At 43.3% G+C, this 288358-nt stretch overlaps 8 protein-coding genes and 4 pseudogenes across 16 annotated transcripts in view; 8 read left to right on the top strand and 4 right to left on the bottom strand.

Annotated features, from left to right (window-relative positions):
- Positions 1-1090, top strand: part of LOC106992770 (UDP-glucuronosyltransferase 1A8-like) — a 4973-nt gene extending 3883 nt beyond the window's left edge. Inside the window, exon 2 of the mRNA XM_077957947.1 lies at positions 869-1090. Within this exon, the coding sequence (XP_077814073.1) occupies positions 869-1075 (207 nt within the window). The 3' untranslated portion in view covers positions 1076-1090. The remainder of the gene's footprint in view (positions 1-868) is intronic.
- Positions 1091-17295: 16205 nt separating this feature from the next.
- UGT1A1 (UDP glucuronosyltransferase 1 family, polypeptide A1) lies at positions 17296-153964 on the top strand. 8 transcript variants are annotated; one of them, XM_077956048.1, is made up of 6 exons: positions 59723-59880; positions 61065-61926; positions 147441-147572; positions 148243-148330; positions 148585-148804; positions 152968-153964. In XM_077956048.1, exons 2-6 carry the CDS (start codon positions 61066-61068, stop codon positions 153263-153265), a joined length of 1599 nt encoding a protein of 532 aa, XP_077812174.1. In that variant the 5' UTR covers positions 59723-59880; position 61065; the 3' UTR covers positions 153266-153964.
- LOC718141 (UDP-glucuronosyltransferase 1A9) lies at positions 39652-40915 on the top strand. The gene has a single exon (XM_028831253.2). The coding sequence runs from the start codon at positions 39885-39887 to the stop codon at positions 40782-40784; it is 900 nt and encodes a 299-aa protein (XP_028687086.2). The 5' UTR covers positions 39652-39884; the 3' UTR covers positions 40785-40915.
- Positions 50041-51043, top strand: LOC144333526 (UDP-glucuronosyltransferase 1A7 pseudogene; annotated as a pseudogene).
- On the top strand, positions 88100-88920 carry LOC144333528 (UDP-glucuronosyltransferase 1A5 pseudogene; annotated as a pseudogene).
- LOC106992774 (UDP-glucuronosyltransferase 1A3-like) lies at positions 102891-111818 on the top strand. Its single transcript, XM_015111386.3, has 2 exons — positions 102891-103849; positions 111519-111818. Exons 1-2 carry the CDS (start codon positions 102983-102985, stop codon positions 111675-111677), a joined length of 1026 nt encoding a protein of 341 aa, XP_014966872.2. The 5' UTR covers positions 102891-102982; the 3' UTR covers positions 111678-111818.
- LOC100426730 (dnaJ homolog subfamily B member 3) lies at positions 116807-118846 on the bottom strand. The gene has a single exon (XM_015111382.3). It carries the CDS (start codon positions 117758-117760, stop codon positions 117086-117088), a length of 675 nt encoding a protein of 224 aa, XP_014966868.2. The 5' UTR covers positions 117761-118846; the 3' UTR covers positions 116807-117085.
- LOC144333527 (UDP-glucuronosyltransferase 1A3 pseudogene) lies at positions 120909-121687 on the top strand (annotated as a pseudogene).
- LOC100426809 (dnaJ homolog subfamily B member 3 pseudogene) lies at positions 134801-136756 on the bottom strand (annotated as a pseudogene). Its single transcript, XR_013402242.1, has one exon. The product of XR_013402242.1 is annotated as a dnaJ homolog subfamily B member 3 pseudogene (transcript).
- Positions 153965-178530: 24566 nt separating the features above from the next.
- Positions 178531-219042, top strand: MROH2A (maestro heat like repeat family member 2A). Its single transcript, XM_001110486.5, has 36 exons — positions 178531-178791; positions 179328-179471; positions 180351-180443; positions 180665-180743; positions 180898-181011; positions 183676-183752; positions 184682-184801; positions 185109-185219; positions 187079-187226; positions 188361-188401; positions 188956-189097; positions 189396-189448; positions 189903-190010; positions 192331-192450; positions 192645-192767; positions 194048-194200; positions 195703-195825; positions 196766-196845; positions 198539-198647; positions 199448-199543; positions 201948-202052; positions 203175-203298; positions 203824-203942; positions 204489-204641; positions 205074-205228; positions 207310-207469; positions 207548-207741; positions 208063-208200; positions 208733-208847; positions 214332-214481; positions 214592-214774; positions 215317-215472; positions 217061-217192; positions 217804-217906; positions 218207-218272; positions 218762-219042. The coding sequence occupies exons 1-36, from the start codon at positions 178531-178533 to the stop codon at positions 218881-218883; spliced, it is 4470 nt and encodes a 1489-aa protein (XP_001110486.4). The 3' UTR covers positions 218884-219042.
- A 691-nt stretch (positions 219043-219733) lies between these two features.
- Positions 219734-240344, bottom strand: HJURP (Holliday junction recognition protein). Its single transcript, XM_077957948.1, has 10 exons — positions 239758-240344; positions 239229-239295; positions 237962-238017; positions 235174-235270; positions 232968-233032; positions 231290-231382; positions 229779-229857; positions 226204-227789; positions 223217-223293; positions 219734-220303 (listed from the first exon to the last, which is right to left on the bottom strand). Exons 1-9 carry the CDS (start codon positions 239851-239853, stop codon positions 223246-223248), a joined length of 2187 nt encoding a protein of 728 aa, XP_077814074.1. The 5' UTR covers positions 239854-240344; the 3' UTR covers positions 219734-220303; positions 223217-223245.
- Positions 240345-250058: 9714 nt separating this feature from the next.
- MSL3B (MSL complex subunit 3B) lies at positions 250059-253780 on the bottom strand. The gene is made up of 2 exons (XM_015111388.3): positions 253721-253780; positions 250059-252772 (listed from the first exon to the last, which is right to left on the bottom strand). Exon 2 carries the CDS (start codon positions 252615-252617, stop codon positions 251484-251486), a length of 1134 nt encoding a protein of 377 aa, XP_014966874.3. The 5' UTR covers positions 252618-252772; positions 253721-253780; the 3' UTR covers positions 250059-251483.
- Between the last annotated feature and the right edge of the window lie 34578 nt (positions 253781-288358).

Raw genomic sequence — 288358 nt, forward strand, 5'->3', positions numbered from 1 at the left:
TTCTCTGATATTTATACTGCTTCTTTTGCTTTGCTGGAGCATATACTTCCAAAACATTACTGAGTAATATTGTTAGAGTAGCCAGTTTAAATAGGAATTCGGTCACTTTTGACTGAAAAATCCTTGAAAAATACCAGAATAAGATTCTGGCAAATGCACAGTTGCTAAATCCAGATGAATCACTTGGTGTCTCATCTCATTATATTATTTTATTAGGGATGGAGTATACATTTTTGTCTATTGCTGTGGCTGATTACAATGTTCAGTAGACTTTGTAACACAGTCATATCTGTCATTGGCAGATGTTTGGTAAAAGAGTGACCTTTCAGCCTACTCATGGGAAAGTGAAATAATGCTCTTTCTAAAAAGCAGGAAGACTACAGTTGTAGGCCTTTCAAAATTAGGCATGACTTTCAGTTCTTGGCCAGACCGGGTGAGGAGATGCAAGTTGAAGGACTCTTAAGAGGTTGGACTTATCAAAGCACTTTTCTCCTCTTTATCCTCCATTAATTACAGTACCAAGCACCATCCATGTGTTGCCTACACACCACATCTGTGGCTGAGGGTGAGGCTCTGCCACTTCCTGAACCCACACTGAGTTCATTATGGCTCACAGGGTCACCCAGAGGCCTTTAGAGATATAAAACCCTATATATGATTTTATATCACCTATGATAGGGAGATATACATAAAAAATGAAACATTAAACTCTATATGGTTTCATTTATTTTGATTATAAATCTTTTATGAGATAAGAAATAAATGTGTTTATATATCTATTAAAGAATATACATGTATGAAAGTTTTTATAGTTGCAGAGGGTTATGTATATTAATGTATATATTTATGATTATATCCGTAAATCCAGCAGAATTCTCACAGAGGAATTCAGATCTCAAAGAGGGCTTTCTGTCAAGAGCCTTGGATGTGGCCCAACCACAAAAGTAAAAGTCGACTGTCGTTGAAAGAAGGATGGACACTGCATATTGCTCTTTCCTTGTTTCAGAGGCCAGGATGTGTCTGGGAAAAGCATGCAGTTGGTTACATCTTGTTGGGAAACAGGATTCGAGTCTGAGTCTCATCTGTCTGATGAGAAGGGAGCATTACTTAATGATAGAGTACGTGTTTGCACATGTACGTGTTTGTGTATATGCAGGTGTGTTTGTGTGCGGTGTCCCAGACCCTGCACAGGGGATTTTCTTGAAGGTCTCCTGTAACAAAATCTCCTTGAGCCTATCCGGGAGAATTACATCCAGGGATGTAATTAAATACTTTAACAAGGATGGCAGATGACCCCATCTCGAACGTCAGGGATCAAATTTCAACATGAGATTTGGAGGGGACAAACTTTTAAACTATATAATTTGGTATGGTTGTTCTTTTGCATTTCAGCGTTCTAATGTGTGTGTTGATTAATGATGTGTAAACAATTCAGCAGAACATTGAAATAGTTTTAATGAGAAAAAGAGGAAGTCACTCCTAGTCTCTTTGAATTTTTGGTTAGTTCCAACAGAATTGATGACTGGTTTTAGGTGAAAAGAATTCAGGCTCCGTCTATACCATCCATGGTAGGTTCAGCTCTGCAGACCTGGGGATGGGATATGGTTACAGAGCAAGAAAAGATCTGTGCTTCCCCCATTGCTCTAAGTTTCTGGCTCCAGTTCAAGATCCAAATTCAAAGTTAGCTTTTGGTGGACAAGACTAAGGCCTCCCACTAAAATTGTTTACTTCAAGTTTTTATTTTCAAAGTGTTCAACACACACAAAAGAGAGACTTAGTGTCATGACCACCCGTATATCAATCTTAGGTTAAATAATTTTCACTATTTTGCTGAACTGATTCATCTATCCCTTTTTTCCTGTCTTTAAAGAAAACTTTTTTAAAAGAGAAATTTGTGTCAATCTTTTTTATTATACTTTAAGTTCTAGGGTACATGTGCACAATGTGCAGGTTTGTTACATAGGTATACATGTGCCATGTTGGTTTGCTGCACCCATCAACTCGTCATTTCCATTAGGTATTTCTCCTAATGCTATCCCTTCCCCAGCCCCCCACCCCCTGACAGGCCCTGGTGTGTGATGTTCCCTGTGTCCATGTGTTCTCATTGTTCAGTTCCTACTTATGAGTGAGAATATACGCTGTTTGGTTTTCTGTCCTTGTGATAGTTTGCTGAGAATGATAGTTTCCAGCTTCATCCATGTCCCTGCAAAGGACATGAACTCATCCTTTTTTATGGCTGCATAGTATTCCATGGTATGTATGTGCCACATCTTCTTTATCCAGTCTATCATTGATGGACATTTGGGTTGGTTCCAAGTCTTTGCTATTGTGAATAGTGCTGCAATAAACATATGTGTGCATGTGTCTTTATAGTACCATGATTTATAATCCTTTGGGTATATACCCAGTAATGAGATCGCTGGGTCAAATGGTATTTCTAGTTCTAGATCCTTGAGGAATTGCCACACTGTCTTCCACAATGGTTGAACTAATTTACACTCCCACCAACGGAGTAAAAGCGTTCCTATTTCTCCACATCCCCTCCAGCATCTGTTGTTTCCTGACTTTTTAATGATCGCCATTCTAACTGGCATGAGATGGTATCTCATTGTGGTTTTGATGTGCATTTCTGTGATGACCAGTGATGATGAACATTTTTTCATATGTCTGTTTGCTGCATAAATGTCTTCTTTTGAGAAGTGTCTGTTCATATCCTTTGCCCACTTTTGAATGGGTTGTTTTTTTTCTTGTAAATTTGTTTGACTTCTTTGTAGATTCTGGCTATTAGCCCTTTGCCAGGTGGATTGATTGCAAAAATGTTCTCCCATTGTGTAGGTTGCCTGTTCAGTCTGATGATAGTTTCTTTTGCTGTGCAGAAGCTCTTTGGTTTAATTAGATCACTTGTCAGTTTTGGCTTTTGTTGCCATTGCTTTTGGTGTTTTAGTCATGAAGTCTTTGCCCATGCCTATGTCCTGAATGGTATTGCCTAGGTTTTCTTCAAGGGTTTTTATGGTTTTAGGTCTTACATTTAAGTCTTTAATCCATCTTGAGTTAATTTTTCTATAAGGTGTAAGGAAGGGATCCAGTTTCAGCTTTCTACATATGGCTAGCCAGTTTTCCCAACACCATTTATTAAATAGGGAATCTTTCCCCCTTTTCTTGTTTTTGTCAGGTTTGTCAAAGATCAGAAGGTTGGGGATGTGTGGTGTTATTCCTGAGGCCTCCATTCTGTTCCATTGGTCTATATATCTGTTTGGGCACCAGTACCATGCTGTTTTGGTTACTGTAGCCTTGTAGTATAGTTTGAAGTCAGGTAGCGTGATGCCTCCAGCTTTGTTCTTGTTGCTTAGGATTGTCTTGGCTATGCAGGCTCTTTTTTAGTTCCATATGAAATTTAAAGTAGTTTTTTCTAATTCTATGAAGAAAGTCAATGGTAGCTTGATGGGATAGCATTGAATCTATAAATTACCTTGGGCAGCATGGCCATTTTTACGATATTGATTCTTCATATCCATGAGCATGGAATGTTCTTCCATTTGTTTGTGTCCTCTTATTTTGTTGAGCAGTGGTTTGTAGTTCTCCTTGAAGAGGTCTTCATACCCGTTGTAAGTTGTATTCCTAGGTATTTTATTCTCTTTGTAGTAATTGTGAATGCCATCTTGCTAGACATTACCTTTCAACCCCCAGTTTGTGTCATTTTAAAAAGAAATTCTTGGCATGTCATTCCATCACTGAATACTTAATTAAATACGAAAAATAAGAAACATTTGTTACATAGCCACAATATCATTATCATATCTAAGGCAATAAAAATTCTTTAATATTATCTCATTTCCAGTCCATAATTAAATTTCCCCCATTTTCTGGAACAACATCTTTCCATATAGATCAGTGGAATAGAATGGAGAATTCAGAAATAAACCCATATATTCTTGGCCAATTGACAAGGTGTCAAATTTTGACAAGTGTGTCAAGATCATTCAAATGGGACAGAATAGTCTCTTCAACGGAAGACCCACCTTGGGGTCCTTCAGGTCCAGCATCAGACTCCAGACCATTTGCAGAGATCATCCAGCCGTCTCCCACCATGCCTCTGATGAATCCTTCACCATGTGCATCCACATGGGTCCCGCAAATATTTTCTCACAGTCTCTTGAGTGCCTTTCCTTACAAATACTTCATTGTAGAATAAATAGAGGTTTATAGCAAGGTTGCAACAAATAGTTTAGAGAATTCTTATCTATCCTGTGTCCAGTTTCCCCATTGTTATATCTTATGTTTCTATGGCACATCCATCGCGACTCATTCACCAATATTGACACGTTATGATGAGCTAAAGTCTGTTTCCTTCAGATTTCATTGATTTTTACTTAATATCACTGTTCTTTTATGGGATCCCATTGATACCACCTGAAATGTAGTCATCATGTCTCCTTAGTCTCTTCCAGTCTGTGACGGTTTCTCAGACTTCCCCTGTTTTTGGTGACTTGGGCAGTTTTGAGCAGTCCTGGTCAGGTGTCCTGTAGAATGTTCCTCAGTGTGTGTTTGACATTTTTATCATGGTTAAACTGGGGTTATAGGTTTTTGGTAGGAAGACACAGAGGTCTTTTCTTGTTTTCTTGCGTGTAGAAAAGAGTGGCCTGTTCTCCAATGCATTGCTTGTACCTTTGTAAAAACTTGGCTGTTCATACATCTGTGCATGTATTTCTAGACTTTGTGTTCTGCTCCACTGAAATATTTGTGAAATATTTGATTACTGTAGCTTTGTGATAATCTTGAAATGAGGTAGTGTTACCAATTTTTTTCAAATTGTTTTTGCTATTGTAGGTCTGCTACATGACCGTATGGATTTTAGAATAAGTTTTTTAGTTTGGTTTGATTGGGATTGTATTGAATTTATAGATCAACTGGGGAGAAACAACATCTTATCAATTTTGAGTTTTCCAATTCATTAACATATCTATTTAAGTCCCTCATCAGTGTTCTGTAATTTTCAGTGTACAGTCTTTCACATTTTTTGTCAGATATATTCCTAAGTGTTTCATGTTTTTGATGCTATTTAAGTGATATTTTTATTCCAATTTTTAATTGTTCATTGCTAGTATAGTTGACCCCTGAACAATATGGGAATGAAGCGGACCAACTCGCTGAAGCAAAAAGTCCACACAGATCTTTTGATTCTCCAAAAACATAACTACTAACAGCCAACTATTTACCAAAAGCCTTACCAGTAGCATAAACAGTCAATTAACACATATTTTGAATGTTGTTAGTATTATATCTTATATTATTACAATAAAGAAAGCTAGAGAAAAGAAAATGTTATTTAAAAACATAACATATGAAAAAATGCCCAGTATCACTAATCATCAGAGAAATGAAAGTCAAAACCACAATGAGATATCATCTCACACCAGTTAGAATGGCTATTATTAAAAAGTCAAGAAACAATAGATGCTTGCGAAGCTGCTGAGAAAGGGGACCAGTTGTACACTGTTGGTGGTGGGAATGCAAATTAGTTCATCCCCTGTGGGAAGTAGTTTGGAGATTTCGCAAAGAAGTCAATAGACACCACCAATAAAATAGAAGTTTTATATATATATAAAATCATTTTACCAAGAAACACATGCACTGGTATGTTCATTGCATCTCTATTCAGAATAGAAAAGACATGAAATCAACCTAGGTGCTCGTCAACAGTGGCTTAGATGAAGAAAACGTGGAACATATACACCATGGAATATGCAGTCATAAAAAAAGAATGAAATCATGTTCTTTGTAACAACATGGATGCAGCTGGAGGTCATTATCCTAAGGAAATATACACAGACACAGAACACCCAATACCATGTGTTCTCACTTAGAAGTGGGAGCCAAACAGTGGGTACTCATGGGCATAAAGATGGCAACAATAGACACTATGGACTCTAAAGGGGAGAGGAAGGGGTGCAGGAGTTGAAAAACTATTGGGTACTATGTTCAGTACTTGGGTGATAGGAGCAATCATGCCCCAAACGTCAGCATCACGCAATATACTCAGGTAACCTGCGTATGTACTCTTGAATCTAAAATAAAAGTTGAATATGTATAAGCGGAAGTGAATCATCAAAAAGGTCTCCGTCTTCATCATCTTCCATTGAGTGGGCTGTGGAGGAGGAGGAGGAGGAGGAGGAGTAGATGTTGGTCTTGCTGTCTCAGGGTGGCAGAAGCAGAAGAGGTAGAGGAGGTGGAAGGGGAGGCAGGAGAGGCAGGTGCACTTGGTGTAACCTTATGGAAATACATCGTAATTGCTGTCTATTTTTTTCTCTTTGATTTATTTAAAAATGCTTTTATACAGTACTAATCCTTCTTCCCCACTTGCTTTGGTTTCAGTGCCCATATCATGGAAAGGTTCATGTTGTAATAGAAGTCAATAGCAGTCTTAAATAATTGGAAGCCTTTCTATGAGGCTTATATTGTGTAAAGCCATTTTTTTTTTTTTTTTTTTTTTCTGGCACTGCTGCTTCTACATCTTCTTTCTCATCAAGTACTTATTGGAAAGCACTCATCTCCATCAGGTCCTCTATTAATTCCTCGAGTGTAGTGTCTATTGACTCTTGAATTTCTCCAAGATTCATATTTTGAAACACCTTATCCCCCACCTTTTGTTGCTTAATACACAATCCCTTTCATGACTTCCTTGATTGGCTCTGTCATAAATCCTGTGAAGTCATGTGCAACATCTGGACACAGTTTTCTCCAGAAGAAATGTATTGTTTGGGGCTTGGTGGCTTTCATAGCTCTTTCTGTAACAACAATGGCATTTTCAATGGTGTAGTCCTTCTGGACTTTCATGACATTCTCTATCCAGATTCTCTTCCATAGTATTGACAATCTTTTCCATAAAAAAGTGTGCGTAATGAGTTCTAAAGTTCCTTATGACCCCTGATTGAGAGACTGAATTAGAGATGTTGGGTTTGGAAGCAGGTAGACCACTTTGACAGCTTCCGTGTTGAACTCATGGGTTCTGGGTGAGTAGGGGCATTGTCCAATATCAAAAGAACTTTAAAAGACAGTTCCTTACTGGCAATACATTTTCTGCCTTCAGGGACAAAGCATTGATGGAACCAATCCAGAAAAAATGTTCTTGTTGTGTAGGCCTTCTTGTTGTACAACCAAAAATCTGTCAGTGGGTGTCGATCTTGTCCCCTCAAGGCTTAAGGGTGGGCAGTTCTACACATGAGGTCAGTCCTGAGTGTAAACTTGACTGTGTTTACATAAAACAGTAGAGTTAGCCTATCCGTTTCTGCCTTGCATTCTGGTGCTTGGTTTACTTCCTCACTAATAAATGTCTTTTGTGTCATCTTGTTTTTGTTTTTGTTTTTTCCACAATAGGGCACTGTCATCTGCATTAAAAACCTGTTCAGGCAGATATCCTTCCTCCTCAATAATTTTCTTCGTGGCGTCTGGGAACTCATTTGTCTCCTTTTGCTTGGCAGAAGCTGCTTCTGTTATCTTGACAAAAAACTAGCAAACCATCCTTTGCCGCCATTAAATTCTCCAATTTTGGATTCTTCACCTCTTTTTTGCTTTAAGTTGTCATATAATGACTTTGCTTTTCTCAAATCACAATGGCATCTATAAATAAGCCTTTCTTATAGCAATGCTACACTCACATTAAAGCTGCATTTTCAATATGAGACAAAAGGTATTTCAGAAAAAAATGCAAGGTTTGACTCCTGCTGGCATTGCTGCAGCAATGTCTTCATGAATCTCCCTCCCTCCCTCTCTCCCTCCCTCCCTCCCTTCCTTCTTTCCTTCTTTCTTTCTTTTTTTTCCAGTGGTCCTTATCTAGCTTCATTTATTTTGAAATGGCAGGCAATCACCATGGTAGAGCTCAGTCTATGGTACCAATCAAGCAATTTGACTTTTTTGGTAATTATTTGCTTCTTGGGAGTAATTCCAGTATCATTAGTGGTGCTCTGTAGTCCCATGATGGTATTCAAGGTTTACAATATTGCACTAAACATGATGAAAAATACAGTAGAGCCATGAGAGATCACTTTTACTCTGACATGCAATTTATTGGAGAGATGAAATGCTCAGAGAGTATAAGTGTTATATCACATGCATTTAACCCACACTTCAGCTCACTGGAAGAGCAACAGGAGGTAGCTACAAAATTATTACAGTAGTGTAGTATATACTATAGGTAATTTTGTGCAGTTAAGATTTAATGCTGCATCTATACATTTGTTTGTATTTCTTTCCAGTGCTAATGATGCACTGTACAGTCTGGAAGTGTTTGCGTGTGTTTTAATAATTTTTTATAGATTTGTGCATATTTTAAAGTAATAAATAATAAAATAGAGTAGTATCTACACATGCTTTATGCATTAATGGCATACCTACCTTTAAAAAATTTTTAGATATTTCTAGTTTATGTGGTTTATATGTACGTTTTTTCAAACTGTTGGAAGTTTCTTTGCAATATATTTATCTATAAAAATCTGTTTTTTTGATTATAAAATAAAATAAATAAAAATCTATAAAAAAGTTTGCAATATATTTATCTATAAAAATCTGCATATAAGTGGATCCACACAGTTCAAAACCCTACTGTTCAATGTCAACTGTATATAGAAATAAGATTAATTTTTAAGTATTGTATCTTGCAACCATGCTAAACTTAATGTATTTGTTCTAGGAGATTTTTGTAGAGTTTGTTATTATTCCTACATACATAAACATGTTGTCTGTGAATGAGACCTTTTTATTTTTTTCTTTACAATCTAGATACTCTTTCCTTCTTTTTCTTCCTTGACTGCACTGGCTGGAACCTGAAGAACAATGTTGAGTAGAAGTGGGGAGGGCCCCCGTCCTCGGCGTGTGTTTGACTTGAGGAGTGGAGCATTCAGTCTTTCACCATTAAGGATGATGTTAGCTGTGGGTTCCTCCAAGATGCCCTTCATTAGTTTAAGATACTCCTCTTTTTTTTTCTGAGTTTTTTGAGAATTTTTTATCACATGTGGATTTTGGATTTTTGTCAAACACTTTTTCCATACCTATTGAGATAATTATATGCTTATACTTTTTTAGTTTATTTATGTGGTATGTTACTTTAATTGATTTATAAAATTATTTATTTTATCATTAATTATGGTGAAATACACATAACATAAAATGAATCATCTTCATCACTTTAGGTACACAGTTCAGTATTGAGTACATTCACATTGCTGTGCAACCAATACCACCATTCATCTCCAGAACTCTCTTCATCTTCCCAAACTGAAACTTTGGACCCATTAAAACATAATTCTCCATTCTCCCCTCCTCTCAGCCCTTGCCAACCATCATTTCACTCTTTTATTCTACGAATTTGACTATTTTAGATACTTCATATAAGTAGAATCATACAGCATTTGTCATTTTGTGATTAGCTTAGTTCACTCTGCACAATATCCTTAAGGTTCATTCATGTTAGCATATGTCAGAATTTTCTTCCTTTCTAAGGCTGAATAATATTTCATTCTGTATACCTACACCACATTTTTGCTTGGGTTGTTTCCACTTCTTGGCTGTTGTGAGTTATGCTGCTATGAACATGGTGGCACAACCTCGATTAATTTTCTAATGTCAAACCAGCCTTGCATTCCTCGGATAAACCCCACTTGGTTATGGTGTATAATCTTTTTGTGTAGTACCTATTTTAAAATATTACAGAAGTTGACTTGCCAATATTTTGTTTAAAATTTTTGCATCTAAGCTCATGAGGGTCTGTAATTTTCCTATCTTATAATGTCTTTATCTGGTTTTGGTACTGTGATAATGCTGGTCTTGTCAAATGAATTAGGAAATCCTGTAGGCTTCAGTTTTTAGAACCAGTTTGTGAATAATTGGTATTATTTATTCTTCAATGTTTGCCGGATTCATCAGTGATGTCATCTGAGCTTTGTTTTGTGAGGGAAGGTGTGAATTACAAATCTAAATTAAATTTAAAATATACAGGATACGGCAGGGTGTGGTGGCTCAAGCCTGTAATCCAAGCACTTTGGGAGGCCGAGATGGGCAGATCACGAGGTCAGCAGATCAACCTGGCTAACACGGTGAAACCCCATCTCTACTAAAAAATACAAAAAACTAGCTGGGCGAGGTGGCGGGCGTCTTGAGTCCCAGCTACTCGGGAGGCTGAGGCAGGAGAATGGTGTAAACCCGGGAGGCAGAGCTTGCAGTGAGCTGAGATCTGGCCACTGCACTCCAGCCTGGGCGACAGAGTGAAACTCCATCTCAAAGAAAAAAAAAAAAAAAAGATGCAGGTTACTTCTGTTGGGGTTATGCATTTATTTTTGTGAAAAGTCTAGCAGTTTGTATCTTTAACAAAATGTGTCCATTCCATCTAAGTTGCAGACTTTTTTTGGCATAAACTTGTTCATGATATTCTCTTAACATTTTAATATCTGTAGAATCTATGGTGATACCACCTCTCTCATTCCTGATATCGATAATTTATTTCTTCTCTCATTTTTTTTAGATCAAGGTGGCTAGAGCTTTACTAAATTAATTGATCTCAGCAAACCAGCTTTGGCTTCATTAATTTTCTCAACAAACCAGCTTTGGTTTCATTAATTTTGTCTATGTTTTGAATATATTTTCCATTTCATTGATTTCTGCTCGGAAGTAAGCCTCCAGGGAAAGTAGATCACTCACCGTCATGTTTGTTTTTCAAGGACAGTCATCTACAAGTGCCCCAGACACCAAAAGAAAAGGACACTAAGCAAATGTCTAGTAACAGGGTGTCCTGAAAGGAGCCATCTTGTGCTCGCACAAGGATTATACCCCGAGGTTGTCTGCAGAATCTCTCACTAAATGTTCTTTAAGGTGTTACCTGACACACACTGCTTAGCTCGTCCATGAAGGTATCAAGAAAACCTGCAGAATATAATTCTGTCCAATGCAACAAATATTTCGGTTGATTTTCTTTGTGCAAGGCTGTATTTGTTTGCTTGGATTGCTATAAAGGATAGCTGAGGCTGGGTAATTTATAAAGAAAAGAGGTTTAATTGGTTCACAGTTTTGCAGTCGTTACACGAAACATGGTGCTAGCATCTGCTTCAGGTGAGGCCTCAGGAAGCTTACAATCATGACAGAAGGTGATGGGGAGCTGGCATGTCACATAGCAAGAGCAAAAGCAAGAGAGAAATGGGGGAGATGGCACGTACTTTTCTTTTTAATTTTTATTTTTATTTCTGGGGTACACGTGGAAGATTTTCAGGTTTGTTACATAGGTAAACATGTGCCATGGTGGTGCATACTTTTTTTTTTTTTTTTCCTGCTCTGAAACTCTTTTTTTTTTTTTTTTTTAAATACTGTAAGGTCTGGGATACATGTGCAGAATGTGTAGGTTTGTTACATAGGTATACACATGCCATGGTGGTTTGCCGCACCCATCAACCCGTCATCTACATTAGGTATTTCTCCTAATGCTGTCCATCCCCAGGCCCTCACCTTGCAACAGGCCCCAGTGTGTGATTGTGTGATGTTCCCCTCTCTGCATCCATGTGTTCTCATTGTCCAACTCCCACTGTGCATGAGAACATGCAGTGTTTGGTTCTCTGTTCTTGTGTTAGTTTGCTGAGAATGATAGTTTCCAACTTCATCCATGTCCCGGCAAAGGACATGAACTCATCCTTTTTTATGGCTGCATAGTATTCCATGGTGTATATGTGCCACATTTTCTTTATCCACTCTATCATTGATGGTCATTTGCATTGGTTCCAAGTCTTTGCTATTGTGAATAGTGCTGCAATAAAATACATGTGCATGTGCTTTGTAGTAGAATGATTTATAATCCTTTGGGTATATACCCAGTAATGGGATTGCTGGATCAAATGGTATCTCTGGTTCTAGATCCTTGAGGAATCGCCACACTGTCTTCCAGAATGGTTGAACTCCCACCGACAATGTAAAAACGTTCCTATTTCTCCACATCCTCTCCAGCATCTGTTCTTTCCTGAGTTTTAATGATTGCCATTCTAACTGGCATGAGATGGTATCTCATTGTCGTTTTGATTTGCATTTCTCTAATGACCAGTGATGATGAGCTGTTTTGATATGTTTGTTGGTTGTATAAATGTCTTCTTTTGTGAAGTGTCTGTTCATATCCTTCACCCACTTTTTGATGGGGTTGTTTTTTTCTTGTAAATTTAAGTTCCTTGCAAATTCTGGATATTAGCCTTTTATCAGATGGATAGATTGCAAAATTTTTCTCCCATTGTGTAGGTTGCCTGTTCAGTCTGATGATAGTTTCTTTTGCTGTGCAGAAGCTCTTTAGTTTAATTAGATCCCATTTCTTAATTTTGGCTATTGTTGCCATTGCTTTTGATGTTTTAGTTATGAAGTCTTTGCCCATGCCTTCGTCCTGAATGGTATTGCCTAGGTTTTTTTCTAGAGTTTTCATGGTTTTAGGTCTTACGTTTAAGTCTTTAATCCATCTTGAGTTAATTTTTGTGTAAGGTGTAAGGAAGGGGTCCAGATTCAGTTTTCTGCATATCGCTAACCAGTTTTCCCAACACCATTTATTAAATAGGGAATCCTTTCCCCATTGCTTGTTTTTGTCAGGTATGTCAAAGATCAGATGGTTGTAGATGTGTGGTATAATTTCTGAGGCCTCTGTTCTGTTCCATTGATCTATAAATCTGTTTGGGTACCAGTACCATGCGGTTTTGGTTACTGTAGCCTTGTAGTATAGCTTGAAGTCAGGCAGCGTGATGCCTCCAGCTTTGTTCTTTTTGCTTAGGATTGTCTTAGCTATGCAGGCTCTTTTTTAGTTCCATATGAAATTTAAAGTAGTTTTTTCTAATTCTGTGAGGAAAGTCAATGGTAGCTTGATGGGATAGCATTGAATGTATAAATTACCTTGGGCAGTATGACCATTTTCATGATATTGAGTCTTCCTATCCATGAACATGGAATGTTTTTCCCTTTGTTTGTGTCCTCTGTTGTTTCCTTGAGCAGTGGTTTGTAGTTCATCTTGAAGAGGTCCTTCCCATCGCTTGTAAGTTGTATTCCTAGGTATTTTATTCTGTTTGTAGCAATTGTGAATGGAAGTTTACTCATGATTTGGCTCTCTGTTTTTCTATTACTACTGTATAGGAATGCTTGTGATTTTTGCACATTGATTTTGTATCCTGAGACTTTTCTGAAGCTGCTTATCAGCTTAAGAAGATTTTGTACTGAGATGATGGGATTTTCTAAATATACAATCATGTCATTTGCAAACAGAGACAATTGGACTTCCTCTCTTCCTATTTGAATACCCTATATTTCTTTCTCTTGCCTGATTGTCCTGGCCAGAACTTCCAATACTATGTTGAATAGGAGTGGTGAGAGAGGGTATCCTTGTCTTGTGCTGGTTTTCAAAGGGAATGATTCCAGCTTTTGCCCATTCAGTATGATATTGACTGTGGGTTTGTTATAAATAGCTCTTATTATTTTGAGATATGTTCCATCAATACCTAGTTTGTTGAGAATTTTTGGCATGAAGTGCTGTTGAATTTTATCGAAGGCCTTTTCTGCATCTAAATTGAGATAATCATGTGGTTTTTGTCATTGGTTCTGTTTATGTGATGGATTACGTTTATTGATTTGTCTATGTTGGACCAGCCTTGCATCCCAGATATGTAGCTGACTTGATCATGGTGGATAAGCTTTTTGATGTACTAGCAGACTCAGTTTGCCAGTACTTTATTGAGGATATTTGCCATCGATGTTCATCAGGGATATTGGCCTGAAATTTTCCTTTTTTGTTGTGTCTCTGCCAGGTTTTGGTATCAGGATGATGCTGGCCTCATAAAATGAGTTATGGAGGAGTCCCTCTTTTTCTGTTATTTGGAATAGTTTCCGAAGGAATGGTATCAGGTCCTCTTTGTACCTCTGGTAGAATTCTGCTGTGAATCCACCTGGTTGGGCTTTTTTCAGTGGATAGGCAATTAATTACTGCCTCAATTTCAAAACTTGTTATTGGTCTATTCAGGGGTTTGAATTCTTCCTGGTTTCGTCTTGGGAGGCTGTATGTGTCCAAGAATTTATCCATTTCTCCTAGAATTTCTAGTTTATTTGTGTAGAGGTGTTTATAGTATTCTCTGATGGTAGTTTGTATTTCTGTGGGGTCAGTGGTGATATCCCCTTTATCATTTTTTATTGTGTCTATTGATTCTTCTCTCTTTTCTTCTTCATTAGTCTGGCTAGTGGTCTATCAATTTTGTTAATCTTTTCAAAAAACCAACTCCTGGATTCATTGGTTTTTTGAAGGGTTTTTCTGTCTCTATCTCCTCCAGTTCTGCTCTGATCTTAGTTATTTCTTGTCTTCTGCTAGCTTTTGAATTTGTTTGCTCTTGCTTCTCTAGTTCTTTTAATTGTGATGTTAGGGTTTTGATGTTAGATCTTTCCTGCTTTCTCCTGTGGGCATTTAGTGCTATAAATTTCCCTCTAAACACAGCTTTAGCTGTGTCCCAGAGATTCTGGTATGTTGTGTCTTTGTTCTCATTGGTTTCAAAGAACTTATTTATTTCTGCTTTAATTTCAATATTTACCCAGTAGTTATTCAGGAGCAGGTTGTTCAGTTTCCATGTAGTTGTGCAGTTTTGAGTAAATTTCTCAATCCTGAGTTCTAATTTGTTTGCACTGTGATCTAAGAGACTGTTTGTTATGATATCCGTTCTTCTGCATTTGCTGAGGAGTGTTTTACTTCCAGTTATGTGGTCAATTTTAGAATAAGTGCAATGTGGTGCTGAGAAGAATGTATATTCTGTTGATTTGGGCTGGAAAGTTCTATAGATGTCTACTAGGTTTGCTTGGTCCAGAGTTGAGTTCAAGTCCTGCTTTTCCTTGTTAATTTTCTGTGTCGTTGATCTGTCTAATATTGACAGTGGGGCGTTAAAGTCTCCCACTATTATTGTATGGGAGCCTAAGTCTCTTTGTGGGTCTCTAAGAACTTGCTTTATGGGTGTTCCTGTATTGGGTGCATATATATTTAGGATGGTTAGCTCTTCTTGTTACATTGATCCCTTTCCTTTACCATTATATAATGCCCTTCTTTGTCTTTTTTTGATCTGTGTTGGTTTAAAGTCTGTTTTATGAGAGACTAGGATTGCAACCCCTGCTTTTTTTGCTTTCCATTTGCTTGGTAAATATTCCTCTATCCCTTTATTTTGAGCCTATGTATGTCTTTGCACGTGAAATGGGTTTTCTGAACACAGCACACTGTTGGGTCTTGACTGTTTATCCAATTTGCCAGTCTGTGTCTTTTAATTGGGGCATTTAGCTCATTTACATTTAAGATTAATATTATTATGTGTGAACTTGATCCTATCATTATGATACTAGCTGTTTATTTTGCCTATTAGCTGATGCAGTTTCTTTATAGTGCTGATTGTCCTTATAATTGGGTATGTTTTTGCAGTAGCTGGTACTGGTTTTTCCTTTCTATATTTAGTGCTTCCTTCAGGAGCTCTTGTAAGGCAGGCCTGGTGGTGACAAAATCTCTCAGCATTTGCTTGTCTGTAAAAGATTTTATTTCTCCTTCACTTATGAAGCTTAGTTTGACTGGATATGAAATTCTGGATTGAAAATTCTTTCCTTTAGGAATGTTGAGTATTTGCCCCTACTGTCTTCTGGCTTGTTGGGTTTCTGCAGAGAGATCCACTGTTAGTCTGATGGACTTCCTTTTGTGGGTAACCAGACCTTTCTCTCTGACTGCCCTTAACATTTTTCTTTCATTTCAACCTTGGTGAATCTGATGATTATGTGTTGGGATTGCTTCTCTCGAGGAGTATCTTTATGGTGTTCTCTGTGTTTCCTGAATTTGGATGTTGGCCTCTCTAGCTTGGCTGGGAAAGTTCTCCTGGATAATATCCTAAAGAGGGTTTTTGTCACATTTTTTAAAAATTATACTTTAAGAGTTCTGGGATAGGGTGCGGTGGCTCAAGCCTGTAATCCCAGCACTTTGGGAGGCTGAGATGGGCGGATCACGAGGTCAGGAGATCGAGACCATCCTGGCTAACACGTGAAACCCCATCTCTACTAAAAAATACAAAAAACTAGCTGGGCGAGGTGGCAGGCGCCTGTAGTTCCAGCTACTCGAGAGGCTGAGGCAGGAGAATGGCGTGAACCCGGGAGGCGGAGCTTGCAGTGAGCTGAGATCCCGCCACTGCACTCCAGCCTGGGTGACAGAGCGAGACTCTGTCTCAAAAAAAAAAAAAAAAAAAAAAAAAGTTCTGGGATACATGTGCTGTCATATACTGTTAAGCAATCAAATCTCATGAGAAATCACTCACTATTGGAAGGACAGTGCCAAACTATTCATGAGGGATCCATGCCCACTACCCAAACATCTCCCACCATGCTTCACCTCTAACACTGATAGTATATTTGACCATGATATATGGAGGGGACAAACATACTAACTGCATGAAAGGCATAGCATGGCTACTGTGAAAGGAGGGTGAAAACACAAAGATGACATCACCTCTGACCTCCAGGAGTGCTCAGCAGACTGAGGGAGACAAGTACATATTTTCCTGAAGGAGGGCACTGGAATGATGGCGTGTTTAGAATATGGAAGTAGAGCAGTCACAGAGAGGCAGCGCAGCAGAGTACTCACACAAGGACTGGGCCAGCGACTCCCCACTGCATGTGATGTATCTGAGGGAAGCCATTAAAATAGGCGAAGGTCACTTTCCATCAAGTCCTTGGTATGGTCCATGGAGGCAGGGTTGTCAATCTCATTTCAGCATTTCAGAGGCCTCTCAGGGTTTGGATATGGAAGAAGACAACTAGCAATGATTATGTATTGCAGAGACGCAGGTGAGCCCCAGTTTCTTGCCAGTTGGGAGGTCAGTGCTAAGGGCCTTGCTGTCTTTCCTTGGCATATAGGATGCCAATTTCTTTCTGGACAGAGAGTATTTCCTTGGCTAAAGTCAAAATCTAAATTTTGCTTTGGGATAAATTCCAAAAATATTAGCTTTATTCAAATTGACTTTCACTTTATGTTTCTGAATCTTCAAGGTCCAAAAGCATTGCTTAATAATTCTGTTTCTAAAGTCACATTGCAGCTCAGGGCATGCTCTCCCTCCAAGGAAGAGACCATAATGTACTCTTGTCTCTAAATCATACAAGTAGGTATCTCAGCAAATGATACTCATGTATTATTGTTCTTATGAGTAAATCATTGGCAGTGAGTGTGATTATGAAATGATAAACACACGCCCTCTATTGGGGTCAGGTTTTGTGCCTGTACTTCTTCCGCCTACTGTATCATAGCAGCTTAGAATTCCAGCTGCTGGCTCTGGCTGCAGTTCTCTGATGGCTCACACACGGTGCATCAGCCCCGTTCCTTTATGTCTGTGTCTACTGCTGACCTGTGGTTTTGCTGAGGCAGGGAAGCTGCTGGTAGTGCCCATGGATGGGAGCCACTGGTTCACCATGCAGTCGGTGGTGGAGAAACTTATCCTCAGGGGGCATGAGGTGGTCGTAGTCATGCCAGAGGTGAGTTGGCAGCTGGGAAGATCACTGAATTGCACAGTGAAGACTTATTCAACCTCATACACTCTGGAGGATCTGGACCGGGAGTTCATGGCTTTTGCCCAGGCTCAGTGGAAAGCACAAATACAAAGTATATTTTCTCTGGTAATGAGTTCATCCACTGGTTTTTTTGATTTACTTTTTTCACATTGCAGGAGTTTGTTTAATGACCAAAAGTTAGTAGAATATTTAAAGGAGAGTTCTTTTGATGCGGTGTTTCTGGATCCTTTTGATGTCTGTGGCTTAATTGTTGCCAAATATTTCTCCCTCCCCTCTGTGGTCTTTGCCAGGGGAATATTTTGCCACTATCTTGAAGAAGGTGCACAGTGCCCTGCTCCTCTTTCCTATGTACCCAGAGAACTCTTAGGGTTCTCAGATGCCATGACTTTCAAGGAGAGAGTACGGAACCATGTCATGCACTTGGAGGAACATTTATTTTGCAAGTATTTTTTCAAAAGTGCCCTAGAAATCGCCTCTGAAATTCTCCAAACACCTGTCACGGAATATGATCTCTACAACCATACATCAATTTGGTTGTTGCGAACGGACTTTGTTTTGGACCCTCCCAAACCCGTGATGCCCAACATGGTCTTCATTGGTGGTATCAACTGCCATCAGGGAAAGCCAGTGCCTAAGGTAAGTCATTGCTCCTTTAGCACATTAAAAGTATTCTGGCTTCGAATATTTAAAAAGATTCTTTACTGAACTGGGATTCGACATTTGTTTGTTGCGTCTAAAATTTCTTTTCTGTGTAAAAAATTATTTTGTGCCACGCATATGCTTGTTGGTTAGCAACTTTGATATAACGGCCTCGTTAATATGTATGTATATACAATTAGTTAATTGTTTATAATTTCCACTGCATTTTTTTTTTTTGAAACAGGGTATTGCTATGGTGCCCTGGCTAGACTCAAACTTTTGGGCTCGAGTGATCCTCCTATCTAAGCCTTCCAAGCAATTATGACTTTTTTAGTATTTTTGGAAAAATATTTAAAAGCACAATAAGAAATGAAAATTTCATTTTTAGCTAATCCTGCACTACCTGCTGCAGTAAAATGTTCTTTGCGGTTTTGTATGCATCTGTTTCCATTTGTTGAAATTATATATAAGCATATTTGTAAATATTTACACTTATTTTATGAAAATTAAATCAACTATCAGGCTGTACATGTTGTTCTTTACTAAGCATTTTTACTTGCCAATAAACCAGAAACATCTTTACAGATTTGATATGTTATTTTATTTTATATTTTAATATTTATTTATTTATTTATTTTTATTATACTTTAAGTTCTAGGGTACATGTGCACAATGTACAGGTTTGTTACATATGTATACATGTGCCATGTTGGTGTGCTGCACCCATCAACTCGTCAGCACCCATCAACTCGTCATTTACATCAGGTATAACTCCCAATGCCATCCCTTCCCTTCCCTTCCCACAATAGGCCCCAGTTATTTTAATAATTGCATAAAAGTCTTTACTTTGGATCCAACATAGGCACAAGCTTTCCCAGGTATTTTTCTGCTAAAGATTTGGCTAACTTCTTCAAAACAATAATAATAAGCAGATGTTATCTTTCTTTGACTGTGAAGAAAGTATAAAGCAGAATGCCTTTAGCCAGCCAAAAAATTGTTACTATGAGGTTTGGTCTTGTCCAGTCTGCTTTTGATTTGAGTGGACTACTTTCATCTCTTGGTAGCCATTCCTTTGATTGAGCTTTGTCTTCAGATAGTATTGGTAAATCTATGTTTCATCTTCTGTTACAATCTTTGAAGAGAGACTTCAAGGTTTTTTTTTTTTTTTTTTTTTTTTTTGAGACAGAGTTTCACTCTTGTTGCCGAGGCTGGAGTGCAATGGTGTGATCTCAGCTCACTGCAACCTCCACCTCCTGGGTTCAAGCGATTCTCCTGCCTCAGCCTCTTGAGTAGCTGGGATTACAGGCACACACCACCACACCTGGCTAATTTTGTATTTTTAGTAGAGCTGGGGTTTCTCCATGTTGGTCAGGCTAGTCTTGAACTCCTGACTTCAGGTGATCTGCCTGCCTTGGCCTCCCAAAGTTCTGGGATTACAGGTGTGAGCCACTACGCCCGGCTAAGGTCTTGATCCCACTTGTTTATAATTTCCTGTGAAGGGTCTGTTCTTGTCTGCGGCTGATCTGGCTGCAACGGTTTTGGCACCCATGAAGTAGAAAATTTGTTCAGCTGAAATTTTTGTCAGAATTGTGTAAACTGTCCTGATTGAGATATCTATTGTGTTGGCTATTGTTTCTGCTGTTAATTGTCAGTCTTCTTCAGTTAGAACATGAGCAAGATTGTTTCCTTGCAAATTGAGAGGGATGGTCTGCTGGTGTAGACTTTATTTTTAACCTTGTCTTGTCCCTTCTTAAAAGGAATTACTCATTTATAAACTGCAAATTTCTTTGGGCCATTTTCTCCATTAACTTTTTTTTAAAGCATCAATGATTTCAGCATTCTTCCACTCGTATTTCGGCATAAATTTATGCTATTGCTTCAATTGTTGCAGAATTCATGTTGTTCTGATGGGGGCTTTTTTTCCAACTGATGTCTTATCCTTCTTAGTGCCTCAAACTAGATCCTATTCAGACATGTTTTAACAAGTTAGCAAAAGTTTGTTTGGTGCAAAGAAATTTGAAATCCATGCATACGTTTTTCATAATATGAATTTTCATGAATTGTTTTATGATCCCTTATCTATTACTTTTTTAGCGATGAACCATGCAAGTTTGACTATTGTTCTGGCTTCTTACAAGGTTCAGTAGACTTTGTAACACAGTTGTATCTCTCACAGATTGGCAGCCGTTTGGTAAAAAATTGACTTTTCAGCCAACTCATGGGAAAGTGAAATAATGTGAAAAACAGGAAGACTATAGTTTTAGGCCTTTCAAGTGAGGCATGGCTTTCAGCTCTTGGCAAGAACAGGCAAGGAGATGCAAGCCTCTAAGAGGCTAGGCTTTTCAAAGTGCTTCTCTCCCCTTTACCCTCCTTCAGTTACAGCACCAAGCACCACCCAGGTGTTGCCTGCAGCCTCACCCTCTTCCCAGTTGTGGGATCCTGCCGCTTCCTGAACCCACACTGGGTTCCTTGTGGCTCACAGGGTCACCCAGAGGGCTTTCGAGACCCAGAAAGCTATGTGTGATTTTGTATCACCTATTATATAAAGATACATATAAAATAGGAAACATATTGACCATATATCATTTTGTATAGTTTTGGTTTTATGTGTCTAAAAAATACATGATTTTTTGGTATGTATTAAAGGATAGGTATGTATAAGATGTTTTATAGATGTGGAAAGTTATTTTTATATATCTTTATAAATTATAATAAAGGAAGGAAAATTCTCAAAGAGGAATTCAGATATCAAAGAGTGCCCTTTGACAAAGAGCCTTGGATACAACATACCTTCAAAAGTGAATTGTCATTGAAAGACCTGTGGACACTGGATTCCTCTTTCCTTATTTTAGAAGGGCAGGCTGTGCCTTGGAAAAGCATACAGTTTGTTGTATCTTGCTGGGCAACACGAGTCATAGTCTGAAGTCTCCGATGAGAAGGAAGCATCGCTTGATGGTGGAGTGTGCATCTGTGCCCATGTATGTGCACGTGTGTTTGTGTGTGTGCATGCACATGTGTCTGCATGCAGTATCTCAGATCCTACATAGGGGATTTTCCTGAAGGTCTCCAGTAGCAAAAACTCTATCTCCAGTAGCAAAAAGTCTATCCAGGGGAATTACATCCAATGCTGTAAATAAATAACAACGATGGCAGATCATCATTCAAGAGAACATCAAGATAGTTTTAATTAAAAAAAAAGAAAAGGACTCACTCCCAGGGTTTTTTAGTTTTTGGTGAGTTCCAGCAGAATTGATGGTAGGTCTAGTAGCAAGGAATTCAGGATTACTCTGTACCATCCAGGGTGGCCGTAGCTCTGAAGAACTGGGGATGGGAGGTGACTGCACAGCAAGCAAAGATCTGGGCTTCCCCCATTGCTCTAAGATCTGGTTCCATTGTGAGATTCAAATTCAGAGTAAGCTGTTAGTGGGCAAGACCAAGGCCTCCCACCAAGATGATTGATTTCAACTTTTTTTTAATCAAAGTTTTCAAACAAATGGCAAGGAGAGACTACAGTGTAATGAGCACCCATGTATCCATCTTTGTGTTACATAATTTTCAATATTTTATTATACTGAATCATATATCTGCTCTTTCATTTCTTTTTTTAAAATAACTTTTGGCTATAATTTTTTAATGGAAATGCTGTACACAGCATTCTATCCCCAAATACTTCACTAAATATGAAAAATAAGGAAAGTTTGTTACATAGCCACAATATCATTATCATTCCTCACAGAATCAATAACTCTTTAATATTGTCTCCTAATCCATAATGAAATTTCCCCTAATTGTTTCAAAAATGTCTTTTACATGCAGATCAGTAGAATGGAGTTGAGAATCCAGAAATAAACCCATACATCCTTGGCCAATTAGTTTTTACTGTGGTGCCAAGACTGTTGAAATGGGAAAGAATAATCTCTTCAACAGAGGTCGCTGCGACAGCTGCATATCCACATGCAAGATAATGAAGTTGCATCCTTATATGCAAAAACTAACTTGAAATGGATCAAATAGCTGAATAGAAAAGCTAGACGTGTAAAAGTTTAGAAGGAAACATTTGGGGAAGTATTTATGACCTGGATTTGGAATTGGTTTCTGTGATGTGATACACACATTGTTGTGTGTAAGAAACAACAACAAAAAACACAGACAAATTTGACATCAAAATAAAACACTTTTGTGCGTCGAGGATGCTATCTAGAGAATGAAAAGGCAACCCACATGGCCTCCCTCACTAAGATGTGCAAGTAAACATGTACATGCTTGACGTGGAGGCTCCTGGGAGGCAATCACAGTCCCAAAAGACCAGAAATTTCAAAGTCCTGAATGTTAAGAGCCTGAAAGATCAACATCCTACAAATACAATTCCAGAAAAAATAACTTTAAAAATTAATTAAAAGATAATCTGTTTACTTTTTAAAAGGGATTTTATTTGAAAAACATATAAAAACATGACAGACCACTTCATAGGCCACTTTACACCATAAAATCGGTAATAATAACACAGGTATCTTTGCAAGCATAAACCCTCAGGTGTACTAATGACCTTCATATAGGTGTATCAGTTGTGAGAAGATGAATCGTATTTGTAAAGTAGTAGGTTAAAAAAGGAAAAGTATAAACATTTATTGTTGTGGTTGGTAATATTGTGCACTCAGGTTTACGGCTTTGATTATCTGAAATACCATGAAAAATGACCTGAGACGTTTCATGAGGTCAGTCAGAAGCCTCTATGGGTCACCACCACATACACAGTTGCTCAAAGTGCCCAAGTCTTGAGAAATTTTTTTGTTTGTTTTTTTGAGACAGAGTCACTCTGTCGCCCAGGCTGGAGTGCAGTAGTGCGATCTCGGCTCATTGCAACCTCCACCACCCGGGTTCAAGCGATTCTCCTGCCTCAGCCTCCTGGGTAGCTGGGTTTACAGGCGCCCACCACCACAGCCAGCAAATTTTTGTGTTTTTAGTAGACGTGGGGTTTTGCCATGTTGGTCAGGTTGGTCTTGAACTCCTGACTTTGGATGATCTGCCCTCCTCAGCCTTCCAAAGTCCTGGGATTACAGGCGTGGGCCACTGAGTCTGGCCGAGAAAATTTATCTTTCACAAATGCAGATGTTCAAAAGGGACATCTTTTCATTTATTGAGGATGTTTCAACATTTGTACATACATGCCTAATGCTTACACACTTACCCTTGTGATAATACACTTCCATCGAGTCAAATTTGCGAGCATAAAATGAATTAGAATTCTCCATAAGTCTATACGGAGTCTCTGCCTTCAGTATTGGAAATGATATGAAGATGAAATACATAGCATAGCAAATTGTAAAAATAATGCTGACAATTTAACCTTGTGAAAAAACCTAAAAAGAAGAAAAAGGAAAAGGAAAAAAAATCTCCAAAAGAACCTATCCTGTGATTGTGATTTTTGGGATTTTAGCTGTTAGAGAGTTTAGATTTCAGGGAGGTTAGACCTTAGGGATTTGGATTTTTGGGGAATTGATATGTTGGAATTCAACATTCAGGATTATAAGTTTTGGGGTTATGTCTTTCAGGGTTGTGATCTAAACCCTGTAGCATCTTGTTTGTTAGTACAACCTGTATACATTTTAGATATATCTCTGTACCCCAGCAGGCATCATGAAATTAAGTAGTTCACAGCAGAGTCTCAACCTATCTGTGATTAAGGAATAGAAAAAAGGTTTTCTGCAGTTGATTACATATTCATAATTTTTTGTAACATAGAACAAAAGTGAAAAGCTAGAAAGTGAAATGAAATAAACCACAGACCTATAAAATGCAAAACTACCGATGATTGCTTGGCTGTCAGCAACACCAATTGCTACAGGAATTTCTAAGTATTTCCTGCAGGGTCTGCACCCATGCTGTGGTGGTTAGGTAACACAACGAGCTGGAAACTACATCTTGAACAACACTGTTTTAGACCCAGTCCAGTGGCTCTATGTGAGTAGTGTTTAATCAGAAATAAGGCCAGGCATGGTGGCTCATGCCTGTTATCCCAGCACTTAGGGAGACCGAGGTGGGCGGATCACCTCAGGTCAGGAGTTCGAGACCAGCCTGGCCAACATGGTGAAACTTCGTTTCTACTAAAAATACAAAAATTAGCACAGCATGGTGGTGGGCACCTGTAATCATAGCTACTTAGGAGTCTGAGGCAGGAGAATCACTTGAACCTGGAAGATGGAGGTTGCAGTAAGCCGAGATCACACCACCACTCTCCAGCCTAGGCAACAGAGCGAGACTGTATCTCAAAAACAAAAACAAAGGAAAGAAAGAAAAAGTGAACAGAATACTTTCTGTTTTGTTAATGTGCTAAAATACATGGTCACAAACAGTGACTAATTAGTGATCACCAGGGCAAAGTCTATCATCAGCTACCTGTTTTCCTTGTAACCTTGTGTTTTGGGAACCTAGCAACTCTACTTCCCACTAAGGTGACAACCCATGCAAGTTTGCCCAGAATATTCCCAGTTTACCACTGGAAGTCTCACGTCCTGGGAGACTCCTTGTTCCCCAAGGAGCAGGGACAGCGGGTCACTGTCACTGGAGCACCGGAAGCTGGCCACATCATTAGGAGATTCAGAAGGGGCATGACTTAAAGAGGCTCATGCTTCGCTTCTCTTCTGCTTTCTGCTGTCATTTCCAAGGGGTGACAAGTTCCTTCCATGCAGAAGCCAGGCCAGGAGATAAAAGTCATCTTGTCCTAGAAAAACTGTTAGAAAGAAGGGAAACTGTCTGGTGTGTTTCCCCACAAGAGTTTCACAGACTCTTCTCTTGTAGGGGATATGGGAGTGGGTGATCACTGTCCTGGTCTCTCTGAAACAAGGACGCCTCTCTTGCCTCAGGGGGCCTGTCAGGCAAGTCTCACCTGTCCCCCAAGGTTCACAGAGCCGCATCCCTGCAAGAGCAATGCTGAGTGGGGTTGGCTTTGAGCCCCAGCCATTCTCTTAACAATTGTTTTAGTTAAGTATCAGTTCCCCCATCCCCCCACTTTAGCATTTTTTGCCTCTTGCTATGATCAGTTTTCTCACTTTCACCTTTACACCTCTGTTCACTGAAAAATTACTGAATTACAAATTTGGAAAAGGAGTCTTTATTTCTTGGGAAAGGTTACAGCCTTCAAGATGGCCATCTAGCTGGCTGGGAAGCATAGCCTCTGGCAAAGACCAGAGACAGGCCCTTGAGGAGAAGGAATAGGGGTAGGAGCTTTATGCTGAACAAGTTGGCTAAATATACATATTCACCAGGTTACAGGAGGAGCTATGAATATTTATGAAGGCAGTCCTGACTCATGCGTATTGAACACACATGCACGTTACATATGACCCATGTTAACCCTGGGGTGGAGACATCACATTTAAATGATTACAATTAGGCCCTATACATCAAAAGGTCTCTTCAGGGCACAAGGCACTGAAATTCACAATCTCCGTAAATTGGCCAGAACCAGTCTGTGGTCGCCAGTCACTGGTCTTCTTACCAGGAGAAAGTTCCGAAAATCAGCTTCTTGTCCAATGAAAGCGGTATTTGTGGCTTACGGAACAAGGGATGGGCATCAGTTAGTCAGCGTCCGGTGGAGTTGCACTTGTTTGACATTGTTTTTCTCTAGACCTGTGCTTATTTAGCTGCTAGAGATAAAGAAAAACTGTGGCAGTTGGAACGTAGTTTATTCTTTAAGTGTAGGCGCCCATGACTCAACTCTTGCCTGGCGCGGCTTGAGGTCTTATGTGTAGTTTGGTATCTGATTGCCACGAAGAGTCCATTGAGTGCATCTCATCTCTATTTTAACATTGGAGTGGGTCAGTTGTGTTTAAACCACAAAAGGGAGGGAATGAGACGAAGCGGGTCCAGCCTTCTGTTCCGTCGTGGCTGTGACTCAGTGTTGAAGGTTTCTTTGGGGTCCCGCTGGTCAGGAGGGGTCCATTCACTTGTCGTGGGAGACGGGCAGCGCTTATATTTTCTTTTCAGTTTACACCTTCCTGGGCATCCCTATGAAGACGTACAGATAAACACGCACATGCTTCATGTGGCAGCTCCCTTGGTTAAACATCTTTTTTTTTTTTTTTCCTTTCCTGTGAGTCTTCCTGAAACAGATGAGCCCAGGTGGAGCCTCCACCTGCGTTAGGACCTAACCTTTCTACATCTTTGTGAAATCCCTGGTGTCAGTTACTGCTGCTTCCCCTCACCAGCTTCTCCTTTCCTACAGTCTACCCTGAGAACATGGTACCCAACGCGATACACTGTCTCTTTGGCTCACTCAAGATATTCTGGTGATGACCTGTGGCCTGCCAGCCCCCACCAGCTATCAAGGTCCCCCATCATCTCACCTTTCCTGGCTCATGGGCTTTATTTTATGCCACTGTTCATGCTCACAGTTACCTGGTGGTTTATATTTTTGTGTTGCTGTAAAGGAATACCTGGGGTTGGGTAATATATAAAGAGATAATATCTGGCCCTCAGTTCTGCAGGCTGTACAAGAAGCACAGTACCAACATCTGCTTCTGGGAAGAGACTCAGGCTGCTGCCACTCATGGCAGAAGGTGAAGGTGGAAGGTGCTGATCACATGGTGAGAAAGAAGCAAGAGAAAAAGGAAGTGTTGCTAGGATCTTTTTAACAATCAGTTATTGCAGCAGCAATAGGACAGGAACTCACCCATTACCGGGAATGACATACTAGGTCATTCGTGAGAGATCCACCCCATAACCCAAATACCTCCCACTAAGCCCCACGTCCAACATTAGGGAATCAAATTTCAACACTTGACTTGAAGGAGTCAGATATCTAAACTATATCATTTGATATGGTCAGTCTTTTTGATTGCAGCTATTCTAATGGGTATGTAAATTAATTTGATTTTCCTATTTAAATATGATGTTGAGCATCTTTACATGTGACTGTTTGCCATCTGTATACATTCTTTGGTAAATGTTCAAATCTATGCCCCTTTTTAAGAAATCAGATTTTCTCATCATTATTGAGGTGTAAAAGTTATTTATATATTCTGGATATTTATACTTTATCAGTTTGTGGGCTTTTTCCATGAAACCTTTTATTTTAGAAGAAATTTAGATTTATGCAAGATTGCAAGAACCAGCACAGAGAATTTTCGTATATCCCGTGTCTAGTTTCCTCCTTTTTTTTTTTTTTTTTTGAGACAAAGTGTCAGTCTGTCACCCAGGCTGGAGTGCAGTGGGGCAATCTCGGTTCACTGCCACCTCTGCCTCCTGGGTTCAAACGATTCTTGTGCCTCAGCCTGCTGAGTAGCTGGGATTACAGGTGTGCACCACCACACCCAGCTAAGTTTTGTATTTTTAGTAGAGATGGGGTTTCGCCGTGTTGACCAGGCTGGCCTCAGCCTCCCAAAGTACTGGGATTACAGGTGTGAGCAATGACACCCATCCTCCCCTATTTTTAAATGTTATGTTACTATAGCATATTATCACAACTCATTAACCAACATTTGATACATGATGATGAACTAAAGTCTATGTTCTCTGCAGATGTCATTAATTTTTACCTAATGTCCTTTTTCATTTCTAGGATCCCATCCATGATACCAAATGGCATTTAGCCATCATGTCCCCTTCATCTCCTCTACCCTGTGACAGTTTTTCAGACTTTCCTTGTTTTTGATGACTTTGACAGTTTTGAGTAGTTTCTGGTCACGCGTTCTGTAGAATGTTCCAAGGTCTTGGTTTGTCTGATGTTTTGATCATGGCTAGACTGGGGTTATAGGTTTTGGGAAGTAAGACCACAGAGGTAATGTCTTTTCTTGCTTTCTTGCCTGTTGATGGCCAACTCTTGAAAAGAGTAGTCTTTTCTCCACTCAGTTGTCTTTGCACTTTTGTAAAAACTTGGTTGTTCATACTTCTAAACATCTATTTCTAGACTTTCTACTCTGTTCCATTGATCCAATTGTGAAATATGTGATAATTATAGCTTTATAATATCTTGAAATGAGTAGTATTAGCTCTCTAATTTTTTTCAAAGTTGTTTTTGCTATTGTAGGTTTTCTACATTTCTGTATGAATTTTAGAATCAGTTAGCCAATTTGCACAAAAAAAAGCCTGTTGGGATTTTGGTTGGGATTATATTTAAGTTATAGTTCAACTGGGGAGAAATAACATCCTAACAATTTTGAGTTTTCCAATTCATGAATATATCTATATATTCAGATCTCTCCTCAGTGTTTTAGTTTTCGGTGTACAGTCTTTCACATCTTTGATCAGATTTATCCCTAAGTATTTCATGTTTTTGATGTTAAGTGGTATTTTCATTCAATTTTCAATTGCTCATTGCTAGTACAGTTGACCCTTGAACAATGTGGAGATTAGGGACACCAACCGCGCAGGTTGTCTAAAATTCATGTATCATTTTGACTCCCCTAACTTAACTATTAATAGCCTACTGTATAGCGGAAGCCTTACCAATAACATAAACAGCCAATGAACACATATTTGGTATGCTTTATGTGTTGTATACTGTATTATTGTAATAAAGTCAACTAGAGAAAAGAAAATGTTATTAAGAAAATTTTAAGTTTTGAGAAAAAATTTTAAGGTTGAGAAAAAATGTATTAAGTATTCATTAAGTGGGAATGGATCATCATAAAGATCTTCCTTTTGACTGTCCTCCATTGAGTAGGCTGAGAAGGAGGAAGAGGAGGGGTTGGTTTTGCTTTTTCAGGGATGGCAGGAGGGGAAGAGGTGGAGGAGGTGGAAAGGGAGGCAGGAGAGGCGGGCACACTCGATTTAACTTTATGGAAATACGTCATAATTACTGTCTGACATTTTTGTTCTTTCAGTTCTTTAAAAATGCTTGCATATAGTATGAATTCTTCTTCACCATTTGCTTTAGTTTCAGTGCCCATATCATAGAAGGGTACAATCTATAAAAGAAGTCAAAAGCAGTCTTCAATAATCAGAATCCTTCTGCAAGATTGTCTAATGTCAATTTATTTTCTGACACTGCTTCTTCTGTCTCTTCTTCCTCATTGTCTGGTACTGATTCCAAAGCACTCATCTCATCAAGTCATCTTCGGATCATTCCTCAGGTGTGGTGTCTATTCGTTCTTGAATATCTCCAAGATCTCTGTCTTCAAACTCTTTATGCCCACCTCGTTCTTCTTTCATGCCGTATCCACAGTCTCTTTCATGAGCCCCTTGATTGGCTCTGTTTTAAATCCTGCGAAGTCACTCACAGCATCTGAACACAGTTCTCTGCAGCGATAATGTATTGTTTAGGGATTGATGGCTTTCACAGCTTTTTCTGTACAATAAGGACATCTTCCATGGTGTAATCCTTCTATATTTTCGTGATGTTCACTCCGCTGATGTTCTCTTCCATAGTGATGATGGTCCTTTCCATAGAAAACCATGTGTAATGATCCTTAAAGTGACTTGTAACCCCTTGTTCTAAAGGCTGAGTTAGAGATGTTGTTTGAGGACTTGGAGACCACTTTGGCTCTTTTTGTATTGAATTCCTGGGGTTCTGGATGGCTAGAGGCATTGTCCAATATCAAAAGCAATTTAAAAGACTGGCAAGGTATTTCTGACTTCAGAGAGAAAGCATTGGTTTTCATGGAACCAGTTCAGAAAAAGTGTTTTTGTTGTACCAGCCTTCTTGTTGTACAGCAAAAAGACTGGCAGCTGGTGTTTATTTTTTCCTTTAAAGCCTCAAGGATTAGCAGCTTTACAGATAAGGTTGTTCTTAATCATAAATTGGACTGTATTTGCATAAGACAACAGAGTTAGCCTATCCTTTCCTGGCTTAAATCCTGGTTCCCGCTTCTCTTCCCTACTATAAATGTCCTTTGTGGCAGTTTTTTTTTTCTCTAGAATAGGGCACTTTTGCGTGAATTAAAAACTGGCTCAGGCAGATATTTGTTCTCCTCAATGCTTCTCTTCACAGGGTCTGGGAAGTCACCTGCTGCCTCTTGTTTGGCAGAAGTTACTTCTGTTATCTTGAGATTTTTAAAGCCAAACCTCTTTCTAAAGCTAGCAAACCATCCTTGTGAATGGAAGTTCATTCATGATTTAGCTCTCTGTTTGTCTGTTACTGGTGTATAAGAATGCTTGTGATTTTTGCACATTAATTTTGTATCCTGAGACTTTGCTGAAGTTTCTTATCAGCTTAAGGAGATTTTGGGCTGAGGCAATGGGGTTTTCTAAATATACAATCATGTCATCTGCAAACAGGGACAATTTGACTTCTTCTTTTCCTAACTGAATACCCTTTATTTCTTTCTCTTGCCTGATTGCCCTAGCCAGAACTTCCAACACTATGTTGAATAGGAGTGGTGAGAGAGGGCATCCCTGTCTTGTGCCAGTTTTCAAAGGGAATTTTTCCAGTTTTTGCCCATTCAGTATGGTATTGGCTGTGGGTTTGTCATAAATAGCTCTTATTATTTTGAGATACGTTCCATCAATACTGAATTTATTGAGAGTTTTTAGCATGAAGGGCTGTTGAATTTTGTCAAAGGCCTTTTCTGCATCTATTGAGAGAATCATGTGGTTTTTGTCTTTGGTTCTGTTTATAAGCTGGATTACGTTTATTGATTTGCGTATGTTGAACCAGCCTTGCATCCCAGGGATGATCACTATTAATCTTTAACCCATGGATGGAATCCTAGTTCCTTTTACCCATTAACTCTTTGAATATCCTTTTTTCTACCTTGGCAGTGGAGTCCATTGAGATTGAAAAGCTGCATTTTTAATATGAGATAAAAAGGTATTTTGGAAAAAGTACAAGGTTTGAAACCTGCTGGCGTCACTGCAGTGAAGACTTACTGAGTTTTCTTTCTTTTATTTTAAACAATGGTCCTTATCTGGATTCTTCTTCTTCTTCTTTTTTTTAATGATAGCCAACCACAGCTGCAGACCTCAATCTATGGTACATATAATCTTGTAATATCATGAATTTCTCTGCTTCATGGGAGCACTTGAGGCATCACTAGTGACACTTTGTATGGCTCCCATGGTATTATTTAGAATTTCTGATATGCAGCAAACATGACAAACAGTGCATGAGAACTGTGAGATCAGTGTTTACTGTGATACACTATTTACTGGAGGGATGAACTGCACACACGGAGATGATCAGCCTCATCTGGCGTACTGAGTGGATACTTGCAACACTTGAGCTCCCTGCAATAGCAACAGGAGGTGGCTATGAAATTATCACAGTGGTACAGTAGGGACAGTTAACTCTATGCAGTTATGACTTAATGCTGCAACCTTACCTTTGTTACTTTTCTCTTGACTACAAATGGTTTCATGTATAGTCTATAAGTGTTTGTGTGCATAAGTTTTGATAAATTTTAACTATTTAAAATAGATTTGTCTCTATTATATGGTAATAAATGATAAAATAGGCTCATTGCTATATATATTTTATGCATTCCTGACATACTCAACTTTTTCTTCATGTTTCACTATTGTAGGCTATGTGGTTTATCTGCAAGTTTTTTCAATTTGTTGCAAATCTCCATAACGTTTTCTAATATATTTATGGCAACAAATCTGCCTATAAATGGACCAACACTGTTGAAACTCTTAATGTTCATGAATAACCATTTATATAAATGAAATTAACTTTTACTTATTGTATCCTGCAACCACGCTAAACTTATTTGTTCTTGGAGGTTGTTACAGAGTTTGTTGGAATTTCCCCATAGATGATCATGTTGACTGTGAATGAGATCTTTTTACTTTTCAGATCTGGATATTTTAAATTTCTTTTTCTTGTTTGACTGCATTGAATAGAACGATGTTGAATGGAAGTAGTAATTAACCCCCATTCTTTGCATGTGTCTGATTTGAGGAGTGGAGCATTTCACCATTAAGGGTGATGTTAGCTGTGGGTTTTCCAAGATGCCCTTCATTAGTTTTGTGAAACTTCTCTTCTTTTCCAAGTTTGCTGAGAGTTTTTCTTTTTTTGTCAGATGTGAATTTTGGACTCTGTCAAACACTTCTTCTGTAACTGTTATTACATGGTTATACAGTTTTAGTTTATTTATATGGTATGTTACTTAGATTTATTTTTAAAGATTATTTATTTTATCATTAATTATGGTGAAATACACATAGTATAAACCTTGTCATCTTCACCACTTTAGGTGCACAGTTCAGTATCCAGTGTATTCACATTGCTGTGCAACCAACACCACCATTCATCTGCAGAACTCTCTTCATCTTCCCAAACTGAAGATTGGGACCCATTAAACAATAATTGCCCATTCCCCTCTCCTCCAAGCCCTGGTGTAACTGCCCAGGGGATTCACCTTACCTACTGCCTAGACAGAGTCAATATATCAAGACAGGGGAATTGCAGTAGAGAAAGAGTAACGCAGAGCCAGCTGTGTGGTAGACCGGAGTTTTATTATTACTCAAATCAGTCTCCCCAAGCAATTTGGAGAACAGAGTTTTTAAGGAATACTTGGTGGTTTGGGGGAAGCCAGTAATCCAGGAGTGCTGATTGGTCAGGGATGAAAATCTTAGGGAGTTGGAGCTGTCTTCTTACGCTGAGTCAGTTCCTGGGTGGGGGCCACAAGAGCAGATGAGCCAGTTTATCTATCTGGGTGGTGCCAACTGATCCATCAAGGACAAGGTCTGCAAAATATCTCAAGCACTGATCTTAGGAGTGGTTTAGGGAGGGTCAGAATCTTGTAACCTCCATCTGCATGAATCCTAAACCATAATTTCTAATCTTGTGGCTAATGCTAGTCCTACAAAGGGAATCTAGTCCCCCGGCAAGAAGGAGGTCTGCTTTGAGAAAGAACCGTTATTGTCTATGTTTTAAACAACTATAAAATAAGTTTCTCCCAAAGTTGGTTCAGTCTATACCCAGGAATGAACAAGGACAGCTTGGAGGTTAGAAGCAAGATGGAATCAGTTAAGTTAGATCTTTTTTGCAGCCTCAGGCATAATGTTGCAAAGGCAGTTTCATTCGCAACCACCATTCCTCTTTTTGCTTCTGTGAATTTCTCTATTTTAGATACCTCATATAAGTAGAATGATATAACTTATAACTTTAAGTCATTTATTTGTTCCTGCATCTAAGTGTAGGTTGTTACAAGCAGCCAGGCCACGTCTGGAATACTTTGCTGCTTAGAAATTTCTTCTGCCAGATACCCTAGGTCATCACTCTCAAGTTTAAAGTTCCACAGATTCCTAGAGTATGGACTCAATACAGCCAAGTTCTTTGTTAAGGCATAGCAAGGGTGATCTTTGCTCCAGTTTCCAATAACTTCCTCATTTTCACATGAGATCTCATCTCATTTGATGAGATGAGATGAGAGGCCTGGCCCTCACTGCTGATTTTTCTATCAGTATTTTGGTCGCAAGCATTTAACCAGTCTCTAAGAAGGTCCAAGGTTTCCTTCATCTTCCTGTCTTCTTCTGAGCCCTTCAAACTCTTCAAACATCTGCCTGCTACCAAGTTCCAATGTTGCTTCCACATTTTCAGTATCTCTATAGCAACATCCCACTCTCAGTACCAATTTTCTATTAGTACTATTTTCTGTTGGTACCAATTTTCTACTCTTCATTATATTGCCATAAAGGAATGCCTGAGGCTGGGTAATTTATAAATAAAAGAGGTTTAGTTGGCTCAAGATTTTGCAGGCTGTACAAGTATGGCACTGGCATCTGTTCATATTCTGGGGAAGCCTCAGGGAGCATTTACTCATGGCAGAAGATGAAGCAGGAGCATGTCACATGACAAAGCAGGAGCAAGAGAGAGTCGGTGGGGGAGGTCCACACACTTAACCATATCTTGTGAATACTCACTGACTATTGCAAGGACAGCAAAAAGCCATGAGGGATCTATCCCTATGATCCAAACACCTCCTACCAGGCCCTACCTCCAACACTGGGTAGTATATTTCAACATGAGATTTGGGTGGGGACAAATATTCAAACTATAACACTTACTGAACTGTGATTTAACATTTTCATTTGTCGCATTTGGAATTTTTTTTCCAGTTTCGTGAATCATTTTTTGCCACTTCATAGACCTCTCAGTTAACAAATTTTATAATTGTAGAACATATCTGGGTTTCATTTAAAGATACTTTTTTTGGGAAAATACCAAAAACCACAGTGAGAAATGAAACTTCCTTTTTTTGCTAATTCTATAGGAAAATTCTTTAGTAGTTTTGTGTGCATCGTTTTCATTTTTTGAAATTATTTTGTGCATGTGCATATATGTAATGTATATTCTTACACTCGTTTTGTTAAAATGTAGTAGCAAGCTGGACATATTGTTCTTTACTTTGCATTTTTAATTTGCCAATAAATTATAGACATCGTTAGAGGCCAATACCAACTGATTTGACAAGTTCTTTTAGTAATTGCATGAAAGTCTTTACTTTGGATTTAATGTAGTTTTTTCAACCAATTAATATTGATATATATTTAGGCATTTTCCAAATTTGTCTTTGTGCACATTAGGGTGCAAACACTCTTTAATATTTTCTTTACATTACTATGTTTCCATATTCATAGCCTCTGATGAATTCTTCATCATGTGGGTCCCCAGCAGCTTTACTTCTCTCATTGAACCCTGATTGCTGTAGACTGGAAGTAGTGTCTGTGGCAAAGTAATACCCTGTAATGTTTTACTTGAAATATAGTGAGGCAGAAAGAATAGGAGTGAGGGTAGAGGCTAGACCATAGCTCTACTGAAGTTTCTGCAAGAAAGACAAGGCAGGGTGGGGGAAACAGTTTAGCACTGATCAGTTTGAATAATTTCAGTGGGCTCTGAGCTCTAAGGGCAGGCTCTTTGCTGTCTCTAATAATTGGCTGGCCCAGGGAGGTGCACTGCATCCTTACCAGATAGGGATTTTTAAGATGAGAAAATATAATATACCGAAAATTTAAAAATACACACAATACATGAAGTATTTTATTCTTATGGATAAATACCCAACAGTGGAATAGCTGTGATCTATGGTAGGTATATGTTTACCTTTTTGAGAATTTGCTAAACAATATTTACAAGCGGCCAGACCAAAGTGCCCTCCCACCACCAGCATATGAGAGGTCCAGCTCTTCATACTCACCAACACTTGATGTCTTAGTCTGTTTGCATTGCGATAAAGGAATACCTGAGGTTGGTTAATTTATAAAGAAAGCATGTTTATTTGGCTTGTGGTTCATTCAGGCGGCACAAGAAGCATGGCACCAGCTTCCACATCAGGTAAGAGACTCAGGCTATTTCCACTCATGGCAGAAGGTGAGGGTGGAGGGTGCTGATCACATGGCGAGAGAGAAGCAAGAGAAGAAGCAGGCAGGTGCCAGGCTCTTTTTAACAATCAGTTCTTGCTGAAACTAGTAGATGGAAAGTTCACTCGTTACTGGGAGGGGGCACTAGGTCATTCATCAGGGATCCATCCAAACACCTCCCACTAATCCCCACTTCCAACATTAGGGATCACATTTCAACACTGATTTTGTAGGGACAGATAACTCAACTGTATCATTTGATATGGTCAGTCTTTTTCATTGCAGCTATTTTAATGGGATGTGGATTAAACCTCAGTTTGATCACCCTAATCATTAGTTATCTTGAACGCCTTTACATGTGCCTGTTTGCCATATGTGTACCTTCTTGGATTACTCTCTGTTCAAATCTTTGCTCATTAAAAAACATTTTTTAAAATTGAATTTTAAAGGTTATTTATATTCTGGATATTTATCATTTACCAGTCTGTAGATGTCTTTTTTAAAATAAACTTTTTATTTTACAATAAAATTAGATTTAAAGCAAGGGTGCAAAAAATTGCCCTAAGAATTCCCATATATCTTTTGCCAGTTTCACCTATCGCTAAATGTTAGGTCACTATGCACATTTTCTAAAATTATACTTTAAGTTCTAGGGTACATGTGCATAATGTGCAGGTTTGTTACATATGTATACATGTGCTGTGTTGGTTTGCTGCACCCATTAACTCATCATTTACATTAGGTATTTCTCCTAATGCTATCCCTCCGCCATCCTGCCAACTCACGACAGGCCCTGGTGTGTGACGTTCCCCTTCCTGTGTCCAAGTGTTCTTACTGTTCATTTCCCCCCGACGAGTGAGAACATGCGATGTTTAGTTTTCTGTCCTTGCGATAGCTTGCTGAGAATGATGGTTTCCAGCTTCATCCATGTTACTACAAAGGACATGAACTCATCCTTTTTTATGGCTGCATAGTATTCCATGGTGTGTATGTGCCACATTTTCTTAATCCAGTCTATCATTGATGGACATTTGGGTTGGTTCCAAGTCTTTGCTATTGTGAATAGTGCCACAATAAACATATGTGTGCATGTGTCTTTATAGCACCATGATTTATAATCCTTTGGGTATACACCCAGTAATGGGATCACTGGGTCAAATTAAGGTATTTGTAGTTCTAGATCCTTGAGGAATCGCCACACTGTCTTCCACAATTGTTGAACTAGTTTACAATCCCACCAACATCCTCTCCAGCACCTATGCACATTTATCACAACTCATTAACCAACACTGACACATTACGATGAACCAAAGTCTATGTTTTCTTCAGATGTCATTAATTTTTACCTAATGTCCTTGTTCTTTTCTGGGATCCCATCCAGGATACCACATGACATTTACTCATGACATTTGTTTCATCTCCTCTAGCCTGTGACAGTTTTTCAGAGTTTCCTTGGTTTTGATTACTTTGTCAGTTTTGAGCAATTCCGGTGGAGGTATTCAATAGAACGTTCCTCAGTTTGAATTTGTCTAATGTTTTGATCATGGTAACACGGGTTATAGGTTTTTAGGAGGAAGACCACAGGGTAATGTCTTTTCCCACTGTCTTGCGAATGGATGCCCAACTGTTGAAGAGTCGTCTTTTCCTCACAGACTTGCCTTTGCACCTTTGAAAAAACTTGGTTGCTCATGCTTCTATTTCTGGGTATTCTATTCTGTTCCAACGATCTGTTAGTGAAATATTTGAGTACTATATACTTGTAATAAGTCTTGACATTAGTAATAATTGCTCTCCATTTTTGTTATTGTAGGTCTTTTACATTTCTATATGAATTTCAGAATCAGTTTGCCAGTTTGGACAAAAAGATAGCCTGCTGGAATTTAGATTGGGGTTGTATTAAATTTATAGATCAACTAAAGAAAAATGACATTTTAACGATTTTGAGTTTTCTGATTCATGAACATATCTATTTATTCAGGTCTCTCACCAATGTTTTGTCATTTTCAGTGTACAGTCTTTCACATCTTTTGTCAGATTTCTCTCTTAGTATTTTTTATTTTTGATGCTATTTAGGTGCTGTTTTCATTCCAATTTTCAACTGTTCATTGCTAGTACATTTGACCCTTGAAGAATGCGAGGATTGAGGTACCAACCCCCAAGCAGTAGAAAATTAGCATAGAAGGGTTTTTTGGGTTTCTTTTTGTTTTTTATTTTTGAGACAGAGTCGCGCTCTTTTGCCAAGGTTAGAGTACAGTGGGGTGATCTCAGCTCAATGCAACCTCCACCTCCTGGGTTCAAGTGATTCTCCTGCCTCAGCCTCCAGAGTAGCTGGGATTAAAGACATGCGCCACCACACGCAGCTAAGTTTTTGCATTTTTAGTAGAGATAGGGTTTCACCATGTTGGCCAGCCTGGTCTCCAACTCCTGGCCTCCAGTGATACACCCACCTTGGCCTCCCAAAGTGCTTGGACTACAGGTGTGAGCCACCGCACCTGGCACACAGAATTTTTGACTCCCTAAAAATGTAACTATTGATCACCTGCTGTACATTAGAAGTGTTACCAATAACAGAAACAGTCTCTTGACACATATTTGGTATGTTATATGTGTTATATACTGTATTATTATAATAAAGTCAGCTAGGGAAAAGAAAATGTTACTTAGAAAATCTTAAGGAAGAAAAAATTAAGTATTCATTAAGTCGGAGTGGATCTTCATAAAGGTCTTCCTGTTGATTGTCCTCCATTGAGTAGGCTGAGAAGGAGGAAGAGGAGTGTTGGTTTTGCTGTTTCAGGGGTGGCAGAGGGGGAAGAAGTGGAGGAGATGGAAGGAGGAGAGTCGGGTACACTTGGTGTAACTTTACCGAATTACATCATAATTATTATTTGAGTTTTTTGCCTTTACAATTCTTTGAACATGCTTTTATGCAGTGCTAATCCTTCTTCCCCATTTGCTTTAGTTTCAGTGCCCATTCATGGAAGGGTTTGTGTTATAAAATAAGTCAAAAGTAATCTTAATAATTGGAAGCCTTTACTAGACTGTTTAAAGGAATTTGTTTCCTGGCATGGCTTCTTCTTTAGTATCTGGTACTCATTCAAAAGCACTCATCTCCATCAAGTCATCTTCTGTTGAGTCCTCTTGTGTGGTGTCTATTCGTTCTTGAATTTCTCCCAGTTTCATATCTTGAAAGACCATGTCCCCCACCTTTTGTTGCTGAATTAGAGATGTTGTGTTTGGAAGCAGGTGAACCACTTTGATACCTTCAGTGTTGAACTCGTGGGTTCTGGGTGGCTTGGGGCATTGTCCAAAACAAAAGAACTTTCAAAGACAGTGTCTCACTGGCAAGATATTTCCTGACTTCAGGGACAAAGCAATGATAGAACCAATCCAGAAAAGTGTTCTTGCCGAGGCCTTCTTGTACAACAAAAAAACTGGCAGCGGGTATTAATCTTTTCCTTTCGAGGCTTGGGGGCTAGCAAGTTCATGGATGGGGGCAGTCCTGTTTGTAAAGCCAAACATACAAACATATAAACTATGTCAAAGGCATAGCGTGGATACTGTGAAAGGAGGGTGAAAACACAAAGATGACATCATCTCTGACCTCAAGGAGTGCTTAGCAGACTGAGGGAGACAAGTATATATTTTCCTGAAAGAGGGCACTGGAGTAATGGCATGTTTAGAATGTGGAAGTTGGGCAGTCACTGAGAGGCAGCTCAGCAGAGTGCTCGTGCAAGGACTGGGCGGGCAACTCCGCACTGCATGCAATGTATCTTTGGAAAGCCATTAAAATAGGTGATGATTACTTTCCATCAAGTCCCTGGTATGGTCCATGGTGGCAGGGTTGTCAGTCTCATTTCAGCATTTTAGAGACTTCTCAGGGTTTGGAAATGGAAGAAGACAAGCAGCAATGTGTATACATTGCAGAGACACAGGTGAACCCCAAGTTAGGAGGTTAGGAGATCAATGCTAAGGTCCTTGTTTTCTTTACTTGGAGCATGAGTTGCCATCTTTTCTGGACAGAGTTTTTGGTTGCCTAAAGGTAAAATCGAAATTTTGCTTTGGGACATATTCCTAAAACTTTAGCTTTAATCAAATTTACTTTTACTTTATCTTTCTGAACCTTCAAGGTCCAAAAGCATTGGTTAATATTTCTGCTTCTAAACTCACATTGCAGCACAGGGCATGTTCTGCCCCCAAGGCAAAGAACATAAACTACTCTCGTCTGGAAAACATACAAATAGGTATCTCAGCAAAGGCTACTCATGTATTCTTGTTCTTTTGAGTAAATCATTGTCAGTGACTGATTTTTTTTTTTTTTTTTAATGAAAGAATAAATACATGCCCTTTATTGGGGTCAGGTTTTGTGCTTGTACTTCTCCTGTCTACTGTATCGTAGGAGCTTAGAATCCCAGCTGCTTGCGTTCGGCTGCGGTTCCCTGATGACTCGCACAGGGTGGAGCAGTCCCCTTCCCCTATGTGTGTGTCTGCTGCTGGCCTGTGGCTTTGCCGAGGCAGGGAAGCTGCTGGTAGTGCCCATGGATGGGAGCCACTGGTTCACCATGAGGTCGGTGGTGGAGAAACTCATCCTCAGGGGGCATGAGGTGGTCGTAGTCATACCAGAGGTGAGTTGGCAGCTGGGAAGACCACTGAATTGCACAGTGAAGACTTATTCAACTTCATACACTCTGGAGGATCTGGACCGGGAGTTCAAGGCTTTTGCCCAGGCTCAATGGAAAGCACAAGTACAAAGTATATTTTCTCTAATAATGAGTTCATACAATGACATTTTTGACTTATTTTTTTCAAATTGCAGGAGTTTGTTTAAGGACAAAAAGTTAGTAGAATACTTAAAGGAGAGTTCTTTTGATGCGGTATTTCTGGATCCTTTTGATACCTGTGGCTTAATCGTTGCCAAATATCTCTCCCTCCCCTCTGTGGTCTTCGCCAGGGGAGTATTTTGCCACTATCTTGAAGAAGGTGCGCAGTGCCCTGCTCCTCTTTCCTATGTCCCCAGAATTCTCTTAGGGTTCTCAGATGCCATGACTTTCAAGGAGAGAGTACGGAACCACATCATGCACTTGGAGGAACGTTTATTATGCCACCGTTTTTTCAAAAGTGCCCTAGAAATAGCCTCTGAAATTCTTCAAACACCTGTCACGGTATATGATCTTCACAGACAAATATCAATTTGGTTGCTGCGAATGGACTTTGTTTTGGACTATCCCAAACCCATGATGCCCAACATGGTCTTCATTGGTGGTATCAACTGCCATCAGGGAAAGCCATTGCCTATGGTAAGTCATCTCTCCTTTAGCACATTAAGAATATTTCAGCTTTAGAAATTAAAAAAGGATTCTTTACTGAAGTGTGATTTGACATTTTCATTTGTTTCATTTCAGATTTCTTTCCAATTTAACAAATTATTTTGTGCCAGTGCATGTACTTATCAGTTAGCAAATTTTATAAAACTGCCCTTCTTGAAGATATGTATTTATAATTTATAAAATTGTATATCATTTGCAGCCTACATTTTTAAGTACCATGTTTAGAAAAGTACCAAAAACCGCAGTAAGAAATGAAACTCCCCTTTTTTGTTAATTCTATATGACCCCCTAGAGGAAATGCTCTTAGTTTTGTGCACATTCTTTTCATTTTTTAAAAAAAGTACGTACGCACTATATTTAATGTAAATTCTCACACCTATTTTGTTAAAATAAAATCTAGTATTGGGCTGGACATATTCTTCTTTTCTTTGCATTTTTCACTTGCCAATAAATTATAGATACCTTTATAGACCAATACAGACAGCTTTGACAAGTTCTATTAATAATTGCATAAAATACTTTTCTTTGGATAGAATGTAGTTTTTAACCAATTAATATTGATATAGATTTAGGCATTTTGCATTTTTTGCCTTTAGCAATAAGGCCATGTAAACACTCTTTAATGCTTTCCTTACATAAATATATTTCCATATCATTGCTTTTATCTTAGTTGACTGGAGCCCTACATGTAGGGTTACAGGATTTTTCTGAATTGAGGATTGGCCTCTTTTTGCTATTATGTCTTCCTGTTCATGAATATGTATGTCTCACTATTTATTCAGATCTTGTTTTATATACATAAATAAAATTTTTCACTATATAAACATTTTATGTTTCTTATTAACATTTATTCCTCGGCATTTCAGTATTTTTGAAACTATTGGGTACAGGGCAATTTTTCCATTTCTACATTTAGCTGACTATGGGAAATTAAAGTTTTGTTTTTTGCATATGTATCTTGTATCCAGCCACATTACTAACTTTTCTTATTTTTTTTTAGTATAGATTAGATGTACAATATATGATGTCATCTGCAAAGAATTCCCTTCTCTGATATTTATACCACTTATTTTGCTTTCCTGGAGCATATACATCCAAAACACTATTGAGTAATATTGTGAGAGTAGCCAGTTTAAATAGGGATTCAGTCACTTGTGATTGAAAAGTCCTTGACAAATACCAGAATAACATTCTTAGCAAATATATAGTTGCTAAATCTAGATTAAACACCTAATGTCTAATCTCAGTATATTATTTTATTAGGGATAGAGTATACAATTTATCTATTGTTCTGGCCTCTTAAAAGGTTCAATAGACTTGGTAACACAGTCATATTCTCTCACATATTGGCAGATGTTTGGCAAAAGAGTGGCTGTTCAGCCAACTCACGGGAAAGTGAAATAATGCTCTTTCTAAAAAGCAGGAGGACTACAGTTGCAGGCCTTTCAAAATTAAGCATGACTTTCAGATCTTCACAAGACTAGGCTAGGAGATGCAAGTGGCAGAAATCTAAGAGGTTAGACTTGTCTAAGCACTTTTCTCCCCTTTACTCTCCATTAATTATAGTATGCTCCATTAATTATAGTACCAACCTCCACTCATGTGTTGCCTGCACCCCACACCCTTTGGCTGAGGGTGAGGCCCTGCCACTTCCTGAACCCACACTGAGTTCATTGTGGCTCACAGGGTCACCCAGAGGCCTTTAGAGATATAAAAACCTGTATGATTTTATATCACCTATGATAGAGCGATGTCTATAAAATATTAAACATTAAACTATATATAGTTTCATTTATTTTGATTATAAATATCTTTTATGAGATATGAAATAAATGTGTTTGTGTGTCTATTAAAGAATATGGATGTATGAGAGTTTTTATACTTGTGGAAGGTTATATATATATTAATGTATATATTTATGACTATACATGTAAAGCCAGCAGAATTCTCACAGAGGAATTCAGAACTCAAAGAAGGCTTTCTGGCAAAGAGCCTTGGATATGGCCCAACCACAAAAGTAAATTGTCATCGAAAGGATGGACACTGCATATTGCTCCTTCCTTGTTTCAGAGGCCAGGATGTGTCTGGGAAAAGCATGCAGTTGGTTACATCTTTCTGGGAAACAGGATTCAGAATCTACGTCTCATCTGTCTGATGAGAAGGAAGCATTACTTGATGATGGAAAATGTGTTTGTGCATGTACGTGTTTGTGTATGTGCAGGTGTGTTAGTGTGCAGTGTCCCAGACCCTGCACAGGGGATTTTCTTGAAGGTCTCCTGTAACAAAATCTCCTTGAGCCTATCCAAGAGAATTACATCCAGAGATGTAACTAAATACTTTAACAAGGATGGCAGATGACCCCATCTCCAACGTCAGGGATCAAATTTCAACGTGAGATTTGGAGGGGACAGACTTCTAAACTATATCATTCTGTGTGGTCATTCTTTTACATTTCAGCATTCTAATGTGTGTGTGTGTTGATTAATGATGTGTAAATAATTCAGCAGAACATTTAAATAGTTTTAATGGGAAAAAGAGGAATTCACTCCTAGTCTTTTTGAATTTTGTTGAGTTCCAACAGAATTAATCAGTGGTTTTAGGTGAAAAGAATTCGGGTTCCGCCTCTACCATCCATGGCAGGTGCAGCTCTGGGGGTGGGATATGGTTACAAATAAATAAAAGATCTGTGCTTCCACCATTGCTCTAAGATTCTGGCTCTAGTCCAAGATCCAAATTCAAAGTTAGCTCTTGGTGGACAAGACTAAGGCCTCCCACTAACATCATTTACATCAAGTTTTTGTTTTCAAAGTTTTCAAACATACACAAAGGAGAGACTCAGTGTAATGAGCACCCACTTATCCATTCTTAGGTTAAATCATTTTCACTATTTTTCTGTGCTAATTCATGTGTCCTTTTATTCTGTCTTTTTAAAGAAAACTTTTAAAAAGCAATTTGTGCCATTTTATTAATAAATTCTTGGCATGTCATTCCATCACTGAATACTTCATTTAATATAAAAAAATAGGAAAAATTTGTTACATAGCCACAGTATCATTATCATATCTAAGACAATAAAAATTCTTTAATATTATCTCATTTACAGTCCATAATTAAATTTCCCCTTATTGTCTCACACAACATCTTTCGATACAGACCAATAGAATAGAATGGAGAATTCAGAAATAAACCCATACATATACATCCTTGGCCAATTGACTAGGTACCAAATTTTGACAAGGGTGTCAGGATCATTCAAATGGAAAAGAATAGTCTCTTTAACAGAAGACCCACCTGGGGTCCTTAAGCTCCAGCATCAGACTCCAAAACCATTTGCAGAGATCATCCAGCAGCTCTCACCATGCCTCTGATGAATCCTTCACCATGTGCATCCCCAGGGATCCTGCAAATATTTTCTCACAGTCTGTTGAGTGACCTTTCTTACAAATGCTTCGTTGTAGAATAAATATAGGGTTATAGCAAGGTTGCAACAAATAGTTTAGAGAATTCTCATCTACCCTGTGTCCAGTTTCCCCCATTGTTAAATCTCATGTTTCTACAGTACATCCATCACAACTCATTCACCGACATTGACACATAATGATGAACTAAAGGCTAAAGTCTGTTTCCTTCAGATGTCATTAATTTTTACTTAATTTCCCTGTTCTTTTATGGGATCACATTGATACTACCTGACATGTAGTTGTCATGTCTCCTTAGTCTCCTCCAGCCTGTGATGGTTTCTCAGACTCTCCTTGTTGTTAGTGACTTGGGTAGTTTTGAGCAGCCTGGTCAGGTGTCCTGTAGAATGTTCCTCTAGAATGTCAGTGTGTGTTTTGCCTGATGTTTTCATCGTGGTAAAACTGGGTTTATAGACTTGTGGTGAGAAGACACAGAGGTCTTTTCTTGTTTTTTTGCGTGTGAATATTCAACGTTAGAAAAGCTTAACCTTTACTCCACTGCATTGCCTTTGTACCTTTGTAAAAACTTGGTGGTTCATACATCTGTGCACGTATTTCTAGACTTTGTGTTCTGTTCTGTTGATCTATTTGTGAAATATATGATTACTATAGCTGTGTAATAATCTGTAAATGAGGTAGTGTTACCTCTCTAATGTTTTTTTTTTTTTTATATTGCTTTTGCTATTGGAGGTCTTCTACATTACCATATGCATTTTAGAATAAGTTCATTAATTTGTACAAAAAGTCTGCTGGATTTTGATTGGGATTGTATTGTATTTATAGATCAACTGGGGAGAACAACATCTTAGCAATTTTGAGTTTTCCAATTCATTAACATATCTATTTATTTAGGTCCTTCATCAGTGTTCTGTAGTTTTTAGTGTACAGTCATTCACATCCTTTGTCAGATATATCCCTAAGTATATCATGTTTTTGATGCTATTTAAGTGGTATTTTTAATCCAATTTTCAATTGTTCATTCCTAGTACAGTTGACCCCTGAACAATGTGGGAATGAAGGGGACCAACACATGTGCAGCAGAAAATCCGCATAGAACTTTTGATTCTCCAAAAACTTAACTAGTAATGGCCAACTGTTTACCAAAAGCCTTACCAATAACATAAACAGTCCAATTAACACATATTTTGAATGTTATTAGTATTATATCCTGTATTATGACAATACAGCCAGCTAGAGAAAAGAAAATGTTATTAAAAAACGTAACATATGAAAAAATGTTCAGCATCGCCAGTTATCAGAAAAATGAAAATCAAAACCACAATGAGATATCCTCTCACACCAGTTAGAATGGCTGTTATTAAAAAGTCAAGAAACAACAGATGGTGGTGAGGCTGCTGAGAAAAGGGAACACTCGTACCTTCTTGGTGGGAATGCAAGTTAGTTCATCCCCTGTGGGAAGTAGTTTGGAGATTTTGCAAAGAACTTAAAACAGAACTGTCATTCGACGCAGCAATCCCAATACTAGATATAAGCAAAAAAAATCGTTTTACCAAGAAACACATGCACTGGTATGTTCATTGCAGCTCTATTCCGAATAGGAAGGACATGAAATCAACCTAGGTGCCTGTCAGCAGTGGCTTAGATGAAGAAAATATGGAACATATACACCATGGAATATGCAGCCATAAAAAAATAATGAAATCATGTCCTTTGTAACAGCATGGATGCAGCTGGAGGTCATTATCCTAAGGGAATATATACAGGCACAGAACACCAAATATCATGTGTTTTCACTTAGAAATGGGAGCTAAATAGTGGTACTCATGGGCATAAAGATGGCAACAATAGACACTATAGACTCCTAAAGGGGAGAGAAAGTGGTGCAAGAGTTGAAAAACTATTGGGTACTGTGCTCAGTACTTGGATGATGGGAGCAATCATACCCCAAACATCAGCCTCACACAATATACTCAGATAACCTGCACATGTACTCCTGAATCTAAAATAAAAGTTGAATATGTATAAGCAGAAGTGAATCATCATAAAGGTCTCCATTCTCATTGTCTTCCATTGAGTGGGTTGTGGAGGAGGAGGAGGAGTAGATGTTGGTCTTGCTGTCTCAGGGTGGCAGAAGCAGAAGAGGCACAGGAGGTGGAAGGGGAGTCAGGTGAGGCAGGTGCACTTGGTGTAACCTTATGGAAATGCATCATAATTTCTGTCTGTTTTTTTTTCTCTTTGATTTATTTAAAAATGCTTTTATACAGTACTAATCCTTCTTCCCCATTGGCTTTCGTTTCAGTGCTCATATAATAGAAGGGTTCATGTTGTAATAGAAGTTAATAGCAGTCTTAAATAATTGGAAGTCTTTCTATGAGGCTTGCACTGTCTAAGGCCAATTTTTTTTTCTGGCACTGCTTCTTCTACATCTTCTTCCTTGTCAAGTACTGATTGGAAAGCACTCATCTCCATCAGGTCCTCGATTAATTCCTTGAGTTTGGCATCTATTGACTGTTGAATTTCTCCAAGATTCATATTTTGAAACACCTTATCCCCCACATTTTGTTGCTGTATCCATAATCCCTTTCATGATTTCCTTGATTGGCTCTGCCATAAATCCTGTGAAGTCATGTGCAACATCTGGACACAGTTTTCTCCAGAAGAAATGTATTGTTTAGGGCTTGGTGGCTTTCACAGATCTTTCTATAACAACAATGGCATCTTCAGTGTTGTAATTCTTCTGGACTTTCATGACATTCTCTATCCAGATTCTCTTCCATAGTATTGACAATCCTTTCCATAGAACACTGTGTGTAATGAGTTCTAAAGTTCCTTATGACCCCTGATTGAGAGACTGAATTAGAGATGTTGGGTTTGGAAGCAGGTAGACCACTTTGACACCTTCCGTGTTGTACTCATGGGTTCTGGGTGGTTAGGGGCATTGTCCAATATCAAAAGAACTTTAAAAGAGAGTCCTTTATTGGCAATGCATTTTCTGCCTTCAGGGACAAAGCATTGATGAAACCAATCCAGAAAATGTGTTCTTATTGTTGAGTCCTTCTTTTTGTACAACCATAAAACTGTCAGTGGGTGTTGATCTTTTCCTTTCAAGGCTCGAGGTTTGGTAGTTCTACCGATGAGGGCAGTCCTGATTGTAAACTTGACTGCATTTACACAAAACAGTAGAGTTAGCCTATCCCTTCCTGCCTTACATTCTGACGCTTGGTTTTCTTCCTTGCTAGTAAATGTCTTTTGTATCATCTTTTTGTTTGTTTGTTTTTGTTTTTTCCAGAATAGGGCACTGCCATCTGTATTTAAAACCTGTTCAGGCAGATATCCTTTCTCCTCAACGTTTTTCTTCATGGTGTCTGGGGACTCATCTGCCTCCTTTTGCTTGGCAGAGGCTGGTTTTCCTATTATCTTCACAATTTTAAAGGCAAACCTCTTTGTAAAACTAGCAAACCATCCTTTGTTGCCGTTAAATTCTCCAGTTTTAGATTCTTCACCTCTCTTTTGCTTTAACTTGTCATATAATGACTTTGATTTTTCTCAAATCACAATGGCATCTATAAATACACCTTTCTTATAGCAATCCTACACCCACATTAAAGCTGCATTTTCAATATGAGACAAAAATGTATTTCACAAAAAAATGCAAGGTTTGGCTCCTGCTGGCATAGCTGCAGCAATGTCTTTATGAATCCCTTTCCCTTCCCTTCCCTTCCCTTCCCTTCCCTTCCCTTCCCTTCCCTTCCCTTCCCTTCCCTTCCCTTCCCTTCCCTCCCCTCCCCTCCCCTTCCCTTCCCTTCCCTCCTCTCCCTTCCCCTCCCCTCCCCTTCCCTCCCCTCCCCTTCCCTCCCCTCCCCTTCCCTCCTTCTTTCTCCCTTCCTTTCTTTCTTTCTTTCTTTCTTTCTTTCTTTCTTTCTTTCTTTCTTTCTTTCTTTCTTTCTTTCTTTCTTTCTTTCTTTCTTTCTCACTTTCTCATTTTCTTTCTCACTTTCTATCTATCTCTTTCTGTCTCTCTTTCTTTCTTTCTTTTGCAATGGTCCTTATCTAGCTTCATTGATTTTGAAATGGTAGGCAATCATAGCGGCAGAGCTCAATCTATGGTACCTATCAAGTAATTCAACTTTTTTTTTTGGTAATGTCATGATTTTTCTTTGCTTCTTGGGAGTACTTCCAGCATCTCTAGTGGCACTTTGTAGTCCCATGATGGTATTCAAGATTTACAGTATTACACTAATCATGATGAAAAATACAGTAGAACCATGAGAGATCACTTTTTACTCTGACATGCAATTTACTGGAGAGATGAAATGCTCAGAGAGTATAAGTGTTATATCACATGCATTTAAGCCACACTTCAGCTCACTGCAATAGCAACAGGAGGTAGTGACAAAATTATTATAGTAGTGTAGTATGTACTAGAGGAAAGTGACTAAGCAAATGTCTAGTACCAGTTAGAGTGTACTGGAGGGAGCCATCTTGTGCTCCTACAAGAATTATGCCCTGAGGTTGGCTGTTGAATCCCTCACTAAATGCTCCTCAGGGTGTTGCCTGACACACACCGCTGAGCTCAACCATAAAAATCTGCACGATGGAATTCAGCCCAATGCAGCGAGAATTCCCATGGACTTCCTCTGTACAAGGCAAAGCATAGGTGCTGTGGAAGGAGGATGAAAACAGGAAGAAGATGTAATCTCATCCTTAAGGGGTGCTCGGTAGAATGGAGGAGAACAATACATAGATTCCTGAAGATGGGCACCAAAGTGATTGGGGTGGGCCCACAGCAGAGGCCTACAGCTCTGTTCAGAATGCAGAAGCAGGGTGGGCAGAGAGAGGCAGCTCATCAGAGTGCTTGGGCAAGCGTAGGGCCAGCGACTCACCACTGCAGACAATGTATCTGAGGAAAGCCATTTAAAATAGGTGATAGTCACATTCCATCAAATGTTTGGAAGAGTCCATGGAGGTAGGGTTGTCAATCTCATTACAGCATTTCAGAGACCTCAGAAGATTTGGAAATGAAAAAAGACAAGCAGCACTTGTGGTTCACCTGTGTCACAATTATGGCTCACCTGCATCTCTGCAATGCACAGGCGAGCTGTGTATCGCAGAGTCACCGGTGAGCCACAGTTTCCTCCCAGTTAGGAGGTCAGTGCTAAGACTCTTGCTCTCTTTCCGTCAAACATGAGATGCCAATTTCTTTCTGGGCAGAGGACAAAATAAAAATTGTCTGTAAACTTTGGCCAGGCACGGTGGCTTACGCTTGTAATCCCAGTACTTTGGGAGGCCGAGGCAGGCAGATTGCCTGAGCTCAGGAGTTCAAGACCAGCCTGGGCAGCATGATGAAACCCCGTCTGCACTAAAATACAACATATTAGTTGGACATGGCAGCGTGTGCCTGTAATCCCAGCTACTGAGGCTGAGGCAGGAGAATCGTTTGAACCCAGAAGGCGGAGGTTGCAGTGAGCCTAGATCGCACCACTGCACTCCAGCCTGGATGACAGAGTGAGACTCCATCTCAAACAAAGAAAAAAAAAATAGCAAATTTTTCTTTGTGACAAATTCCAAAATTATTAGCTTCATTTAAATTTACTTTCCTTTTCATGTTTCAATGTCATCAAGACCAAAAGCATTGCTTAATAATTTTGTTTATAAACTCATATTGCAGCACAGGGCATGATCTGTCCTCAAGGCAAAGATGATGAGTTACACCTTTCTTGAAAACATGCAAGTAGGTATCTCAGCAAAGGCTACTCATGTGTTGTTATGAGTAAATCACTGGCAGTGAATGTGCATTTTTTTTTTTTAATGGATGGATGAGTACACGCCTTCTTTTGAGGGCAGGTTCTATCTGTACTTCTTTCACCTACTATATTATAGGAGCTTAGAATCCCAGCTGCTGGCTCTGAGCTGAAGTTCTCTGATGGCTTGTGCAGGGTGGACTGGCCTTCTTCCCCTATCTGTGTGTCTACTGCTGACCTGTGGCTTTGCCGAGGCAGGGAAGCTGCTGGTAGTGCCCATGGATGGGAGCCACTGGTTCACCATGCGGTCAGTGGTGGAGAAGCTTATCCTCAGGGGGCATGAGGTGGTGGTAGTCATGCCAGAGGTGAGTTGGCAACTGGGAAGATCACTGAATTGCACAGTGAAGACTTATTCTACCTCATACACTCTGGAGGATCAGGACCGGGAGTTCATGGTTTTGGCCGATGCTCACTGGACAGCACGACTGCAAAGTGCATTTTCTCTATTAACAAGTTCGTCCAATGGTATTTTTGACTTATTTTTTTCAAATTGCAGGAGTTTGTTTAAGGACAAAAAATTAGTAGAATACTTAAAGGAGAGTTCTTTTGATGCAGTGTTTCTGGATCCTTTTGATGGCTGTGGCTTAATTCTTGCCAAATATTTCTCCCTCCCCTCTGTGGTCTTTGCTAGGGGAACATTTTGCCACTATCTTGAAGAAGGTGCACAGTGCCCTGCTCCTCTTTCCTACATCCCCAGAGGTCTCTTAGGGTTCTCAGATGCCATGACTTTCAAGGAGAGAGTATGGAACCACATCACACACTTGGAGGAACATTTGTTTTGCCCCTATTTTTTAAAAAATGTCTTAGAAATAGCCTCTGAAATCCTCCAAACATCTGTCACGGCATATGATCTCTACAGCCACACATCAATTTGGTTGTTGCGAACGGACTTTGTTTTGGACTATCCCAAACCCGTGATGCCCAACATGGTCTTCATTGGTGGTATCAACTGCCACCAGGGAAAGCCAGTGCCTATGGTAAGTCCTCTCTCCTTTAGCACATTAAGAATAATCTGCCTTTGGACATTAAAAGAAGATTTCTTACTGAACTATAATCTATCATTTACATTTGTCCCATTTGGAATTTCTTTCTGGTTTAAGGAATTCTTTTGTACCAATTCACTTAATTGTTGGGTAGCCAATTGTATAAAGCAGCTCTTGTTGATATGTAAGTGTATACAATTGATATAATTGTAGATCATATCTAGGCTGCAATCTAAATGCTATTTTTGGAAACATACCAAAAACCACAGTAAGAAATGAAACTTCTTTTTTTTTTTTTTTTTTTTGCTAATTCTATACTACCCCCAGAGGAAAATACTCTTAGCAGTTTTGTGTGAATTCTTTTCAATTTTTTTTGAAATTATACTATGTATATGCACATATTTAGGGTAAATTCTCACTTCTATTTTATTAATATAAAATCTAATATCATGCTGGCTATGATTTTTTTTATGTTAGATTTTTCTCTTGTCAATAAGTTAAAGATATCTTTACAGGTCAATGCATACAGATTTGATATGTTCTTTTAATAATTGCATAATAGTCTTTACTTTGGATGCAATGTAGTTTTCCAGCCGATTAATATTGATAGAGATTTAAGTGTTTTCCCCTTTTGGGGTTTATGAACAATAATAAACATTCTTATATACTTTCTTTGTATATATTTCCATATTTTTGCTTTTATCTCAGTAGGGTATCGTCCTATAAGTATGGTTGCTTGGTTTTCATTAAATAAGATTGGCGTCCTTTTGCTATTACATCTTCCTATTCAAGAATATGAATCCCTCATTATTTATTCTGATTTTGTTTTATGTCCATAAATAAAATTTTGCACTTTATAGAAGTATTTTATCTTTCTTATTAACCTTTATTCCCCTGCATTTCATTGTTTTTGAAACCATTATTTCAAAATGGTTTCAAAATTTTCCCATTCTCTTTTGAATTAATTATGCATAATTAATGTACTGCTTTGAGTTGTACACATTTATCTTGTATGTAGTCATATTACTAACCTCTTGTATTAGTATGTAAGGTGTATTAAGTGTGCAATATCATCTGCAAATTATTCCCTCCCCTGTTATTTATACTTCTTATTTTGGTGGAGCATATAGTTCCAAAACATTATTGAATAATGTTGTTGGTCTAGCCAGTTTAAATTAGGATTCGGTCACTTGCAATTGAAAAAGTCTTGACAAACATAAGAGTAAGATTCTTGGCAAATGCATAGTTGCCAAATCCAGGTGAAACATCTGGTGTCTCATCTAAGTATATTATTTTATTAGGGATGGAGTATACATTTTTATCTATTGTTCTGGCTTCTTACAAGGTTCAGTAGACTTGGTAACACAGTCATATTCTCTCACACATTGGCAGATGTTCGGTGAAAGAGTGACTGTTCAACCAACTCATGGGAAAATGCAACCACGCTCTTTCTAAAAAGCAGGGAGACTACAGCTATAGGCCTTTCAAATGAAACATGACTTTCAGCTCTTGGCAAGACCAGGCAAGGAGATGCAAGTTGTAGGACGCTAAGAGATAGACTTATCGAAGTGTCTCTCCCCAGTTTACCCTCCATCAATTACAGTACCAGCCACCACTCAGGTATTGACTGCAGCCTCATGGCCTCTAGCCAAGCGTGTGGCCTGCCACTTTCTGAACCTATGCTGAATTTGTTGTGGCTCAAAGGGTCACCCAAAGGGCTTTAGAGATATAGAAATCTGTATATGATTCTATACCATCTATAATGGTATATGATAGAGAGATTTATAAAATATGAAACAGTGAACCATATATAGTTTTACATATTTTGCTTATTCGTATATCTTCAATGGTGTATAAAATATATGCATTTATATACCTTTACAGAATATATATATATATGAGATAGGATTTATAGATGTGGAAGGTTATATATTAATGTATATATTTATAAATATAAAATAAATATAATTATCAAAGAAGAATTCGATCATCAAGAGTGCCCTTTGGCGAAGAACCTTGGATATGGCTCAACCACAGAAGTAAAATGTCATAGAAAGATTTATGAGCACTGCATAGTGTTCCTTTCTTGTTTCGTATGGGCAGTGTGTGTCTTGGAAAAGTATACAGTTTTTTGTACCTTGTTGGCCAACAGGATTCATAGTCTGCATTTCATCTGTCTGATGAAAAGAAAGCATTGCTTGATGATAAAGTGTGTGTGTGTATGTGGTGTTTGTGCACGAATGTGTCTGTATGTGCAGGTGTGTTTGTGTGCAATGTCTTAAGCTCTACACAGGAGATTTTTTGTCTGAAAGGTTTCCTATAACAAAATCTTATTGAGTCTATCCAGGGGAATTACACCCAGGGATGTAATTAAATACTTTAACAAAGATGGTAGATCATCATTCAGGAGAACATTAAAACAGTTTTGTTTTGTATTTTTAGTACAGACAGTGTTTCACCATATTGGCCAGGCTGGTCTCTGACTCCTGACCTCAAGTGATCCACCTGCCTCGGCCTTTCAAAGTGTTGAGATTACAGGCATGAGCCACCACACCCGGACTTAAAATGGTTTTAATGAGAAAAAAAGAAAATCACTTCCACTTTTCTTGACTTTTTGGTGAATTACAGCAGAATTGATGGTTGAATCCAGTTATAAAGAATTTGGGCTCAGTCAACACCATCTAGGGCCAGTGCAGCTCTGGAGAACTGGGGCTGGGATGTGGTTACAGCAAGAAAAGATCTGTGCTTTCCCCATTGCTCTCGCATTCTGTTTTTGATCTAAATTCAAATTTACCTGTTAGTGGGCAAGCCCAAGGCCTCCCTCCAAGATTATTTATTTCAACTTTTTATTATCAAAGTTTTCAAACATATACCGAGGAGAGGCTGTAGCATAATGTATACCCATGTAGCCATTCTTAGGTTAAATAATTTTCAATATCTTTCTGTACTGCTTCATCTTTCTTCGTTTTTTCTTTCATTTTAAAGAAAAATTTTGACTTTTCTTTTAAAAGAAAATCTTGGCATGTTGTCTCATCATGAAATACTTCACTAAATATAAAAAATAAGGAAAATTTGTTTCACAGCCACAGTTCCTAAGACAATCAATAATTCTTTAATATTATCTCATTTTCAATCCATAATTAAATTTATCCTGATTGTCTTAAAAAATCTTTTACATGTAGATCAATGGAATAGAATTTACAATCCAGAAATAATCCCATACATTCTTTGCCTTGATTTTTACCATGGTGCCAAGACCATTGAAATGGCAAAGAATAGTGTCTTCAACAGAGGGCTCTAAGACAACTGCATATCCAAGTGCAAGAGAATGAAGTTGCACCCTTACCTTGTATCATATACAAAAATTAACTTGAAATGGACCAAAGACCTAAATAGAAAATCTAAAACTGTAAAACTCTTAGAAGAAAACATTGGGGAAAATATTCATGACCTTGAATTTGGAAATGGTTTCTGAGATGTTTTTTTCTTGTACCAAAAGTACAAGAAATTAAAACAAGAAAAAGAAGAGATAAATCTTTATCATAATGTTTTTATACAAAAACTTTTGTATATCAGAGGACACTATCAAGAGAATGAAAAGACAACTCGTGTGGGCACCCTTATTAAAGTGTGCAGATTAACACGCACATGCTTGACATGGAGGCTCTCCCATGACACATCCTGTGTTTTCCTTCCCTATGAAACTTTCTGAACAGGTGAGCCCAGGTGGAGCCTCCACCTGTGTTAGAACCTAAGCTTTCTGTGGCTTTCTGAAATCCCTGGTGTCAGAAGTCAAGTGTGGATTACTGCTGCTTTCCTTGACTGTCTCTCTCTCTCCTTCAATCTGTGTTGATAATGTGATATCAAACATGATACACTACCTCTTTTGGCCCACTCAACATATTCTGGTGGTGCCCTCTGGCCTGCACCCTCCCACTGGCTATGAAGGTCACCCATGATCTCGCCTTCCTTAGCCTCACTGGCTTTATTTTATGCAACACTCCAACTCTCCTCTTTCCACCTGTTACTTTTCCCTCCCTATTTTATTCCTCTTTTCTATCTCCTTCCCCACCTATGTCTTTCGTTTCTGTCACCTTTTCTGTGTGATTCCTGCCCCAGAGGGGTCAACAAGAAGGGGCATCCCACGGGCTGACTCATGCGGGGAAGCTGTCAGTGATTAATTAGCAAGGCAGGGAAGTTGTACCCCAAGTCTTGGTTTCGACGCTAGAGGACTTTAGGAGGTGGTTCAATGTAGTGTTTGAGCACATGGACCCTGGAGTCATCCAAGCCTGATTTCATAAGTACTTCAGTTGTGACACTTGTGTAAACTTGGGTAAAAACTCAGTGTTATCTAGATTAAATATGATAATGCATGCAGATGCCTGGCATGTGGCAGTGAATCAACAATACCCGTAATTGTGTGGGTGATATGCGTTTTCCAGCACAATTATTTCCAGCCTCCACGAGATTAATGATCTTAACCAGGCATTCAGACTCTCTTCAAAACAACATGGTGAGATATCAATATTGTCTTCTTGATGCAAGTTTCCCTTGAATGATTTAAACTTCAGATAGTGGACTGTCTCCTTAGGAAGAATTTGCAAATTAAATATAATAAAAGCTAACATATATTGGAGGCTCACCAGGTACCAGGTGCTACCCTGAGTACTTACATAGAAGCTGGCATTATTGGCTGACCTATTTTGCAGATGATGAAACTGAGGCACAGAGGGGTTGAGTGACTTGCCCAAGGTTATTGCTCAAGTAAGTAGGGGAGCCAGGATTCAAATCCATACATTCTTTGTAAAAAAAAAAAAAAAGTTAAAAAACCTGAGTGTGGTGGCTCACACATGTAATCACAGCACTTTAGGAGGCCAAGGCAGGAAGATCACTTAAGCCCAGGAGTTTGAGACCAGCCTGGACAACACAGGGAGACACTGTCTCTACAAATTTTTTTTTTAAAGTTAGCTGGGCATGGTGGCACATGACTGTGGTCCCAGCTACTCAGGAGGCTGAGGTGGGAGGATCGCCTGTGCCCAGGAGGTCAAGGCTGCAGTGAGCCATGATTATTCCACTCCATTCCAGCCTGGATGATAGACTAAGACCTTGTCTCAAATTAAATAAATAAATAAATTAATTAATTAAATTTAAAAATTGATATGTAATTCATGTATCATAAAATTCAGTGGTTTTCCATGTGTTCCCAGATATAATCAGCCATCACCAATATCTAATTCCAGATCATTTTCCTCACTCCAAAAAGAAACCCCATGCCCACTGGCAGTCACTCTTTATTTCTCCCCCTTCTCCTACCCCTCAGCATTAATTTACTTTCTGTCTGTATAGATTTGCCTATTCTGGGCATTTCATGGAAATAGAAGCCTTTATGACTGGCTTCTTTCACTTAGTTTCATGGCTTATCCATATTGTAGCATGAATCAGTATTTCATTCCTCTTCATGGCTGAATATTCCATTATATGGATTTACCACTTTTTTTTTATCCATTCATCAGTTGGTGGACATTTGGGTTGTTTCCCCTTTTCAACCATGAAAAATAATGTTACTGTGAACATTTGTATACAATAGACCCTGATGTTCTAATTTTTGAGCCCATGTGCCTAACCTCTATTCCTGACTGCCTCCCTGTGTTGACAGAAAACATTTTGGGAAATGTCCTATCTCTGGCCTTTTGGGAATGTCATATGGAGTGAACTGTGCCTAGAGTGGGTTTGACTTAGGACATCACATGGTCTCGAATCCCTCAGCAAACATGAGTTAGTCTTGTTTTTGTTGGTGTTACAAAATAACATTATTATTTTAGAAAAAAATAAATTTTTTTCTAAAAAATTTAATATTAGATGTCCTTCATTGAACAAACATCTGTGGAGAGGAAGGCATTGATTAGTTACAAACCGTGAAACATACTTTGAAAGAAAAGTAAAGGATGCAAAGAGAGCTGATCATAGGGGACCTTGCAGGATGAGGAGTGGCAATCTTGGGAGAAGTTGGGGCGACAGTGTGCCAAGCAGGGAAGATGGCAGGTGCAGCGTGAAGCCAAATGTTTGGAATCACAGTGTGTTCTTTCCCTTCATCCCTGTGTTCCAGGGTCTCTTTACTTCACAAACATGGACAAGTAGAAATCCTACTTTATGTCTCTTCTGAATAATTCCTTTGTCATGGCTTACTTAGTGACCTGTGCCCCTCCCCACTGCTCCTGGGACCACAACCCACATTGTTACAAGCCCCTGAAGGAAGTTATAAACACCTTATCTTCTACTAGGACAGGTGCCCCTGGAGCTGTCTGGCTGGGCAAGCCATACTTACCTGCACTTTCCTATCCTGTCCGTGGGTGATTCAGACTTGACTGTTGTTATCACACTAAACTGAACTGGGGTTCACTCACCCAGTGCAGTAAGGCCAAACATCCACACTGAGATTTGCAGTGGGAGAAAGGAAGGCGTTTATGGGCAGGGCACCAAGCAAGGAGTATTGGGAGGCTTATACTTAAGACCCGACTTCTCTGATGGCTTGCAAGTAAGGGTTTTTAAGGGCAAGGACACATTTTAGGAAAACAGAAGTTACAAGAAGAAATCTCAAAATCATCGCAAATCAATACACAGAGGTTACACATCGGTTTGGTCATGAGAAATGAAGGCTTGCAGGTCATAGGTGAATTCAAAGATTTTCTGATTTGCAATTAGCTAAGGAAGAGAAGCTTCATTTAAAATTTGGGGTTCGCAGAAAAGAATGTTAGCTCTTGCTCATGAGTGTGACTTCCTCCAGGAACAAACAATGGCTGTCAGAGTTCAGTTCTCGGTTCCCTTTATCTGAGGTCTGCCTGCCAATGGATCCATTTGGTGGAAGTCCAGGTTTCCGAAAAACAACTCAGGGACATATGTTAAGATGTAATCTTTAGTTTCTATAGGGAATCAAGCATCTCTGGACTCTAACATCCTTGGCTATTGTTTTAGGCTACTATTACCTTCTTGCTTATCAAGTGCCTTATTTATTTCTCAGGGTCAGGTAGGTGCCTGGAATTTCCTTTGAAAGAACCCAAGAATATCCTTTATTTCCATGTTTGGAGGAGCCCACAGGCCCCTAAAAGGGATTCCTGCTTCATCTCACCCTTTTGGACTTCCCTCAAGATCTGGGCACAGAGCATTCTGACTTCTGCAACCCCACCCCACAGCCTATCAAATAGATTAAATTGCTCCCGCATCCCATGTCACATATGTCTGTGTAACTTGGTGAGCTAATCTGTAGTGGATTCACTGACATGTAGTTACGTTTTTATAGCCATTTCATAAAATATTCATAAATTCAATTTTGCCATTTTAGAATTCTAGATTCAGCAAATTTCTTTTTTTAAGTCTCAAACAGTTTGCAGGTCCTTTGAAATCTTGCAGGTAGGTCCTGGCTCCATTACTTATGGGTCATAGGTCATACAAGGGTCTGAAAGAGTGAGCACCTTAGAAGTAAACCTCTCCATAGGGTCCACCTTTCCAGACCTTCCTATTCCCAACATGAAATTACCTTCATGCACATCTTTGGGTCTCTCCTCTTTTCAAAATGCCAGGTATCCTCCATTTACTTTTGGGAAATCTGCTCTTGCCCACAGAGATTTGTTTTTATCTTAGGATTTACTTCTTTCATGCCACTGGAATATGTCCCAAGCCTGAGTCATTCAGTCGGCAGCAATCCCTGAGAAAAAAAAAATCGGCCTTTGTGTGATACTCAGGAGATGCCTGAGGACACCTTGACTCCCACAGCACCAACCAGGGCAGGCCTGGGTCTCCAGTGGAGCTACTCTTTAGGGATCATCATTATGACTAACAGACATGCCAGATTCCTCTGGCTAGTCTCCAGTGCAGACACACACACACACACATGCCATTCTTAGTATAGTCAAAGCTCACAGGAGTAAGAAAAATGTTTTCTAATACCTTCTTTATTTGCAAGAAGGTGTTAGGAATTCAAGGGATGATATGCATAGTGATGTTAGTTTCTTTTCTTCAGCTCCTTCCTCCAACTCATGTTCTGTAGGGACTTCTGGAACTAAGAACAGGACCCACAGATGAGCCATAGGATTTTCAGAGCAAGGCTTTGCTTGGAAGGGCCCAGACCAATGTCCACAGCACAGTGGAGGTCTAGTATAAAGAATGTGAAGTTTGTAGCATCTCTTGATCCTGCTATTCCTACATGCTTGCTTAAGCCATTCGTCCTCTAGATGAACTGTTCTTTGAAGGAAACCTGCCTAATGTCTGACTGCTCAAGAAGGTGGACCTGAGCTCTGTTCCCTTTGCAACCTTCCTGGAGTCTTTTTGCTATCTAGATGAACTCAAAGCAAGATGCTGCCACCCCCGTGACTTTGATCATTGTAAGCTGGCAATCCTCTTGGGAGACTGCTCCTAGCTTGGACTGACCTGAGTCTTCGCATGCCTTGAACGATGAATTTGCATCCTGGTTATGTTCCCTGTGGGAGCCAGCCCTGTCCTTGGAGTGGCCCCTCTAATCATGTTGCTCAGGCTTGTCCCTTCCTGGGCCCCAGAACACCTCCAATGCCAAACTTGTAGGTGAGAACAGGATGTTGCATGCCAACCAGGTGTGCGTGACTAGCTCTGGGCGAGTCTGTTCTAGTAATGCTAGGCACCACCTCTCACTGCGACAGCCTAGTTTCTACACAGGTCTTGCTCTGGGACCACCCTCAGCAGTGTGATTAGCAGGCAAGGCCAGTGTGACCCTCCCTTTCTGGGCCTCAGTTGAGAAACCTGAAGCTCAGGAGAGGAGTCACTCCCCTGGCTGATGGGTGGCTGGGCCGGAAGCAAATACCAGGCTTTCTGACTGCAGCTCTAGTACCTCACCACGTACTGGCTAGAGTTACACTTCTCAAATCTTAATTTCCTAAAGGCAAGTAACAGTTTGAATGTTGTTATATTGTGATGTATAATAAGAAATATATATGTTTGTCTTTGTTTCCTGGCCAGAGGTCCTGAAACCGTAAGTGGTGGGAGCGATAAAGGTGAACAGAGAATCTTTGTTTTTCAAAACAGATCTGTTTCCATCACATTTAAGTTTATGTAAAGGACATGTAAAGTCTCTAAGGATGAGGGCTGGTTGCCAGGGAACCAAACCCTTGCAATTAGAGGGAAGAAAGGAGAGAGTGATTGAAGATTGATTTGATCACCAGTGGGCAACGATCTAATCAATCATGCCTACTATGTAAGGAAGCCTACATAAAAACTCAAAAAGGCGGGGTTCAGAGAGCTTTCAGGTTGCTGAAGGTGTGGAGGGTGGGGCACCCAGAGATGGCAGATGGGGCTCCATGGCCTTACCCCCATATCTTGTTCTTTGCACTTTTTCCTCTGGCTATTCATCTGTGTTGTTTGCAATATCCTTTGTGATAAACCAAACCTAGTAACTAAACTGTTTTCTTCAGTTCTGTGAGTCATTCTAGCAAATGATTGACTCCAAGAAAGAGGGTGTGTGAACCTCTGATTTTTGCCAAGTCAGACAGAAGTTGTGGGTAACCTGGGAACCTACTATTTGCAATTGGTGTCTGAAGTGGAGGCAGTCTTGTAGGACTGAGCCCTTAACCTGTGGGGTCCATGCTAACTCTGAATTCAATTCAGAATGGAATTGAATTGTAGGATACCCAGCTGGTGTTAGAGAATAGGTCCATGTGAAATAAAATCCCCACACATCATGGACATAACAGACAACGTCAATGATGAGGAATCCAGCAAGTTCGGGATAGAGAATTGGCAGGGGGTCTCCAGGGGTCTCTCCAAGTTGTCTTCAACGTGTTGCTATAACTTTTCTGAGAGGGAGAGGCAGACTGGTGGAGATGAAGAGAAAATCCTGGAAGTTCAGGTGAAAGTTGACATAGGGTGTAGTTGATCCATATTCACTGTGTGCTTAAAATGGTTAAATATTAATTTGGGTTCTTACATATTAAAGGGCAAAATTCAGAGCAAGGGAGAGGTAGACAGGGCCTATGAAAAGCAGTGGTTAGTTTAGGGAAAATAGCTAGGAGCCCTGTGATTTGGAGTGTGAAAACTCTTTATTACTGTTGTTACTTTAACTGGTTCCAGGATGGCCTGCCTGCTTCGTGCATTTCAGAGAATTTCCGCAGAGGTTTTCTTCTTAGCACTTTGGGGCATGGTTGTAGGTGACAAGCTGCTGGTGATCCCTCAGGATGGAAGCCACTGGCTTAGTATGAAGGATATAGTTGAAGTTCTCAGTGACCGGGGGCATGACATTGTAGTGGTGGTGCCTGAAGTCAATTTGCTTTTGAAAGAATCCAAATACTACACAAGAAAAATCTATCCAGTGCCGTATGACCAAGAAGAGATGAAGAACCGTTACCAATTGTTTGGAAACAATCACTTTGCTGAGCGATCATTCCTGACTGCTCCTCAGACAGAGTACAGGAATAACATGGTCGTTATTGGCATGTACTTCATCAACTGCCAGAGCCTCCTGCAGGACGTGGGCACCCTGAACTTCCTCAAGGAGAGCAAGTTCGATGCTCTTTTCACAGACCCAGCCTTACCCTGTGGGGTGATCCTGGCTGAGTATTTGGGCCTACCCTCCGTGTACCTCTTCAGGGGTTTTCCGTGTTCCCTGGAGCATACATTCAGCAGAAGCCCAAACCCTGTGTCCTATATTCCCAGGTGCTACACAAAGTTTTCAGACCACATGACTTTTCCCCAACGAGTGGCCAACTTCCTCGTTAATTTGTTGGAGCCCTATCTATTTTATTGTCTGTTTTCAAAGTACGACGAACTCGCATCAGCTGTCCTCAAGAGAGATGTGGATGTAATCACCTTATATCAGAAGGTCTCTGTTTGGCTGTTAAGATATGACTTTGTACTTGAGTATCCTAGGCCAGTCATGCCCAACATGGTCTTCATTGGAGGTACCAACTGTAAGAAGAGGAAAGACCTGTCTGAGGTTGGTGGGTTTATTTCTTTTGGGCTGCTTTGTTTCTTCCAGGCTCTGTTCTCCCTCACTCATTTGGATCCTTGAGCCAACTGTCCCTTGGAGGATTTCCTGGAGAAACTGTGGTGGGAAAGTGATACCCAGCTTGGAGCAGCAGGGACACATAGGAGACCTGAGGCTGAAGTGGTACATAGGCATTTGGATGAAGACAGGGCTCATGCTTGGCAATAGTAGATTTGCTTAGTTAGGTAATCTGGGGACAGTCACATAATCATTGAATGAGCCTTAGAAATGTCCCAGTTCAAACAGAGGTGAAGGCTTGACTAACGGAACAGGTCCAGGTTAAAATCAATTTTCCCAACTCTGTCGCATGCTTTGTCTCTGGACCTTAAGCCAAGGACCAGCAAACTACAGCCTGTGAGCCTAGTCTCCCCAAAGGCCTGTTTTTTGTTTGTTTGTTTGTTTGTTTTTTGTTTCCTTTTATGTTGAGACCTGTTTGTTTGTTTGTTTCTGAGACGGAGGCTTGCTCCGCCCAGGCTGGAGTGCAGTGGCGCAATCTCGGCTCACTGTAGGCTCCGCCCCTGGGTTCACGCCATTCTCCTGCCTCAGCCTCCTGAGTAGCTGGGACTACAGGTGCCCGCCACCTTGTCTGGCAAATTTTTTGTGTTTTTAGTAGAGACAGGGTTTCACCATGTTAGCCAGGATGGTCTCGAGATCCTGACCTCGTGATCCGCCTACCTCGGCCTCCCAAAGTGTTGGGACTACAGGCGTGAGCCACAGCGCCTGGCCGAGACCTGTTTTTATATGGCCCAGAGCTAAGAATGGTTTTTATAGTTTTAAAACAATTTAACAATGAAGAATATGTGCCATGGACATATTTGGTCTGCAAAGTCTACCCATTTACTATCTGGCCTTTTCAGCAAAAGGGGGACGGCCTCTGACCTAAGGCAAGTGTTTACGGATGGCCTCCTGACATGTAGGAAAAGGGCCCAGAGTTACTTTGGAAAATAAAAATCTGTGAGTTTTAAATTTTAATGTAAATATTTACACATTTGAAAGGCTTCAGGCAACTCCCTCTATCTTTTATGCCCGATTTTCTTTTCCAGTTCCTCTTTTTATCAGAGAGAAAGCCTCAAACAGGTCCCAAAGACCCCTGCCTCTCTTCTTTACACCTGCTGATTTCTCTGTTAACAAATTGAACAGTTGGCAGTAGCCACTGTGAAAAGGCAAGGGTGAGGAGATGGGGATAACTGAACTGGTTCCAGGGAGTCTGGGGCATGAAATAAAAACTTAGAATGTCAGGAATCTTTTTATTGGGACATAATATAGTTGTACACATTTTGGGGGTTCATGTGATATTTTGATACATGTATACAATGTGCAATGATCAAATCAGGGTAATTAAGATATCCATCACCTTGAACATTTATTCCTTCCTTATGTTGGGAACATTCCCATTCTTCATTTCTAGCTATTTTGAACTGCAGAATACATTCTTGTTAATTGTAGTCACCCTACTGTGCTGTCACACTTTGGACTTATTCTATCTAAGGGTATTTTTGTGCCCATTAACCAACCCTTTTTCTTTTCTTTTCTTTTCTTTTGAGACAGAGTCTCACTCTGTCACCCAGGCTGGAGTGCAGTGGTGCGATCTCGGCTCACTGCAAGCTCCACCTCCCCGGTTCAAGCGATTCTCCTGCCTCAGCCTCCTGAGTAGTTGGGACTATAGGCATGTGCCACCGCGCCCAGCTAATTTTTGTATTTTAGTACAGATGGGGTTTCACCATGTTGGCCAGGATGGTCTCGATCTCTTGACCTCGTGATCCACCTGCCTCAGCCTCCCAAAGTGCTGGGATTACAGGCGTGAGCTACTGTGCCCGGCATTCTTCTTTTTCTTCTTCTTTTTTTTTTTTTTTTTGGATCAGTGTTCTTTATTGGCCCTTTAGATGTTTTTCTCTTTTCTGTCAAAGTTTTTGGAGTATTACAAATTTTATTTTATCTTATTTCTTTTTTCTTTTTCTTTTTTAAATTTTAACCAACCATTTTCCCCCCTACTTTCCTACTTACCCTTTCCACTTTCTGGTAATTACCAGTGAACTCTCTACCTCCATGAGATCCACTTTTTTAGCTCCCATATATAAATGAGAACATGTGGTATTTGTCTTTCTGTGCCTGGATTATTTCACTTAACACAATGACTTCCAGTTACATTCATGTTGCTGCACATGATAGGTCTTCATTCTTTGTTATGGCTGAATAATTTTCCATTGTGCATATGTACTGTCTGTGAGTGGAAAACAAAATCAACAAAAAACTCAAAGGGTTTTTCCTGTTTTCTCACTCAACAACAAACAACACAGAAGACTTCTGTGAACCAATGTGTGGGTTTTTTTTTTTTTTTTTCCTCCATACACCAAGCAAGCAGGCAATTCTGCCAGATACCAGCTGGGTGTCCTCTAATTCAGTTCTGACAGTGTTCACCTGAAGATAGCATCAGGTCCCACAGAGATAGGGCTCAGTCCCTAATTTACATTTGAAGAATATAAATTAGTACAGCCACTATGAAGAACAGTATGGAGATTCTAAAAAACAAAAACAAAACAAAACAAAAAACAGAACTAGAACTGCCCCAATATATCCCATTGCTGGGTGTATATCCAAAATAAAAAAATATGTTGAAGAGATATCTGCACTCCCATGTTTATTATAGCACTATTCACAATAGCCAAAATATGGAGTCAACCTAAGCACACATCAACTAATGAATGGATAAAGAAAACATAGGACTGTAATATTGTGAAATATATATTTGGTCTTCGTCCTCATTTCCTTGTACAGATTTTTCCCTTCCTTAGTTAAATTTGTTCCTAGGTATTATATATTCTTTGTAGCTTTTGTAAATGGCGTTGATTTCCTTTTCAGTTTTTTCTCTGTTGGCATTTATAAATGCTACTGATTTTCGTAAGTAGATCTTGTATCCTGCAACTTTACTGAATTTCCTTGTCAGTTCTAACAGCTTTTTGGTGGAGTGTTTAAATTTTTCTAAATATATTATGTCATCTGAGAAGAAGAATAATTTGACTTCTTCCTTTCCAACTTGGATGCCCTTTATTTCTTTGTCTTGCTTAATTGCTTTGGATAGGACTTCCAGTACTATGAAGAATAACAGTGGTGACAGCCAGCATCTTTGTCTTATTCCAGATTTTAGAGGAACAGCTTTCAGTTTTACCCTTTTCAGTATGATGTTAGCTATGGGTTTATCATATATGGCCTTTATTGTTTTGAGGTATGTTCCTTCTGTAGCCAGTTTATTGAGAGTGTTTATCATAAAGGGATGTTGAATTTTGTTGAATGTTTTTTCAGCATCTACAATGATCGTATGAGTTTTGTCCTAATTCTGTCAGTGTATTAATATCAATATGTCAATACATGTATCACATTTATTGAGTTGTATATGTTGAATCATCCTTGCATCCTGGGATGAGTCCCACTTGATCATAATTAATTATCTTAACGTGTTATTGGATTTGGTTTGCTGGTATTTTGTTGAGATTTTTGCATCTATGTTCATCAGAGATATTAGCCTGCAGTTTTCTTTTTTTATCGTGCCCTTGTCTGGTTTTGGTATCAGGGTAACACTGGGCTCATAGGATGAGTTTGGAAGTATTCTCTCCTCTTCATTTTTCTGTAATAGTTTGAATAGAATTGGTATTAGTTCTTTGAAAAATGGTTGGTAGAATTCAGCAGTGAATCCATCCGGTCTTGGGCTTTTTTGAATGAGAGACTTTTTATTACTGCTTCAATCTTATTACTTATATTGGTTTGTTGAGGTTTTCTATTTCTTCTTTGTTCAATCTTGGTAGGTTGTATGTGTTCAGAAATGTATCCATTTCCTCTAGGTTTTCTAATTTGTTGGCACATAGTAGTTCACAATAGTCTCTAATGATCCTTTGTATTTCTGTGGGGTCAGTTGCTATGTTTCCTTTTTCATTTCTGATTTTATCTTCGTGTTTTCTTTTTTTCTTAGTCTAGTTCAAGGTTTGCCAATTTTGTTTATGTTTATTTATTTATTTATTTTATTATACTTTAAGTTCTAGGGTACATGTGCACAACGTGCAGGTTTGTTACATATGTATACATGTGTCATGTTGGTGTGCTGCACCCATTAACTCATCATTTACATTAGGTATATCTCCTAATGCTATCCCTCCCCCCTCCCCGCTCCCCACAATAGGACCCGATGTGTGATGTTCCCCTTCCTGTGTCCAAGTGATCTCATTGTTCAATTCCCACCTATGAGTGAGAACATGCAGTATTTGGTTTTCTGTTCTTGTGATAGTTTGCTCAGAATGATGGTTTCCAGCTGCATCCATGTCCCTACAAAGGACATGAACTCATCCTTTTTTACGGCTGCATAGTATTTCATGGTGTATATGTGCCACATTTTCTTAATCCAGTCTGTCACTTTTGCCAAATTTGTTTATCTTTTTTTTTTATAAACAACTTTTTGTTTCATTGGTCTTTTGCATTGTTTATTTAGTCTCAATTTAATTAGATTCTTCCCTGATCTTTATTATTTCTTTCCTTCGATAAATTTTGAGTTGGTATACTTTTGCTTTTTTAGTTCCTTGAGGTACATTGTTAGGTTGTTTATTCGAAATCTTTCTACTTTTTGGATGTAGGCATTTATTGTTAAAAACTTCTCTCTTAGTTCTGGTTTTGCTGTAGCCCATAGATTTTTATACATTGTGTTTCCATTTTCATTTGTTTCAAGTAATTTTTAAATTTCCTTTTTAATTTCAGGAAAATCTAATTAAGAAGTTAATAAGCAAAAGTTATGCATTTATTTAATGATTTCATACTATTGGTTGAATCAAAGCTATTTATTCCTTCTCCTTGAAGTCTGGGGTATTGGAAAAAAGTAAATGAAAGTCATTTATTCTTGTTACAAAGAAATAGTTGGCATAAGAGAGAAAAAATATCATTTCTGCACCTTGGTACCAATCATCTTATTTTTTCAAAAAGTTGTACTCAGTTATATTGAGAAACTGAGCTATAGTAAATATACTTTTTGAGCCCTGTGACCCTATATCTGGTGCTTGACCTCGTTTGTATCTCAACTGTATTCCCAGCATGTCCTCCTAGAGAACATTCTGTATTATGATATGTAATTATCAACATGCACTTTTAATTATTAGGAATTAAATTAAAGTGATCAGAATAGAATTTCTTTTGTCCAATAGTCAAACCATTTCAACACTATGAAAAAAAGTGTGTCTTTGGACAGATGGAAATGTCTGGAACCAGATAGAGGTGTCGGTTGCAAAACATGAATGTGCTAAATGCCATGAAATTGTTCACTTTAACATGGTTAATTTTATGTGACTTTGTCGCAGTAAATTATTTAAGACAAGAAGATACATCACAGATTATAGAAAATGAAGCCCTGATTATGGCTTAAAAATGCACTCTTCGTTAGGCAAATCATATAATCAGGCAATACATAAAGTAAACAGAACACAAGTGGCCAAGAAAACTTTAAGAACATGCTTAATTTCAGAAATAATCCAAGAAATTCAGATTAATAAACTGTGGAATTCAGTTTCACTTATCAGGTTAGTAAGCATGCTTTATAGATAACTATTGACCCAACTATAAAACAAATACATTTCTGAAAAAATTGTGCAAAGCCCTTTTTTTTTTTTTTTTTTTTTTTGAGGCGAAGTCTTGCTCTGTTGCCCAGGCTGGAGTGCAGTGGCGCGATCTCGGCTAACTGCAAGCTCTGCCTCCCGGGTTCATGCCATTCTCCTGCCTCAGCCTCCCAAGTAGCTGGGACTACAGGCGCCCATCACCACACCCAGCTAATTTTTTTTGTATTTTTTTAGTAGGGATGGGGTTTCACCGTGTTAGCCAGGATGGTCTCCATCTCCTTGAAAACCATAGGTTGGTGACCAGTTTTTACATAATGCTATGATTCACAAAGAAAGAATGTCCTTTCTCATGGTAACCTCTGGGCTCCCAGCCTCGCCTTGTGGAAGAGTAAAGCAGGATCACTTCCCTCTCATTTCCATGTTGGTGTGACTTTGCAACTTTGACCAAAGCTTTACCTGGCTCCTCTGCCCAAGGAGGGACATGGCCATCTCAGAGGGCTGCTTGGTTTCTGTCCAAGCTGGCCCTCAGAGAAGCGGAAATTCCTGCTGTGAGAACATCAGAGGCTGAGCCACCAGGCAGTCCCAGATGTCTTGAAACAACTTACCCCAGCCCTGCCCAGGGCCTCCTCTCCAGCCCTGTGCACCTTATGACCTGCCCCAGGACAGTTCAGCTTATGCCAGATTCTCGCAGGTGCCTTGCAACCTTTCTGTCTGTCTCTCTGGTCCTCACTTCTTCCCCAGAATCTCATGCTGTTGCATGAAAAAAAATAAATAAATAAAATAAAATAAATAAATAAGTAAATAAAGAACCTCTGTTTTTAGGCCTTTCTCCTCTTCCTGTAGGGACTTGAATCCAGGCCAGATGCTGGGACACTCTTATGCTGTCCTTTTTGCTATTTTGTTGAGTTTCATCCATCCCAGGGATAACCTCTTTTCCTGTTGTTATGGCCAGGTTTCAAAGATCTCAATTTTAGAAGAGAATTTAACTTTGCATTTCATTATGAGAAGGGTCATTGGAGTGTTTTCGCTAGAACAAAGAAGGTCAGAGGTAAATCCTAGTCTGTTCTCCTTGTAATACAAAGAACTGTTCAAGCCTTCAGAAGGACAGGGCCATTCAGACCATAGAGCCAGGTCATGGCCAGAGCTCTGGCTCTGGGACATCCTCTCTTCCCAGCCCGGTCTATGGAAAGGAATAGAATGCAAGCTCAGGCCTAGAGCCTAGCTAGGCCTGAATACAGGCTGAGACTTTCTCGCCGACAGGTTATAAAAACAATGAATGTGGTTTTCTTGCAGCATTTTTTACGGAGCATTTTCCCAGAAAACTAGACCCCAATTCCTGAGGGCTAGTTCTGTTCCCAAGTTTCCTCCTCTCATGCTCTGGGTTCATCTAAATGGTAGTTCTCAAACAGGACTAATTTTTCCCCTAGGACGGATATGTCTGAAGACATTTTTGGTGTTGCAACTGGAGAGGCAAAACAGTCAGTAGGATGTAGGTAGAGGCCAGGGATGCTGTTGAAAGTTGTACAATGTGTGGAAAAATACCCACCCCCCGACTCCTAACAAAGATTACTCTGGCTCAAAATGTCACGAGTGCTGAAATTGAGAAACTCTGATCTAAATCAATTCCAAGTGAATCCAATGGTGTCTACGCAGCAGGGCCCCCGCCTGGAGGTGTGGAGGACAGCAAGGATCCTGTGCCCACCCTCTGAGCTGTTTGTCTCCCTATAGGGGTCTTTGCAAAGAATGCTCATTCAGGTTGAAATCTCAGCCTTTCTTGGTTGAGCTGTGGGTTCATTCTAGGCAAGTCAGTGGAATAAAAGCCCCCAAATGCCAAGTCATTCCTTTTATTTTTTCTTTTTGAGATGGAGTCTCACTCTGTCACCCAGGCTGGAGTACAGTGGCATGATCCCAGGTCACTGCAAGCTCTGCCTCCCAGTTTCATGCCATTCTCCTGCCTCAGCCTCCTGAGTAGCTGGGACTACAGGCGCGCACCGCAACACCTGGCTAATTTTTTGTAGTTTTCAAGTAAAGACAGGATTTCACTGTGTTAGCCAGGATGGTCTCGATCTCCTGACCTCGTGATCCCCCCGCCTCGGCCTCCCAAAGTGCTGGGATTACAGGCGTGAGCCACTGCGCCCGGCCCCAAAATGCCAAGTCATTCTTAATAAGCACTTTTTAAAATACATGACTTAGGCCAATGTCTACAATGGCTTTAAAATTCTGCCTCTCTTTCAAAACACTGTGTTTATCTTTATGACTGATTAGCTGGGGCATTTCCAGGCATGTGGAACATTTTGGCAGCAGTGTTTCTGTTAACAGATAATTATCTAAAGAGTAGCTGAATGCTAGAATGATTCAGTTAAAAAAAGCATTCAACATGAGTACATAAAAGCCTAGAAACTTGACTGATTAGTAATTTAGATAACTCTAGGAGAATGAGAATAAGGGGTTATGAAAATATAACTTTATTATGATGCAATTCACATACATACAATTCACTCATTTTAATGGTTTTTAGTATAGTCACAGATTTGTACAACCATTGTCATAGTCAACTTTAGAACATTTTCAGTCACTCCCAAAAGATACGTTATATCTATTATCATTCACTCTTCTTTCTCTCCTTCTTCCAGCCCCTGGCAGCCATTAATCAACTTTCTGTCCTTATGGATTTCTATGGATTTCTATGGATTCCATTCACAAAATACATGAGTAGCTTTTTCCCTTTAGCATAAAGGTTTCAAGGTTCATTCATGTTGTGGAATAACTTTATATTGCCAAATAATATTCTGTTCTATGCATATACCACACTTCGTATGTCTACTTGTAAATTGATGGACATTTGGGTGGTTTCCACTTTTTTGCTATTATGAATAAAGCTACTGTGGACATATTTGTGTATGAGTTTTGTGTATGTGTTTTCAGTTCTCTTGGGCATATACTTAGTGGAATTGCTGGGTTGTATGGTAACTGTATACTTAATCTTTTGAGGAACTTCCAGTGTGTGTCTTGATTACTGTAGCTTTTTTTTTTTTTTTTTTTTTTTTTTTTTAGTAGAGACAGGATTTTGCCATATTGGCCAGGCTGGTCTCAAACTCCTGACCTCAAGTGATCCACCCATCTTGAGCTCCCAAAGTGCTGGGATTTCAGGTGTGCGTCACTGCCCCCAGCCTTGATTACTGTAGCTTTATAGTAAGTTTGAAATTGGGAATTACAAATCCTCTAAATTTGTTATTCCTTTTTAAGATTGTTTTGGCCATACTGAGTACCTTGAATTTCCATATGAGTGTTAGGGGCCAGTTTGTCAATTTCTGCAAAAAATTCCAGCTGGATTTTGATAGAAATTGTGTTGAATCTATAGATCAATTTGTGGGTATTGCCAACTTAACAAGATTAAATCTTCTGATTCATGAACGTGGGATGTCTTTCATTTTACTTAGGTCTTCTTTAATATCCTTCAACATCAGTTTTTACTTTTCAGTGTAAAGTGCCACACTTAAAAAAATTAAATCTATTCCTAAATATTTTATTCTTTTTAGATGCTATTTTAAATAGAATTATTTTCTTAATTCTAATTTTGTGTGGTTCATTTCTAGTGTCTAGAAATACAATTGAGTTGTGTATATTGATCTTGTATTTTAACATTTCTGAACTTGTTTATTTGTTCTAATAGTTTTTTTTCATGAATTTCTTAGGATTTTCTATGTACAAGATCATATCATCTACAAATAAAGATAGCTTTACTTCTTCCTTTCTAATAAGGATGACATTTATTTCTTTTGCTTATCTAATTACCCTGGCTAGAACCTCTAGTACAGTGTTGAATAGAAGAGGAAAGAGAAGATTCTTATGTTGTTCCTGATCTTAGGTGGGGAACATTCAGTCTTTTAGCACATTAGGTGTTAACTGGAGATTTTTTGAGTAGATGCCCCCCACATTATCAGATCAAGGAAATTTGCATCTATTCCTAGCTCACTGAGTATTCTTGTCATATCTGAGGTGTTTGGTTTTGTCAAATGCTTTTTCTGTGTCTATTGAAATGAACATGGTTTTCTTCTTGGTCCTCTATTCTAGTGATATGTGTTAATTGATTTTCAGGTGCTAAACGAACCTTGTATTCCTAGAATAATCCCACTTGATCGTGTTGTATAATCCTTTTACATGTTACTGAATTTGGTTTGACAGCATTTTATTGAGGACTTTTGCATCATATCCGTAAGAGATATTAGAAGTTTTATTTTCTTGCAAAGCCTTGGTCTGTGTTTGCTATCTGAATATTACTGGCCTTGTAGAATAAGCTGGGGAATGTTCCCTCCTTTTCTGTTTTTTGGGAACTGTCTGTCAAGAATTGGTATTCATTTTTTACGTATTTGATATAATTCACTAGTGAAACTGTCTGGGCCTCGACTTTTCTTGCAGGAGGTTTTAAAATTACTAATTTAATCTTTTTACCTGTTATGGCTTTATTTAGATTTTGTATTTCTTTTTGATTCAATTTCAGTAGTTTATTTCTTTCTAAGAATTTGTCCATTTTATCTAAGTTATCTAATTGCTTAGCATAAAATGGTCCAGAGTGTTCCCTTATAATACTTTTTTATTTCTGTAAAGTTGGTAGTAATGTTCCCTCTTTCATTTCATATTTTTAGCAATTTGAGTCTTCTCTCTTTTTTCTTTGTTGATCTAACTGAAGGTTTATCCATTTTGTCTATATTTTCAAATAAACAACTTTGGTTTTGTTGATTTTTCTCAATTGCTTCTCTATTTCTTTGTCATTAATTTCACCTCTGTTCTTTATTATTTTCTGCCTTCTTGTGTTGTGTTTAGTTTAGTTTCCTGGTAGAGTGACACTTATCATTACACAATTTCCCTCTTTATTGCTAGTAATATTTTTTGTTTTAAGGTCTATATTATCTTACTTCATGATAGTGTGTCATTAAAAAATAGTCTATTTTATCTGATATTAGTATAACCAATCTGCATTTCTTTTGGTTGCTGTTTTATGATATATTATTTTTCCACCATTTTACTTTGTAAAATTTATGTTTTAAATATAATTTTTTTTGTTTTTAAATCTCAAATGTATCTTCTGCAGACAAGATATTATTAGGCCTTATTTTTATCCAGTCTGACAATCTGTCTTGTAATTGAGTTGTTTAATCCATTCACATTTAATTCTATTATTGATGTAGATGGATTTTATGTCTACTATCATTTTTTTCTTTCTTTTTTTTTATTTTTATTTTTTATTTTGAGACAAAATCTCACTCTGTCACCTAGGCTGGAGTGCAGTAGTGCGATCTTGACCCACTGCAACCTCCACCTCCTGGGTTCAAGTGATTCTCCCACCTCAGCTGCCTGAGCAGCTGGAACTACAGGTGTGTGCCACCATGCCTGGCTAATTTTTGTATTTTTTGTAGCGACAGAGTTTTGCCACGTTAGCCAGTCTGGTCTCAAACTCCTGACCTCAAGTGATCCACCTGCCTCAGCCTTTCAAAGTGCTGGGATTGCAGGTGTGAGCCACTGTGCCTGGCCCCATTTTCCTTTTTATGTTCTGTATCTCTCATGTATTTATTTGTTCCTCTGTTCCACCTTTATTGCTTTTTTTTTTTTTTTTTTTTGCATTGAGTGAATATTTTCTAGTGCAACATGTAAAATCCTTTAATGTTTTTCTTTCCACTATTTAAAAAAGTTGTGCTCTGAGTGGTTGTTCTAGGGCTTAGCACATAAATTTTAACTTACCAGTATCTACTTCAGATTTATACCAACTTAATTCCAGTTAAATACTGAAATGGCATTCCTATATAGCTCTATTTCATTTCTCCCCTTTTTATGATATTATTGTTGTACATAGTACATCTATATAAGTTACAAACTAAACAATACATGGTGATATTACTTTGTATAAATGCACATGCTTTCAAGAATCAGAGAGAAGAAAGAAGAGCGAGTATGTATTTATACAGTTTGTTATATTAACCTTTTTATTGATCATTTTTGGTTCTCTTCCTTTGTTCTTATGGATCTGAGTTACCTTATGGTGTCATTTCTAAGCCCAGTTTACCTTTGCCTCCCTTGTGCTGTTATTGTCAAATATATTACACTTCCATATGTTATAGTCTCAACAACATAATTATATATATGTATATTGCTTTTTAGGATTGCTTTTAAAATCAGTTAAGAGAATAGGGCCGGGCGTGGTGGCTCACGCCTGTAATCCCAGCACTTTGGAAAGCCGAGGCAGGTGGATCACCTGAGACCAGCCTGGATCAAGACCAGCCTGGCCAACACGGTGAAACCCCATCTCTACTTAAAATACAGAAATTAGCCAGGTGTGGTGGCAGGTGCCTGTAATCCTAGCTACTTGGGAAGCTGAGGCAGGAGAATTGCTTGAACCTGGGAAGCGGAGATTTCAGTGAGCCAAGATTGTGCCATTGCACTCCAGCCTGGGGAACAAGAGTGAGACTTCGTCTGGAAAAAAAAAAAAAAGAATAAAAGGAAAGTATGCATTGGTACTGCCTTTTATAACGACATGATTACTATTATCGGTGCTTTTTTCCTATATGAATTCAGATTATTCTATGGGGTCACTTGCTTTCAACATAAAGAACTTCCTTTAGTATTTCTTGTAAGTTGAGTTTTCCAGCAACACATTCTCTCATTTTTTTGTCTTATCACATGGGGTTTTGCTTTTATTTTGTTTGTGCTTTTAAAATGATACTCATCAGAGACTTGTCTTCAGAGGTGGCTCATAATTTTTCCTTCAAAATTGCACATATTTTTTAGCAGACACCCATGAGGCAAATTTAATGGTAATAAATACCTTTTTAAGAATCAGGGTGGGGAGATTACCTTCAGCTGTGAAGAGCAGCTGGTGATGTTGCTTGTGGGAAGAGACAGAAATGGTTTATGGGTCTGGGAAAGGCTCTGAAGAAAGAGGAAACTGAGTTCACAGTTCTAGGAAGTTGAAGGTCTTCTCACAAATTATAGTTGTGAGATAATATTCATAACCACTGTTTCAAACTGGTATGTTGGTATCTTTAATACCCTGAGCAGGTAGGTCGCTAACAGATCAGCTGCATACTTTGAGTGTCTTAGTGCAAAATGCCCTTTGTTCAAAAATTAGTAAGAATTTCAGGCCGAGCACAGTGGCTGAAGCTGAAGTGGGAAGCTGAGGCAGGCAGATCACTTGAGGCCAGGAACTCAAGACTGCCCTGGCCAAAACAGTGATACTCCTTCTCTACTAAAAAGACAAAAAAATTAGCTGGGTGTGGAGGTGCATGGCTGTGGTTCCAGCTACTCAGGAGGCTGAGGTGTGAGAATCACTTGCACTTGGAACTGGGAGGCAGAGGTTGCAGTGAGCCAAGATCACGCCACTGCACGCCAGCCTGGGTGACAGAGTTAGACTGTCTCAAAAAAAAAAAAAAAAAAAAAAAAGAATTTCAGGACACTGACAGCAAAGTATTAAACAAAGCATGAGACCCTTCTAAATGTGGAATGTGATGTGTCTGCCCGGGTTGCTCCTCCACAAAACTGGCCCTGGCAGGGGCAAATGGGGAGTTGGGAGAGTGAGAGAACCAGGGCAGCTGGATTGCACAACCTCAGGGGTGGGGCCAGTGCCAGGTACTATGTAGATAGTGCCTTCTGGAACTGTTCAAGCTGGTGACCCTGAAAAAACATTCTTCTAATTTAGGCCATTGTATAAAAGCAGAGGCCAAGTATATTTACCCTCAAACTTCACGTGGTCTTTCAGCCACAGACTTGGTCTGAGCAAATGACCACTGAGGTTTCACCATAGGCTGGGTACATGAGGGTGTCTAGGCTGGCATGTTGCTGAGGTTTTTACAGTGGCTTAGAAACATAGCTTTTTTTCTAGGTGTTTCTCAAACCTTAGGGTAGGAGTGGAGATGGGAGGCGGACCTAAGTATGTGATAAGAAGACTAGAGGAATCAGTGTTTCTACTGTGTCTGTGCCCCATCCCTGTGGGTCTGTTTTCTACTCCCCACACCACTCCTCCTTGTCACTGGAAAGTCATGGAATTCTGGAATCTCAGGGTTGATGGTGACTGTGAAGCAGAGTGCCGTGCACTGGTATCCATCTCTGGGAGAGAAATACCATGCACCATGCACCTGGGTTGGGTTGCCAATTCCAGGGCAGGACTCTAAACACCTCGGCAGTCTCTACTAAGATTCCTAGACCTGGCACTTCCCAGCTCTGGTCGGAGGCATTTTACAATCCTAGCTGCCAGACAGAGTATGAGTCTGGTGAGATGGAACGCTTGTGCAAGTCAGGCAAAGAAACTTTAATCTTCACAGATAGGCAGTAAGAATCAACAGGAACCTAGGATCCATGTCAGCCAGCTCCCAAGGTAGAGGAAGCTGCTCAGGTGGACAAAGTCCCATCTGCGTGTGCTCCACTTTGCATGGCAGCTGAGGGACCCCAAAAATACTCTGCATTAGGTTTTGTACACCAGAGGTCACTGCAGTTTATCAGCACCCAGACATCCATCCTGGGTGCCTGTCCTCTGTTCTATTCCCTTTCCATCCTTTCTCTGACTTTTGTGATGATTATTTCTTTTGCGTTTTTTTCCATCAACATTTATTTTAAATTCCATGGCACACATGCAGGATGTGCAGGTTTGTTACATAGCTAAACATGTGCCATGGTGGTTTGCTGCACAGATCAGCCTATCACCTAGGTATTAAGCCCAGCATCCATGAGCTATTCTTTTTGATGTTCTCCCTCCCCCGGCTATTTCTTTGCTTTTCTTTACAATTTTGCCACCTAAATTTGCATCTCTAAATAATATAGATGATTTTACCTGTTTCGGTACTTAATATAAATAGAATTTTCTTTTTTTTTTTTTTTGGTCTTGCTTTTTTTTTTTGGTTCAACCTTATGTCTGAGAGATTCATGATGTGTGTTCTTACAAGTTGTAGTTTGTGGATTGTCAGTACTGAATATATCCCATTGTATGAATACACTACAATTTTATTTATCCATTCTACTGTTGATGGGCTTTGGGTTGTGTCTAGCTTTTCACTGTTGTGACCAATGTGACAACGAACATTCTTTGACATTCTGAAATACATGTGAGTAGGTTTCTAGAGTATATACCTGGGGTGGAGCTGCCGCGTTGGAGAATGTGCATATCATTAATTTAATAAGATACAACTATTTTTCAGAGTAGTTGTACATTTCCCTGATTGCTAAGGCATTAGTTATGTACATGACTGATTATATTGAGGGTTTTAAAATATACTTACTGGTCATTTGGATTTCCTCCTTCGCCCATTCAAGTCTATTGCCCACTGGGTTATTTGTCTACTCGAATTATGTATGCATTCTGGATACTAGTTCTTTGACAGTTACAGGTATTGCAAATATCTTCCCCAACTCTGCATCTTGCTTTTTACTTTTATTCAAACGAATTAGAATAAACATCTTAATATATGACTCATTGTGCTCCTGTGTGGGAGTTTCCATAGGGGAGATGCCAGAAAAGGGACATACTGTGTCGTGCACATTTTAAATGTCATTAGGCATTAACAATTTATTCTTCCCCTAGCAATGTATAAGTGTACACTTTCCTTCATATCCTTGCCACATTTATTATCTTCAGACGTTTTGGGTTTTTGGCAATTCAATAGGTGAAAAATATCTGAAGGTTATTTGAATTTGCATTTCCCTTATTAATTTTTCATTTAAACGTCTTTTGTGTGTGTGTGTGTGTGTTTTCTTTTATCAAGTCATTTCACCAGTGAAGATAAGAGTATTTACCTTCTGCATTTAATAGAATTGATGCAACTGGCTGAGCATGGTGGCTCATGCTTATAATCCCAGCACTTTGCGGGGCTGAAGCAGGGGGATAGCTTGAGCCCAAGAGTTTGAGACCAGCCTAGGCAGAATAGTGAGATTCCTTCACTACAAAAAATACAAGCTTCGCTGGGCATGGTAGCGCATGCCTGTAGGCCTAACTACTCGGAAGGCTGAGGTGGGAGGAGGATTTGAGCCCAGGAGTTCAAGGTTCCAGTGAGCTATGTTTGCATCATTGCACTCCAGCATGGGCAACAGAGCAAGACCCTGACCAACTCCCCACCCACCCCCGCCCCCCCCAAAAAATCAATGCAACCTGTGATCACTTTATTTGGGCAACTTCCCCAAATTCTTGACTCAGCGAATTTGTTGCAGGGCTTTCTTTTTAAAGCTCTTATTGGTTCACATACTAGAACAATCTCAGGGGATATCTGGTTAGGTATTGATTGCTACAGAGCCAAACTATGTCACCAGAACCCATTTATATGTTTCCATTTCTTGACTCTGTTTCCTTGGCCATGATATCCTTCTCAGTCTCATAATACCCAAGCAGCAGGGGCTTCAGCCTCAGTTCTTTTCCCAGGATTCCTAGTTAAACTTCTTCTGCCTCATTGGCTCTAATGAAGTCACTTGCCCATCTCTGAACTAATCATGGTGGCCAAGGGGATGAGACGTGCTGATTGGTTGAGGCCTAGGTCACATGTTCTATCCTGAGCTGGGAGTGGATCTTCACCAGAAGTACGTTTTTTTTTTTTTTTTTTGAGACGGAGTCTCGCTCTGTCGCCCAGGCTGGAGTGCAGTGGCCGGATCTCAGCTCACTGCAAGCTCCGCCTCCCGGGTTTACGCCATTCTCCTGCCTCAACCTCCTGAGTCGCTGGGACTACAGGCGCCCCCACCTCACCCGGCTAGTTTTTTGTATTTTTCAGTAGAGACGGGGTTTCACCGTGTTAGCCAGGATGGTCTCGATCTCCTGACCTCGTGATCCGCCCGTCTCGGCCTCCCAAAGTGCTGGGATTACAGGCTTGAGCCACCGCGTCCGGCCCAGAAGTACATTTGAAAGTCGGGGAGGGGTAGCCGCTGGGATGAGACAGGAAATAACTTGTCCATACTGCGAATTACTGTTCAGTTAATGATATTTTCTATTGGGATGTCAGATTTTTCGTTACTAGTTTGTCGTATAAGCCTATTACTATATAGATTTTTCTGTGTCTAATCTAAATTTCTTTTAATAATCTATGGGTTTACACCTAATAAGAATGTCCTCCAGAAAAGATGACCTGCCAACTTTTAAAGCAATCATTTTGGGGCTTGTAAGTATTTAGTATTGGAAGTCTCTGGCTCTTGCTCTCTTTTGGGAATTGTTTTTCCTACTGTGATATATGTAAATATTTATAAATTTAAATTTAAAATTTTAAAAATATACCAGGATGTGAAAGAAACATTATTAAACATAGGTGTTTTGCTGTGAATGTTTCTTGGAATAGGTAGGACTTTGTATGATAGGTTTTTGTCTTTCGGTCAGCTTGGGAACGTTGTGTTCTTTTTTAATTGAATGATATGTTTTCAATTGATACTACCAAAAGAAACATTATTGGAGTATTGTTTACATGCAATAAAGTGAACCATTTTAATTATACATTTCTGAGTTGTAATGATTTTATTTACCTGTGCAACCATCACCACATTCAAGATATGGACCACTCCATTACCCGGTAACTTCCTTCTGTCCTATCTCAGTCACCCAATACCTCCCTTCACCTTAGGCAACCATGAATGGTTTCTGTAGCTGGACAATAGAATTGTCTTTTCTAGAGTTTCATCTGAATGGAATCATACAATTATGAATGAAAAGCACACAGGTATACTGTTTCGTGTCTGGCCTCTTCAGCTCAGCATTATGTCTCTTCAGATCCTTTCATGTTGTTGCATGTACCAATATTTCATTCCTTTTTATTTCTGAGTAGCATTTCACTGTATATATATATCATCATTTCCTTATGCATTTATTTATTGATGGACACGTGGAAAGTTTCCAGTTGTCGGCTATTATGAATAAAGTTGCTATGATTATTTGAGTGCAAGTGTTTCTGAGGCTTCATTTTTCTTGGGTAAATAGTTAAAAGTGGGATTGCTGAGTTGTGTGGTAGGTGTATGTATGACTTCATAAGAAACAGTCGAACTGTTTTCAAAGCGGTTACACAATTTTACGATCCTAACAGCAAAACATTAGAGCTCTGGCTGCTCTGTATTTCTGCTAAGACTTGCTATTTTTGGTCTTTTACATTTCAGCCATCCTAACAGGTGTGTAGGAGAATATCATTGGGTTTTAATTTGTATTCCTCTTATGACTGATGAGGATCTTTTCATGTGCTTATTGATCATATGCCTGTCTTCTTTTATAAGGTGTCCTTTCAAATCTTCTGCACACTTTTATTGGGTTGTTTGTCTTCTTATATTTGAGTAGTGAGTTCTTTACATATTCTGGATACAAGTGCTATGTCAGATAGTTATGTTTGTCTTTACTTCTGGTATGGAGCATCCTTTGTTTCATTTTTTAAAAACAGTATCTTTCATGGAGCAAAAGATGTAAATTTTGATTAAGTCAATTTTAGCAAACGTTTTGTGGTTTGTACCCCTTGTGTCCTGTCTAAGAATTCTTTGTCTACCAAAAGGTGTGAGGATTTGTTTCTATGTTTTTTTAAAAAAATGAAACAGTTTCAGTTTGTAGGTTTGGGTGGAAAGGGGTCTTTAGACCTCTTAGTCTTTGTTTAGGTCTTTGTTTATGTCTCTGAGATTGTCAGAGGTTAATACAATCATTCAGGTCAGGCTTTTGGATGCCTTTTTCTATCTCTGAATTTTTCTAGGGTGACCTCACTGACACCCATGGCTTAAACCACCACGTATGCTGATGGCTCCAAGTTTATCTGTACGGCCCAGACCCCTCTTCATCTCCAGACCCTGGAAGCTGATGCCTTGGGCAGCTCCTCCTGTTTCCCAGGCACCAGGAATGTGAGCTTCTCCCTCCCCACAGTCCTGCTCTCCCCAGCGCTCCCATGTCACTGAAGGCACCATCATCTTCCAAGATACATGGGCCTCCCCAGGGTCTAGGAGTCATAGACGTGGGACTAGAAATTAGATGACATTGCTGCCTAAATAAAACACCACTACATGGAGATAGAACAGGGGAGCCCCTTGAATGTGGCAAGAGCACCCTCCCAGGCATGTTCCACCCTCATCTCGTGCTCATCAGGAGGGACACAGTTTTAAGTGGGTTGGAGGAATAGTTCAGAGGCTGAGATATTACACCCACAACTGAGAATCCCTTTCTAGTGCTCTGTGTCCTCACAAATCCCCAGAAATCATCCTCCCCTGGAGAGTTCCCAAAGCCCTTACAGACCCGCCCTCTCTGTGCTGTCCTGCCTGTGCCCCCTGGTGGACACCTCCATTCACTGCCTGCCCCGTGGGTTCTGTCCAAAGGTGGAATCTCTTATCAATGTGGATTTCTTTTTTTTTTTTTTTTTTTTTTTTTTTTTGAGACGGAGTCTCGCTCTGCCGCCCAGGCTGGAGTGCAGTGGCCGGATCTCAGCTCACTGCAAGCTCCGCCTCCCGGGTTCACGCCATTCTCCTGCCTCAGCCTCCCGAGTAGCTGGGATTACAGGCGCCCGCCACCGCGCCCGGCTAGTTTTTTGTATTTTTTAGTAGAGACGGGGTTTCACCGTGTTAGCCAGGATGGTCTCGATCTCCTGACCTCGTGATCCACCCGTCTCGGCCTCCCAAAGTGGATTCTAATGGGGGTAACTTCCTGCCTAAGGGAAGCCTCAGCCTCATCAGCAATGGCAGACACAGCCAGATATGTAGACATAGAGGAAGTGAGACAGAAAGTGTGGCCAGCCCAGAGAGCCTGCCCATATCATCCTAGGGCGACCAGGACAAGGAGGCCTCAGCAATCTTGCCAAGCAGATGTAGGAGTGACTTTCTCGAGCCTCATGGGCATGAGACCGTTGTGAGTGCTCAGGGTCTCTCCCTTAGAAAGGCACACATTTAATTCTCCGTTTTGAAATGTGAACTAGGACCCCCACAAATTATGCAGCCCCCACAAATTATTCTGTTCTGAAGGAATCATTCTTATCAGAAATTGGTGCTGGATTGACTTGGAGAAAAGCCTGACCATAACCTTCAGGATGAAATAAAGGCCTGAATGAATGGACACTTGAGTCTCTAAGCAGACTTGCGGAAGATAGGAGCCTTCGGCATTCAGAAGAGGAATGCAGACTGTGCAAGATCTGAGGCCAGGATCCAGCCTCCCAGGTTCAGGGAGCTCCCTGAACCCACTGTGGGTCCTTGCTAAAGTTGTCTTGCCCATGTGTGCTTTAGACAGCAGCACCTTTATTTCATGGGATAGATGAGAATTCTCAACAGAGCCTTTGCAAGAATCTGATCATCACATCTTGAGCTCAGCCTCCCTGTAGCTTTTTTTTTATGTTGACAGCCACTTCATAGAGAGTCCTCTGTGATCCTTACGAGAAATATCCTTGTGCAAAAAAAAAGGCCAAAACCACATAGTGAGCCTCCCCACTCCCTGTTTCAAGAAAGCTGGCTTAGCAATGTTGTCTGTTTTTTTTATGTATTGTGTTACCCATACGTGGGAAGAAAGAATTTTAAGAGTTAGCAAATAGGGTCACATCCAGCAGAGAACATGTGGTTGGGGACTAGGGCAATGGTGACTCTTCAGACCCCAGCTGCAGCCTGATAAACGTGGTTAACAGAGAAGGAGGAGGCAGTGACATGAAATGGGTGTTCACAGCCTTGTGTTGGGAATTGAATGAGAAACAAGAGCTTGAACTTGGATGTTCCCCAGAGTGAGCGCAGGGTCAGATGAGTTTTTCAAGATAGGAGTGATCGGTCTTTCCCAGGGTGGGGCCCATAATGAAAGGCAATGATAGATTAACGAACAGGTAATAAGTAACTGGAGGAGGGCACTCTGTCTTCAGTTACATGACGATTTGCTAGGTGGCTCATGACAAGGTAATTAAGACGAAGGAAACAAATGTAGCAGGCACAGCATGGGGTGGACAGTCAGCTGTTGATAGCCTCTGCTGAGATGGCCACAGGACTCCAGGTTTCCCTGCCGCAGCTGGCCACAGGACTGCTGCTCCTCCTCAGTGTCCAGCCCTGGGCTGAGAGTGGGAAGGTGCTGGTGGTGCCCACTGATGGCAGCCACTGGCTCAGCATGCGGGAGGCCGTGCGGGAGCTCCATGCCAGAGGCCATCAGGTGGTGGTCCTCACCCCAGAGGTGAATATGCACATCAAAGAAGATAACTTTTTCACCCTGACAACTTATGCTGTTCCGTGGACCCAGGATGAATTTGATCACTTTTTGCTGGGACACAGTCAATCGTTCTTCGAAACAGAACATCTTCTGATGAGATTTTCTAGAAGTATGGCAATTATGAACAATATATCTTTGATTATACATAGGTCTTGTGTGGAGCTACTGCATAATGAGGCCCTGATCAGGCACCTGAATGCTACTTCCTTTGATGTGGTTTTAACAGATCCCTTTCACCTCTGCGGGGCGGTGCTGGCTAAGTACCTATCGATTCCTACTGTGTTTTTTTTGAGGAACATTCTATGTGACTTAGACTTTAAGGGCACACAGTGTCCAAATCCTTACTCCTATATTCCTAAGTTTCTAACGACCAATTCAGACCACATGACATTCCTGCAAAGGGTCAAGAATATGCTCTACCCTCTGGCCCTGTCCTACATTTGCGATACTGTTTCTGTTCCTTATGCAAGCCTTGCCTCTGAGCTTTTTCAGAGAGAGGTGTCAGTGGTGGATCTTCTCAGCCATGCATCCGTGTGGCTGTTCCGATCAGACTTTGTGATGGACTACCCCAGGCCAATCATGCCCAACATGGTCTTCATTGGAGGCATCAACTGTGCCAACAGGAAGCCACTATCTCAGGTCTGTATTGGTGCCTTCATCCAATCAATGTTCCAAGCAAAACACTTTTAAAAAAATGTATTTACTTACGAGCATCTTCGTATCTACTTATCTTTCCAAAGATTTCATTTCTGCTTCTCATTATTGTAATAGTCTTCAGTAAGATAAACTTTTAAAGGATCAGTGGTAGTGCAGTTCAGGCTTTCAATGACCACTGAGAGGAAGAAGAGGCAGGGACGAGGATGTCAAAGGATGGTCAAGGAGTGATGTGACTCACAGAGACTGTTCATTTGTAAAGGCGTCGTCTTCGTGGTTGTGGATGTGCCTCATCTGGGCAGGAGCAGGGACACTACATTGAGAACTAATCCATCCAAATCTTGCTGCAAGGTTTTCAGTAGAAACGATGAAGGAATAGCAGTTTACAACTGCTGACGTGATAATTTTTAGTGTCCCGTCTTGCAAAAGACAGAGAGCTGACCACAGGAGACGTAAGCACTCAGAGGAAGTAGAAGTTTCAAAGAGGTTGACTCAGTTCAGTGGAATTGGGTCAATGTAGGTACAATGAATGTCTGTGATCAGAAAATGAAACACAGAGTTCAGTTTCCAGAGAGGGAATTTTGGATTATAATAGGAGAATGTTTCTTGTGAAGACGCTACTTAAAAAAAATTCTTAATAGGTTAACTTCATGATCTAATGGAGAATTGTCCAATAGAAAGATCATGTAAACCACATACGTAATTTAAACTTTTCTAGTGGGCATGTTAGAAACCAGAAAAAAAGACGCCACCGAAATTAATTTGAATAATGCATTTTATTTAACCAGATGTATCCCAAATATTATCCTTTCAACATGTGTTCAATATTAAATTAATATTATATATAGGTTTTTTGTTGTTAAGTCTTCAAAATCTAGCATATATTTGCCACTTACAGCATATCTCCATTTGGAATAGCCACATTTCAAGTGCTCAATAGTCATATGTAGTTAGTGACCACAATATGGTCAATGTTTATAAATGTTCCATGGACAAAACTAAAATTCTGTCTTTTCAATTTTTCTATCTTTTTTTTTTTCTTTTGAGATAGGGTCTCACTCTGTCACCCAGTCTGGAGTGCAGTGGTGGGATCTCAGCTCATTGCAATCTCTACCTCCCAGGTTCAACCGATTCTTCTGCCTCAGCCTCCCAAGTACCTGGAACTACAGGTGCATGGGACCACATCCAGCTAATTTTTTTTTTTTTTGTATTTTTTATGGAGATGGAGTTTTATCATGTTGGCCAGGCTGATCTCGAATGCCTGATCTCAAGTGATTCACTCTCCTCGGCCTCCCAAAGTGCTGGGATTACAGGCATCAGCCACCACACCTAGGCAATTTTTCTATCTTTTAAAAGACCCGCTACTGAATCTGCCCAATTCTGTGAAGGAGGTCTTAAAAAAAATCCCCATATATAACAAATTCTACTCAAGTTACAGTTTGGTTCTTAGTTTTTGCTTTATACATAGTGATTAGATTGGTGAATATAGGTTTGAGACTTGTATTTTCTTCACGTAGTTTGCTGTTATCATTAAATAATAATCCTCAAAATACATTTTATCTGATATCAGTATTGCTACTCCTATGTTATTTTTTGAATCCCCATCTCTTTTAATTTGAAAATAATTTGTGTGCAAGTGGGTGGCTCACTCCTGTGATTTCCACCCTTTGGGAGACCGAGGAGGATTGTTTGAGCCCAGGAGTCTGAGAGCAGCCTGGGCAACATGCTGAGACTCCATCTCTACAAAAAAATAAAAAAATTATCCAGTTGTGTTGGCGCACACTTGTGGTCCCAGCTACTCAGGAGGCCGAGGCAGGAGGATCACTTGATCCCAGGAGGTGGAGGCTGCAGGAGGTGAAGGTATGCCATGTTCACTCCACCTCACTCCAGCCTGGGTGACAGAGCGAGGCCCCATCTCAAAAAAAAAAAAATAAAAATTTATTTGGAATGTGAAAATCTTGTTTTAAAGTTTAGAAAACATTTTTATAAATTCCAATATGAAAAGCTGGGTACAGTGGCATGTGCCTGTGGTCCCAGCAACTTGGGAGGCTCAGGTGAGAGGATCATTGAGCTCAGGAGTTTCAGCTCCTGTGGTTTGTTGATTGACTGATTGATTGAAAACATAAGAAAACCCAAAATGACTTTAATCTGATAATTTCTTTTGATGTCAGCATTCTGATTCTTCCATAATTGTATTCTTTCCATTCAGTGTAAGCTCATTCCTTTAACAGAAATTTCCTTTTTCCTTCTTAATTTTGGAATTCCATGGCACTTTTCCATTTCCATGGAGACGCAGTGCAGCATCCTCAAATCTCCAATTCTTACATCTGTCTCTTTCACTTGTAAGAGCCCTTGTGATTATATTGTCCCACCCAGACATGCAGGATAATCTCCCCATGTCAAAACCCTTAATTAAATCACATCTGTAAAGTTTCTTCCACCTGTAATGGAACATATTCCCAGGTTTGAGCAACTACAGTGTAGATACTTTTGCGGGGCTGTGATTCTGCCTACCGCAGACACTAAGCTTAAAGTGAAACCCACATCTTATTCAAAGCTTGGAGGTTTTCCTCTATTTGGCCATTTAAATTTAATTTTTGTTCCTGTCCTCCATAGTCTTCTATTCTCCAGGCTTCAGAGCTATCAGCTTACCATTCAATTATCTCCTTTTCTCCTTATCTTCCTTTTTTTTATTTTTAAAAAACAATACTTTCAAAGAGCAAAAATTTTAGAATTTGATGAGGTTTATTCTAGTGAAGTTTTTATCGTTTGTACTTTTTGTACCCTAAGGATGCTTTGTCTACCTCAAGATATAGTTTTTTTGTTCTCTTAAAAACATTAAAGGATTCCAGTTTGTATGTTTAGCTCTGTGAGATTGGCAGAGGGGAACTGGATCACTCAGGTCAGGTTTTCGGGATGCCTTTTTCTGTCTCTGGACTTTGCTGGGGTGACCTCACTGACACCCATGGCTTCAACTACCACATATGCTGATGGCTCCAAGTCTATCTGTGCAGCCCGGACCCCTCTTCATCTCCAGACCCTGGAAGCTGATGCCCTGGGCAGCTCCTCCTATTTCCCAGGCACCAGGAATGTGAGATTCTCCCTCCCCACAGTGCCCCTCTCCTCAGGGTCCCCATGTCTCTGAAGGCACCACCATCTTCCAAGATACAAGGGCCTCCCCAGGGTCTAGGAGTGCCAGACATGTAACTAGAAATGAGATGGCATCACTGTCTAAATAAAACACCACTAGATGGAGATAGAACAGGGGAGCCCCTTGAATGTGGCAAGAGCACCCTCCCAGGCATGTTCCACCCTCATCCCGGGCTCATCAGGAGGGTGCTTAGGAGGCACACAGTTTTAAGGGGGTTGGAGGAATAGTTCAGAGGCTGAGATGTTGCACCCACAGCTGAGAATCCCTTTCTAGTGCTCTGTGTCCTCACAAATCCCCAGAAATCATCCTCCCCTGGAGAGTTCCCAAAGCCCTTGCAGACCTGCCTTGTCTGTGCTGTCCTGCCTGTGCCCCCTGGTGGACACCTCCATTCACTGCCTGTCCCGTGGGTTCTGTCCAAAGGTGGAATCTGTTATCAATGTGGATTTATAATGGGGGTAACTTCCTCCCTAAGGGAAGCCTCAGTCTCACCAGCAATGGCAGACACAGCCAGGCATGTAGACACAGAGGAAGTGAGACAGAAAGTGTGCACAGCCCAGAGAGCCTGCCTACATCATCCTGTGGTGACCAGGACAAGAAGGCCTCAGCAATCTTGCCAAGCAGATGTAGGAGTGACTTTCTCGAGCCTCATGGGCTTGAGACTGTTGTGAGCGCTCAGGGTCTCTCCCTTAGAAAGGCGCACATTTAATTCTCCGTTTTGAAATGTGAACTAGGACCCCCACAAATTATGCAGCCCCCACAAATTATTCTGTTCTGAAGGAACCATTCTTATCAGAAATTGGTGCTGGATTGACTTGGAGAAAAGCCTGACCATAACCTTCAGGATGAAATAAAAGCCTGGGTGAATGGACACTTTAGCAGACTTGCGGAAGATTGGGGCCTTCGGCATTCAGAAGAGGAATGCAGACTGTGCAAGATCTGAGGCCAGGATCCAGCCTCCCAGGTTCAGGGAGCTCCCTGGGTCCTTGCTAAAGTTGTCTTGCCCATGGGTGCTTTAGACAGCAGCACCTTTATTTCATGGGATAGATGGAGAATTCTCAACAGAGCCTTCACAAGAATCTGATCATCACATCTTGAGCTCAGCCTCCCTGTAGCTTTTTTTTATGGTGCCAGCCACTTCGTAGAGAGTCCTCTGTGATCCTTACAAGAAATATCCTTTTGCAAAAAAAGACCAAAACCACATAGTGAGCCTCCCCACTCCCTGTTTCAAGAAAGCTGGCTTAGCAATGTTGTCTGTTTCTTGGATGTGCTGTGTTACCCATACGTGGGAAGAAAGAGTTTTAAGAGTTAGCAAATAGGGTCACATCCAGCAGAGAACATGTGGTTGGGGACTAGGGCAATGGTGACTCCTCAGACCTCAGCTCTAGCCTGATAAACGTGGTTAACAGAGAAGTAGGAGGCAGTGACATGAAATGGGTGTTCACAGCCTTGTGTTGGGAATTGAATGAGAAACAAGAGCTTGAACTTGGATGTTCCCCAGAGTGAGCGCAGGGTCAGATGAGTTTTTCAAGATAGGGGTGATTGGTCTTTCCCAGGGTGGGGCCATAATGAAAGGCAATGATAGATTAAACGGTAATAAGTTACTAGAGGAGGGCACCCTGTCTTCAGTTACATGATGATTTGCTAGGTGGCTCATGACAAGGTAATTAAGACGAAGGAAACAAAGGTAGGAGGCACAGCCTGGGCTGGACAGCCAGCTGCTGATAGCTTCTGCTGAGATGGCCACAGGACTCCAGGTGTCCTTGCCGCAGCTGGCCACAGGACTGCTGCCCCTCCTCAGTGTCCAGCCCTGGGCTGAGAGTGGGAAGATGCTGGTGGTGCCCGCTGATGGCAGCCACTGGCTCAGCATGCGGGAGGCCGTGCGGGAGATCCATGCCAGAGGCCACCAGGCGGTGGTCCTCACCCCGGAGGTGAATATGCACATCAAAGAAGAGAACTTTTTCACCCTGACAACCTATGCCATTTCATGGACCCAGGGCGAATATGATCACCTTTTGCTGGGACACACTCAATTGTTCTTCGAAACAGAACATCTTCTGATGAGATTTTCTAGAAGTATAGCAGTTATGAACAATATGTCTTTGATTATACATAGGTCTTGTGTGGAGCTACTGCATAATGAGGCCCTGATCAGGCACCTGAATGCTACTTCCTTTGATGTGGTCTTAACAGACCCCTTTTACCTCTGCGGGGCGGTGCTGGCTAAGTATCTGTCGATTCCTGCTGTGTTTTTTTTTGAGGAACATTCCATGTGACTTAGACTTTAAGGGCACACAGTGTCCAAATCCTTACTCCTATATTCCTAAGTTCCTAACGACCAATTCAGACCACATGACATTCCTGCAAAGGGTCAAGAACATGCTCTATCCTCTGGCCCTGTCCTACATTTGCGATACTGTTTCTGTTCCTTATGCAAGCCTTGCCTCTGAGCTTTTTCAGAGAGAGGTGTCAGTGGTGGATCTTCTCAGCCATGCATCCGTGTGGCTGTTCCGATCGGACTTTGTGATGGACTACCCCAGGCCGATCATGCCCAACATGGTCTTCATTGGAGGCATCAACTGTGCCAACAGGAAGCCACTATCTCAGGTCTGTATGGTGCGTTCATCCAATCAATGTTCCAGGCAAAACACTTTTTAAAAAATGTATTTACTTACGAGCATCTTCGTATCTACTTATCTTTCCAAAGATTTCATTTCTGCTTCTCATTGTTGTAATAGTCTTCAGTGAGATAAACTTTTAAAGGATCAGTGGTAGTGCAGTTCAGGCTTTCAATGACCACTGAGAGGAAGAAGAGGCAGGGACGAGGATCTGTCAAAGGATGGTCAAGGAGTGATGTGACTCACAGAGACTGTTCATTTGTAAAGGCGTCGTCTTCGTGGTTGTGGATGTGCCTCATCTGGGCAGGAGCAGGGATACTACATTGAGAACTAATCCATCCAAATCTTGCTGCAAGGTTTTCAGTAGAAACGATGAGGGAATAGCAATGTACAATTGTTGACGTGATAATTTTTAGTGGTCCCGTCTTGCAAAAGACAGAGAGGTGACCACAGGAGACGTAAGTACTCAGAGGAAGTAGAAGTTTCAAAGAGGTTGACTCAGTTCAGTTGAATTGGGTCAATGCAGGTGCAATGGATGTCTGTGATCAGAGAATGAAACACAGAGTTCAGTTTCCAGAGAGGGAATTTTGGATTATAATAGGAGAATGTTTCTTGTGAAGACGCTACTTAAAAAAAATTCTTAATAGGTTAACTTCATGGTCTAATAGAGAATTGTCCAATAGAAAGATCATGTAAACCACATACGTAATTTAAACTTTTCTAGTGGGCATGTTAGAAACCAGAAAAAAAGAAGCCACCGAAATTAATTTGAATAATGCATTTTATTTAACCAGATGTATCCCAAATATTATCCTTTCAACATGTGTTCAATATTAAATTAATATTATATATAGTTTTTTTGTTGTTAAGTCTTCAAAATCTAGCATATATTTGCCACTTACAGCATATCTCCATTTGGAATAGCCACATTTCAAGTGCTCAATAGTCATATGTAGTTAGTGACCACAATATGGTCAATGTTTATAAATGTTCCGTGGACAAAACTAAAATTCAGTCTTTTCAATTTTTCTATCTTTTTTTGTTTTTCTTTTGAGTTGGGGTCTCACTCTGTCACCCAGTCTGGAGTGCAGTGGTGGGATCTCAGCTCATTGCAATCTCTACCTCCCAAGTTCAACCGATTCTTCTGCCTCAGCCTCCCAAGTAGCTGGAACTACAGGTGCATGGCACCACGTCCAGCTAATTTTTTTTTTTTGTATTTTTTATGGAGATGGAGTTTCATCAGGTTGGCCAGGCTGATCTCCAATGCCTGATCTCAAGTGATTCATTCGCCTCAGCCTCCCAAAATGCTGGGATTTCAGGCATCAGCCACCACATCTAGGCAATTTTTCTATCTTTTAAAAGACCCGCTACTGAATCTGCCCAATTCTGTGAAGGAGGTCTTAAAAAAAATCCCCATATATAACAAATTCTACTCAAGTTACAGTTTGGTTCTTAAATAGTTTTTGCTTTATACATAGTGATTAGATTGGTGAATATAGGTTTGAGACTTGTATTTTCTTCACATAGTTTGCTGTTATCATTAAATAATAATCCTTAAAATACATTTTCTCTGATACCAGTATTGCTATTCCTATGTTATTTTTTGAATCCCCATCTCTTTTAATTTGAAAATAATTTGTGTGCAAGTGGGTGGCTCACTCCTGTGATTTCCACCCTTTGGGAGACCGAGGGAGGGGGATTTCTTGAGCCCAGGAGTCTGAGAGCAGCCTGGGCAACATGCTGAGACTCCATCTCTACAAAAAAATAAAAAAATTATCCAGTTGTGTTGGCGCACATTTGTGGTCCCAGCTACTCGGGAGGCCGAGGCAGGAGGATCACTTGATCCCAGGAGGTGGAGGCTGCAGGAGGTGAAGGTATGCCATGTTCACTCCACCTCACTCCAGCCTGGGTGACAGAGCGAGGCCCCATCTCAAAAAAAAAATAAAAATTTATTTGGAATGTGAAAATCTTGTTTTAAAGTTTAGAAAACATTTTTTAAAATTCCAATATGAAAAGCTGGGTGCAGCGGCATGTGCCTGTGGTCCCAGCAACTTGGGAGGCTCAGGTGAGAGGATCATTGAGCTCAGGAGTTTCAGCTCCTGTGGTTTGTTGATTGACTGATTGATTGAAAACACACGAAAACCCAAAATGACTTTAATCTGATAATTTCTTTTAATGTCAGCATTCTGATTCTGTACATAATTGTGTTCTTTCCATTGAGTGTAAGCTCAATCCTTTAACAGAAATTTCCTTTTTCCTTCTTAATTTTGGAATTCCACAGCACTTTTCCATTTCCATGGAGACGCAGTGCAGCATCTTCAAGTCTCCAACTCTTACATCTGTCTCTTTCACTTGTAAGAGCCCTTGTGATTATATTGTCCCACCAGACATCCAGGATAATCTCCCCATGTCAAAACCCTTACTTAAATCACATCTGTAAAGTTTCTTCCACCTGTAATGGAACATATTCCCAGGTTTGAGCAACTACAGTGTAGATACTTTTGCGGGGCTGTGATTCTGCCTACCGCAGACACTAAGCTTAAAGTGAAATCCACATCTTATTCAAAGCTTGGAGGTTTTCCTCTATTTGGCCATTTAAATTTAATTTTTGTTCCTGTCCTCCATAGTCTTCTATTCTCCAGGCTTCAGAGCTATCAGCTTACCATTCAATTATCTCCCTTTCTCCTTATCTTCCTTTTTTTTTTTTTATTTTTAAAAAACAATACTTTCAAAGAGCAAAAATTTTAGAATTTGATGAGGTTTATTCTAGTGAAGTTTTTATCGTTTGTACTTTTTGTACCCTAAGGATGCTTTGTCTACCTCAAGATATAGTTTTTATGTTCTCTTAAAAACATTAAAGGATTCCAGTTTGTATGTTTAGCTCTGTGAGATTGGCAGAGGGGAACTGGATCACTCAGGTCCGGCTTTTGGGATGCCTTTTTCTGTCTCTGGACTTTGCTGGGGTGACCTCACTGACACCCATGGCTTCAACCACCACATATGCTGATGGCTCCAAGTCTATCTGTGCAGCCCAGACCCCTCTTCATCTCCAGACCCTGGAAGCTGATGCCCTGGGCAGCTCCTCCTATTTCCCAGGCACCAGGAATGTGAGCTTCTCCCTCCCCACAGTCCTGCTCTCCCCAGCGCTCCCATGTCTCTGAAGGCACCACCATCTTCCAAGATACAAGGGCCTCCCCAGGGTCTAGGAGTGCCAGACATGTAACTAGAAATGAGATGGCATCACTGTCTAAATAAAACACCACTAGATGGAGATAGAACAGGGGAGCCCCTTGAATGTGGCAAGAGCACCCTCCCAGGCATGTTCTACCCTCATCCTGGGCTCATCAGGAGGGTGCTTAGGAGGCACACAGTTTTAAGGGGGTTGGAGGAATAGTTCAGAGGCTGAGATGTTGCACCCACAGCTGAGAATCCCTTTGTAGCGCTGTGTGTCCTCACAAATCCCCAGAAGTCGTCCTCCCCTGGGGAGTCATCAAGCCCTTACAGACCTGCCCTCTGTGTGCCATCCTGCATATGCCACCCTTGAGCTAGGTGTCCCTCTGATGGACACATCTATTCACTGCCTGTCCCATGGGTTCTGTCCAAAGGTGGAATCTGTTATTAATGTGGACTTCTAATGGGGGTAACTTCCTGCCTAAGGGAAGCCTCAGCCTCACCAGCAATGGCAGACACAGCCAGGCATGTAGACACAGAGGAAGTGCGATGGAAAGTGTGCCCAGCCCAGAGAGCCTGCCCACATCATCCTGGGGTGACCAGGACGAGGAAGCATCAGCAATCTTGCGAGCACACGAAGGAGTGACTTTCTGGAGCGGGACGAGCCTCATGGGCATGAGACCATTGTGAGTGCTCAGGGTCTCTCCCTTAGAAAGGCACACATTTAATTCTCCACCTTGAAATTTGACCTAGGGACCCCACAAATTCTGCAGCCCGTTCTGTTCTGGAGGAACCATTCTTATCAGAACTTGGTGCTGGATTGACTTGGAGAAAAGCCTGATCATAACCTTCAGGATGAAATAAAGGCCTGGGTGAATGGACACTTTAGTCTCTAAGCAGACTTGCAGAAGACTGGAGCCTTCAGCATTCAGAAGAGGAATTCAGACTGTGCAAGATCTGAGGACAGGCTCCAACTCCCCCTGGTCCCTTGGTGAGCAGGGAGCTCCCTGAACCCCTGTGGGTCCTTGCTAGGGTTGTCTTTCCCATGTGTGCTTTAGACAGCAGCACGTCTTATCCCATGGGATAGATGGAGAATTCTCAACAAAACCTTCCCAAGAATCCGATCATCACATCTTGAGCTCAGCCTTCCTGTAGCTTTTTAAAATATTGCCAGCCACTTCAGAGAGAGTCCTCTTTCATCCTTGCAAGAAACATCCTTGTGTGAAAAAAGACCAAGACCAGATAGCCAGCCTCCCCAGTCCCTGCTAGAGAAAGCTGGCTTAGCAATGTTGTACCTTTTTTGGATGTGCTGTGTTACTCATATATGAGAAGAAAGAGTTTTAAGAGTTAGCAAATAGGGTCACATCCAGCAGAGAACATTTGGTTGGGGACTAGGGCAGTGGTGGCTCCTCAGACCTCAGCTGCAGCCTGATAAACGTGGTTAACAGAGAAGTAGGAGGCAGTGACATGAAATGGGTGTTCACAGCCTTGTGTTGGGAATTGAATGAGAAACAAGAGCTTGAACTTGGATGTTCCCCAGAGTGAGCACAGGGTCAGATGAGTTTTTCAAGATAGGAGTGATCGGTCTTTCCCAGGGTGGGGCCCATAATGAAAGGCAATGATAGATTAACGAACAGGTAATAAGTAACTGGAGGAGGGCACTCTGTCTTCCAATTACATGATGATTTGCTAGGTGGCTCAGTGACAAGGTAATTAAGGTGAAGGAAACAAATGTAGCAGGCACAGCGTGGGGTGGACAGCCAGCTGCTGATGGCTTCTGCTGAGATGGCCACAGGACTCCAGGTTCCCCTGCCGCAGCTGGCCACAGGACTGCTGCTCCTCCTCAGTGTCCAGCCCTGGGCTGAGAGTGGGAAGGTGCTGGTGGTGCCCACTGATGGCAGCCACTGGCTCAGCATGCGGGAGGCCGTGCGGGAGCTCCATGCCAGAGGCCACCAGGCGGTGGTCCTCACCCCGGAGGTGAAAATGCACATCAAAGAAGAGAACTTTTTCACTCTGACAACCTATGCCATTCCATGGACCCAGGATGAATTTGATCGTCTTGTGCTGGGCCACACTCAATGGTTCTTTGAAACAGAACATCTTCTGAAGAGATATTCTAGAAGTATGGCAATTATGAACAATATGTCTTTGGTCTTTCATAGGTCTTGTGTGGAGCTACTGCATAATGAGGCCCTGATCAGGCACCTGAATGCTACTTCCTTTGATGTGCTGTTAACAGACCCGGTTAACCTCTGTGGGGCGGTGCTAGCTAAGTACCTGTCAATTCCTACTGTGTTTTTTTTGAGGAACATTCCATGTGACTTAGACTTTAAGGGCACACAGTGTCCAAATCCTTACTCCTATATTCCTAAGTTATTAACAACCAATTCAGATCACATGACATTCCTGCAAAGGGTCAAGAACATGCTCTACCCTCTGGCCCTGTCCTACATTTGCCATGCTGTTTCTGCCCCTTATGCAAGCCTTGCCTCTGAGCTTTTTGAGAGAGAGGTGTCGGTGGTGGATCTTCTCAGCCATGCATCCGTGTGGCTGTTCCGATCGGACTTTGTGATGGACTACCCCAGGCCGATCATGCCCAACATGATCTTCATTGGGGGCATCAACTGTGCCAACAGGAAGCCACTATCTCGGGTCTGTATTGGTGCCTTCATCTAATCAATGTTCCAGGCAAAACACTTTTTAAAAAATGTATTTACTTACAAGTGCTTCCATATCTACTTATCTTTCTAAAGATTTTATTTTTGCTTCTTTGTCGTAACAGTCTTCAGTGAGACAAACTGTTAAGTGGTCTCTAGTAGTGTATTTCAGGTTTTCAGTGGTCACTGAGAGGAAGAAGAGGTACGGATAAGGGTCTATCAAAGGATGGGCAAGGACTGCTGTGACTCACGGACACTGTTTGTAAAGGCACCGTCTTCATGGTTGTGCATGTCCTTCAGTTGGGGAGGAGCAGGGACACTACATTCGGAACTGATCCATCCTGGGGTTTTTGGCTTGCCTGATTTTCAGTAGAAAGATGATGCAACAGTAAATTATAATTGTTGGCATGATAATTTTTCGTGGTCCCATCTTGCCAAAGATAGAGAGGTGACCACCGGAGACCTAAGCACTCACAGGAAGTAGAAGTGTCAAAGAGGTTGACTCAGTTCAGTGGAAGTGGGACAGTGAAGGTGGGATGAATGTCTGTGATCAGAGAATGAAACATGGAGTTCAGTTTCCAGAGAAGGATCTGTGTTGACAGAAGTTTTTCTGACCAGGAGTTGGGGGTCTGGTGTATGATGTGGGGACATCGTAGAGTTGGGAAGGTACAGTGAAGGTTGCATGTCAAAAGGGCCTTCTTCTACTTGTAATGCTGAAATTATCAAGAGAGGGTGGAAGGGACTAGGGAGGAGATAAGACTATGAACCTATAAGCCCAGTGAAGCTGGGACCAGTGATGAATGGACATCTGTCCAAGAAGGAAAGGGTTTCTCTGGAGGGGCTGAGCACATCACCAAACCCACCCTATCCCACTCCAAGTTTCTATAGTGAGATCTATTCTTTTTCCAAAAATGTCAGAGGCAGCTTTCATTAACCCAGAGTATTTGGGTTTCATTGAGATAGTATTTTGGGAGCTGAGAAACCAAATTCAAACACCAATGAGTTTGGTTCTGAATCCATTGAGAGAGCCATGCTTTTTTTTTTTCTTGAGACTGAGTCTCACCCTGTAGCCCAGGCTGGAGGGCAGTGGCCCCATCTCAGCTCACTGCAGCCCCACCTCCCAGGTTTAAGAGATTCTCCTGCCTCAGCCTCCTGAGTGGCTGGGACTACAGGCACATGCCACCACTCCTGGCTTTTTTTTTTTTTTTTTTTTTTTTTACTAGAGACAAGGTTTTGCCATATTAGCCAGGCTGGTCTTGAACTCCTGACCTCAGGTGATCTGCCTGCCTCAGCCTCCCAAAGTGCTTGGATTACAGGTATGAGCCACCGTACCCAGAGAGGGAACCATCTTTCTTGTGAGAGAACTGAGCCCTTTTTTTGTCATATTCACTGAATTTATATGAACTTCCATGAGTTTAGGTCCTTTGTATTCTTATTTCTGTACTTCTTTTTATTAGTGTAGGTATTATTGCAAAGGACACTAAACTTTATTTTTGTTTTTGATCAAACCACAAGGTATTTGTTCTACTGGTTTTCTTTTCCCCTTGTGCAATGTAGTTACTGAGCTGTAAAAAATATATATGTTCTTTAGATTTGTAAAAATGTAGAAAATTAGGAAGACATTTGAATAGTGACTGTGACCCTTTTCTTCTGGTTTTTCACTATGAATATGTTCTTTAGACTGAACTGCACTGGCTCAAATCTTCCCTCTCATTTTTCTAGCTATGTGACCTAGGACAGGTACCCTAACCATTGTAGTTTTAATGTTGTTACAGAGAGCACCCAATAAATATTATCTGTTATCATTATTATTATTTTAGTTTTATTGCATTTATTTTAAGCTGAATTTATTCCAGAGCCAGAGGCATTTTTTTTCTTCAGTTTCTTCTGGGATATCTTTTTCTCCTGTGCAACCTCATCCTCAGGTTTAGGAACAATTTGTTCCTTATCAGTAAAAATCATCTTGATATGGCGGTGGGGGTCATGTAAGGGTTAATCTGATAATGAGCTCTGCAAGACCCATGGCTCATTTGGATGCTTTGTTTACTTGGATATGCTTAATGATGAGAGAATCTGCACCTAAACCCTGACATTCAGCATTATTCTTTGCATTTTGAAGCATGTGCATCTAAAATCCAGCACCCTATTTGGGTCACCGACCCTGTGTCCAGCCCCACTGTTCGGCCCTGGGCACGTTGCCAGCCCCTCCATTGCAACATCGAAATGGTACACACTGCTTCCGTAAAGTGACAACTTTCAGACACTTGGTGGCTCTTTGTATATGCATATACTTGATGGCCTGGGTAGTTTCACGAATGTCCTTTAAGTGAATGGGAAAACTGAAACCTCTTGATTTGCATAATTTTGTGGTGTTTCTGGGTCAAGTGAATAAAGAAGAATTTTCACAGATCACCTTAGGCCTCTTAGAGGAAGAACTGTCATCATCATTACTAGAGTTTAAAAGACTCCTGAAGAACAAGGTGTTTCACCTGGAGACCTTTGCCACGTTCATGCCAATTTACTGAGTGCATGAAAGATCATTTATACCAAAATCTTTATCATGTGTTATCTGTGATAGGCATGCCATTATCATTTTTATTACATTAATTTCCTTGTTATTTTGTCACCCTTACTTACTTGGTTTGGTTGACCCTCAGATTTGAAATTTTTCTGCAAATATCCAAGACCACAGTTGAAATCTTATGTTTTTTCTCCCTCTCTTTCTCCTTGATTTAGAGTTTATGATAGGTTGAATTATTTGATTGGTCTTCTCAAAGAAATAACTGTGGAATTTGTATATTCATTTTACTGTTTCATTTTCTGTTTCATTAATTGCAGCTTATTTTTGCCTTAATGATTTCATCCTAGTTTCTTTTGGTTAATTTGTAGCTGCTTTTGTAACTGCGTTAGAGGAATGTTACGTTTCTTTACATTTGATTTTCCTTAATGAAATATTGAGGGCTCTGAGTAGAACTTTTTCTAAGTCCCTTAGGTTTTGGTAAAAATTGCTGTTCTTTTCACTGCTTTTAGATAATTTAAATATCAGTTTTAAAATTTCACCTTTGATGCAGTGACTGTCCGTAATGAGTCTGTTTCCTAATTCTGATATCGTTAATAATTTTGTAGTCATCTCCCTCTTATTTTTTCTAGTTATTTTGGATTATAATAAGAATGTTTCTTGTGAAGAGACTACTTAAAAAAATTCTTAATAGGTTACCTTGACGGTCTAATACAGAATTGTCCAATAGAAATATAATGTAAGCCACATACATAATTTAAACTTTTCTGGTGGGCATGTTAGAAACCAGCAAAAAAGAAACCGCTGAAATTAATTTGAATAATGCATTTTATTTAGCCAGATGTATCCCAAATATTATCCTTTCAACATGTGTTCAATATGAGATTATGACTTAACTATTTGACATAGTTTTTTTCTTGTTAAGTCTTCAGAATCTAGCGTATGTCTGACACAGCATATCTCCATTTGGAATAGCCACATTTCAAGTGCTCCGTAGTCCTATGCAGTTAGTGACAACAATATGGTCAATGTTTATAAATGTTCCGTGGACACAACTACAATTCTATCTTTTCGATTTTTTTTTTTTTTTTTTTTTCGGACTGAGTCTCGCTCTGTCGCCCAGGTTGAAGTGCAGTGGCGCGATCTCAGCTCACTGCAAGCTCCGCCTCCCGGGTTCATGCCATTCTCCTGCCTCAGCCTCCCGAGTAGCTGGGCCTACAGGCGCCAGGATGGTCTCGATCTCCTGACCTCGTGATCCGCCCGTCTTGGCCTCCCAAAGTGCTGGGATTACAGGCTTGAGCCACCCCTCCCGGCCTTTTCTTCTTTTTTGAGAATGAGTCTCGCTCTGTTTCCCAGGCTGGAGTGCAGTGGTGGAATCTCGGCTCATTGCAACTTCTACCTCCCACGTTCAACTGATTCTCCTGCCTCAGCCTCCCAAGTAGCTGGGACTACAGGTGCACAGCACCATGCTCAGCTATTTTTTTAATTTTTAAAAATTTTTTGTGGAGATGGGCTTTCATCATGTTGGCCAGACTGGTCTCAAACTCCTGACCTCTAGTGATTCACTAGCCTCGACCTCCCAAAGTGCTGGGATTATAGGCGTGTGCCACCACACTGGGCCAATTTTTCTATCTTTTAAATGACGCTCTACTGATCCTGCCCAATTCTGGGAAGGATGTCTTTTAAAAAATCCCCTTACATAACAAATTCTGCTCCAGTTATATTTTGGTACTTGAATAGTTTTTGCTTTATACATAGTGATTAGATCGGTGCATGTAGGTTTGAGACTTGTATTTTCTTCACATAGTTTGCTGTTATCATTAAATAATAACCCTTAAAATCCGTTTTATCTGATACCAGTATTGCTACTCCTATGTTATTTTTTTAAATTCTCCATCTCTTTTCATTTAAAAATGATTTGTGTGCAGGTGGGTTGCTCATACCTGTAATTTCAACTCTTTGCAAGACTGAGGCAGGAGGATTGTTTGAACCCAGAAGTCTGAGAGCAGCCTGGGCAACATGCTGAGACTCCATCTCTACAGAAAACCAAAAAATTATCCAGTTGCGATGGCACATGCCGGTGGTCCCAGCCACTCAGTAGACTGAGGCAGGAGGATCACCTGATCTCAGGAGGTGGAAGCTGCAGTGTGCCATGTTCATGCCACCTCACTCCAGCCTGAGTGACAGAGCGAGGCCCCATTTCAAAAAAATAAAAATTTCTTTGGCATGTGGAATCTTTTTTTTTTTTTTTTTTTTTTTTTTGAGACGGAGTCTCGCTCTGTCGCCCAGCCCAGGCTGGAGTGCAGTGGCGCGATCTCGGCTCACTGCAAGCTCCGCCTCCCGGGTTCACGCCATTCTCCTGCCTCAGCCTCCCGAGTAGCTGGGACTACAGGCGCCCACAACCGCGCCCGGCTAATTTTTTTATATTTTTAGTAGAGACAGGGTTTCACCGTGGTCTCGATCTCCTGACCTTGTGATCCGCCCACTTCGGCCTCCCAAAGTGCTGGGATTACAGGCGTGAGCCACCGCGCCCGGCCTGCATGTGGAATCTTGTTTAAAAAGTTTAGAAAACATATTTTAAAACTCCAATATGAAAAGCTGGGTGCGGTGGCATGCGCCTGTGGTCCCAGCTACTTGGGAGGCTCAGGTGGGAGGATCACTGAGTTCAGGAGTTTCAGTACCTCTGTTTTTTATTTATTTATTTATTTATTTAAAACACAACAAAAACCAAAATTGCTTCAATCTCATAGTTTCTTTTGATGTCGGCATTCTGATTGTCTGTTCCTAATTTTGCTCTTTCTACTGAATGTAAGCTCCATGCCTTTAACAGAAATTTCCTTTCTCCTTATTCATTTTGGAATTTCATGGTACTTTTCCATTTTTAGGGAGATGCAGTGCAGCGTCTTCAAGTCTCCCACTCTTACACCTGTCTCTTTCACTTGTAAGAGCCCTTGTGATTACATCATCCCACCCAGACATCCAGGATGACCTCCCCAACTCAAACCCTTAATTTAATCAGATCTGTGAGGTCTCTTCCGTCTGTAACAGAACATATTCCAAGGTTTGAGGAATTACAATGTAGATACTTTTGCGGGGCTGTGATTCTGCCTACCGCAGACACTAAGCTTAAAGTGAAACCCACATCGTATTCAAAGCTAGGAGATTTTCCTCTATTTGGCCATTTAAATTTTTCTTCCTATCTTCCATAGAGTTCTATTCTCCAGCCTTCAGAGCTATCAGCTTACCATTCAATTATCTCCTTTTCTCCTGATCTTCCTTTTTTAATTTTTAAAAAGCAATACCTTTCAAAGAGCAAAAGTTTTAGATTTTGATGAGGTTCATTCTAGCAAGTTTCACCGTTTGTAGTTTTTGTACCCTAAGGAATCTTTGTCTACTCCAAGATGTGAAGATTTGTTTCTGTCTTCTCTTACAAACGTTAAAGGATTCCAGTTTGTATGTTTAGCTCTGTGAGATTGGCAGAGGGGAACAAGACCACACAGGTCAGTCTTTTGGGATGGCTTTTTCTGTCTCTGGACTTTGCTGGGGTGACCTCACTGACACCCATGGCTTCAACCACCACATATGCTGATGGCTCCAAGTCTATCTGTGCAGCCCAGACCCCTCTTCATCTCCAGACCCTGGAAGCTGATGCCTTGGGCAGCTCCTCCTGTTTCCCAGGCACCAGGAGCTCCTCCCTCCCCATAGTTCTGCTCTCCTCTGGGCCCCCTAGGTCTCTGGAGTACCACCATCTTCCAAGGTACATGGGCCTCCCCAGAGTCTGGGAGTCCCACACATGTGACAAGAATCAGATGACTTCGCTGTCTAAATAAAACACCACTACTTGGAGGTAGAACACAGGAGCCCATGAATGTGGGAAGAGCACCCTCCCAAGCGTGTTCCACCCCTCACCTGGGCTCACCAGGAGGGTGCTTAGGAGGCATATAGTTTTAAGGGGGTTGGAGGAATAGTTCAGAGGCTGAGATGTTGCACCCATAGCTGAGAATCCCTTTCTAGTGCTCTATGTCCTTACAACTCCCCAGGAATCATCCTCTACTGGAGAGTTCCTAAAGCCCTTGCAGACCTGCCTTCTCTGTGCCATCCTGAGTGTGCTGCCCTTGAGCTGGGTATCCCCCTGGTAGATGCTTCCATTCACTGCCTGTCCCATGGGTTCTGTCCAAACGTGGAATATGTTATGAATGTGGACTTCTCATGGGAGTAACTTTCTCCCTAAGGGAAGCCTCAGCCTCACCAGCAATGGCAGACACGGCCAGGCAAGAAGACACAGAGGCAGTGAGATAGAAAGTGCCCACCCCAGAGAGCCTGCCCACATCATCCTGAGGCGACCAGGACAGGAGGCATCAGCAATCTTCGAGCACATGCAGGAGTGACTTTCTGGAGCAGGACGAGCCTCATGGGCATGAGACCCCTGGTCTCTCCCTTAGAAAGGCACACATTTAATTCTCCATCTTGAAATTTGACCTAGGGCCCCCACAAATTGTGCAGCCCGTTCTGTTCTGGAGGAACCATTCTTATCAGAACTTGGTACTAGATTGACTTGGAGAAAAGCCTGATCATAACCTTCAGGATGAAATAAAGGCCTGGGTGAATGGACACTTTAGTCTCTAAGCAGACTTGCGGAAGACAGGAGCCTTCAACATTCAGAAGAGGAATTCAGACTGTGCAAGATCTGAGGCCAGGCTCCAGTTAACCCGGGTCCCTTGGTGAGCAGGGAGCTCCCTGAACCCACCGTGGGTCCTTGCTAGGGTTGTCTTTCCCATGTGTGCTTTAGACAGCAGCACATCTTATCCCATGGTGTAGATGGAGAATTCTCAACAAAGCCTTCCCAAGAATCTGATCATCACATCTTGAGCTCAGCCTCCCTGCAGCTTTTTATATATTGACAGCCACTTCAGAGAGAGTCCTCTTTGATCCTTACAATAAATATCCTGCTGCAAAAAATGACCAAAACCAGATAGCCAGCCTCCCCAGTCCCTGCTAGAGAAAGTTTGCTTAGCAATGTTGTCTGTTTCTTGGATGTGCTGTGTTACTTATACATGAGAAGAAAGAGTTTTAAGGGTTAACAAATAGGGTCATCCAGCTGAGAGCATATGATTAGGGACCAGGGCAATGCTGACTCCTCAGACCTCAGCTGCAGCCTGATAAACGTGGTTAACAGAGAAGTAGGAGGCAGTGACATGAAATGGTTGTTCACAGCCTTGTATTGAGAATTGGATAAGAAACAAGAGCATAAACTTGGATGTTCCCCAGAGCGAGCGCAGGGTCAGATGAGTTTTTCAAGATAGGCATGATTGGTCTTTTCCAGTTTGGGGCCCACAGTGAAAAACAATGATAGATTAATGGTTAATAATTAACTGGAGGAGGGCACTCTGTCTTCCAATTATGTGTTGATTTGCTAGGTGGCTCAGTGACAAGGTAATTAAGATGAAGAAAGCAAAGGTAGGATGCACAGCATGGGGTGGACAGTCAGCTGTCAGTGGCTTCTGCCGAGATGGCCACAGGACTCCAGGTTCCCCTGACGCGGTTGGCCACAGGACTGCTGCTCCTCCTCAGTGTCCAGCCCTGGGCTGAGAGTGGGAAGGTGCTGGTGGTGCCCACTGATGGCAGCCACTGGCTCAGCATGCGGGAAGCCGTGCGGGAGCTCCATGCCAGAGGCCACCAGGCAGTGGTCCTCACCCCGGAGGTGAAAATGCACGTCAAAGAAGAGAACTTTTTCACCCTGACAACCTATGCCATTCCATGGACCCAGGATGAATTTGATCGTTTTGTGCTGGGCCACACTCAATGGTTCTTTGAAACAGAACATCTTCTGAAGAGATATTCTAGAAGTATGGCAATTATGAACAATATGTCTTTGGTCTTTCATAGGTCTTGTGTGGAGCTACTGCATAATGAGGCCCTGATCAGGCACCTGAATGCTACTTCCTTTGATGTGGTGTTAACAGACCCGGTTAACCTCTGCGGGGCGGTGCTAGCTAAGTACCTGTCGATTCCTACTGTGTTTTTTTTGAGGAACATTCCATGTGACTTAGACTTGAAGGGCACACAGTGTCCAAATCCTTACTCCTATATTCCTAAGTTACTAACGACCAATTCAGATCACATGACATTCCTGCAAAGGGTCAAGAACATGCTCTACCCTCTGGCCCTGTCCTACATTTGCGATGCTGTTTCTGCTCCTTATGCAAGCCTTGCCTCTGAGCTTTTTGAGAGAGAGGTGTCGGTGGTGGATCTTCTCAGCCATGCATCTGTGTGGCTGTTCCGAGGGGACTTTGTGATGGACTACCCCAGGCCAATCATGCCCAACATGGTCTTCATTGGGGGCATCAACTGTGCCAACAGGAAGCCACTATCTCAGGTCTGTGTTGGTGCCTTCATCCAATCAAAGTGCCAGGCAAAACACTTTTTTTAAAAATGTATTTACTTACAATTGCTCCCATATCTATCTTTCCAAAGATTTCATTTCTGCTTCTCATTGCCATGATAGCCTTCAGTGAGATAAACTGTTAAGTGGTCTCTAGTAGTGTATTTCAGGTTTTAAATGGTCGCTGCAAGGAAGAAGTAGACAAGAATGTTTGTCAAAGGATGGACAAGGACTGGTGTGACTCGTGGAGACTGTTGGTTTGTAAAGGCACCATCTTCATGGTTGTGCATGTCCTTCAGCTGGGCAGGAACAGGGACATTACGTTTGGAACTGATCCATCCTGGATTTTTTGCTTGTGTGATTTTCAGGGGAAAGATGATGCAACAGCAAATTACAATTGTTGACATAATAATTTTTAGTGGTCCCATCTTGCGAAAGATAGAGAGGTGACTACAGGAGATCTAAGCACTCACAGGAACTAGAAGTGTCAAAGAGGTTGACTCAGTTCAGTGGAAATGGTGCAATTAAGTTGGGATGGATGTCTGTGATTAGAGAGTGACACATGAAGTTCAGTTTCCAGACAGGGATCTGTGCTGACAAAAGATTTTCTGGTCGGGATTTGGGATCTGGTGCATGATGTGGGGACATCTCAGAGTTTGGTAGGCACAGTGATGGTTGCATCTCAAATGAGTCTTCTACTTGGAATGCTGAAATTATCAAGAAGTGGTGGAAGGGGCTAGGGAGGAGATAAGACTGTGTATCTATAAGCCCAGTAAAGCTGTGGACAGTGATGAATGGACATGTGTCCAAGAAGGGAAGCGTTTCTCAGGAGAGGCTCATCACATCACCAAATCCACCCTATCCCACTCCATGTTTCTATAATGGGATCTACTCCTTTACTAAAAATTTCACAGGCAGCCTTCATTAATCCAGAATATTTGGGTTTCATTGAAATGGTACTCTGGGAGCTGAATATTGTTTCTTTTTACTTGGTGTGCCATGTACGTCATGAGAGAATTCAGCCTTTTTATTTCATATTCACCGAATGTATATGAACTTCCATGACTTTAGATCCTTTTGTATTCTTATTTCTGTACTTCTTTTTATTAACATAGGTATTATTGCAAAAGACTCTAAGCTTAATTTTTCTTTTTGATCAAACCACATGATGATTTTTTCATTGGTGGTTTTCCCCCTTATGCAATGTAGGTATTCAATTATAAAATATGTATTTATTAGGTTTGTAAAAATGTTGAAAAGTGGGATGGCATTTAAATAGTGACTGTTGCCCTTTTCTTCCAGTTTTTCTTTCTTTCTTTCTTTTTTTATCATTATACTTTAAGTTCCAGGATACAACGTGCACAACGTGCAGGTTTGATACATAGGTATACATGTGCCATGTTGGTTTGCTGCACCTATCAACATCAACTCGTCATTCACATTATGTATTTTTCCTGATGCTATCCCTCCCCCGGTTCCCCACCCCCAAACAGGCCCCAGTGTGTGATGTTCCCTGGCCTGTGTCCAGTGTTCTCATTGTTCAATTCCCACCTATGAGTGAGAACATGCAGTGTTTGGTTTTCTGTCCATGTGATAGTTTGCTGAGAATGATGGTTTACAGCTTCATCCATGTCCCTGCAAAGGACATGAACTCATCCTTTTTTATGGCTACATAGTAATCCATAGTGTATATATGCCACATTTTCTTAATCCAGTCTATCATTGATGGACATTTGGGTTGGTTCCAGGTCTTTGCTATTGTGAATAGTGCCACAATAAACATACGTGTGTGTGTGTGTCTTTAGAGTAGCATCATTTATAGTCCTTCGGGTATATACCCAGTAATGGTATTGCTGGGTCAAGTGGTATTTCTAGTTCTAGATCCTTGAGGAATCGCCACACTGTCTTCCACAATGGTTGAACTAATTTATACTCCCACCAACAGGGTAAAAGGGTTCCTATTTCTCCACATCCTCTCCAGCATCTGTTGTTTCCTGACTTTTTAATGATCACCATTCTAACTAGCGTGAGATATCACATTGTGATTTTGATTTGCATTTCTCTGATGACCAGGGATGATGAGCATTTATTCATGTGTCTTTTGACTGCATAAGTGTCTTCTTTTGCAAAGTGTCTGTTCATATCCTTTGCCCACTTTTTGATGTTTTTTTTTTCTCTCTTATAAATGTGTTTGAGTTATTTGTAGGTTCTGGATATTAGCCCTTTGTCAGATGGGTAGATTGCAAAAATTTTCTACCATTCTGTAGGTTGCCTGTTCACTCTGATAGTAGTTTCTTTTGCTGTGGAGAAGCTCTTTAGTTTAATTAGATCCCATTTGTCTATTTTGGCTATTGTTGCCATTGCTTTTGGTGTTTTAGTCATGAAGTCCTTGCCCATGCCTACGTCCTGAATGATATTGCCTAGGTTTTCTTCTAGGGTTTTTATGGTTTTAGGTCTAACATTTGAGTCTTTAATCCATCTGGAATTAGTTTTTGTATAAGGTGTAAGGAAGGGATCCACTTCCAGCTTTTTACATGTGGCTAGCCAGTTTTCCCAGCACCATTTATTAAATAGGGAATCCTTTCCCCATTTCTTGTTTTTGTCAGGTTTGTCAGAGATCAGATGGTTGTAGATCATCTGTGTGGTGTTATTTCTGAGCCCACTGTTCTGTTCCATTGGTTTATATATCTTTTTTGGTACCAGTACCATGCTGTTTTGGTTACTGGAGCCTTATAGTATAGTTTGAAGTCAGGTAGCATGATGCCTCCAGTTTTGTTCTTTTGGCTTAGGATTGTCTTGGCAATGCAGGCTCTTTTTTGATTCCATATGAACTTTAAACTAGTTTCTTCCAATTTTGTGAAGGATGTCATTGGTAGCTTGATGGGGATGGCATTGAATCTATAAATTACCTTGGGCAGTATGGCCATTTTCATGATATTGATTCCTTCCATGAGCATGGAATGTTCTTCCATGTGTTTGTGTCCTCTTTTATTTCATTGAGCAGTGGTTTGTAGTTCTCCTTGAAGAGGTCCTTCACATCTCTTTTAAGTTGCATTCCTAGGTGTTTCATTCTCTTTGTAGCAATTGTGAATGGGAGTTCACTCATGATTTGGCTCTCTGTTTGTCTGTTATTGGTGTATAGGAATGCTTGTGATTTTTGCACATTGATTTTGTATCCTGAAACTTTGCTGAAGTTGCTTATCAACTTGAGATTTTGGGCTGAGATGATGGGGTTTTCTAAATATACAATCATGTCATCTGCGAACAGTGAAAATTTGACTTCCTCTTTTCCTAATTGAATACTCTCTATTTATTTCTCTTGCCTGATTGCCCTGGCCAGAACTTCCAACAGTATGTTGAATAGGAGTGGTGGTAGAGGGCATCCTTGTCTTGTGCCGGTTTTCAAAGGGAATGCTTCCAGTTTTTGCCCATTCAGTATGATATTGGCTGTGGGTTTGTCATAAATAGCTCTTATTATTTTGAGATACATTCCATCAATACCTAGTTTATTGCAAGTTTTTAGCATGAAGGGATATTGAATTTTGTCAAAGGCCTTTTCTGCATCTATTGAAATAATCATGTGGTTTTGTCATTGGTTCTGTTTATGTGATGGATTACGTTTATTGATTTGCATATGTTGAACCAGCCTTGCATCTGAGGGATAAGGCCAACTTGATCGTGGTGGATAAGCTTTTCAATGTGCTGCTGGATTTGGTTTGCCAGTATTTTATTGATGATTTTTGCATTGATGTTCATCAGGGATATTGGTCTAAAATTCTCTTTTTTTGTTGTTGTGTCTCTACCAACCTTTGGTATCAGGATGATGCTGGCCTCAGAAAATGAGTTAGGGAGGATTCCCTCTTTTTCTATTGATTGGAATAGTTTCAGAAGGAATGGTACCAGCTCCTGTTTGTACTTCTGGTAGAATTCGGCTGTGAATCCATCTGGTCCTGGACTTTTTTTCATTGGTAGGCTATTAATTATTGCCTCAATTTCAGAGCCTGTTATTGGTCTATTCAGAGGTTCAACTTCTTCCTGTTTTCGTCTTGCAAGGGTGTATGTGTCCAGGAATTTATCCATTTCTTCTAGATTTTCTAGTTTATTTGCATTGAGGTGTTTATAGTATTCTCTGATGGTAGTTTGTGTTTCCATGGGATCAGTGGTGATATCCCCTTTATCATTTTTATTGCATCTATTTTATTCTTCCCTCTTTTCTTCTTTATTAGTCTTACTAGTGGTCTATCAATTTTGTTGATCTTTTCAAAAAACCAGCTCCTGGATTCGTTGATTTTTTTTTGAAGGGTTTTTTTGTGTCTCTATCTCTTTCAGTTCTGCTCTGATCTTAGTTATTTCTTCCCTTCTGCTAGATTTTGAATTTGTTTGCTCTTGCTTCTCTAATTCTTTTAATTGTGATGTTAGCGTGTCAATTTTAGATCTTTCCTGCTTTCTCCTGTGGGCATTTAATGCTATAAATTTCCCTCTACACACTGCTTTAAATGTGTCCCAGAGATTCTGGTTGTGTCTTTATTCTCACTGGTTTCAGGGAACATCTTTATTTCTGCCTTCACTTCGTTATTTACCCAGTAGTCGTTCAGGAGCAGGTTGTTCAGTTTCCATGTAGTTGTGCCATTTTGAGTGAGTTTCTTAATCTAGAGTTCTAATTTGATTCCACTGTGGTCTGAGAGACAGTTTGTTGTGATTTCTGTTCTTTTACATTTGCTGAGGAGTGCTTTACTTCCAATTATATGGTCAATTTTAGGATAAGTGCAGTGTGGTGCTGCGAAGAATGTATATTCTGTTGACTTGGGGTGGAGAGTTCTATAGATGTCTGTTAGTCTGCTTGGTGCAGAGCTGAGTTCAAGTCCTGGATATCCTTGTTAACCTTCTGTCTCATTGATCTGTCTAATATTGACAGTGGGGTGTTAAAGTGTCCCATTATTATTGTGTGGGAGTCTAAGTCTCTTTGTAGGTCTCTAAGAACTTGCTTTATGAATCCAGGTGCTCCTGTATTGGGTGCATATATATTTAGAATGGTAAGCTCTTCTTGTTCAATTGCTGCCTTTACCTTTACCATATGTATGGCCTTCTTTGTCTCTTTTGATTTTTGTTGGTTTAAAGTCTGTTTCATCGAGACTAGGATTGCAACCCCTGCCTTTTTTTTTTTTCTATTTGCTTGGTAGATCTTCCTCCATCCCTTTTTTTTTTTTTTTTTTTTTTTTTTTTTTGAGACGGAGTCTCGCTGTGTCTCCCAGGCTGGAGTGCAGTGGCGTGATCTCGGCTCACTGCAAGCTCCGCCTCCCGGGTTCCACCTCCATCCCTTTATTTTGAGCCTGTGTGTGTCTCTGCACATGAGATGGGCCTCCTGAATACAGCACACTGATGGGCTTTGACTCTTTATCCAATTTGTCAGTCTGTGTCTTTTAATTGGGGTATTTAGCCCATTTACATTTAAGGTAAATATTGTTATGTGTTAATTTGATTCTGTCATTATGATGGTAGCTGATTATGTTACCCGTTAATTGATGCAGTTTCTTCACAGCATCAATCGTCTTTACAATTTGGCATGTTTTTGCAGTGGCTGGTACCAGTTGTTTCTTTCCATGTTTAGTGCTTCCTTCAGGAGCTCTTGTAAGGTAGGCCTGGTGGTGACAAAATCTCTCAGCATTTGCTTGTCTGTAAAGGATTTTATTTCTCCTTCACTTATGAAGCTTAGTTTGACCGGATGTGAAATTCCAGGTTGAAAATTCTTTTCTTTAAGAATGTTGAATATTGGCCCCCACTGTCTTCTAGCTTGTAGGGTTTCTGCAGAGAGATCTGCTGTTAGTCTGATGGGCTTCCCTTTGTGGGTGACCCGACCTTTCTCTCTGGCTGTCCTTAACATTTTTTCCTTCATTTCAACCTTGGTGAATTTGACAATTATGTGTCTTGGGGTTGTTCTTCTTGAGAAGTATCTTTGTGGTGTTCTCTGTATTTCCTGAATTTGAATGCTGCCCTGCCTTGCTAGGTTGGGGAAGTTCTCCTGGATACTATCCTGAAGAGTGTTTTCCAACTTGTTTCCATTCTCCCCATCACTTTCAGGTACACCAATCAAATGTAGATTTGGTGTTTTCACATAGTCCCATATTTCTTGTAGGCTTTGCTTGTTTCTTTTTACTCTTTTTTCTCTAATGTAGTCTTCCTGCTTTATTTCATTAATTTAATCTTCAGTCACTGATACCCTTTATTACACTTGATCTAATTGACTATTGAAGCTTGTGCATGTGTCACGAAGTTCTCATGCCATGGTTTTCAGCTCCTTCAGGTCATTTAAGGTCTTCTCTACACTGTTTATTCTAGTTAGCCATTCGTCTAACCTTTTTGCAAGGTTTTTAGCTTCCTTGTGATAGGTTCAAACATTCTCCTTTAGCTTGGAGAAGTTTGTTATTACAAAACTTCTGAAGCCTACTTCTGTCAACTTGTCAAAGTAATCCTCCATCCAGCTTTGTTCCATTGCTGGCAATGAGCTGCAATTCTTTGGAGGAGAAGAGGCACTATGGTTTTTAGAATTTTCAACTTTACTGCTCTAGTTTCTCCCCATCTTTGTGGTTTTATCTACCTTTGGTCTTTGATGTTGGTTAACTATAGATGGGGTTTTGGTGTAGATGTCCTTTTTGTTGATGTTTATACTATTCCTTTCTGTTGTTAGTTTTCCTTCTAACAGTCAGGTCCCTCAGCTGCAGGTCTGTTGGAGTTTGCTGGAGGTCTACTGCAGGCACTGTTTGTATGGGTATCACTAGCTAAGGCTGCAGAACAGCAAATATTGCAGAACAGCAAATATTGCTGCCTGATCCCTTCTCTGGAAGCTTCATACCAAAGGGGCACCCACCTATATGAGGTGCCTGTCAGCTCCTACTGGGAGATATTTCCCAGCCAGGCTACACAGGGGTCAGGTAACCACTTGAGGAGGCAGTCTGTCCTTTCTCAGAGCTCAAATGCCATACTGGGAGAACCACTGCTCTCTTCAGAGCTGTCAGACAGGAATGTTTAAGCCTGCAGACATTGTCTGCTGCCTTTTGTTCAGATATGCCCTGCCCACAGAGGTGGAGTCTATAGAGGCAGTAGGCCTTGCTGAGCTGTGGTGGGCTCAGCTCAGTTTAAGTTTCTCGGATGCTTTGTTTACCTACTCGAGCCTCAACAATGGCAGACAACCCTCCCCCAGCCAGGCTGCTGCCCTGCAGTTCAATCTCAGACTGCTGCACTAGCAGTGAGCAAGACTCCATGGGCGTGGGAGCCACTGAGCCAGGCAAGGGAGAGAATCTCCTTTTCTGCTGGTTAATAAAACCTTGGGAAAAGCACAGTATTTGGGCAGCAGTGTCCCATTTTTCCGGGTACAGTCTGTCACAGCTTCCCTTGTCTAGGAAGGGGAAATCCCTCACCCTCTTGCACTTCCTAGGTGAGGTGATGCCCCGCCCTGCTTCAGCTCACCCTCAGTGGGCTGCACCCACTATACAAACAGTCCCAATGAGATGAACCAGGTACCTCAGTTAGAAATGCAGAAATCACCCGTCTTCTGCGTCGATCATGCTGGGAGCTGCAGACTGGAACTGTTCCTATTCGGCCACTGGTGTTGAAGTTTCCATTCTCCTCCGCGATACCTCCTTTTTTTCCCCCTTTTCTCTTACAGTTTTTCAATTTGAACATATTCTCTAGAGTTAACTACATTGCTCAAATATTCACTGTCATCTCAGTGGAGCAGAACAAATTGGGAACTGTGGTACAGATCACTCTTGCTATGCCCCTTAGAGAATTCCACATTAACAAGGCTAATTTTCGAGTGTGGTAAAGAACAGGCTAATGTATTTAATAGTGAATCCATTGATTGTTTCCCAGCATGAGGTCACACCAGATTTAACATGGTTTGGCTCTGTGTCCCTCACCAAATCTCAACTTGAATTGTAATCCCCATAATCCCCACGTGTTGAGGATGGGACCTGGTGGGAGATGATTGGATCATGGGGGCAGTTTTCCACCTGCTGCCCTCATCATAGTGAATTCTTATGAGATCTGATGGTTTTATAAGGAGCCCTTATCCCTTCACTTGCAAGCTCTTCGTCTCTCTTTCTTGCTTGCCACTGTATAAGACATGGCTTTGCGTCTCTCTCACCTTCTGCCAGGATTATAAGTTTCCTGAGGCCCCCACAGCAACATGGAACTGTGAGTCAATTAAAACTCTTTCCTTTATAAATGACCCAGTCTTGGGTTTGTCTTTATAGCAGTGTGAGAATGGACTAATACAGTAAATTGGTGCCATGGAGAGTGGGGTACTGCTATAAAGATACTTGAAAATGTGCAAGTGACTTTGGAACTGGGTAACAGGCAGAGGTTGGAACAGTTTGGAGAGCTCAGAAGAAGACAGGAAGATGTGGGAAAGTTTGGAACTTCCTAGAGGCTTGTTGAATGGTTTTGACCAAAATGCTGATAATGTTGTGGACAATGAAGTCCAGGCTGAGTGTCAGATGGAGATGAGGAACTTGTTGGGAACTGGAGCAAAGGTCACTCTTGCTATGCTTTAGCAAAGAGACTGGTGGCATTTTTGCCCCTACTCTAGAGATCTGTGGAACTATGAACTTGAGAGAAATGATCTGAAATTGGAATTTAGGTTTAAAAGGGAGGAGAGCATAAAAGTTTGGAAAATTTGCTCCAGGGCATGTCAGAGACCTTTGTAGCAGACCCTCCCATCACAGGACTGGAGGCCTAGGAAGGAAAAATGGTCTTGTGGGCTGAGTCCAGGCCCCCCATGCTGTGTGCAGCCTCAGGACTTGGTGCCCTGTGTCCCAGTGACTCCAGCCATGGCTAAAAGGGGCCACGGTACAGCTCAGGCTATTGATTCAGAGGGTGCAAGCCTCAAGTCTTGGCAGCATCGATGTGGTGTTGGGCCTGCAGGCACACAGAAGATAAAAGTTTAGGTTTAGGAACCACCGCATAAATTGTAGAGGGTATATGGAAATGCTTGGATGTCCAGGCAGAAGTTTGCTGCATGGGTGGAGCCCTTATGGGTAACCTCTGCTAGCGCAGGGTGGTAAAGAAATGTGAGGTTGGAGCCCCCACACAGAGTCTCCACTGGGGCACTGCCTAGTGGAGTCGTGAGAAGGCGGCCACCATCCTTCAGAACCCCAAATAGTAGACCCAATAGCTTGCACTATGTGCCTGGAAAAGCCACAGACATTCAATGCCAGTCTCTGAAGACAGCATAGAGGGGGACTCTACCCTGCAAAGTCACAGGGTTTGAGCTGCCTGAGACTGTAGGAGCCCATTTCTGTCATCACCTTGACCTAGATGTGAGACATGAAGTCAAAGGAGATCATTTTGGAGCTTTAAGATTTAATGACTGCCCTGCCTGGTTTTGGACTTGCATGGGGCCTGTAGCCCCCTTTTATTGGCCAATTTCTCCCATTTGGAATGGGAACATTTACCCAATTTCTGTACCCCCATTTTGTCTTGGAAGTTACGAACTTGTTTTTGATTTTACAGGCTCATAGGGGGAAGGGACTTGACTTGTCTCAGATGAGACCTTGGACTATGGACTTTCGAGTTAGTGCTGAAATGAGTTAAGACTTTGGAGGATTGTTGGGAAGGCACAGTTGGTTTTGAAATGTGAAAAGACATGAGATTTGGGAGGGACCGGGGCAGAATGATATGGTTTGACTCTGTTTCCACCCAAATCTCATCTCAAATTGTAATCTCCATAATCCCCATGTGTTAAGGGTGGGACCTGGTGGGAGCTGATTGGATCATGTGGACAGTTTTCCCCATGCTGTTCTTGTCATGCTGAGTGAGTTCTCATGAGAGCTGATGGTTTTATAAGGGGCTCTTCCTCCTTCACTCACAAGCTCTTCCTCTCTCTCTCTCGCCTGCTGCCATGTGAGACATGCCTTTGCTTATCTCTCACCTTCTGTCATGATTGTAAGTTTCCTGAGGCCTCCCCAGCCATGTGGGACTGTGAGTCAATTAAACCTCTTTCTTTTATAAATTACCCAGTCTTGAGTATGTCTTTATAGCAGTGTGAGAACAGACTAATACAAGATTGGTGGTGATTGATGTTATACTGAAAGGGTTTAAAGGAGAGTCTGAGAAAAGGAAATGAATCTGCATATTGAGAAAGTTGATGAGAAAGTGGAATTAGAAATTCCTAGAAAGGTAAGCTGTTGTGTGAATGATTTCCCAAGATGGGAAACTCTCTCTACCTGTTTGGAGACAGAAAGTGGAATCAGAGGAGAAGATGATGATGGACAGAAAGGATCATTCCCTCTTCCAGATGCTTTCCAGTGTATGATGTAAGCTGAATTAAAACCAGCTGTGTTGAGCTTCAGCCAGAAAAAGTGTCTGACATTTTGGCTTTTTGGATCCTACTGAAATGGTTATAGGTCTCCAGATCTCTTGGGGCTCACAGGTTCATGCCTTTCCTTGCCTGGTGTGCTTGGTGAGAAGGTACCAGTGTTTCCATGGAGGATATTCATTTTAGGGATATCCAGATGGTCATCTTTGCACCAGAGGAAATGCCCCCTTTTTCCACTCTGAAAACCTTATCAAACTCTTTTATAAAAGATGAATACCCACATACAGGCCTCTAGCACTCTTCTGTTTTTGAGCTGAGACATTTTAAAAAGAGATTTTTCAATTCTGAAAAATCTTTAAACAATATGCTCTTGCTGGGAAAAAATAGTGGGTCAATATCATTCCCATCTCTACAAAAAGATATATATATATATTTTATTAGCTAGGTATGATAGCATGTCTGTAGTCCTAGCTACTGGGAATGCTGAGGAGGAAGGATCACTCGAGGTCAGGAATTCGTGGTTACAGTGAGCTATCATCTTGCCTAAGCAACAGCTACAGAGCGAGATCATGTCTTTAAAACAAACAAACAAACAAACAAACAAACAAGCTTTCACTTCTGTAAAAGCAACACTTTCCATTTACGACAGCACTAATCCAGGATATATCAAAACTGAACTTGTTTTCTTTCAGCTGTTAAAACTAGCCAGAATTGTTATAGATCCACTACCTCTGAGTGACATTGGTGTGCCACTCTTTGCTGAACAATGAGATTTATGTAACTAATTCTGTAGGTACACACCAATTCATTCTACTCTACCCAGAGTGGTGATTTCCAACACACAAAACCACCATGAAACTGCCCATGCCTTCCTACCACTTCAAAACTCTTTTCATCCCTGAACTGCTCCAAAAGCAAACTTACCCCCAGCAAACTACTCAGTGAGTATCTTCACACATGTAACTTCCCTCGTCTGGCTTGCTAAAAAATGAACTCATTTTTCAAAAGCCCTGACAGTCTATCTTATTCTGATACTTCTTGTATGGTTATTGCATAAAGCAACTACCCAGGCACCTCGTAGCATGTTGATTTCAGAGTTCAGTGTGGGACCCTGTGTGCCCCTGTGGCATGGTGCCAGCTCACTGCCCCGTTCCTGCTGTTTATTTCTTGGGTGCCATTCCATGCAGACTGGACTCTGAGGGTTCTAGAGCATATCCAAACCCATTATCACAGTCTTTGTTGGTTAATGATGTGTTCAGGCCATGATTTTTCTGTAAAAAATTAACAGCATGCTGCTTTTAATTTTTCTCAGCCTGTCTAGTTCAGTTGTCCTTTTGCTCTCATGCCTTATGCAAACCTTCCCTCAGAGTTGACCCTATAAGATGGGTCCCTTTGTGATGGACTACCCCAAGGCAACATGCCCCTAAAGGTCTTCATTTGGGGCATAACCTGTGCCAACAGAAAGGTACTTTCTCAGTTGTGTGTATGGTGACTCACCCAAACAATATTACAGATACACTTGACTTTCCTCAATCTAATTTGGCATGCCCCAAGCATAGCAATAAGATAGTTCTGTGTGGCCTTCTGGAAATGCTTTTTTTACATTTCCAGGACCTACTGCCGAGACCAGCTCAGTTGTGGAGACCCTAACCCAGCAGCGCTAGAGGAATTAAAGACACACACACACAGAAATATAGAGTGTGGAGTGGGAAATCAGGGGACTCACAGCCTTCAGAGCTCAGCGCCCTGAACAGAGATTTACCCACATATTTATTGACAGCAAGCCAGTGATAAGCATCATTTCTATAGATTATTGATTAACTAAAAGTATTCCTTATGGGAAACAAAGGGATGGGCCAAAACAAAGGGATGGGCTCTAGCTAGTTATCTGCAGCAGGAACATGTTCTTAAGGCACAGATGGCTCATGCTATTGTTTGTGGTTTAGGAATGCCTGAAGCAGTTTTCCTCCCTGGGTGGGCCAGGTGTTCCTTGCCCTCATTCCAGTAAACCCACAACCTTCAGCGTGGGCATCATGACCATCATGAACATGTCACAGTGCTGCAGAGATTTTGTTTGTGGCCAGTTTGGGGGCCAGCTTCTGGCCAGATTTGGGGGCCTATCCCCAGCAATCTACCACAGTTGGAGAACCACGTTAGGGCTGAAGACAGTCCTAGTATACCATTAACCAACCATGTAACCACAAAGTCTGTCCTCAGCCTTCAGAGGGAACATGCTTCTTACACTGATTTCAGCTCAGTGATACAGGATTCAAATGTCTGACCTCCAAAATATTAATAAACACATGTTGTTTAAGCCACCAAGTTTGTGGTAATTTGTTACAGCAGTGATAGGAAACTAATGGATCCACTTTACCAGGTTTACCTGCTTTTAAAAAGTCTGGGTTTAACTTTTTATCTAGATAATGGTCAACTTTTCCTACATCACCAGCATTTATGTCCAACTAAAAGCCATCATTAAATTAATTCAGCAGTATTAATATATTCATAGATTTCACCACTACACACTAAAAAATTGAAGTCAAATGGTTTAGAGCAAACCACCTGGTTCATACTTTCCCAAAAGGTAAGGCTCAAAGTGCTGAGCTGAACATTCTGTCCTAGCACTAGGAAATAAACATTGTCAGCCTCAGGCTTAAGTTTAATAAACAGCAAAGTGCATACAGATATTTACAACGATTGAAAGACAGAGGTACTATTCGTGTAGTCCCAACAATAATAGGCGTTGGCATAAAGCGTTTATAAATTCTTGGGTACAGTTTTTCTGAAAGTAAAGTTCACTTTCAATTCTAAAAAAAGTCCGCTATTCCTCCAGATATGCTTTAAGTCAAATGTGGACTGGGATTACTTGGTGTCAATGCGGAGCAACTGCTCTTTGCTATTTATTATGAAGGACTTTAACTGAACTCTCCATCTTCCTCCACTTCCACCCTTTCTTGGCCATTCTCAATGATTCTCTTGGTGGTGATTTTTTTGCCATCAACTATTTCAGTGGAAGTCGACATGGACTTGAAGCTGCCTGTCCCATCACTACCATAGGACATGCAGAATGAAGAAAGGCCCCCACTTCCCAGGGAGCCAAAGGAACTAAATCCTGTATCAAAAGAAGAAAATCCACCCCCAAAAGCTGGAAATTCACTGAAGGTAGAGAAAAGGGGTGCAGACCCTCTGCTTCTGCTTCCCCGGGAGTTCCTCCGACTCCCCAAAATATTTTCCAGCGGGTTTCCGAAGAAATCAAAGGAGAATGGGTCCTGGCCACCGAAGAACTCCCTGAAGACCTCGGCCGGGTCGCGGAAGCTGAAGATGTACTCGAAGGGGTCCTCGAAAGGCCTGCCGACTGCGCAGCTACCCTCCGCCCCCGCCTCGCCATAGCGGTCGTAGACGTCACGTTTCTTGGCGTCCGACAACACCTCGTAGGCCTCGGCCACCTGCTTGAATCTCCTTTCTGCTTCCTCCTTGTTGTCGGGGTTTTTGTCGGGGTGCCACTTGAGCGCCAGCTTGTGGTAAGCCTTCTTGATGGCCTCGGTCGAGGCCTGCCGGGGCACGCCCAGCACCTCGTAGTAGTCCACCATGCTGGACGCCCAGAACGGCCCGCGGGGCACTGGCGCAGCGAGCGGGACAGCTGCCAGCCCCGGGCGCGGGCCCGAGTGGTTGGCGACCTGGGTCGCCTGGAGGGACGCCCCTTGTGACGCAGCCACATCTCATTGGTCGAGGCCTATGAGCGCCTCGCTTCCCAGGATGCAGTGCTGCTGGGACTGGCCCTGCTCTCTGTGAGGCTCTGTGATGCCCCAAGACCAGGCCCCGCCCACTCCGGCCCCCGCCCAGCCGCGGTCTCCAAAAAGGGTGGGAATAAGGTTGCGGGAAAGAGAAGGGGTTGACCTTAGCTGCCTGAAGAACTGTTTTTCTTAAAGTCGGCTTTATATCAGTCTTTTTCCTCGGCCACAGGAGGGAAGAGGGTGGTGGGAGTGAGTTTAGTCTGACCGGGGCTGAAGACATCCTGTTGTTTAGGACTGCAGTTTTCTAACGTTCCAGCCCTGGTACCTGTTTGGTTTAGTTGATGTGGATTATACCTATCATATATATACTGCGTTAGAGATTAAAACAGAATTTAAAAGACATATTCATTGGGCAATTTAATAAGAAACCCATGACACACTATCAAATCTTATTTTTATTTAACTTTTTTCAGACAAAATGTAGTGAGAAGAGTGGCATTGTTTTACATTTTTTGCATCTCGCTTTAGTACTTGGCTTAATAGCTGGATTCTCATGTCAGCTTCTGCATTCAATCTATTGTGATATTACACATCACCCATGTAGCTTCTGGAAAACTCCACTGTATACTTGTGAGAGAATAACAGTGAAAAAATCAAGTAGGATTATTATGGAAATAGTTTTGACTTTGCAAAATTCTCCTGAAAAATTCTTGGGGATCCCTAGGATTTCTGGCTCATTCTTTGAGACATGCTAGTCTAGTACAGTAGTCCCTGGTATTCTGAAGGGATTAGTTTAGGACAACACTCCTCCTCATACCAAAATCTAGATGCTCAAGCTCCTTTTATAAAATGGCACAGTATTTGTATATAACCTACTCATATCCTCCTTTAAACCTGTAATCATCTCTTGATTACTTTTACATAATAAATGTAAATGCTGTGTAAAAAGTTGTTTTACAGTATTGGTTTTTTCTTTTTATTATTTGTATTTTTTTTTCATTTCTATTCCCCCCAAATATTTTCAATCTGCTGTTGACTGAATCTGCAGATGTGAAGCCCAAGTATATGGAGGGTCAACTGTGTGTGTTATTCACTTTTCTTGACTGCTAAAACAAACACCAGGGAGATCCTCTCAGACAAAAGGAAATACAGCACTAGTTACTGTATCGAAGCCATACACTGGCGTGCTATAAACTTGAGATGCAGTGATTATTTCCACTAGAACTGCTATGTCATGACCATGAATTTTGAGGGGATAATTTTTTGAGATCTGAGTTCTCTTCACCTCCTCCTTATTCTCTTTTTGACATTGGATTCTTTGCTTTGGTAAATTGTGAGGCATTACACTAGTAAAGGTCACTCAGTTCTAAAGGGAAAATGATTAACCGAAGAACATTCTAAGAGTTCATAAAGGGTATTAGGGCTAATGGGGATGTGTTATCTCACCAGAACAAACTTCTGAGTTTATATAACCTCTAGTGACATAACTGAAACCTGGACTTGGCACTTGGTAAGCACGCAATGAACAGTCATAGTAAGCTGGCTGAGGGTAGAGTTCAGTGTAAACAAAGCGATTTGGGAACATCAAAGCAAGTTTGGGGAACAACAAGTGATCCAGAATGGCTGGAGGGTAAGAGGCAGAGGGAGGGGGCAAGCAGAAGAGCTAGAGAGGAGGAATGAGCTTGGACGGGGGACTGGGATCTATCCCAGAGTTTTGAGAGCAAGGCAGAGGAGTCTGAATTTTCTACTGTGCCCAGGAAGCTGTTGATCAAGGTTCTAGAAGTGGTGGTGACGTGGGGTTTTTCAGTTGGCAGCCGATGCAGTGATTCAGAAGGGACAGCTGTGGGTTGGGGAACTGGGGGGCTGGGGCCCTGAAATAGGATAATGGCATCTGGGTCTGAGAGACAGTGGTAGAAACATCCAGATTCAGCACTTACTTGCTATCTTGGATACAGGGTCTAGAACGAAAAAAGAAGGAAAGTCACCTGTGTACAGAAGCATGTCCAGAGTGCTTACTGTCTCCAAAACCATGTACTGGCACCTGAGTGACGGCATGATTCCAAAGCCAAAATCTTGCCTGTAAGGAATAGATGTATAGGATATAGCTATAGTCTAATACCAGGGACAGATATGCAAACTGCTAAAAGATGTAAGGCAGAGCAGAACAAAATGCTGTGGAGATTCAAGGACGGTGGCTTTGTTTCCCTGGAGGGTCCTGTAGATAATCTACATGGCAATGGACATGTTTATGTTGCTCCTTTAGTAACAAACCCCTTCATTCTGATTTGATGATAGGAGCTGGGAGTGTGTCAAGTGGTGGCCTATTAACTTAGGTCTTCAGCTTAAAAAGAAAGTACCTTCAAAAGGGTTCCAGAAACACTTTCCACGGATATGTCACTCTTTAGGTGCCCTCAAAGTAAGACCATCACATTGCTGCCCTGCCATGTGATTTCTCAGCCCCCAGAGCACCATGCCCTGTAATTGCCTGGTCATGAATTTGTCTCCGTCCACCTGAACCCTCCTTTCAGGCAAGGACCATTTCTAACTTGGCCTTCTGGCCCTAGTTCCTATCATAGTGACTGGCATACAGTAGGGCTCACACATTCCATAAATATTAGGTGGATGAGGGAATTAGCAATGGATTCTGCTTTGGTTCCAAAACAGAGATTTATTGGATTGCTTAGTAGTGGTTCTCTGTTGTTATTCATGTGCGTGAATGTGGATTGCCTACTATTGCCTACCACTGTTGGTGACTTCTCAGACCTCAGCTGCAGCCTGATAAACGTGGTTAACAGAGAAGTAGGAGGCTGTGACGTTAAATGGGTTACCACAGGCTTTTGTTGAGAATTGGATGAGAAACAAGAGCTTGAACTTGGATGTTCCCCAGAGTGAGCGCAGGGTCAGATGAGTTTTTCAAGACAGGAGTGATCGGTCTTTCCCAAGGTGGGGCCCATAATGAAAGGCAATGATAGATTAATGGATAATAAGTAACTGGAGGAGGGCACTCTGTTTTCCAATTACACGTTGGTTTGCTATGTGGCTCAGTGACAAGGTAATTAAGATGAAGAAAGCAAAGGTAGGAGGCACAGCATGGGGTGGACAGTCAGCTGCTGATGGCTTCTGCTCAGATGGCCACAGGATCCCAAGTTCCCCTGCCACGGCTGGCCACAGGACTGCTGCTCCTCCTCAGTGTCCAGCCCTGGGCTGAGAGTGGGAAGGTGCTGGTGGTGCCCGCTGATGGCAGCCACTGGCTCAGCATGTGGGAGGACGTGCGAGAGCTCCATGCCAGAGGCCACCAGGCGGTGGTCCTCACCGGAGGTGAATATGCACATCAACGAAGATAACTTTTTCACCCTGACAACCTATGCCATTCCTTATGGACCCAGGATGAATTTGATCGCTTTTTGCTGGGCCACACTCAATGGTTCTTTGAAACAGAACATCTTCTGAAGACATTTTCTAGAAATACGGCAATTATGAACAATATGTCTTTGGTCTTTCATAGGTCTTGTGTGGAGCTACTGCATAATACTGCCTAATGAGGCACCCGAATGCTACTTCCTTTGATGTGGTTTTAACAGACCCCATTTCTGTCTGTGGGATGGTGCTGGCTAAGTACCTGTCGATTCCCGTTGTGTTTTTTGTTCAGGAACATTCCATGTGACTTAGACTTTAAGGGCACACAATGTCCAAATCCTTCCTCCTGTATTCTTAAGTTATTAACAACCAATTCACACCACATGACATTCCTGCAAAGAGTCAAGAACATGCTCTGCCCTCTGGTCCTGTCCTACATTTGCCATGCTGTTTCTGCTCTTTATGCAAGCCTTGCCTCTGAGCTTTTTCAGAGACAGGTGTCAGTGGCGAATCTTCTCAGTCATGCATCCGTGTGGCTGCTCCAAGGGGACTTTGTGATGGACTACCCCAGGCTGATCACGCTTAACATGGTCTTCATTGGGGCATCAACTGTGCCAACAGGATGCCACTATCTCAAGTCTGTATTGGTGCCTTCATCCAATCAATGTTCCAGACAAAACACTTTTTAAAAACATGTTTACCTACAATTGCATTTACTTTATGCTGAATTTATTCTGGTGCCATAGGTATTTTTTTCCTTTATTTTCTTCTAGGATATCTTTTTCTCCTATGCAACCTCATCCTCAGGTTTAGGAACAATTTGTTCCTTATCAGTAAAAATCATCTTGATATGGCGGTGGGGGTCATGTAAGGGTTAATCTGATAATGAGCTCTGCAAGACCCATGGCTCATTTGGATGCTTTGTTTACTTGGATATGCTTAATGATGGGAGAATCTACACCTAAACCCTTACATTCAGCATTATTCTTTGCATTTTGAAGCATGTGCATCTAAAATCCAGCACCCTATTTGGGCCACTGACCCTGTGTCCAGCCCCACTGTTCGGCCCTGGGCACGTTGCCAGCCCCTCCATTGCAACATCGAAATGGTACACACTGCTTCCGTAAAGTGACAGCTTTCAGACACTTGGTGCCTCTTTGTATATGCATATACTTGATGGCCTGGGTAGTTTCACGAATGTCCTTTAAGTGAACAGGAAAACTGAAACCTCTTGATTTGCATGATTTTGTGGTGTTTCTGGGTCAAGTGAATAAAGAAGAATTTTCACAGATCACCTTAGGCCTCTTAGAGGAAGAACTATCATCATCATTACTAGAGTTTAAAAGACTCCTGCAGAACAAGGTGTTTCACCTGGAGACCTTTGCCGTGTTCATGCCAATTTACTGAGTGCATGATAGATCATTTACACCAAAATCTTTATCATGTATTATCTGTGATAGGCATGCCATCATCATTTTTATTACGTTAATTTCCTTTGTTATTTTGTCACCCTTACTTACTTGGTTTGGTTGACCCTTAGATTTGAAATTTTTCTGCAAATATACAAGACCATATTTGAAATCTTATGTTTTTTCTGCCTCTCTTTCTCCTTGATTTAAAGTTTATGATAGATTGAATTATTTAACTGGTCTTCTCAAAGAAATAATTGTGGAATTTGTATATTCTTTTTAGTGTTTCATTTTCTGTCTCATTAATTGCAGCTTATTTTTGCCTTAATGATTTTATCCTCGTTTCTGTTGGCTGATTTTGTAGCTGCTTTTCTAACTTCGTTAGAGGAATATTACATTTCTTTACATTTGATTTTTCTTAATGAAGCATTGAGGGCTCTGAGTAAAACTTTTTCTGTGTCCCTCAGTTTTTGTTAAAAATTGCTGTTCTTGTCACTGCTTTTAGATAATTTAAATATCAGTTTTAAAATTTCTCCTTTGATGCAATGACTGTCTATAAGTCTGTTTCCTAATTCTGATATTGTGAATATTTTTTGTAGTCATCTCCCTCTTATTTTTTCTAGTTATTTTGCATTATAATAAGAAAACGTTTCTTGTGAAGACACTACTTAAGAAATTCTTAATAGGTTACTTGATAGTCTAATACAGAATAGAAATATAATGTAAGCCACATACATAATTTAAACTCTTCTAGTGGGCATGTTAGAAACCAGCAAAAAAGAAACCACTGAAATTAATTTTAAAATGCATTTTATTAAACCAGATTTATCCCAAATATTATTCTTTCAACATGATTCAATATGAGATTATGACTTAGCTATCTTTCATAGATTTTTTTTTCTTGTTAAGTCTTCAAACTCTAGCATATATCTGACACTTACAGCATATCTCCATTTGGAATAGCCACATTTCAAGTGCTCAGTTGTCCTATGCAGTTAGTGACAACAATATGGTCAATGTTTATAAATGTTCCATGGACACAACTAAAATTCTGTCTTTTCAATTTTTCTCTTCTTGTCTTTTTCTTTTCTTTCCTTTTCTTTTCTTTTCTTTTCTTTTTTTTTTTTTTTTTTTTTTTTGAGAATGAGTCTCGCTCTGTTTCCCAGGCTGGAGGGCAGTGGTGGGATCTCGGCTCATTGCAACCTCCACCTCCTGGGTTGAACTGATTCTCCTGCCTCAGTCTCCCAAGTGGCTGGGACTAGAGGTGCATGACACCATGCCCAGCTGATTTTTTTTTGCATTTTTCTGGAGATGGAGTTTCATCATGTTGGCCAGTTTGGTCTCAAATGCCTGACCTCAAGTGATTCACTAGCCTTGGCTTTCGAAAATGCTGGGATTACAGGTGTGAGCCATCACCACACTGGGCAATTTTTCTATCTTTTAAAAACCCTCTACTAAACCTTCCCAATTCTGGGAAGGATGTCTTTTTAAAAATCCCCTTACATAACAAATTCTGCTCCAGTTATATTTTGGTTCTTGAATAGTTCTTGCTTTATACATAGTGATTAGATTGATGCATGTAGGTTTGAGACTTGTATTTTCTTCACATAGTTTGCTATTGTCATTAGATAATAATTCTTAAAATACATTTTATCTGATATCAGTATTGCTACCCCTACATTATTTTTAAAATTCCCCATCTCTTTTAATTTGAAAATAATTTGTGTGCAGGTGGGTGGCTCACACCTGTAATTTCAGCCCTTTGGAAGACTGAGGCAAGAGGATTGTTTGAGCCCAGGAGTCTGAGAGCTGCCTGGGCAACATGCTGAGACTCCATCTCTACAAAAAATCAAAACAGCATCCAGCTGTGATGGTGCAGGCCTGTAGTGCCAGCTACTGGGGAGGCTGGGGCAGGAGGATCACTTGATCCCAGGAGATGGAGACTGCAGTGTGCCATGTGTTCACACCACCTAGCTCCAGCCTGGGTGACAGAGTGAGGCCCTGTCTTAAAAAAATGAAAATTCCTTTGGCATGTGAAAATCGTGTTTTAAAAGTTTAGAAAACAGTTTTTTAAACTCCAATATGAAAAGTTAGGTGCAGTGGAATGCACCTGTGGTCCCAGCTACTTGGGGGGCTCAGGTGGGAGAATCATTGAGCTCAGGAGTTTCAGCTCCTATGGTTTTTAAATTTATTTATTTAAAATACAACAAAAACCAGAATGGTTTCAATCTGATAGTTTCTTTGATGTCAGCATTCTGATTCTCTCTGTTCTTAATTGTATTCTTTCCATTGAGTGTAAGCTCATTCCTCTAACAGAAATTTCCTTTTCCCTTCTTAATTTTGGAATTCCATGGTACTTTTCCATTTCCATGGAGACGCAGTGCAGCATCCTCAAGTCTCCAACTCTTACACCTGTCTCTTTCACTTGTAAGAGCCCTTGTGATTACATCGTCCCACCCAGACATCCAGGATGACCTCCCCAACTCAAAACCCTTAATTTAATCAGATCTGTGAGGTCTCTTCCGTCTGTAACAGAACATATTCCCAGATTTGAGGAACTACAATGTAGATACTTTCGTGGGGCTGTGATTCTGCCTACCGCAGACACTAAGCTTAAAGTGAAACCCACATCGTATTCAAAGCTAGGAGATTTTCCTCTATATGAGGAATTTAATTTTTGTTCCTTTAAATTTAATTTAAATTTAATTTTTGTTCCTGCACTCCATAGAGTTCTATTCTCCAGCCTTCAGAGCTATCAGCTTACCATTCAATTATCTCCTTTTCTCCTTGTCTTCCTTTTTTTTTTTTTTTTTTTTTCATCTTTAAAAAACGATACCTTTCAAAGAGCAAAAGTTCTAGATTTTGATGAGGTACATTCTAGCAAAGTTTTTATTGTTTGTACTTTTTGTACCCTAAGGAAACTTTGTCCACCCCAAGATGTGAAGATTAGTTTCTACGTTCTCTTAAAAACATGAAAGAGTTCCAGTTTGTATGTTTAGGTCTGTGAGATTGGCAGAGGCGAATAAGACTACACAGGTCAGGCTTTCAGGATGCCTTTTTCTGTCTCTGGACTTTGCTGGGGTGACCTCACTGACACCCATGGCTTCAACCACCACATATTCAGATAGCTCCAAGTCTATCTGTGCAGCCCAGACCCCTCCTCATCTCCAGACCCTGGAAGCTGGTGCCTTGGGCAGCTGCTCCTGTTTCCCAGGCACCAGGAGCTCCTCCCTCCCTGTAGTTCTGCTCTCCTCAGCACCCCCAGGTCTCTGGAGTACCACCATCTTCCAAGGTACATGGGCCTCCCCAGTGTCTAGGTGTTCCAGATGTGTCACTTGAAATCAGATGACTTCGCTGTCTAAATAAAACACCACTACTTGGAGGTGGAACACGGGAGCCCATGAATGTGGCAAGAGCAACCTCCCAGGTGTGTTCCACCCCTCACCTTGGACTCATCAGGAGGGTGCTTAGAGGGAAAGAATTTTAAATGGGTTGGAAGTATAATTCAGAGGCTGAGACGTTGCACTCACCGCTAAGAATCCCTTTCTAGCCCTTTATATCTTCACAATTCCCCAGGAATTGTCCTCCCCTGGAGAGTTCCCAAAGCCCTTGAAGACCTTCCTTCTCTGTGCCATCCTGCTTGTGTTGCCCTTGAGCTGGGCGTGTCCCTGGTGGATGCTTCCATTTGCTGCCTGTCCCATAGTTTCTGTCCAAAGGTGCAATCTATTATCAATGTGGATCTCTAATGGTGGTAACTTCCTCTCTAAGGGAAGCCTCAGCCTCAACAGAAATGGCAGACATGGCCAGGCAAGAAGACACAGAGACAGTGAGATAGAAAGTGTGCACAGACCAGAGAACCTGCCCACATCATCCTGGGGTGACCAGTACAAGGAGGCATGAGCAATCTTGTGAGCACACGTAGAGGTGACTTTCCGGAACAGGACGAACCTTGTGGACTTGAGACCCTTGTGAGTGCTCAGGGTGTCTCTCTCTTAGAAGGGCACACATTTAATTCTCCATCTGAAATCTGAACTTGGGTCCCCACAAATTATGCAGCCCATGCTGTTCTGGAGGAACCGTTCTTATCAGAACTTGGTGCTGGATTGACTTGGAGAAAAGCCTGATCATAATCTTCAGGATGAAATAAAGGCCTGGATGAATGGACACTTTAGTCTTTAAGCAGGCTTGCAGAAGACTGGAGCCTTCAGCATTCAGAAGAGGAATTCAGACTGTACAAGATCTGAGGCCAGGTTCTAGCTCCCCCAGTCCCTTGGTGAGCAGGGAGCTCCCTGAACCCACCGTGGGTCCTTGCTAGGGTTATCTTGCCCATGTGTGCTTTAGACAGCAGGACCTCTTTATTCCATGGGATAGATGGAGAATCCTCAACAAGGTCTTCCCAAGAATCCGATAACCACATCTTGAGCTCAGCCTCCCTGCAGCTTTTTTTCATATTGACAGCCACTTCAGAGATAGTCCTCTTTGATCCATACAAGAAACATTCTGGTGTGAAAAATGACCAAAACCAGATAGCCAGCCTACACACTCTCTGTTTAGAGAAAGCTGGCTTAGCAATGTTGTATGTTTTTTGGATGTGCTATGTTACTCATACATGAGAAGAAAGAGTTTGAAGCATTAGCAAATAGGGTCACATCCAGCAGAGAGCATATGGCTGGGGACTAGGGCAGTGGTGACTCCTCAGACCTCAGCTGCAGCCTGATAAATGTGGTTCATAGAGAAGTAGGAGGCAGTGACATGAAATGGGTGTTCACAGCCTTGTATTGGGAATTGGATGAGAAACAAGAGCGTAAACTTGGATGTTCCCCAGAGCAAGCGCAGGGTCAGATGAGCTTTTCAAGATAGGAGTGATCGGTCTTTCCCAAGGTGGGGCCCATAATGAAAGACAATGATTGGTTTATCGGTAATAATTAACTAGAGGAGGGCACTCTGTCTTCCAATTACATGATGATTTGCTAGGTGGCTCAGTGACAAGGTAATTAAGATGAAGAAAACAAATGTAGAAGGCACAGCGTGGGGTGGACAGTCAGCTGTTGGCAGCTTCTGCTGAGATGGCCACAGGACCCCAGGTTCCCCTGCTGTGGCTGGCTACAGGACTGCTGCTCCTCCTCAGTGTCCAGCCCTGGGCTGAGAGTGGGAAAGTGCTGGTGGTACCCATTGATGGCAGCCACTGGCTTAGCATGCGGGAAGCCGTGCGGGAGCTCCATGCCAGAGGCCACCAGGCGGTGGTCCTCACCCCAGAGGTGAATATGCACATCAAAGAAGAGAACTTTTTCACCCTGACAACCTATGCCATTCCGTGGACCCAGGATGAATTTGATCGCCTTATGCTGGGCCACACTCAGCTGTACTTTGAAACAGAACATTTTCTGAAGACATTTTCTAAAAGTATGGCAATTTTGAAAAATATATCTTTGGTCTTTCATAGGTCTTGTGTGGAGATACTGCATAATGAGACCCTAATGAGGCACCTGAATGCTACTTCCTTTGATGTGGTTTTAATAGACCCCATTTACCTCTGTGGGGTGGTGCTGGCTAAGTACCTATCAATTCCTGCTGTGTTTTTTTTAAGGTACATTCCATGTGATTTAGACTTTAAGGGCACACAGTGTCCAAATCCTTACTCCTATATTCCTAAGTTATTAACAACCAATTCAGATCACATGACATTCCTGCAAAGGGTCAAGAACATACTCTATCCTCTGGCCCTGTCCTACATTTGCGATGCTCTTTCTGCCCCTTATGCAAGCCTTGCCTCTGAGCTTTTTCAGAGAGAGGTGTCAGTGGTGGATCTTCTCAGCCATGCATCCGTGTGGCTGTTCCGAGGGGACTTTGTGATGGACTACCCCAGGCCAATCATGCCCAACATGGTCTTCATTGGGGGCATCAACTGTGCCAACAGGAAGCCACTATCTCAGGTTGGTGTTCGTGCCTTCATCCAATCAATGTTCCAAGCAAAACACTTTTTAAAAAAATGTGTTTACTTACAATTGCTTCTATATCTACTTCTCTTTCCAGTGCTTTTATTTCTGCTTGTTGTCATGATAGTCTTCCATGAGATAAACTGTTAAGGGGTCTCTAGTAGGGTATTTCAGGTTTTAAATGGTCACTGAGAGGAAGAAGAGGCAGACACGAATGTTTGTCAAAGGATGGGCAAGGACTGGTGTGACTCATGGAGACTGTTCGTTTGTAAAGGCACCATAGTCATGGTTGTGCATGCCCTTCATTGGGCAGGAGCAGGGACACTCTACATTGAGAATTGACCCATCCTGGATTTTTTGTTTGCATAATTTTCAGGGGAAAGATGATACAACAGCAAATTACAATAGTTAACGTGATAATTTTTAGTGGTCCCATCTTGCAAAAGATAGAGAGGTGACCACAGGAGACCTAAGCACTCACAGGAAGTAGAAGTGTCAAAGAGGTTGACTCAGTTCAGTGGAAGTAGGGCAATGAAAGTGGGATGTCTGTCTGTGACTATGGAATTACACACGGAATTCAGTTTCCAGAGAGGGATCTGTGCTAACAAAAGATTTTCTGTTCAGGATTTGGGGTCTGGTGCATGATGTGGGGACATCTCAGATTTTGGAAGGAATAGTGATGGTTGCAGGTCAAATGGGTCTGCTACTTGGAATGCTGAAATTATCAAGAAATTGTGGAGGGGACTAGGGAGGAGATAAACTGTGAGTGTATAAGCCCAGTAACCTGGGGACAGTGATGAATGGACATGTGTCCAACAAGGGAAGCATCTCTCAGGAGAGGCTGATCACATCACCAAACCCACCCTATCCCACTCCAAGTTTCTATACTGGGATCTACTCCTTTACCAAACATTTCAAAGGCAGCTTTCATTATTCCAGAATATTTGGGCTTCATTAATATGAATTCAGCCTTTTTATGTCATATTCACCGAATGCATATGAACTTCCATAACTTTAGATCCTTTTGTATTTTTATTTCTGTAATTCTTTTTATTAACATAGGTATTATTGCAAAATACTCTAAGTTTCATTTTTTAAATCAAACCACATGATTTTTTTTATTGGTGATTTTCCCTCTTATGCAGTGTAGTTATTCAATTATAAAATATGGGTTTATTAGATTTGTAAAAATGTTGAAAAATGGGATGGCATTTAAATAGTGACTCTTGCCCTTTTCTTCCAGTTTTTCAATGTGAACATATTCTCCAGTGTTAACTACATTGCTCAAATCTTCACTGTTATTTCAGTGGAGCAGAACAAATTGGGAACTGTGGCACAGATCACTCTTGCTATGCCCCTTAGAGAATTCCACATTAACAAGGCTAATTTTCGAGTGTGGTAAAGAACAGGCTAATGTATTTAATAGTGAATCCATTGATTGTTTCCCAGCATGAGGTCACACCAGATTTAACATGGTTTGGCTCTGTGTCCCTCACCAATTCTCAACTTGAATTGTAATCCCCATAATCCCCACGTGTTGAGGATGGGACCTGGTGGGAGATGATTGGATCATGGGGGGCAGTTTTCCACCTGCTGCCCTCATCGTAGTGAATTCTTATGAGATCTGATGGTTTTATAAGGAGCCCTTATCCCTTCACTTGCAAGCTCTTCGTCTCTCTTTCTTGCTTGCCACTGTATAAGACATGACTTTGCGTCTCTCTCACCTTCTGCCAGGATTATAAGTTTCCTGAGGCCCCCACAGCAACATGGAACTGTGAGTCAATTAAAGCTCTTTCCTTTATAAATGACCCAGTCTTGGGTTTGTCTTTATAGCAGTGTGAGAATGGACTAATACAGTAAATTGGTGCCATGGAGAGTGGGGTACTGCTATAAAGATACTTGAAAATGTGCAAGTGACTTTGGAACTGGGTAATAGGCAGAGGTTGGAACAGTTTGGAGAGCTCAGAAGAAGACAGGAAGATGTGGGAAAGTTTGGAACTTCCTAGAGGCTTGTTGAATGGTTTTGACCAAAATGCTGATAATGTTGTGGACAATGAAGTCCAGGCTGAGTGTCAGATGGAGATGAGGAACTTGTTGGGAACTGGAGCAAAGGTCACTCTTGCTATGCTTTAGCAAAGAGACTGGTGGCATTTTTTCCCCTGCCCTAGAGATCTGTGGAACTATGAACTTGAGAGAAATGATCTGAAATTGGAATTTAGGTTTAAAAGGGAAGCAGAGCATAAAAGTTTGGAAAATTTGCAGACTGACCATGTGGTATAAAAGAAAAACCCATTTTCTGGGGAGAAATTCAAGCCAGCTGCAGAAATACTGGCTAAAGAAATTTCCATAAATAAGGAGGAGCCAAATATTAATCGCCAAGACAATGTGGAAAATGGCTTCAGGGCATATCAGAGACCTTTGCAGCAGACCCTCCCATCACAGGACTGGAGGCCTAGGAAGGAAAAATGGTTTTGTGGGCTGGGCTAGGGCCCCCGTGCTGTGTGCAGCCTCAGGACTGCACTGGACACTCTGTGTCCCAGTGACTCTAGCCATGGCTAAAAGGGGCCAAGGTACAGCTCAGGCTGTTGCTTCAGAGGGTGCAAGCCTCAAGTCTTGGCAGCTTCCATGTGGTGTTGGGCCTGTGGGTACACAGAAGATAAGAATTTAGGTTTGGGAACCTCCACATAAATTTCAGAGGAGTATGGAAATGCCTGGAAGTCCAGGCAGAAGTTTGCTGCATGGGTGAAGCCCTTATGGAGAACCTCTGCTAGGGCAGGGTGGTAAAGAAATGTGAGGTTGGAGCCCCCACACAGAGTCTCCACTGGGGAACTGCTTAGTGGAGTTGTAAGAAGGCCACCATCCTCCAGAACCCCAAATAGTAGACCCAATAGCTTGCACTATGTGCCTGAAAAAGCCGCAGACATTCAATGCCAGTCTCTGAAGACAGCATAGAGGGGGACTTTACCCTGCAAAGCCACAGTGTCCAAGTTGCCTGAGACTGTGAGAGCACACTTCTGGCATCAGCATGACCTAGATGTGAGACATGAAGTCAAAAGAGATCATTTTGGAGCTTTAAGATTTAATGACTGCCCTGCCTGATTTTGGACTGGCATGGGGCCTGTAGCCCCCCCCTCCTCTTTTTGGCCAGTTTCTCCCATTTGGAATGGGAATATTTACCTAATTTCTGTACCCCAATTGTGTCTTGGAAGTTACTAACTTTTGATTTTACAGGCTCATAGGGGGAAGGGACTTGCCTTGTCTCAGATGAGATTTAGGACTATGGACTTTTGAGTTAGTGCTGAAATAAGTTAAGACTTTGGAGGATTGTTGGGATAGCACGATTGGTTTTGAAATGTGAAAAGACATGAGATTTGGGAGGGGCCAGGGGGCAGAATGATATGGTTTGACTCTGTGTTTCCACCCAAATCTCATCTCAAATTGTAATCTCCATAATCCACATGTGTTAAGGGTGGGACCTGGTGGGAGCTGATTGGATCATGTGTGCAATTTCCCCCATGCTGTTCTCATCCTACTGAGTGAGTTCTCATGAGAGCTGATGGTTTTATAAGGGGCTCTTCCCCATTCATTCACAAGCTCTTCCTGTTTCTCTCTTGCTTGCTGCCATGTGACACATGCCTTTGCTTATCTCTCACCTTCTGTCATGATTGTAAGTTTCCTGAGGCCTCCCTAGCAATGTGGAACTGTGAGTCATTTAAACCTCTTTCTTTTATAAATTACCCAGTCTTGAGTATGTCTTTATAGCAGTGTGAGAACAGACTAATACAAGATTGGTGGTGATTGATGTTATACTGAACGGGTTTAAAGGAGAGTGTGAGAAAAGGAAATGAATCTAGATTTATTGAGAACATTGATGAGAAAGTAGAATTAGAAATTCCTAGAAAGGTAAGCTGTTATGTGAATGATTTCCCACGATGGGGAAGTCTCTCTACCTGTTTGGAGACAGAAAGTAGAATCAGAGGGGAAGAAGATGATGGACAGAAAGAATCATTCCCTCTTCCAGATACTCTCCAGTGTGTGATGTAAGCTGAATTAAAACCAGCTGTGTTGAGCTCTAGACAGAAAAGATACCTGGCAGTTCGGTTTTTTGGACCCTACTGAGTTGGTCACAGGACTCCAGGTCTGCTGGGGCTCATAGGGTCATGCCTTTCCTTGCCCGCTGTGCTTGGTGAGAAGCAACAAGTGATTCCACGGAGGGAATTCATTTTAGGGGTCTCAAGATGGTCATCTTTGCACCAGAGGAAATACCCCTTTTTCCATTCTGAAAACCTGATTTATCAAATCCTTTTATAAGAGATGAGTATACACATACAGGCCTCTAGCAGTTATGTTTTTGAGATGAGACATTTTAAAAGGAGATTTTTGAATTCTAAAAATTCTTCAAATAAAATGCTCTTGCTGGGACAACAGAGTGGGTAAACATCATTCCCATCTCTACAAGAAGATTTTTTTTTAATTAGCTAGGCGTGGTAGCTGTAGTCTCAATTACTGGGAATGCTGAGGAGGAAGGATCACTTGAGCCCAGGAATTTGTGGTTACAGTGAGGTATAATCTTGCTTAGGCAACAGCCACAGAGCAATACCCCATCTCTAAAACAAACAAAAAAACAAACAAACAATAATCAATCAAGGTTTACACTTTTGTAAAAGGAACACTTCCTATTTATGACATCAGTAATCCAGGATATATCAAAATTTGAACGTTGTGTTTGCTTTCAACTGTTAAAACTAGCCAGAGTTGTTACAGGGACCCACTACCTCTGAGTGACACTGGTATGCCACTCTTTGCTGACCCAAACAATAGGATTTATGTAACCAATTGTGTAGATACAATCCCACTCATTCTACCCTACCCAGAGTGGTGATTTCCAACACACAAAACTACCATGAAACTGTTTCTATGCCTTCCTACTATCTCTCAAAACTCTTTTCATCCCTGAACTGCTTCAAAAGCAAACTCACTCCCAGCAGACTACTCAGTGAGTATCTTCACACATGTAAGTTCCCTTGTCTGGTTCTCTAAAATATGAACTCATTTTTCAAAAGCCCTGACAGTCTGTCTTATTCTGATACTTCTTGTGTAATTATTGTATAAGAAGCAACTACCCAGGCACCTTGTAGCATGCTGATTTCAGAGTTCAGTGTGAGACCCTGTGTGCCCCTGTGGGTTGGTGCCAGCTAACTGCCATGTTCCTGCTGTTTATTGCTTGGGTGCCATTCCATGCAGACTGAATTTTGAGGGTTCTAGAGCATACCCAAACCCATTATCACAGTCTTTGTTGGTTAATGATGTGTTCAGGCCATGATTTTTCTGTAAAAAATTACCAGCATGCGGCTCTTAATTTTTTTTTAGCCTGTCTAGTTCAGTTGCCCTTTTGCTCTCATGTCTTATGCAAACCTTTCCTCAGAGTTGACCCTGTAAGATGGGACCCTTTGTGATGGACTACCCCAAGACAACATGCCCCAAAAGGTCTTCATTTGGGGCATAACCCATGCCAACAGAAAGGTACTTTCTCAGTTGTGTATATGGTGACTCACCCAAACAATATTACAGATACATTTGGCTTTCATCAAACTAATTTGATATGTCCCAAGCACAGCAATAGGATAGTCCTGTGTGGCCTTCTGGAAATGCTTTTTTTACATTTCTGGGACCTACCATAGTTGGAGAACCACGTTAGGGCTGAAGACAGTCCTAGTACACCATTGACCAACCATGTAACCCCAAGGTCTGTCCTTAGCCTTCAGAGGGAACATGCTTCTTACACTGATTTCAGCTCAGTGATACGGGATTCAAATGTCTGACCTCCAAAATATTAAGAGAAAAAACGTGTGTTGTTTTAAGCCACCAAGTTTGGGTAATTTGTTACAGCCATGATAGGAAACTAATGCATCCACCTTACTAGGTTTACCTGCTTTTATAAAGCCTGGGTTTAACCTTTTATCTAAATAATGGTCAACTCTTCCTACATCACCAGCATTTATGTGCAATTAAAAGCCATCATTAAATTAAGCCAGAGTATTAATATATTCATAATTTCACCACCACACAGTAAAACACTGAAGTCAAATGATTGAGAGCAAACCACCTGGCTCACACTTTCCCAACAGAAAAAGTTAAGGCTTAAAGTGCTGAGCTGAACATTCTGTCCTAGCACTAGGAAATAATCATTGTCAGCCACAGGCTTAAGTTTAATAAATAGCAAAGCACACACAGATATTTACAATGATCGAAAGACAAACAGAGGTCCTATCCGTAGTAGTCCCAACGGTAAAGACAGGCATTGGCATAAAATGTTTATAAATTCTTGGGTACAGTTTTTCTGAAAGCAAAGTTCACTTTCAATCCTAAAAAAAGTCCACTATTCCTCCAGATGTGCTTTAAGTCAAATGTGGACTGGGATTACTCGGTGTCAATGCGGAGCAACTGCTCTATGCCATTTATTATGAAGGACTTTAACTCAACTCTCCATCTTCCTCCACTTGCACCCTTTCCTGGCCATTCTCAATGATTCTCTTGGTGGTGGTTTTTTTTGCCATCAACTATTTCAGTGGAAGTCGACATGGACTTGAAGCTGCCTGTCCCATCACTACCACAGGACATGCAGAATGAAGAAAGGCCCCCACTTCCCAGGGAGCCAAAGGAACTAAATCCTGTATCAAAAGAAGAAAATCCACCCCCAAAAGCTGGAAATTCACTGAAGGTGGAGAAAAGGGGTACAGACCCTCTGCTTCTGCTTCCCCGGGAGTTCCTCCAACTCCCAAAAATATTTTCCAGCGGGTTTTCGAAGAAATCAAAGGAGAATGGGTCCTGGCCACCGAAGAACTCCCTGAAGACCTCGGCCGGGTCGCGGAAGCTGAAGATGTATTCGAAGGGGTCCTCAAAGGGTCTGCCACCTGCGCAGCTACCCTCCGCCCCCGCCTCGCCATAGCGGTCGTAGACGTCACGTTTCTTGGCGTCCGACAACACCTCGTAGGCCTCGGCCACCTGCTTGAATCTCCTTTCTGCTTCCTCCTTGTTGTCGGGGTTTTTGTCCGGGTGCCACTTGAGCGCCAGTTTGCGGTAAGCCCTCTTGATGGCCTCGGTCGAGGCCTGCCGGGGCACGCCCAGCACCTCGTAGTAGTCCACCATGCTGGACACCCAGAACGGCCCGCGGGGCACTGGCGCAGCGAGCGCGGGCCCGAGTGGTTGGCGACCTGGGTCGCCTGGAGGGACGCCCCTTGTGACGCAGCCACATCTCATTGGTCGAGGCCTATGAGCGCCTCGCTTCCGAGGATGCAGTGCTGCTGGGACTGGCCCTGCTCTCTGTGAGGCTCTGTGATGCTCCACGACCAGGCCCCACCCACTTCGGCCCCCAAAGCCATGGTCTCCAAAAAGGGTAGGAAAAAGAAGTCAGGGAGAAGAGAGGGCTTTGACTTTAGCTGCCTGAAGAACTGTTTTTCTTAAAGTCGGCTTTATATCAGTCTTTTTCCTCGGCCACAGGAGGGAAGAGGGTGGTGGGAGTGAGTTTAGTCTGACCAGGGCTGAAAACATCCTGTTGTTTAGGACTGCAGTTCTCTAACGTTCCAGCCCTGGTACCCGTTTGGTTTTGTTCATGTGGATTATACCTATCATATGTACTGCATTAGAGATTAAAACAGAATTAAAAACATATTCATTGGGCAATGTAATAAGAATAAACCCATGACACACTAACAAACCTCGTTTTTATTTAACTTTTTTTGAGACAAAATGTAGTGAGAAGAGTGGCATCGTTTTACATTTTTTGCATCTCTCTTTAGAACGTGGCTCAATAGAAAGCTGGATTCTTATGTCAGCTTCTGCATTCAATCTATTGTGATATTACACATCACCCATGTAGCTTCTGGAAAACCCCACTGTACATTTGTGAGAGAATGACAGTGAAAAAATCAAGTAGCATTATTATGGAAATAGTTTTGACTTTACAAAATTCTCCTGAAAAATTCTTGGGGATCCCTAGGATTTCCTGGCTCATACTTTAGAGACCTGCTAGTCTAGTACAGTAGTCCCTGGTATTCTGAAGGGATTAGTTTAGGACAACCCTCCTCCACATACCAAAATTTAGATGCTCAAGCTCCTTTTATAAAATGGCACAGTATATGTATATGACTTACCCATATCCTCCTTTAAACCTGTAATCATCTCTTGATTACTTTTACATAATAATTGTAAATGCTATATAAAAAGTTGCTTTACAGTATTGGTTTTTTCTTTGTATTATTTGTATTTTTTTTTTCATTTATCTTACCCCCAAATATTTTCAATCTGCTATTGACTGAATCTGCAGATGTGAAGCCCAAGTATATGGAGGGTCAACTGTGCGTGTAATCCACTTTTCTTGACTGCTAAAACAAACACCAGGGAGATCCTCTCAGACAAAAGGAAATACAGCACTAGTTACTGTATCGAAGCCATACACTGGCGTGCTATAAACTTGAGATGCAGTGATTATTTCCACTAGAACTGCTATGTCATGACCATGAATTTTGAGGGGATTTTTTTTGAGATCTGAGTTCTCTTCATCTCCTCCTTATTCTCTTTTTGACATTGGATTCTTTGCTTTGATAAATTGTGAGGCATTGCACTAGTAAAGGTCACTCAGTTCTAAAGGGAAAACGATTAACCAAAGAACATTCTAAGAGTTCATAAAGGGTATTAGGGCTAATGGGGATGTGTTATCTCACCAGAACAAACTTCTGAGTTTATATAACCTCTAGTGACATAACTGAAACCTGGACTTGGCACTTGGTAAGCACGCAATGAACAGTCATAGTAAGCTGGCTGAGGGTAGAGTTCAGTGTGAACAAAGCAATTTGGGAACATCAAAGCAAGTTTGGGGAACAACAAGTGATCCAGAATGGCTGGAGGGTAAGAGGCAGAGGGAGGGGGCAAGCAGAAGAGCTAGAGAGGAGGAATGAGCTTGGACAGGGGGACTGGGATCTATCCCAGAGTTTTGAGAGCAAGGCAGAGGAGTCTGAATTTTCTACTGTGCCCAGGAAGCTGTTGATCAAGGTTCTAGAAGTGGTGGTGACGTGGGGTTTTTCAGTTGGCAGCCGATGCAGTGATTCAGAAGGGACAGCTGTGGGTTGGGGAACTGGGGGGCTGGGGCCCTGAAATAGGATAATGGCAGCTGGGTCTGAGAGACAGTGGTAGAAACATCCAGATTCAGCACTTACTTGCTATCTTGGACACAGGGTCTAGAACGAAAAGAGAAGGAAAGTCACCTGTATAGAGAAGCATGTCCAGAGTGCTTACTGTCTCCAAAATCGTGTACTGGCACCTCAGTGACAGCATGATTCCAAAGCCAAAATCTTGCCTGTAAGGAATAGATGTAAAGGATATAGCTATAGTCTAATAGCAGGGACAGATATGCAAACTGCTAAAAGATGTAAGGCAGAGCAGAACAAAATGCTGTGGAGATTCAAGGACGGTGGCTTTGTTTCCCTGGAGGGTCCTGTAGATAATCTACATGGCAATGGACATGTTTATGTTGCTCCTTTAGTAACAAACCCCTTCATTCTGATTTGATGATAGGAGCTGGGAGTGTGTCAAGTGGTGGTCTATTAACTTAGGTCTTCAGCTTAAAAAGAAAGTACCTTCAAAAGGGTTCCAGAAACACTTTCCATGGACATGTCACTCTTTAGTAGCCCTCAAAGCAAGACCATCACATTGCTGCCCTGCCATGTGATTTCTCAGCCCCCAGAGCACCATGCCCTGTAATTGCCTGGTCATGAATTTGTCTCCGTCCACCTGACCCCTCCTTTCAGGCAAGGACCATTTCTAACTTGGCCTTCTGGCCCTAGTTCCTAGCATAGTGACTGGCATACAGTAGGGCTCACACGTTCCATAAATATTTGGTGGATGAGGGAATTAGCAATGGATTCTGCTTTGGTTCCAGAGCAGAGATTAATTGGATTGCTTAGCAATGGTTCTCTGTTGTAATTCATGAGGGTGAATGTGGATTGCCTACTATTCAGATTAGTAAGTATTTCTTGGTCAAGGGCAGATCTGTGGCCCCAAACCATCCAGGTACACAGCAGCAGCAGCCTCAAAAAGCTTGGAAGCTCTGCGTGATGCAGGAAAGTCATAAAATCATTACAGTGGTGACTTATGTGTTTATAGCCTCTTTTCTCCCTTTAATCCACAAATGCACTCACATGGCATTGGGACTTTGGAAGAATTATCACCCTTAAGGTTTAAATTGAACTGTGAATTTCAGAATTTGTGATAAGGACACAACAAAGAGTGAAAGCATTGCTATGTCTATTCTGCTTGCCCAGAATCTTGGTCCTAAAAAATGAAGAGTGCTTGGGCATGGGGAAGAGCTTCAGTGTGCGTGTGCATGCCGAAGTACCTACTCTAAGGAGCAGAATGAGAGGGTACCCTAAGTACCTGTTAATATGTCCCACAGGACACCAAAACTCTGGTTAGCTGTTTCTCTATGATCCTCTAAGAACATCCCCAAGTATGGCTGGCCTGTGCTATGTATGGTTAAAGTGTTGGGATCTGTGCAATTATGTTGGGATTATATGGTACGGCAGTATATCCCCAAAGAAAAGAGTGTAATACTTCCAGTTCTGGCTGCACAATACTTGCCCCAGAGTCCATGGTCAATAAAATGCAAATCTGAGTTATTGTTTTTGCTCATCTTTCCCTTTTGCCTTCCACTCAGTCATCAGAATTTCCCCAAATGCCTTATTTCCCCCTGGATCTTGGGCCAGTGGAATGAGTACAATTTAACTTAATTGAATTTGCTTATCTATTTGGTTTCCTGTTGTGAACAAAAGTTCTCTGAAAAGGAATTTGGAAGAAAGAGATTTTGTTCCAGTGAACAGTTTGCAAACCAGGGAGTTACAGCCTCTGGTATACAATGAAAGCGAGTTCCAGAGAACACAAGGAAGGCAGGTTTCATGGCAAAAAGTTCTTTCTGAGGTTCCTAATTAGGTCCATTTATGCAAATGAAGGATGGAAACTTGCTTAGTTCTTATTGGTCAATGCAGCTGCATTCTGATTAGTTGATGAAGCTGAGCCCTGAGTGGCTGAGGTGGGTGAGCTCTAATTGGTTGATTCAGGTGAGTGCTGAAAATCTCAACTATGAAAAGGTACAGGTTTTCAGGATGCTCAGAATAACTGTGTGACCTGTAGTAAGCAAAGGACCAGTTGGCTCTATTTTAAATCCAGGCCAACTTAGCCACTCAAGATCTATCTTATAGGACTGGCTCTTTCAGGTTCACACTAATATAGACCTGTCCTTGGGGAAGACTTTTGTGCATATGCACTCCAGCGGATTTCCCTTTCTGGTCGTTCTCTACCCCAGCATGCCCCTCCACCGCCGCCCACCCACCCACCTGTTCATTTCCTTCTTAGCATGGTTCACAATTTCTAAGTCCCTGCTCATCTGTTTAAATTGTGAGTCTGGCTCACCTGATAGCACATGAGTTCTGAGGAGGCAGGAGACTCATGTGGTGGGCTCCGCTGCAGCCTCAAGACCCCACACTGTGCTGGACTCAATAAATATTTGTTGTATGAAGGAATGAAACACATGATACAGGTGAGCAGGCAGTACCGGGGGAGCTGTGGAAAGAGCACGCCTAGGTTTCCATGGCGAAAGTGGGGGTACAGTTGTGTTGTTTTCTTTCTAAAAGGCTTTCTAAAAAGCTTTCTGTTTAATTTCTGGAAAAGAAGCCTAACTTGTCACTACATAGTCGTCCTTATTCCTTTCTGGTAACACTTCTTGGTCCGTGGAATACTAATTTAATGGATCCAGAGGTGCTGGAGGCACTTTGCTGTGTTCACTCAAGAATGTGATTTAAGTATGAAATTCCAGCCAGTTCAACTGTTGTTGCCTATGAAGAAACCTAATAAAGCTCCACCTTCTTTATCTCTGAAAGTGAACTCCCTGCTACCTTTGTGGACTGATGACTTTTCATAGTCATGTGACACAATCAAACATTAACTTGGTGTATCGATTGGTTTTTACCATATATATAAGTAGGAGAGGGCGAAGCTCTGGCAGGAGCAAAGGTGCCATGGCTGTGGAGTCCCAAGGCAGACATCCACTTGTCCTGGGCCTGCTGCTGTGTGTGCTGGGCCCAGTGCTGTGCCATGCTGGGAAGATGCTGTTGATCCCAGTGGATGGCAGCCACTGGCTGAGCATGCTTGGGACCATCCAGCAGCTGCAGCAGAGGGGACATGAAATAGTTGTCCTAGCACCTGATGCCTCATTGTACATCAGAGAGGGAGCATTTTACACCTTGAAGACGTACCCTGTGCCATTCCAAAGGGAGGATGTGAAAGAGTCTTTTGTTAGTCTTGGGCATAATGTTTTTGAGAATGATTCTTTCCTGCAGCGTGTGATCAAAACATACAAGAAAATAAAAAAGGACTCTGCTATGCTTTTGTCTGGCTGTTCCCACTTACTGCACAACAAGGAGCTCATGGCCTCCCTTGCGGAAAGCAGCTTTGACGTCATGCTGACAGACCCTTTCCTTCCTTGTGGCCCCATCGTGGCCCAGTACCTGTCTCTGCCCACTGTATTCTTCTTGAATGCATTGCCATGCAGCCTGGAATCTGAGGCTACCCAGTGCCCCAACCCATTCTCCTACGTGCCCAGGCCTCTGTCTGCTCATTCAGATCACATGACCTTCCTGCAGCGGGTGAAGAACATGCTCATTGCCTTTTCACAGAACTTTCTGTGCGACGTGGTTTATTCCCCATATGCAACCCTTGCCTCGGAATTCCTGCAGAGAGAGGTGACTGTCCAGAACCTATTGAGCTCTGCATCTGTCTGGCTGCTTAGAAGTGACTTTGTGAAGGATTACCCTAGGCCCATCATGCCCAATATGGCTTTCATTGGTGGAATCAACTGCCTTCACCAAAGTCCACTATCCCAGGTGTGTATTGGAGTGGGACTTTTACATGCATATATTCTTTCAGATGTATTACTTTGGATCAATTAACTAGCCCCAGATATATGCTGAGCAAGCATTCTGAGATAGTTTAAAATGCCCTCTTTTGTTAATTTTTGATTCCTAGGCCTGAGTCTGTCTTTGGCATCATCTTCTGGATGATTTCTTGGTATCCGAGATTTCAAGAAAACATTCCTTGGACATTTTACTCTGTGTGCTCCAGTGGATAGTAATCAATTAGAAACAACAAGCTGTTAAATGCCATAAGCACAGAATGCTGGGTTTGGGACACCTTGTAGAAAACCCAATTGAAGCCTGCACCTTGCCCTGGATTCAGTCAGGCAGCCAGCTTTCAGGACTGATAAAATCATTCTTTGATGATAGATCCTGGCAATGAAAGTTGCCTTTGTGATCCTCGTTAAAGCTCCAGTTTCTAAATATTCTGATAAGAAGCTAGATCCTGCAGTCCCTTCTCTTCTAATGAGTCAATCACCAGACAGGTTCTGACATGATACAGAAAGGTTGTGGGTTTCATTCTCAAGTTGTTAGGTTTATTTTTCCCCTACAGAGTTTGAAGCATGCAAAAAGTAGCATTCACATCCTCATCTAAATCTCAGCAGAATATAGAGAAGAACAGGAGAGGCTCCTTCAGATGGAGGGTTAGGGAAGGACTCTCTGAGGAGGTGACATTTCAGTGAGCATTCATTCATTTATCCTTCAAAGATTGACTGAGGATCTACTGGCAGCCCAGGCACTTCCCAGGTGCTGAGTCTGGCTCCCATTAAGGGGACTGATATCACCCTCAGAGAGCCCCAGACCTTATTTCCACTATACTTCCAACATATGTGTTTTATTTTATTTTTTAAAATTTCCTGTGCATTTTCCTTCATAGCACATCAAATATGGCAGTCATTTCTCTTAAATAATTGTTGATTGTCCGCTTCACGTCATGAGCCCCATGGGGACATGTGTGACTTTGCATTAATCACATCCACTGTATGCTGCACCCTCAACACCTGCCAATGGGTCTGCATGTATTTGGCGCTCCATAAATATCAGCGCCTAAGGCACAGAATAGGCACCCATCGAATATATGCTAAGTACTAAATGAGTGAGAAGAAAGGTGCCAACTGAGGTCTAGTCACTGGGTAGAGAATAATCTACAATAGCTCTTTTTAGTTCTTTGTACTCCAGCTACTACATATCTATCTATCTATCTATCTATCTATCTATCTATCTATCTATCTATCAATCAATCAATCAATCATCTATCTATCCATCCACAAACATATATCATTTTTTGGTTGCCTTTTCTACAAAATAGAGTAACAGTGTATCCCCACTGCCCACTTACCAATATGTCATGGGTATTACTCCAGTTTTAAATGCTATTACTGTTTAAACTATGAAATAGTATTTCATGGTACTTGTGTACCACAGTGTATTCTCCTATGGATCGAGTCTAGTTCCCCACAGAGGAGCGTTACACCTTGTATTCCCGGAGTTTTGTTGTTGTGACTTCAAACACTTCCTTTAAAAAGATAAGATATTTTGTAGTTTAAAAAACATTTGTTCTGTTTCTTTCTCATTCATCTTTTCTTAAGTATTTTACAGGGTTTTTTTTGTGTGTGTGTGAATGTGTGTGTGTGTGTGTGTTTTTTTTTTCCATTTCTATCTCTAGCTGATTATCTACTCACTACTCAGCCGTCTCATCAAAATATTAATTTTCATAATAAAAAACACAGGCAGTCATTTGCTGATAAAGAAATTTTGGTTTCTTCTGTTTTAAATTCCATGCCAAATATCAGGGTTATTGAATTTATTAGAATCTGTAAAAACAGTTGAATAATTCTGGCAATAGGAAAGATTCCTGTCTTGCTGCTATTTTAGTGGAAATTGATTATCATTTCATTATTTTGCATTGCGTTAGCCATTGTTTTCTGGCAAATCGTCTTTATTGATTTAGATAATTTCCTTCTTTACGTGAGGGTGTTTGTAGGAGAGGCACCAAACTTTATCAGCTGCCTTTCTGGCATTTACTGATATAACCATCAATGTCTAAGTGGTGAATTGTGTTGATTACATATTGTTTGTTGCCTTGTTTGGTGCAGTAAGGCTTAGGTGTGAAAATATCTTGTAAATTGTACCTGTTAGTAACCTTCTTTGTCTTGTTGAATGTTTTAATCTGAAATTCCACTTTTTGGATATTAATATTACCACTTCTGGATTATTTTTGTTTACAATTCCCTAGTACATCTTTAGTACTCCTTTGTCTTCAAGCTTTCTTCCTTTTTAAGCAACATGGAACTGGGATTTTTAATCCAGTCAGGCAGTTGCTTTAATAACTGCATTTTGCCCACTTGAGTCTAACAATTAATAGATTTGATTGTAACTCTCTCAGTTTACTTTATGTTTAGTTGACTTTGCCATTCTCCCTTTTCCAGATTTTTACTGGTTGGTCAAGTTACTATTTTTATTTTATCTTTCTTTGTTAACTAAAAATGCCACTCTGCACTACCATTCCTCTTGTGTTGATAGTCCTATTCTCAATAGTCTTGATAAAACTCCTGAACTTTAAGAATAAAGATACAACTTTTATTGCACAAAGAAGTCCATAGAGAAAGCACAACCTGGCATTGGCGTGTCTTTGATGTGTCTGAAGGAAAAGAGATAGTGGAACAACATTGGGAGAAAAGGAATGAAACTCAAGAATTCCAAGATGTTGCTCCCCTGCCAGGGTGAGATAGCAACGGTTCACAGACAATCACAATGTTGGATCTGAGAAAAATAACTGAACGGAAGATTAGTGAGGACAGAGGCTTTGAGATGGCCAGGAGAGGAAAGCTTGGGAGCAGGGAAGGTTGAGATACACGTGGGTTACTGGGAATGCGTGATGGTGAAGTCACAGGTGCCCCATATGGTGTCTAAGTGCTAAAGAAGAATTCTGGAAAAACGAAATGCATTTGGGAAGGGAAAATCCAATTAAAAGCCTAAACTAAAAATACAAAATTCTAGTAAAGTTTAGGAGTTATGTTAAATGTCTGATTTTGGCTGGGGAAGTGTCATCAGAGCAGGGAAGTTCTCTCATTCGGGGGATCTCACCTTTTTTTTGAAGGGAATCAATGGTGGGGGATTAGAGTGTTATTTTCAGTTAGTATGTTGCTTCACTCTTTGGTCATTCCAGTAACTGTGAAGTCAGGGTGAAGTTTAAGGGAAGCTTTGCCAAGTAGGGGATGGACTTCACCTTTATTGAGCCTCATAATAGCTGGCTGAGGTAGGAGTTGGCCATGATGACAACTTCTCTGCAGTTTGCCCTGCGTGAATCTCTAGATGAACTTTTGTGCCATTTAAACTTTCGTGATCTCCTGCTATTTAACTTCGGACGTTTATGGACTTTTATGTGGGTTCAATTATGTGTGAATCACATCCTGCTGATTGCTGAGTGGACGTGGGAGGGTGTGCCTGGAGAATTTAGACTCGGCCCTTTCCAGATGAGCTTCAGTGTAAGAGTGGGTTTCATAAAGAGCAAAGGTTTTAGGAAATTTGAGTAAGCCATTTACCATCGCTCAGAAGAAAGCTTGAAGAGCACTTGGAAATGAGCTCTCTCTCCCCAAGAAAGAGGGAGAGAGAAGGGAGAGATGTGGGGCAGACCCTAGGGAGGAAGGAGTTCAGAAAAACCATCCTCAGGGTGTTCTTGCTACAAACCAAAAATGCAGCACGGTGGTGGGGAGGATGACTCTGTCCTCCCTGACCTTTTAGATGACCCCCAGGGAAAAGGTCAAGACAAGGCCCTTAAGAGCCAGAGGACTCATGAGGGCCTGGGGCTGGTGAGAGTGGCGGGGAGAGGGGGCTCACCTTGGGGGAAGGATGGTCAGTGTCTGGGGCTTTCCTGGTCATGTTCCAAATCAGGCTTGGCAGGAGTCCTGCTGTGCAAATCGCGTTTGCTGAGCCCTGTCAGAGGTCTCCTGTGACTCACATCTAGGATGACCAGTGTCCTGGCTTTCTCAGGACTGTTCAGGTTTTAGCACTGAAAGTCACATGTCCCAGGGAACCCCTCAATTCTGGGCAGGCCCTGCCACATCACACAACCTTACTAGTGCCCTCAGTATTCTTTAGAAACGTAAAACCATAGACTCAGCAATCCCATTACTGGGTATATACCCAAAGAAATAGAAATCATTCTACTATAAAGACATTTGCGCATATTTGTTTATCGCAGCACTATTCACAATAACAAAGTCATGGAACCAACCTAGATGCCCATCAATGATAGACTGGATAAAGAAAATGTGGTACGTATACACCGTAGAATACTATGCAGCCATGAAAAGGAACGAGATCATGTTCTTTGCAAGGACAAAGCTGCAAGCCATCATCCTCAGCAAACTCACACAGGAACAGAAAATCAAACACCCCATGTTCTCACTCATAAGTTGGAGTTGAACAATGAGAATGCACGGACACAGGGAGGGGAACATCACATGCCAGAGCCTCTTGAGGGGTGGCGGGGGTGAGGGGAGGAACTTAGAGGACAGCATAGGTGCAGCAAACCACCATGGCATGTGTATCCCAGAACTTAAAGTAAATAATAATAACAATAAATAAACCCATAAAGCCATTTGAGAGACTTTTGCGGGATTCATTGGACCACTGAAATCTACAGTGGGAAAATAATTGCCATGCTGATGAAACAGGAAAACGTTCCTTGTCCCCCTGACAGGGCGTGTGACAGCAGGAGGGGCTCACTTTCTCAGTGCCCCGCTGCTCAGACCTCTAGGGGAGCATACAGACGGGCAGGCTGTGGGGCTCTGACCTCACAGGCAGTGTCTAGAGGTGGATGTTTACAGCTCCTGAAGCCCCAGTGGGCATGTGTTACAGTGTTCTTTTAGTTTTGCCCTCTATAGGCGGCTTGTGTTAACCAGCTCAATTGCACCCTCTACCTTGTCGCAAGGACAGAGGGCTTTCTGTGTCCTGGGGGCTTGCCTTGGTATACCAGAAGAATCGAATCACACCTGGGCTTGGAGAATGAGTGCAAGGATTTATTGAGTGGAGGTAGTTTTCAGCAGATGGAGGAAGCCAGAAGGGGATGGAATGGGAAGGTTTTCCCCTGGAGTCGGACCGCTCGGTGGCCCAGGCTCAGTGGCCTGGGCTCTCCTCCGACTGCCCCAGCCAAACTCCACATTGTTCTGCTGGTCGGTGGCCTGCCAGTCCCTGTTGGTGAGTTCTTCTCGACGTCCAGCCGTCCTCGTGTCCCTCCGCTGATGTGCTCCTCCCGATGTCCAGCCACGTGTGTGTCTGCCTGCTAGGGTCTTGGGGTTTTTATAGGCACATGATGAGGGCGTGGCAGGCCAGGGTGGTTTTGGGAAATGCAACATTTAGGCAGGAAAACAAAAATACCTGTCCTCACCTAGGTCTGTGGGCACAGGTCTGGGGGTGGAGCCCTCGCCAGGGACCACACCCTCTTTTACCCAGAACTTCCCTTCCCTACTTCCATATCATTTAAAGGGACCATGCCCTTCCCAGCTTTTCCCTTCTGTATCACTGATGCCTTGCTCTGTGTCCTTGAAGTGGAATTATCACGGTATGTATGTATAGGTGTGTGCATGTGTGTGCATGTACCTGTGCTTTGCTTTTGGAAAATTAGCACATTAACTGAATTTTGCATCTCAAGGATAATTCTGTAAGCAAGAACCCTTCCTCCTTTAGAAGGAAGTAAAGGAGAGGAAAATGCTATAAAACTTACGTATTAATAACTTTTTACTCTATCTCAAACACACATGCCTTTAATCATATTCTTAAGAGGAAGATATCTAATTCATAACTTACCGTATGTAGTTGTCAAAGAATATGAGAAAAAACTAACTGAAAATTTTTCTTCTGGCTCTAGGAATTTGAAGCCTACATTAATGCTTCTGGAGAACATGGAATTGTGGTTTTCTCTTTGGGATCAATGGTCGCAGAAATTCCAGAGAAGAAAGCTATGGCAATTGCTGATGCTTTGGGCAAAATCCCTCAGACAGTAAGAAGATTCTATACTATGGCCTCATATCTATTTTCACAGGAGCTCTAACCCCAGACTTCCAGCTTCCAGATTAATTCTCTAAGTTGGAACTTTAAATTTGGCTTTTCCCTGCCACTTGCCAACTATTAATCCAAAGGGTTTTTTTTTTCGTTGTTGTGGTTGTTGTCAAATACTCTGTTAAACTATCATCCACCACACTCGGAAGTCTCATTTTCTCTAAGAGACTCAAAAGTATATTAGGGAGAATTTATTTAAAAATAAAATAAAAGGGATATTGTTTCTTCATATTAAATAGGAGTATTTCTCCAAAAAGCTGTTGGTTAGGACATTGAATTTATGTCTTATATTTTTGCTCTTATAGTTCTGCATCCACTTGTTTTATTAAGCAAACTTGCCCTTGAAGTGCAGGAAAATGAAAAAAAATCCTGAGTGCACAGCTTGATAAATTGTCACAAATTCACGTAGTGCATACTCCCTTGTAACTAAACCTCCAAAACAAGATGCTGAAAGTTGCCAGTCCTCAGAAGCCTTCATAGTTGCTGAGCCTCCCACTCTGTTAAAGGTTATGTTCCTTCAGAGGACCCCTATTTTCTAGTTAGTATAGCAGATTTGTTTTCTAATCATATTATGTTCTTTCTTTGCATTCTGTTCTTTTTGCCCCTCGAAGGTCCTGTGGCGGTACACTGGAACCCCACCATCGAATCTTGCGAACAATACGATACTTGTTAAGTGGCTACCCCAAAACGATCTTCTTGGTATGTTGGGAGGATTGGATGTGTAGGTCAAACCAGGGTCAAATTAAGAAAATAGCTTAAGCACAGCTATTCTAAAGGATTGTTGAGCTTAAAAATATTATGGCCAACATATCCTACATTGCTTTTTATCTACTGGGGTATCTCAAGGGCATGTGAGTAACACTGAGTCTTTGGAGTGTTTTCAGAACCTAGATGTGTCTGGCTGTGAAACTCAGAGACGTAACTGCTGACATCCTCCCTACTTTGCACCTCAGGTCACCCAATGACCCGTGCCTTTATCACCCATGCTGGTTCCCATGGTATTTATGAAGGCATATGCAATGGCGTTCCCATGGTGATGATGCCCTTGTTTGGTGATCAGATGGACAATGCAAAGCACATGGAGACTAAGGGAGCTGGAGTGACCCTGAATGTTCTTGAAATGACTTCTGAAGATTTAGAAAATGCCCTAAAAGCAGTCATCAATGACAAAAGGTAAGAGAGAAGATACAGAAGAATACTATACTTTGGCCATGGCATTCATGATAAAATTATTTCAAATATGTAAATATTTATGTAGCATTTAATAGCATTGTTTCAAATATAAAAACAAATACATAAAAATCTGGATTTTTTTTTTTTTTTTTTTTTTTTGAGATGGAGTCTCGCTCTGTCACCTAGGCTGGAGTGCAGTGGTGCGATCTTGGCTCACTGCAACCTCCACCTCCCATGTTCAAGCAATTCTCCTGCCTCAGCCTCCTGAGTAGCTGGGATTACAGGTGCCCACCACCACGCCCGGCTAATTTTTGTGTTTTTTAGTAGAGATGGGGTTTCACCATGTTGGCCAGGCTGGTCTAGAACTCCTGACTTCAGGTGATCCACCTGCCTCGGCCTCCCAAAGTGCTGGAATTACAGGCATGAGCCACCGCATCTGACTTGAATTTATAAATAAGATAATTTAGAGGTTATTATTCATTTTATAAAAGGATTCTTTAGTTCATATATAATTTATCATAGAATTTATTTACAGTTTTATTTCCCCCGGTAGATTTAAAACGCCAATTTATATAAAAAAGTTGCCATAATAGACATCTGATCCATAAGTTTTCTGCACAGAAAGAAATGCTCCATTATAAGAAGCATAGTATCTATAAGAGAAAAACAACTCAAATGCTTACAAGTACAGCTTTTTGCAGCACTGGAACCTCTGAGAAATTTTGTCCATGGAGTTTATGAATGAAGGAGCCATAAGATATCACAGACAAAGGCTTAGAGTAAAAACAAAGGAAACTTTGTTCAAATATGGCCCTGAAAATGATTCAAAGGGCAAATGATTTCTGGATTAAAGTTAGGATATTACTGTCAATCTCACTGGTAATAATAGGCTTATCAGAACCTTATAGGAAGAAGTGGTGGCCAGTGGTAGATTTCATCCAGCAGTAGATACCGTGTGCATGTGTGCATGCGCATTTATGCATGTGGCTGTGCTCATGTGTGGGTGCACGCGTGTGCATTCATATGAGTGTGTGTGTGTGCATGTGTTTATGAGCGTGTCCATTGCTTTCTCCCATGGTTACCTCCTTCAGAAAGAAGCAGCAGTCAGGAAGACAGATATGAAGAGCTGGAGCATGTTCAGATGAGAGGAGATAGAACACAGGGGGACACACCAGCTTGAGCAAGGGACAACAGGGGAAGACTGATGACTGACTTCCCACCTTTGAGGTGCTCATGTGTGTTTGGTGCCACTGGATAAAAGATAAAAGTTGGCTGGGCACCGTGGCACACGCCTGTAGTCCCAGCCACTCAGGAGGCTAAGGTGGGAGGATTGCTTGAGCCCAGAAGTTGGAGGCTGCTGTGAGCCATGATCATGCCACCACACTCCAGCAACCTGGGCAACAGAGCAAGACCCTGTCTCAAAAAAAGAAAAAAAAAGAAAAAAAGAAAAGTCCACATGACCTGAGCATCATGTGCCCAGAATGTTGGATGGTGTGGTCCCATTCCTTCTTTCCAGCGGCTTCTTCTGACCACCTCAATGTCAGGATGTCCTGCTCACACATCAATACCATTAAAACCTGACTTCTTTCCCTGCGCTGATGAAGCTCCTTCTTGAGGCTCACATTATGGATATAATTTTGATTATTTGTTCAGCGGTACAGATAACTACTGTAACCTAAGAACGACTTGGTGCAAATTCTCTAATACATTATTTTTAAAAAAAACACAAATCAATGAGCTCAAGTTATTAACTAACTTTCATCTATTCACTTTCAAGCCATCCCTGTCTGATTGTGAATCTCCATGATTCCAACACTCTGAGCTGGGGACAGTACCTACACAAAATAAAGAGAAGTGGAAAATCTTCAAACATCAGTTTATGCAGACAACCAGGTCGTAATAGGTTCTCAATTACTATTGAATGAAAGTTCTGGCCAGGCGCGGTGGCTTATGCCTGTAATCCCAACACTTTGGGAGGCTGAGGCAGGTGGACCACTTGAGGTCAGGAGTTCGAAACCAGACTGGCCAACATAAAGAAACCTTATCTCTGCCAAAAATAAAAAATAAAAAAATTAGCCAGGCATGGTGGTGCATGCCTGTAATCCCAGCTATTTGGGAGGCTGAGGCAGGAAAATCACTTGAATCTGAGAGTTGGAGGTTGCAGTGAGCAGAGATTGCACCACTCCTCTCCAGCCTGGGCGACAGAGTTAGACTCCGTCTTATTAAAAAAAAAAAAAAGAAGGTTCCAAGAAAATCCATCTTAAGGTTTATGTAAAAGGAAGATGGTATTGAACATGGTTTATGGTCAAATACTAATATTACATTATAACAATGTTTCCAAGTAACATTACAGATATGTTTAAAGACGGTGTTCTTGCGTTGCTGTAAAGAAATACCCAAGACTGGGTAATTTATAAAGAAAAGGGGTTTCTTTGGCTTGTGGTTCTGTAGGCTATACAGGAAGCATAGTGCTGACATCACTTGGCTGCTGGGGGAGCTTCAGGGAGATTTTGCTCATGGCAGAAGGCAATGCAGGAGCTTGCATGTCACATGGCAAAAGCAGGAGAGTGAGAGGGAGTTGGGGGGAAGGTGCCACATGCTTTTTAATGACCAACTCCCTAAGAACTCGTGAGAACTCACTATCAGGAAGACAGCACTAAGCCACAAGGGATCCAACCGCATGATCCAAACACCTCCCACCAGGCCCCATCTCCAGCATTGGGGATTACAATTCAACATGAGATCTGAGTGTGGACAAATACCCAAACTATATTAGTCAACAGTGATCATAATTAGTCCAAATAGGAGTGTCTTTTTTTTTTCTTTCTTTTCCCTTTTCTTTTCTACTTCCTCCTCCTTTTCCCTCTCCTCTTCAGCCTCCTCTTCATTCCTCTAGCACCAAAGGTTGAAGCAGCTAACCTGTTTTGGATTGAGATGTTCTGTTTGGGCTATTAACACTCCAGAATAAACAGAAATCCATTTCGCACTAAGTGGCTGAACAGACACAGCCTCATGCTAAATCTAGCACCCGGAGAGTTTAATGTTTCAATGACTGAATTACAAATAGATCATCACCTTGGATTTGGCACTTACAAATGACTTTTACCTTGGCCAGAGGTGGTTGTTTACAACTTCAAATAGGAGACTATTCATAATTTCTGACATGACCTTTTCCTTTCTTTATTTTACTGTATGAAAGTATAACGAAATTTCTCACAAAAATGTCACTAAAAAGAAAAGAAGAAAAGTAAGAAGCAAGGTTAAAATATTTCTAAAATATAATTTTGGTCCTTCTTTTTTTCCCTTCCTCCCTCTCTCCCTCCCTTCTTCCCTCTCTCCCTCCCTCCTTCCCTCTCTCCCTCTCTTCCTCCCTTCCTCTCTTCCTTGCTTCCTTCCCTCCTTCTCTTCCTTTTTTTTCTTTTTTTTCTTTCTTTTTTTTTTTTTTTTTTGAGACAGAGTCTTGCTCTGTCACCCAGGCTGGAGTGCAGTGGCTGGATCTCAGCTCACTGCAAGCTCCTCCTCTCGGGTTCACGCCATTCTCCTGCCTCAGCCTCCCGAGTAGCTGGGACTACAGGCACCCGCCACTTCGCCCGGCTAGTTTTTTGTATTTTTTAGTAGAGACGGGGTTTCACCGTGTTAGCCAGGATGGTCTCGATCTCCTGACCTCATGATCCGCCCGTCTCGGCCTCCCAAAGTGCTGGGATTACAGGCTTGAGCCACCGCGCCCGGCCACTTCCTTTTTTTTTCAAGAGCTCAAGAACATTTATTAAGAATAAGGTTCTTAATTATAACCTTTGAGGTTATAATAGTAACACAGCTTGGGCAACACAGTAAGACCCTGTTTCTACAAAAAATTTCAAACTTCGCCAGACATAGTGGTGCATGACTGTAATTCCAGCTACTCTGGAGGCTGAGGCAGGAGGATGGCTTGAGCCCAGGAGTTGGAGCCTGCAGTGAGCCATGATTGTGCCACTGCACTCCAGCCTGGGCAACAGGGCAAGACTCTGTATCTAAAAACAACAACAACAACAACAATAATAGAAACAGGTTTCCTTTCCCAAGTTTGGGAAATCTGGTAGTCTTCCTAGGCAGCAACAAGCATAAAGAGAGGATTGTTCATACCACAGGTGTTCCAGGCATAACGGAACTGTCTTTGTGTTTAGCTACAAGGAGAACATCATGCACCTCTCCAGCCTTCACAAGGACCGCCCGGTGGAGCCGCTGGACCTGGCCGTGTTCTGGGTGGAGTTTGTGATGAGGCACAAGGGCGCACCACACCTGCGCCCCGCAGCCCACGACCTCACCTGGTACCAGTACCATTCCTTGGACGTGATCGGTTTCCTCCTGGCCATCGTGCTGACAGTGGCCTTCATCGCCTTTAAATGTTGTGCCTATGGCTACCGGAAATGCTTCGGGAAAAAAGGGCGAGTTAAGAAAGCCCACAAATCCAAGACCCATTGAGAAGTTGGTGGGAAATAAGGTAAAATTTTGAACCATTCCCTAGTCAGTTCCAAACTTGAAAACAGAATCAGTGTTAAATTCATTTTATTCTTAAGGAAATACTTTGCATAAATTAATCAGCCCCAGAGTGCTTTAAAAAATTATCTTAAATAAAAATAATAGAATCACTAGTCAGTAAAGATATTTGAATATGTATCATGCCCCTCCGGTGTCTTCGATCAGGATGACACATGCCATCTTTCAGAGGATGTGCAGACAGGCTGGCGTTCTACATGCCTTTTCTTACTCGGAAACATGACCTGTTTGGGAGTGCAGGATTCAAAGGTGGTCCCACCGCTGTCCCTATTGCAAATGGCAGTTTTAATCTTATCTTTTGGCTTCTGTAGATGGTTGCGATTGATCCTTAACCAATAATGGTTGGTTCTCATCTCTATCCGTGCTTCATAGGCGCCCCCTTGTGTGTTTAAAGAGGGGAAACTTTGTACCTTTAGAGCATAGGTGAAATGAGTGAATGATCTATTGCTTTGAGGAAAAAGAATGATGCTGTAAAATTGATGGGTGGTGTGTTTGAGAAGATAATCATTGCTTATGTCAAATGGAGCTGAATTTCATAAAAACCCAAAATACAGTGATGAAGTGCTGGGCAAGCGTATTTTTTTCTTATGTTTCCTGCAACTAAATAAATTTATATAAATTCTATTTAAGTGTTTTCTCTTCATTGGTGTTGCATTTATTTATTGTTAAGTTGTGTTTTCTAATTACAAAGGTAATGCATGATTATGACAGAAAGTTTGGAAAATATAGAGGTTCACACACATATGCCCTCATTGCGTGCGCACATATAAATGCATGAGAAAAGAAAAATAGCCAGTAATCACATTGCCCAGAAACAACCCCAGTTACAATTGTGGCAGATACACATACTTATAAATACTGCAGAAATATCAAGTATACCTAGTATTTGCTAACACTCTTCTACTCTGTCATGAAGATTCATCCAAGGTGTTTTTGTATAATTAATTCATTTTCAGTGGCCAAGCAGTATTCTATTTCATGGATATACCAGGATTTATTTAACCACAACTTCTGGTTGGATTCACTTTTATTATTTTGTTAAAAAAAAAAAAAAAAAAGGCTGGGTACAGTGGCTCACGCCTGTAATCCCAACACTTTGGGAGGCTGAGGTGGGTGGATCACCTAAGATCGGGAGTTTGAGACCAGCCTGGCCAATATGGTGAAACCCCATCTCTACTAAAAATACAAAAAAATTAGCTGGGTGTCGTCGCCAACATCTGTAATCCCAGCTACTCCGGAGGCTGAATTCAAGGAGAATTGCTTGAACTGGGGTGTGGGGGGGGGGGGTTGTGGGAGGGGCAGAGGTTGCAGTGAGTCCAGATCACACCACTGCACTCCAGCCTGGATGACAGAGTGAGACTGTCTCCAAACAAACAAACAAACAAAACAAACCTCACTGGACATCCTAGTAGCTAAGTCTTTCCACACATTCGTGATTATTTCTGTTGGAAAGTGCATTACAACAAATTGCTAGTTGTCTCAGTCTGGGTTTTCCTGAGATAAGGATTCAAGGGCCAGGAGTTTACTTAGGAAGTAAAGGAAACACTGATAGAGGAGTGGTAGAGTGAGAAGGGGTGATGGCCATCAACAACCCGCTCTCTTCTGGGCAATTGGAGCTTAATCCTGCTGGGTGACTCTGGGAGCCAGTGGAGAAAAGACACCCTAGACTTATCCCCATGAGGAGCACGGCTGTTGGGTGCTTGAATACTTGCCTCCTCAGTGATCGAGACACACTCCCAGGTAGTAGTAATTTCTCTGCACTTCCATTTGGCCACAAAGGGGGCTCTGAAAGTCAGAGCTGATGAGAAAAACACACGCCCTTGTGACTGAAGAGGTGCCACAGGGGATCTGTGTGGGGCACCACCTGCATTGCTACCCTGGGCAGATAGCTTGAGAAATTCCCACACTGCATCCCCAAACTGTTACTATCAGTGTGTGAGGGAGACAGGTTCCCATACCCTCATTAGCACAAAGTACTATCCTGAAAAAGAAAGCCTGTCAGTTTGATAGGAGAAAAGCAGGATCTTGTTTACACTATGCTTTTATTATTGTTATTATTAGAGGTTGCATTTCTTTTCAAGCCGATGAACCGTCTATGTTTATTTTTTGGAGGATACCCTTTTGCCCACTTTGCTATTGAAGTGTATGACCCTGAGGATTTGGTAAGAGTGTTTATTGCATTCACCAGAATGTCCTTTTTGTCATGTACTGTATTTTCTCTACTTTTTTTTTTGTTTGTTTGCCTTGTTTTACTATTTTGTTTTGTATTACAAGCAAAGTTTTAAATCTGTAAGCTTCAAATTGGAGCTGCAGTGGTGCAGAGAGTGAAGATTTCAGCTGGTTCCCTGACCCCAGCTCCATCTCCTTCCCGAGGCAGTGGCTGGAACACATTCTGCCCACTATTTCCCTCTCTACATCCTTTAGGTTGTGCAGTGACCCCTCAACTACGTTCACCCTCCTAAAAAGCCCTTCCTAGTCCACCCGGGGCCCATCTCCCAGCCTCACTGCCCCTGGCTCCTTGACGCCTGACCTCTCTCAGGGACCCCAAGGTGCTGTGAGCTCCAGCCAGCTCATGCTCATTTGCACCTTTGTGTCTGTAGCGCTGAGGCACTCTTGTTTACAAGTGAGAGGACCCAATTCCAGATACTTTAAGCATAAGGAGTATTTTTGTAAGGAGGCAGGCTTCTGACGACGCGAGGCTCACAGCCAGGCCTGCGCTGGGTGGAGCCTCCCCTTCTCACTCCTGTCCCTGTTGGGTCAGAGAGCCAGTGTCCTCTTCCCTCTCCTCAGGGTCTTTTCGGCCCCTCAGTCCCCATATCCCTCTGCCCTAGCTCCCAAGATCCCACAGGAGACAGACTGGATTCTCTCTGGCCTAGAGTGCCTCCTTCCTGAAAGTCAGAATCTGATCGGTCCAGCTGGATCAGGTGTGCACTCCCTGTCCAACCATCAGTGCTGAGAGGGATTACGGAGAGAAAAGCATGGCTCCCACCGTCCCATTACTGTGGCTGCTTGGGCCAGGGGAGAGGGAACCTTGTGAGCTGGGCAGAATCCACCTTGTAGAGGCTGCCTCTGGGTCAGTGATATGGTTTGGCCGTGTCCCACCCAAATCTCATCTTGAGTTGTAATTCCCATTACCAACATGTGTCATTAGAGGGACCCTGTGGGAAGTAATTTGAATTATGGGGGCAGTTATCTCCATGCTGTTTGTGTGATAGTGAGTTCTCACAGGATCTGATGGTTTTATAGGGGGCTTTTCCCCCTCTTGCTCATACTTTCTCTTGTCTGCCACCTTGTAAGATGTGCCCTTGCTCCTCCTTCACCTTCTGCCATGACTGTGAGGCCTCCCCAGCTATGTGGAACTGTGAGTCCATGAAACCTCTTTTTCTTTTCTTTTCTTTTTTTTTTTTTTTTTTTGAGACAGAGTCTCACTCTGTCGCCCAGGCTGGAGTGCAGTGGCCGGATCTCAGCTCACTGCAAGCTCGGCCTCCTGGATTTACACCATTCTCCTGCCTCAGCCTCCTGAGTAGCTGGGACTACAGGCGCCCGCCACCTCGCCTGGCTAGTTTTTTGTATTTTTTAGTAGACACGGGTTTTCACCGTGTTAGCCAGGATGGTCTCGATCTCCTGACCGCGTGATCCGCCCGTCTCGGCCTCCCAAAGTGCTGGGATTACAGGCTTGAGCCACCGTGCCCGGCCAAAACCTCTTTTTCTTTGTAAATTACCCAGTCTTGGGTATTTTTTCATAGCAGTATGAAAATGGACTAATACAGTCAGCTTCTGCACAGTATTTCCATTTTCCCACATTATGTCTTGGCCCTTTTGTGTATTTAAGCTCACAGGATGCTACAAATAAAGTGTTTTCTTATTTCCTGGGTAGTTCCCACGGAAGTAGAGGTGCAAAGTGCCATAGAGTGACAGCATCTAAGAGAAGCTGATTTTGTAAGTGGATTGTTGAGTTCAATATTGTTGTCATAATCAGAAAAAAATGTATTTACTTTTTTTTTTTTTGAGTTGGAGTCTCACTCTGTTGCCCAGGCTGGAGTGCAGTGGTGTGATCTTGGCTCACTGCAACCTCTGCCTCCCGGGTTCAAGCGATTCTTCCTGCCTCACCCTCCTGAGTAACTGTGATTAGAGGCACACGCCACCCCACCACGCCCAGCTAATTTTTGTATTTTTTAGTAGAGAGGGGGTTTCCCCATGAAAAAAAGTATTTTCAATTTGGAAAACCAAGAAGAGCCCACTTCTTCCTCCCTGGTCTTGCTGTCTTCATGTCCTCTCTAGATAACATGCTCAGGAGCCTCTTACTTTTGGCCGTGGCTTACACACTCACCCTGTGTGTAATTTAAAAATGACCCCTTTCTCCACTCCTCCTGATTGCCATATCCTTCACAATGTGACTTTGCAATTCTTCTCATGAAAAGGAGGAATCTATTTCTCCAGCCTGTGGGTCCTGGCTGGCCTGTGACCTGCCCTGGCTGACAGAATGTGGCAGGTGACCAGCACTGGTTTCAAGTCTAGGCCTCATATTCCCTTCACATTCCCTCTCACTGTCTCAGAACCCTGCCCAGCTGCTATGAGAACAGCCTGGGCGAGTCCTGCTGCATGATGTCCCCATCATCCTAGTCACTTCAGCCAATAGTGAGCCAATGGCCAACCCTCCAGCTGTCTGAGATGCATGAATGAGACTCTAGTTGTGCTTGGCTGGACAAAGCACAGATCCACAGACTCGTGCAGGTGACTCATACACTTGTCAATGATAATAATCGGTTGTTTTCAGTCATTAAATTTTGAGGTGGTTTGTTACACAGCAATTGCTGACACATTCACTTCCGGCTCTAAATGTATCACTTTTCATGTGTTGAGTCCGAAGACCTTCAGAGGACAGAGATATGTTCCACCTACCCTATATCCACTGCAGTATGGAAAGTCATGCTTAGCTGCACACAGTAGGCATGCAGTCTGGGCCCGTGGAATGGACTTGGCAACCACCTCACCTGAGTGATCTTTCAAAGCGAAAAGAAGGCTCAGTGGGGAGTGGAAGGAGGTAGTGCATAGGGGCACTCCTGTGAAAGAAGGGGCATGGGATAGCTGCTCATGTCTATTTCATGTTGATCAATGTATCTTCAAGTGCAGAACTAGGAACAATGCAGGAATTTTATAGGGAAGAAACGTTGGGTGTGATAAGAAAGCTCATTTTCTAACCATCTGAATTCCATGAAGTAGAAAGAGACTGGTCCTGAGAGTAATGAGCTCCCTTGTATTAGAGGTGTCCGAGCACAGGCTGAGGAAATCCCATTTGGCTGGATGGGCAAACTTGGAGTGGGAATTCCACATAAGCAGCCTTGGCCCTAGGTGTCTCTGAGTTTTGTTCCTGTTGTCTTGCAGTGCCTAGAAAGGTTTCCCAAAGGACAGTATTTCATTGTTCTACCTATGATCTGGATCATCTCTCCCAGCTACAAATGACAGGGAAATCCTTTGGGCTCCACTTTTGGTTTAGGAAATCAGGGTGCCTCCTATCCTACTTGTCTTTGATATTCTTTATCTTGTAAGTATTGTGATAGTGGGAATCCACTTCTTCTCTTGCAGTCATCCAGTCCCTGGGAAGGAGGAGTACTTTCCCCAGGGCCTCTCAGTCTGCCCCTCCTCTCTTCTGCAACTGTCCTGACCACACCTCCCCAACCAGGGCTCTCATGACTGTGTTCCCCTGGGACTTGGTTGTAAGCCATCCCCACTTCTACCATCTCCCTTTCCCAAACAGGCCCCTGTACTTCACCACACACATGTGAGTAACAGATATGCTGATTGGCGGCGTGATGTAGAGTGTTCACCCCAGAGTCCTGTGCACTCTTCAAAGCCCTGGGTTGATAGAGACTCAGGGAGGCAGTTGGATCTCAAAGTTCCGAGGGTCTGGGATCTAACGGTGATAGTTCTAGTGAAACCCTCCCACCCTGCCAGGAGGCCCATTCCTATAAGAAACATGACTGAAGAGCCCAACTGTCTCACTTTGACAACCAATTCTTCCATTTGCATTTCCATTGATGTGTATTGGGCAAAGAGCGGAGCTTTTTCTTGTGGTTAGTTTCTGTTTAATCCAGAAGAGGACCCTAAGGAAAGGTCAGTGTTTAGGTCCCAGAGTAGCTCTTTAAAATCCTTTAAAGGAAAAGGGAGTATGGGATAGTAAAGGGCCGTGGAATGGATCTTTGAGGATCAAGGAACTTGGGACAGGAGGAGAAATGATCTGAGAGTCTTTATTCCACCATCTTGACATCTATATTGGTGTTTCTCAATTTTTAAGAAGCTGTGGATATTGAGAAAACCCCTTAAAGGAGTTACGAGAGATGCTGATATGGATTTCTCATTAGCCATTAATTATCAGTGTCTAGAAGAGAGGGAGAGAAGGCTCTATTAAACCAAGGATATTATCTATTGCTGTGTAACAAATTATCATAAACTCAGTGGCTTAAAAGAACATCCATTGATTATCTTATGGTTTCATGGGCCAGGAGTCTGGGCATGGCTTTCCTTGGTCTTTTGTTTAGGGTCTCAGAGCCTGCAATCCTTTCCGGAGTTCAGCTTTCTCTTCCAAACTCATGTGCTTATTGGAGAATTCAGTTTCTTATGCTTGTAGGACTGAGTCCCTCAGTTCCTTGCTACATGGCCCTCACCACAGGCAGTTTGCATCATGGCTGTTTACTTTTGAAGGCCAGTAGAATGTTTCTTTTCAATCTGCTAAGAGGGACTCTCATGTGGCATAATGTGATCATGGGAATGACATCCCACCATCTTTGCCATATGATATAATCCACTCGAGAGAGGGTCACCCATCACCTTTGCCATATTCTATTGGTTAGAAGGCAGTCAGTCACAGGTTACACCCACATACCCTCAAGGGGATGGCTTTATTGAAGGGTATGGGTCATTAGGGTCATCCTAGGGTGTGTTGTCACACCCTGTACTTTACAAATTCTGTTGATCTCATAAGAGCTTGAGGAAGAGATGACGGAAGCCATTACAGAAGCAGCAGTAGACTCGAGTGAGGAGGTGTCAGAGGAAAGAGACGACCTGGGGACTTTTGAATCAGATGACAGTGGTAAGAATGTCACCCACATCTCTGCTTTCCTGCCCCATTTCAGACACAAACTCTTTAGGTCTCCCTAGGCCTAGGTCTCCCTTTCTCCATCTGCACAGTGGACATCACTCCACACATGAAGCTGGAGCTGCGCAGGTGGAGGCGAGGCCAGGGACACAAGGGCATCTCCTGTCATGGTCATTTCCATACTGCACCTGGGTGGCCTTTGTTTTCATAGGTACCTTTCAACAAGTTGTGAACCTCCTGGACATCATTGACAGTGAATCGGCAAAGACGGACACGACAGGGGCAGGCCTTGACATGCGGAAGACCCTGGCCTCGGTGATAATCACGGAAAAGGCTACCACTGAGCCTTCTGTGGTGATAAACACTCTCATCCGCTGCCTGCAGGTGTCAGAGGTAGGGCACCTTACCCACTGGGCTCAGCCACCTTTAGCTGTGTGTGCATCCATCCACCACCCAACACATAGTTAGTGACTCTCAGAGATATGGTGCATGGTACTAGGATACAGAGATGGGCAAGACTGTGAGGTGCTTACTCCCTGAGGACCAACTGGGACCTGGGATGTTCATAAGTTTTAAAAGTTCCCTTGTATTCTGACACAGTGGGTTTGGGAGCCATTGTTCTAGAGCACATGAGCTGAGTTGCAAAGATGTTGAGCCAGTGGGCATGGGAGAGTAAAGATACACCAGACACAGGGTGCAGGGATGTTCGCCTAGTGGGGAGATGCTTAGCTGGGTTAGGGGGCTGGGGTAGAGGACGTTGGAGGGAGTGATGCAAAGTGCAACCAGAGGCCAAGGTGGATTTGTACAGACAATGTTTGCATCACCTTGTACCAGACAAGGTTTTGAACTAGACAGGGTTTTGACCAGAGCTGATCCAAACCTTGCTGGGCCCCACCCCCAGAGTTTCCGATTCAGTATGTCTGGGGTGGAGCCTGAACTTCTAACAAGTTCCCAGGTGATGCTGAGGCTGATCTGGAGAGCATACTTTGAGAACTGTTGGATTTTAGACTACCCTTTTATCTTGGAGTGGGTAGCAAAGGGGTGGTATAAGCAGAGGAGCTTATTTATAAAAAGCTTTATTATTTTTGTTGGATTTGGATTTGCATTTGCATTTTCTCCCTTTTATTTTTAGTTGACACATAATAATTGTACATATTTATAGAATACAAAGTGATATTTCGGAACACGTATACAATGTGTAGTGACCGAATCAGGGTAATTAGTATATCCATCACTGCAAACATTTATCATTTCTTTGTGCTGCAAGCATTCAAAATGGTTTCTTCTAGTTTTTTGAAAACATACAATCAATCATTGTTAATTATATTCATAACCTACAGTGCTATAGAACAGGAGAACTTATTCCTTCTCTCCAGCTGTAATTTTGTATCTTTTAATCAACTTCTCCCTATCCTCCCCTGATCCTACCTTTCCCATACCCTAATACTGAAATTCTACTCTTGACTTCTATGAGCTCACCATTTTTATAGCTCCCATATATGAGTGAGAACATGGGGTATTTATCTATCTGTGCCTGACTTATTTCACTTGACATAATGTCCTCCAGTTTCATTCATGTTACTGTGAATGACAGGGTTTCATTCTTTTTTATGGTTGAATAATATTTCATTGTCTGTATATGCCACATTTTATTTATCCCTTCATCCATTGATGGGCACTTAGGTTGATTCCATATCTTGGCTATTGTGAATAGTATTGCAATAAACATGAAAATGCAACTATCTTTCTGATATATTATTGTGAGGTATGCTCTTTCTATACCCAGCTTGTTGAGTTTTTTTAAAAAAATCATAAAGGGTTGTTGAATTTATCAAATACTTTTTCAGCATATATTGAAATGATCATATGGTGGTTGTTCTTGGCTCTGTTAATGTGATGTATCACATTTATTGAATTGCGTGTATTGGACCATCCTTACATCCTTGGGATGAATCCCACTTGATCATGGTGAATGATCTTTTAATTGTGTTGTTGAATTCAGTTTGCTAATGTTTTGTTGAGGATTTCTACATCTATGCTCATCACAGATATTGGCCTGTAGTTTTCTTTTCTTGTTGTATTCTTGTCTGGTTTTCGTATCAGGGTAATGCTGGCCTGGTAGTATGAGTTTGGAAGTATTCCCTCCTTATCAATATTTTTTTTGAATGGTTTGAGTAGAATTAGTATTTGTTTTTATTTAATGTTTGGTAGAATTCAGCAGTGAATCCATCCAGTCTTGAGCTTTTCTTTGATGAGAAACTATTCCTGTCTCAATCTCATTATTCAATATTGGTTCATTGGAGTTTTCTATTTCCTCATTGTTCAATCTTGGTAGGCTGTATGTGTCCAGGAATTTGTTTCCTATAGGTTTTCAAATTTGTTGGCAGGTAGTTGTTCATAACTCTAATAACTCTTATAATTCTTTGTATTTCTTTTGTTTATTTATTTTGGTGACAGAGTCTCATGCTGTTGCCCAGGCTGGAGTGAAGTGGCGCAGTCTCAGCTCACTGCAACCTCTGCCTTCCAGGTTCAAGCAATTTTCCTGCCTCAGCCTCCCAAGTAGCTGGGATTACAGGCACGCACTACCATGCCCAGCTAATTTTTGTATTTTTGGTAGAGACAGGATTTTGCTATGTTAACCAGGCTGGTCTCAAACTCCTGACCTCAAGTAATCTGCCCACTTCAGCTTCCCAAATTTCCGGGATTACAGGTGTGAGTGCTGAGATTACAGACATGAGCCAGTGTGCCCAGCCAGTTATTTGTATTTCTGCCAGTCTCAGTTATGTCTCCTTTCATTTCTGATTTTACTTATTTGTGTCTTCACTCTTTTTTTTCACTCCAGCTAAATGTTTATCAATTTTGTTTATTTTTTCAAAAACTCAACTTTTCTTTTGTTCCTCTGTATTGTTTTATTAGTTTTGATTTTGTTTATTTCTGCACTGATCTCTTGTCCTTCTTCAAATTTTGGGTTTGGTATATTCTTGCTTTTTTAGTTCCTTAATGTGTATCATTAGGTTGCTTATTTGAATTCTTTCTACTTTTTTGATATTGGCTTTTATTGCCATAAACTTCCCTGTTAGTACTGCTTTTGCTGTATCCAATAGATTTTTGTATGTTAGATTTCTGTTTCCATTCGTTTCAAGAAAATTTTAAATTTCCTTCTTAATTTCTTTATTGACCCAATGGTCATCCAGCAATATATTGCATAATTTCTATGTGTTTGTGTATTTTCCAAAGTTTGTTTGTGGTTGATTTCTAGTTTTATTCCATTGTGGTCAGAAAAAGTAATATGATTTATACTTTGATGAATTTGTTGAGACTTGTTTTGTGGCCCAAGATATGGTATATTCTGGAGAATATTCCATGTGCTGATGAGAAGAATGTGCATTCGGCAGCCATTGGATGAAGTGTTCTGTCAATGTCATTTAAGCCTGTTTGATCTAGTGTGTATTTTAACTGTGATGTTTCTTCATTGATTTCCTGTCTGAATAATCAGTCCATTACTGAGAATGTGGTGTTTAAGTCCCCCACCATTATTGTATTGCCGTATATCTCTCCCTTTATATATATTAATGTTTGATTTATATACTTTGAAGCTCCTGTGTTGGGTGCATAGATATTTATAGTTATTATATCCTCTTGCTGAATTGACCCCTTTATCATTATATAGTGACCTTCTTTGTCTCTTTTATAGTCTTTGATTTATAGTCTAGTTTATTTGATGTAAGTATTGTTACTTCTGCTCTTTTTTGGTTTCCAGTTGTATGGAGTATCTTTTTCCATCTTTTGTTGGCATGTAGTTGTTCATAACTCTAATAACTCCAATAATTCTTTGTATTTCTTTTATTTATTTATTTTGGTGACAGAGTCTCATGCTGTTGCCCAGGCTGGAGTGAAGTGGTGCAATCTCAGGTCACTGCAACCTTCATTTTCAGTCTGTGTGTCTTTATAGGTGAAGTGGGTTTCTTGCAGGCAGTGTATAGTTGGGTCTTTGTTTATCTGTTCAGCCACTCTTTGTCTTATACTTGGAGAGTTGAATTCATTTACATTCAGTGTTATTATTGATAAGTAAAGACTTGTTACTGCTATTATGTTGTTTGCTTTCTGGTTGTTTTGTAATTCCTCTCTTCCTTTCTTTCATACTGTTTTTCTTTGTGGTTCAGGAATTGTTTTCCTGGTAGTATGTTTTAGATAATTGATTTTTATTTTTAGTGAGTATATTATAGGATTTTGCATTGTGGTTAGCACAAGAGTTGCTAAAAATATCTTATACATATAACAAGTTATTTTAAAGAGATGACAATTTATCTTATATCACAAAGCAAAATAGGAACAAGAAAAAATTTAGAAGCTTGCATTTAATAACTCCATCGCTTCCACATTTGACTTCATATCAACTCAATTTACATCTTTTGATATTGCCTCTCTTCATCTCTTCACAAGTTGCTACAGGTATTACTATTTTCAATTATTGTTTCTATTGAAACAATCATATTGTTTTCAATACATTTCTAGAGTTACAAGTGGATTACCCACAATTATGGTATTAGAGTATTCTGAGTTTGCCCATGTACTTAATTTTACCAGTGATTTTGCACCTTCAAAGATTATCTTTTTTCACATTCGTGTTTTCTTCCTTAGGACTGAAAAACTCCTGGCATTTCTGGTGGTGGTAAATTCTCTCAAATTTTGTTCGTCTTGGAAATACTTTATTTCTCCTTCATATTTTAAGGATAGCTTTGCTGGATGCAGTATTTTTGGAAGGCAGGGTTTTTTACTTTAATATTTTGAAAATGTCATCTTACTCCCTCTTGGCCTGTATGGTTTCCATTGAGAAGTCTGTTGTCAGATGAATTGGAGTTCCTTTTTATGTTATCTGTTTCTTTTCTCTTGCCACTTTTAGAATCCTCTTTTTGTCCTGTCAAACTCTTTGAGAGTTGGATTATAGTATGCCTTGGAGAAATCTTATTTGGGCTGAATCTTTTTGTTGTTCTCTGACATTCCTATACTTGAATATTAATCTCTTTCTCATGTTTTGGACAGTTTTCCATTATTATTGCTTTGAATAAGCTTTCTACCTCCTGTTCAACTCCCTCTGGAACACCAGTCATTCTTGAATTTGATCGTTTGAGGTACTTTTCTATATCTTGTAAGTAATCTTCATTCTTTTATATTTTTTAAATTGTTTCTCCTCTGTGTATTTTCAAATAGCCTGTCTTTGAGCTCACTGATTCTTACCTCTACTTGATTCATTCTACTATTGACAGCCTTTAATGGTGTTTTCAATGTAGTACATTTATTTCTCAGTTTTAAGACTTCTGTTTGAGTTTTAAAAATTATTTCAATCTCCTTGTTACATTTCCCTGATAAATTTCTGAACTGATTTTTTTTTTTGTATGATATGGGAGATCACTGAATTTTCTTAAAACTTCTATTTTGAATTCTTGGTCAGAGAGTTCGCAAATGACCATCTCATTAGGGTCAGTCATGGTTTTTTGCTTTGTCCATTTTGGAAGGTCATGATTCCCTTTTTGCTATTGTTTCTTGTGGGTGTATGTCTGTGTCTTTGATTTGAAGGATTATTTATTTATTTGCATTCTCTGTCTGGCTTGTTCTGATTTTAATTGGATATATTTGTTTAGAGATTCTCTGTAATTTACCTGTTGACTTTTTTTTCTTTCCCTGCCAGGTCATTGCCTCCTTTATGGCACCAGATGGCTTCATAAGCCCAGGCTTCCTTTGGTTCCCATAAACAATCAGAATGCCACCTGTCCCAAAATGAGGGAGGTCCTAAGGAGGATATCTCAGTAGTGTTGGAAGGCTGGCTAGGGGTTCATGCCAAGGGAACCTGTGGAATGAACCTCATACAGCACGGTGCTGCTGAAGAGCCACTCTTACTTGGTATCTCCTTTGACTGAGTTACAGAGCATAGTTTCAAGGGATGCTGATGATAGTCCTACCTCCTCTTTTTGTCTTTGGCTGTCCTCAGGGGTATTTCTCCTTTCAGGCATTCCTGATGCTTCTCATAGGTTGAGACAGGAACAGGTCTCCTGCCAGGAAAGCCAAGATTTTCAGGAAACTGATTGTCCACTTTGATCTTTATCTGACTTTTTCCAGTATAGAAACCATAAGTCAGGGAAATTTTGCATGGGCTTCATGCCGGGCAAATTGGGAGGAGGGGCATCATGGATATAGAAGTCCCATTCTCTTACAGTTTGCTCAGAGGTTTTCCCCTTCTCTGTGGCCCCAGTAACTGCCTCATTCTCCATTTTGAGTTTTAGAAATTGCTGATGATAATCTTGTTGCTGTACATTTGTTTTTGGTTTTCTATGTGTGTGTGGCGGGGGGCGTTGGAGTGGGGAGTGGGGAGTGAAGCCAGTTTTTTTCTGTGCCACCGTTTTGGAACTGGAAGTCCCCGATTTTTATTATTTCTTCTGCTAGTTTTGGACTTGGTTTGTTCTTGTTTTTCTAGTTCCTTGATGTGTATCGTTAGGTTGTTTAATTGAAATCTTTCTACTTTTTTAATATTGGCATTTATTGCTATACTCTTCCATCTTAGTAGTGTTTTTGCTGCATCTCATAGGTTTTGGCATGTTGTATTTTTATTTTCATTAGTTTCAAGAAAATTTTAAGTTTCCTTCTTAATTTATTCATTGGTTGTTCAGGAAGGTGTTTAATTTTCGAGTATTTCTACAGTTTCCAAAGTTCCTCTTGTTATTGATTTCTAGTTTTATTCCATTGTGGTCTAAGAAGAAGCTTGATATGATTTCATTTAAAATTTTTTGTTGTGATTTTATTTTGTGACCTAACATACAGTCCATTCTGGAGAATGTTCCGTGTGCTAATGAGAAGAATGTGTATTCTGCAGCTGTTGAATGAAATCTTCTGTAAAAGTGTCTGTTACATCCATTTGGTGTTTAGTGCAGTTTAAGTGTGATGTTTCTGTTTTGAGTTTCTGTCTGGATAATTTGTTTAATATTGAAAGTGGGGTGTTGAAGTTCCAAAATATTGTAGTCTCTCTCTTTAGCTCTAATAATATTTGCTTTGTATATCTGGGTACACTGGTGTTGGGTGCATATGTATTTAAAATTGCTACATCCTCTTGCTGAATTGACCCTTTTATCATTATATACTGACCATCTTTGTCTCTTTTTATGTTTTTTGACTTAAAAGCTATCTTGTCTGATAGAAGCAATAGAAGCATAGCCACTCCTACATGCTTTTGGTTTTCATTTGCATGGAATACCATTTTCCTTCCCTTTACTTTCAGACTACATGGATCTTTACAGGCAAAGAGTTTTGTGTAGGAAGCATATAGTTGGGCCTTGTTTTATTGTTGTTGTTGTTTTAATCAATTCAGTCATTCTACATCCTTTAATTGGGGCATTTAAACCCTTTACATTCAAGATTGTTTTTGGTATATGAGGACTTACTCCTGTCATTTTGTTAACTATTTTCTGATTGTTTTGTTAACCTTTGTTTCTTTCTTTCTCTCTTACTTATTTTTGTGGTTTGGTGGTTTTCTGTAGTAATAATGTTTGCTTCTTTCCTCCTTCTCATTTGTGTGTATCATTTATCTTTGTCATCTACTCTACATGAGACAGTGAGATTTATACTTTTGTGTGTTTTCCTGATGATAGATATCATTATTTGACTTCCAGATGTACAACGCTATTAGATATTTCTTGTAGGATCAGTCTAATGGTGATAAATCCCTCAGTTTTTGCTTGCCTTGGAATGACTTTACTTCCCTTACATGTCTTAAAAATAGCTTTGCTGGGTATAGTATTCTCACCTAACCTTGTCTTTCAGTACTTTGAAGATATCATCCCATTCTCTCCTGGTCTATAAGGTTTCTGTGGAGAAATGTGCTGCTAGTCAGCTTTGATGTCACTTTATGCTTTTCTCCTGCTGTTTTAAGAATTATCTTTGTCTTTGACAGTTTAACTATAACGTTCCTCAAAGAAGACCTATTAGGGTTGAATCTGTTTGAAAATATTTGAGCTTCCTGTGTTTGGGTGTCTATATGGTTCCCATGACTTGGGAAGTTTTTAACTTTCCTTATTATTTTATTAAATCAATTTTCTGTGCCTTCTCCCATCTCTTGTCTTTCTGGGGCTCCTAAAATTGAATATGTGTTTGCTTAATGGTGTCCCATGTATCATGTGGACTTTATTTATTCTTTTCAAAGGATCTTTCTTCAAGTTCAGAAATTCTTTTTTACTGCTTGATCCAGTGTAAAAGCTCTTGATTGTATTTTTAATTTTTTATTGAATTCTCCATTCCAAGATTTCTTTTTTTATATCTATGTGTTGAAATTCTTATTCAGATCATGAATTTTTTTCAATTTATTTATTTGTATTTCCTATCTGTGTTTTCTTGTATCTCACTGAGTTTATGTAAGATCAGTATTTTAGATTTCTTTTTAGGCATTACATAAATTTTTATTTTTCTGGTAGTCTGTTACTGAAGAATTGTTGAGTTCCTTTGAAAGCATTATGTTTTCTTGCTTTTTCATTTTTCTTATGTCCCTATGTTAATAACTATTACACATGTGGTATAATAGTTGCTTTTTCCCATTTTATGGAATAGCTGTCATAGAAAAAGACTTTTTCCTGTAGACATACCTACAATGTTGGTTGGATAGGCTGCTTTGGCCTTGGTTCTGGGTGTGTGAAGAGATGTAGTTCTTGTACAATTTCTTCAGCTGTCATTAACATCAGCAGTGTCTGTGAGTTCCAGCAGTTATTTGTGCAGGCTAAGAGTGGTTTTGCTGGGGACAGGGATGCCAGGTGAATCAGTCTTTAGGCCCCTTGGGGACACATGCAAACACACAGTGGCTCTGATGCTAGAGGAGATGGGTTCACAGACAGTGGTGGCCGTGGGCCTGGGCAGGCTGTTCTTCAGGTCCCTGGGTGGTATGCATGAATATGTGTGGTATGCAGGCTGGTTCTTGGGCCCCTGGGTGGCCCATCTGGTTGCCAGTGGTGGTGGTGGTGGTAGGTTCTGGGCAGGCAAGTCCTTAGACCCTGTCACTTTTGGGGCAGGATCACTACCAGTGGCAGCAGCCCTGGGCAGGTGTCTCTCAGGTTCTGGGGAATGTGTGCTTTGGCTCTCTCTGGGGGCAGCTTTTCTGATATACCACACTGCCTGTTCCCCAGGGTGTAGGATGCTGCATGGGCTTGGGTGCTGATAATGTAGCTGCCTGGCTGGGTCCAGGTGGCACCATGAGGCTGCAGCCCTTTGGGTGGGTGTGGGGGGATGTCAGTGGGGCTTCAGAGATGTGGAAACACAGGGACCGTTGACCCCAGGGCAGAAGTAGTCAGTTGGTGGCTTCACTCTTAAAATGATGCTGTGCTACAGCAGCCTGGGTCCTGGGGTAGGGTAGGGGGTAAGGTTGGGAAGAACCCAGTGTGTATTCCCACTTTGAGGGAGTCTGTCAGTGTGGACTCCAGCCAGCTCCCTATATAGGGTCTGTGAGGGCTGAGGGGCTCTTCTGAGTCAGCCTTACAGGTGTCTGTGTTGGGAATGTGGACTACTAGAGATCTCCCACTTATCTTTTCCTGCAAGGGTGAGTCCCTCTTGGCCCTGAGCTAATCCCTGATGGCTACTTCATTCTCTTCTTTATGCTGCCATCTTGAATTTCTGTGCTTCAGAGGGTCTTTGTTACTTCCTTGCTGAAGTCAAGTGTTCTCCTCCACATGCTCTGTTAGATGTGTGGTCATTGACTTGTTATTTTGGTCCTTCTTTAGATATAGACAGGTGTATGGCAGCCATGAGGAAGGTCTGCCGGAGCTGGGAAGCACAAGCAAGGGAGTGTCAAAATAGGCTGTGATGTGGCTTGGATGTGTGTCACCTCCAAATATGACGTTGAAATGTGACCTCAGAGTTGGAGGTGGGGCCTGGAGGGAGGTGTTCGGGTCATGGGGGAAGATCCATCATGAATGTCTTGTTGCCCTCCCTGTGGTAATGAGTTCACGTGACAGCTGGCTGTTTAAAGGAGCCTGGCTCCCCTCTGGCTCACTTTCTCCCTCACCACATGATGCACTGGCTCCCCTTTTGCCTTCCACCCCTTTTGTCTTCCACCCCTTTTGTCTTCCACCCCTTTTGTCTTCCACCCCACCATGGGTAAAAGCTTCCTAGGCCTCACCAGAAGCAGATGCCAGCAACATGTTTGCTGTATGGTCTGCAGAACCATGAACCAAAATAAACCACTTTTCTTTATAAATTATCCAGCCTCAGGTATTCCTTTATAGCAATACAAAAACAGACTGACACGGGCTTTTAAAAAATGTAGGCCAGGCGCAGTGGCTCAAGACACTTTGGGAGGCCGAGGTGGGCGGATCATGAGCTTAGGATTTAAGACCAGCCTGACCAACATGGTGAAACCCCATCTCTACTAAAAATACAAAAATTAGCCGGACATGGTGGCACATACCTGTAATCCCAGCTACTTGGGAGGCTGAGGCAGAATTGCTTGAACCCGGGAGGTGGAGGTTGCAGTGAACCAAGATCGTACCACTGCACTCCAGCCTGGGTGACAGAGTGAGACTCCATCTCAAAAAAAAAAAAAAAAAAAAAAAAATGTAGGCTTTATTTTTATTCAGCTGTGGCAAGACCAACAGCTCAGGAGATGCTTGCTCTTGAAAGGACAGTTTATTAGCTGGACATGGTGGCTCATGCCAGGAGTTCAAGACCAGCGTGGGTAACATAGCAGGACCACATCTCTAAAAAAATAAAGTAATTGGCATGGTGGCACCTGTCTGTAGTCCCAGCTACTTGGCAGGCTGAGATGGGAGCACTGTTTGAGCCCAGAATTGTTTGAGTCAAGGCTGCAGTGAGCCATTTTGCACCACTGTACTCTGGCCTGGGTGATAGAGCAAGACGTTTTCTAAAAAAAAAAAGGAGAAAAGACAGTTTGTTGCATTCCCAAGAGAAGGGGCCCTCCACACCATGCAGGGTCACACAGGGGGAAGCACTAGGGTCTGTGAGGAAGCAGAAGGAGTCAGGGGAAATTATAGGCAACAAGCTTTATTGTGGTTTCTGTGGAAAGAAACTGGTGAGGTAGGGTAAGAAGGCTTAGGATTAGCTGGTTTGAATATTCTCAGTGGACTCTGGGGCAAAATAGCTGTTCCCAGTTGTCTGATACCTGTGCTGTGTGATTAGGGCAGGTGGATAGTGGCCCAGAGTATGAGAGCCCAATAAAGCAGGTGATTGGGAGAGGGGCTCTGTGTTGGTTGAAATACTTGTCTGTTCAGGATGCCATAATGGAGTATTATAGTCTGAGTGGCTTAGAAAACAGAAATTTATTTTCTCACAATTCTGGAAGCTGGAAGTCCCTGATTAAGGTGTGATATGGTTTGGCTGTGTCCCCACCCAAATCTCACCTTGAATTAAAGCTCCCATAATTCCCACATGTTGTGGGAGGGAACCGGTGGGAGATAGTTGAATCATGGAATGGTTTCCCTCATACCGTTCTCATAGTAGTGAATAAGTCTCACAAAATCTGATGGTTTTATAAAGAGTTTCCCCTTTCTCTTGGCTCTCATTCTCTCTTGCCTGCCACCATGTAAAATGTGACTGTGTTCCCCCTTTGTCTCCTACCATGATTGTGAGGCCTCCCAGCCACGTGGAACTGTGAGTCCATTAAACCTCTTTTCCTTTATAAATTACCCAGTCTTGGGTATGTTTAAATTAGCAATGTGAGAAGAGACTAATACAAGGTGTCAGCAAATTTGGTTTCTGTAAAGCCTTGCTTCCTTGCTGGCTTTCTTGTGTGACTGCCCTCTCATTGTGTCCTCACATGGCTCTCCTGTGCATGAGACAGAGACAGAGAAAGCTCTCTTGTGTCTTCTGCTCCTTTTATAAGGGCACCAATCCCATGAGATTAGGGTCCCACCCTTGTGACTTCATTTAACCCTAATTACCTTTCAAAGGGCTCATCTCCAAATACTATCCCATTGGGTGTTAGGGCTTCAACATAGGAATTTTTAGGGTACGTGATTCAATCTGTAACAGTTGTTTTGCATTTAAAAAGCATGCTGATGGACAGGTTGTTTACTCTCTCTAGGAATTGGTTAGCTCCAGGAGGAGTAGTCTCTCTAGGGTCAGCAAGGACCCAGGTGTCAAAGCATCAGGAAATGAAGAAAATAAGAAACCATGATTAACACACACGTCTTAATCAGTCATCAGTGGCAGTAAACAGACAATAAACAAATAGGCACATTTTAAAAATTAACATGCATCAAAGATTTTATTTACTCCTTAACTAGTTAAGGAACCAGTAAAATTTTAAAAGCTGTTCAAATAAGAATTTTACCTGTGCTTTACCAGACAAAATCCATTTGCACTGCCATGAACAGGAATCATTTTCATTGCTATGGAGGAAACATGTGCATTGTCACCAGTTTTCTAGGATTTAACTTTTTCCCCTACAGAGATGTAAAGTAGCCTTGGCAATCACAGATGCACACTCTACAGGATCCAGTCATTCCACAGCATCTGCCAGACAGAACCAAGCTCAGTTCCAGAAGGCCACTCAGTGACTGCTTTTGTTATTTCCAAGTCTTTGACAATTTTTCTCTTGTGACTATAAATATTCTCCGAAGGTTATTCTTGATCACAAAAAAAGGCTGATCTTATAATTTGCCTGGCTATTTGTATAGGGTGCAGTAAGAGTGTTGATTAAGCATTACAGGCAACAGGCTTTATTGTGGTTTCTGTGGAAAGAAACTGGTGAGGTAGGGTAAGAAGGCTTAGAATTAGCTGGTTTGAATATTCTCAGTGGAGAATATTCACAAGGCCACAGGCCTCCTTGAGTGTACTGTGAAAATCTAGACCCTGCATTCTCAATGGGGTGATATTGCCCCCAATAAGTAAAACTAGTTCTTGGGGGACAAAGAAAATTTTACTTTTTCATGTATAAAGCATGGATATGCATACCACACACACACACACACACACACATGCACACATATGGCACTAAAGTCTCATTGGGGTGTGATTAGGAAAAAAGTCTAAATGTCCTTGGGAGTAATAATAATAATAATAATAATAATAAAAAAAGATTGAGAAACACTGGTCTTGAGCCACACAGTACTGAGCAGCTACTAAGGCCACATCATTAATTTCTGGGAGCTGTCATAGGAATTTCTGACTGGAGTTTTACAAATTACTATTTGCTATCCCAAAAGTAGGAAACCAAGACCAAGACTCCCTGTACTGGATTTCACCAGTAGAACTTACACATTTGGGTGAATTCCTCTCTTCTTAAGGTCCCCAAATTTGCTAAGGTTTCTGGACTGTTGGGAGGGAACTCCCTACCACCAGAGGTAGCAGGACATTTTTTCCTGAGGGCTTTGCAGGCAGTGGCCCCACGTAGAAAGTAACCCTCATTCCTTAAGAGTGGCTTGTCATGCCTGATTAAAAAGTATTCTCAAATACGACCCTCCAGGTGTGATGGGGGATGTGCAATCCATCTGCCCAATCCCGTCCTAAACCAGGTCATTTTCAGTGGTGATAAGGAATTGGAAGAGAGTCAGAGGCAATTTTCCCAGGCCCACAGACTCCCTCAACAGGGCAAAGGCAAGGTGAGCCTGCCTTCTTGGGCTTTCAAGATGGCCAGTGCCCCATGCATAGAGAACCTTGTGTGTTGATCACTTAACCCCTGCCTTGCCAGATATTTACTGAAATCAGGGGCAGGAATACAGATATGCAAGTTGTATTGACAGGGCCAGTGGGATGAGAAGGGCAGGAGAAGGGAAGCAGGAGGATTTAGAAATGGAGGAATGGGGATCTAATATTTGTGTGTTTAGAGGCTGGTGGTTTGGGTGTAGGGAAGGAGGACAGTGGGAGAGAGAGGTAGTAGACTTGTGCTGGGGACAGGGTGAGGTCCATCCCACCCACCATACTGATTTCCCAGATTTCCACCCGGCGCAAGGTCAACATTTACAACATCCTCCAGGAGATCATCCAGCAGGAGGGGGAGCTGGAGGAGCAGTGTGTGCAGAGGCTGGTGGCCATTGCCTCCAAGGAGATGAGGGAGATCCCAGAGGTAGGACCCCAGGCTCCATTGGTGCCTTTCCTCTGCCAACCCAGGAGCTGGGCCACTGGGGACCTGGCCCAGGATGCCCACAGCCCCGTGCAGTTACCTCTCAGAGCAGGGGTAAGGCTGAGCCCAAGGGAGCTAGGAGGGATGGAGAGAGCCTGGGGTAGGAGGGTTTTCCTGGAGGCCCGGCTGGTGGTGGTGCCATATGTCCCTCTCCCATCCCCTGCAGATGGAGGGCTATATGAAGGCAGAGGTGGCCAGCGACACACTGGTGGCTCTGTCCCGAAACCACTTCAGCTTGGTCATGTACGAGCTTCAGCACCACCTCAAGCCCCTCAACCTCACTGACGAATTTGTCATCATCACACTGGCCAAGCTGGCCAATGGCAATGGTAGGAGCTTGAGGGCCCTCAGCCTGGCCCAGTGCGCCCTCCCGGTCTCTGCCTCTCTCTGCCCCTCCCATCTGTCCCTGTGTTCACCTCCTCCCCTTCCCTTTCATTTCTCTCTTTTCCCTCTAAAATTTCTTCATTTTGTCTCTGCAGTCACTTTGTCTCTTAGCTGTTAAGATTCTGTGTGTTTCTGTCTCTCATCCTTCTTCCCCTCTCTCCTGTCTCCCCTTCGCCTGCACTGTTCTGTCTTTCCATCTGTTTTTTAATTTCCTTCCTTCCTTCCTCCTTCCTTTCCTTTTTTATTGCCTGCCTTACTTACTCCTTCCCCTCCCCATTTCTTTTACCCCTTCCTTCCTTCCTTCCTCCTTTCCTCCCTCCCACCCTTCCTTCCTCCCCTCTTTTCTTTCCTTCCTTCCTTTCCTTTCTTCCTTCCTCCTCCCTTTCCTTTTTTATTGTCTGCCTTACTAACTCTTCCCTTCCCTCTTTCTTTTTCTCCTTCCTTCCTTTCCTCCTTCCCTTCTTCCTCCATCTCTCCCTTCCTCCCTTCCTCCCTTCCTCCATCCCTCTCCTCCTCCCTTCCTCCATCCCTCCCTTCCTCCATCTCTTCCTCCCTCCCACCCTTTCTTCCTCCCCTCCTTTCCTCCTCCCCTCCTTTCTTCCTCCCCTCCTTTCTTCCTTCCTTCTTTCCTTCCTTCCTTCCTTCCTTCCTTCCCTCCTTCCTTCCTTCCTTCCTCCCTCTCTGTGTGTTTCTGCCTCTCATCCTTCTTCCCCTCTCTCTCCTGTCTCCCCTCCACCTGCATTGTTCTGTCTTTCCATCTCTCTTTTTAAATTTCCTTCCTTCCTTCCTCTTTCTGCTCCTTTTTAATTGCCTGACTTACTTACTCCTTCCCCTCCCTCCCTCTTTCTTTTTCTCCTTCCTTCCTTCCTTCCCTCCCTCTCTTCTTTCCTTCCTTCCTTCCTTCTTTCCATCTCCATCCTCCCTCCCTTCCTTTCATCCCAGAAGCATGCACTGAGCTCCTACTCCACGCAGGTCTTGTGGCACGTACCCGGCCACTACAATAAGACACTCATGGCTCCTGTGCTCAGAAAGGACCAACAGGCAAACAAGGAAATAGATGTTTATAACATGAGGTGATGGGTATGACGAGAACAGCCAAATGGGCATTTGAGATCTGGCTAAGGGAGGGGACCCCATCTCTGCAGCCTTTAGTGAGGTAGCGGTATTTCAGCTAAGACCTGAAGGCAGAGAGGAGGACGTCCGTGTGAAGCATGGGATGGGGAGAACATTCCACAGGGAGAGAATATTGCAGAGGCTCTGGGGCAGAGAAGAGCTTGGATTCTCTGAAGAGCTGAGAAGTGGCCGTGGCTGGAGTTAAGGAGTGAGAGGAAGATGAGGGGACGAGTCAGGCAGGGCCTTGGGTACGTCACCTGGGGCACTAGGAAGCTATCAAAGCATGTTAAGCTTCAGGGTCGCCTGGTGAATGTAGGTTCTGGGAAGGCCTTTCTGGCTGTTGCCTGGTTGGAGAGGACTAGGAGGTGGGTACTTGTGCTGGTGGCTGGGCTGGGAAGCATGTGGTGAGGGGTGACAGGTGGAAAGGGGCTCTGAGACGGGACCTGCTGAGGGCGGGGGAAGGAGAGGACGCAGCAAGCCAGTGGGAGCGTGTCGACCTCCTTTCCCGAGCTAGCAGCACTGAGAGTTGGGAGCTCAAGTGAAGAACTTCGAGCTGTGTGTGGAGCTCATGTTACCTGTGGGAGGACCCAGGGGAGAGGCAGAGGGGGCAGTTGATTTGTGATGCGGAGTTCAGAGGGCAGGTCTGGGCTTGGCTTTGGTTCTTGGTGACCTCAGAGTGTAGGTGATGTTCAAAGTCATTGATACCGGGAGCCAAAGTAGAGAGAGGACCCAGCCCGGAGGGGTCCTGACATTGGCAAGGCTCGGGAGGAGCCGTAAGAGACAGTGTGGAATGTGAGGCCTGGCACAGGGAGAACAATCTCAAGGGGTGGAGGCCCCCGTGATGCCCATCCTGCCAAGGGGTCCAGTCAGATGAGACTGGAGAAGGTGGAGTGGGAAGAGCTTCACGGCTTGCTGGGGATAAAGGCCTGGATGGAGTGGGAGGGGAGGAAGGGAAGGCAGGCCTGGAAAGAGGACAAGGGACAGCAGCGAAGGGGCCTGTGGACGGAAGGGAAGACACCGGCCTGTTGGGTGCTCATGCCAGAGGCCCAGAAGAGAGGGACACGTGGATGGTGCTGGAGGGAGGGGGCCCAGCCAGGGGAGTCATGTGGGTTCTATTATTTCATTAGTATACATATATACAATCTCATTATTATGAAGTCTGAAGACGGCGGTGCACTCAGGGTGGGTGGAGCGGAGGGGCCTGCCTCCTGTCACAGGGTGGCCTGTTATGGCTCCCTTTCTTCCCATTCTCTGTGATTCCTTTCTCCATCTGCTCTTTTTCTCTGCTGGCCTCATGCCTTCTCTCAGTTTCTTGCTCTCACCTGCTGTTTCCCTGCTTCTGTGTTCAACCAAGAACGTCCCGGAGGATGAACGCACTCTGGGAGCTGCTTCTTTCTGCTTCCTGCCCACCCTTCCCTGGGGCTCCTCTGTCCTCTCTTCCCTCCCTCTCTCTGACCTCCTCTTCCTTCTCCTGGTCCTCTTTCTTCTTCCCTTTCCTCCCCTTTTGCCTGGCTTTCTTCCTGTGTCACCTGCTTCTAGCTCACATTTTAATGCTTTTCTGACTCCCAGACTATTTCCTGGGCCCCAGCCAGGGCAGAGGGCTAAGCCTGCTCTGGACTGTCAGGGGTTGGAGGTGGAGGGCAGCAGGGTTGTCCTCTCTGCCTTCTTCCTTCTCACCCCCGGCCCCAACTCCCTGTAATGATCCCTCACAATCTCACAGTGTTTGAGTTCATGCCATACATGGGCATCACCCTGGCTACCATATTCACCATGCTGAGACTTGCCAATGAAGCCAAGATACGCCAGGCGATCTGTGGTGGTGAGTGTCCCGCTTGGGCCTGCAGGTCTGGCTCCATCAGGGCGCCGGAGGGAGACTGCTGGGTAAGGAGCAGATGGAGGGGTTGTTGAAAAAGAGGTGCCCTGGTCATTTGTTCTCCAAAGAAGTTTGCCTAATCTTTTACTTTGCGTGGCCTCTGATTGGCTCCCTGGGGCACAAGAGGCTGAGACCCAGTGGGGGCCTTTTAGAAGATCCCGGCTTAGACGGAAGAAGCTGCTACTGTGACTCCATTTAACTTGTTTTGTAGTTAAGCACTTCAGGAGACCACAGAACAGCAATGAGCATTCACAAGAGAGGGAGATGGGGGAAAACGGCTCCACGTGAAGCTTGACGGGGCCTGGTCTTAGATGCTATTTCAATCTGATCACTTTGCCCCAGATTTTGATTACTTAGTGTTCTTGTGGGCTTATAAAAAGCCCTAGTGCCTGAGAAAAAGAGGGCCACATGTGTTCACTGTTCCCTGGCCTCTGACCTGGAGTCCCCAGGATGTGGCAGGGTCATACTCCAGGCCTCGCCCTTGACCCCGTCTGTGTCCTTGAAGGAGAGGGACTCGGACACCCCTGAGTGCTCGGTTCTCGCACACACAGGCACGCAGGGTAAAAATGAAGGTGCTGTGGGGGGCTGGGAGGGCAGGGTGCAGCCTGCGCGCTATGGCAAGGCATCAGCGCTCCTTCCGGGAAGCTGGGCTGGGACGGCTTAGTTCTGCTTCCAGCTCCTCTGGCGCCAAGTGCATCCCCGCCCCCTCGTTGCCGTTGGTAGCCATGGAGACCTTCTGTGAGACGGTGCAGTTTTATCTGAAGCACCTGGAGGAGAGCGTGTACCCCGTGATGACCGAGGAGCAATTTGCCCTGAAGGTGTTTCCCATGTATCGCTACTTTGTGACGGTGTGGCTGAGGCACCACAACCCTGAGGTGAGATGCGCCCCTCTTAGGAGGGCCTGGTGGTCCCCAGGACACAGCTCCCCAGCCTGTGGGGCCAGGAGGTGCTGAGAGACCATCGGGTCCAGCCTTACTCCCAGGACCCAGAGGGCAGTGACCTGACTCATGGCAGAGTAGGGGAACTCATGGATGTTGAACAGCTGGGACCTAGGAGCCTCATTCATGAGGCCAGCCTTGATGAAGGTTGGTGATAATCCTGAGAGCACTTGTTACATGCTGGGCCCTCTACCAGCGTCTTACCCGTGGGAGCTATTTTCACACCCCTCTGTGATATAGGACTGTTTGACACAAGCGGAAACTCAGGCACAGAGAGGTTAAGTACCTGCTTGAGGTCATGTGGCTGCTAAGTGGGAGGGACTCAAACCCGGCCGCCTGTGCAGGAAAGGCCTTGCTCTGCTTCGGAGGCCCCTTCTGTCCTGTGTCCTTGGATTTTGTGGGTGGGGCTGAGGTCACTGGCCTTGCTGGAGGATCGTGAGACAATGAGTCCAAGAGCTGGTTTCCGGTGGCAGGTGAAGCTGGGGGTGATCAGGTCCCTGAAGCCCATGCTCGGCCTCCTCCTGCCCAACGATGACCTGCGGGAGCAGGTCTACGACTACATCCCCCTGCTGCTGGCGGAGTACCAGGGCGGTCTGGAGGCGCTCTTCATCACACAGGTGAGCGGCCAGGCAGCCATGGCTCTGGGCAGGAGACTCAGGGAATTGGGGGCTCCCAAGTGTTTAAGGGGTATGAGTGGAAGCCGGGGGGATGTCAGATATTTTGACGCTGTGTCAGCAACCCGACATCTGTGCCCTGTGAGGGGCGTGGAGCCTGGCACCCATGGGAAATGAACACTGCCCTTCCGGGTGGAAGGGACCACGTGCTGGTCCTGGAGGTCAGAAGTCCAAACTCAGGGTGTCAGCAGCGCTGTGCTCCTTGTCCTCTTCTTACAAGGACACCTACCCAAAATCCAAGATGATCTCACCTTGAGATCCTGACCTAATTCCATCACAAAGACCCTATTTCCAAATAAGTCACATTCTCAGATTCTGGGCGAGCCTGAATTTGGGAAGGACACCAGTCAACTCAAGGCAGCCTTGGTAAAGGGGTAAGATGTGTGAGAGGCAGCCGTTGCAGTGTTCCGAGTGGAGCTGTGGCTGGGGCTGGTGCCCATGTAAAGGGATCACTCATCTATAAGCAGGGTGTGGGTATCAGCTCTTAAAGCAAGGAATGGAAAGGGATGTGACTGATTTAGGAGCCATTTGTAGATCATTCTGGCTAAAGAATGGGATTCACTTTTAGGTGAAGGGAGGCCTCGAATGCCACACTCAGCAGCCTAGTGCAGCACTTCCCAAGCCTTGCTGTGGTTAGGAACGACCTGGGGGCTGGGTGAAATGCAGGCTTGGATTCAGCAGGACTGGGGTAGGGCCTGAGAGTCTGCATTTCTAATCAGTTCCCAGGGAATCCTGATGCTCAGTGGGTCCCTGAGTAGCAAGGGTCTGGAGTTTGACCTTGAGTTGGTAGGTCACCTGCCACCATTTGCCTATCCACTGCAGGTCTTGAGGCAGATCCTGGAAGTATCAGTCATCACCAACACCCCCGTCCCCCAAATGCAGCTACACACTATTTTCACAGAACTGCATGTCCAGGTGAGGCCTGCAAGCTGGGCTGGACAAGGGCATTCTCTGGGTGGATCAGCAGGAAGCCGGCGGCGGGAGGTGGCCTGGCCCAAAACTCACTCGTGTGTCTTTCTGTATCGGATGGGGTATGAGGCTGTGATGCTCATGCAGCCCCAGGCATGGTCAGCTGAGCTGTCCCTGCACCTGTGTCCCTGTGATTTCCTCCACCCTCACTGCCCATCCCTCCCCAGGTGTGCAACAAGGCCCCGGCCCAGCATCAGTACAGCAGCCAGAACCTGTTGGAAATGGTGCACTGCTTCGTAGCCCTCGGTGAGGCTCTGCGGCAGGGTGCTCCCCGCCTGCCCCGAGGACTGCAGGGGGCCTCTAGGGATCCCGGCCCCTCTGAGCGCTGGGCCTGGGACTGCCTTGCTGGGCCTGCTCTGGACCCGGTGAGCATGACTAAAGCCGTGCTTCCACCCTGCAGCTCGCTCCTACCCCAAGGAGCTGATGAAGTTCTTCTTCAGCCAGATGGAGACAAACAAGGAGGCCGTCCGCGTGGGGACTCTGAATCTGATTAGGGCTATAGTGAGCGCAGATGGTGAGCAAGGCAGGGCGGGTGGGGCGGGTGGGGGAGGGTGGGGAGGGTGGGGCGGGTGGGGGAAGGTGGGGCGGGTGGGGGAGGGTGGGGCGGGTGGGGGAGGGTGGGGCGGGTGGGGGAGGGTGGGGCGGGGCGGGTGGGGGCGGGTGGGGAGCGTGGGGCGGGGAGGGCGGGGCAAGCAGGGTGGAGAACAAGGCAGGCAATTTTCATTCACATCCGGGCATTGCCACTTTCCAGACACTACTGGGTGGGCCAAGAAAGCCAAAGTTCTTGGCTGCTTTTCGTTTTCTAAACTTTAACCTAATCAGCACTGTGGCTTACCCTCCCCACGCCCAACCCTCTGAGTCCAAATTTCAAATTGTTAACCTGAATCCTCCTCCTAACCTCCAAAGCTCAATCAGCGGCAGGATATAAGGCCAAACTACACCACGTAGGCGTCACCTGAAGCCCCGTGGATTCAATGCTCAACCATAGTCTACACATCTGATTCTAATCCCTAAGCCCAAACTCTAAACCTAGCCCTGATATTTAAAGAGAACACCTCTCCCTCACCAAGGCACTAGCTCACACTGTGCCTTTGTGTGAATTTGAAGAAGGCCGCTGTTGGCAGCACGCAGCCCTACAGGTACATAATGGTTAGAAGAGCATGGGAAACTCCCACTCAGTCCTAAAGTCGGGTAGCTTTGTTCAGTGCACAAATTGGGCGACTGTATATAAAGGGACTTGTGCTGCCATTAAAACTTTCTCTTAAAGAAATGCACATTTAAGCAACAATGAAATCCTTTTTACCTATTCGATGAATAGAGATGATAAAGATAATGGCTAGAGTTCACCTGGCCATTTTTCTGTAAAAGGCCAGATAGTAAAACTATTTTTGGCTTTGCAGGCTGTATAGTCTTTGACAATTACTCAGCTCTACCATATGCAGACCAAAAACAGCTGTGGACTCCTGAGCACGGCTGGTTTTGCAAACTTTATTTACAAAAACAGGCTGTGGGTTATACTTTGCTTATCGCTAGTCTAGGGTGACAAGAAACCACCTGTGATACTTCACTGACAGAGGTGTAAATCAATAAATGATTTGGGGTGCTTAGTTGGATAGGGACCAAAATTTGCACTCAGCAATCCAACTTTTTGTCAACTGTCCAAAGGAAATAATTGCCCAAAAGTAATTGGACAAAGGTACTCGTTAAAACATTGTATTAAAAGCAAAGTGTGAGAAACAGCCTAAATGTTTTTCTGTAGGGAATTTGTGGAATAATGGAGTATTACGCAGCAATTTAAAGGTTTGCAGTCAATCCACTTTTTTGTGAAAAGCTGCCCTCTTTATATTAAGTGTAACAATACAACGTGGGGCAGTATTTATAGCATGAACTCAGTGATGTGGAAGAAATCAGTGTTCATTCATGCATAAACAGGTCTAGAAGGACACAATCTATTAAAAAGTGGTTATTTTTTATTTTAATTTTGCAATGAACCCATACTATTTTTTTCTTTCAGAGAAATTAGATCTTTTTTTTTTCTTTTTAATTTTACTCTAAGTTCTGGGATACATATGCTGAATATGCAGGTTTGTTACATAGGTATACATGTGCCATGGTGGTTTTCTGCACCCATCAACCCATCATCTAGGTTTTAAGCCCTGCATGCATTAAGTATTTGTCCTAATGCTCTCCCTCCCCTTTCCCCCAACCCTCTTGCAGGCCCCGGTGTGTGATGTTCCCCTCCCTGTGTCCATGTGTTCTCACTGTTCAACTCCCACTTATGAATGAGAACATTGGTTTTCTGTTCCTGTGTCAGTTTGCTGAAGATGATGGTTTCCAGCTTAGACTGGATAAAGAAAATGTGGCACATATACACCATGGAATACTATGCAGCCATATACTATTTTTATAATCAGAAACAGTTTCCATCTTAAAGGTGAAAATCTCATTGCCTCATGCTCACTTAGTACCTGACTGCCACCTTCTACCTGCTCTCATTTCCTTTTTCCTACTCTGGGGTTGACTTAGTAACCCCTAGCCTTGAGCGCAGTATCATCTTGAATGTCTAACTCTACCTCCATCCACACCAGCCCTCTCCAGAACCTTCTCATGGCTCTTTCTGGCCCCTCTTAAGCTTCCTCCTTTAGTTGGGAGTGCTGTCATCAGTTGTACAACTAGCAAACACTCCCCAACCCTTACAGTGTGCCAGACGCTGTGTTAACTCTGTGACAGAGGCACTGTCATTATCCACACTTTGCAGGCGAGGAAACTGAGGCACAGAGGGGTTACATAATTCACTCTAGGTCACACAGCTGGGATGTAGTGGAGCCAGGATTTGAACCCAGGCCAGGCCTGGTGTCAGGACCCATGCTCTTCCTGGTGGTGCTTTGCAACCTCTGTGTGCCCACTTCATGCCCAGTGCTGTATCCCAGCTGCAGGGCACTAACGAGCTCGTAGGCAGAGACCTTGCCCTCAAAGAGAGTTTACCTGGGTTCAAATGAGACACACGCAAAGCGGTGGCCAGGGAGAGCATGGCCAGGAAGGCTCCTAAGAAAGTGCCCCTGAGCTTGGGGAATGTGGGAGGAGACAGAATGCGAGGCCCTGATGTGGGGCAAGCCACCTGATGTCTGTTGTCTCCCTGAGCCGCAGCCCTCCAGCCCACCCAGTTTTCCTCCTTCAGAGCCCAGGATGAGTATCAGGGCCATCTACCTGGCTATCCGGGTGGTCAAGAACACCATCTCTGATACCCGGTCCAAGGTAACAGGGCAGAGACCTGGAAAAGGGGGGCACTCAGGGGACCCTGCCAGGGGAGCAAAGGGAAGTCTGGGCTCTGGGAGGCGGAGGCTTTTGATGGAAAACCCGGTTTTCCATTGGGTCTCAACTGGGGCTGCAGGATGGCAAGGCCAGTGAAAGCTGAGGTTCCACTCTCGAGACCTCGTTCTCTCCAAGGATCTAGAGTTTTCGAGTGGTGTGTCTCAGGCACCACCTTGGACCCAGCAGAGGCCGAGTAAATCCAGCTACAGCTAGAGTCACTCAGCTGCCAAGGGTTTTGTGAGATCTTGATCGCATGTGAAAAAAGCAACTAAGGGGTACTCCTCTACCCACCCTCAAAAGGCTGAAGACCGCAGTCCCGGGCTCCACGGCAGCCACATCTACCTTGGAGTGGAGCTTGGTTCTGGCCACAGGCCGGGGAAGGGAGGTCCAGCGTAGTGAGGGTCTGCACAGCGGTTTTGAGGAATATCAGGGAGGGGATGGAGGAGAATTGGGGCTAGAGATTTAGGCAGAGCTGTCTGCAGTACCTGGAGGCTGTGGAGGGAAGAGAGAAAAGGCTCATTCTGCATCTCCTGCACATAGTGATTCTCACCAATGGAGCAAGCCCCAGGGAGCCCAGGGTAACAGATGGGGCTCCCCACGGCAAGGGCTGCTAGAATGGAGCAGCCTAGGTTGGAAGGGAGGGAGGGAGATTTGTGTCTTTCCAAGGCTCAATGAGGCTCCCAGGTGGGTGTGCTGCAGAGTGGGACCCCTGGATGAGGCAGGGGGAGGTGGGCAGAGTGGGCAGTAATCAGGTAGCCCCTGAGGCCCCTTCTAGCCCAGAGCACGCCCAATTCCTAGCTGTCTGTGTCACAGGATTGGGTGCCCTGGAGCCCACCCCAACCCCCAGCATGTCCATGGTCCTGTCCCCTCAGGTGAGGATGGCTATTCTCCGCATCATTGGGCAGTTGGCGCTCTCTGGCTACCAGGAGAGAATCAAAGGCTGGGGCCTGAAGTACGTGTCTGTGCAGCTGACCTTATCCACCTACAAACTGGTGAGTGGCCGTGATACACAGATCACAGAGCAGCTGGACTTGGAAATGGTTTCCACCGTGCTGAGAGGAGAATGCCACTCGGCATACCTGTGTTGGAACCTGCATATCTGTTCACAACATGAGTTCATAGACACACAGTGAACCTGCAGGTGACAATGTGTGGGGTCCTAGATATATGCACAGCTCTGAGCATTCTGTAGACTCAGTATCTGGGCGTGGAGCCCCTGGGGAGTGAGGAGACCATACTTGAGAACACGGCAAGCCCCTGCCAGGCCACAAATGGGAATCCCTTGGTTCTTTCTTCCAGACAAATCGCCGGGATAACTTTTATCTGAGGGACCTGGAGGAGAGGATGGTCCACAAAGTCACCATGGACACTGTGAAGATCATCACCTCTTCTGTCAGTGGGATGACCAACGTGAGTGGGCCCTGCCCCACCCGCACAGTGGGTCTCCACGCCAGGCTAGGGGTGAACTCACATGCCCAGAATTCCACCTCTTTGCTTCTTCCGTTCCTGCTGTCTGGAGTGTCGAGGGACCTTCCTCTTCCAGTTGCCTGGAATTACTCAAAACCCAGTTCCAAAGCCAGATCCTTGATGAAAACTTACTCTTCATCTCTGTACCCCTAGGGACTGGGCAGTGCATGACATCAGCATGACTGGCAGTATCAATCTGTATCATTTAAGCGAGTACCTGAAATGTGTCCATTACTTTAAGGCCTGTGTGTGTGTGTGTGTAGACCAATAATTTTCATGGTTTAATTTTGTAAACATTCATCGAGTTCTTACTCTGTGAAAGACAGGAGAGAGGAGTGTGCAGTAGGAGGACTCAGTATATGACTGGAAGAAGCTCACAGACTATGGGAGAAACAAATGTGTCAACTTTTAATTGCAACAAAATGTGGCATAGCAATAAGATGGGAAAAATGTACCATGAGAGCATCAAGGAGGGAATGATTATTCACTAAGTGAGGCTGCAGGCTAGATGATCCCTGTCCAGCGACAGCTTTTTTTAATTGCAGAAATAATAATCATCATCATCATAGCTACAGTCCATGTGGCATCCACATATAGCAGGTATACTGTACTAGGTGTGCAACATGTACAGTCTTGTTTAATTATCCCAGCAACTACTCGCATAGAGGGTAGTTGTTATCCTGATTTTGCAGATAAAGAAACTGAGACCCAGAGGGATTCATTAATTTGCTCAAGGCCTCACAGCTAGTAAACAATAGAGCCAGGATTGAAATTCCCTTTGTAATTCACCATGCTGTCTTTATGGGGAGATTCTAGTCCTGCTGGCTGGAACAGGTTAAGCCATTTACTGGGAAGCCCAGGAGCTGGGAGATTCTAGTCCTGCTGGCTGGAACAGGTTAAGCCATTGTATCTGATAGTTGGTAGCATAAGAGCCTCACCTTCAACTCCCAGGGGTGGGGGTGGGGTGAAGAGGGATTACAATTAGTTGGGGGTGTTGAATGGTCACCCAGGGAGAGAGGAGATGGTGGGGTGAAGTCGGAGACACAGCTCCAAGAATCCATATCAGTCAGGGTTCTCCGGAGAAACAGAACCAGTAGAAGACATATATAGTCTGATTTATTTTAAGGAAGTGACTCATGCAGTGGGGGTGGCAAGTCTGACACCTGCGTGGCAGGCCAGCAAGCTGGTGACTCAAGCAGGGGTGGATGCTGCAGCCTTGTGGCTGAATATCTTCTTCCTCAGAGAAATCTCAGCATTTCACTCTTAAGGCGTTTCACCCATCTATGTTATTGAGGATAATCTCTTTTGTGGATTATGCACTTTCGTCATACCTACAAGCTACCTTCATAGCAACACCTAGATTCGTGTTTGACTGAATGACTAGGTACTCTTGCCTAGCCAAGCTGACACACAAAACTGACCGTCATACGAGGCACGCACAACTGGATCATCTGCCCAGGGTGCCCCTCTAGAGTACTTGGGATCAGAGGGAGGACCCTGTATGAGGAGGGTGTGATGGATGTCGGTTTGTATGAGGCTGGCAGCAATAGAAGTTGGGCAACAGGGATGCTGGCCCCAGCAGGGACTAGCAGACTGTCTTGCCACATCAGGGTGGGTGACATTTAAATGCCCCTGACAAAGACTGGGGTTGGCGGTGGAGCCAGTTCAGGGCTGAGACTGTCAGGGGACATCTCTGGGGAAGCGGGGATGGGGCTGGAACCGTGGCAGAGCCTGACCGTTCTCCTTAGAGGCCCAGGGCTTGAGCTAATTCTGAGCCCCTTTCTCTCCCACCCCCACCCCAGGAGTTTTGGGTGAGGCTCCTGTGCTACATCATGGAGACAGATTACATGGAAGCTTTGACTCCTATCTGTATCAGCCTCACAAACCTGGCAGAACACCAGCTCCATGGCCAGGACGTGGATGTCAGCATGGCTGGCAAGAGCAGGCAAGGTGGGCAAAGTTCCTGTGCCAGCTGGTTGGATTGGGCAGGTGGGCTGGCTCCTTGTCTGGGAATGCCCACCTCTCTCCACATTCCTCCCACCCTCATTCCCCCTTCTCCTGGAAACATCCAAGTCCAAATTAATACTATTAATGCCTACCTGGATATTAATGCCTGCATGATCATATCTAGGACATGTTAGAATTGTGTAAACTTCCTTCTGGATAGCTCACTCCTCATGTCCTGTCCCCTCAGCCTACACCCCTGGTCCAGATCCCATCCTTGGGAGCTCCTGGCCCAGCCTTTCTCATGCATGACCTTACTGGGCCTCTGCTCTGTCTGGCTTCTCTGAGCCAGCTAGAGTAACTATAGGCACCCCATCCTCTGTAGACTGCCCTCACTGTGGTCCACTCAGAGTGGGGACTGTTAACACCAGGCCCTCAAAGCAACTATGCCCACCTACCATGCTTGCTCCTGTCCCCTTTCCTCCCACCTCTGGCCCCAAGGGCGTGACTGGTGACAGAGGTGACTGATGGGGTCCTTTAGGATCCAGGGCTAGCGAAGGGCAGAGCATGCTTTCTTACTTTGATCTAAACAAGCCAGTCAGGCGATCCTCTGAGGTCTTTCTCATGCCCCTCTTACTCTGGACTCCGGTTGAGTCCTCTCTAGGGTCCCTGCTCTTGCACCTTCTCAGCAGGCCTAGCCTTGCCTTTGTCCTTTTGTTTGTGCGCTGTTGGTTTGCTTTTCATGGGCTCATTGGCTCCCAAAGCCTGTGGAGAGTGTCAGGAGTGGGTAGAAGGGCAGTGTCTAATTACTCTTGGCTCAGCAGAGGACAGGTTCATGATAGGAGACAAAACATTGTCATGGTAAGCCCTGGTGTCCACTACAAAATGTGCCTGACCTGAAAAGAGCATCTTCTAAACCTCAACCCGTTAGCATGATTCTCCCCTCTTCCCAGCATAAGTGAAATGTAGTGATATTCTCAGGAAATTCCCTGTGCCAACCCATTCTCCATTCTGGGGGTTTGGGGAACAAGATCATGTTGGGGAGGCACCTTCTAGGGTAAAGTTCCTAAATGGGGACACAGGAGCATGTCCTGATACAAGCGAGGAAGGCTCAGCTGGGGTTGCATTTCTTTCAATCAGTGGACCTGCCTGCACCTCAGAAGCTGCTGGCCCGTCTCCTGGTGAGTGGCTGACCTGCATCATGCCCTGGCCTGGCAAGGCCATGCCTTGTGGCTTAAGCTCCTAATTCCCAGAGCCCCAGGGGTAGGAGGAAGCCGGGGTGCAATGAGGGAGTTTGATATTTGGCAGGACAGATCATTCCATGTCCCTGTCATTCCTCTCAAGTTTGGTAGAGGCAGTGCACTTGTGATAACTGGGGAGCCGGCCTGGACCTGCTTTTAGATTCCTCTGCCCAAAGCATCCCCACAACACCTCCAATACCTGCCTACCCCTGGAGGCTGGCTCAGTCCAGGACCCATGAGTTCTCCTCTTTATGTTAACTGTGGACCTTCATCCATATTACACTGAAGCCTGGGGTGGGGAGGGAGCCCAGGTCTGGCCCCTATCCCCCCTCCTTCCTGCAGTGTCCTCTGCAGGTGCACTCTCTGTTTGAAATCCCTATTTGAAAACCACCCATCCTGTCCAGCTCCTCCCTTATAAAAATGAGGACAATGAGCTCCAAGACAGGGAGCGAGGTGCTCAGGTGCTACTTCACTGGAGTCTTTGTGCCCTCCAGGTGCTGATGTCATCACCTTACAAAGGGGAGGGTCGTGGGATAGCCATGCTCAACCTCTTGAGGACCCTGAGCCAGAGCATTGCACCCTCCATGGCCAACATGTGGGAGCTGGAGATTCCGCTACTGGTCCGGTACCTGGAAGGTGAGGTGCCTGGGGAGCCCAACCCAAGCCAACCCTCCCATCCGTGTACATGCTGGGGTTCTAATCACGTGAGTTGAATAACAAGAGCTGAGGCTCACAGTCGACCCACACAGCACACGTTTGTCCTGAGAACTAGTTGAGCAGCTTGGGAAGGTGAGGAGGGCAATGCAATGTGTGATGGGTTCACCCATGGAGGGCCTCAAATGCCACGCCAAGGAGGCATAGAGGGCCTCGAATACCAGGCTTAGGGGAGCAGTGGAAGAAAGTGGCATGTGTGACCATGCATGTGTTCCTGCAGAACATACTGAGTTCACTTGGGATCAGAAAGCCTGGGAAGACAAGCTGATTCAGGTAAAAGGGTAACAAGTTTGCTGAGGCCTGGGAGGAGGAGAAAGATGGGAGTAGATGGAAAGGCATTTGGTGGGCTGGGCACGTGAGGAGTTTAGAAGCCCCTAAAGGACATGTTCTCCTTCTGTCAGAGAAGACTTGGGAGTTTCAAAGTCTATAGCTGTGTCTATCCCCAGGGGAGAACTGAGAGAACCTTCCATCCCAAGAGCCAGGTGCCCAGGAGGGGAGCAGGGAGTGACACCCCTTCTGTTAGCCCCCAGAGCCACAGCCATTCCTCAGACCCACAACATTATTAGCACTGGATCAGGGATCTATGGACTTCGTGATCTGGAGATGTAGGCAAAGGAAGTGAGAGAGGGCAAGTCACTACTCAAGGTCACGTAGCATTCCCAGAGCCCAGGCAAGAAGAGGGATGAAGGCCTTTGTCCCTTCCCACCAACGTCTTGTTCCTCCCTAGTTTCTGCGAAACTCCCTCAAGAAGACCCGGGGGTCTAGCTGGAGCTTGCGCTTGAGCAAAGAGCTGAACAACCAGATTGCGAGTTTTGACAGCCCCTCTCTGGAGAAGGTTTGTCTTCACAGGGACAGGAGAATTTGGACAGGGAGGAGACTCCAGGGATGATGGAGTGGAGAGGATCACACTGTGTGTGTGAGATCAGCTGGACCTGTGGCTGTTTACAGGGTCCTGGGAGGAGAGGAGGGTGGTCTAGATTGGTGGTTTTAGTTTTGTTTTTGGTTTGTTTTTTTGTTTTGTTTTGTTGATCCTACAGATTCTGATTAGCAATCACATGTGTATATTTCTTTGTAAACAAAACTATACCACATTGCTACAAAACTCTAAAACATTGTTGAAAGAAATCAGTGAGGGTCTCAATAAGTAGAAAGCACCCCATGTTCATGGATTGAAAGATGCTATAGTTCAAATGGCGATACTCTCCAAATTTATCTTCAGTTTTAGCATGACCCCTATCACAATCCAAGCTAGTTCTTTTTTTTTTTTTCCAGAGACTGACAAATTGATCCTAAAATTTATATGGAAATACCAGGGGCTCTGAATAGCCAACATAATTATAATGAAAGGAAGAATAAAGTTGGAGGACTCAAACTTCTCAATTTCAACTTCTTACACAAGTGCAGTAAAACCCTGCACAATTGCAGTAAACAAGATAGTGAGATGCTGGCATAAGGATGGACATACAGATTGATAGAATTGAGAGTCCAGAAATAAACTCTCACATTTATGGTTAATTTATTTTCAAGAAGGGTGCCAAGACAATTCAATGGGGAAAGAATAGTTGTTTTCAACAAATAGTGCTAGGATAACTAGAAATTCACATGTAAAAGAATGAAATTGGATACCTTTCTCACACCATACATAAAGCTAAATCAAAATAAATCACAGACCTAAATAAAAGAACTAAAATTATAAAATTATAGAAAAACACAGGATAAATCTTGTGACCTTGGGTTAGGCAAAACCTTCTTAGAGATGACACCAAAAAGCACAAGTGACACAAAGAAATAAAGTGGATATCATGAAAATTAAAACCTTGTGCTAAAAATAATACAATAAAGTGAAAAAAGCATATTAAGGAAGAATATGTTCTTCCGTACAGATCAAAGACTTAAGTGTATAAAATAAAATAGAACCATGGAGCAACTAGAATATATTGATGGATATTTTTATAATCTTAACGTGGAATAGCCTTTATATGCTTGCAAAGAAACCAAGAAAGACAAGAGAAAAGAGGTAAACTTTACAGATATTAACATTTTTTTGTGTGCTTCTACTACTTCCTGTTTGTTTTCTCATCTCCAAAAACAAAAATATTTACTTTATGGAGTCATGGTGAGGATTTAATGAAATATGGATGGTTGTTCTTATTATGTCTCCAAATATAAAACAAAATTCTTATAAATAGAAAAAACCCACCAAAAAATGGGAAAAAGAATATAGCCAGAAATTGAAGGAATTATAATGAATCATGAGAATGTGAAAAGATGATTGGCACAACTGATAATCAAAGAAACACATCACAGTGAGAATGTTCCAGTTCTCACTGATCATGACCTATGTTGGGGAGTAGGTGGAGAAGTTGGTGCGCTTAGATTTGTTGGCGGGAGTGTAAATTGGTTCAACTTACACAGGAGTTGAACAAATTTACACTTCCCCCTTTAACACATATAACATGCCTGCCCTTATATAGCCTGACCTCCCAGAATAACCTGAACATTTATTTTTTTTTTTTTAATTTTTTATTTCCATAGGTTTTTGGGGAACAGGTGGTCTTTGGTTACATGAATAAGTGGGGATTTGCAAGATTTTGGGTCACGCATCACCCAAGCAGTATACGCAGCACCCAATTTGTAGTCTTTTATCCCCCACCCCCTTCTTACCCCTTCCCCCTGAGTCCCCAAAGTCCATTGTATCATTCTTACGCCTTTGCATCCTCATAGCTTAGCTCCCACTTATGAGAGAGAATGTACGAGATTTGGTTTTCCATTCTTCAGTTACTTAGAATAATAGTCTCCAATCTCATCCAGGTTACTGCAAATGCCAGTAATTCATTCTTTTTTATGGCTGAGTGGTATTTGTATATATGAATATATATATATATGAATATATGTATATAGACACCTTCCCTCCACAACTGGGTCTTGAGAGATATATATATCTCATAGTTTCTTTATCCCCTTGTTGATTGATGGGCATTTGGGCTGGTTCCACATTTTTGCAATTGTGAATTGTGCTGCTATAAACATGTGTGCAAGTATCTTCTGCACATTTTTTAAAAATTGAAGAATATGAAGTAAACTGCCTACAACAGCATCCCCTGAAGGCTGGCTGTAGGGAGGCCTGAGCTCCTTCCTCCCTTCTGCCTCTCTAGGGCTTTCTGTACCGGGCCTTGGGCTTCACCTTGGCCACAGGCCTGGAGGCCAGCAAGGTGGAGGTCCTGCTGTTGGAGCTGCTGTACAAGACGGACTACAGCAATGACTTCGACAGCGAGGTGAGGGTGCCTGCAGTCCCGTCCTGTCCACCAGATGCCTCTGGACCCTTGGGGACACGCGTGTTCATGTGGCTGCATGCGTTTTGTGGGTGTGTGTGTGTGTGTACGTGTGTGTGCCTTGCACGTGTGTGTGTGGGATCCTCCTCTGCCCACTGGCCCCTGCCCTCACCCTGGCTGGCTGGGTCTCCCTGCAGGGTGTGATTCTGTGCTTTGGCCTGTGTGCCCGGGGCCAGGTAAAAACGGTGCTGAATGTGCTTCATGACTTCGAGGAGAGGATCCAGGAGTCAGAGCAGTCCTGGCAGATCAGTGCTTGGCGGGTAAGGAAACTTCCCTCCACAGCTGGGTCTTGGGATCTCTTCGCACAGTGCTCTGGGCACTGACCCAAGGTCCTTTCTAGATCTCAGTAGGAAACTTACCTCCCACAGGGTCTCCTGTCACCACAATGGCTGAGACATTTAGTCTGAGACCTCCTGGACAGAGCTTTTGCTATTGAATCATCTTAAAAATGCAGGGTGGGCCTTTCCAGGACCCAGATACTGTCACGGAGTCCCAGCCCCTTGCTACTCATGGTGGGGTTCTCAGACTGGCAGTGGGGGCTCCCTGGGTGCTGATTGGAAATACAGAGTCCCATGCCCCATCCAGACACACAGGATCTGAAGAAGCTGTTCAGGTAGTGCTCCATGGGTGCCTGGCACTGGGAGCTCTGCCTCAGTGAATGGATGCTGCTGGGATCGAGGGGCTGTAACCCACCGTTGCAGGGTGAGAACACTGAAGCTTGTCCATAGGCATGAGGCTGGTTCACTGGTGAAGCCAGGGTTTGGACCCAGACAGCCCATGGCCCCATCCTCTGGAGGCTGCCCCTCCCTGCCACAGGAGATGGTCTCACCAGCTGGCTGAGCTCCTAGTGGGAAACCATCTGAAACCATCACCCATGCCTCAGGCTTTGCCCTTGACTGGGAACCCTTGCCCTGGGGTCTGGTTGTTTGGATGTAGAGAATCGAGAGTGTCCCAGGGAGTGTCCCAGGCTTCTTTCCAGGTTTTCTGCAAAGAGGACCTGACACCTGGATTTCTACTCAGTCTGGCAGGGCACCGGGGCCTCTGCTCCCCATCCACAGTGGGTTTGGTGGCCTCTAACATCTCCTCCCACTCAGAGATTGTTCTGAGGATGTGAGCACCGCGAGGGCAAGGTGGAGGCTGTCAGTTCCTGCTGGATCTCCAGCCTCATGTGTGCCTGGCCCGTAGCTGGTGCCTGCTAGGTGAGGGTATGAGGTGTGCAAGCAGCCTCTCTTTAGGGGTATTCACATGAGCACCTCCACCCACAGCTGATAGGTGGTCTGGGCGTCTATGGCCCTGGTCTGTCTTGCTCACTACTGCATGCCCAGTGCCTGGTGTCTAGTAGATGCTCAGTAAAGATGCATTGAGTGAGTGAATGTTATGCATGAAAAAATGATGAACATTTCACGCACCCAGAAAACAGTCAGGTGAAGCACCGCCAGCTGACTTGACGGATCCTTTGGTTGTGTGGCCAGAGACCATCACTTGCATCTGGAGCAGCCCCTGCTGCCCTCAGTGGTTCTTTTTCTCTTTGGCCTTGTAGAAGGACCACCCCTGGAGGCGGGAGACAGTGAAAAGTGCCCTCATGGTGATGTATAGCTGTGTGGCCTCCTACTGCCACCCCCAGTTGCTCCTCAACCTCGTGGACAGCCCCATCACCACTAAGATCATTCACCATTATGTCAGCAGCTGCCAGGTAGCCCCATCTGCCTGGGGGGATGTCGTCTGGACCAGGCTGGTGGGGAGTAGTCTTCTGCCACTCTCTGGGCACCTGCATCCCTACCCAAGGGACATCCAGGCATCCTACCTGATGCCCAGCACGTGGGAAGCCCATTGCCCAAATGTGCTGTTCTCTGTGCTTTGGTGGCATGCAGAGGGGGTGGGGGTGAGGATAGCCCCTCTTCCAGAGTGCTGGTGGGGTCCCCAGAAGCCACAAGATGAGCCCCACCTCGTCCCAGCCTTTCCCACTCCCTCTGCCCTTGCCTCTGGCCCTCCCTGACACTGACCCAGACCCTTTCATAAGGAACAAGAAGTGGGGTTACCTTCAAAGACATGCAAAGGGACTGGCTATTTTCTTGGAATGGCAAGGAGGGGGAAACACAGAGAATAAAGCAAAAATTGTTTTTATTTTTTAAAACTGTGGCAAAATACACATAACATAAAGTTTACCATCATAACCATTTTTAAGAATGCGTATAGTTCAATGGCATGAGGTACATTCACATTGTTGTGCCACTGTCACTGCCATCTGTCTCCAGAATTCTTCATTTTGCAAAACCAAAATCCTATATCCATTCAACACCAACTCTCCATTCCCTTCTCCCCCCAGCCCTGGCAACCACCTTTATTCTTTCTGTCTGTGTGGCTTTGACTAGTCCAGGTACCTCATCTAAGTGCAATCATATGATAGTTGTCCTTGTATGTCTGGCTTATTTTGTTTATCATAATGTTCTCAAGGTTCATCCCTGTAAAAGCAAGCATTTTCTCAATAACCTGTTCTGCCTCTATGGTGACACATAGGGCTCAGGGCCCCTGGTCACTGAAGGTGGCCCCTTAGCTGCTTTGCTGCCCTCAGGAGGCTTGGGAAGGTGGCATCTTCGTGGTATATTAGTTCGTTTTAATGATGCTGCTAAAGGCATACCTGAAACTGGGAACAAAAAGAGGTTTACTTGGACTTAGAGTTCCACATGACTAGGGTGGCCTCAGAATCACGGTGGGAGACAAAAGGCACTTCTTACATGGCAGCAGCAAGAGAAAAATGAGGAAGAAGCCAAAGTGGAAACCCCTGAAAAACCCATCAGATCTTGTGAGACTTATTTACTATCATGAGAAGAGCATGGGAGAGACCGGCCCCCATGATTCAATTACCTCCCCTTGGGTCCCTCCCACAATACATGGGAATTCTGGGAGATACAATTCAAGTTGAGATTTGAATGGGGACACAGCCAGACTATATCACATGTGGACACAGGTGCTGCACCTCACCTCGGATCCCCGCCATGTGCCTGTGGCCCTGCCATGTGGCAGGTGCTCCATTCATGTGGTCAAAGGACACAGTGAGGCTGCCCATCTCTCAGAGCATTCAACATTGAACGCTTTCTTCTGAGCAGAGGGAGTCCAGGAGCAGAGGCTGCATCTTGGATTCTTCTGGGGCTGCTCACAAACATTCTCTCCCTCCTTTCCCCCTTCTGGGCTCAGGACATCTGTCTCAAAATGGCCTTCATGAAGAGTGTTGTGCAGGTTACCAAGGCCATCAACAACATCAAGGACCTGGAGGACTTTCACTTTGCCCAGAAGACGACTCTTACCAGCATCATAGTGGTAAGCTGGATGAGGCACCTCCTTGGTCCTGGTCCTGGTTTTGGGGTCTAACTTCCTGTGGTGAGAGGTTTTCAAAGTTCCCGAGGGCATCTGCAGAGCTCTCTGAAGCCCTTCCCTGTCTTGGCTCTGCTTTGACCTAACTGTAGGAGTTCTGAGAATGATTTTTGTATCTGACAAAGAGTTTCACAGCCAGTCAACTGTTTGGAAACAGGGTGGCAGATTCTGGCTGTCTTGGGTCCTGCAGTGCCCAGGGCAGCTGGTTCAGGCCTGATAGACAGAGATTCCCTGGGCTGGCTTAGCTGTAGCTTCCCCGTGTCTCTGTGGGAGGGCCTTAGCGGCAGGGATCTGCTGGAAGCAGGACTTAGAGTGAAGCCCTGAAGGATGCACAGAAGGATGTAAGACAAAGAACATGTTCACTGTCCAAAGGCTGATGGAGCCTATGGGGCCACCAATGTCCTTCATCCCCAGGCCTCCGCACTCATGTCATTGCCAATGCCTTGGCCCCTCAAAGCTGCTTGGGTTGTGCTGGAAGTGGCCCTTGAGGGACATGAGATTGGGTGGAACGGAAGGCAGTGAGGAGGAAATGGGATTTATTTGGCTCTCACTGGCCAGGAGCTTTGGACCTGTACTTTCATGCTAGTCTGGAGCAGCCGTGTAAAATGAGTCTCCAGGTCCTGTTTTGCAGAGGAAGTGCTAGCCCAGGGGCACACAGCAAGTAGATGAGCAACCCGAGCTGGGAGCCCGGGACCACTTTGGGCCCTACTCCTACTCTGCTGCCTCCCCTAAGATGCCAAAAGCCAAATGGCCCTAAAAAGAACGAAAGAGATATGTGGGACGTTAGACGCTTTGGGAAGTGCCAGGTCTTTCTCGTGCTGACGCTGGTGAGTGCTGCCGCCATCATGGTCACCAAAAGCTACCACCTCCTGCTTGTGTTGGGCAGGCGGTCATTGAGGCAGAACCGACTGACAACCTGGTTTCTCCAGTGCGAGCCTTGGCGATGGAGGCCCTCTCACACCTGAGGTGAGCTGGGCCCCCACCCGCACCCCATCCCAAGGGGTGGGGAAAAGTTCAAGACCATTCCTTGGTGCTCCTTCAGGGGTTGTGCCTCCTCTTTCCTCTCCTGCCTCTGTAGCAGGGGTCTCAGTTGGTGGCTCCCCAGGGCAATGGGCCAGCCTAGAATATGGGGGTCAGCCTCAGCCACTCCTTTCTATAATTCTCAGCAGGATTTCAAGTTGGAGCAAGCCCACGTGGGTGGGCTGCTCTTCCATTGATTGGGGATATTTTGAGCAAAATAACAGTGATAACACTAAAGAGCATTGCAGGCATCCTTCAAGATGAGTCAGGCTTAGTCAATGAGTTGAAGGGCTCAGTCAACTATTTGTTGATACCATTGGTACAAAATGATCTAAAGCCCCAAGACTTGCCTTCCTGGAGATGCCAATCCACTGGTGGGGAGGGGGAAAGGGGAAGAAGTTATGGATTTATAAAATTAGTATTTAAAGAGGTTGGCTCATCTCTAAGAATACCTCCTCTATAGGGGAAGATTCATTACTTAGGCTCACAGCAGAACTATCTGATGCTTTAAGCTGCATCAAACAGGCAGATTTTAAAATAAATGTCATGAACATCAACTAAGCACAATTATGTGCTGAGTACTGAAGGGACACAGATAACATAAGACCTAGTCCAGCCTTTTAAGGACTTCAGAGATAAGACAGACACATACAAACAGACTTATAGGTCAACGCTGACTAATAGGACTGCGTTTGCAGATAAACCCCCACACACACCAACAAAAAAAAAATCTGAGAACAAAAAAAAGGGGCTACTAACAAAATGCAACTCAGTTTATACAAAAGGAGCTATCAAAAGACTTGGTGCAGAGTTGGCATTTGGCTTTTGACCTGGGCTTAGGCAGAATGACTGGACTTGGGGCTTCCTAGGAGAGTGCAATACAAGACACTTTGGGGGAACAGGAGTTTAAAGTAGGATGGTGGCTCTCAACTCTGGGGGCACAATAGAACTCATGGGGAACTTTTAACAGTATGGATATCCAGGTCCCACTCCAGATCCTGGGGCTTGGACAGGGTCCCTGGGGGTCCTTAAAAAATCCTCGAGGTGTCTTTAATATGCATCAAGCTTGAGAATTATTGATGAAGGGGCTAGAAGGAGAATGAGCTAGCATGCACCAATCGCTAGCAACTACCTCTGGAGGGTTTATAAAACACAGATGGCTGCAGTCCACCCCTAGGATTTTTGATTCAGCAGGTCTTGGTTGGGGCCATAGAATTTGTGTTTCTCATAAACTCCAAGATGAAGCTGCTGCTGCCGCGGTGGTGGTGGTCCAAGCATTACATGTGAAAGCCCCTGGACAAGCACCAGTCTGGGAGGTCAGATTCCATGGTTGTAGTTGGCAAGGAGCAATGGAATGTTTCTGAGCAGATTATTAATAGGTTCAGAGTAGGCAACAGCAGATAGGAGAGATGGCCTTGAACCCCTGCATCTCCCCTTCAATCACAGGCGAGAGTCACTGGACACTGGTTACTGGTCAGAGCCAGGGCTCCTGGGGAGGGATGCTTGCCAGAGCCTCCAACTGGAGAAGTCGGGCTCTTCCTCTTCTAGGACATGTTTCTGTGTCCAGATTGGGCAGTGGGGCAGCAGAAGCTCAACTCCCCAGTGACTGTTCCTCTCTTGTCACTGCTTCTTTCCCCAGCAAGCTGAAGCCTTTCTACTCCACAGAAGAAAACAGTGAGCTAATGGATATCAGCATACATTCTGTAATTTCTCTCCAACTCCCAGGAGAGGACAATGAGTCCATTAAGGTAGGTCCCTCTGGGATGCCTCTTTGCTGGGTCAGGACCTGGAAGTTAACATTAACATGGGCCATGCTGAGAGTCCACCTTCCTGAACCAGCCTCGAGTGTTTAGAGGCAGCAGAGTGTAGCGAGCTCTATCAGCAAATGTAAGGTAATGCTAGCTGTTGAAACAGATAAACCCTGAAATCTTAGTGGATTAACAACATAAAAGTTTATTTATTACCCAAGTCAAGTCAAGCCCAATTGTCAATGGGATTGGAAATAGAGCTGCTTTGTGCAATTATTCAGGAACCCAGGCTGGCGGAGACCTCCTGCCTATCCTCAGTGCATGAATCCCAAGGTCCCAATCAATGGGTATTGATACCCAGCCTAGAGAGAAGGAAGAGAAAGTCTAGGGAAGGCTTGAGAGCCATTTTGCCCTCCTTCTGTTGGCTGGAACACAGTCACATGGCTCCACCCATGCAAGGAGTCCTGGGAAATATAGTCCCTGATGGGATGGCTGTTTCCCTGAAAACACTGTGGAAAAGGAGAAGGAATCTTTTGTGGACAGGTATCCCTGCCTCAAGGGACTGGCCCTGGATGAAGAATCAGAACTGGGCCCCAGGAGTCCAGTATCCTGCTTTGTAAAGTGAATTCCTCTTAAATGGTTGTCTTGTACTTCACTAGAGAAAATGAGTGTCAAGAGCTCAGACTGAGCAGAAGTTAGTGGATGACTGCCAGACGCCTCCCTGGCATGGACTCCCTGCAGGGAGGGGGGTTGTGGGTGCCCCTCATTGCCGCCTATCTCTCTCTCCCTCTTGGCTGTAGACCCTGTATGCAAATGCCCTGAGCTCCCTGGAGCGGCTGATGGAGAGCCTCCTGCAGAGGCAGCTGGACCCCAGGGGGCTGCAGGAGATGGTGCAGGTGAGTTGCCTGGCGGCAGGCCAGAGCCAGGGATAGCCACTCCTCCCCAGCAGCTGGCCTGAGGGCCAGACTGTGGGGAACAAGGGAGTGCATGAAACATTGTTTTAGTGATTTCATTTTTATAAAATTCCAGATTTGCTAAAAATTTGCAAGGGTAGTGCAAAGATGCACTTCATGCAGATTCAGAGTTCTTAATACTTTGTCACATTTTCTTTCTCAGTTTTCTTCTGTCTCCTTCCACATACACATACATCTTTTGAACCATGGATAGCTGCAGACATCCAAAGTAACAGTACTCTCTTATATAACAACAGTGCCATGATCAAATTCAAGACATTTAATGCTGACACAATACACGTATTAAAACTAATGGCCCATATTCAAATTTCACGAGTTGCCCCAATAATGTCCTTTAGAGCTGTTTTCTCCTTGATCCAGGATCCAGTCCAGATTAGGCACTGCATCTACCCGTCAGGTCTCTTTGTTCTCCTTTCGTCTGGAACAGCTTCACAGTCCTTCTTTGTCTTTCATAACCTTGGCACTTTTGAAGGGTACTGGATAGGTTTTTAAAAATTGGGTTGTTTGCTTTCTTTTTATGGAACTTTTTACAGGTTTTACATATTCTGGATACAACCCAACAGATACATGATTTGCAAATATTTTCTCCTAGCCTGTGGCCTTTTTATTGATTTCCCATTATCTTTTTGTTTGTTTGTTTGTTTTGAGATGGAGACTCGCTCTGTTGCCCAGGCTGGAGTGCAATGGCGTGATCTCGGCTCACTGCAAGTTCCACCTCCCGGGTTCACACCATTCTCCTGCCTCAGCCTCCTGAGTAGCTGGGACTACAGGCACCTGCCACCAAGCCTGGCTAATTTTTTTGTATTTTTTAGTAGAGACGGGGTTTCACTGTGTTAGCCAGGATGGTTTCAAACTCTTGACCTCGTGATCCGCCCACCTTGGTCTCCCAAAGTGCTGGGATTACAGGCGTAAGCCACCGCGCCCAGCCAATTTCCCAATATCTTTTAATGAGCAGAAGTTTTTAGTTTCGACGAAGTCTAATTTCTTTTTTTTTCTTTTATGGATCATGCTTTTGGTGTCAAATCTAAGAAATCTTCCAAAGATTTTCTCCTATGTTTTCTTCCAGAAGTTTTGTATTTTCAGGTTTTATGATTAGGTCTATGATATATTTTGAGTTAATTTTTGTATGGTCTGAGGTACAGGTCAAAGTTTAATTTTTTGCCCATGGATAGCCAACTCTTTTAGCACACTTTGTTGAAAGGACTGCCCTTTTTCCTTTGAATTACCTATGCGCCTTTGTTGAAAATCAAGGGCTCTGTATATGTGGGTCTATTTCTGGACATTTATTTGGCTTTATCAATGTGTTTGTCTATGGTACACCAATACCACACTGTCTTGATTACTATATCATAACAAGCCTTAAAATCTGGATCAGATAGTGTAAGTCCCTAGATTTTGCTTTTTTTTTTTTTTTTTTTTGCTGCATTTCACAGGTTTTGATACATTGTGTTTTAATTTTATTTCAGTTCAAAACATTTTAAACTTCCCTTATGATTTCTTCTTTGACCTGCAAGTTATTTAGAAATTTTCAAATATTTGGGGGTTTCCCAGAATCTTTCTGGTTTGAATTCCTAATTTAACTGCATTGTTGTCTGATGACATACTTAAATCCCATATTTTAAATCCTTTTAAATTGACTGAGATTTATTTTGTTGCCCAGATACCATCTATCTTGGTAAATATTTCATGTGTATTTGAAAAATATTCTGCTGTTGTTAAGTGTAGTGTTTCAAAATGTCTTTTAGGCCAACTTGGTTAGTATTTTTCAGGTTTTCTATCTTCTTTTTGATTTTCTGTCTTTTTGTTCTATCAATTATTGAGAAAGAGGCACTGAAATTTCTGACTAACAGTGTGCACTTGTTTATTTCCTCTTTCGGTTCTTTCATTTTTTGCTTCATGTATTATTTAGCTATGTTATTAGGTGCATAAACATTTAGGATTATGTCTGGTTGACGAACTGACCCTTATTGTGATGACATGATCTTGTTTATCTATGGTAATGTGATTTGCTCTAAAATGAACTTTTCTATCAGAATGGCCTCTGGAGCCAGGAGTGCATGGTGGGCTGTGCTCCTGGCCCTTCATTATAGGCAGACATTTGGAGCCAGGCCAAATGCAACAGTCAAGCACCATCCTGGTGAGAATGCTGGGGATGCTCTTTGCCTGTCTACAGCCTCATCTCCCTTCACAATGGGGCCTGTCTAGAACCACAAGGAAACACTGAAAGTCAATCTGAGTGGGAGGGTGAGGCGGGCAAAAGCTGGCCAGGAAAGGGCTGGCCCCAAGATTTTAACAACCACTTTGGTGTTCTGGGCTCTACCCATAGCTTCTGGAAAAGTGGATCTTGTCGGAGAAAGAATGGGAGCGGGAAAAGGCCATGAACCTCCATCTCTATCTCATGCGGATCTATGTCCATAGCACTGCTGTCTGCGTGAGTCCAGGAATCCCCAACCCCCAGCCTGCTGCTCCGAAATGCACAGAAAAATTCCTATCTCTATCTGGAAGATGAGGGAACACTTATGAAATTAAGTTCTGTCCCCAGAGGGTCCCTTGGGAGAGGCTGCGATGACCTAGTACCCTGGGCTGGGTCAGGGAGGGAAAGGGTGGGATTGTGGTTGGCAGAGCTCCAGGATTTGTGGGTCCTGTGGCTTCTGTAGTGGTGAGAGCCCTTTTTAAGAAAAAAGATACATACTTATGAACCCCACATTGGTTAGGAAAGTGAATATTTACTTTGAGAAAATCAAGTGCTGCTAAATCATAAATTTTGCAAAGCTTGACAAGTACCGCAACCCTTATAATGTCTAGAACGATGTAGTGTTTACTGATTGACCATCTGACGCAGCCTGATGAGACTTAATTTTCTACATTTTTTGGCTCCATGCTGTTTGACTGTCTTGTCCTCAGGATGGCTGTGGCAGGAGGACCATGGAGTCAGGGTCTGGGGTGCAGGGATAGGTATCTGGTCTTGGGAGGTGCGGGGAGAGAAGTGGGCTGGGCATGACCCTGGTCCTGGGCACCTGGATGGAGGTGGGGATGAAGGCTCAGCAAAATGAGGCAGGGGCCAAGACCAACACTCAGCAACATGTGATGCCAGAGGCTGTGTGGATGGCTTCATCTGGGCTCTCATGACATTCCCTGCAAGAGGAGGTGCCACCATCATCTCCACTGTGCAGACAGGAAACATGAGACCGAGAGGAAGAGTACCCTGCCGAGGCCGCTCAGTCAGTGAGCAGGAAGCTCTGATTTGATCCCCAGGGTTTGTTACAGGAACAACTGGGCCCAAGTTCAGAGCTGTGAACTGAGCAGAGCTGAGTCGGAGGGAGTCCTGAGCCGGGGTGCACAGTTCCAGGCTACTCAGCCTCCAGGGACCCACCTGTGGGCAGGGGAGGCTGGTGCTTGGGCAGGGTACAGGCAGTGGCACCCTCCCCTTCCCCAAATGGATGTTTTCAGAGCAGGGTTTGCCCTCTCAAGTCGCCCTTCACGCTGCCCCTGGGCAGCAACAGGTGTGCATGAGAGCACAGAGGTGTGAGCCCCGTGGTGTCCTGTCCCTCAGATCCCCCTAAAGATGGGGCAGTTTGGCACAATGGTCGGACTCATCGCCCCGTGTACCTGTGATGCCCATCAAGGAACCCGGATGGCCTCAATGAATGTCCTGTCCAGCCTGCTAGATCTTCACGGTATGAGAGGGCAGGACATGAGGACCAGCCCCTCTGGGAGGGAGAGAGGGCTAACTCCAGGAGTGTGCACTGTGGCCAGCCCTGGAGGGAAGCGTGGCCTCTGTGCAGGCAGGCATGGAAACAAACAAAGGTGACCATCAGAGGGAGCAGTGAGGGGAGAGTTCACCAACAGGCTGTGGAAGCTTCCAGAAGGAGAGGTTCATTAGCCCGGATTGGCCCCGGAGGGCAAGTGCTGGGCACTGAGGGCCTGGCTGGGAGAAAGTCAGCTCCCAGATGCCAAGCATGTGACAGAGCTGGCCCGAGCTGAGTTCAAGGGAGAGCAGGCCTCTGAGCAGGGTGGAGTGCTGGTGCGGGCAGAGGCCGCCACAGGGAAGGACCAGTGAGAGCAAAGGTCAGAACTCCTGGGATGTTCATATGCTGGAGGGTGGCTCAGGCCTGCAAAGCCAGGGCAGGAGGTAGCCACGAAGTGGAGGTGGCCAGGCCCTTTGTCCCTGCTGGTCATTTCTGAAGTTGTATTCCCAACAGCAAGCCAGACCTGCTCCTTATGGGGCTCTTCCAAGGAGAAGGAGCTTGAGAAATGTAAGGGGGACATCCAGAGCACAGACGTGGAGAAGATCTTCTGTGCATCCTCCAGAATCGCCAAGGTGACAGCTGGGGAGCCTGCCTGGGCTGCCAGGCTGGTCTTGTGGCCCTTGGCCGTCTCTCAGGGAGGGGGGCCTTCCCGGGCTGGCCGCACAGCCCAAGTTCTCTGGGGTCTCGGCCTCCATGGCTTTTGGCCCAACTCCTGCCCTCTGTGTTGAAAGGGCCTGCAGTATGTCAGGTCCCTACTGTGTCTCTGGCACACAGTAGGTGCTTAATCTGCCTTGCTGTCTTCTCCCTGTCTCTGTGATGTGCCACACTGGGTGCGGAAAGGGCCATGGGAATGATCTGGATGGGCCCTGCACGTGGTGTGGGCACGTGGGCAGGCTCATGGCACAGTGATGAAGTGCCTGGAGAGCCACCCAAACAGGGGCTGGGGACTTCAGGGGACCAGGCCCCTTCTGGCTCAGCCCAGGAGAGGAGGCCATGGCCATGGTCTGGGAGAGGATGGGAGCCTGGAGTGGGGCCATGGGGTGGGACAGAGGAGGAGGGAGTGTCAGCAGTCATGGAGTGGCAGGGGAGGGCAGGGGAGTCACCCGCTCTGCTCCTAGATGGTCTGCACGGAGTTTAACTGCGATGAGGTGGTCTCGCTCATCCAGAAGCTCTGCGAGAACACTGGGGCCATGGACCTGCAGCACGACAAGGCCTCTGTCACCTGGATAGGCTCCTTCCTCCAGATGCGGGCCAAGGAGCTGGAGGACAAGGTGGCAGAGCCGCGGCAGGGCCAGCAGAGAGTGGGGCTGGGGCTGCCTGGTGTGCCCAGATGAGAGGGAAGGATGAGGGCCTCACTAGCACTCACTGAGAGTGCCTCCCCCAACCCCTGGCTGCTAAAGAGGAGGAGGAAACAGAGTTCTAGAACCAGAAAGAGGCGTGTTGAAGGTAGCCTCGTTAGTTAAGTGCACGCTGACCTGGAGGTCCAGGCTCTGCTCCCCAGAGCACACCACCTCCTGCACTGAAAGCCTGTGAAAATGAGTTTGAGGCAGAGACCAGAGGATGCACTAGAGAAGGTGCTGGGTGTTTAACCTGCCCATTGTCCAAATGGGCCAGAGTCTGTGGAGCAGAGGCATGTCATGGGGTTAGTGCAGGAGGCCATGGGGGCCTGGGCTGCCCCCTGGTGATGCCCCACCCCTACCTAGGTGGCCGAGATCCTGAGCGCCATCCTGGTGCACCTGCCGGTGGTGGACCACCCGGAGGTGCGGCGCCTTCTCATTGAAGGCATCCTGCTGCTGGCGCACCATCACCAGGAGACCATCCTCACGTCGCTCCTGAGGCAGCCCCTGCCCATGGAGAGGTGGGTGTCCTAGAGGAGGCGGCCCCGGCCTCCTGTGCCAGTTGAACCATGCCCAACTTGCCACCCTGATGTATTCCAGAAGCCTGGAGCCTCAGGCAGTACCTTGCCCCGCCCTGAAGGAGGTCGAAGCCCTCTACCTGTACCTCCTGCAGGAGGTGCCAGCCTCCGATGAGCCACTGACAGAGCCCAGGCTTGTAGAATATCACCACATGGAGCTGGAATCTGGACCCGTAGCTCCCCAATGCCTGGGGCAGTGTCTGTGGAGTTCATTCTCTCCCAGAGCAGCTCTTTCCTTCCCTGCAAACAGAGCTCCGGCAGATCAGCTGCAGGATGTGGCTCCACGGCCTGAGCAAGCCCTGGAGAGATTCCAGGCTGTCCCGATTTCTTTCAAAATGTGTCCTAAGAGGGGAAGCAACTTGTCCCAGTCTCCAAGGGGAGAATGGCCCAACCTCCAGCCCCGGAGGCGGCCATGAGTGATGCAGAGCGACCCCGTGTTTATTGGTGTTTCTCTGCAAACAGCACAAAGCTCCTGTGTGTGCTACAGCATGACGGCACGGGCAGCTGGGCATGGTCTCCCCACACATGGGGAGTCTGTTTGGGGTGGTACCAGAATTCACCTGAGAGGAGCCAGAAAGAGCTAGGCAGTCATCCCCAGAGCAGTGGAGCCTGTGCTGGTGCAGGGAGATGAGAAGATGTCAGGCTAAGTAAGAGGCCTGGAACAGAGAAAAGGGTTTTAGAAACAGGCCCTGGCTGCAGAGCCACAAGGGCTGACCTGCCCGAAATGCAGGCATGGACCTGCCCGAAATGCAGGCATGGCTCCACCGTGGAGCTGCTTCTCATAAGGGCCGCCCTGCCGTGGGTCCAGCTGGGAGGGTGATGCCGGTTTCATGATTTAATGAGGCTCAGTGGCTCATGGGGCAGTGCTGGGTGGGGGCAAGGGGGATGTGCAGTGCAGCCCTGGGTCAGGCTGGCATGCCTGGTGGCCACGTCACACTGGCTTTCACTTAGTTTGCCAAAATCTGTATTGGTTTGCTATTGCTGCATAACAAATTACCACCCACTTAGAAGCTTCAAACAACACCCATGTGTTAGTTCACAATTTCTATGGCTCAGGAGTCAAGGCATGGGTTAGCTGGGCTTTCTGTTCAGGGTCTCGCAAGCCTGTGATGAGGGTGTCAGCTGGGCTGCATTCCAGAGCCTGGGGTTGTTTTCCAGGATTGTGTCATTGTTGGTAGTTGTTTGTTGCCAATTGTAAGACTAAGGTGCCCCTTCTTGTTTCCTTGCACCCCATGGCTTCTTTGCAGTGGGTGCTGATGAGTGCACTCTGCCCCCTCTCCATTTATTCCTGCCCCCAGGCCCATCTCCCCTCAGACCCAAACTCACCTGCTCTTGTGCATTTGGTTTCGTCGGTTCCAATACTCAGTTTACACATCTCTTTGTTCAACTTAACCTTGTTAAATTCTATTTAGACTTGTTAGACTTGCATTAGCCTTTTAGAACCTCCCAGATGCCCCGCTCTCTGTGCCTCTCTACCTATCCTGGGGGCCTTCCCTTCTCAGCAGGGCCATGGGCTTGGACTTGGAAACCAGGAAGGCCCTGTTCTAGCTGCAGTTTGGCAGGTGGCCTGACTGCTGCAAGCCTCACTTCCCTCTTCTGTGGAATATGGAGATAAAAATACCTTCCTCAAAGATGTGTTGGGAGGGTTAGGTGACACAATATCAGAAAGCTACCGACAACCAAACCTGATGCAAACTGGGCACTAGGAGGTATTGTTGGACATGTCCGTACAGTCATCAAGCATGTGGGGGTCTCTGTGGCCACCTAGCAGTGGAGCTGGGCTTCTGCGGGGGCCATGGCTTTCCCAAAGGTACCGTGAGCCCATGCAGAGAAAGGGGGCTGAGTGTACCGTCAGGGGCCTGGGTTCTAAGCACGCAAATTTTGGTGGCTCCCTCCACCTCCCTGAGATTCAGTTCCCAGAGTCCAGCCCCTACTTAGGGGGCTGCCAAGGGGTTGAAAGGGATTCTTACCTGCCAGGGCACATGCCAGGAAACTCACAGTCCTTGTGCCCTAACTTTGGTTAGCCACCTGGCAGAGGTGTGGCTGGCAGTGTCGGAGAACGTGCCCTTCGCCCGGACCATGCTCCACAGCCTGATGGGCCGGCTGCAGTCACGGCTCAGCCCCAGAGTCAGTGCCACCTCCAAAGCTGACATCTGGCGCCTGGCTGCGGTGGACCCCCTGATGGTGAGTTGCAGGCACAGGCCCCAAGGCTCCTCGGGGGTCTCTGGGTAGTAGCCCGATGCGCTGGACTTCTCTCTGCAGACCCTGTGCACCATCCACCTTCTCATTCAGAAGCTGGATGAGAATGACAAGCTCCCGGACTTCCTCCCTGACCTCACCTACACCCTCCTGCTGCAGCTTGGCAGCAGCCACCGACCAGAAACTGCCGTGCCGGCCCTGAAGATGTGGAAGCTGGTCCACACCGCTCCTCTGCCTGAGGAGATGAACCTGCAAAGGTGCTCTCAAGGGTGGTGGGTGCAAGGCAGCAGGCCTGGGCTGGGTGTGTAGCCACGGGCTGCCCCTTAGTTGCCAGTGGACTCCACTGAGGGGCCCTCTGTCTCTTCCTGGTGGGAGCTGATCTTACTCAAGATGCCGTTCTCATGTGTGTCAAGCACAGTGTGCTTTTCAGAGCTCGCAGACCCACTCCCTCCCTGGACCTTTCCCTCAGCCCCTTGGGCTGGGCCCAGCAGGCCCTGGGTCCCCACTTCAGATTGCAGCAGCCTCCCCAGCCATGCGCTCCCCAGGGCAGTGCATCACAAGCTCCCACCTCCCTCCAGGGTCACTATCAAGTCCATGCAGCTCTTGTTCAAGAGAGTCAAGAGCCAGCACCTGGCACGTGCTCTGGATGAGCAGGCGGTGTGGGACCTCCTGCAGGACGGCGGGACATTCCTGGAGGGTGTGAGCCTGTTGGCCAGGTGGGCTCTGGCTCCCACAGGGTGGCAGGGGGACCGGCAGAGGCACCTCCTTGCTGGATGGAAGGGCTTCTTGTGAGGACATGGTCCGGTCATGGCTGAATGCCTTCTTTCTAGGGGAATTGCCACACCAACCTGGGACTCTAGGATGGTAGTGGTGTGCAAGATAATGAGAACCTTTTATTCAAACCCTTCCTGCTCAGAGCAGATATGAGGGCAGAGAGAGGAGGGGCTTGCCCCCCGGGCCACACAGGGTCTGGAGCAGGCCAGGGATCAGAGTTACTTCCGGGGTCCTAGTCACTCCGGAGCTGCCCTCACTCTAGTCCCCTTTGTAAAAAGGAGATAGACATTGATTCACTGACAACCTCAACCAAGCCCCAGGAAAAGGAGGGAGAAGTCCAGAGATGTTAGGACCTCTATCCAGGGTTATCCTGCCAGCAGGGTCCAGGCACTGGTGTGGCCCCGGCTAGCTCTTGGCAAACGTCAGGCAGGGGTGGGGCCACCTCCACGACCTGGCACCGTCTCTCCTCTGCAGACTGTGCATGCAGCACGTGGAGGGCCACAGGCAGAGGCTGGCCGAGCTGGTGCTCAGGGGCATGGATTCAGAAGTCCTGAGCTGCCGCATCAGCAGCACGGCGGTCTGTGTGGAAGTGAGGCACCGGGTGCGGGTGGGGTGCAAGCGGAGGGGATGGGGTCCCTGGATTCTTCTGGGGATGGCTCGTCTCCAAGGCATGGGAGTGTGGGGGACAGGCGAGCACCCCTCCTCTGAGTGCTGATTCTCTCATCTGCTCCTTCATTCATTCATCACATGAGTAGTGCAGGGCAGGCCCTGCTGGAAAGACAGGCTGAGCCCTACAGCATTGTAGCTAACTGATGTGTGACCAGGCAAGTACAACAACTCAGGGAACCCAGGGAGGGCACCTGGGTTCTCGCTGGGGCAGGCTTCCTGCAGGAGGGCTCAGAGAGGCCGAGGGGCTTTGCAAGGCGGGAAGGTAGGGCCCAGCGACCCTATCTCAGAGCCAGTGTTGGAGCATCCTGAGGGCAGTGATGCCCAGGGCACCCCAGGAACCAACCACAGCCCAGGCCAGAGGCCAGCCAGCCTTTTCTGTAAAGGACTGCATAGTAAATTTTTGGCTTTGTGGCCAACTTGGCTGTAGCAGGAAAACAGCCACAGCCAATACGTCGACCAGTGGGCATGATGGTGTCAACCAAACCTTATTGATGGACACTGGAATTTAAACTTCATGGTAATTTCATGTGCCATAAAATTTTCTTTTCTACGTTTATTTTCCCCAACACTTAAAAATGGGAAAATGAGTTTCGGTAGTGGGCTGTACAGAATCTCCTGGAAGTACAAGACCAGTCCGGGAGGCATTCACCAAACTTTTATAGGTTCTTCAGGCCTCTGAAAATCTTCAAAATGAGGATGCGAAGGAGCTCCCTCGTTGTGTCACCCAGGACCTGGCCTTTGATGTGTCTGAGTTTAGAATTTTCAGTGGCTAGAAACCACACAGGGCCAAGCCCAGGTGCTGGAATCCAAGGGCCTGGTTAAGAGTCTCTGCTCAGTTGCTGATCAACTGAAGATGAAGTTACTTAGCATCTCTGAGCTTCAAGCTCTCCATCTGCCAAACGGGGGAAAGCAGTGCCTTCTTTTCAGGGCTTTGGTGAGAGCTAAATGAGATAGACCGTGTACACATTGCTTGCTTGGGAGGTAAGAGCTCATTAAATGCTAGTTAATTTGGGCTGTTTAAAAATTAGGTTCAGCTTTTTTGGTTCCATATGCATTTTAAAATAATTTTTTTTCTAATTCTGTGAAGAATGTCAATGGTAGTTTAATGGGAATAGCATTGAATCTATACATTACTTTGGGCAGTATGGTCATTTTCATGATACCGATTCTTCCTATCCATGAGCATGGAATATTTTTCCATTTGTTTGTGGCCTCTCTGGTTTCTTTGAGCAGAGATTTGTAGTTCTCCTTGAAGAGGCCCCTCACTTCCCTTGTTAACTGTATTCCTAGGTATTTTATTCTCTTTGTAGCAATTGTGAATGGGAGTTCATTCATGAGTTGGCTGTCTGCGCTTGCCTGTTGTTAGTGTATAGGAATGCTTGTGACTTCTGCAGATTGATTTTGTATCCTGAGGCTTTGTTGAAGTTGTTTATCAGCTTAAGAAGTTTCTGGGCTGAGACAATGGGGTTTTCTAGATATAAGATCATGTCATCTGCAAACAAAGACATTTTTACTTCCTCCCTCCCTATTTGAATACCCTTTATTTCTTTCTCTTGCCTGATTGCCCTGGCCAGAACTTCCAATACTATGTTGAATAGGAGTGGTAAGAGAGGGCATCCTTGTCTTGTGCCGGTTTTCAAGGGGAATGCTTCCAGCTTTTGCCCATTCAGTATGATATTGGCTGTGGGTTTGTCATAAATGGCTCTTATTATTTTGAGGTACTTCAATACCTAGTTTGTTGGGAGTTTTTAACATGAAGGGATGCTGAATTTTATTGAAGGCCTTTTCTGCATCTATTGAGATAATCATGTGGTTTTATCTTTAGATCTGTTTATGTGATGAATTATGTTTATTGATTTGCATATGTTGAACCAGCCTTGCATCCCAGGAATGAAGCCGACTTGATCGTGGTGGATGAGCTTTTTGGTATGCTGCTGGATTCAGTTTACCACTGTTTTATTGAGAATTTTTGCATCGATGTTCATAAGGGATATTGGCCTGAAGTTTTCTTGTTTTGTTGTATCTCTGTCTGGTTTTAGTATCAGGATGATGTTGGCCTCATAGAATGAGTTAGGGAGGAGTTCTTCCTTTTCAATGGTTTGGAATAGTTTCAGAAGAAATGGTATAAGCTCCTTTTTGTATTTCTTTTTTTTTCTTGTTTTTTTTTTTTTTTTTTTTTTTTTTTTTTGAGACAGAGTCTGGCTCTGTCACCAGGCTGGAGTGTAATGTGGGATCTTGGCTCACTGCAACCTCCCACCTACCAGGTTCAAGTGATACTCCTGCCTCAGCCTTTCGAGTAGCTGGGACTACAGGCGTGTGCCACCACGCCCAGCTAATTTTTGTATTTTTAGTAGAGATGGGATTTCACCATGTTGGCCAGGATGCTCTCAATCTCTTGACTTTGTGATTCACCCGCCTCTGCCTCCCAAAGTGCTGGGATTACAGGCATGAGCCACAGCGCCCAACCACCTCTTTGTATTTTTTGTAGAATTCAGCCTGTATAGCCAAGACAATCCTAAGAAAAAAGAACAAAGCTGGAGGCATCATCCTACTGGACTTCAAACTATACTATAAGGCTACAGTAATCAAAACAGCATGGTACTGGTACAAAAACAGACACACAGACCAGTGGAACACAATAGACAACTCAGAAATAAGATTGCACCTCTACAGCCATCTGATCTTGGACAAACCTGACAAAAACAAGCAGTGGGGAAAGGGTTCCCTATTTAATAAATAGTGCTGGGAGAACTGGCTATCCATTTGCAGAAAATTGAAACTGGACCCCTTTCTCACACATTTTTTTTTTTTCTTTTTTTTTTGAGACGGAGTCTCGCTCTGTCGCCCAGGCTGGAGTGCAGTGGCCAGATCTCAGCTCACTGCAAGCTCCGCCTCCTGGGTTCACGCCATTCTCCTGCCTCAGCCTCCCGAGTAGCTGGGACTACAGGCACCCGCCACCGCGCCCAGCTAGTTTTTTGTATTTTTTAGTAGAGACGGGGTTTCACCGTGTTAGCCAGGATGGTCTCGATCTCCTGACCTCGTGATCCGCCCGTCTCGGCCTCCCAAAGTGCTGGGATTACAGGCGTGAGCCACCGCGCCTGGCCTCTCACACATTATTATACTCAAGATGGATTAAAGACTTAAATGTAAAACTCAAAACTATAAAAACCCTAGAAGAAAATCTAGGCAATACTATTCAGGACATGGGCATGGACAAACATTTCATGATGAAATCACCAAAAGCAATTGCAACAAAAGCAAAAATTAACAATTGGGATCTAATTAACAAGCTTCTGCACAGCAAAAAAGACTATCAGTAGAGTGAACAGGCAACCTACAGAGTGGGAGAAAATCTTTGCAATTTATCCATTCAAAAAAGGTCTAATATCCAGAATCTATAAGGAACTCAAACAAATTTACAAGAAAAACAATCCTATTAAAAAATGGGCAAAGGACATGAACAGACCCTTCTCAAAGAAGACATTCATGCAGCCAATAAACTTATGAAAAAAAGCTAAATATCACTGATCATTAGGTAAATGCAAATCCAAACCACAATGAGATACCATATCATGCCAGTCAGAATGACCATTTATTAAAAAGTCAAGAAACAACAGATGTTGGCAAGGTTGCAGAGAAATAGGAATGCTTTTACTCTGTTGGTGGGAATGTAAATTAGTTCAACCATTGCGGAAGATGGTGTGGCAATTCCTCAAAGATCTGGAACCAGAAATACTGTTTGACCCAGCAATCCCATTACTGGGCATATACCCAAAGGAATATAAACCATTCTATTACAAAGATACATGTATGTGTATGTTCATTGCAGCACTATTTACAATAGCGAAGACATGGAATCAACCCAAATGCCCATCAATGATACACTGGATAAAGAAAATGTGGTACATATACAGCATGGAATACTATGCAGCCATAAAAAGGAATGAGATCATGTCCTTTGTAGGGACATGGATGAAGCTGGAAGCCATTATCCTCAGCAAACTTATGCAGGAACAGAAAACCAAACATCACATGTTCTAACTTATAAGTGGGAGCTGAACAATGAGATCACATGGACACAGGGAGGGGACCAACACACACTGAGGCCTGTTGGGGGTAGGGTGGGGGAAGAGAGAGTATTAGGAAAAATAGCTAATGCATGCTGGGCTTAATACCTCGGGGATGGGTCGATAGGTGCAGCAAACCACTATGACACATGTCTACCTATGTAACAAACTTGCACTTCCTGCACATGTACCCCAGAACTGAAAATAAAAATTAGAAAAAAAGAAAAAAAATTAGGTTCAGCTTTTAAGAAGCAAGCTATTTAAATTCTTCAAATTTGATAGGGATGGATTATAAATGATTTTTTTTTTTTTTAATGCTTGCTAATAATAGTCTAGGGCTTTACTCTGGGAATTTTCCCAGAAGAGCATTTAAAATAGGTTGTGATAGTTGTATTCACTGCTCTACCCGGCCCTGAATAGGTGCTCAGTATATGTTTAAATGAACTGAAGTGCTGTAGGAAGCTTCTGTGATTGCTGATGTTGGTGTCTGGGACAGAATGGAGGTGGACTGAGTGGGAGACAAAACATTTGGAAGCTTAGAGCAACTGCGCCTAATGGGGGCTTAAGGAACTGGATGTGGGAACAGTCAATAGACGCTCACTTCTCCTGTCCCTGGACTCAACAATTTGCTGTTTAGTTTTCTTTTCAGGCCTCTTTCAAACATACTCAGGTACTTGCATGCACACACGCAGACACGTACACACATGCATGCACACACACGCATACCAGTGAGGTTTTGGCACTTGGGGTACTAGGCCAATAGTAATTCTCCTGAAAGTGAAATTCATGTTTTTTGTGCATTTCTATTCAGATGAGGGTGGGCGTGGCTCTTGCATTTGGCAGTGGCTGTTGTTACCTGAAAAAAATAAATGACGAAATTCCCTCCATCCCTCCATCCCTCCCTCCATCCCTCCCTCCATCCATCCCTCCCTCCATCCATCCATCCATCCATCTATCCCTCCCTCCCTCCCTCCATCCCTCCATCCACTCCATCCCTCCATCCCTCCATCCACTCCATCCCTCCATCCCTCCATCCACTCCATCCCTCCATCCCTCCATCCCTCCACTCCATCCCTCCATCCCTCCACTCCATCCCTCCATCCATCCTGTAACACTTATCTAGCATTCCCCCCATATTTCCTTATTAAATCCCCACACAGACGCTGAGGCAGGTACTAGCATCACCCCCTTTTTATAGAGAGGAAACAGAGGCTGTCAGAGCCCCTCCCCTCCTGTTCACAGAGCCACCAATCTGCATTACCTCTCCTCCCACGTCCCACTTGCTGCTGAGAAATGAGCCTGCCTTGGGGATAACTGCCAAATGTCCTCCCTTTCAGTTCATGAGCAACCCAGTTCTGTACCAGGAGAAGCTGCTGAAGCCAGCAGTGTTGCTGCTGGAGAAGGGTGCCGACCAGGAGGAGGATGAGGCCCTGCGGGTGCTGTCCCTGCGTGCCCTCGGCAACATGGCCCTGGGTGCCCCCAAGAAGGTACTGTGCCCAGCCCTGCGCCCAGGTCCCGGGAGCTGAGGGTACAGGCCGGGTGCCCCGGTCAGCCTGGGAGGGAGGATGCAGGCTGAGGGCTGCCCATGCCCCTCCAGGTGAAGCAGTACCGGAAGGTCTTGCTGGAGAAGTGCCTGGGTGCCCTGAGGGAGCCGGTGAGCACCAGTGTGACTGCCGAGGGCATGGAGGCCTTGACCAAGATCCTGGCTGAGCTCCGAGAAGGGGATGTGGGGTCCTCTTTCGACGCCATGTCTGAGCAGTGCAGAATCTTCTTCGACAACGTGAGTCCAATGAGAGCCTCCATGAGCTTGTTCAGTGAAGGAGTGGGCACTTCTCAGACCCTAAGGAACAGATGGGCCCTACAGCAGAAAGAGCCGAGGCTCCTGCTGGGTGCCAGTGTAGTGACTGGCTGATCACGGGATCTTGTAAAATAAAAGGTCTTCCAACTTCCAGAGTCAGTGCTGTCAAGTGAGGGCTCCTAGGCCCCTGCAGCCCTGCTAGGAGGTAAGGGTGTCCCCCTTTTATTCCTTGCACTTACAAATATCCCCAGGGCACCTGCGTCATCCTGGGCCTCTGCTAGGCAAGGCTGTGCACTCAGATCCCGCACAAGCCCTCAACCAGGGAAAAGGCGGGCACAAAGACCAGAGCAACGCCCAGCCCCTTGAGGGCTCCGAGATCCCTGCTGAAGGAGAGACTCCACCCTGACGGAATGATCCAGAAGGCTCTGCAAGGGCCAAGGCATTGGGTGTTCCTTGGAGAATGGCTGGGGTTTCGCTGGGTTTCCTGCTGCCTGCATATCAGCCCGTGTCCATCCCGGTTGCAGGAGAGCGAGCTGCTGCGTCTGAAAGCCTTCATCCTCTTTGGGAAGCTGGCAAGGGTGGTCGGGATGTCCAAGAAGCAGTTCTTCAAAGGGGAGGTGAAGAAGGCCTGGATCCCCCTCATGCTGCACTCCCAGGACCCCTGCTTCAATGCAGCCCAAGTAAGACACACCCTGGGCTTTACGTCCCGGTCTGGGGCCCGCTGTCCCCCAAGGAAACAGGTTCTTGGGTCTGCTGGCTTGGTGAGCTGCAGGATTTTTTCCTCCTTAGTCGGTTTTCTCTGAGATCCCAGAGGCCACAGCCTGCTCCCTTCTGCCCTCCATCCCTCACACAGGCTGAGGAGAGAGGCCATCCGAGATGACCTGCAAAGCCACCTCACTAAGCAGTCTCAGCCCGGTGTGGGGGGACGTGGCGTGGTGGCCGCCTATAGCCCTCCTCTGCCCAAACCCTTTCTTCTAGCAGATTCTGTAACTGGCAGGTCACTTTTGAGTATTAGGACTCAACATACCCCAAAGTGGTCCTGCCCACTCCCTGCTCCCTGTGGGGCAGGTCCATGTTGGGATGGGAGCGGGCCTGGCTTCTCCCTCTCCACGGCCCAGCTCCTCTGTTGCTTTGGGGCGGGAGGAGGGAGAGGGAGAGCCAGATTTGTTAGTAAATGAGTCTTCTCATTGAGCTGCTGCCTCTCAGGCTGACCCTGGCTGGCTAGGGACCTCAGGCTCCTCACTCCCTGCATGGCCCACGACCTTGACTGCCCTCTTCTCTCCCTAGTCTCTTCCTACAGACTTGGGGGGTGGGGTCAGGAGGTGGCTGATTTGGGGAGGTTCTGCCCCCACCTAGTAAGCCTTGGGATGCAGCTGGCCCCACATGACAGAAACACAATGGCCATTTTTAGCAGATGCCTTGGACCCCAGCCGTGGGGTCACAGGACAAGTTCCCTCAATCTCTTCACTGAGGGCAGCAGTTTCCAGGTGGGGTGGAGCAGGTGGCCTGGGTGGCCCTGGTGGCCCAGGTGGGCCTTACAGGCAGTGAGGAGTATTGAGATGCACGCTCCCTAGACCTGGGCTTTGTACTCACCACCCCAGCTTCCGGGCTCTGCCACATCCCTCTGCCACACCATCCCTGGCCAACCTGGGCACAAAGTGTCACTGCTCAGAGGCTCCTTTACCTTGCCAGTCCTCACCACCCTCTGTCTTCAGCCCACACTGTTCTTCCACGTTTTATCGACAACTGTCCAGTGGGGTGGGAGGGCTTCAGGGAAGGAACCAGGGTGCACCCAGCAAGGGTGACCGAGAGTGAGGAAAGGGCTACCGAGGCGGAAGCATTTTGTCTTCCTGCCCTACTGTCTCCAGAAGCTGCGGCCAGCAGGATGGTTACAAGGCAGGAGCTGGTGGACTGGGCCTGGGAGGTGAGGACATATGCCCAGTCTTGCCTGCTCAAGCCAGGGTCCCACCTCCGATCCCATGGAGGGCTGGGTCCTAGGCAGGGCTGCTGAGGGCACAAAGGTGCTGGCTGAGGGGGCGGGTGGGACTGCATCTGGCCCCAAGGGGCTTTTTATAAATGCACATGCAGCCATGTTCAAGCTGGCAGGGGCTCAGGTCCCAGGTGGCCTCCCAGGAGCCACCAGCCCCACCTTTCTTTGGCTTGGTGAGGCTTTTCTGGAGCTGCCCTCTGGCTTCTTGCCAGCCTCACCCCTCCGGGGAACCACCCTGGCCTGGCTGATGCCTCTGCTGCCGTCCTGTGTCCCTGCAGGCCTGTATGGCTACCATGTTCCAGTGTGTGCATTTCTGGGGCTGGAAGTCCCTGCAGCATACCTCAGGGCCAAGTGATACCACTACTGATGACAAGATGATCGTTTTCCAGACAACCATGTGCTCCATCCTGGTGAGAAAACCAAAGGGGAAACTAGCCCGTCCCAGGTGGCCACACGCTGCTTGGAGCTGGGGGTCCGAGATTGCCACAGCTCTTTCTTGGGGCCCTATGTTTAGCTTCTACACGTGCAATGTCGAGACCGGCACTGTGCAGCAGAAATAGAAGGCAAGCCATGTGCCCATTTCAGCTGTCTGACGTTTCTTTTAGTAGGCACATCCAGAAAAGTGCAGAGGTGAAACTAATTTTAATATATTTCACCCAAATAACTAAAACGTGATCATTTCAACATGTAATCAATATAAAAACTATTATTGTGATATTTTAAAATTTTTGGGGTACCATCTTAAAACCCAGGGGGCACTTTACCTTAATTCAGCCCAGTCACACTTGAAGTGCTCCAGGGTTACACGAGGCTTGTGGCTACCATGTTGGACAGCACAGGTTCTCTGGTCAGATGGGATATGAAAAATGCAACAGGGGACTGATGGTCCTTCACTTGCTAGCTATTCATCTGCTGTGTGACGCTGGGATGGGAGCTTGCCCATGGGAACACTCTTGGCGAATGACAGCCCATTGTCAGGGTCTCATCCTCCAAAGCTGTGTGTATCACTTACTTTTTGCAGACTCAGAAAAAGCCAGCTGTTCTCTATAGCTTCTTGCTAGAAACAATGGCCTATGTTAAAAATAACTTGTCAAGAATTAGAATCGCTGCTTGCAACTTGGCAGGTGAGCAGACAGATGTTTCCTGACTCAAGATGGCCTTTGAAGGCTGTCTGATCCACCCCGCAACTCGGGGGGAGGGTGGATCATGGGTGGGGGGCATGTGGCAGAGCTGGGACCGGAGCTCAGGTCTAAGCCCTGCACTGTGCTTTCTATCCCGTTTTGATTTTGGCTTCCTCCTTGCCAATGTGGACTCAACAAAATCTTTCATCAGTGTTCTCATAACGTAAACCAAGTAAACCACAGAACGACTTGCCTGCTGACCTAATACTCGCGTGATGAGCATTTCTTTGGCTATCATTTTAGGAATTATTATGAAGCAGATGTCTACACACTATCTGAAGAAGCTGGACTTCCCAGCATTACGGAATTGTAAGTAGTGGAGAGTGTTAGATGTTGAGTCCACGACTCACCAACTCACTAGGGGAGCTTAGAGAAACCGCTTCAAGGGAAGAGCCAGAGGACCCTTTGCTGTGGGGTTTTGGGGGGCGGAGTGTTACCAGGGCAGAGAGATGCACCTGGGGAGGCCTTTCCAGGACGACAGCTATTGATGGGTGCAGTCCCTTTCATTCCCTGGGCTGTTTCTCCCATGCATAGCTTCTTATGAAATGTTTTTGCCCTGATGCTGCTACCAGGTTCTGTGGGTGATTTCTGTCCCTGTTAGGGTGGTCACTGAAGCCGAGAGCTGCGACGTGTGTGGAAACAGCTCCACCTGCAGTCTTCTGCTTTCCCACACGGGAGCTTCCCCATCTGCCCCTGCCCACCTTTTGCAGCCCTTGCCTGCCATCACTGCCAAGGGCATGCAGCACGTGGTCCTGACTGGGCGGGGCCTGAGCCTTCCCTCTTTGTGTTCCCTCTCAGCCCTCCAGGAACTACAGCTGGACCCGGATCCCGGGGTCAGGCGGGCAGCCCTGGAGACACTCGAAGTCTTGGATAGCTGTAGTCAGCACGGGCTTCTGGCTTCACCCCAAGGAATGTCCTAGGTGGTCCAAATGTAAGATGTAAACTGTCTTCTTAGTGCCAAATGCCAGCCCTTTTAAATTTAGTTTGTAAGAAGTTTAGTCTGTAGGAAAAACACTATTGTAAAATAACTAGTATCCTTTTCTTTCCTTCTGTTGAAATAAACCCCCATTCTCACTGGAGTACAACAGATGTGTGACTGTAAGGTGGTGACAGCCCAGAACCAAGACAATAGGGCAAAGGGAACTTCAGCCTTAATGAGCCACTTCATTTCCGATTTCCCCCCAAGTATGCGTGTCTGACAGCCCCTTGGCCCAAAGGGTCGGAAATTAGCTTTGTCTTCATGTCTTCATTCGTAGTTCGTCCACACACATGCTGACAGTGTGCCTAAGGCCAGGCACTCTGCCAAGCGGTGAGGGGAGGCCTAGAGTGTCCCGTCTGTCTCCAGGGACTTTTTTTTTTTTTTTTGAGATGGAGTCTTGCCTGTCGCCCAAGCTGGAGTGCAGTGGTGTGATCTCGGCTCACTGCAGCCTCCGCCTCCTGGGTTCAAGTGATTCTCCTGCCTCAGCCTCCCGAGTAGCTGGGTGGTGCATACCACCACGCCAGGCTAATTTTTGTATTTTCAGTAGAGATGAGGTTTCACCACATTGGCCAGGCTAGTCTCAAACTCCTGACCTCGTGATCCGCCCACTTTGGCCTCCCAAAGTGCTGGGATTACAGGCTTGAGCCACCATGCCCGACCGGGGCCCTTCTTAAAGGGAAAGGCACCTGACCACAACACACGTCAGGAGGAGGACTGCAGCCAGGGTGGAAGTGCTACAGTGGCACAGGAGGGTGGGTGTGCAAGTCTGGAGACAATCCAGAAAGGCCGTATGGAGGAAGTGACATTTATTCCGGGCCCACCCTCATCTCTCCCTTTGAGGTCCAAAGTTTGGATTGTTGGAACCAGAGCCCAATGAGGCCTGGAACAGAATTTGGCTGCTGGTCAAAAAGGAGAAATTAGCCCCATGTCTAAGAACATGTAGCGGAAGAGAGGGGCAGTGTGGGGAAGGCTTTTGCTATGCTCAGTCCATCAGAATAGTCTAGGTGTCCCCAGAGCAGGTAAACCAGGACTTCCAAACTGTTCCCAGTACAACTGCCGAAGGAATTCACCATCTGGGGTCCCATCAACAGGAGAGAGCTGCTATGCTGTCCAAAAACCAACCCGTGCTAAAGCCTTCTTTGGAATAGTGGTCTTCAAACTGTTTTGTGTCTCCCACGGAGCAAATGGTGAACTGATTTCCTGCCAAGTGATGAAGAGTATTGCTGCTAAACAAGCTTGAACACCACTGATGGAGTGGCGAGGGTGCAGCATTCAATACAGTACAAGGAGGCAGCTGTACGTCTGTACAATTGGCTCTCCCTCCATGCCTGTGCAGAAACATTTCCAGATGGTTTATAGACCTAAATGGAGACAGCAAAATTTAAGACAGTACAGTATTTTTTATCCTCAGAGTATGGTAGTTTTTCTTTTAAAAGTAACAGCAGAAGCCAGAAAGAGGAGGAAGTTATCCGCCTTAGTATGTTCAGCGTTGCTAAAACAGAATACCAAAGGCTAATTTATACAGAAAAAGTTTGTTTAGCTCCCAGTTCTGGTGGCTGGAAAGTCCAAGAGCATAGCGTTGGCATCTGCTCAGCTTCTGGTGAGGGCCTTGTGCTATCTCAAGACACAGCGGAAAAGCAGAAAGGCGAGGGGGCAGGTGCAAAGGCAACCCGCTCTTGCAGAGAGTAAGAACTCACTCCTTCAAGAGGGCATTCATCTATTCATGGGGTGTTCACTCCCATGACCCAGAAACCTGCCACTAGGGCCCACCCCCAACAGTTCCATCTGCAATTACATTTCAAGACAAATGGCATCCAAACCATAGCACTGTGTTAAAATGTAACTTCCATACAATAAAATACCACAAAGTTAAATGACAAATCATAGATAGAAATTACTTGCAACTTATATAAAACTGGATTGTTTCATATCACTGGATTTCGAATACATCCAAATCAGGAAAACAGAGGCAAATATAAAACCAGTGTCCTGAGGACATTTAAAAAACCAGGACTCACAGGAAGACATGTTCAACAAGTCATCAAGAGAAAGCAAACTGTGAAGCAACACATTTTACACCTGCCGGAGCTCAGACTGGCAGCAACTGGAAGCGATAATGTGGGGAAAAGGTACCTCTTATATTGCCGGATATTGGGCAAACTGGAGCAGCCCTTTGGGAAAGCAATTTGGCAATAACTAGTGAAGTTCAAGGCACACCCATCTGTGACCCGTAATTTGCCTCTAGGTGTGTGTGCGCCACAGATAGTTGACACTTATGCATAAGGATCACGGGTGGGTTTTGCTCCCATCTGCAGACATCCAGGACAATAAACCACCTACAGAACTCAAAATGAGATGCCCACATCTATTAGCTCCTGTCACATTCAGTCTCTTGATGAAACAAAACTGTAGCATATGTACAGTATTAATTTACTCATCTAGTTTGAAACAGGGTGACTATACCATATATAGTCTATGGGTCCCTTATTGGCAGATCCTGTAAGTTGGCCAAGAGCCATGCCCAGGTCCTTCTACCTCGCCTTCCTCCACTGGATGACAGAACACCAGCCTCTCTGGCAGCCAGGCCTGGCCCTGCCAGCAAGGTGTCAGCAGTCTGCTGGGTGTTGGGGGAGGAGAGGCACAAGCACTGCTGGGTTGCAGTGATGGTTTTCCTGAAGAGGAAAGGATGGGTCATGTTGTCCTTAGGAAGCAGCAGGCCTGAGGGAAGGCTCTAGATCTGTAGGGGCCATTCTGGCCCTGGCCCAGCCTGAGCCAGCATTACACTGCCGGCCTGTTCTTTGAGGAAATGAGCCGTCTGTGAGGTCTGCAGCACCTGGCCCGGTACTCAGCTCTCAACAGCGTGCACCCTCCTTACTGACTCACAGCCTGTGGACTGAACTGGGTCCCTCAGGTTCATATGATTAAGCCCTAGCCCCTGGCATGATGGTAGTATTGGAGATGGCGCTTTCTGGAGGTGATTAGGTTTAGATGAGGTCCTGAGTGAGGGGCCCTTATGATGGGATTAGTGCCCTCCTAAGACACCAGAGACCTTGCTCTCTCCAGCACGTGGGGACACAGCAGGAAGACAGCTTTCTGCAAGCCACGAAGAGTCCTCACCGGAGCCCAACTATCCTGGCTCCCTTGTCTTAAACTTCTAGTCTCCAAAAACTGTGAGAAAATAAATTTCTACTGTTGAAGCCACCTGGTCTCCAGCATTTTGTTATAGCAGCCTGAGGACGCAGGCGTGCGCGCGTGCACACGCGCATATTCACGCACACAACGTGGTCCCAGTGTAAGACATGGGGGGAAGGGATATGGGGTGGGGTAGGGAGGTGATATCGGACATCAGGAGAGTAATCGCCTGGGGAGGCAGGCAGGAATGAAAAATGTGTACCTCAATCTCATTTTTAATCTTTCATAAAAAAGCAACCCCAAACTCATATGGCAATATATTAACTACGCCAGCATGAGTTTCACCAGTGTATTCTGAATATGTGAACTATTTCACTACAAAAACGTCACCATGATATCCTGTCATCAACAGCTTCAATAAGAATCGTGAGGAGTCACAGGCGCTGTGGCTGCAGGAGTGTCTGGGACCACCAGGACTATTAATTTTCCCTCAAGGGTCATTGCATGCAGGGCTCAAACTTACGTCTCACAAGCAAACAATACTCTCAAATGACATGGGAAACAGGAAATTCTCTGGACATATCTAAATTTAAAAAAGAACACATGGCTGGGCGCAGTGGCTCACACCTATTATCCCAGCACTTTGGGAGGCTGAGGCGGGTGGATCACGAGGCCAGGAGTTCAAGACCAGCCTGGCCAATATGGTGAAACTATGTCTCTACTGAAACTACAAAAATTAGCCAGGCGTGGTAGTGTGCGCCTGTATTCCAGCTACTTGGGAGGCTGACACAGAAGAATCGCTTGAACCGAGGCGGCGGAGGTTGCAGTGAGCTGAGATTGCGCCACTGCACTGCAGCCTGGGCGACAGAGAGACTGTCTCAAAAACAAGCAAGCAAACAAAACCCCCCAAAAACGCACACATTAGAAAAACAGGCCTATCAAAGAGAACCCTAAGAATTCTAACTGAGCAACTTTATTCACATAATTTCTACACCAAGAACTCGAGGGCCATCTCTGATGGAGCCAATTTCACTAATATTTGCTTTAAGGGCAGAGAAGTCAACCAAGTCCTCAGTCTCAAGAATTAAAAACAAAAATACAAACAGAGAGCAAGTGGGAAGAGAAATAACACTCAAAATTACCTAGCTGCACACTTTTAGTTTTGATTTTTCTAGCACAAAATCACTTCTCTTCCATCCTGTAAGACGTGTTCTTTCCTCTAGGGAAAAAAAAGACAAAGAAAATGATGTTAGCAAAATTCTAGTAGAATTCCCAACGCCAGCCACTAAAAGGTTAACTGTTTTCCACTTACTCCATTGCATGTATAAAAATACTTACAGAAAATTACGTTAAGTAAGTTATGTTAAAGAAACAACAAAAATATAATGGCGACCCCCCCACGCCGCCCCCCACACTCCCCCAGGGAGCACAAGCTGGTGGGAAAGTCCACATCCCACACCCTGGCCCAGCTAGCGCCGCTGCGCGAGTGAATTTAGGAGTTCTAGGATTTAAGCTACTTTTCTGTATCTATTAAAAGGAGAGACAGCCTGCCTATTGGACAGAATCGATCTAATCAAGGGGTTCTGGTGGGGATTAAAGATAAGGCGTAAAAATGGTTCAGCATGACCTGGCACACAGAGAGCACTGAGATGTTAGGCATGAAAACTCCATATGTAGTTGTAGCTCATGAAGATTTGGTCTCTTTCCTCAAGAAATTTATCATTTAAGCAGAAAAGCAGAAAAACATAGGAAACCAGTTACACGTTTATACTGTGGTTTAAAAAAAAACCTGGGGTGCTCATGATTTGACTTGCTGTCAAATTCCAGGGCAGCTGGGAGCGCCCTCAGGATGGTCTACTCCCCAGCCCCACAATAATGCAGCCTCACACCATTCCCCGCAAGGCCGAGGTCCCTCCTGTGTGGCTGGGCCAGAAGAAAGCCCTTTAAGGCTGAGCAGGTGAAAAAACAAGACAGGAGCCTCTGCACGGAGCACTGGGGCAGGACGTCACACATGGAAAGGGGTCTGCAGGCGACTGGCACGGTGCCAGCAGATCACAGAACAAGGTGGGAAAAGGCACGAGACAGAATCCCAGGGCAGGATGATGGTAAATGGAAGAGCTGGGGCACTACCTGAGAAAAAAGTTAGGTTTAGACAGGCAGGGCGAGCAGAGCAGAGGAGCTCTGATGTGCGGGAGGCAGGAGAAACCTCGGATCACTCTCTGGGCCGGAGAGTTGTTTTTGGTGAAATGCTCCCCTTTCAACTGAGAAAGAGACTCTTGAGAGGTCATCTGTTAAACAGAACGCATAGGCTTCGCTCTCAAAGCAGCCTCCACGAAGTGTCTGCCATGAAGATGCGGCTGAGATTCTCGAAGGCTTCACTAACTGGGGCTCAAAGCCACCCAGCCAGTGGTTTGTTCTGAAAAAGCCATGTGGGCACAGGAATGGGGCATCAGGCACACAGTTGGAGACCAAGACCCGAGGGAAAGACTCTGCTGTTAGCCAGGCCCTGCCCACACAGTGCCTGACCCTAGCCAGGCCCTGCAGAGAAAAACCCTTCCCATCACCTGAACACATATGTATGTCCATCCTCAACTGGGAAGACAGATGACAACAGAGGGCTTGTTTCATCTGCTCCTGGTTAGTTCACACAGTATGACTTTATACATGAAAATAACTTTGAAAACCAAGACACCCAACAAAACCTGGGAGCTTCTAGAACTGAGCCAAGGAGCCTGAGCTGCTAACCTACGAGACTGGCCCGTGTCCAGACAGCTCCTCACTGCAGCACCCACCATGTGGTGGGAGGGTGGGGGTCACCTGCACAGAGCAGGCAGCTGAGCGGTGGGTGGAGTCTGGGGAGGACGTCTGGGGATGCAATAGCAAAGAACCAGGTAGTAGCGGGAGAATGCCAGTGAAAGTTCCCTGGAAGGGAAGGGCTGTCCCACGGCAGACCCTGGAGCGGGTGGCCCTGCAGCAGTCCAAGGGCATTGGGAAGACAGAGTCACAGTGAGAAAGGCGTCAGGCGGCTCAAGTCACAGGAGGCCGCTGGTGGTCTGAGAGTGTGGTCTCTGCCATGCACAGGCCGGACTGCAGGCTGTGAAGGCAGGCGCCACAGAAGGAACAAGGCATGCCAGACCTTGGTTCTGAGCTGGACGGATGGCAGGAGCCAGCAGCTGAGAAGGGCTCACAGGCCAGGCGGGCCCAGGTGGGAGAAACAGAAAATGGGACATTTATGACAGGCAGCGTCCACGCAAATGACCTCAAAGAGGCACATCGCCAGGGTAGGGCACAAGGGAAGAAGATACTGGAGACACAGCCTCACCTGCTGGAACCACAAACACACAAAACCCAAAGGAACTGGCCAAATCAAACCCACAGTCAAGTCCTGTCCACCTGTGGGTGAGCTGTGGCACTGAGCTTAAAAAGTCGCATCCTCTAGATCCTGGCTGTGGACACACAGACAAGCTGTGCTGGGGAATCCAGGCCTTAATGCCAACAAAGGTACCCACTCACACTGACCTACCCCACCGCACTGTCGCTCGAGAAAAGGGCACACGCAGACTCAAACTCTAGCTGGCGTGATTCGCACAAATGAAGCTGCAGAGCGAGGTGCAGAAGTTTTCACGCCGAGCACTGAGGCGACCTGCAGGGCACCGCTCACGCCTGTGGGAATGCCATGCTCATGGCTCTCCCGGGCCACTCGTGCTCTGTCCCCACCAGGAGTCCCGAAATAGACAGGAAGTCATTTGCTTTAGAACACTTCTGCCTTCCAACGCTATTTTCTGAGTGTCAGATGAAGAGGTTAGAAATCAACGTTCGACAAAGACGAACAAAGTGTAGTAAGTGAGGATTTGTAGAAAACCACCTGTGAGTGCATTCTAGTGGAAAGCATGCGATGCAAGAGCGTCTTCTGCTCAACCTCGATGCATCTTGCACAGGAACATGTTCTCGATATAGACGATTTTACAGGAAGGAAAAGCATTTGGGAGAATGCTCGGAAAATGATCACGAATGTAAGAATTCGGTTGAGATTCACTAAAAGGGGCACAAAGGTTCCCACCATAAAAACCCTCTGTCCAAAGAGGAGTCACTCACATAAAACACCCACGTTCAACCAACAGAAACGCACCTTCCTCTCTTCTGAGTTGGGCTGTGAAGAGCTGCCCTGGTCTCCCGGTCTTACGATGTTGACTACCCCATCTGAGGCACCCTGGGAACTGGCCTGGCATCCAGAGCCCTGGGGGTCTGACAGCCTGGGTCTTTTTGCAGGGAAATGATGGTCCCTCTTGGTGGCACGAGCAACACATGTAGATGAATGAGCCTCAATTGCAGTTGAGCCCAGTAGACTTTTTCTGCACCCCAGGGGTGATGATGGCAACTTCTGGAAACCCTGGAAGTGAGGGTCTGGATTTAATTTTCCTAAGAAGCCTTCTGTTTGATACCGAACTTCCATACTTGCTTTACCTGTAGACACTCCAATACATGAAGGCGCCTTCATCTGCTCAGGAGATCTGAGGCAGTACTTTTGATGAAGCTTGTCAAATTCTTCTTTAATTTCATCATAACGATTCCTTCTGTGGCCTAGCACTTCTTTGTCTGGGCCTGAAAGAGTTTTGATGGGTGACACTGACTTTCTAAATATTCCAGAACTGTTCCCTTGAACGTGAAGATCAGAGGTCTGTTGCGGGCGAGCTGGGCTGTGTGTGGGGTTGGCCTTTGGAAGTGAAGAAGAATTGCTCTTGGGCAGGCACCTACCTGATTTCAGAGATCCTTTGGCCAGGTTTTCAAAAGCCTCGCTTAAACTTCTTGCTTTTGCTTTGCTGGAAGGTAAACTCAGCTTGCAGGTTTCTAAGCCCTGAAGGCCACCAGGACTCGCAGGACCCCCTTTGTACACGTTCATGGCCCAGGAGTCTGGGAGGCCCATCTGGGGAGGCTGGTTCCTGGGACTCAAGCAATATTCCCGATGAAGCTGATCAAATCGCGTTTCAATCTCCCTCTGACGGTTCTCTCTATGGCCCTGTTGTATTCTTGGTCTGGAAACTATTTTTACAGGAGAAATTAACCATTTTAATGTCCTAAATCTATCTTCCTGATCAAGATTATACGTTGCACTGGAGTTGAAATAAATCAAGGAAGAATACTTCGAGGGTGTCACTTTCAGCTCCTTCCAACTTGGATCTAACTTATGGATTTGGGGTTTGTTGACTTCAAGAAAAGCTTTTTCCAATTTTAAACCTGTCGTATGGCAAGGAACATCTAATACGTTCTTGCAATCTCTGATTGCTCCTGTGTCTTTCACAGGCTCACAGCAGGGTACAAAGTTCTCCTTGGAGCTCCTCTGAGAACGTCTGGCTCCTTTGCAATACGTTTTGTTCATCCTGCTCTTACCTCTGTGCCTGCTCCTGGAGTTCCAGTTTTGCATGATGAACGTTTTGGTGGAGATGATGCTTGATGGCTTTGTGCTCAACAGGCGGCTCATGGAGTGCAGCATCCCTGCGTACAGGTCACTGATGGTCACGTTGCAAATGTCATCGTCTTCAAAGTGCTGGCTGCTTAAGAAGCTGCTGCTACTGGTCTCTTGCAGGGAAAGGCTGTCATTTCTAGGTACTAAGGCCATGTCTGTGGAGGAAGGATGTGAAGGATCCCATTCTCTGGGAGATGAAGCTGGTTTTGCTGGGTCACCAGGACTCTTTCCAGAGACACGACTGTAGTATCCTGGGAGAAAAGATACACATAAAGTAAAGGTGTGTTACCATTCTAAACCATCCATGTGCACAGATGACAGAACTTAAGATTGGATCAGGACTATGTTTTTTTAAGCAATAGCAAAAACAAAAACACCACAAATGTGTAGGAGTAGACTCTTCTCAGAGATATTTTTTGCTATCAAAATTTGATTTCTACTCTCCATCGTACATTTCCCAAAGGTGTCTTCCTTTGCTTCTAGGCTGTTTAGAAGATGGATGCCTTTGCAGAAGCTAATTAGAAACTGAAAAATGACAACGCCGTTTACCTACAGGGATGGGAAGGGGCGTAAGACTTCTAAACAAACATCTTCATATAGCTTTGACTTTTGCATCATGTTAAATGTTTCCTATATGTAACCAACAATGATGGGGAAAAACCATAAAATTGAACACAAACAGAAAAAGAAAATTTGTATGTTACATTGACAACTGAAAGAGAAAAAAGAGTCCAAATATGCTGAATGTCTGCCTCTTAAAGAGATATTGTCTAGGAATAAAAAGAGCTGCTTGGAAATGTTGAAGCTTACTTAGCACATGGTTGTGAAGAGTGGTAGCAGGTGCCGCAATGCTAGAGTTATTTTGTGCTGCACGATTGACCAGATGAGCGCGTGTTAAGTCATTGTGGCTGGTGAGAACAGGGAGAGGAAAATACGGCGTCAGGGCAGGGGTGAAGAAATGCTCAAAAAATCATGGGGTTGCACCACACGACACAAAAGCCAGACTGAAAGGGGCTCCCTGACAGCTAAATCTGGGACTACTTGAGTGTCAGATTGAATACTGGCAATGGATTATAACATGGGAATCAAAGAACAAGAAGACTCAATGAATTCCTACTGATCCTAAAAAGTAAAAATAAATCAAAGCATGAGAGGGCACTACAGGAAGCAAAAAAAAAAAAAAAAAGGACCAGAGGGGAGATAGCTCTTTTCAACAGAATGCCAACTGACGTGTGCCAAGGAAGAGCAGAGACAGAAACAACCTGGGCGGGGACCTCCACCCAGGAAATCCACATTGCTGGCTTCTAAGTCACTGGGTGAGAAGTTTTTAGAGAAAAGGTTCCTAAGAGATCTCAAAGAATCACACAAATGACTACAAGGAAAAAGGGCCTGTCGCAATGAGAAACATTGAATTAAGGTCTTACCTGAACTCAATGACCAGCCTCAAAAGTCACCAAGAATGGGACAGACTGACCAAATGTTCTCAGGACAAGTCGTCCCTGTAGTAATTTTGCCAAATATGTTTAACATGAACCTAACCATGAGGAAGCAATCAGATCCAAATTCAGGGACATTCTGCAAAACTACTGGCCTGGGCTATTCAAGAAAGGCAATAATATGAAAGGTGGCCACGAGGGAGAAAAGGTCAAGGAGCTACTCTTGATGGAGGGAGACTAAACGCAACAGTGGTACCAGCCTGAATGGGTCTGGAAATGGTCAGGCAAACCAGAAAGGCTGCAAAGGCCATCATCGGCACAATGGGTAAAACTGTACTGCATCAATGTTCAATTTCTGGCATGTGTTAAGGGTACCGTAGTCATAAAGGAGAATGACCCGACGTTTGGAGGTATGTGTGAGGCATTTAGGGATAAACGCATACACAAATGCAATAAATACACACTGTGTGTGCACATGTTTTGGGGGTGATAAAGCAAATACGACAACGTGTTAATTGTGAAACAGGTGAAGCGTGTTCACTGCACTAGTCCTGTGCTTCTGGAGATGCAAAACTTTTCAAACTAGTACATTGGAATAAAGAACAGACGCGCAGAGGAGAAAACAGCTTATTTCAAAACATCTTATCTTCCAGTGAAATGCAAGTGTATCTCTAACAATTTATGTTGATGAAACACGCCAGGAAATGATGGCGTGGCCAGCGTGAGCAGCTCTGAGGGGCCACACAGCTCCAACGAAAGTGAAGGAGACATGCATGGTTCATAGAGTTTCTGTGTCGCACTCACCAGGGGCAGGCATGGCAGGTGAGGCCAGTGAAGGCAGCGGAGTCACATGTGCATCCTTTCCAGCTCTGTCACCTGCATACTGAAATCAGAGCCAGTGGTTACAAGAAAAAAGTTGCCAGGTGTCAACTGGGTGCAAGGAGCTGGGTTCTCCCGACAACGGGGACTGTGCATCTTAATACAGCCGCGCCGACGAGCGTGTGAATGTGGTGACAGTGGCCAGCTAGGCTTCGGGCAGTGGGAAGAAAAAGTGTCCTACTAAGATCTGGACACTTGATGTGGTCTCCAGGACAGCTTCCAGCCACAGTCATCACTCATCTGCTAGTAACTTCTTATCCCAGGGGCGCTGGTAGTTTTCTTGGTCTACCATTATACTCGGACCGCAAGAACACCTAGGGGCCAGGTGGATGGTGGACAAAGAAGACCCGATAGATCCATTCGTTCCTAACCCTAATCTGTTCCCCGGATCAACACAGCAACTACGAGGGTACCACTTGCTGCCTTGGGTTAAAGGGAAAAGCATTTCAGGTACATCCACTAAGTCGATGGTTCCAAATACAGGCTTTCCACTGGTCAGGAGCACAGTAGGAAAACACACACACCCCTGTGAGATTGCTACCTTTTTTTGGAGATGAATTTTTATTCTGCAATGTGTACTTTCTAGGCATCTGGTGTTGCAATGTCCCTTATTCTATGGCAGAGGGCACTGACTTTTAAGAGAGGGGTTGGCAGGTGAGCGTGCCCACCTCTCAAGCCATCACATCCTCCCCCCAACATGACCTCTCAGCAGGCGGGACAGGTGCCAAGGGTCAGCCACCTCACCTTGCAGCTGATCCTAGCCTGATCACACCAGGGAATGTGGGGACTACTGCTTCCCTAACTGTGCAGCTTCAAATCCTGGTCCAGGGGTTGGGGCTGCTCTTAAGAGTCTCATGTGTGGCCCCACTAGTTTTTTTTTTTTTTTTTTTTTTTGAGACAGAGTCTTGCTCTATCACCCTGGCTGGAGCACAGTGGCGCAATCTCAGCTCACTGCAACCTCCGCCTCCTGGGTTCAAGCGATTCTCCTGTCCCAGCCTCCCGAGTAGCTGGGATTACAAGCGTCCGCCACCACACCCAGCTAATTTTTCTATTTTTAGTAGAGATGAGGTTTCACCATGTTGGTGAAACCTCCTGACCTCAAGTGACCCACCTGCCTTGGCCTCCCAGAGTGCTGGGATTACAGACGTGAGCCACTGTGCCCAGCTGCCCCACTAGATTTTTCTGTGAGCTGTCCCAGACCAGTGGGCAGAGCGCCTCTGCCAGGGTTCCCACCTTCCTGATGGCGCTGCCCTGGGGAACCTAGAGTGTTTATTCAAGAAGAGCAAGTATGTCAGCATGTGAATAAACAATTTGGAAATCATTACTTCAAATGCTCTTTACGGGTTCTGCAGAAAGTAACAAAAAGCATAATAACATCACACCTCAATGTGTTTATGATCTAATTATGTAAAAACAAATACGGGGAAACAGATTACCTCAAAATACTCTGCACTTTGTAGGAGTATATCCACTTGGGTCAAGTATTTCCTTCTTAACTCATTTTTCAAAGGGCTTTGAGGCACTGCAGGCTGATCAAAAAAGAGAAGTCAGAATTTTTAAGAGCTTCTGAGTACACCTGACATTTTGTATTCTGGAACCAACTGGCAAAGTTCACTAATGTACAAATCTTTACATGATGCTACTCAAAGTCACTTTTGCCTCCATGATGTTATTCCAAGTCACTTTTTCACCTCTTGCTGTGTTAATAACCCAGAAGAATGTGAAAAGACAAAACAAGAATAAAATAAAAACCATGTCTAGAGAAGTTTATGACAGCATTTCTAGACCAGAAAAAAAAATCATCTGAATATTCATAGGTGAGCTCGGGACTCAACTACTGGTAATAACCTCAAACTGGTAAGTTTATAAAAAATTCAGTGCTCCTGGCTGGGTGTGGTGGGTCACGCCTGCAATCCCAGCACTTTAGGAGGCTGAGGCAGGTGGATCACTGGAGGCCAGGAGTTCGAGACCAGACTGGCCAACATGAAACTCTGTCTCTACTAAAATACAAAAATTAGCTGGGCATGGTGGCAGGTGCCTGTAGTCCCAGCTATTTGGGAGGCTGAGGCAGGAGAATCGCTTGAACCCAGGAGGTAGAGGTTGCAGTGAGCTGAGATCGCTCCACTGTACTCCAGCCGGGGTGACAGAGTGAGACTCCGTCTCAAAAAAACCAAAAACAAAAAACAGAAATTCAGGGCTCCAGCTCAGGAGGCTCTCCTACCCCTCCCCTGCCAGACACTGGAAATAGAGGGCGTCACCCTCCATCCTCTGCTGCATGGCACTGGCACTTTGGTTCTTGACTCTTGGCACCACCCCCTTCCCCTCTGCTGCCAATCCCTACACAGTCTCTCAGTGAGCACCCACTTTCTTCCCCAGGACCACTGCCTCCTTTTTCTTAGTTACTGAAAGTTACACATGGGTGCGTGGGAAACCCTCTGCACAAAAGCGGCAATTTTAGAGGAAAACCATGCACCAGCTATTCTAGCAGGAGACAGGGTGTGACACGGGGGCCAGGAAAGACGCTAGAGTCGGTTAAGCTCTGTGTAAATTCTCATCTATCCCAACCAAGGAGGATAAGAGGCACATCCTGTAAGAAAACGGGTGGTTTCTGTGACCTCGGGGCATCCTGGGAAACAGACATATAAATGACACTTACTGTTTAGGTGACAACTGCCCAATGAGGCGACCTTGTGACTTGAGGCATTTGACGGCAGACCTGGAAATACTTTCTAGAACACCTCTCTTTTGACCCTGCCCCTGTGGGGGAGACTGACCAAGAGCCCAACTTCCCTGTCGTGTGCTCATCCAAGCAAATGGCACCCTGCCAACCACACTGACAGCTTTATCTGCAGAGTGAAAATCATCATGAATCAGGCTTGCACTATGGGTAGAACTGGCTGCCAAGTGCTAGACTGAGAGGAGGACCTTACTGCTGAAGGGAATCCGGACATGAGGAAACCTGAGACTTGGAAGTAACAAAAGCCAGCCTCAGGAGAGGACTTCCAGAAGGCTGCAGGCAATGCTGCCCGCCGCAGGCCACAAGGGCTTTGCTGGATCCACCCCTGAGCCTCCAAGCGCCCCCTCTGTCCATTCATTACTAAAAGCAGTACTTACTGCTAAGGCCCAAGCAACTGACTCTTCCTGGTCTGACGTGGCATTGATATCTCCGCTTTTTGAATCTAAAAGTCAAACAAGTAAATCTCAATCAGGATTTTCAGGAAAGAGTGCATTTTCCTCCCAAGGATGGTTTTGGCATCACTTCAAGTAATTTCTACAGTAAAAACCCCCATTGTTTCAAGGGTGCACCCATTGGAGCCATCTACGGCTGCCCATGGTTCTTAGTAACCCAGAGAACCCCTTAGAATGAGAATCTGCCTGGGGCCATGGAGTGAGGAAAAGCAGATTCTGCACCACCTCCCGCTTTCCATGGCCTCTGAGCCTGGAAGTTGAGACACTCAAGCCCAGCACCGCTCAACAGAACTTCCAGTGACCATGGAAAATGGTGTGTGCTGTCCTAGGCCAGTCACTAGCCACATGGGGCTACTCCAGCTGGGATGTGGCCAGTAAGGTGGAGGAAATGGGTTTTAAATTTTATTTAACTTTCAACTAATTTAAATATCATTCAGAGAGGGCTGGTGGGTGCCATACTGGGCAGTACAGCTGTCAAATAACTATTTCCTGTGATGTCAAGCAGTCAGGGAAATTCATGGATCTAAGGATTTAGAGTTAAAATCTGGATTAATAGCAGTAAACACATAGCACCACAGGTAAATATCCTCATGAAGAGCTTTCCAATTCTACTCTAAAAGACCACCAGCTTCCTTTTAGTGACTCAACACCCATCACTAACTGTAGGTGCAGGCAAGGTGCCAGGGAAGGGGCTGGGCAGAGTGGACAGAGGCTGCAGAAGGCCAGTGTCCAGGTGTTTAAAGGCTAGTGACAAAACTGTTTCAGCAAAGGAACCCAGGTTTAAAGAGCTTAGATAAGACTGGGGGTCTGTTTATCCGGGGGCAGTGAGGAGGCCATGTGGTCAGGCAGACCTTCAGGCCCCATTCTGGGTTCTGGCCTTTTACCCCAAAAGCAATGCGAAGCCATGTGTTCCATCAGAGAAGCGGCCTGACCACATTCACAGGTGCGTCAGTGGGGTAGAGGGAGCCCGGGTGGGGATGGGGGCTGGTGCTCAGCGGGGACATGAGAGCTAAGCGGGGACATGAGAGCTAACGAGGCACAAGGCACAGGACAGGGATGCCTTGGCCATGAGGAATGAGGCAGGGCTGAGATGAAGAGGACCCTGGGTTTCTGGCTCACACTAGAGGGAAGACAGTAGTGGCCTGTAGTGAGGCACAGAGCAGAAGATGGGGAGCCGGTCTGTCCGGCTGAGCCTCAGCTGTGCCAAGTCTGGACATGAAGTATTGAAGCAGAGGGGCTGCTAGGCAGTAAAACGCCTCCAGTTGGGGTCTGGCTGGAGGTTATAGTCAGGAGGAGCATGGGGCCAAGGAGCAGGGGGCCACAGAGGCCCAGGCCAGAACTTCCAGAAGGTTTAAATGCTATGGAGAGGGCAAAACCCAAATAATAAAACCCAAAGAATGCCAACAGGATTTAGCAACAGGGTTGCGAGAAACCTCACCCAGAGTTGGGCTTTAGAGATGGAGCCAGGATGGAATCGGGAGAGGAGGAACGCATGGGGTTGGTGGGGTAGGGAATCCATGACAGCAAATGGAGCAGGTTATTTGACTCTGGTTGTAAACGGAACTGGGCAAAGGGAGGTGGCGAGGAAGGGGCCCAGGACAGGGGAGAGCCACGAAGGGTCTGATGTGTCTAAGGTGAGGCTGGGCGCATCTAAATACCAATGGATGGACCCAGGGGACAGAGGCTAAAGACAGAAGGAAGGGGTGAGGGATGGATTCCTGAGAAAAGAGGACAGGATGGGGTTGGGCAATGAGACTGGCCTGGGGAAAAGGAAGGAGCCTCCTAGGAGGATGAGGTGGGAAGTTTCCCTATAGAAGTGAGAGTTCACAACACCACCTTGTAGGGGCAAATCTTAACTTATTAAATCTGCATATTAACTTTTCACATGGAGGGGCACATTTATTTACTCAAGAAACACCTGAGTACCATTCATATGTCAGGCACTGGATGTAACTGTGGGGAAGGCAGAGTCAGAGGAATCAACAGTGTACTTGAACATATTTTAGTTTTTAAGATGTACCTTAGAAAAAATAAAAACTTTATTACTGAGGAATCCAGGCTTTCAGCTGTTGTAACAGGTGCATCAGGCCTGGTCCCCCGACCTCAGTTCTCTGACGAAGGCGACACTCACCGGCTCCCAGGACTGTGCGGTGCAAGGAAAACTCAGGACCCTGGGCTGCAGCTTGCACAGAGCCATCTGTCCTGTCCGCGGGCCTCACGGGGGAGTCCTCCAAGTGCAGACGCCAATAAAGACATGGTTGTTTGAGTGACAGCACATTTCAAAGTCACTGTAAAGTAATAAACCTGCAATCCTTCCGTTAACACAGGAGATAGCAAGAGCCTACCACAAGGCTTCTCTTCTCCCTGTATGTCCACTATATAAGAGGCCTCAAGAGCGCAGGAGGGAGCTGAGGCTCCCTTCGGTTGCACCGGGAGCTGCTACTTAAAAAGCCACTTGGAAGGTAGGGAAGGAGCAGGGAAAGTCAGGGGCCCAGGCACAAGCAGATAAGCCCACCCCTCCTAACACTGGCCCAGGGATGACAGGGTCTGGGGCAAACCGAAAAACAAATAGGAACGAACAAAATTGTCCTGAGGTCATCAGTGAGAACATAGAAATAGTCGAGTGGCCCCCAGGGGACTTCCTGTGATCTTTAAAGAATGTGCTGGAGTATTTAAGGTGGGGAGGAGCCAGTTTCAGCCCAAGCCTCACGCACAGAGGCAGGTGCTGTCCCGACCAGGAGCTCACACCTGGTGGGCAGGGCTGGTTGGGCGGCCACACTCCTGGTCAGGCCTGCTTCAGCTCTCCAGAGCCTGCTCTACAGCACGTCCCACAAATAATCCCAGCGAATGGCATCGGTGGGTTCTCAGTGAAATTCAAGCATTCAAGATACCAGATTGGCTAAAATATTAATATTTTAGGAACCACCCAGCCTTATAAGAACAGGGTGTGAGAAGGTGGTGAGGCCTATACCATTAGGGATGGTCCTCAGGTGTCAACTCTGAGGGTTCAGAGGACTTGGGGCTACCCAGGAGCACTACAGGGTAACTGAAGCCCACTTCTGGAATATCAGAACCTTTGCTTCCAGTGAAACCACCATGTAAGATGGAGTTCACAGAGTTGTTTTGTGGCGGTGTCTGAGGCAGAATCTGGTTTGAGAATCACAGAGAAGCAGACGATCTACAACAACCCCAAACTACTTGGTAGCTCTGGTAGCTACAAAGAGAGCCCAGGCACTGTGTTATAACCGACCCAGCACAGGTCAACGCCCGGCCTGCTAGGGCCCACAGCCTCCCCCAGCACCCAGGGCAGCAGGAGCACCAAGTCGTCTGGGAAAAGGTGAAAGCAGATCTGGGCACTGTCACCAACAGCAATTACAGTGAAGTCAGATATGTCCCAGCTGAAATCTCAGGCTACGCCCAGTTTCCTAATCCCAAGAAAGGGTCTGAAGATTCTGGAGACCCAGGGTAGAGGTCCTCCTACATTTTAAAAACAAATCTTAAATAAATCTTCAAATGAAAACTTGTTGCCACCAGGACCATATAAGCACTGGTATGATGAGTGCTCATCTCTATTATGTATAATTCAAAGAGTATATATCCTTTAAACCAATAATCCCACTTCTCAGAATTTACTGAAAAGGGGAAATATCAGTATTGGGAAGAGATAAGGACCAGGATTTTCTTTGAAAACCATATCTAACAGAGGCTTTATAAATAAAGTTTTATTGGAACACTGCCACGTACACTCATTTACATATTATTTTCGGCTGCTTTCCCCCTGCAACACAGAGCTGAGTAGTTACAGCAGAGACCATACAGCCAGCAAAGCCTAAAATATGTACCATCTGACCCTTTGTGGAAAAAGTGTGCTGACCCTTATTTATTAATAAAGGAAGCCACAAATAGCTAATTGCCTATCAACAGGAGAGCAGTTAAAAAAATATGATTTTTAAAATAATTATATAATTTTATAATTATACAATAGTTGATGAAGAGTTCGCCATATGTATTAACTGGAAAAGTGAAGGAGAAAAAAATGCATTTATGAAGATGTGTGTTATAGGGAATCACATTGTACTAAAATAGCATTAGTGACCATCTTTGCAGAGAGAAATCAGCTCATTTATGTAGTTGTATGTACTTTTAACATTTCCATGACTAGAATAATTAATCAAGAAGATTTGATTTCAAATTTGCTGTTAATATTATGTCACCTTGACCTTGATGTTTTCATTCTTGGGTATGGGTTCCTTGACCTGTGATCACAGGGAGGAACCATGTGGCATCTGAGAGGCAGTGATTAATTGAATACCAGACAACCTTGCAAAAGCCACTATGGCAAAAGGGCTCCTGGATGTCCCTGTAGAAAGGGCAACAGCACCTTCCACTAAAATAACAGGTCTCAGAGCTGCAACACCCTCGGAACAACTAGGCAGGGAAACCCGGGTCTTCAGAAGGTAGACAAATGCAGAGGGAAAGATGTGTGGTCCTCCAGGCCGCGCCTCCCCTCATCTCTCTTCCTCCCATTTCAAAACAGGAAGAGAGACATTCTTCTTCCCTAGAAGGAACTGGATTTGGTCTTTTCTGTGAGCCCCTCGCTGGGCTGGCACGTGGCCTTGGGGAGGGTTACCCAGCTGGCCCAGCCTCTGCATGTGTGTTATCAGAGCCCCTCAGCCTGTGACACAGGAAACACAGGGTGACACAAAAGGCCAAACATTACACAGTGCCTCCTTGCACTTGACAAGCTACAGAAGAAACGCTTCTAAATCCTTAAAAACAGAAAAAGAGTATAATCAAGGTGAGAAGTGCCCCGTGGTGGCCTCTGCATAAGCTCAGAGGTTGGGCACACCCACACCTTTATTCACATCAATGCTCCTCCACAGCAAGGTTATGTGGCAATAAAATTTGACACTAAATACCTGGATCTCTCTTTCGTTTCTTTCCTTTATTAGTCTTCCACCCCAAATTCTCAATCCTGAAGAAAAGAAACAAAAATGACCATTGACATAATCCTGAACGCTGAACTTCTGCTCAATCTGTGTTCACTGGAAGCCAAAGTGACAGGCAAAAAAAAGGTACAAAATTAAAACCAAGCCAGGCTTCTGATACCCTGCTGTTGTTCCTCTTTGTAAAGTTTCAGGTTTTTAAGGCAAATGTGTCATTGATGGAACTCTCTCTTACCTACTAGGCAATGGCTCATCAAATTACATCATTAGCCCAAAGAGTTACATGAAAACAAGGAACATATGTGACAGCAACTGTCCTTAAAATACATAAAGAGAGGACAATCTATATACTATTTAGAGGGAGTAAGCACTTTTCGCAGGCAATCTCTACATCCCATATACGGAATGAATGCTTTCTAAGGGCAATCTACATGTTATACAGAGACCTGCCACTGGAATATTTTAGTTTCTGCCTATGTAAACTTTTCACCCAAGATGCGCCTGGATTGCCTATAAAGGCGGAAAGGTAGGATTTCTTTTAATTCAAGGAGCAGATCTTGTGAACCTTTTGTGCCCGTCTGTTTAATGCAACACAGAACGTGCTGTGAGGTTTGTTTTCATTAAGTGATACTGAGTTAGTTATAAAGCTATACGGGAGGAATTGACCCCAGCCAGTGCAAACTGTCACCAGCTATTTACCAAAAAGAATCCACAAGATTTCAGTCCGTTACATTAACTATTAAACGGAATGCCTTCTCCCTATTCAAGTACTTGGAGCCTCAAGGAAGACAGTTACTACTCCAAGTTAAACAGGGCAAACAATAGTCAAAGTGAGTATTGGCAGTGGAGGGTGGGTACTGTTCCCAGAGTTTCACAGGGATTGTACGTAACTGTTACAACACCCCTGCCCAGGAGACATTATTGTCAGCATCCTTCCCATTTCACAGATGAAGACACTGAGACCAGTCCAGCTAAGCAACTGCCCCGAGCTGCCATGGTGTGGAGATGGCCAGCGGGGATGCCAACCCGGCAAGCCGGAGGCGTGCGAGCCAGGAGGCACCTATGTCTCTTCAGGAATTGTTTTAATAAGTAATCCAAGTAATTTACAGGTTTAAGGGCACCAATGTTTTGGTTCCTATTAGGTGAACAATGTTTACTTCCTAAAACAGCAGTGACAGCATTTCAACTACTCCATTCGCACTCTTCACCCGAATACTCAGAAGGCGAGGATGACACTTACCCTGTGGCGTCTCGTAGGTCAGCGTGGCCATTTGCACCACCGGGGTGTCCTCGAAGGGCTGGTTGTACTGTGGAGGAGGAGGGGTTTCCTGTCAGGTCCCAGGGGCCTCAGACCCCGGCGGAGGCGGCGCCAGCCCGCGAGAGGCCGTTAGTCTGGCCGGGGGCGCCCCAATCGCGGTCTCCGCAGCGGAGTCCGCAACCCCGCCTCTCTCGTCCCACTCAGGAGCCCCCCAGCCCCACCAAACCCTCCTCTCTGCACCCGAGCCCCAGTCCCGCTTCCCCACTCCCCGCTCCGGAGGCCGCAGTCTTTCCTCCCCGTCCCCGCTCCGAAGCCTTCGGCGCTGCCTCCTCCTTCCCTCTCTGGAGCCCCCAGCTCCGCCTCCACCTTCTCTCCGCACCCAAGCCCCAGTCCCGCTTCCCCAGCACCCGCTCCGAGCCCTCAGAGCCCCTTCCCTTCCCGTCCTACGTCCCCTCCCAGCCTCACTCCGACCCGCAGGCCTCCCCTCCTGGCGGACCGGCGGGGGCCGCACCTTCTCTATCAGTAGCTGCATGCGCCTCTGGAAGCGGCGGCGACTGGCCCTGAGTTTCTGCAGCAGCGGGTCGTCTTCCACGTCCTCGCTCTCCATGGTGCGCAGCGGACCCAGAATCGTACCAAGCCGCAGACTTAACCGCTACCCCAGCGGCGACCCGGACCGCAGGGCCCGGCGCGCCGCACACTCAAATAAGCGACTTCGCCCTTCCTGCCTTCCTCTCGGTTTTCTATTGGCCAGCGCGGAGAAGCCGGGCGCTGATTGGGCCTTTCAAACAAATTTGCATCCCTCCTCCCGGCCAATCCACGCCCGAGTTTCCAGCCACGCCCCAAGAAGCGTGTCCGGCGGAAGGGAGGGTCGGTCTCCGGTAGCCGAAGTGGGTGGAAGTTGCTACAATGGCTCTGTGCTTGTTAATCAGCGGGGCTGTGCGAGATCCGGTGGGATGCGTGTCATCTCCCGCGCTGTGCACCGGAGATAAGTACGGCCTGGAGATTTCTGCGTGACTTGCTCTAGGTGTCGCCGCCGGGCGGGGGCCGCCTTCCTCACTCGCCCGCCTGGGATCCCGGCGCGGTTTCGAGGGCAGGGGCCTAAGAAAGACAACCCCAAATTACCAACCCAAAAGGAGGCAGGATAGCGAAAGAAAAAATAAGTCTCAACGAATGACACATTTAAAGATGCTGACAAATGCCATACACATCACAAAATCCAGGAAAATACTTGTTTTAACCCACCTTTTCCCCCATGTATTTCTGATTGCATATTCTGCTTCTTCATTGATATTAATCTTGTAATATTTTCTCCAGAGAGAAGAGCAAGATAAATCAGTCTTTAGTATGGCTGATGGAATTTGTGATTGACATCTTAGGAATGTCAATCCTAAGGAAACACAGGGTGACTTAACCACATTTGTGTGCTTGTGCTGATGTGATTACCATAGTATGTGATTGAAAATAAAAGCATTACTGAGCACCAAGAGGTCCCTTAGAGGGGGATCTTCACCTCCTTTCAGCCTGCACGGCAATTCTATCATGATGTCCTGCAGAAATTTAGGTGGGGGTGGGGGGAGCGTGAGAACTTTGGGGCTCATGTAGTGTGTGTGACCACAAAATGTGTTGCGTTGGGCCGGGCGCGGTGGCTCAAGCCTGTAATCCCAGCACTTTGGGAGGCCGAGACGGGTGGATCACAAGGTCAGGAGATCGAGACCATCCTGGCTAACACAGTGAAACCCCGTCTCTACTAAAAAATACAAAAAACTAGCCGGGCGAGCTGGCGTGCGCCTGTGGTCCCAGCTACTCGGGAGGCTGAGGCAGGAGAATGGCGTGAACCCGGGAGGCGGAGCTTGCAGTGAGCTGAGATCAGGCCACTGCACTCCAGCCTGGGCGACAGAGCGAGACTCCGTCTCAAAAAAAAAAAAAAAAAAAAAATGTGTTACGTTGTGCTGGACACAGAGATGTGCTGGCCTGATTCCCCTTAAGATGCCACAGCTGCTGGGGGGCAGTTGGCAGGGGCCTTCAGTTGTCAGCCTATTCTGGGACGATTCAGTTGCAGAGAACTCCCTCACCCAAGATCCTGCTGCCCCAGGGTGGCCCAGCGCCAGTGACTGATCCAGGTGGGAACAGGAAGGCTGTACTATTTCAGTCTGATGGAAGAAAACCCTGGGCCACTTTATCTTCCGAGCTCTCAATTCCACGGAATTGGATGGGGTAACCTACCAATCCTGTTTCTTTCCCTCCCTTCCTCCCTATATAAACATCCTCTCAGTCTTCTCCAGTTGCAGGATCTACACATTTAATTTGTATCTTTTCCAATTTTCGCAAACAGGCTGAGGTGTCTTCCTCCTCCTTCCTTAGGAGTGTTCAGAAACTTAACATGTTCTTCCTCTGACTGTGCTTCCACACATAATTTACTTTTCAAACATCTAACTGGGCCCATTTAGAGACTTGGGACCTTGAATAAGATTTTTTTCTTCTTGGGTTTTGGACGATTGACTCTTTCATTGTTACCAGATAGAGCTGTCCAGGTTCTTGGCGTGTTGAACAAAGAACTGAACAAAACACACAAAGTAACAAAGGAATGAAGCAACGAAAAACAGAGCAACAGGAGAACGGAGTAAGGAGAGCACAGATTCATTGAAGAGAACTCGCAGAGTGAGAGCGGGCTAGAGCACCTGGCTCAAGAGCCTCTTCAATTAGGGCTTTTATGAAGCCAAAATAACTTGGCAACACTCCGGGTATCCTTTAGAGGCCTCCAATTGGTTACACCCTATGAAGGATTGGTCTGCGACCAATCAGAGCCTAAAGTGGAAACTTGGCCTGCAGTTATTCAGGGGCTGAAGTGGAAACTTCTTTCTTGTTATCACAGGAGTGAAGATGTGGCCTATGTCCTGCCCAATCTTGCTTAAAACTGGCTGCACCTGCTGTTCTCTTGCTTATGTGAACTGGCTGCATCTGCTATTACTTTGCTTATGCCTCAACCCTTGGCTACCCCAGTTCCCTATTCTCCTGCCTCACCATGACTCTAACAAGCACAATAGTACCAGTTTTTCAAAACTGGCGTCTCCCAGGGCTTATTCTCTATTCCTGGGAAACCATTCCAAGGTTTCCCTTCCTGGCTTCACTGACAATCCAAGCATCTGCCTCTGTCCTAGGAGTTTGGGGGCAGCTTCAGTGGAAAGGTTTCTCAATCTCAAGTTCAAGTCTTTAATTGAAGTCCAAAACCTACTTGCTTTAGCCAAACTCCTTCTGAGCCAGCCAAAGTCCATGCATTAACCCTTATTGTTCTGGCCTGCTGGTCTTCCAATCGTCTCTGACTGGCTTTCCCCATCCCATGGTCCAAAGTGGTGCTCCAGCTAAGGAAAGAAGAACCCTGCATCATGCTTCTCATGTGATGCTGTAGCAGGACAAGCTGCAGACAAAACCCCTCAGACACCGAGTTAAAGAAGGAAGGGCTTTATTCATCCGGGAGCTTCAGTAAGACGTCTCCAACAACTGAGCTCTCCGAGTGAGCAATTCCTGTCCCTTCTAAGGGTTCACAACTCTAAGAGGGTCCGTGTGAGAGGGTCGTGATCAATAGATCATAGGGTACGTGATCTGGGGGCTGCATGCACTGGTAATTAGAACGGAACAGGACAGGGATTTTCACGGTGCTTTTCTATACAATGTCTGTAATCTATAGATAACATAACCGATTAGGTCAGGGGTTGATCTTTAACTATCAGGCCCAGGGTGTGGCGCCGGGCTGTCTGCTTGTGGATTTCATTTCTGCCTTTTAGTTTTTACTTCTTCTTTGGAGGCAGAAATTGGGCATAAGACAATATGAGGGGTGGTCTCCTCCCTTAATGCCATTCTCTATAATACCTCACCCCACCACCCTTGGCTGCCTAACCATATTACTCCAGACCTGCTAAGCAAACTCCTTCCCCACCACTTTCCACTCTCAAGTAACAGGGAAGGATCACAAGTCAGCTCCTTCCCCAGCAGCAGGTTTCTGGGCACAGCATCTTGGTTTCCAGAGATGAGGGTGGGTTGCTCTGGCTGCACCTGCACAGTGCCCTCTACTGGCCGGGCTGGGATTTCCAACCCTCCAAGTGCTGTTTAAATGGCTAGGAAGTAGTGCTCATTAAAGTTGTATTACGGCTGCTCTTATAAAATGTGCCTGAATTTTGCTTCAAATAAAAGAGATGGAGACTTATTCTGCATGGAGTTGTCATGTAAATATGTTTCTGTTGGAAAGGTGTGGAAATGTTACCAGTCGGTGGTTGGAGAAGCGCAGCTTTTGCCTGGTCCCAGCATTGACACAGAAACTGCTATGTAAAGGTGAGAATGTCAGTCTGGGATAAATTATCACAAACATCAGACCCCACCCATTAGGCTGCTAAGAAAAGGGTTTGCTCTTTTCTGTTGCCCTGGAGCTGATTGATGCAAACAGAGGCTGTGAAATAGGCAACAAGCTAACTTTCCACGAGGTGTCAGTCAAAGCTCACAAAATGTGTTCATTGTTTGATTTAACGAGTCTCACATCTATCTAACTGAAGTAATTAAGGATGTTGGCAAGAAGTTAGTTGGAGGATCTTTCGTGAAGCAGTTTATAAAGTCCAATACTAGAAGGATGGCAAAATAAATGGTGATACTTGTGTTTTATTGCCAGCAATTTTGAAAAAGTGTAATTATTGATATCAAAATTCTATATGATCTTTTTAATACAAAAAGGTTATAAACCTGTATTATACGTCTGCATTTTAAAAGTATATATTATATAAAGTATGATTATACATGTTTTAAAAGCGTGAGTATGTATGTCTCAGAATGTTTCCAGGGCCATCTCTGGATGATGGTGTGATGAATTATTTTTAATATTAGTTTTCCTTAGCTGCATTTTCTAGAATGAGCATTTGTTGTGCAATTATGAGTTTGCATTACTGATGTAATTAGAAAACACAGAGGGCCAATTGTCTTAGTTCATTTTGTGCTGCTATAATAAAACCTGAGAGTAATGAACCTGTAATTTATAATGAACAGAAATTTATTTCTCACAGTTCTGAAGACTGGCGAGTCCCAGACTGAGTGATTGGCCTCTGGTGAGGGTCTGAGTGATTGGCCTCTGGTGACAGTCTTCTTGCTGTGCCATCTCATGGTGTAAGGCAGAAGAACTCTAGAGGCCAAGAGAGAGCAAAAAGGAGCCAAACTCTTTTTTTTTTTTTTTTTTTGAGACAAGAGTCTCGCTGTGTGACCCAGGCTGGAGTGCAATGGCGTGACCTCAGCTCACTGCAACCTCTGCTTCCTGGGTTCAAGCGATTCTCCTGCCTCAGCCTCCTGAGTAGCTGGGACTACAGCTGCATGCCACCACACCTGGCTAATTTTTTGTATTTTCAGTAGAGATGGGTTTGGCCGGGCTGGTCTCAAACGCCTAACCTCAAGTAATCCACCCACCTTGGCCTCCCAAAGTGCTGGGATTACAGCCACTGTGCCCAGCTGTCAAACTCATTCTTTTATGAGAAACCCACTCCTGTGATCATTTCCACAATAATGGCATTAATCCATTCCCTCTGCCCTATGGCCTAATCACCTCTCATTAGGCCTCACCTCCCAACTCTGTTGCAAGGGAGATTAAATTTCCAATTCATGTTTCTGGGGGACACATTTAAACCACAGCACCCCTCATGTGCTTTTACCTTGGCTCTGCAAAATCAGGGGCCATTTATCCAAATGAGATAATGGCCCGGAACATTCTAAAGCTGCTATTGTACAGCAGGTGCAACACATAGCTGGTAGCAATATATTCAGCTTTGTCTTTTCAGTTCAGATATTAAGGGTGGTCTTATCATTCTGTGGCAAATCCAAAGTTTCTACTGAGGTTGTTTCAAGGACTCTCACTTAGAAGCATTCTAGGTCATTCTCAGGCCAACAGGCATACTCACTGGGCCTCTTTGCCAAACTCCATTTATCCTTCATATCTGCTGCCAGGTAAGCCAGACTCAACACTGAATTCTTGCTAGTTTCATTGAACTCTCATTGCTGAATTTGTTACCCTAGGATTTATAACCAAAGGAATTAGATCTAGGTGTTTCTATAAGCTCATTAGACCTTATGATTTGGGGATAAAAGATTTAGTAAATATCTTTGCTTATTCTCCTGCTGCTTGCTCTCTCTCTCTCTCTCTCTCTGTGTGTGTGTGTGTGTGTATGTGTATAGGCAGTCTTATTTCAACTGTCTTTGTTTTGTCCTGGATTATCTTGTGTTTATTGATTGTATAAGGAAGTATTCCACAAAAGACAGATGCATATGTAAGTTGATTATTTTCTGCTTCAATCTAATCCAGTCTTGAAGGCAAATGATTAGAGGTTCCTCAGACCTGTGACAATTATGTGAAAAGGCAATTAGTCGAACTTAGCCTTGGGCACCCTACAAAACCTTTATAATGACATTTACACTTCTGTCAACTTGTGAAAGAAGACCGCTTTGCTCAGTTTATATTTTAGGTCAAACAATTGTTGGGTCATTGGCAATCTCGCTGATTTCTTCTCGGCCTAACTTCTGCTTGGCCTAACTTCTGACACCACTCATGAGTGCACACTGTAGCACAGTCGACTGCAGTGACCCATCTTCTTCACTTGGATTTGTCTGTATCAAATTTTCAAACTCCTGCAGAAATTCTTCTTTGTATATAAAGTCTTATTATGATCCTTACTCTTGCATTCTTTGGGTAAAAGGCAAAAGATGGCAAAAAACAATGACCATTTTAGAGAAAGTTTGCTGTGTTAAAAATCAATTCATATTTTAGGAGGCAGTCTAGAAAAATTGGGAGGCAAAGACACCAATCTTTCAATAATCAGTTTTTTTATCTGGTGTGGTAGAGCTGAAAACACTAGTTGTCGAAGGACACTAACCTTCTGAGACCCACCCTGTTTGGATCTAAGCAACTTTTCACTTGTACCTCTTCTAGTCTTTTTATTCCTTCCTCCAATCTTCTAAATGAGCTAGTATTGCCTTGGGATTTCTCAGGAAAGGAACATTCATGTAAATGTGCAAGATCAGAAGGCAGATATATAGACGTTGAATTTAAAACCTAGTTTAGAGCTGAGTCAAAAACAGTCTGTACAGGCTGCTATAACAGGATACCATAGACTAACCAGCTTATAAACAATAGAAATTTATTTCTTACAGTTCTGGAGGCTGGGAAGTCCAAGATCAAGGTGCTAGCAAGGTAGGTTTCATTCTGAAGCCTCTTGTCTTGGCTTGCAGGTGGCCATGTGCTCACATGACCTCTTTTTTGTGCATGTGGGGAGAGAGTGTGTGAGAGACAGCAAGTTCTCTGGTATCTCTTCTTATAAGGACACTAACCGTATTGGATCAGATCCCCATCCTTATGACCTTATTTTAATTAATTATATACTTAAAGGCCCTATTTCCAAATAGAGTCACTTGTGGGTTAGGGCTTCAACATATAAATTTTGGGGGGACACAATTCAGTCCATAGCAATGCTATAAATATTTTCTTATACTTCAGGAAGATGGACAGATATTTGCAACAGGATCTTTGTTATGTACTATTTTCATGAATGACTAGATGTATATAGACTAGTTCACTTCATTTTAGCCCCTCATGAATGGGGAAAGTAGTTAAGAGGTTAGGAAAAGGAAGATTTGAATAATCCATCTGGAAATTAAAATACAATTAATTCTTAGAGACAAAAAGAAGGAAGCTCATTAAAGTCATTTTAGAAATCTCTCTTAAAGAGTAAATTGGACAAAGATTAATATTTTCATAAAATAAACGCTAGATTTAAAAATTGGATTCCAGGAACCTTTTGAACATTATTCTAGGGTAGGATCAACAGCTGAAAATGGCCTCCGATTTGAATTAGGAGCCTTAAATGAAAAAATATATATAGAAAATTATTAATTTAGAAGGTAACAGAGCATTTTCTAATAAGTAACTGAGCCCTAGAAAGAAAAGAAGCTAGAAATAAAAATAAATATACAGCTTTATAAATGAAACAACTGGTTCCCCAAATAAAAACAAGAATCTAAGAGCTTCTGTATTCTCTAAGAATTATGAGGGTATAAGTAAGGACACCTGTAGATTTCAAGAAGAAAGACATTGGAAGAGCCAATGCCCTCTACTGAGGGTGCTACTCTTGGGGAGCTATTAGCACCCCCAAGTTCCCTGTCCTTTCTCTAATCTTCTAAGGAGAATTGTTTACAGATGGACAATGATATAGTTCTTCTTTTGATATGCATGGCCCTGTACCTACAATAAATCCTGCTTCCATAGAACATCATCCCCTTCAGAATCAAATTTTAAAGTTGTCTAAAAAGAATAAGGAAGGCATATTGACGGAAAGCAAGAAGAGAAAAATGAGAAATTTGGTCTTAAACTAAAAATGCCTTATTGTGCCAGATTGTCAAAGAGACAAACTTGAGGTATGCAGTAAATTGTAGAAGCCTTGAAGGCAAATAAACTTTGTCTATCTCGACTTACAAAAACCATCCAGGTAGTGGACATTTGTAACAATACTAAGCCCTTTCCTAAATTCCAACATGGTGTCTTCATCAGATGAATACTTTTATTTTTCTTTAGGAAACAATTTCTACATATTAGCTAGAGTTCTCTAGAGAAACAGAACCAATATGAGATAGATAGATAGATAGATAGATAGATAGATAGATAGATAGACAGACAGACAGACAGACAGATAGAAAGACAGACATTTATTTTGAGGGATGGGCTCACGTGTTTATGGAAGCTGAGGAGTCCCATCATTTTCTGTCTGCAAGCTGGAGGTCCAGGAAAGGCAGTGGCGTGGTTCCAGTCCAAGAACCAGGACCTCTGATGTCCAAAGGCAGAAGATGGATGTCCCAGCTCAAGTAGAAAGCAAACTCACCCTTCCTCTATCCTTTTGTCCCATTCAGGGGTTCTCAACAGATTAGACCATGCTCCCCCAAATTGGTGAGGGTGATTTTCTTTCCTTGCCCTGCCTATTCAAATGCTAATCTTTTCTGCTGACAGTAGGTGGAGTTTTGAAGAGTGTGGCGTTCAGGATTTGTGAATTTTCAGTGGTGTCAGGGGCTGGTGCAGTCTGTTTAAGTGTGGGTACTCGTGAGACTGCTGAGTCCTCGGAGAGGTCCATGGAACTCTTTTTCTTCTCAGTCTCCTCTTTTTGTTCTCATTCAGCCAGTTACAAGAAAGAATCATAAAAAATTATCCACATCTTTACCACTATAAATGATTCTTTCTGAAGAAGATATTTCATTTGCAAAGATCGTATTTTCAGTCTGAACACTGATCAGCAGAATTTCATTCTGATTTCATCTTTGAATATTTCATTGAATCATCTGTCAGGGCAGTAGCTGCACAAAATCATTTAAGACTCTGAACAACAGATCTCAAACAATTGTGAAATGAAAAAAAAATATATATATATAGGCTGGGCGCAGTGGCTCACGCCTGTAATTTCAACACTTTGGGAGGCCGAGGTGGGTGGATCATTTGAGGTCAGGAGTTCAAGACCAGCCTGGCCAAAATGGTGAAACCCGCTCTCCACTAGAAATACAAAAAAATTTTGCTGGGTATGGTGGCACACGCCTGTAATCCCAGCCATTGGGGGAGGCTGAGGCAGGAGAATTGCTTGAACCTGGGAGATGGAGGTTGCAGTGAGCTGAGATCACACTACTGCACTCCAGCCTGGGCAACAGTGTGAGACTGCAGCTCAAAACAAACGAACAAACAAACTTAGGAATACTATTTTAAGAAGGGATTGGGAGATTTCCTAAGAAAATAATTCTCATCAACTCCGTGAGAAGTTTACCTTGCCTTTCTTTTAGCTTTGACATAGATTGGTCCAAGTCACACAAAATTACTCTAGATACAGGAAGTATACAGGAAGTATTATAGAATTACTCTAGATAGCAGGAAGTATTATTAGCGATGGCCTAGACTCTCTCTTAATTGGCCCAAATAAAATCCAAGCTTATTCTATTATGCATAGCTACTATTTGGGCTCAGGAATTTAAACTGGTTTTATGTAGCTTGATCAAATTCACATTAGTAGCATTAATTATAGAAATGGCTATTATTTGGGTCTTTCTAAGAGTTGGGAATGCAACTCATCCTTAAGTTCACTTCAAATTGTCCTTCAAATTGGCTGCACAAGCAACAGCTTAGGAGAGCTGTATTATAAAATTCAGCTCTCTAGTAAAGCCTAGAATTGGTCAAGAAAAGTAATTATCACCTAGACTTCCTGGTATCATCTCTTTATTCATTTTTAAGATGACATGAAAAAACCATTAAATTGGGATTTTGTATTAGACTATCCAAAGATTGGTTGTGGGCATGGATACTTTTTGAATGAACCGAACACAAGTATGAGCTTCTCCTTCATTGGATAAGAGTAACAGAAGGCTGCCAGACTGAGTGTGTTACATACGAGTATGGTAATATGTGAGGGAAAGAGTAACAATCAAATTAGTAAACAGCAGAAAGATGTCGGGTGGTGTCTATTAACAGCAGGGATTTGCTGCATATGTTAACATCAGATTTAAAGGTAATCCTAGTACAAGACCAAAAGATGCTTTGACTAATTTAGTGGAGGCCTGTACCTGCTTGGATACATGAAGCCAAGCCTTCGATATTGGATCAAAGAATAGCTAAAAAAGACCATGAGTTTTTGACGTATGCCATGCCATAGAGGTAATACTTTTAAGAGCATCACTGTCCATTAAAAATATAATGTGAGACACATTGGTCATTTTAAGTTTTTAAAATATTAACATTTTTTAAAAGTAAAAAGAAATAGGTGAAGGTATTTTTAAAACATTTTATTTAACCCAATGTATCTAAAATATCATCAGTTCAACATTTAACCAAAGCTAAAAATTATTAACGAGATATGTTACATTTATTTTTACATACTAAGTCTTCAAACTCCAGTGCTCTAACCTCACACTTAGGAGCACATCTCAATTTGGACTAGCACAGTTCAAGTTCTTAGCCTTGTGACACGGCTTATCCTTTCATGGACATAAAAATTATGATAATCTAGGAAGAATGCATCTGGACTCTTACAGGTTTGTAATTAACTAACCAAAAATACATCCAGCTTTGTCTCTGTACTTCAGATATTGTGGGTGGCACGTCATTCTCTCACAGTATTATCACTTTCCTATTTGATGCTACTGAAGCCCCAATGGGAAGATATTCCTCTGTGGGCTTTCTGTTAGGATCGCAGAAAGTGACATCGTTTCTGTTTTCTCTCATGTAGCAATTTGTGGGCTAGCACCTAAGGAATTTCTGACTCTAAAGGCTAAAGCTTATGTGGTCTAAAATTTACATTAAAAGTCAGCATAGATAGTGTGCAATAAATATGTGGGTTAGTTTTAATTTCTACCTTTGGGGCTGTCAGGTGCCACAATGAGGAATACCTACTTTTTTGGGGGGAGCCAGTTTATATAATATATATTTTCCTAAGTAATCATTCATTTTTGTCAAGACTTTCAAATTTACTGGTTTAAATGAATATATAGCATTCTCTTATATTCCAGTCGTCATTGTATCTGTAGTTATGGCTCCGATTTTTTTTTTTTTTTTTTTTCAAACAAGACAGGCTTTATTTAGATCACCAAAAAGAACATTTTACAGAAAGGGAACCATAAAATTACACAAAAGAGTATAGCTGTAAAATTGCAAACAAGAAAAGCAATGCTTTCTTTAGCTCACCAAAAATAATGTTTCACAGAGAGGGAACCGTTAGAAGCAAATTATAGTTGCAAATTTTCTTTTGCCATCAATATGGATTCCCTCTAAAATACTTCAAGATTACTTTGCGGTTTTCAAGTACAAACTAAACCTTGTTGGACAGAGTTTAGTTTAGTTTAGCATCATGAAGAGAATGAAACCAATTTGCAAAAACGACTTTGTTTAATGCTAATAACGAAACAATGTGGTTCTTGCTAACTAACTGCAATGTCTACTGAAATGGCCTAACCTATGTATACTTCCATGAACATTTCACTGTGAACACAGTTGCTTTTTTCCTGCCATCACAGATGGCCTACAACGTAGCAAGTGTCATGTCAGAACACTTTCAGGCACCTAGGAAATAATTCTAAACAGAGTAACTACAGTATATGGGGAACTCAAACGGGACCACCTCTGTCAAAGCCCCCAGGTGGGCAGTGTTTTGTGCTCTGGGTAAAGACCCACCACCTTGTTAGTTGTTTACCTGGAACTCAGAACGCCATGCTAGATGGAGCAGTTGTTCTTACAGAACCATCAACGCTTTTATAGGCTGCCTGGGAGTTCTTGGTGCTGTAATGCACCTCAGAGGCAGCGACATAAGCCGACTCTGGGAAGAAGTCATCGTGGTATTCTGCTAAAAACCTCACAAAGAGATCAAAGTGCTTCAATAAAGCCTTCAGATTCTTTTCAGCAAAGGACATTTTTCCAAGAATTTCTGGAAGTTTTACAAACAATCGCAGCAAATGTTGCGCCCCGTAAATGTAAGAGGGTGGAGGCGCCTGGTCACCTGGTGGGTAATTGTCAGGCACGAGCTTCCAGGAGAGGACCTCATTTATTTCATTAGTTCTTCTCCCTTCAAAGCCAGCAAACGCAGCACTCCCTTCTATTCCCTGACTCTGGTTAGGAGTCAGAGGAATAGGTGAAGATGATCTGCTATGCACAGGTGTCTTCTTTTCCAGGTGCAGGAACAGCTTGGGCATGCTGGTGGACATGTCCTGCTGCCAGCGCTTGGGCTGAGGTGAGGTGCTGGTCTTAGAAAGCCTGTCACAGTTGGCCGTGTGGGGCGAGGACCGCCTCAGAGACCGCACTGCTTCCGGCTCGGCTTTGCGCCTTTTGGGGGTGGCTCGTTCACCAGTGGTTGACGGACTCTCTGTAGACTGCGGCCTGGATGGATTCAACAAATCTCTCTCTCTGGGACAGAGCTTCTCCTGGCTCCTACTAGTATTTGTGGCACTTTCCTTAATTGCAAGAAAAACCTTAGATGCAGTCACCTTTTTATACTGAGCTTGTTCATAGGGATAGAGTAAAACCAACGGGAGAGTGTAATCAAAAGTTATTCTTAATCCATCCGCCATCTCCTTACAAAGGTCAACATTCTTTTCTGCTGGGACATAAGGCACATTCATGTTGGCATGTGGCATAGCGTGAAGGTGACGAGGCCGCTCATTGGCTGAAAAGGCTGCACTGATAGCAAAATGCCTCACATAGGATTCCAAAATCGTTATGATGTTGGTGTGGCATGGAAGTTTCACTAACCGTTTCCTCCGATTAATGTAGTAACAATCATCCTCCAGCTGCCTCTTCAAAACTTCAGGGATTTCTAGAGTTACTGTTCTTTCTTCCATTTCCCTTTTTGTTTGAAGCTCCGGTTCTTCCTTTACTTCAGTCTTTTCTTCAGTATCACTTTCTTCACTTATTTTTTCATCCTTGTCTTCACTACTGTCGGAGGAACTGCTTAATGAGTTTTCATCATTTTCATCTCTTTCTTCGATGGAAAGGCCTTTCAAAAAAAGACAGAGTCAGCACCAGGCAACCTAGAGGGGCTGCTTCTTTCTCTCTTGCTCCTCAGGTGAACTACAACTTTTCTTGCCAATTTATGCTGTAATCTATTATTTTCTTTTCTTTTCTCTCTCTTTTTTTTTTGTGACAGCGTTTCCACACTGACCTCCACCTCCCAGGGTTCAAGCAATTTTCCTGCCTCAGCCTCCAGAGTAGCTGGGATTATAGGCGCCCACCACCATGCCCTGCTAATTGTTTTGTATTTTTAGCAGAGACGGGGTTTCGCCATGTTGGCCAGGCAGGTCTGGAACTCCTGACCTCACGTGATCTGCCCACCTTTGCCTCTCAAAGTGCTGGGATTACACGAGTGAGCCACCGTGCCCTGCCCCAATCTACGATTTTCTTTTCTTTTCTTCTTTTTTTTTTTTTGAGACAGAGTCTCGCCCTGCCAACCAGGCTGGAGGGCAACAGCGTGATCTCGGCTCACTGCAACCTCCGCCACCCGGGTTCAAACGATTCTCCTACCTCAGCCTCCCGAGTAGCTGGGATTACAGGCGTTCGCCACCACACCTAGCTATTTTTTTATATTTTTAGTAGAGACAGAGTTTCACCATGTTGGCCAGGCTGGTCTCCAACTCCTGACTTCGTGATCCGCCCGCCTCAGCCTCCCAAAGTGCTGGGATTACAGGCGTGAGCCACCGCGCCCGGCCAATCTACGATTTTCACTGGGCTCACAAAGCACACGATCTTCGGCTACCCATCTATCCCAACTTCCGTTCCAACCACTACAATGGCTCTGGTATTCTGGGATCTCGCTGCCTTTTTCGCCTTTCCCAACAATAACGTTAACAATCTAGGTCAGACGGCGTCCAACGGGAGCGTCGCACGGGAGCCCACGCGGCACTGGGCCGCAGAGCAGGAGAGATTTAACGCGAAGAGAGAAACCCACCGTAGTTAAGAGGCCTCCTCCGCGAGCGCCTTGCGTCTGCGTTCCGGGCGCACTCGTAGCGCTGGCTACGCGACAGGGCGCGCGCGACGCTCCCGACGGCGCATGCGCGATCCGGTATGCCGGGCGGAAGTCCCGTTTAATTTCTAATGCTATTTATTTATGTATCCGTTGTCTCTCTTTTCTTAATTATATTATTGAACTTTATCTGTTTTACTGGTCTTTTAAAGGAACCAGCGCTTAATGTTTCTTTATCTACCCTACACGTTTTTGTTTTTATTTTCTTTAATTTCTTGACTGTATTCTTTTCTTCCTTTTAACTTAGGTTAAACTGTTCTAAAATCATTTCTTGAATTGAAAGCATAATGAATTTACTTCCACTTACTTTTGTTTGCTAATAAATGCATTTAAGGCTATCTATTCTTTAAGTACCAGTTAGTGATTTTCCTTTTGTTTCCTTCTTTGATACAAGCGTTATTTAGGAGTTTTTATTACTATTTCTACTTGCAAAGATAAATTTAATATTATTCCCTACTTTAAAAATCCTAAGTGTAATACGAAGAGATATTGAATATTAAAATAATTAAAATTTATAGTCCTAACATTTTGCTTAATGATAAATACTAGAAGCATTTCATTTGTCAAGAAAAAAATCATTTTATATTTAATTTTAAAATTAAATACGCAATACATACAAAACCTTTTGTGGCATGCATAACATATAAAGAATAACAATAAAATATCACTCACGTTGGTATTTGAGTTCTTATGCTCTTGCCAACACTTAGTATTGTGTTTTTGCAAATATTCCCAGTGCAAAATTGAAGTAAAATTTGTATTTTTCTCCTTTATGATAGGCATTTTTGGTGTCTTATTTAAGAAATCCTTTTATGTTCCATGGTAATAAAACTTACCTCTCACATTTCAACTTTTAATTCACGGGAACTGATTTTTGTATTTGCTTTAAGGTAGAAGGCCAATTCTTTCTCTTTTTCTTAGTGTGGATAACAAATTGTCTCAGTAGCATTTATTGAATAATTTATCCTTTCCTCACTGTTCTATAATGCCACCCGAACTGTGTCTCTTCTATGTGTACATTGGCCTGTCTCTAGATTCTATATTGTATTTCACTGGTCTTTTTTTTTCCTACCTTTGCGCCTAATCACAGTGTTATAGTAACTAGCTGCATAACTTCTCACCTTGTTCGTTTTCCTTAGCTGTGTTATGCCTATTGTTGACCTTTGATTTTTCCGTATACATTTTATTACCAGCTTGTTAGTTTTACCAAAAACTCTTGGCATTTTGATTAGAATTACTTTGAATCTATAGATCAATTAGGGGGAATAATTGATATCTTTATGAGATTGGGTCTTCTAATCCATTAACATGGAATATCTCTCCTGTAATTTAGGTCTTCCTTAATATCTTTCAAAAGATGGAAAAATTGTATTTTTCTTTATAGTTATAATTTTAGCAGTATACATTTTATGAATTATAATTTTATCAGATACTCACATTTTGTTGGATTTTTAGGAGTCTTTTGTAAATTATGTTGATTTAAAGTTCCATTTTTCTACTGTTGATGTATGAAAATGAAATTAACATTTTAAAATTAGAATTTAATGAAATAATTACAGATTCACATGTAGTTGTAAGCAATATTCAAGATACCTCTTTTATACTTTAAATAGTTTCCCTGAAGGTAACGTTTTGCTTGTGTTGTCTTTATTTTGCTCTTCTTTTCCTAATTTTTTGAGCTAGAAGTGTAAGTTATTGATTTATAGCATTTAGTGCTATAAATTTCCCTCACATAATTGTTTTAGCTGCATCCCACATATTTTGATTATGTTTTCATTTTCATTCAATTCTATGTATTTTTAAAAGTTTCCTTTTATACTTCTTTGATCCATGGCTTATTCAGAAGTATGTTGTTCAATTCCTACATGTTTAGAGATTTTCTTGTTTTCCTGTTATTGATTTCTAGTTTGATTCTATTATCATCAAAAGACATAATCTATATTATTTCAATACTTCTAAACCTATTGAGACTTGTTTTATGGCCCAGAATACTGTCTGTTTTGGTGTACGTTCCATGGGTGCTTGAAAAAATGCATATCCTGCTCTTGTTGGGTGGAGTAAAAGACTCCACAAGTCATTGAATGCTGTCAGTGGTATCCTCTGACTGAGATATTATTTGGCAAATAAAAATGAAGAGTGTCAATGTCTTGTCCTATATTTAGTAATAAGATGGTTCTCCAAATAAAACAGATGAAGAAGATTCGGTTGAATATTTGCTTCTGTTGTAAAAAATGTATAATCAATGACAAAGTAAACAATTGAAATATTGAGAAATATAGTTATATTTGAAAGTTAAATGAGATCTTTCTTAATCTTTAAAAAAGTGAGATCAAAGTGAAAGGAATTACTATGCGGTTACTCAAGAAACTTATATAATTTAAAAATAACCCTCAATGTTTCATCTTTGTGGCAGACATGTAAGGATAGGATTCAGGATGCTGATTTGGAAACACGTTATGCTAATTTAGGTTTTATTAAGAATTATATGGTGACTACATTGAAATATCTGTATAATCATGTGAGATTAGATCAGGTTGGGCAAATTAACCTCAGCATTAACCCACATTTCTAGAAGGAATTAGTTGAGCTACTAAACAATGACTTAGAGGTCAAACTTGACTTAATCTAATTACAAAAACTTTTTGTTCTAGTTAAGACTTTCATATCTACTGTGTAGCATAAGTAGTTTATTATAGCACTTTTGGCTACACATTCAGGTGGAAAGTGTTCAGAGCAATAATTCAGTTATTGCAAAATATTGCTCATATATAAAAGAACAGATTTGAGACTTGAGAGACATGAAACGCAGGGATCTCACTAAGTTTTATTAATGAAAGTTATTTTGAGACATTTAATACTATTTGCAACCTACATACTAGAAATAACTAGAACAGTTTTGTAATATAATGAGAAGTTTTTATCATGAAAATTAAATATTGAAATAATATACTTTTGGATTGCTGGTTCAAATCCACTGTACAACTTTGAAACAACTGACCTACAGTATAACTTATCTATGTCCTCTTGGGTTCTGAGTTCTTTTTGCAGGCTGTTCTCTGTGCCTGTCACCTGTTAAAGGATATGGCTCCAAGGTCTTTCTATTACAGATGCTTAGCGTTTGGTAATATTTCAAGCCTGTGCCGTTGTTATTACTCCATACTATGTCCTAAATAATTTGCACAAATATAAAGCTTCCTAATATTTTCTACTTTATCCCTCTATAATTTGCCTTGTCATCCTATTCTTCCTTCAATTAAAATTATTTCCCCTTTTTCTTATCTTCACATAAATATGATCTACCATTACTCAACACTAACTCTAAATTCTTGTGTTTATTAGTACTTGAAATTTTTGGTTCTAGTATTTATTAGTACTTCGTTCATTTTTCTGTATGTTTTCTACAGAATGGCTTTTAATTTTCTTTCATGATGTTTTTATAGCAGCTGAGCTTAAATATTTACGTTCATGATCATTTCAATATTGTAAGGGGGTCAGGAAAGTCTTTCCAAGAATGACATCAAAGGCAAGAAATAGAAAATATGTTTAAAAAATGTGAATACAGAGAAATGAAACATTTCTTTATGACCAAATAAGACACATTTAATAACCAACAAAATGGAACAAATAGTTGCATTCTATATTACAAAGGTTTAATAAGAAGAATGTATAAATAAGAACATGAAAACTCCAAAAAGAGAAAGGACAAAGTTCATAAATTGGCATTATTAAAAGAAAAACAGCTGAATTAAATTTAATGGAGTTTAATTGAGCAATGAACTATTCATTAATTGGATAGCTCCCAGAATCACAGCAGATTCAGAGACTCCAGCACAGCCACATGGTGGAAGATTTGTAGACCAAAAAAGGGAAGTGAGGTAGAGAAACAACTGTATTGGTTACAGCTCAGCATTTGCTTTCTGTGAACACACTCTGAACACTCAGAAGTGTATGAGTGATTGAAGTATGGCTGCTGGGACTGGCTAAGACTCAATTATTGTTACAGTCATATACTCCTAAGTTAGGTTTTCAGTCTCGTCTGCCTATTAAGTTAGGTTGCAGTTTGTCCACAAGGACTCAAATATAGAAGTACGGAGTCCTTCTCGGGCAATATTTAGTTTGGTTTAAAAGCATCAACCAACATGGAATACAATGGCTCATAAATGTGTGAAATTTTCTGCCCCCCAAACTAAATTAAAATCCATGAATCATCATTTGAAGTCTATCAAATTAGTAACACAAAGAACAATAACAAATATCAGTGAGGGTGTGAAGAAGTGAATATTTTCTTATATTTTGCATTAATTTGTATAATGTTTCCAGAGGTCAATTTAGGGCTATGTGTGAGGATCCTTTAAAACATGTCTGTTCTTTGATTTAACGAAGTCTACTTCTTGAAATGTATTCATGGTAATTGTGGATGTTGACGAGGATTTAGCTGGAGGACGTTTAGTGAAACACTGTTGATAATGTCCAATACTACAAGGATGGCTGAGTAAATGGTGATAGATACTGATTTGTGTTCCATTAACATGTTTTTGAAGAACTGTATTTATTGGCATCTAAAATGTATTTAAAATTTTTAGTACAAAAGGAGATTCCAAACATATGTATTATATACATGCATTTAAAAAATATACATTATTTGTTTTAAAAGTTTGAGTGTGTATATATTAAAATGTTTCCAGGGTTATCTCTGGATAATGGTGTGATGGGTTATTTCTAATGTTAGTTGTCGTTAGCTGCATTTTCTAGAACGAGCATGCATTATGCAGTCACGAGAGTGCATTTCTTACGTAACTAAAAAACACAGAAGACCAATCATGTGTTTTTCACCTTGGCTCGACAAAATTAGAGCCCTTTTAGCCAAATAAGACACACACAGCTCCAAACCTTCTAAAACCGCTGGTGTACAGTTGGAGGGTGTTTTATCATCATTATCCCTTACCTCCCAGCTCTTACCACAGCTCTCTTTGGTGATGTTCCTGCCCTGGTTTCATGTGGTGGGGAATTGCTTTTTATTCCACACCTTAGGCTTTTTGCAATACAAGTACACTTTTAGGGTCACGATTAATGTATTTTAATGGGCTATCCATCTTAAAAATCAATGAAAAGAATTTACATTAAAGATAGAAGGCAATTAGACCAATTTGGATGACCTATTTTTAATCAACCCCATTATTTGTGGATCTGAAAACTCTCAGAACATCTTTCTTTGAAACATTCAAGGATCGGTCCTCTGTTATGATGTGTGAATAATTTTAAAACAGGAGGCATGAGGTTAATTGATAACTTGGAAATCTCTTTAAATTACCCACCTTAGAAATGTTCCAGAAGGCCCCCTTCCTCTTTCATCGGCCCTTTGCCATTCCTTTTACCTCCCATGGTTTACTGGGATAAGTTTGACAATTACAGAAGACACTGTGTTCTGTTTCTTGAAAAGCTTTGGGGCATCTACTCCTTACTTAGAATTAGCTTTTAAGTCAATAGTGTTACATCTTCTCTCAGCTATCTTCATCCCTTTATATTCAACTATTTTCACCATTGCGTCTAATGTTCTTATTTCTTGCAAGAAATAAGAATTATTTATGTCACTCTCATTTATCAAAATTATTTCTTAACATTATTATAAAATGCACAGAATTTAGGCTGTTTAGAAATTCTTGCTCTCCTAACTTCTGTATTTAAATTTTTAGCTTATACCCCAGATTTTTTTGTATTGCTGAAGGGGATATGTATTTTAGAACTCTTGATGAATTTTCCTAATTTTACAGTTTTGGAAGTACTTGACAGAAAACAGGTAACGACTGACATTTCCATTCCTACTCATTTCCCTTGTTTCTAAGTAGTATTTTTACGACATTCTTGGATTTAGTATGAAAATGATGCTCTCCATTTGCAGCCACTCCTCAGAAATTAATATAATTTGCTGGTGTCCTGAGGAGAAGTTACAGAAACCAATTATAATGGTTAATATTGGATTGGACTGGATTGGTTCATCTTGATTGGATTGAAGAATGCAAGGTACTGTTTCTAGGTGTGTCTGTGACGGTGTTGCCAAAGGAGACTAACAATTGAGTCGGTGGACTGGGAGAGGCAGACCCACCCTCAGTCTGGGTGGGCACCACCTAATCAGCTGTCAGCGCGGCCAGAGTAAAGGAGGCAGAAGAATGCGGGAGGGACTTGACTGGTTTAGTCTTCCAGCCTACGTTTTGCTCCCATGCTGGATGCTTCCTGCCCTCGAACACTGAACTCCAAGTTCTTCAGCTTTGAGACTCTTGGACCTTTGACCACAGACTGAAAGCTGCACTGTCTGTCAGTTTTCCCACTTTTGAGGTTTTGGAACTTGGACTGGCTTCCTTGCTCCTCAGCTTGCACACAGCCTATTGTGGGACCTGTCCTTGTGATTGTGTGAGTCAATACTCCTTAATAAACTCATGTATCCTATTAGTTCTGTCCCTCTAGAGAACCCTAATACACCAATGAACAACAGCTCCTGTCCCAGGAGCAATAAGTAGTGGTTTGCTGTAAGTACCATTGAGTGTGATAGTCTCTGAAGGAACCATGGCCCTTTTCTAGTCAGGAGAGTCCTGGAGTTTAAGTTAGTGTACTTGAGAATATGCTCTTGTAAATTAAGACTAAGCCAATGCCAATCATGAAGCGGTGATGGCCATAGCTTTTCCCTTCCCGCTAATGTTTACTGCAGGCTTACAGTTCACCAGGCTGGCATATCATGTACATCATGTTGCTTCATCCCCATCACAATTCTGTGAGGTCAACACTTATTATCCACATTTTACAGGATGGAGACTGAGGCTGGGGGAAGTGGGGTGGTGGAGAGGTAGCTTGTCCAGGGTCACCAAATAACTAGTGCAGCTGGAATTTGAAACCAAATAGAATAAGAAAGTTGGCCAAAGATCTGGCAGGACTATTCTTCTTGTCAGGCCCTGAGTCATCTTTTTAATAGATTGCATTTATTATTTTTTTAATTTAATTTTTAAAATTTTTATTTTACTTTAAGTTCTGGGATATAGAACGTGCAGGTTTGTTACATAGGTATACATGTGCCATGGTGGTTTGCTACACCTATCAACCTGTCATCTAGGTTTTAAGCCCCACATGCATTAGGTATTTCTCCTAATGCTCTCCCTCCCCTTTCTGCCTACCCCCTGACAGGCCCCGGTGTGTGATGTTCCCCTTCCTGTTTCCATGTGTTCTCATTGTTCAACTCCCACTTATGAGTGAGAACGTGAGGTGTTTGGTTTTCTGTTTCTCTGTTAGTTTGCTGAGAATGATGGTTTTCAGCTTTATCCATGTCCCTGCAAAGGACATGAACTCATTCTTTTTTGTGGCTGCATAGTATTCCATGGAGTATGCATGCCACATTTTCTTTATCCAATCTATCATTGATGGGCATTTGGGTTGGTTCCAAGTCTTTGCTATTGTAAGCAGTGCTGCAATAGATTGCATTTTTTAGAGCAATTTTTGGGTTACAGCAAAAATAAGCAGAAAGTATAGAGATTTTTTTCCATAAGGCCCCTGTCCCCACACATGCACAGCCTCCATTGTCAACATCCCCAAGAAGGTACATTTGTTGCAAGCTATGAACCTACATGACACATCATTATCACTTGATGTCCATAGTTTATATTAGGGTTGACTAACACAGTTGTACATTCTGTGGGTTTGGACACATTTATAATGACGTGTTTCTACCATCGTAGTATCACATAGAGTAGTTTTACTGCCCTAATCATTTTATGTGCTCCACCTATTCATCCCTCCATTCTCCTCAACCCCGGCAACCAATGAACTCTTTACTTTCTTCATAGGTTTGCCTTCTCCAGAATGTCACATAAATGGAATCATATAGTATGTAGGCTTTTTAGATTGGCTTCTGTCACAACTAATTTCACAGGTAATGTGCATTTAAGTTTCCCCTATGTCTTCTCGTGGCTTGATAGTTCATTTCTTTTGAGCTCTGAATAATATTGCATCACCTGGATATACCACAGTCTATCCATTCACCTACTGAAGGATATTAAGTTGCTTCCAAGTTTTGACAATTATAAATAAAATTGCTGTAAACCTCTGTGTGCAGGGTTTTGTGTGGGCATAGGTTTTCAGCTCCTTTGGATATATACCAAGGAGTGGAATTCCTGAATTATATCTTAAGAGTATGTTAGTTTTGTAAGAAACTGCCAAACTGTCTTCCAAAGTGACTGTACCGTTTTACATGTTCACCAGCAATGAATGAGAGATCCTTTTGCTCCACACTAATTTTTTTCAGCATTGAAAGATTTAGAATTCTAAGAAGCAGCCATTCATCAAATGATCTTTCAGAACAAAGTTACATCTATTTTCTGTTCAATATATTACTCAAGATTCAGGTATTGCCTGTACTAGTTTCTCAGGCCTCAGCCAGTGAGCAGAGTTTTATTTGTCTCAAAATCCACATAGCAAAGACCCCTTTTTGTGGAAGGAAGGGCATAGAGAGCTTTGTTTGTTGGGATCAGTCTCTGAGGCATCATCTGGTTTACTTCCAGGATGGGAGAGACCTATGATTTGGTTTTTTTTTTTTTTTTCCATATTTTAATTGAAGCTCTTTATTGATGAAACAAAATGGGAAAGCATGCTTCAGATTACCAAGCAAAAACACTTTATTAAACATAAAGATTAGTTTTCAACAGTTCTGGAAGTTTCAATCAAGAAAGGGTGGATATTTTGCAAAATGGTGTTGAAAATTGTGTTCGTTGTATACCTTCATGATCTAAGGAGCTGGGTTCTCTGTGCCCTGACATTCTCTTTCCCTGTGTGCTCCTTGGGTGGTTCCTGTGTCCCTTGACAGCCCCTCAAGTTCCTCCTCTCCAGTATCCTGTGTTCATTCCTGCTCACTTGCAGCATGGCCTACAGGACTCGGGCCACACGCCTTAGAGGATGTTGCCTCCTGCACATGCTTTAGAGCATGGTGCTTCCTGGGGTCCTTCCTGGGCTCTTCTCTTTGAGATGAAGTAAACATCCTCCTCACTCAAAGAATTTTTTTAAAGTCCATACTTTATTCAGTTATCCTTAGTTTTTACCTACCATCCTTTTTCTATCTCTGGATTCCGCATCTAAGATATCACGTTAGTTGGGTATCTATTTACTTCTCATGTCTCTTTGTCCTCTTGGCTGTGACAGTTTTTCTGATTTCCCTTGTTTTTGATGATCTTGATAGTTTTGAACAGTGCTGGTTAGATATTTTGTAGAACATTCCTTAATTAAGATTTGTCTGATTTTTTCTCACAATTAGACTTGGGTTGTGACCTTTTGGCAGGAGGACCACAGAGGTAAATGGCCATTTTCATCACGTCACATCAAGGGTACACACTATCAACCTAATTAATCACTCACTATTGGTGTAGACTTTGATCACCTGGTTAAGGTAGTGTTTATCAAGTTCCTCTGCTGTGAAAGTACTTTTTTTTCCCCTCCCTTTTCTTACTCTACCCTTTGGAAGGACATTCCTATGCACAGCCTACACCTCAGGAAGTGGGGAGTTATCCTTCACTTTCTTGAAGGTGGGGCATTTACATAAATTCTTTGGAATTCTTCTGCATGGGAGATTTGTCTGTTCAACCCCATTTAGTTAGTTAGTTAATCATTTATTTATATCAGTATGGACTCATGGATACTTGTTTCATACTTTGAGTTATAGTCCAACTTTATTTGTTGCTCACAGTGTTCCAGTGTTGGCCCCTGGGAGCTCTATCAGTGGGCTCCTGTGTTCCTTTGTCATACCTCCCCATCCACAGGTTTTGTTTTTGAACACTTCCTAACTTTCTGGCACTTCGAGGTGTTTAGTCCTATTGTGTATATTTCCTGCCCCAGTCCTAGAATCAACCACTTCTCCAAGGAGTTCTGGCTACTTTTATCAGATAATGGTATTAGAAATCAAGATCTGGGTATTAGATGTGCTTGTTGCTGTTGGGATGTCATTCTTGCAGGGGCTGTCAATCAATAGAGCAATGAAATATATGTGTGTATGTACTGTAGATATGTATATGTATATATATATATGAATATCTATATTTATAGATATTTATATATGTAGCCATCTGTTTCTATATTAAGTTAAGCATGAATCCTTACTGATGTCTCCAATTCTAATCCATTACTACATGGCTCATTCCAGCCTCTTCCCTTTGCTGATCTGTAAGTTCCCACCCAATAATAAGAAGCCTGACTTCCAGCACCCATCCTCTGCCTACTCAATTGTTCAATTCTGGTATACACATACAGTAGAATAACAATTATTAACCTATACCTCCATAGAAAAAATGTGATCAGTGAGAGTACAATGCTGATGTACAGTTCCTTTTGCTTTTAGTCTTAAAGATGCCACTCATGACCTCATGCTCATGCCACTGCACTCCAGCCTGGGTGACAGAGCGAGACTCTGTCACATATACACACACACACACACACACACACACACACACGTGATGCCACTCATTTACAAAGTTATTTAGGTCAGCACTTTCTCCTCCATCCCTTTCAGTGAGGTGCTTTCATACATTTTTAATAGTGGGATTGTTTTGTTATGTCATCCGTTCTATCCAGGTGTTCTCCAACTTCTTAATTTATTTTCTAATTTTGTATACACTAGGATTCATTCGTTGTGCTATAAAGTTCTACGGGTTTTAACAAATGCTTATTGTCATGTATTCATCATTTTAGCATCATACAGAAGAGTGTCATTGCCCTAAATGATTCCCCTTTGTTTTACTTTACTGTTTTCAGCTCCTGCTAAACTCCTGGCATCCACAGAATTTTTTTTTTTTAAACCATCTCTATAGTTTTTCTATGACTTAACATAAAGAATATTGACTCCCAAATCATGAAAATATAACCTTTTAAAACTGGGGTTTGGAGAGGTTGGTTGTCTCTTTGTCTTCATAGAATGTTATAAGTGACCCACTTGCATGGTTCTTAAGAGTGTACGAGGCAGAGGCTTTTCAGGAAAGTCCAAGCTTTGGTGATCTTCCTTCATTGGACCACAGTCATCGTCCACTGGCAATGGGAAGGCCCAGAACATTGGCACGTGTTTCCCAGTGACAGTTTATCTCACCCATTTTTTCCAAATGAAAGGATTGTCATATGGCAAATGGCCTGCCAAGCGGATTTCCGGAGTTCTCCTGGCATACACTCTAACTAATTATCCTAGACACCTGCTCTCTTAGGTATTGCCTCGGGAGATGACAACCATATACCACAAAAGGGACAGTCCTGATTTCAAATAACTTAACTTACACACGGAGGATGTTTTTGTCTTAACTTTGAAAAATTCTGAATGTGCAGAATAATACTAAAGATCAGAAAGAAAATACTGATGCTCAACATGCTGTATCTTAATATTTGGAAGTTTGCTTTTAGTTTTTCTATTTCTTTTAACTTTTTTATAAAAAATATAATATTCCATTTTACTTAATATTTCAAGAGCTTATCCTTTTTTATTTAGTCAGGTGTATTTATGTATAATTTATATATAATGGCATTATCTATTTAGTGTGTAGTTCTATGAATTTTAACAGATGCATCGAGTCATGTGATCATGCTCATAATTAAGACATGGAATAGGCTAAGGATGGAGGCTCATGGCTGTAGTTCCAGCACTTTGGAAGGTGAAGGTGGGCAGATCATTTGAGGTCAGGAGTTCAAGACCAGCCTGGCAAACATGGTGAAACCCCATCGCTACTAAAAATACAAAAATTGGCCAGGCGCGGTGGCTCACACCTGAAATCCCAGCTTTTTGGGAGGCTGAGGCAGGCAGGTCATGAGGTCAAGAGATCGAGATCACCCTGGCCAACATGGTGAAACCTCGTCTCTACTAAAAATACAAAAAATTAGCTGGGTGTGGTGGTGCATGCCTGTAGTCCCAGCTAGTTGGGAGGCCGAGGCAGGAAAATTGTTTGAACCCAGGAGGCGGAGGTTGCAGTGAGCCGAGATCGTATCACTGCATTCCAGCCTGGCAACAGAGCGAGACTCCATCTCCAAAAAAAAAAAAAAAAAAAAAAAAAAGTACAAAAATTAGCCGAGGGTGGTGGCGCATGCCTGTAATCCCAGTTACTCTGGAGGCTGAGGCAGGAGAATTACTTGAACCTGGGAGGCGGAGGTTGCAGTGAGCTGAGATTGCGCCACTGTACTCCAGCCCAGGTGATGGAGCAAGACTCTTAAAAAAAAAAAAAAAAAAAAAAAAAAAAAAAAAAAGGACGTGGAATAACTTCATTACTCCCCAAAATTCCCTTGTGCCTTCTGTCAAACCCTTCCTCATCCCCAGGGCCTGGCAAACATGCTATAGTTATTGATTTCAAGCTCAATTCTGTTACAATCAGATAACATCCTTTGTGTGATTTCAGTGTTTTAAAATTTGTGGAGGATTTCAAAATGATCCAAATATGGTCCATATTGGTGACTGTGCACTTGAAAAGGATGTATACGCCCCCATTGTTTGTGTGTCAAGTTCTTTGATGATGTTGTTCAGGTCTTCCATATCCTTACTACTTTCTACTTGATTTTCTTTCTACTTGTTCTATTAATTACTCAGAGAAGAGTTGTGAATTCTCCAACTTAAATTGTGAATTCGTATATTTCTTCATTCAGTTCTATTAGATTTTGCTTATCGTATTTTGAAACTTTGTTGTTATTCATGTTAAAGATTGTTATATCTTCTTGGTGAAGTGACCACTTCATCATTTTGTAATGTCCCTCTTTATCACTAGTAAAATTCCTCATTCTGAAGTCTAAAATGTCTGTTATTAATAGAGCCATTTCATCTCAGTTTTTTTTGTTTTTTGTTTTTTGTTTTTTTGAGACAGAATTTCGCTCTTGTTGACCAGGCTGGAGTGCAATGGCATGATCTCAGCTCACCTCAACCTGCGCCTCCCGGGTTCAAACAATTCTCCTGCCTCAGCCTCCCAAGTAGCTGGGATTACAGGCGTCTGCCACCAAGCCCAGCTAATTTTTGTATTTTTAGTAGAGACAGGGTTTTGCCATGTTGACCAGGCTGGTCTTGAACTTCTGACCTTGGGTGATCCACCCGCCTCAGCCTCCCAAAGTGCTGGGATTAAAGGCATGAGCCACCGCGCCCTGCCCCTCTTTCTTTAACTGACTCCTTACTGATGAGTAGATGGTTCTCATCTCTGATCTCTGACTATTGAAGAAAAACATGTGTCCTCAATGTCCCCATGTATGCTCACAACAGGAATAGGTGAGTAGGATTAATTCAGAGATAGAAAATTGTGGCATTAAAGGGTACATCCACATAGTATTTGATAGACATTGCCGAACTGCTCACCTTGGGGATTTGGGAACATGAAGTTTGAGAACATCATCATTGTGCGGCTGCATCTTTGAATGGCACTCAGAGTTTATGATTATAGGGAAACCTGAATGGATGATCATTCCTTCTTCCTGCTTATTGATGGGGACAGAACAATGGCCAGCACTACCACAGAAATGATAGTGACAATAGTGGTGACAATAAATGTACTTTTATTTTGTTAAATCTTCCCCCTCTTTAATGCAAGATTTATCATTAAAGAGGACTACACAAAACATTAAGAGAACTCCGAGATAGAGTTTAACACAGGATGTTAAACAAATTTACAGTCCTGTAAGCAATGTTCTCATGTTATCGCAATCTTTGATCTTTGCTAATCTGATAGGCAAACTGTTATATCATTTTAGTTTTCCTTATCATCTTGAGCATATTTTTATATGTTTAATGGCCATTAGTTTTCTTTTTTCTGTAAAATATCCTTTTTTGTCCTTTGCCTATTATGTGCTCTTCTCAGGGTATTAATGGACCTTATGGATATCCTTGATTGAACAACTCTGTCTTGGGTAATGTAATGGAATTGGGAGCTGAATCCCAGGGCAATCCACTTCCTGCAGCTGGTAATAAAATGAATAATAACAAAAACACCATTTACTGAACAGAGACTGTGCTTAGTAGTTTACATACATTGCATTCTCCCATCCTCCCATGAAAGGAGGGAGACAACCTGTGTTGAAGTCCCAATTCTGTAATTTGTAACCAAGTCTACATTGGGCAATATATCTGAGCCTCAGTTATGTCATCTGTAAAATGCGGATAGTATCTCCCTCATAGAGTTATGGAGATTAAATAAAATGAACTAGGTAAAAACACCTGGTGCCATGCTTGACGTAAGTATAATGGGTGCTAAGGAATGTTGATTTTTCTAACCATGCTGGCATGAGGCTGAGGAAAAGACAAGAGAGGAGGGCTACTTCCAAATCACATTGCAATGATGTGAGTAGGAGTGACGGGGTGTCCTCCTGGATATGTTGGTAGGAAAGAAAGCTGGGTGACAACAGCAACATTTTTCAATTAACATCCCAAATCTCATAGTTTCTCTGAGGTCTGGAAGAAAACTATTAACTTATTTCAGAGCATGACTCTTGGATCTATAATAGCTTTATATTTTTAAAAGGCCAAATGGGAACCCAATAAGTATTAATGCAAATATGAGGGCAGAGATTTCTAAATGGCTCTGGAACAGACTTTAGCTAAATAACTTTCCTTCTCTTCTTTTTGGAGGGCAATGTTTTTGCATTTTCCAGGTGCCTGCTTAGCTCTCTGTTGGCTTTCACAGCATACCTAACGTGTTGTGGATGGAACCTAATGGGCCATTCTGCCCCAGAGGGGTCTAATAATATCACACTTCTTTGAAATGACCCTGAACAGGGAATATTGCCTTTAGGGTTGTGGCTTTCCTCTTTACCGTACTGTGAGGCTTTTACTAACCTTTCTGATAGGTTTGAGGATGATGGCAAGGAAACTTCTAAACCACTCTGTTTTCTTGAGTTGAATTCCCTAAGGCAGCTTATTTGTTGAAGAGTTGAAGTTCAGCTCTAAGTCCCATTTATGTCAGGGGTTACACATTCATTTCAAAGTCTACTTGTTCTTTAATTGAATGCAAGTTTTAGGGAAGGGAGCTTGTCTATCAGTGTCATAGGGAGGGTCATTTGATGTGAAACTAACATCCTGAAAGTTGGGCTTATATATTCTATTACTAGGAAGAGCAGGTAACAGATTACCTCATTTCATCATTAATGCAAGAAATCAGACCTGTTGCAGGTTCAGAGGGGAGCCAGTGACTTGGCTTGACCATCTGCAACAACCCTCACCACTATTTACCCAGATTAATCTTATCTACAATTCCCCTATATTGGGAAACGTGGGTGAGAAAGTTTGAGAACATCATCGTTGTGCGGCTGCATCTTTGAATGGCACTCAGAGTTTGTGATTATAGGGAAACCTGAATGGATGATCATTCCTTCTTCTTGCTTATTGAGGGGGACAGAACAATGGCCAGCACTACCACAGAAATGATAGTGACTATGGTGGTGACAATCAATATACTTTTATTTGGTTAAATCTTTCCTCTCTTTAATGCAAGATTTATCATTAAAAAGGACTACACAAAACATTAAGAGAACTCCGAGATGGAGTTTAACACAGGATGTCTATTTGGGGATGCACTTGCAATCAAACCCTGAGGAAGAAGATGAAAATGGGAGTGGGCAGAAGGAGAAGTCAGGCTGGGATGGAGACCCAGTGACAGCCTCGGACAACAGGGAACTCTCAGGCTAGATGGTTCTTCAGAGCTCCTTGCACTGGACAAAGAAGGTCAGTCCTTTTGATGCTTCTATCAGTCAGTCACTGGCTGTGGGCCACCCTGCGAAGGGGCACACTTTAGGCCAGGGCCCTGAAGGGACTTCCTCTGGCAGCATCTACACTCTCAGCAGCTGGGCAGCTGCTCCACATTCAGGTGGGCTTCTCCATTGCCACAGGAGGCAGTGTTGAGGCAGATGATAATTTTAGAGGTCATGAAATATTTTAATTTCTTTTAGAATCAGAAGAAAAAATGGATGTAACCTCGCCTGGATTATATTAGTCTTTATACAATGCAGGGATAAAACCATAATTTTCTATGTATTTGTATTTCTTCATGGAGTTAGGGGCCCATGAAGGCAAAAGTACCCAGGGCTCATGGAAGTCCTAAGGCAGCCCTGATGAGTCCTTCGTTGAAGGACAGCATCCTTCACAATCACTGGGTGTGGCATTTGCTTTGGGACCAGATTGTTATTTTTATCCTATTAAGACATTTCCTTTTTCTCTTCCTAGTTCATGAAACACTTTGATCTTTAATTTTATCAACTGCCATTGTGGCATTTATCAAAATGATGATACTGTTTTTCACCTTTGCTCTTCTGGTATTATGAATTATCTTCGTGAATTTCGCAGCACTAAACAATCTTGGAATATGCTCCACTTGGTCAAAGAGCTTCATTCCTTTTCCTGCTACTGCATTTTATTTTCATTGCTTATTTGAAGTGAGGCTGATGCATGATTTTCTTCCTTTGCCTTATCCTGTTCAGGTTTTCGTTGTCTTAGCAACTGCTTGGTTGGTACAGTGAATTGGAAAGCTTCCCATGTATTTTGTGTATATGTGTGTTTTGAAACAGTTTCAATACCATGAAAATAATTTGTTTAGCAAATGGACAAAACTTTCTCATAAAGCATCAGTGAAATTGGAGACATATTTATCATGCAATCGATGCTTCCTAGCTTGTCCTTCAAAGTTTGTAAGTTCACTTCAGCATTTCCCAAACTGTGATTCATTGAAAACTTTTTTTGCAAGATTTTTTTTTTTTTTTAAAGTTTCCCTGATTGAAAACTCTGGTTAAAACTAAGTTAAATCACTTTCTTTACATGATTCTCAGAGCATTTGTATGCTAATAAACTCTTCAAAAAGGACTAACATATTTACATCACTTAAGCTTTGTAACAGCCTAGTGTCCTACAGAATGCAATCTAAAGAATACTATACAATATTCATTTTTCTGTCTCTTTCTTAGCTATCATGTTATGATTTCACTTCTTATTTTCAACATGCTGACTTCCATCTCAAAATTTTAATTTGCAGCTTTTTTTTTTGATGGGCTGGAAACCATGTAACAAAATTTGTTGGAAGTGTGTAAAAAATAATCACACACAGATTCTTTACAATCTCCATGAAAGCTGAGGGACTTTTTTTTTATGAGGAAGGTGGGTTCTATACGTACATGTTGTAATTCTAATTTAGGCTACTGAGAGATCACTTTTGCCCCCTCCTAGGTTTTCAGCTATGTTCTAGACCTGAGATTTCTGATACTATTGCCAATAGCCATGATGTCATTAAAATTAAAGTCAACTAAAATTAAATACAATTAAATTTTCAGTTACTTGGCCACACCAGTCACATTTCAAATGCTCAGTAGTCAAATGTGGCCAGTGGCTACCATATTGGATGGAGCAGATAGGAAACAATTCATTGTTATAGAAAGTCCCACTGGACAGCATTATTCTAGACAGTTGTTTCCAACAGGCAACAGATAAATCTATATTTTAAACCAGAAGGTTATCTCAGAAGGTTATCTAGTTTTTTTGCTAGACAGTACTGTTCTAGATAGTTGTTTGTGACACGTAACAGAGGAATCTGCATTTTAAGCTGGAAAGTTATCTTGGAAGGTTACCTGTTAATGATCTTACATTATAACTAATATTTCTGCCTCACTTATTGACATGTGTTGAAGTGAGATCTCCAAGTAGAAGTAGGCAGTATTGCTTATCCAGTAAGGGATGATGTACTTTAAATTTCATAACAATGTTTGATGTGAATGGATTCAGCCTCAGTAAGAGTTTGTTTTCTAAATGCATCAGGGGTGTGAACTTTATCTTCCCATGAGACTGTGAGTGCTTTAAGGGCCATGTAACCCCAGGGCTACGCATGTACTAAAAACATAATTGGTACCCTAATCATTAGTTTTCAGGATAATGGAGTTCAGAAATAGGGTCATCTCGTTTGAACCAGAGACAACAGAACTTCAAACAATAATATGAATGCATAAATGGCAGGCTGTGTTAATGCACTTTGACCCAAGCCATCATTATCAGCATCAGAACATGGCATAGCTCATTGCTTGAATGACAAAAAATCCAAAAATCCTTAACATGGCCTCAGAGATAGTGTGTGATGTAGATCTGCCCACATCCTATCTCATCTTGCAACACTCTCCTCTCTTTCCAGACCAAGCATGTCCAACCCATGGCCTGCGGGCCACGTGCAGCCCAGGATGGCTTTGATAGTGGCCCAATAAAAATTTGAAAACTTTCTTAAAATATTATGATTTTTTTGCAATTTTCTTTTCTCCTTCTTTTTAAATTTTTATTTGTTTATGTTTTAGCTCATCAGCTACCATTAGTGGTAGTGTATTTTACATGTGGCCTAAGACAATTCTTCCAGTGTGGCCCAAGGAACCCAAAAGATTGGACACTCCTGTTCTAGACTATCCCAGCCACACTGACCTTCTTCCAGTTTCTTGAATGTCTGACTTCTTCCCCTGGTTCCAGGGGACAGGCTCAACATTCCTTCCTTTTAAAGAAGGAAATGTCATTCGATGGGGGCTGTTAGTTATGTAGCCACACCTCCTCTGCCAAAGGTGAGGGTGTGACCTAAAGTGGGTTAATGAGACTCTTTCTAGGGATTTTATGTAAAGATGCCGGGAATGAGAAGCCCTCTTTCCTCGGAAGGTGCCAGCCCCAAAAACGAAGCTTCAAGCTGTCTGTGGCTCACATGACCCCAGATCTCTCTCTCTATGGCATCTAGAAAATCATGTGCAGTCCGGAGAAGGACGGTATTACTCAGAGAGAAGGAAAGCTGGGTGACGCAGGGGAGGTAGAGGGCAGAAGGGTTTCTTAAACCAGGCATGAAAACATTACCCATCAAAAGAAATTGATAAGTTTGAGACATTAAAAATTAAGAACTATCCTTAAAGATACCATAAGGTAAAACAACAACAACAACAAGCAGAATCAGGAAAGACATTTGCAACTTCCAGACCAATATGACTCAATCAATAAGAGACAGACAACACAAAAGAAAAATTGGGCGAATATTTGAACACACCCTTCTCAACAGCGGAACTCTAAGTGACCAAAAACATGTGACAAAATGTTCTACATCATTAATAGGCAGAGAAATATACATTAAAACAATTATGTGCCCTTGGGTTTGCAAAAATTGTATGATAATAGCACCAAGTGTTGACAAGGACATGGAACAATTGGAATTTGAATACCCTGCTGAAGATAATGTAAATTAGTTTAATTACTTTGGAAACAAACTTGAGTAATATCTAATAAAGCGGCTCATCCACAAACTTTTAGCCAATGATTTACTCCTATTTAAGAAGTATACACCCCAGAGATTCTGATATACCAGAGAAAAGCATTTGAACATGGATACCAACATGGGTATCAACATATGAGGATGTTAATAGAAGCCCCAAACCAGAATCAGACTTTATTAGTTTGCCAGGGCCACCATAATAAAGTACTCCAGACTGGATGGCTTAAAGAATCAATATTTATTATCTCACAGTCCTAGAGGCTGGAAGTCTGAGATCCAGGTGTCAGCAGGATTGGTTTCTTCCAAGTCCTCTCTCCTTGGCTTGCGGATGGCCATCTTCTCCCTGTGTCCTCACGTGGTCTTCCATCTGTGTGTGTCTGTGTTTTAATCTCCTTACAAGGACGCTAGTCATACTGGATTAAGGCCCACTCCAATGATCTCATTTTAACTGATTACCTCTTTAAAGACCCTATCTCCAAATACAGTCATGTTCTGAGGTACAAATAAAAACAAATTTTCTTAGAAGGGGAAGAGGAACACAGTTCAGCTCATAACACAAACCAAATGTTAATCAACAGGAGAATGATTCAATACATTATATGTTTAAATAAATTCATAGAATGGAGATGTATTGCAGTGCAAACTATAGGTACTGCAAGGACATGAATGAATCTTACAAAAACAGTACTGAGCCAAGGAAGCTGTGTTGGGCACCAATGTGCCACTCAGATTCCTCTTCAAGGAAAGGCTCCATTGCACCAGCTGCTAGGAGTGCTGTTGGCAGCTGCCATCAGCTGTCAGCTCCTCCAGGGATTGCTTCAGTTACAGAAAACTGCTTCACCCAACGTCACACTCATACCCTGGTGGCCTACACCCACGACTCATCACTGTGGCCATCTTGATTCAAGTGAGGGCAATTCTGGAGGGCGCCATAGATCAACCAAGGTTCTGGTTGGACCTGAATTGCAGCTCAGCCTTTCCTTTTGCTCACTCCTTCTTTCTCCTACCCTTCTCCTACCCCTCCTCTCCAGCTTCCACAGGTGTTGGTCCCAGGGGAGTCATTCATAAATATCCTGTCCTCCAAACTTCATCTCAGAGTCTGGCTCCTAGGGAACCCAACTTTGGATAGTTGGTTTTGGAAGTGGTTCTAAAAGGGAGACTGCATTAGTTTCCTAGGGCTGCTGTAACAAATTGCCACACACAGGGTGGCTTAAAACAAGATAAATTGATCTCTTACAGTTCTGGTGGCCAGAAGACTATAATCAAGGTGTCAGCAGGGTTAGCTCCTTCTGCAGGCTCTGAGGGAGAACCTGTCCCATGTCTCTCTCCTATCTTCTGGTAACAGCGGGCAATTTGTGGTATTCCTTGGCTTGTAGACACATTGTTCTAATCTCTGCATCCATGTTCACATGGCTTCTCCTTTGTGTCTTCTTCCCTTCTCTTTTCTTATAAGGACACCAGTAATTGGATTTAGGGCCTACCCTAATCCAGGTTTATCTCATCTTGAGATCTTTAATTATATCTGCAGTGACTATTTTTCCAAATAAGGTTATTTACAGGCTCTTGGAGACATATCTTTTGGCGTGGGGGAGACGGTGGCGGGGGGGCTACCATTCAACTCACTGCACAGATGATAAGATGGGGTTTTGAAGCTGAATCACTCACCTCCTGGCTGGCAGTGAGGACCCTGTCCTGAGCAAGGCACGAAGTGGAGGTCCAGTTGTTGCCACTTGTCTGGTAGGGAATGGATGGATGGCAGAGCGGTGGAAGGGAGTGCATTAACTGGTCAATGTTTTGGGCAGTTGTGAAATATGGGGGAAGTAGTAGCTCTAAGGACAATTGAATTGGGTGACTTATGTTAAGCTTGATTGATGGTCCAGGACATAGGAAACAAAAATACGAGGACAGAGCAAAGAAAGCATAGAAAGAGCTTCATCTTCTGCAGGAGGAAGACAGAGAGGCCTGAGGACAGGCCCAGGACCGAATGCTCAGCATGGCTGAACTCCTGAGAAGATGGCATTCCCAAACAAAGCAGATCTTTTATGCCAAGTTCAGGGTACTGACTGGGAAAGAATGGGACTCTGACATATGAGATGAGGATGGCTAGATTGGTATCTCCAGAAACCTGGGGTTCCCAGAACTTTCAGCAAGAGCCCATTCCTCCTCAGGAGTTAGCATCTCTTCCTGCACCCCACTTGGGGATGATACAGAGACTTCAGAAACAAAATAACACGCGTTCCCCACAGCATCTGCTCCCACCCACAGCTTGCTGCTTCACTGTAGATAAGGATAAATCTCCAGTCTCCTCCTTTGTCCATTTCTCTACTGGCCAGCTTGCCTATCATTATTGATTCATAAAAATTCTTTATATATTAAAGCTAAAACTCTTTTCACAAAGAGACACAAACACACATACCCACACAAAGTTACCTTAGAGGTGTTTCAACTTATCCCTATCTACAGCCAAGCAGCCAGCGGTGAGTGGAGGGGGGACAGTGCACTGGGCCTGCTGCACACCCACGACACCAAGGCAGTGTGCTCCAGCAGGAGCCCAGAGCAGTCAGTTGTGATGACAAAATAAAAGGCACCTTTCTATTTAGAGAACAAGACAAGGATGCATCTTAATAACACTCTAACTCGACATTATCCTCAGAGTGGCCCAGTGTCCTAAGTGTCTAAGAAGAAGAGAGTTTAAACTTCAGAAAGAATACACAGACGATCTGCAGATTGTCTACCGTGACAACTCAAGAGAATAAATCAACTGAGAAACATTTAGAATTAAGGAATTTTGTTAGGTGGCTGAATTGAAAAAATTAAATATATAAACCAAACTTTCTAGTTTTCCCACCTATCAAAAGTGATTATAAAAGCAGTGGAAAAACAGAAGCATAGGAATCAGGAATACAAATAAGAAGAAATACAGAGAGCATATATGATTGTAACAGCAGTTTTTTCTTGCGGAAGAAAAAGATTTGAAAAATAGAGAGTTATATCATGTTTCTGAATGACAAGACAAAATAAAGTATTGCAAAAAGTCTAATTCAAGATTACTGAATTAATTGGTCAATTAAATATTTAGCTATAGCCTTTGGTTTTTAATAACCGAGTCACTAATTGTAAAATATCAGTCAAGTAATACAGAAAAAATGCAAAGAAAAATGAAATGACAATAAGAATTGTACCACTTAGAAATGACTATACCCTTTGGGGTAAGTCTGTCTGGAAATAACACACGTAGATCTATGTTCACAAGTTTACATTAAGGGAATGATGCTAAACTTCATGTGTCAGAACTTATATTTTTCATGTAATAAAATATCTGGGCATTTTCCAGGTCAAATAAATATATACACATCCTCGTAGAGATCCACCTGGGACGTGCCAATACTTACATAACTGGTCCCCATTGTTACATAACATGCTCCAACCCTGGGCTCCTGTTGTCCTTCTTCTCCATTATTAAAACAGCTGCAAACATCCTGGAGAGTTTCTACATGTAACATAATCCCAATAAATTTTCTAACAGTTTTTTTTTTTTCATTTACACCTTATTCCTGCAAGAACGACCATAATGAAAAAATTAAAAAAGGTGGCGGGCACCTGTAGTCCCAGCTGCTCTGGAGGCTGAGGCAGGAGAATGGCGTAAACCCGGGAGGCGGAGCTTGCAGTGAGCTGAGATCCGGCCACTGCGCTCCAGCCCTGGCGACAGAGCGAGACTCCGTTTCAAAAAAAAAAAAAATGTTGGTGTGGATGTGGTGAAAAGAGAACACTTTTACTCTGTTGGTGGGAATGTAAACTAGTCCAACTACTATGGAAAACAGTGTGAAGATTCCTCGAAGAACTAGAAGTAGAACTACCAAATGGTAGCATCCCATTAGCAATCCCACTATTAGGTATCTACCCAGAGGAAAAGACGTCATTATATGAAAAAGATACTAGCACACACATGTTTATAGCAGCACAATTTGCAATTGCAAAAATATGGAACAAGCCTGAATGCCCATCCATCAATCAACTAGTGGATAAATAAATTGTGGTGTACATGTGTGTATATATATACATATATATATGCACACACACCAAATTGTGGTTGTACATATATATATATATATACACACACACACACCATAATTTGGGGGGTGTGTGTGTGTGTGTGTGTATGTGTGTGTGTATATATATATATAAAATGGAGTATCACTCAGCCATAAAAGGGGACAACATAATGGCATTCACAGCAACCTGGATGGTTGGAGACCATTATTCTAAGTGAAGTAACTCAGGAAAGAAAAACCAAACATTGTACGTTCTCACTCATAAGTGGGAGCTAAGCTATGAGGACCAGCAGTTAAACTATGAGGACAAAGGCATAAGAATGATATAACGGACTTTGGGGACTCGGGGCAAAGAGTGGGAGGGGGATGAGGGATAAAAGACTACACATTGGGTAGAGTGTACACTGCTCCAGTGATGGGTGCACCAAAATCTCGGAAATCACCACTAAAGAACTTATTAACTCCTGGCCAACATTGTGAAACCCCATCTCTCCTAAAAATACAAAAATTAGCCGGGCATGGTGGCCAGTGCCTGTAGTCCTAGCTACTCAAGAGGTTGAGTCAGGAGAATCCCTTGAACCTGGAAGGTGGAGGTTGCAGTGAGCTGAGATAGCGCCACTGCACTCCAGCCTGGGTGACGGTGAGAGACTCTGTCTCAAAAAAAAAAAAAACAAAAAAACTTACTCATGTAACCAAATACCACCTGTTCCCCAAAAACCTACTGAAATTTTAAAAAAAAAACTTAAAAAAAAAAAAAAAGAAATTCTAAAGTGCATCTGGAAGTATAAATATATGAAATTAGGTGGTAAATTTTTGAAAGAGAACAATGTGAGATATTTGTCCTATGAGATGTCAAAATACTTTATGAAGCGATAATGACTAGAAAATGAATAGACCAAGTTTCAGAAACAAAGCAATACAACTAGGAAAAAAGTGAAGTATATTCCAATCTCTCATTATAAGCAAAAGATAAATTTCAAATTAAGTAGACAATTAATTTGCAAATGTAAAATGTATTAGGACAAATTATAGGTGACCATTAATAAAATTTTGGGGTTTGAAACACTTTCTAAGCCTGACACTGAAGTCCAAAAGTATAAAGAAAAAATTAGATAGATTTTACTTAATAAAAGAAATTGAGAACTTACACATACAAAACATTATAATTTTGTAATACAGAAGAGTACTGTTTAATAGAAATATGATGTATGAAATAAATGTGAGCCACATGTGTAATTTAAATTTTTATAAATGCATTAAAAAACTGAAAATTTTAATTCATGAAATCAATTTCAGCAATGTATTTTATTTAATTCAATACATCAAAAACATTATCATTTCAACATAAAATCAATACTAACAATTATTAATGGGATATTTTACATTCTTTGTTCTCATGCTAAGTCCTTGGAATCTCACATGCATTTTATTTATTACAGCTCATCTCAAGTAAGATCAGCCATATTTCAAGTCTCAGTAGCCACATGTGGCTAGAGGTGCTGTCTTAGCACAGATACAGACTATCAAAAATAAAAGGCAAATAAAAACTTGAATAGATAAGGTATTTACTTTGTGTGTATATGTGTGTCTGCATCTCTTTGTGAAAAGGGTCTGTAGCTTTAATATATAAAGGATTTTTATGAATCAATAATGATAGGCAAGCTGGCCAGCAGAGAAAGGGGCAAAGGAGGAGACCAGGCAATTCACAAAAGAATCAATAAACATATAAATATATCCAAGTATTAATTATCAAATACTGAACATTAAAATATAAGAAATAGATAGTTTTACTTATTAAACTGTGAAATGTTACAGAACAAATTCTGAATTCCTGTGTTAGTAAGAGTATGATGAAATGAATACTTGTATATACTGCTACCGGGAATGCAGACAGGTACAACCCTTGTGGATGGAAATATGTATCAAAAGGTTTAGTACATGTTTCCCTTTGAGGTAGAAATTCTACTTGCAGGAATTTACCTTAGGGGGTGTATTAGTTTGCTAGAACTGCTGTAACAAAACACCACAAATGTGGTGGCTTAAACAACAGAAATTGACTGGATCATAGTTCTGGAGGCCAGAAGTCCAAGATCAAGATGTCAATAGAGTTGGTTCCTTTTGTGAGCTTTGAGGACGAATCTATTCCCCTGCCTCTCCCTTAGCTTCTGCTGGTTTGCTCACAGTCTTTGGTGTTCCATGGCTTGTAGAAGCATCATCTAATCTCTGCCTCCATCTGTGCAAGACGTTTTCCCTGTATACTTGTCTGTCTCCAAATTTCCCCTTTTTGTAAGGACACCAGTCATATTGGATCAGGGCCCACCTTACTCTAGTATAACCCAATTTTAACTAATTACATCTGCAAGAACCTTATTTCCAAATAAGGTCACATTCTAAGGTACTAGGGTTTAAGACTTTAACATGTGGGTTTTTGGGAGACACAGTTCAATGCATAACAGGAAGTGATAAAAGATGTGAACAGACATTTGGTTACTAGAACCACTTCTCACCACCTGTCCTTTCCATCCTTGGCTAAGCCAGCATCATTCTCACTTGAATTCCGCCAGGCAGGCTGAAGGGAGTGTGCCAGGCGGGCTGGAATTGAGCATTCTGAGCCAGCCTGGCACATAGTTTTCCCAATTAGTGGGTCCATGCAATTTAGCTCATCTTGAAGTTAAAGCAATTTTTGCCAATGTTGCTAAGGCTACTACTTCTGTCATTGAGCCACCTTCATCATTTTTTCACAATTCTTCTTCCTTGACACTTAGGAAGTTTCCATTCTGTGTAGAGCAGTCGCCTTTGTTATCATTGAAAACTTAAGAACAGAAAACCGCTCAAAAGTAAAAAGAGAATAAAATAGCGGTATGTTAGCTGTCACCAGCTGGATCTGAGTGTTGAGTTCATGTTGCCTAGGAACTGAAGATCCTCCACATGCTTTTGTGACCAGATGTTGTGAAGAAACCTGGAAAGGGTCTGATCTTATAATTATGCATATGACTGGGACACCCAGGAGGTCATCTAATCAGGAATATGCAGATATATGAGTCAGGACAATTCCTAAGATAGCTATCATTTGGGACCACCAAGAGCGTTCTTAAGAATAGCATCATCTATGGAACTGGAAAAGCTACTGGCAAAAAACAAGTTGTAAAAATTCTCACCATAACTTTAAGGGTGGGGGAAATCGCTTCATTTTAAGGATTGGACTGCTTTTGATCTCAACTGCTTATTCTTTCTTTCCATGTAAGTCACAGGAGAAAAAAGAATCTTGAAATGGAATCTATAATCTGTCCCTTTAAAGAACACATTTGAGTACCCAGTCCTAAGTGGTTTCAAGCACACAACATCACAGGACTCAATAAATAATTGATATAAATTAATGGCTGATGAAAGAAACATATCCACACTGATCTATAATTACTGGAAGCCACCTCATATATTTTTCATAAGAGTGACGTTTCATTGCAGGTTTTTTTCCTCTAAAATTCAGTGTATTTAGAATTTAAATTGCTTTCAATAATTGCTTTTAACTGCTTTCAGTGGCAGAACTTCTCTGTCAATATGGGCATCTGAGAAGCTTGGGATTCAGTGCTTCTTTTATATCTTCTGGTTCTGCCTGACATTATAACCTTAAATGGTGACACCAAAGAAGAAGATTGGGATGACCAGGAACACCCGTCAGGACACTTCAGCTGCCTCCCATTCTGAATGTGGCTTCCACAGAGCCCCAGCAGAACGTCCTTCTTCTGAAGCTTGCAGGAGCAGAAGCCAGGTCCAGATTGGCAGGAGAATGAGTTTACAGCCCAAGCCATCTACAGTGTAGGTGTAGGCCATTGGGTACAGTGTAGACATATGATGCCACACAGAAATCAACTCTGTAAGCAATGACGGAGATTTCAGCTAGTGTTCTGAATTCACTTCCCCAAAACAATCATTCAGACAAATGACAGGAATAAGCAAATCATCAATGACAGCAGCCAGTACCATCCCCTGGTCCTAATCAGGAACCTGACTTTTGTTACTAAGAGCATGGGTTGTGGAGTGTCAGGTAGACTGTGGCACCATTTTTGGCTCTGACCCTTGCTAGCAAGCTGCAACTTGGGCAAGTTACTTTATATTTTTGAGCCTCAGTTTCCTCATCTGTGAAACAGAATAATGATACCTACTCCACAGAGTGATTTAGCGAATTAAGTGAACTGAAGTCTAGAGCTTTTGGTACAATTACTAACAGCATTTGAAAATTAATTGGTACAATCTAAGTTAAGAGATCTGTCTCCAAGGTGTGTGTGTGCCCTTTGGTTCACATGTGTTGTATGGGGAGAGTAGTAAAGAAGGAAAGCTCTTTGGAAAGCTTAGGAAATCATCAGAAGAGTATGGAAGCTTTGAACATTACACATACCAATGAAGAACTAGTTCATATAGTGTTTTTCTTTCAGTGTGTTTTGGAATATACAAATTGCCTATTTTCTGTTAAATATTGTACATTGGCAAGTTCTACTTTATTATTATTATTATTATTATTTATTTATTTATTTTGAGATGGAGCCTTGCTGTGTTCCCCAGGCTGGCGTGCCATGGCAGGATCTCGACTCACTGCAACCTCTGCCTTCCGGGTTCAAGCAATTTTCTTGCCTCAGCCTCCCAAGTAGTTGGAATTACAGGTGTTCGCCACCATGCTTGGCTAATTTTTTGTATTTTTAGTAGAGACAGGGGTTTCACCATGTTGGTCAGGCTGGTCTCGAACTCCTGACCTCAGGTGATCTGCCCTCCTCGGCTTCCCAAAGTGCTGGGATTACAGGTGTGAGCCACTGTGTCCGGCCTTCTATTTTCTGTAAGTAAAAATGATTCCTTATAATTAAAGACACATGATAAGCAACATCCAATATTATAACTTTAGCCAGGGGATTTGGCTAATGCAACTATATATAAGAATCCCAGAAAACAAGTGGTTGCGGAACAAACTCACTTCTACTTCTTTTTCCCATTGCCGTTCCTATTCCTTCTCTTCTTCTCTTCTTACCCTTCTTTTTCTTCATGATTGGCCTGAAAAATTGAACTCTTTGTATCTTAGAATGAAAAAGGGAAATTTTTCTTATTTTGATTTTTCCATGTGTTGGAACCGAACTGTCGATTCTCTCCTGGGCAGGGGTCGCCGCGAAGGATCACCGACACGAGATTCACAGCAGAGAGTTGTTTATTACTAGCGCGCTAGGGTCCCAAGCTCTAAGTTGGCCCTGGGACCCCGAGTGCTTGTTACAGGTTGTTTATATAGGCAAACACAAGTTTAAACACAGCTTAGGGCGCGAAATTCAAACAAAGCTTTAGGCGCGTGGTAATTGGGTCTGTCTATGGCCTGAGCAAGGTATCTTGTTCTGATTGGTTGGGGCGGGACCTTAGGAGGTTCTTTCCTGGAATTGCTGATTCCGGGAACATCGGGGACATTGAGGCAGGGTGGGACCCCATGAGGCTATCAGGGTGGGACCCCATGAGGCTATTTCCTGGAATTGTCTTTCTGTTTGGGTTCTGGGAACATCGGGGGGCTATCCGTGGCCATCTGGGGTTTAAGTTTCATGATGGCCAAGCTTTTTAAATTTTATGAGGCTTAGGAATTATGAGGCCTAGTTTCATTCCCTCCTCTTTTTGTGTTAGAGGCTCAATCTTGAGCCTCTTCTTCAGTCCTGAGGGTCTGGTATTGTTGGGTCAGAACCATAGCATGTACTATGTTTAATCTATTTTTAATAAGGGCGAGTAAACGGTTAAGTATGCACGGCCCGAAAGTCAAGATGAGCGTGAGCAGGATGAGGGGTCCTAAGATGGTGGAGATTAGGGTGCTAAACCAAGGGGATCGGTTGTACCAATTTTCAAACCAACTTTGTTGAGATTCTCTCTCCTTTTTTTTCTTGTCTAATCTTTCTCTTAGTTTTGCCATAGAATCTTTAACTACTCCTGAATGATCTGCATAAAAACAACATTGCTCTTTCAGGGCTGCACAGAGCCCGCCCTCTTTCAGAAAGACAATTTCTAGTCCTCGTCGGTTTTGTAATACAACTTCAGACAGAGAAGTCAAGGACTCTTCAAGTTTTGTGATAGATTGTTCTATGGCTCTAAGGTCTTCATCTATGGCTACTCTGAGTTGTTGCAGATGATGGTTACCATGCACTAGGGCTGCTGTCCCGGTCCCAACTCCAGCCGCTACCCCAATTCCTAACATGACGGCGAGGGTGAGGGAGATAGGTTCTCTCTTTGGTCTAGTATGAGTTTTTTGCTCATACCGGAGATCAAAGGAGTCTCCAGAGTGATAGTATACTCGGGGAACAACTTGTACCAATACGCAATAGTGGGTGCCGCTGCTAAAAACGGCTGTGGATACACAGGGGGTGAGCCCAGTGTTGCAAGCCCACCAGTCCGTCTCGTAGGGGACCAAATAGTGATTGGAGCTGGGTACTGTCAAGGTTACATTACAAAGATGCTGATGACTAGGGGGCACTTGGCCTATGCAGGTTCCCGACCCAGATACCTCAGCCAGGGTTAGTTTTCTTTGTTGTTCCCACGCGCATCCAGTAGGATTGGCGGAGTTAGTGAAATTATTAGTGGAGGCGATGCCTTCATAGTAAGGGGGGCCTGTTGCCAGACATAGCCAGCAACAGGAGGTAAATTCTGGCTTTGTCTGGTTTAAAGCGAAATAGGAGCCTTTTATGCGATTTAGGAGCCTGTCACCTATTCCCAGGTCAAGGGGCCTGCGGGTGACGTTTTGGGCTGAGGGTGTGTATTTAGAGGAGGTGGAGATTAAGGGCGGGGAAGTGCTTTTAGGAGCTCTTGGTTGGGGCTCTCTCGGTGCAGGAACCAGGGGCTTCCTTGTTTCTGATAAAACTTGGTTTGGTCCTACTGCGACAGGGGCTGTGATAGGGTTGACTATTAATTTGATTTGGATAGGGATTCCATACAGTGGCTTTTGGTATAAATATAGGCCCCATGTTAACCCGGATATCCAACGGTTATCAGATTTTGCTGCATCTTTAAACTTGATGCGGACCAGATTGCAAGTTTTTGAATATCGGGTTCTGGTGCAGCGCTGGACAAAGGACATGGTTATATACCAGGGTTTCGTGGCCCATTTCCATTCTCCATCATTAGTAGTTATACAGGACCAACTAGCGCAAAACAGGGCATCTATTTCTCCACAAGTTTTTCTCATTTCTCCTGTCCTGAATCTGGGACAGGCATAAAACCCATTCCGGCTTACGGACACCCTTCTAGCCTGTTTTCTTTATTCTCCCCCTTCCATGTCATCTATCCTTGCTATTTTGTCTAGGTTGAAATAGAGGTCGGGGAACCAAGTCCCCATAGGAGCAATTTTTGAGGTTTTACCTAAGACCTCATGAATACTAAAATCAGTTACCTGCCAGGTCAGGTTATATGGCCGGTGGGGGTTATTACTGTCAGCGACGCAGGGAAGGAGGGCTAGTAATAAGCAAGGGGCTAGATACGAGACAGACTTATCTTGAGCGGGTCCTCGGAGCGTCGGAGTCTCCATGTCTCAGGTGGTGTTGGTCCGGGCGTCCCTGGAGTGACCTTGGCGTGGGATGCGTGGATCCAAGTGGAGATTCCGTCAACCTTTATGGCTGTGGGCGTGGTCAGGAGAACAATGTAGGGTCCTTTTTATCGAGGCTCTAGTCCTTGAGTGCGGTGCTGTCTAACGTAGACAGAGTCTCCTACCTGGAAGGGGTGACTGGTCTGTGGATGTTCTGGTTGGTACAGTTCTGCCAAGGGGGCCCAGATTTGGGCCTGTACTGCTTGGAGTCCTTTTAGCCGGGCCTGTAGGTCAGTCTTAGGATCGGAGGGGGAGAAGGAGTTAAGCAAGGTTGACAAAGGGGGAGGTCCTCCGTAGAGGATTTCATATGGAGTGAGCCCAAAACGGTTAGGCGTATTTCGGGCCCTTAACAGAGTTAAGGATAGGAGGCGTCTCCAATCTTTTAAACCAGTCTCTAAGGTCAATTTAGTAAGGGTCTCTTTTATTGTTCTATTCATTCTTTCTACCTGTCCTGAGCTCTGGGGTCTATATGCACAATGTAATTTCCAATTAATCCCCAGTATCCTGGTGAGCCCCTGACTTACCTGAGAAACGAAGGCCGGCCCGTTATCTGACCTAATTACCTTGGGAAGTCCGAATCTAGGAAAGATTTCTTCCAGAATTTTCTTGGCTACTATGTGTGCCGTTTCTAGCCGGGTGGGGTAGGCTTCTACCCATCCTGAAAAGGTATCTACAAACACCAGTAAGTACTTATATCCAGCATAGTGAGGTTTTACTTCAGTGAAGTCTATTTCCCAATAGACTCCTGGGCGGTTACCACGAGTTCGTTTCCCTTCTGGCACTCGGGTAGCCCCAGCGTTTACCTGCTGACAGACCTTACAGGCAGATGTCACTTGTTCTACGAGGGTACTTGCCTTTGGGATTAGAAAGTCAGTTTTTTCAATCAGAAATTTTAGCTTTCGATTACTCAAGTGTGTCCAGGCATGCATCTGCTGGATTATTGCCAGGGCCTCCTTTTGGGGAAGGACTATTTTTCCTCCTTTTTCCCAGTTTTTAGTGTCTTTGTTTTCTATAGCCCCTATGGCTTTTGCTTCTTCCTGGTCTTCTGGGGTATAAGTATGTTCAATAGTTATGTGGCTGGTTTCGTCAGGTTCTGTGGCTAGGGTCAGTACTTCCGCCATGGCGGCTTGCCTGGCCACTTGGTCAGCCTGTCTGTTTCCTACTGCGACTGGATCCTGTCCTTTCTGATGCCTGGGGCAGTGAATTATAGCCACTTCTTGAGGAAGAAAAAGGGCTTTCAATAAGGCAATTATTTCAGCTTTGTTCTTGATTTCCTTTCCTTCTGAGGTTAGGAGACCTCTTCTATCATAAATACTTCCATGAGTATGAGCCGTTGCAAAGGCATACCGGCTATCAGTATAAATGTTAGCTTTCTTTCCCTTGGACAGCTCTAGGGCCTTGGTTAGTGCTATTAACTTAGCCTTCTGTGCAGACGTGCCAGGAGGTAGTGATTGTGCCCAAATGGTGTTGTGGCCATTTACTACCGCCACTCCCGCCCTCCGGGTACCTGAGTCAAGGTAACTGCTGCCGTCTGTGTACCAAGTGTGATCCGCGTCTGGGAGTTCTTGGTCTTTAAGGTCTTCCCGCGTTCCATGGGTCTCAGCCAGTATTTGCCAACAATCGTGTGGGCTTAGTTGGTCTTCTGGTACCGGCAGCAGCGTGGCAGGGTTTAAGGTGACTGGAGGGCCAAACTGGACGCGGTCCGCGTCCAGTAGGAGGGCCTGGTAGTGAGTTAGGCGTGCGTTGGTTATCCACCGGTCTGGGGGCTGCCGCACTATGGCCTCTAGGGCATGTGGGGTAATAACAGTTAGTGGCTGCCCAAGGGTTAACTTAGCAGAGTCCTTGACCAGCATAGCGGTGGCTGCCATGATGCGAAGACACGGGGGCCAGCCGGCCGCCTCCGCTTCTCTCCCTCTCTCCCTGGACCTTTCTCTCTCACAACTGCCGCCAGGATTTTTGTTAAATGCTTATCCCTCACTCGGTCCCTACGATCCTCTCGCTCCATCTGTTCCTTCGCTAACCTGGCTTCCCTTTCCTCAGGGGTTTCTCTCTTATTATACACTTTTTCTGCCTCCCTAACCAATTCCTGTAATCCATAGGTTTGGATCCTATCTAGCCTTTGGAGTTTTATGCAGCTTGGTCTATGAACGCCATGACCACGGTAGCCTTATGTTCTAGGGCCTCTGGATCGAATGGGGTATACATTCGGAACCTTTCCAGAAGCCTTTCCATGAAGGCTGCCGGGCTTTCGTCCCTTTCCTGAGTTATGGTCCTTACCTTGGCCAAATTTGTGGGGCGCTTTCCTGCCCCTTTGAGACCCGCCAACAGAGCCTGGTGATAGATTCGGAGACTCTCCCTACCTGGTGCCGTTTCATAGTCCCAGTCCGGGCGGGTGAGGGGAAATCCCTCGTCTATTTCATTGGGAAGTTGGGTTGGGAGGCCTCCTGGTCCTGGCACATTTTTCCGGGCCTCCAGGAGGACTCGCTGCCTTTCTTCAGTGGTTAGGAGGACCTGCAAGAGTTGCTGGCAATCATCCCAAGTGGGCTGGTGAGTGAGGAGAATGGATTCTATCAACGAGGTTAGGGCCTGGGGGTCTTGGGAAAAGGAAGGGTTATGGGTTTTCCAGTTGTAGAGGTCAGAGGCAGAGAAGGGCCAGTACTGGACCGTGCGATTGATGGTACGGAGGGGAAAAAGGGAGGATTGCCAAGTGGAAGGGCCATCTGGGTCCTCAGTCCGCCACAAGCGGAGACGAGGAGGTGTCGGTGGCGGCGTCCGAGGGGTGAGTTTGGGCAGGGCTGGAGAAGGAGACGGGGTGGAGGGAGGGGCCGAGGGAGAAGTTGGAGAAAGGGTAGGGGCCGAGGCGGTAGAGGAAAGAGCTGGGGACAAGACAGGGGGCAAGGGTGAAGCGTAAGGTGGAGGTCTCAGAAGGGGGTTTTGAGGTGGAGGAGGCAGGGGGTCAAGAAGGAGGAGATCCCTCTGGGGTTCATCTGGGAGGACTGGCTTATGCGGGTCCGGTTTCCGATTCTTCGGGGCTTCTAAGGCAAGAAGGGTAGACTGGGGTGGGGAAGGGGAATGGAGGAAGGGTTTCACCCAAGAGGGAGGGTTTCGGACCAGATCCTCCCAAGTAATTATGTGGGCCACCTGGTCTGGGTGTCCGTGTGGCCCAGGATCTATCACTGATGCTTTAACCTGTAAGATAATTGGGAGGTCAAATGTTCCGTCCCGGGGCCACCCAACATGGAGGGTAGGCCACTCGGACGAGCAGAATTTTCGCCATCTTCCCTTACGGACTTCTATGGAGAGGTTGTGGGCTCGAGCCCGAACGTCAGGGAAGTGAGTCAGGGTCAGAGACAAAGGAGTCGTCAACGTCTGTCCCATTTCGTCCACGTATAACAAGGACAAAATGAAAGTAACAAAAACAAAGACCAGACAAGTAAGGAGAAGCCGCGCGGCCAGAGAGTGGCGCCACAAGATCACAAAATATTCAGACGGCAGGGGCGACCTGCCTACAGATTTAAGGAGGCTGACTGAGTCGTCAGCCTTCTCCCAGACTACCGCCAGGGCGTCCCCCGGGGCGTAAGTGGGAAGGTGCCGGACACGTCTGTCCCCCTTCCCCACTTAATTCAGAAGGAGTACTCCCCAGAGTTCAGAGTTAGCCGGCAAGACAGACAGAACAAAACAAAAGTAC

This window comes from Macaca mulatta, chromosome 12, assembly GCF_049350105.2.
Source record: "Macaca mulatta isolate MMU2019108-1 chromosome 12, T2T-MMU8v2.0, whole genome shotgun sequence".
Classification (NCBI taxonomy): domain Eukaryota; kingdom Metazoa; phylum Chordata; class Mammalia; order Primates; family Cercopithecidae; genus Macaca; species Macaca mulatta.

Excerpts from the sequence above, each read along its gene's own strand:
- HJURP (XM_077957948.1), bottom strand. The coding sequence starts at position 239,853 with ATGGAGAGCGAGGACGTGGAAGACGACCCGCTGCTGCAGAAACTCAGG. Across the intron at positions 235,271-237,961 it reads GAAACGAAAGAGAGATCCAG|GACTCCCCCGTGAGGCCCGC; the intron begins GTATTTAGTGTC and ends CTGCACTTGGAG. Across the intron at positions 227,790-229,778 it reads ACCTGCCATGCCTGCCCCTG|GATACTACAGTCGTGTCTCT; the intron begins GTGAGTGCGACA and ends CTTTTCTCCCAG.
- MSL3B (XM_015111388.3), bottom strand. The coding sequence starts at position 252,617 with ATGGAAGAAAGAACAGTAACTCTAGAAATCCCTGAAGTTTTGAAGAGG.
- LOC718141 (XM_028831253.2), top strand. The coding sequence starts at position 39,885 with ATGACTCGCACAGGGTGGAGCAGTCCCCTTCCCCTATGTGTGTGTCTG.
- MROH2A (XM_001110486.5), top strand. The coding sequence starts at position 178,531 with ATGGCAAGGCATCAGCGCTCCTTCCGGGAAGCTGGGCTGGGACGGCTT. Across the intron at positions 192,768-194,047 it reads GGCAGATCAGTGCTTGGCGG|AAGGACCACCCCTGGAGGCG; the intron begins GTAAGGAAACTT and ends TTGGCCTTGTAG. Across the intron at positions 194,201-195,702 it reads ATTATGTCAGCAGCTGCCAG|GACATCTGTCTCAAAATGGC; the intron begins GTAGCCCCATCT and ends TTCTGGGCTCAG.
- UGT1A1 (XM_077956044.1), top strand. The coding sequence starts at position 82,480 with ATGGCCACAGGACTCCAGGTTTCCCTGCCGCAGCTGGCCACAGGACTG. Across the intron at positions 83,347-88,969 it reads ACAGGAAGCCACTATCTCAG|AGAGAGGTGTCAGTGGTGGA; the intron begins GTCTGTATTGGT and ends GAGCTTTTTCAG. Across the intron at positions 148,331-148,584 it reads ACCCCAAAACGATCTTCTTG|GTCACCCAATGACCCGTGCC; the intron begins GTATGTTGGGAG and ends TTTGCACCTCAG.
- LOC100426730 (XM_015111382.3), bottom strand. The coding sequence starts at position 117,760 with ATGGTGGACTACTACGAGGTGCTGGGCGTGCCCCGGCAGGCCTCGACC.
- LOC106992774 (XM_015111386.3), top strand. The coding sequence starts at position 102,983 with ATGGCCACAGGACTCCAGGTTCCCCTGACGCGGTTGGCCACAGGACTG. Across the intron at positions 103,850-111,518 it reads ACAGGAAGCCACTATCTCAG|TTTTTCAATTTGAACATATT; the intron begins GTCTGTGTTGGT and ends TTTCTCTTACAG.